The 243,793-nt window shown below is 41.0% G+C and overlaps 6 protein-coding genes across 12 annotated transcripts; 3 read left to right on the plus strand and 3 right to left on the minus strand.

The window, feature by feature from the left end:
- The first annotated feature begins 47,319 nt into the window (after positions 1–47,319).
- SHOC1 (shortage in chiasmata 1) lies at positions 47,320–102,356 on the plus strand. The gene is made up of 28 exons (XM_051643007.1): positions 47,320–47,364; positions 50,729–50,858; positions 51,481–51,562; positions 57,562–57,755; positions 58,950–59,112; positions 61,769–61,871; positions 62,554–62,710; positions 64,002–64,109; positions 66,486–66,615; positions 70,916–71,010; positions 72,002–72,247; positions 73,430–73,879; positions 78,863–78,988; positions 80,401–80,577; positions 82,458–82,565; positions 84,293–84,480; positions 87,580–87,652; positions 89,073–89,142; positions 89,736–89,920; positions 90,464–90,569; positions 92,102–92,210; positions 93,454–93,575; positions 94,473–94,566; positions 96,921–97,052; positions 98,375–98,524; positions 99,219–99,362; positions 99,589–100,153; positions 102,256–102,356. Exons 1-28 carry the CDS (start codon positions 47,320–47,322, stop codon positions 102,354–102,356), a joined length of 4,353 nt encoding a protein of 1,450 aa, XP_051498967.1.
- A 3,913-nt stretch (positions 102,357–106,269) lies between these two features.
- Positions 106,270–111,644, minus strand: GNG10 (G protein subunit gamma 10). Its single transcript, XM_051643257.1, has 3 exons — positions 111,488–111,644; positions 107,852–107,983; positions 106,270–107,161 (listed from the first exon to the last, which is right to left on the minus strand). Exons 1-2 carry the CDS (start codon positions 111,566–111,568, stop codon positions 107,858–107,860), a joined length of 207 nt encoding a protein of 68 aa, XP_051499217.1. The 5' UTR covers positions 111,569–111,644; the 3' UTR covers positions 106,270–107,161; positions 107,852–107,857.
- Positions 111,645–114,632: 2,988 nt separating this feature from the next.
- On the minus strand, positions 114,633–125,999 carry DNAJC25 (DnaJ heat shock protein family (Hsp40) member C25). Its single transcript, XM_051643573.1, has 5 exons — positions 125,762–125,999; positions 122,250–122,545; positions 120,662–120,814; positions 117,829–118,299; positions 114,633–115,336 (listed from the first exon to the last, which is right to left on the minus strand). The coding sequence occupies exons 1-5, from the start codon at positions 125,997–125,999 to the stop codon at positions 115,214–115,216; spliced, it is 1,281 nt and encodes a 426-aa protein (XP_051499533.1). The 3' UTR covers positions 114,633–115,213.
- On the plus strand, positions 125,932–228,916 carry ECPAS (Ecm29 proteasome adaptor and scaffold). Of its 6 annotated transcripts, none has more exons than XM_051641891.1 (50): positions 125,932–126,019; positions 135,370–135,500; positions 143,267–143,383; positions 144,343–144,461; positions 145,674–145,826; positions 147,169–147,337; positions 147,875–148,014; positions 149,444–149,525; positions 149,792–149,911; positions 150,087–150,172; positions 150,434–150,512; positions 151,602–151,651; positions 152,197–152,263; positions 152,370–152,492; positions 153,624–153,727; positions 154,763–154,886; positions 157,417–157,497; positions 158,238–158,466; positions 159,002–159,093; positions 160,836–160,970; positions 163,085–163,250; positions 163,664–163,836; positions 164,340–164,441; positions 165,899–166,022; positions 166,935–167,080; positions 167,660–167,714; positions 168,375–168,489; positions 168,967–169,032; positions 169,511–169,628; positions 171,517–171,684; positions 172,582–172,661; positions 173,386–173,491; positions 174,462–174,509; positions 175,531–175,652; positions 176,796–176,946; positions 177,798–177,863; positions 181,478–181,567; positions 182,072–182,138; positions 182,776–182,867; positions 182,971–183,037; positions 183,261–183,452; positions 184,284–184,492; positions 184,988–185,031; positions 185,602–185,794; positions 186,426–186,570; positions 187,176–187,281; positions 187,434–187,522; positions 188,683–188,754; positions 189,575–189,710; positions 207,261–207,892. In XM_051641891.1, exons 1-50 carry the CDS (start codon positions 125,998–126,000, stop codon positions 207,319–207,321), a joined length of 5,592 nt encoding a protein of 1,863 aa, XP_051497851.1. In that variant the 5' UTR covers positions 125,932–125,997; the 3' UTR covers positions 207,322–207,892. The 6 variants fall into 6 exon arrangements, with proteins under 6 accessions (XP_051497851.1, XP_051497853.1, XP_051497848.1 ...); XM_051641888.1 differs by lacking the exons at positions 125,932–126,019; positions 207,261–207,892 and adding exons at positions 126,287–126,527; positions 228,850–228,916; XM_051641887.1 differs by lacking the exon at positions 125,932–126,019 and adding an exon at positions 126,287–126,527.
- Positions 192,713–216,005, minus strand: SMC2 (structural maintenance of chromosomes 2). Of its 2 annotated transcripts, XM_051641894.1 has the most exons (25): positions 215,982–216,005; positions 215,118–215,348; positions 214,298–214,447; positions 213,504–213,626; positions 212,429–212,467; positions 212,127–212,237; positions 211,908–211,952; positions 210,975–211,208; positions 210,145–210,294; positions 209,230–209,463; positions 208,206–208,365; positions 203,363–203,480; positions 202,440–202,578; positions 202,066–202,185; positions 201,553–201,757; positions 200,838–200,973; positions 199,981–200,105; positions 199,000–199,193; positions 198,562–198,705; positions 198,123–198,317; positions 197,412–197,612; positions 196,485–196,601; positions 195,022–195,182; positions 194,078–194,225; positions 192,713–193,255 (listed from the first exon to the last, which is right to left on the minus strand). In XM_051641894.1, exons 2-25 carry the CDS (start codon positions 215,283–215,285, stop codon positions 193,010–193,012), a joined length of 3,663 nt encoding a protein of 1,220 aa, XP_051497854.1. In that variant the 5' UTR covers positions 215,286–215,348; positions 215,982–216,005; the 3' UTR covers positions 192,713–193,009. The 2 variants fall into 2 exon arrangements, with proteins under 2 accessions (XP_051497854.1, XP_051497855.1); XM_051641895.1 differs by lacking the exons at positions 212,127–212,237; positions 215,982–216,005 and having other exon boundaries at positions 215,118–215,389.
- A 729-nt stretch (positions 228,917–229,645) lies between the features above and the next one.
- PTGR1 (prostaglandin reductase 1) lies at positions 229,646–239,816 on the plus strand. Its single transcript, XM_051641896.1, has 9 exons — positions 229,646–229,751; positions 230,756–230,801; positions 231,526–231,585; positions 233,263–233,430; positions 234,799–234,916; positions 235,213–235,368; positions 236,954–237,059; positions 238,115–238,233; positions 239,156–239,816. The coding sequence occupies exons 1-9, from the start codon at positions 229,646–229,648 to the stop codon at positions 239,264–239,266; spliced, it is 990 nt and encodes a 329-aa protein (XP_051497856.1). The 3' UTR covers positions 239,267–239,816.
- The last annotated feature ends 3,977 nt before the right edge of the window (positions 239,817–243,793 follow it).

Consider the following 243,793-nt stretch of genomic DNA (forward strand, 5'->3'; position numbering starts at 1 on the left):
CAGAAATGTGTGCAGTGACTTTCTGTCAGTCTCCCTGCCTAAGTGAGTTTAGAATTTTGTTCCAATCTTAAAGCACTTGTAAACATTGAGGAAAAGTCTGTCTACCTGGGGGTAGAAAGACTCACCTTATTGGACAACTCTGCCAGTAACCCACTTTATTTGGCAGTAACAAGGTATCCAACCAGCACATGTAAAGAAGCCCCTGAAGCTTAACAAATGCAACTCCAAGCCAGCAATAGTGCAGGCTGTCTTTTGTCTAGTAGTGTCACAACACATCACCAGAGAAATTAGACACCAGAGCTCCTGCAAATGCTCAAGAATGGAAAAAGTTAAATCTACAGCTTGCAGTGAAACCTCAAAGTACAAATCTCTGAGGAATGAGGCTTCACTACTTTTGATCTTCACAAATCTTTTTGTAAGAGAATGTTATACCACTAAAAAAAATAAATCTCAAGCAATATTTAAGAGCCACACAAATGCTTCAGTTACATGGCATTTTTCTTGAAAACCTGAACCAGGTCTACACTAGCCTGTAAAGCTTCTCCAAAGTTTTGCTGCTGAAAACAGTTATGCTTATACAGGCAGCATTAAGCTATGGAATACTTGGAGAATAATTCAATTTAGAAAATCAAAGTAAAATAATTTCACAGAGTCACAGAATAGTTGAGTTTGGAAGCTACCTCTGGAAATCACCTGTTCAAACCAGTCAGGGTCAGGGTCAACTGGAGCATTTTGCCCAGTTTGGAGTCTGTCTCTATCTTCTTTACTCCCTCACCCAGGTGCTTCTGCACATTGATAAGATTCCCCTGAGCCTTCTCTTCTCCTGACTGAATGACCCCAGCTCTCTCAGCCTCTTCTCTACTGTCAGATGCTCTGGTCCCTCTGTCACCTTTGTGGTCCTAAGCTGGACTCAGACCACTATGCCCATGCCTCTCCTCTAGTGGCAACACACCTCACATACTAATGTGAACTGGGGTGCTGTTGGCCTTTGTCACAACAAGCACATTGCTGCTTATGGTCAAGTTGGTGTTCACCAGCACCCCTGGGTCCTATGCAAAACTGCCTTCCAGACAGTTGGCCCTCACAGTGTACTGGTGCCTGGGATTGTTCTTCCCCAGGTGTAGGACTTAGCATTTCTTATTTTTTAACTTCATGTGGTCCTGTAAGCCCATTTCTCCAGCCTCCCAAAGTTTCTCTGAATGGCAGTCTACCCACATGTGGTATCAGCCACTCTTCCCAGTTTTGTATCATGTACAGATTTTCTGAAGGGTCACCCTGTCATTTTTGAAGATGTCAAACAGCACTGGCCCCACTGTTGATCCCTGATGCACTCCAATAGTGACTGGCCTCCACTAGACTTCTTGCCACTGATCACAGTGCTTGGAGTCTAACAATTCAGCCAACTTTCTGTCGCCATACCCTTATTGAGTTAATTCCTAGACAGTTTGTCTATAAGGATATTATGGGAGAGTTTTTAAATTCTTGCTGAATTTCAGGTTCACAACATCCAAATCATTACCCCTTGTTCACCAAACCAGTCATCTGGTTGTAAAAGGTTATCAGCTTTGTTAAGCATGATTCCCTCTGCATAAGTCCATGCTGACTACTCCCAGTCATCTTTTTGTTCTTCATATGTTTAGAAATTTTTTCCAGGATTGGTTGATGCATTATCTCCCTAGCGGTTGAGGTGGGGCTATTCAGCATGTGGTTTCCTGGCTCTAACTTCTTGCTCTTCTGGGAAGGAAGATGGACATTTGCTTTCTCCTAGTCTTCAGGAACCTCCCCTGTTCTGCCTGACCTTTCAAAGACAATCAAAAGTGGCCTCATGATGATATCAGCTAGCTCTCTCAGCACTTGTGTGTACCCTGCCAGATCAAGTGGTCTTGTGTGTGTCCCATTCAGTTCACTGTTCCCTAACCTAATCCACCTCCACTGAAGGCAGGCACTGAGTACTGCAACTTTTCCACGTCCTTTGTAACCAGGTACCCTTTCCCCTTCAGCAATGGTCCTACATTCTCTATGATCTTCCTTCCTTCCCTGTGTACTTACAAAGTCTACCTGTATTCCTCCTGGGTTGCCTGTCCTGCTCCCACATCTTGTAAGACTCCTTTTTATGCATGATATTAGTCAGGACCATTTGCTCATCCATGCAGGCCTTTTCAACCTTCTTCCTCCATGCACTCTGACTATCTGAATACCCTTTCTTTGCTGCTTTTTCCTTACTCTTCTTTGAAGTTCTTACTGTTCACTCTGGAGGCCCAACAGAGCTCAATCCTCCTTGCATTTTAATGGCTTATTCCCCTGCCTTGGCCAGTCTTCTTGTCCTATTGTTTTCTGAGTCTCTTTATTCAAACTTACTTCATCTCTGCTTGCTCCCTAGACTATGTTCTGCCACATTTCCTAGGAGTTTGTTCTCCAAGACCCATCTCCAAATCTGTTTGCTCTGTCTTGTCCTCTGTTAGGTACTCCAGAGTTTCTACTTTTAATTTGCAATTGTCAACAAGGAAGATCAAAGTGGATTTGTTATAGGTAAGTGTTAACAGCTCCTTTTTTTCCACTTTCATCTGCCCTTTTTTTTCTCAGGTCAAGGGTAATCTCTCTAAGGTGAAAATATACTATTTTACAATATACAGGCTGCCACAATATTGTCATATCTACACAACAGTGCTTTCTTTTGATTTTTTAAAAATGTAATGTCCTAGATACAGATTACATGTTCCTTCTGGGGAATATCATGCTAACCTCACCTCCTGGAAAACAAAACCATCTGGCCACAGTATTTCAATTACTACTGAGCCGCAGGCTAAGGAGGATGGCCAGGACTGTCCCTGTGTGGTCATCTGAGAAAAAGGGCTGGTGATCAGGAGTGAGAGCATCTGGTTGAAACTGCTCAATATATGTTATATTTTTCATATCTCAAGTTTCTTCCATGGAATTCATGTGAATCCTTCATGGACAATGATATCTGAGGTACAAAAGGAAACAGCATACATATACTGGTAGGCTCAGGTTTGTGGTTTGTTTTCTTTTTAAAAGTTCTCTCTTTTGGGGGCTAACTTATTTTCAAAAATAATGTCTGTGTTCCAGTATTTAAAAGTCACCCTGTGAGGAATATTAAGCAAGCAGCTTCTCTTTACAAGCTAAAACTGCTTTAACGTATGTCTGTGGAATTTTACATGCTGAGTTTAATGTATACCAAAATACAATTGTGGGTTTATGAACAAAAAAATAAATTAGAGAAATACTGAATATGAACAGAAAGAAGGAAAGGGAAGGTCATTGTTCTTTCAACATCTTTTTCTGTTGAGATGATGTTTTAAATAATATTTTTTTCATTGGTATTTTTGAGACTAAATTTTTGTTTTTTTCATGAACTTCCTCAACATTTTTTTATTGCTCATTGTCCAGTCACAGACACACTATGCATGGACTCTGATTATAATTTCATTTTTAATTCATTGTGCTCAATTGGCCATTGACATTACCTCATAATGGTTAATATCCTGTGTCAACAATTCAGTTTTGTAAAGACAAGGAGAAGAATCGAACAAAATTGCAAATTGATTGGATAGGTAGATCTTGCATGACTTCTGGAAGAGCAAGCATTCATTCAGTGAGAGAGTTCACCAATACAAAATTATTGCAACTAAAAATCCCCCATAAATAAATGCTGAGTGCAAGTTATAAACTATACTATCAGTGGAAACATGAATTTTTTAAAAAACATGCAGACACTTCTGGTTCTTAGCATCTAGCAATCCTTTTTGCTGTGAAACTATCGCCTTCTTGTTAAGCCACCCCAGGGCAGCCAAGAGCACAACCTCAAAGTCTTGGTGGATTCAACAAAGGGAAATCTGCTCAGGGAGTTATGAACAAAAGGCATCAAGCAAGGCCAGAACTTGGGGAAAGAATCTGGTCTGCAAGCAATAGAACAGAAACTGGGAGGACCCCCTTGAGCTAGAGGACAAAAAATATGGATGCATTTTTACGCTGAGAGTAAAAGCCAAAAAGGGTGAAATCAAAGGAAAACAGGTTAAGGAGAACAAAGTGAGTCCACAGAAGCAGTGAGCTAAGCAGTGATATTTCATGACTGAATATGACACTAGATTTAAAATCAGTGTTTGATGCTTCCGTCAATAAATCTTTGATGCTCCAAAAATATAAATAGATACAAATAGTATAGACAGATGTATCTATAGATACCAAACCAGAAATTAGTCCTTAAAAAGCCAACCAGTGCACTCTTGGGCCCTAACACTGAACACCTGTGGTACAAAAACTGTGGCTTAGAGTGGGAGGTGGTTCATGAGCTCAGTGGAAGCAGATCCAGGAGCAATTGGAAAGCCTCCAGGCCTTTCTCACCACTGGAGCCATGATAGTCTGGAAGCAAAACTGCTTTGGCCAGGGAGTTGTGCAAATTCATAAAGATGTTTTGGACCTTAATTATCAAAGCACCCCAGTATTAGGGGAGGAAATATGTGCTTTAGAAAGACACCTGGCTCAGAAATCTAGTTCAGCCCCACCTTGAAGCAGAGTGCCTGGCAATTTCCAAAGTCTATTGTAAGCACATCGATTACAAGATACCTCTTGTGATTTAATATAGTCATCAAAACATCTCACAGGGTTTCCTACTCATGTCTCAAGGGCTAGAATTACAGCATACTCCATTAGTTTTGTCAGAGGTATCCCTAAGGAATGTCTCTTCCCAAGTGCCTGTGCAAATATGAACAGTATTTGTGTCTTTCCCAACCGCTGCACAGTTGCCAAACATTCAGGAATCACTCTGCACTCCCATGTGGAGTGCTGAGATCTCCTTTCTGATACCTGCAACAGTGTGCATGCCATCTCCCAGAAGCTGAGTGGAGGTGAGGGCTGAAGGTGGAAAGCATGGTTATGTACGAGTATCCAGAACTCCTTGAGATCCTTTCTACCCATGTGCTGGGTTCTCATCACAGAGTCACAGATTCATGGCAGTGATTGCACAGGAAAGCTTGGCTTGTCCAGTCTCCACCTGGGTGCTGCTGAAAGAAGCTGAGGACAGTGTAGCCTGAGGATAAAAACACACTGCTAAAATTGTTAGAGGAAAACTCATCCAACTTTTCAGACTGCTTTTTTTTTTTTAAAAAAAAAAAAAAAGTATCAACTCTTACTCAACTGTTTTAGAAACAGTTGTTTCTAAATAGCTGTTTACACAGTATTTCAATCAATTAAATACAAATTAGTCCAGAGTTGCTCACTTAGCTTTTACTGCTGCTTCCCCATCTTACCACTTTGCTTTCTGACATCTCAGCTTCTTTCTTTTGTGAAACTAATCTCAAAAATAGAGCTGTACTCACAGGAACATGATAAAAACTGCTGTACAAATAATCTTTATCCACAACCCTGAAAAAATGTTCCCAGCTCTTTCTCAGGAGCACCCTCCTACTATCCATGTCAAGTACAGGTACACATGCTGCACAAGCAATACCTGTGTTTCTGTACCTGCTGTTTAAAGTAACAGCTCCCTGTACCCAAGAAGTTCTGCTGTCCCGAAAAGTGTTTATAGCATAGCCCAGACCTGCTATTTCAAAAAAAGAAAGGTTGTTTCATGAGAGAAGGATACAACCACCCTTTTGATGTGGGTTTGCAGTTGCACAGCCATTTTCACAATTACATGCTGAACGGGGCAACACAATTAGGTCATTATGCCCTTGGTAGATACCCCTGCCTGGCTGGGGGGTGCACAGGGTGTGATGAACCAAGACTAACTGAGACACTGGGAAATCCATCTCACAGAGAGTTTCAGATCGGTGCTGCAGATGCTCTAACCATGCTCACCCGGATCCCAGGGATCATCTATTCTGAGCTGTGACCATTTTCCAGAGTAGTTCCAGGCTCTGGCTTTGCACAGGGCTGAGCATCCAGTTAGAAGCAATGACAATGAATAACTAATGCAGTGACCTGACATGTGTGAGCTGCCAAGTTTTCTGTGATGTCTTTGTGGTCCTGTGGATTTCTGATGTGGTTATTTAATTACCACTCTCATAGTGAAGCAGCTGTTAAGTGGCTCAGAAGACTAACACACACTGAGTCTAGACAGACACAGTTTGAAACCAGAGTTTTCAGTTTCTCTCTACATAACTGATGCTATCTGAGTTTCTGTTTCTAAATATATTCAGTATTTCCATTGCATTTTTAGGTTCTTTGCAAATGGAAGATCATCCTTAGTTCCGTTGTTACATCCTGTTTGACATGAGTTACTCCTTAATAAAGTGAGAAAAGCCAATGGGAAATTTTAAAAGTTTCAGTTACCATTTAAGCTCCTTACAAAAGCCCCGCAGTTTAATGCTATTCTGATTTCTTTGTAACATAATATATTCTTATAATTAAGCACACAGCAGGTGAGAGAGAAGGCTGAGCTTTGATGGAGGGAGGTCTGAGAAAAGTCTGAGAACTTCTCCTTTTAAAAAAGTAATTTTATAAAATTCTACATACAATTTCCTTTCTCTAAGCAGAACACATTTTTGTTTCTTTATTGTAAATAATAAGTTCTGAGGTGTTGTATTAACTGAGTGAATACTGTGGATGACTAGTTACAAGAGATGTGGTATCACTAGAGTTCTTAGTATCATGGTCTTTTCATGTAGTGGCTTCTGCTTTTACTCAGGAATTTTTTTTCCAATTCAGTTCTTAACATGGACCCAGCGAGTGACTGTTATATAAAGATGGTCAGATAGGAAATAATTTGATTTTGTATGCATGAATGGCAGAATTACATGTCCAAATTTATGTCCCTGAAATGGAACATACACTTGCCTGCTTCTGTAATCAACTGCCCTTAGCAACCATCAGTGTCTGTCACCACTCATGTTTCATTTGTAACAGCTGAGTTTTACCAGGAACAGAAGTAGAAGCAGCTGGTTGCTGTTGTGTTAATGTTTGTGGTATCAACCTGGACATCTAGGAAATAACAGTGGTAACAGCTGTAGTACCGCTCAAAATTTCACCTTGTTCTGGAGCATAATACTTTTCATATACTGAAATAAGTGAACAAACAGATTACTGAAAAATTTGTCCCACTTTTTTTTGAGTTTGAGACCTCAGCCAGAGTGTGAATGTGAAAACCACAGTTAGCACCTGATTTTGTCCTTCTGCTTGTCTGTCTGTGCCAAAAAGCTGAGTGGCAGACAAAACTTCTCCTGAATGCATCTTCCCTTGAGCGAGCTTGGAGATGTCATGGAAGCATTGTCACCGTGTCTGGGAGACACAGCTGTCGTGCCCTTTGCCTAAGGACAAGAAGTTAATTTCTTCAGCAGTCAGTCATAACTGGGTGGATTACCTGAAATATGAGGGACAGGTTCATTCTGCGTACTTGTCATCATGTGTCATTGTTGTATTGCATCATATATCCCAACACTGTGGTGTCAGTGTAATGTGTGACAGTTAGTTTGGGTAATTAGGAGGAAAGCTTCTACAGACTACTGCACCCTCTGAAAGGCACTATGACAAGATTATATCTTCTCAACCCTTTCTTAGTCACTTGCTCTTATTTTTATTACAGTTAAAGGTTCTTTTCAGGTATGTAATTATGATAAGTTTGGGTATGGAAATACTATATTCTGTTTCTGTGTATCACACCCTTAAAGACCAGGGCATCTGCAGAAGGCAGTAGGCATTTTGTTTTTAACTGACTCTGTCACAGTTGAATAAAGAAAATTGTTGTACCCTCTCCTGAAAACCTTGCCTATGCTCTTCTTTTTCACTCTTTAACAAAAAGAATTATTACTTAAGCAACAAATACTGTGTATGTGCATGAGTGCAAACATTAGGTATGGCTAAATGGACCATGATTCTTGCACATGTGTTTGTGTGCTTGATACAGACTTACCTGGCTATTCACTGGGGTGTGACATGCTGTTTCTCAATGGAATGAGAGAGCAGGAGGCTCACGTAAGAGGCTTATATCACTCAAACAGGTGTGGCTTCAATAGAGACGCCAGACTATTTCCATCAGGAACTTATTAACCACTGAGTCTTCTCACAGTTATCTACTTGTGAGAGTGGAGCTGATAAACTCTTTTTGGGCAGTAAAGCTATGCATGGCATGAAGTAATCAGTGTTCCCAGAAGGCTAAAAGAAAAACTCAGACTTCTCAGACTGGTTCAGATACTCAACATGGCAACTTACTCTTTGGTTAGAGGGCTGTGTGGCCAAAGAAGTTGGGATGAATTGACTGCAGTGCTTCTCTCCATCCCTAGGAAACAGAGAGCAGGTGCTAGATGCTGGATGGTGACCAGGCACACCACACAAGCACTGAATGCACCCTCCTCAAGCATCTTTAGGGAAACCTATTAGTAAGGGCTAGGAGCACAGGCCACTGACAAGCAGGGTTTGGCACAGTGGTACGAGTCTACCCGCTAAGGCTCTGTCAGGTTGTAGCTGTGTTAGCATCAAGGCTCCAGAAAGAGAACTCCCAACTATTGTCTTGGATCTGTTGCCTACAGGTATCCTGCCTTATATGGAGACAGTTAAATATCAAGGCAGAGTAAAAAAGGTGTGACAACTAAAATAAATTAATTAACAAATGTTGAATTATGGTTGTGAATATTTTTGCAGCATTTACCTAATTCTAGGAAAAGCAAAATAAATTACTCTCCAGTGTTTTACCATGTCTCTCTGAAAGGACAGATATCAGCACAGTTAACTGAGTCCTGGGTTCAGGGGTTGATATGATGCTACTATATGTTCATACATGCTATTATGCATTACATACAGAGTAGTCCATGACCAACTATCACTAAAGAAAAAGTAAGCAACATGTCAGCAACTGTGTAATTGGTAATCACCAAAAAGGTGATTCCAGATTAAAGCAATTCACCATCAATTGTTGGAGAATATTGAACTGTGACTGCAATGCAGCTATGTTCAGCTACATTAGCCTAAAGCCTGCCCCATATTTTAAAAAAGAGGCCCTGATATTCAAATCAGTCCATGCTGTATGTCTGAGGTGTTACTGAGATTTTCATTATTTTTCCTTGAATTTTTGTGAAGTTTTGAAGAAACCTGAGTGTACCTTCTTGTGCAAAGGCTGAAACAGAACAAAACCATGTTCTGGTCTCATGAATCTCACTGTGGTATCTGAAATACAAAGCGTTTTCACATCTTATCATGCTGATTCAATTTGTTTGTGGTTTTTTTTCCCATTTTACCTACACATGTGGAATCTTTGTTTACTTAAATACAATAAACAGCAACAGCCTTCCTTATATATATTCCTAGTTTCTTATACTATTCCTGTTTTTTAATGCATAATCATTCCCAAGGTTACCACATCCAATTAACACAATTTTAAAATGTGCAATGTGATCTAATGATGTATGATTCATGTAGCTACTTACACACAAAAATCTTCTAGATTCTTTATTATAGTTTCACTTTACTTCTACTCTAAGTATGTTGCATAGTCTGTGGTGCTACAAAACAAGCACGCTGTTTGTTAAGGGGCTTCTGGTCAGATTTTAGCCATTATACTACAAAGACAATGAACAAAGAGGGGGAGATAGATAAGAAAAATTTAAGTTATAACTCACTTACAGTTGGGTTTAATACAGTGGAATGTAGAGATGCCATCAGAAACCCATATCATAGTTTCTCTACAGCAATGTAACAAATATAAAATACAAGAGCATATCTTAAAACCCATTTCTAAGCAAAGCAGCTGAATCAGTTATTATAATTCTGGAGTCATTATAAAATAAGTAGTAACACTGTACTCATAAATAGACACTGTACAAAATTATAATAGTATTTTTGTATTAAGAATTACAAAATCACTTTATAACACACCATTAAATTATACTTTAATTTTAAATCATGCCCTTCTTAAGCAATATCTCTGTTCATTTGCACTGGGCACATTACTTGGTTCTTCTGTATGTTCCCAACTGAAAAGCAAATGCAGTTTCAGTGGATGCACCAGTTGACCAGTGAAATGGTTCTCAGCAGCTTCTCAGAGCTTTGTAAACAGCAAAACAAGAGTTTAATGGCATGAGGAATATAAAATATTTGCTACAGTAGGCTTAGGCTTCTTACTGATTCTGGAGACTTTTGAAGGGTTTTGAAAAATGTTTTCATTAAAAGAGAATCTCTTGGTTATACTTTCTTACAAAGTTGGTAACATTGCATGGTTCCTACTGTGCCCCAAGGAACTGAGCCTTAAGAGAAAAATAAAAAGAATCATTTTCATCTCTTATACTGAGATCTGCTTCTTAGTTTAGTGTCTAAATACTGTAGTTATTTTCTGATATACAGAAGATATCTCAAGCACTTTCCAATTTTAATCCCAAAGCATGCTGCACTTCTCCTACCTTTCTAATTCACACGTTTTACTGAATGGGAATCTGTCTAACAGCCAGCTTTCCCATCCCCTGAAGCACCAGATATAATATATAGAGGGACTATGTATCCTCTTTGGAATCTCAAAGGAAAAACATTTTAAAAACCCAGTCCACCCAAGAGCTGTGCTCATATTTATTGCTAGAGGGACACCAAAAGAACATCAAAGTAGAGAGGTAATATGAGAGGAGATAATGATACTGCAAATGCCACACGTCTTTTTCTGTGCAGCACATAGATTAATGTCTATGCATTCAACTTTTGGATTTCCTGCCCTTAATATCTGGGATGTCCATGAGCAAAGTAAATATTCCCCAAAATACTTTGCTCTTTTTTGTTTGCTGTACCATGTGTGCATTCCTCGTAATTCTCTTTGTGAAACTCAAATCTTTTGCATGTGGGTATAAGAGGAAAGCACCCATCTGACTCGGAGGGCCTTCCAGCCCCCTGGCTGTGCCACTCCAAACTGCTCTGTAGAGGACACCATGCTCTGAATCTGCTCTGCTGTCTGTCCCCTCAGAAGATCACTCCCATGTCACAGCTGAAGGGTATCTATTCCAGACGATTTAGGCTAAAGTGAGCTTGAAAAAAAGAGGGAAGGAGATGCCTGCTTTAAAACATAAGACTGAATGCGCCAAAAGTCAGCAAGAAAGAATTGTCATGTTTGATGATAAATACCTTGAGCAGTGAGATCAGAATGAAGAGAAAACTTTTTGAAGACCTTCAGAGCCTGGAGGACCTCAAGACCTACCTCTCCTCAGTGACCCCACTGCCTAAGCACAACTGTTGTTGCCAACACACACTTTCTGAGCCTTTCCTGTGTGTTTACTGATATGGCACAGAAACTCTTGTGTTCTCACTACTCACTGTAGCTTGATATTGAAATTTCCAGCAGCCCAGTTGTTTTGTGCTCTGCTCCTGTTCAATGGTCAAAAGCATGCACTGGCTAAAATTTGTTATATGACACACAGATTTTTCCATTTCAGTCCAACTTAATCTTTCTTACTTCGCATTTGAGATCCCTTTGAAGACCTGTGATTTTTAAAGAGAGCTAGTCTAGGCACTCCAGCCTTAGTGATACAAAATACAGTAAAATGAAGTGCATCGTAAGTCATAATTAAAATACAGGATTTGAGACTCTGCCATAGGTGTGGGCCAGGCAAAATGAAGGTCATGGTAGCTGTAAACTCTCTAGGTACTTAACCCTAGAGGATTGGCTGAGGTCCAAAAAAGCTTCCTGGCTTTTTACCACATGCTTAGACCCTCCCCACTACATGCAGTTTCTCCCAGCTTCTTCACCACCACCTTGGTCTGCTGTAGGGCAGGGTTTCTGAAGATACCCATGGCTCAGAGATCTCTATTCTAAAGTGTCTGCATGGAAGAAATCCTCGTGTGGCTACATACAGGAGTTTTTCAAGCCCTTTTTATCACTCTTGCCTTAGATCTGCTGAAAATGAGCAAAGATCTCATCCCACACAGCTGAGGACAGAAGTGGGATCCTGTAGCAAAAAAGAGGACAAAGGAAAGAATGGTAAAACATGAAAACAAACAGCAGAGGTTATTACTTTAAAAATAAAAAAATATAATTAAAACCAAACAAACAATCAAACTCAAAACCAACAATTCAACACTAAAACCCAGAAATTAAACAAAAAATGGGTTTTTTTGTTGCAGAATCAACTTGGGTAGGCAACAAAAAAGGTGGATCAAGTCAGGGACCAAACTCTGACTTCAAATAGTTAACTGCTTGTAGGATGTAAATCTCTCATCTGGGCCTACTGCTAGTGAGTTGTAAAAGCCTTTTGTGTGAGCTTATCTGTAGTTTTAGGGAAGAAATATAAGGGTGCTTGAAGAAGAAAGGAGCCATTCATCTTTGACTAGGGATGCCCACTGTAATCAATTCTAATGCGGAGTCAGCAGAGATAAACAGGAGAGGAGACAGAATTCGGCCAAAGGTTCCTGTGAGGAAGACTCAAGGATGAAGTAAACGACCCCCAGGAGACCCTCATGGACCTAACACACATGCGATAATGGGCGGACACTTATGTAAATGATTTATTGGGAGACTAATGAATATCTAAACCGTTTCTTAGAAATATTACACAGAATTGAGTATCAGCTGTATATCTCTCACCTTACCCTGTAAGGCGCATACACTTTGGAGGAGCTATCCCCTGTGCACCTGCACTGTGAATAAAGAATACCGACTGAACAGTACTTAAGCTGTTGGGTGGCCTTTCTTTGTTTCAGTTGTTATTTTAAAAATAAAAAACAATTAAAACAAACAAACTCAAAACCACCAACTCAACACCAAAACCCAGAAATCAAACACAAAATGTTTGTTGTTGCAGAACCAGCTTGGGTAGGGAACAAAAAAAGTGGATCAAGTCAGGGAGCTGCAGGCCTTTATAAACCTTGAGAGTCAGCAGAATATGTTGTGAGTATGTAATTCAGAAAAATATGTGGCAAGACTGTTTGGAAATACAGCCACGTGCTGTATGTATTTGGGGCATGTTGTCATTTTTACAAAGCCCATGTATGTATCTGGTTTGCAGTAAGCACTGTGTGCAGCTAACCAACACAGAAATTCTGGTCACCATTTTGCAGGTGGGATTTCTCACCAAAATGAATGAGTGGCCTACTGGCACAGCAATGTGCAAGAATGCTTGGCCCACAGAATTACGTATTTCTGCTGGTACGCTCTGAAGTGCAGTACTAGGAGTCATTACTGTTTAAGAGCTTTACTGAGAATATCTGCAGCATACACTTGTGCGTCTCTAATGGCTGTGATTGTGGTGCACACAGTGCCAACCATGCCATCAGCCATACACAGGATAGAAAACAAACCTCTCCCTCCTTACCCAAGGTTCCACATATTTTTCCTATTTTTTCTTCCAACATATATCCTTTTGGGTTTTCTTAATTTTCATTCTGTGATTTTGAAGTGTACCAGATCTAGAAAAAACACATTTTTGCATGGCAGACAGGACTGAAATGCTGTACTGATTTTCAGCCACTTCAGAATGGAGTAGCTGTTTCATTCCAATCCTTCTTTCAGGGAAGAACTCTGGTTTTCTGTCACCAAGACCATAGTTTCTGTCACTCCCCAGAAGTTTTCCTCATTACAAACATTAACCCGAGTCCTAGAATGTTGTGGTCTGTGTGTCTTTAGACTCATGCCTTTAAACATCTTCAATAAAGGTTTTGAAATTTATGCCAGACCTTACTTTTTGATTGCAGGCTAGGCCCCGCCCCAGATGGTAGGTGATATTTTAGCATTAAAATATCTTCCTCTTCTGTTTACATAGGTGATTTCTCTATTTGCCTTTCTCTTCTATGTGCAGAGTTGATCCCTGACAATCCTTCTTAAAAGTAAGATGATCATAATTGTGCAATGTATTTCGCAATCTTAGAGCTTAGAAAAAAGCTAATTTGCGTCACCGTCAGAGAACATTAATTCAAATGGTGTGAAATTTGGTAGTGCTTAACCAAAACCTGACCACATCGATCTGAAGTGCATGGCCAGTGAGACCATGAATTTTGATTCTAAGCAGATTAAATTCTTTGGTTCTGGCAAGGAGGAGAAGGAGCAGGAGAAATGCTGTTCACAGGCATGACATGACAGCTGCTTGGCTGATGGACTTGAGCAAAACATACCTTGGCCAAGATGTTGACTTCTCTCTGCCATTCCACATGTATTTGGCATTATTGGATTTTGATCACAGGCCCAGAACTCCAAGAGCTCTTCAGCCTGAGGAACAGACACACATTTTAGAAAGTGAAAAACTTTCTGTATGGTTGCAAAAAGCAATCTCAACTTGAGAATAATACTTGTTCCCATAATTGTGACATAATTGCCTTAAACTGGTATCATCCATATCAACAGCCAAGCATTGTCACTGCTGTAATTATTCACATGCAGTACAGGTATCAGAGCACTTGACTGGAAGAAGGTAAGTGCATTTCATGCTTTTTCATCTTGCCCAATGCTTTGTGATGATTTACAGTCACTATGGCATTTTGATGAGTCCAGGTGACAATAGGATCTTTCTGTCCATTCCTTGCTGGTATAAGGGTGTAGGAACATGCAGAAACTTGCTTTACTAATTGCACAGGTGAAGCAACCATGTCCCATTTCCTGTTACCATGTGTGTTACTATCTGTAGAGCTCTGCAGTTTATAAGTATTGCCACAGCTTGTTAGCATCACTACAATGACCTCAGTATCTCATAACTGCTCCATAAGAAAGAGTTCCCAGGTACCAGGGTGTGTTCAAGGAGGCCTGGGAAGACTACTGCCCAAACCCATGATAAGCAACAGTAAACAGACGTGTTGTCTTCTCTTTGTTCACTTGTGTAACAACCCCTGCTGGCATTTGCCTTTCCCACAGGGACCCTTACTAGCCATGTGCAGACATTGCTGCAGTGCTGGCCACCACTGGAAATTCTGCCAGGGCTGTCTTAGCCATCTTTCCATGCTTCTGGCTTGTTTTGTCCTGAAGTGATCACTACGCCGGGTGAGGAAACAGTAGAAAGCGTACCCGAGGAAGCAAGATGTAACTGTGATCTTTTCCTGCCTCTGCACTTCTGTTTGTGAATGTTAACATTTACTGTTACTTTATCTTTTTCAGTGTTTAAAAGGCAATCTTTTTCAGCCTGAAAACTGATTCTGAGCAACAATTTATTCTCACAATCCTTCAGTGAGGCAAGTAGGTACAATTTTTGCCATTTTACTGACTGGGTAATTGAGAGACAAAGTTTAACGCACTGCTTTAGGCCACATGACAATTAAGGTTTTGTTGTGTTTTATTACAGTTTTTTAGTAATTTGGAAAGTGGCATTCAGAGAAGTGAATCTCAAATGCATTTATCTGCTTTGTAGAGCTGTAAATAGGATCACAGTCCAAATTTATTTTTATTTTTATGTTAGCCAATGAAATCAGCACTTGGTTAAATTTCACTTCACAGTCCAGGTACCTCCCTCCAGATCAATTACCATCATCCTTCTCTGTGAGAGGGGCACTCAACATTCAGCACAAGCTTTATTTTAAATTACTCTGAAAGCAAGTTCATTATATCAAGGGAAAGTCTCCCATTAGTACACTTGACGCAGTGCAAATCTGTCTTCTATTACTCGGTTTACCATGGTGATGGAGTTCTTAAGCACAGTGAACTGGCTTTGAGTGATGACAGTAACTTCATTCCTCTTGCAGATGTTTTACTCCCCTGAGTCTACATGACCCAACCATCCAACATAAGGAGAAATATCAGAAGCTGTGAGCTTCCACACTCCTGTTTTCATCTTTGCATCTTACCAGCAATGGAGCAGGTCACAGTGTCTTGCCTTGAAGTCAGTTTCGTGGTGAAACAAGTCTAACATGTCAAGACATGCCCCATGAAGACTCGATGCAATGGTCTCTCCATGTCCTAACAAAAATAGCAAACAATGTCTGCCAAATATGTTCCTTTCTGAAGGTCTTTGAGGTGCTGCTATATAAGAGACACTAGAGGAAATATTTTTTAAGTCTGTCTTATTTGTCTATTTTTTAGGTCTGTTGAGATCTATCAGGAAGGCAGAAATCAATTTCTCAAAACTTAGCACGGGTTTCTACTGGAAAACTAGTACCTTAGATACCTTTTTAGCATTATTTACTTTAATCCTGGTAGGATTTATCTGGGAACATTACAAGAAAAAACTCCCCAGTAAGATCAGTGGTTTCCAGTTTTCATATCATAATTCATGCTTCATAAAAATCCAGGATACGATTGTGTGGTCTTAATAAACATACTGGGCAAAACTGGCAAGTTATCTTTGAGAACAAGCAATTTCCCCTTTTTTATTTTAACAGATTCAGTTCATGGAGCTGTTTGTTTATTTATATATGTATTTTTATTAACGAAATACATTTTAGGTCACATTTTTCCTTAACTACTGTCAAATCATGATCCATTGTTTTCTGTACTTCAAAGGCGACATTCCCTCTTCAGGTAGTGACTTTAGTAGGACTTAGTGCCCTGCCAGCAAATAGAGCTTCAGAAAGACCTGCCTCAACTTCCATTTCTTCTAGGGAAATTGTACTTCTAGTGTGGAAGCTCAACATTAGCACTGGTAACACAGGAGCAGGGGCTAGTGTGATATACATGGGTGTCATCCCTGGTACTCAAGAGTCCAAGAAATATGGTATATTGGGAGGGAAAACCTGGGCTGTATCCAGGCACTTTTCACCAAACCTAAAGAGGCATCACTGCTTCTTACTTTCACATGCAGTGTCTGTATTGCTTGCACTTCACCTATTAAAGTAAATTTTGCCTTTAATATGTCAGTTTTAATGATGCATAGAGCCAAAAGTATGCTATGTACTTTCAGCTGAATTTTGTCCTATATGGACTGATGGGACCAGTATCTTAAAAATATGTAACTTTTTTATTGTGGTATACAGATTTAATTTCAAAAGACTATGATTTCTTCCATCCTATCTCCTTCTAAATCTTCCCTTTTTTCTGTCTCCTCTAGCCTACATAAGCATCTTGCATCTGCTCTTTAAATTGGCTTAGCTGAACCTTCTAATCTTTACTTTCACAGTTTCTAGCAGCAGTCAGAGGTTCCCATGGCAACACTGGGGAAAACAATGCAAATCCTATAGAACTGCCTGTGCCCTGTCTTTAAGTGGAGCTTCACAGTTGTATTGTGACTGCGAAAGAGTTAATGCTTGAAGTGCCCATCCTAAACTACTAAAGAACAAGCAAATGGCAGCAGACCAACTTTTGGGATAAGAATTATACACAGACCTATACATTTTTGTCTGTTGTCATGGAACCACTTAAGGAAGGTTTTTAAAATATATGTTTTTTCACCATTATGCTGTGTCCTTTTATTTCTCAGAACAAGCATATTGTCCTCATTTCCATAGCAACACCCATTAATGAGATGGAGCTGTTCAGCTCATTCTTTATTGGTACTGATTTTACCCAACATGCTGCTTTTGAAACTGACAGTTTAAGAAGAACTCTCCAGTCTGTCATCTTTATTTTTCTGCTCCTCATGTAATAAGTACTATGGAGACTGGGCAATATGACCTCTTCCTTCCAGCCATTATAATTACTCTGTCAGAACACTAGAAAAAAGTGAAAATTATCTAATTATGGTGTTCATTGTAAGTAATCTCAGCAATGGTAACTGCATTTTTTGCTGCTACAAGTACTTGAGCAGGAGCTATGTCAGCCCTAAGACTTGAGCTGACAGGCATATCTGTAAGTATATTTAAGCTCAGGATCCTTCAGTTCAGTCTCCTTCCCTGAATAACAGTTTACCTATCTTTTTGTTCTGCACCATGGCTGGCTCGTTGCCAGAGAAGGGCTGGCTCAATGCCTGCCTTGCTAATGTGAGTTCATGGATTATGGGTTTCCATTTCATATGACATACAAGTAAACCTCTGACAGCACCATTCCTGGGGACTCTGGCCATGGGATTCATGGTATCTTGTTCATGCATGGCTTATGTCAGGTTTATGTCATGAACATCTTTAGGGTTTGAGTGTCATTGCTGTCACAGTGGTTACAGCTGACCGTGCACAGCATGGTGTCCTTAATCTCTACCCTGGAGTATTCGGAGTATTATCTACAGATTAATCCAGGACAAGAATGGTTGCCATTGTTCATACTTAAAGCTATGAAATGTTAAAAAGTGGGCAACATTCTGAGAAATATATGACCTGGACTTTCGTAAAGCCTTCAACACTGTCTCCCACAGCATTCTCATGAAAAAACTGGCTGCTTGTAGCTTGGATGAGCATGGTCTCTGCTGGATAAAATAGAGTAATTTACACAAATAGTTTGAATCAGACATTTCTTCAGCAATAGTTGGGTGGGACGGATCACACTGTGTGACTTGCCCGAGGTCACCTACGTGTTTAATGCTGGAGTATGGCCCAGACCCCTCAACAGAATGCCTCAACCCAAAAAGCATCCGTCATCTTTCATGTCCTGCTTTTAACTTAATGTACTGTGTTTTACCTTCCCTCTGATTCAGCAGAAAGTTTAAGTTGTTTATGTGACCTAAAAAGTAAAGGAGAATTTATACAAAATATTAGCAATCTTAGGTAATTTCTGTTCCTATATCCATTTTTACTCTATTAAAAGGTCATTTCTTTTACAATAATTTTGTCTGGGAAAATTCTATGAGGTTTCTTTTCGTCTGAAATATAGTAAGTTTCACTAAGGCTCTGTGTGCTGTGAAATATAGCGTCCTGGATTGAGCCAGGATGAAGCTTACCAAAGGAAAAAAAAATCAGTAAAAGGAAGAAGTGTCTTCATCCTGGCTCAAACCAGGACATATAGTTTAAAGAGAAGTTATTTTTCCTCTCTACTGCATTCACTGTATGCTTACAAAAATGCTATAGTGTTTCTGGGGTGATCCCTCTTGGTCCTCTGACAGTAAGAAACCATCTGTTTAAAGCCATTACCCCTTGTGCTATCACTACCCTCCCCGGTGAAAAGCCCTTCCCCAGATTTTCTGTAGCTCCCTCAGGTACTGGAAGGCTGCTATGAGGTCTCTCAGGAGCCTTCTCTTCTCCAGGCTGAACAGCCCCAACTCTCTCAGCCAGTTTTCATAGCAGAGGTGCTCCAGCCCTTGGATCATCTTTGTGGCCCTCCTCTGGAGTCCCTCCAATAGCTCCATGTCCTTTGTATATTGGGGGCTCCAGAACTGAACACAGTAATGCAAGTGAGGAGTAAAGGGGGAGAATCACCTCCCTTAACCTGCTGGCCATGCTTTTCCAATGCAGCCCAGGACATGGTTGGCTTTCTGGGCTGCAAGCACACACTGCCAGCTCATGTTGAGCTTCTCATCAACCAATATCCCCAAGTCCTTTTCCTCTGGTTTGCTCTCCATCCACTCATTGCCCAGCTTTTACCCATGTTTGGGATTGCCTTGACACATGTGCAGAACCTTGCACTTGATCGTGCTCAACTCCACGTGGTTTGCACAGGCCCACCTCTCTAGCCTGTGAAGGTGCCTCTGGATGGCCTCCTCTCCCACTAGTATCAACAAAGAAATACTTCTCTGTGAAAGACATTGCTCAATATTAATCAGGACTGTGGCAAATTACTTTCATTTTCCATATATCAGATCTGTAACACTCAGCAGATGTCAAGTGGGGTTTTACTGGCACTTGTTTCAAGTGTGAAATTACTTGTATATATCACACCTTCGAATTGTGTGGTGTGTAACCTGATACAGGTGTTTAATCACCTGCAGCAAATTTTCTTTTGAGTCAGATAAAAATTAATTAGGAAAATAAGTGAGAATGTGCTAGCTACCACTTCCCTGCACTGATCCCTTTTACTTCTGTTGCATGATCCCAGATTGTGCAACTTGTAGCCAATCTCCAATACATCTGTTTAACCACGTAATCTCATGGAAGCACTCATGGGGAAGGAGCAAAGGAAGGACATCTCTTGTTTTTTCTAATAAGTCTCCCTTTCTGTTTTCAAGAAAGCTGCCTTACAGTGCTGCAGTTATCCCTTTTGTCTGTAAAAGACAATTTCCTACATAAAATATTTCTGAAAGCTTTTTCCACTTCCAGTTCCTCAAATAAAAGGATTTCCAACTGTTCCTCTGCCTGATCACCCCCCAGTCTGAGCAGCATTTTTACAAAGAAAAGTGTTTCCTGACAGTCCACCTACATATTCTTTGACACAGTTTATCTTGTTACGGTTATTGTACCATGGAAATAAAGTGTTGCCTGGTCTTAAAGCGGTAGGCAAAAGGCCTGCCAAGGCCTGCTAATATCTATGAATATTATAGGAATTACAGGACTGGACTTGAATGGAGGTATTTCCATATAGCTATTAAAAATTATTATTTCACAGTGTTCCACATACTAGCAAGACAGATTTTATATGCAGTAGCAGATCGAACACTGTATATAGCACCTAAGGAACTGGGAATATTCTTTTTTTTACTTCTAGTGTTTATAAGTTCACATTTATTTAACTGATTAAGAAGTCCTTTACTCACCCTCTATTAAGAAAATGGTTTTCGGCTTTATCTTTCCTATTCCTTTGAATCTCATTATTCATTTACTTGAATCTCATTTCTGCTCAGAACTGGATTTTTTATTTACTTTCTTTTTAAAAATTTGTTGTAAAAGCAAGACAGAGCTATAAATGTTGGCTTAGAGAAAATATTACTAATAGCATTTAATTTTTTGAAAAAAACCCACAATCTTTAGTCATATGTCCTTTACCTTCTAGGATGTTGGGGTGCTTTTTTTTTTGTTTGGTTGGTTTTTTTGGTGTGGTTTAGTTTTTCGTTTGTTTTTGTGATTAATTATCCTAAAATTAAAAATGAGTGTTTCATGGGATGTAGTGTCAAGTGATGCATAGGTTGAGAACAAATGGAGCACACCTGAATGTGTCCCCACAGTATTTTTCAGCCAACTAATTTACCTTTTACAAACATTCTCTTCTTTGGGAAAGACATTATTTTTTAACAGGAACTACTGTACTCGATTCAAAACTTTAAAGAAGACTGAAAGCCATAAATTCAGAAAAAAAAACAGTCACAAGGTAGTTTAAACAACGTAATAATTCCTTTTCTTATGTGCTTGTACTGAGGACCTATCTAATCTGCTCCATAGCCTTCAGGTGCTCTTTAATGCAAAGGTTACATATATGAAGACATAACTGTAATTTATTTCAGCTAACAAAACAGCTTTCATACAGACTGAAATTATTGGATGTGCATTTATGCAGTCTATACCTTTTGTCATATAGAACAATGACAAACTACCTAAAAACATGAGAATATGAATTAAAAATCAGACAGAGAAATCAAAGACATCACTTATATTTATTTTTGTCTTCATCCATGGGGAAAGGTGTTCATGGTATATTACTGCCTCCCTAAATTACCTGGGTGTCCATTTGACAAATACAAAAGATATTCAGGCTTTCACAATTTGAGCCAAATTATACAAAAAAATTGTCTGCTAGAGAACACAGCTTATGGATAGTTTGAGTGCCCAGGGCCTTTTTGTATGTAATTGCAAAATCATCCACTCTCTCTCCAAACTACCTTATCACTTTACTTACTGCTCAGCTCAGGTGCTTTAAAATTAGGTCATAGAATAATTGAGATGGGAACACACCCATACAGGTATTTGGTCCAACCCCTTCTCAAAGTAGAAGCAACTAGATTAAGTTGCTTGGGGTCTTGCTGATGTTTGAGTATGTCGAAGAATGGAGAACACACAGCCTCCCTGGGCTGTGTCGGACCACACTCTTAGTGAAAAATTTTTCTTCTTAGATTGAGCTGAAATTTCCCTTGCTGTAACAAGTTAGTAATGCCTGTCTCATCTTTCCCCTCTGCACCTCTGGCTGTGCCTTCTCTCTGGCCTGTCTTTAAGTATTTGAATTCAGTTAGATCCCTGCTTAGCTTTCTACTCTGTAGGGTAAACAAATATGCCTTCCTTGGCCATTCCCTGCAAGTCATGTTCTCCAGCCCCTTCAACCTTTTCAGTGGCCCTCCTCTAGAATCCCGCCTGTTTTTTGCTGTCTCTGTTGTTCTGCTCAAAACTGGACACCACTATTCCAGCTACAGCTTCAGGGGTATGGTTTCAAGCAATTAAAGGGAAATAATCACATCCCTTAACCTGGGACAACACTCCTCCTTGGTGTGCTCTGAATAGCAAAAATGAATACAGCCTAAATTTACTAGTCTCCACTGGCACACTGTTTGGAGTCCTGAAAGGAGTTCCTACCAAAGGACTGGCCAGATTGTTCCTGGAGAGGCTGATGCTGGCAAAAAAGCATATTAACTGAGATGCAAGAATGATGTTTTTACAGTCCAGGAAACAGGCCAGACAGGCCATCTTGGCTACATTATGGGGTATTCACTAAGGACTGGGCATGCAGGGTATTGCTCCTTAACAGGAATAGCCTGTCCACAAATAGCTCTGAAGCTCAGCTTCCACCCACCACCTTGAAAAGCTACTGTGTGTATATTATATCTTTATCACAACAATACCAGTATTTAACAGGACATGACAGCTTCCTTTGGTTTATACTAGTGAACAAAAACTGTTTTCTTGCTCTTTGACTGAAGACACTACTGTTTTTCAAGGTGCACCCTAACTCAGTCAGTATTAGGCAAATATGAAGAATGCAGTGTAAGAATGAGAAACTTCATAACCTTATCAGAAGACTGGAACTGCATCTGAAACATGTCAGCCAGCCAACCTGAAAAGGAAAGACCTCTGTTGACCAAGTAGGGACTTCATGGGAAGACCCAGAGCTGGCTTTTTCAGACAAATCTGTCATCTTATTTCCTCAGCCTAAAAGGCTGTTCCCCACCAGGTCTTGGACCTTCTAACACTGCTGGTGTATTGGCAAAGAATGAGTGGAGCCTTCCCCTTCTACCACTGATGTCCTGCACTGAGCCTCAGGCCTTGAGATTGTCACTGAATGGGTGGATGCAGGGAGACCAGTGGGTGTAGTCTACCTTCACTTCAGCAAGGCTTTTGACACTGTCTCCTGTAACATCGACATGAGCAAGCTCAGGAATGTGGGGTGGAAGAATGGACAATGAGATGGATTGGGAGCTGGATTAAAATAGAACCCAGCGGGCAGTGATCAAGTGCAGAGTCTAGCTGGAGACCTGTAACTAGTGGAGTCCCCCAGGGATCAGTGCTGGGTCCAGTCTTTGTTCACCATCTTCATCAGTGACCTGGATGAGGGGACAGTGTGTCCTCAGCAAGTTTGCTGATGATACCAAACTGAGAGGATTGGCTGATTCTCCTGAAGGCTGTGCAGCCATTCAGCAAGATTTGGACAGGCTGGAGAGCTGGACAGAGAGGAACTTTCAACAAGAGCAAGTGCAGAATCCAGCACCTGGGAAGGAACAACAAGATGCATCAGTACAGGCTAGCAGGTGATCTGTTAGAGAGCAGCTCTGTGGAGCAGGACCTTGGAGTCCTGGTGAACACCTGCCTTATGAGGAAAGGCTGAGAGACCTGGGACCTTTTAGGCAAGAGAGGAGAAGACTGGGAGGGGACCTTATTAATGTATATAAATATCTGAAGGGTGGGTACCAAGAAGGAACGGCCAATCTCTTTAGTTGTGCCCTGTGACAGGATGAGGGGCAAAGGATGCAAACTAGAGCACAGGAAGTTCTACCTCAACATGAGGAAGAACTTCTTTACTGTAAGGGTTACAGAGCACTGTAACAGGCTCCCCAGAGATGTTGTGGAGTCTCCTTCTCTGGAGACTTCCAAGACTGATCTGGATGTGTTTCTCTGGGACATGATTCTATAGTGGTCCTGCACTGGCAGGGGGGTTGGACTCAATGATCTCCAGAGGTTCCTTCCAACACCTAACATCCTGTGCTTCTGAGATCTTTTGAGTAATAGAAGTTGTCTTCAAAGGCCATAGAAGAAACCAAACTGTGGTTAACTTCTTTCACATCCTGAGCTGGAGAGCAGACAATGAATATTTGTGTAGAAACTGCCAACTTGCTGTGCAAAGTATTGGCTGGGATATAATCTTAAAACTAGCCATAATAAAAGATCCTGTCAAAAGAGAAATGAATAAAAAAGGGCTGTATAGAGTTTCTAATACCAATGTCTCTTTGTCTATGACCTTTCCCATGTGGGTTGTTTTCATCATGTATGTGTCACCATTTTTCTGTCAGCACCCCACCTCTAGCCTCCCTAGTGACTACATGTTAATTCTGTTTCCCCAAGGATGGCTGTGAAAGCCTTGATTTCTTAAACGGTTTTTGGGAACACTAAGTACACTTACATTACTTATAGCATAGCTGAAGCTGTTTCCCAAATTGTAGCTCTTCTGTAATAATTTTCCTTTGCCTTTTGTTCAAGGTGCATGGCAATTACTGTAATACTGCTCATGTTAAATTGTGCCATAAACTCTCATCTAAGTCCAGGATTATATTTATTTTTTTTTAGATTTTGCTTACTTTAATGTTTCTAGTATAGTACAGAAATATTTTAAGCTTATGCCACCATAAGTATTACATCAAAAAAATCAACAGGTATCCTTTCTGAATATTAATTCCACTATCATTCATATATGCATATTCATAAAACCTTACTAATTCTATGGATTTTTTTTACAGAGATAGATATAGAGACTTACTTTCCTGATTAAAGTTGTTAACACTGTCCTGTAATATAACTCAATCCGTCCTGAGAACTATAAATAAGAGGCCCAGCATAACTGGCTGCAAGCATCACCACACAGAAAAAAAACGCAAGTGAAATTTCTTGGTATGCTTGCAAGACAGAAGCACTCTCCTGCAAAGCAGCAGAAAGTTTCTTTGGTAGTGGATATGTCAAATAGCACTGAAGTTTCTCTCACATGTTGAGCAGACACACATTTTGTCCACCAAGAGCTCTGGATGCAGTGGAGTAAACTCTCTTCAAGAAAACAGGTGCACATACAGACATGCATATTCCTTTCTCTTTGCATCACCTTTGCTTCTTTAACAACTCACTGATGACATGGAAAACCAATCACAGGTTTGTTTTGGTGTGAAGAACCCAGCTTAAGAGGAAGAAAGACTTCCCTTTTTGGTGGCAACTTCAGCCTAAACAAGAAACTGCAGCAGTAGGTTACAACGTTGAAGCAGTGAAAGGAGAGCCAACTGCTGGCTCTCCTTTTTCAGGCTGCAGGTCTCCTCCCTCAGCAAAGAGTCTAACAGATGCCAGAGCCAGCACAAGGGAAGAAAAATCTTAGGATGATGCTGTGTCACCATGTTCACCTAACAGACTGATTCATAGCTTCACATGGAGGAAGAAAAATGCGTGTTAAACCTTGGAGCTGAGGTCCTCATTAGCTGATATTGCTACCAAACTCAGCATCTCTAAAAGCCACCTCTCAATTCCCTTCCTAACCAGAAAAAAAAACCGGCCCTTATATGTGAAATAACATTACAGGCCTCTGCAACACTAATGTATAGCCCTATAAGGTGATTAAAAATGTCCTCACTTGCAGATTCAACTTTTAGCAGGTATGAAGAAAATATATGTAGAAACTTTAGCAGTTTACACCACAGACCTTCACATTTGCAGACAAGCCTAAGAACATACATTTTATTCAAATAGAGAAGTGGTTCCAACAGAGAAAAACCAGAGCTGATACATACTGAAAGCAGAAAGACAGCTATGGGAAATACATAGAAACTGAGAGTTACCAAAAGGGAAAAGGCAGTCACTTACTTCAAACCAAGAAATAAAATAGCTGAGACATGCGCTTTCCTAAATACTCAGAGGACAACATATTTTTTGTAAGAAAACAAGACAGTAAATATGGTAGGATAATGGAAAGTTAGGAAAACTAGATGACATGCCAACTGACAGTAATGCACACTGGGAAAGCACACAGCCTATCTTTGTGTAGCTGCAGTTTTTGAAGCATTGCATTCAACAGTGATGCATTATTACAATTATGGTCACTTAAACAGTGGTTATACTTAGATAGCATGTCCTACAATTAACTATCTTCTGGTATTTTCTCATCACAAAAAAGAGGCATGACTCAGTGATATGTTTACTTCAGAGGTGAAGCTCACCAGAGACGCTTCTGCCTCTCTGTTCCTCCTGCTCATCACTCATGGCCCTCCCACACCCCTAGGCTCTGTTGTGCAGCTGTCTGGTGATTCATAAATTATCTGGGTTAAGAATCAACCATTTCTTCCTATGAGAAGGTTGATTTGACAGCCAGATAATTTCAGAGGCAAGTCTGGTCTCCATATCTGTTTATGTGTTTACACTATGCCCCATCACATCATAGTAGTGTCTGAGTGTTACATCGTTTGACAAGCCTTACATATGTTCCATTTCACCAGAATTAAGCCATTATATATATTATAAGCAACTCCAGTAATGTCTGTGTGGTAATGCTCAGGTGGAGTGGTGGCCACCAATACAGATTGGCCTGTAAGGCACCTACACAATACAAACAATAAATTCTAACAAAAATAACATCAGCTCTTACTCGTATTTGCCACAAGAAAAAGAGGATGTGCATTCAAGTGCCCACTTTCTCAGTTTAAGGAAAAATAGGTCCCAGGGTTAGGGTAGGGTACAGGTGAACTAAGTTTGGGCTGCTGTTGAAATTATTGAGCTGCCCCGCTCCTCTCTCCCCTCTCCTGTGCTTGCTGATACTCTTTCATCACTATTTCTGCTTGTTGACCAGCCTGATAACAGAGATAAACTGACAGAAAACCAGCCCTACCAAATTAATCAGTGAATAGTTTTATCCTTATTCGGGTCCCTAAAACAACTCTCTTCACCCACTGGCCCCCTGCAGTGGGTCCCAGCTGTTGTGCAGTGTTTACTGCTTACAATTATAACAGCAGTGCCCGTCTCAGATATCAAAAAGTGTCACCATTATCCTAGATGTGTGTAAACCAGAAAGTTTCAGGCTAATTTCGTTTAAACTGGTTAATTTGTTTGATCTATCTGGGTTTGCTAGCACTTGATCTGAGGGTAACATCGTTAAAAGCAGCTATGTGATATGGAGGAAGTGTATTGCTGAATGACTTGGCACAAAGCTTCTGAGGATAGACAGGACAGAAACTGAATTTCTCTAAGTTCAGAAAACTTACTCAGCAATTTCTGCTTTGAGCCTTCTGTTTGAGCATTTCTGCACTTCTTTTCTGCACATCTCAAGTCCTGGAGGAGATGAAGAACCTCTGGGTAAACATGTTTTTCAGTGATTAATTTGATTAATTGTTAAAAATTCATGCCTTACTTTCAGCCTGAATTTGATTCGTTTTGACTTCCAGCAAGTGGATCTTCTTGTACTGTTGGTCCCTTAACTCTGGTGTCTGTTCTATGTACCCATGGAAACAAAGCAGTTTTATAATATTGTTATTTCATTATCAGTCTCAAATATCAATCAGTGACAATATCACCAGCAGACTTGCAATCTGCAATGATTTTTCTAAAGTTTGACTGGAAGTACAGCTGGTTTTAGACTTCTTTTACAGCTAGAAGATAATCTGTTGGATCATCTGAGCATGTGTCATCTAAGCAATACTCTTATAAAGTAAATGTGGCTTCACTGTGTGGTGAGAAGAGTGAAGAAAGGAGTCCAGGCTTGCAAGCCATGCAAGCCATCCTGGTTGACAGTAGTGCCTTCTCCATTAGAATATTATCTATCATGAGGACAACAGGGCATACCTATGGTGGCCTCCAAGTCTGTGAGTGAAGCTTTTTACTCACGGCATTAAATTTCCATGCACAAAACTCACCTTCTCAGCGTTCAAGCTGCAGAAGATATTTGTGACATTCAGTGAGAGAAACTCAGAAGAAAAAACAGAACGATAATGTAGAATGCCTCATTGTTTTAGGTTTAGGTATCAATGAGACTTTGCAAATTATTTTGTCTTTAATGTCATGCAGATAAAGCAGATACAGAGACTTATGTAGACATACGATGTCTAACAATTTATCTAATAAAATAATAATAATAATAATAATAATAATAATAATAATAATAATAATAATAATAATAATAATAATAACCACCTAATACAATGTGTTGAAAATTTCTTAGGAAGATAAATCTTGGAATACCTAACAAGCTTTCACATTAGTTATGACTTGGTTATGAAATAATCTTCACCATCTTAAAATAAAGTTTTGTGCTTGTAAGGCTTAATAAGGGTTGCCACAGTTTCTAAGATATTCCCAGGATTTAGTAACATAGGAAGCAGCTGTCCTGTGCAGCTGCACGCATGTGTATTCTCACAGCAGCCACGCTGAGCCTCCCTTTGTGTGCTGCTCACTGGCAGCAGCAGCTGGGATGACCCTCCTTGCAGGTGTTAAAACAGTGAGCCAGTTTCACTCTCTGAATTTTCCAAGCCATTAATCTCCAGCTGTCTTGGCTTAGTGGGACTGTTCTACCACCCCAGAACCTTACCACAGTCACCCGCAGGACTGTTTATAGTTCTTTGAGAGCAGGGAACAGGGGGAGTACTCTACACAGCCATAGACATGGTATATATCCACAATCCATGACAGAACTTAACTAGCTAGTTCAGGTATACTGACAGTACACATACCCCACACAGCTGCTGACTTCCTCTCACAGGTGAAACACAGTGTCCTGACATGCTCTGTAAAATGCTCTTTGAGCTCCTCTTAAACTCCTTTTTGGACTCTTTTGGAAAGCCATGATGCCAACATGCAGAGGGCCATTTGTGAGTGGGGGTCAAGAAATGACTGTCAACGTCTGCAAAGAAGGGACTTGGTGCAGAATAAGATCTATGACACTGTTACTTTAAGGTCTGTTCAACTGAAGAAGATATGCTGCCTTAGATACGGATGCTTTGCTTGACAGTCACGTTAATGTCTGCCTGAAATCCCAGCCTGAGAGTGTAAACACTCAGCCTGTAAGACCCAACAAGCTGCACAGAAGGATGATGACAAGTGTCCTTGCAAGGCTGCTTAAATATTTGAAAGATCCCAAACCACTGAAGAAAAGGAAGCCTATCTTCACTTATCTTCAAGAAAGATTGAAAGGACACACTGGGGAATCACAGGGCAGTCAACCTCACTGAGGCTGGAGCAAGTCCTCTTCAAGCACTTTTCTGGGCACATGAAGGAGGAGAAGAAGTGACTGTGGGCAGTCATCATGGACTGTTTAGGGGTAAATCATGCGTGACCAGCTGGGTGACCTCTGTGGTAAAATTACTGGAACTGCAGATGAGAGGACAGTAATGGATGTCATTTACCTTGACTTTAGCAATGGTTACATCACTATCTCACCAATGCTCTTGTATCCAAGTTTAGATATTACAGCATGGGTGGGTAAACAACCAGATAAGTAAAGATCTGGTTGGATGATAGGCCTCAGAGACTGGCGGATAATGACCCATATTCTGACTTGAGGTTGCCTGAATGAGGGTGGTAACAAGCAGAGTCTACAGGGGTCTGTACTGGACATGTCCTGTTTAAGATCTGTATCACTGACAAGGTGGATAAAGTGACAGGATGCAGTTTCATCAAGCTAGCAGGTGACACCAAGTTGCAAGGACCAGACAGTAATGCATGAGGGCAGGGCTGCCATCAAAAGGGACTTGGATAGGCAGGAGAAAGGGTCCCATAGGCCCCCCATGCTCTTGGGACAATCTGCAGCCCTGCCCCAGGTAGGCAGGGCCCTGGCAGCCCTGCCAATGGGGCTTGGATAAGTGCTGTGAAGAAACTTCCGGGTCCTGGTAGGCAGCCAGCTGAGCAAGAGCCAGCCGTGTGTCTGATCAGCAACTGGGGCCAACAGCACCTGGAGCAGTGTGAGCACAACTCAGCTTTGCAGCAGAGATGGCTTTGAGGCACCTAACAACACCCCAGCACCTATGGGGAGTGGATGGAGAGAGCAGGGACAGGCTTTTCACAGACATGCCTGGCAGAAGGGTGAGAATTAACAGGCATAAGCTGAAGCTAAAGTGTTCAGGCTGGAAATAAGAAACAAGTAATTCCCCACAGGGACAGCCAGGCAGTGGAACAGGTTTCCCAGAGGGATAGTGTAATATCTGTCCTGGACAAAACTTTTTAGTATCCTGGTCTGACCTCGCAGATGACCCTGCTTTGGGCAGGAGGTTGTTTTACTGTCCTCCCAAGGTTACTTCCAACGTGAATGACTCTCTGAATGCTTTTATGTTGAGCAGTCTAAGACTTCTATGTGAAAAAAATATACACTTGAGCCCAAAAATTCCTGTAAGGCTTTTCATCATCTGTGGTTGTCTTTGCCAATGTAGTGAGAGTGGAGTCACAACTGGAATCATTCCTATAGATTTAATGTGATAGAAATGTCTTCGGGAGGCTTCTGACTGTGTTTCCTCATTATTACTTGTTGCTACATATTTAACTCTGCTGCAATGTCAGAAAAAGCCTCCTTAGCCTTAGAGTCCTGCACAGCGATTCCTGTGGTGTTCTGTGTAGCATTCTGACTTTTCTGGTCATTTATTTTGGTGACTGTTCTTTCAAAGATGTATCATACATGCTTAGGTATAATGGATGGAAGTTTCATATATAGTGATTTCAGATTCGCTGATTATTTTTCTCTGTTTTGTCCATGACATTGTTAAAACCAAACTTTTCCTGATAGAGATGATGCCTCCTCAATATGAAAACAGCTCCCTGCCGGGCACATTCCCAAGACTAGGCAGAGTCCTGCTAATTCCTGGTCAAAGGTTTTCAGTTGGGCTGCTCATGGATTGCAATGTCATTCAGCATGAATTACAGAAAAATCTGCATCCATACAAACAAAATTCTATTAAAATACTAGTAGGCATAATATATACATGCTAGCAAGCAAGAAGCCTATTATCTTTCACTAGTAATCCTATTTCCATTTCCTTTTACATCATTGTCTTTTACCTAAACTGCAGATTCTTCTGGGTGGGTTCTTTCCTTTATCTGTTTATTTAAGTGACAATAAAATAATGCAGAACTAGTAAGAAAACCAGAGGTGGAACTTCTTGTCACCAAGTTTCACATAGATAAGTACTGAGTGGGAGTAGATTTTGGCAGGCCAAGGAAAAAACAGGTTGGCTTGTCTTTGCCCTGCATTGTGATAAATCTCCCAGCCATGTAAAAATGCCATCTTAAGACACAGGATCTCAAGACCATTCTGTGAATGTGAACATCAGGTAAAAGGTGAGTACACAGGATAAATCATAAGGAACTGAGTCAGCAACATGAAGAGTTTTGTAATGTGAAAAATATTTCTTCCAAACAGATCATACTGTGTAAATACTTAAGTATGCAATACTAAGTCTGACTGAGAAAAACCTGACTTGGTTAAAAGCACATTTGGAGCCCAGGGTTACTCTTTTATGAAGGCATGTGCCCAGTGCAGCACATGGTGCCCGGGTCTGCACTGGTGTCTCCTACCTACCATAATAAATGCCAGTCACAGTAAGGATGTTAATCTTAAGAAAAAAAAAAAAAAAGAGAGATAAATGGCTTGGTTAATGCTTGACAAAATCAATGAAACATCACATGAAGATGAGAGAATGGAGTAGCTGACTTATCTTTTAGGGTGATTTTTACCTTTGCCTTCTGTGATTTTAGTATCTCTAACATGAGCTGCAATCATGGACATAACTACTCACAGAAAACGACTGCCATAGCGAAGAAAGCATTTGCTGGTTTGTTTTTTCCCAACAGAAACAAAGACTCTGCGTTCCCTGGCCAAAACTATGTTTGTAGTTAGCCTGAAAATAAGAACAGGAAAGAAATTGGAAGAGGAAGGGAAAAGGGAAGAGGCAGTGGAAAGGGAAGAGGAAGAGAAAGGGGGAAGGGCATGAAATAATGTTAAGTTAATACATAAAACATACAAGCTAAGTCGACATATACAAGCTAATATAAAGGGGAGAGTGTAATTATGTCAAATGGTGACTAAATCCTGGGGACAGTACAGCTGCCACAAATTTCAAGTCATTCTAAAACTGTGAATTTCTTCTTTGTTTCTGGCTGCTTGTTGAAAACTTTCTAAAGGGGATTATTTAGTTGCCTTAACCTTGCCCTTGTAGCTTTTAGGAAAGTGTTGAACATCCCAAAAGACATTTAGTGTGATACGTATTTCAAGGGTGCACAAATCCATTCCAAAAAACAGAAAGAGTCTGTTGGCTCACTTTAATACCTGTCTTCTTATAAGAAAAACTTTAAAAAAAAAAAAAAATCAAGGTCTTTTCCTTCATGTAGACGTTATGCAGTCAATTGTTACAGTGCAAATGAAGATAAACCAAAGAAAAGTAAATTATGTTTTAAAACTGTTTGAAACTGTGACATTGTCCATTAATTTCAGTTTGTTTCACATTCTAACAAGGAAATTTCCTTGGCTGTTTGGTGTAAATAAATATCCAAGCTTTCACATCTCAGTCTCATTCCTAAAAAGAAAGCAAACCACTGCCTCCAAATACTGCACTACAAAAACAGAGAGGCATGGGACACACCTTACTGAATAGAGCCTTGTGGTTTGGGCCCAACACGACAACAAAGGAACAGCCCTGTGGCCACTCACTCAACTTTCCCCCCCCACACACACTCTGGGATGAGGACAAAGCTCATGGGTTGAGACAAAGGACAAGGAGGGTTCTTCACCGATTAAGGTCCTGGGCAAAACAGACTCAGCTTGGGGAAAAAATAATAATTTAATTTCACACTGATCAAACACACACAGGACACAAACAATACACAGAGCAGAGCTTGCATATGTTACCCCACCCCTCCCTTCTTCCCAGGCCCAAATCCCTTTGTTCCCGGTTTCTCTCCATCCTTCCCCCCAGCGGCACAGGGGGACAGGGGATGGGGTTTAGAGTCAGTTCACAGGCTGGTGGTTCCTGCTGCTCCTTCCTCCTCAGGAAGAAGGATTCCTTACAGTCCTTCCCTGCTTCCCCATGGCGTCCCTCCCATGGCAGAGAGTCCTCCATGAACCTCTCCTTCATGACTCCTTCCCACGAGGTCCGGAGCTGCTCCAGCCTGGGCTTCCCACAGAGTCAGGGGCTGCTTCGGGAACAAAATCCCCTGGTGCCGGGGTCTTCCACAGCTGCATAATCAGAGTCCACAGGCAGCAAATCCTCTGGCCACAAAATCCAAGTCCACTGGCCAAGTTCACCCCTCCTGGCACCTTCAGGGAATGTTCCACCACGTTCCTCCACGTGTGCAGGGGGACAGCCTGACATCTCGCCATGGGTTGCAGGGAAACTTCTGCTTGGGCACCTTCCTCCCCTTCCTCTTCACCAACCACCAGCACCGCTCTGCTTCTCCAGCACCGCTCTTGGCTCACTCCTTCTCTGCTCACGTGTTATCTCAGTTCTTTCGTAGGTTAATCACTGAGGCACATCTGTTGTCCCTCTAATGGCTCCTTAGCTGGGTTTTTGGAGCAGGGGGAGCTTCTCAGCTTCTTACATGAGCCAGTCCTGGGGCCCTTCCCCTACTACCAAACAACCCAACAAACCAAACCAGAACAAGCCTGAAGTTTTTTTTCAATTTCCTTTCAAGTAGATAAACACATAAGGGGTGTAAACATATTAGAAACATCCCTACACAGTGTTTTACATTGCTTCTCTCTGCTTAAATTATGAAAATATAATTAAGGATTGTTAGGTTTGCTTCTCTGCATAGACATTTTTTTTTATGCTTTTGTTATTCAAGCGTTCTCTCCAATAGTAATTCTCTGCTCTTGTCACCTTGCTCAGCAGATGGTAGGGAGAGGTGACTCAACTGAAACTTCAGCTGTCCTTCTTCTTAGGTCACACAACACACATCACAAAAACCTTCCCTTAGTTTTCCAAAGTAATGCAAAAGCTATAACCAATGTCACATTGGTTACATTGGAAACTTCTGACAGATCCTGTGAGTGAGACATCAAGACCGTAACACAACACATCAACATTGCAGAAGAGACATGTGGCAAAGAGACTTTTAAGTACTTACTTACCCTCCCTGCAGTACTGATGGAGCACACAATTACACTCTGGAATTGCAACATGACTTGTATTATGCAAAGCACTTCTTGCATGACTGTATCATTCTTATTCCTGTATGTTACAAATCAGGAAGAAGTAACTTCCTACTTCCTATAAATGGAAGAAGCTTTCTCATTCAAATAACTTAATAATTTTATAATTTATGACTGTTGCATGGCACTGCAGGGAGACTAAACATGACACAGGGATGGATGCCAGGAAATGGATGTCAGAATGTGATTATTTGGCATGCTGTGAGGGTCCAGCTTTCTGATCTTGAGGTCAGGGAAAGGGTATTTGATTTCTAAACTTCCTCCATTGTGATCTTGACATTTTAGGCCTTTTTTGTGGGAAAAAAAAAAAAAGAAAAAAAAAAAAAAGAGGCGGTTGTATAAGCAGACCCTGAACAAGAGTTTGCAATATTAGTGGGAGTTACATATGGAGTGTACTAACTAAAGCTGCTCTTCCCTGATGACTTCTTGTCAACTGAAAAATAAGGCCAACACTCAACTGATAGAACAGGTGTGTCCAGATGTGAAGAAGAAATGGGCTTAGGCAGTGCTACTCACACAGACCAGAAGGAGGGTAAACAAGAGGACATCATGAAGGTGCTTGAAACACAACAGTGTAGATATTACTCTCAGATAGATGGCACTCCCAACACAAAAGCGAGGCAAGATGACAGCCATAGCAGGGACTGAATCATGTTGCCAGAATATCCCTATGAAGCAGAAGAAAATGCTTCTTGTCACTGTAAGCACAATCCAGTGGTACTGGGGACCCCAGACAAACTGCACAACCTTCTCCTGTCTGTGGGTACTGGTACAACAGGAATATTGTGATTTCACTGCAAAAAAATATCCTGGTGATCCTCAAACTCACTCACCCTAGGATTCTCACTATCTTTTTAGTAACCTTCACACAACTGTTGCTACATGTGAACTTTTTGCCACTGCTACATCTTTCAAAGATGTATTTCTTCACCTTCTCCATGAATCACATACAGGGTGATTACAGCCTATTCTGTGTATAAGCTGTTTCAGCTCTTTTGACAACCCTACGAATTTGCATCAGCTATCTTTTCCCTCTTTTCCATGTCACCAGTAGTTAACATGAAGTGTAATGTTTCAGCACGAAGCCAGGCAGCATCACTTCAATTAATTTCTGCAGTGAAGATAGGAAGGGAGAGTTCCAGCACAGAGCAGTACATAACTGTGGATGGTCTCAGTATCCCAACGTTTGCTTAAATACAGTCATGAACAAAAACTGACTCAATAATATTTTGCAATAATTATTTTTGATCCATGATCCTGAAAGCATTTAGTAATGAAATAATTCATTCAAGCTCAGGCTTGGGGACAGTGATAAAAATTGACATCAGAAGTGAGAAGACAGCACTTAACAGACAAAATAAATCATGTTGCGTATTTTTAGTTTGAGCAGCCTTATCTAGTGAAAGATGTCCCTGTCCATGGCCAGGTGGTTGGATGATATTTAGAGGTTCCTTCCAACCCGAATCATTCTGTGATTTTATGGTTATATGGTGCAGGTGTCACAACATCCTGCATTGTGAATCCTCTATTCACACATCACAGTGGAGCAAGCTACAACTGAGCCCGCAGAAGGAAAAATTAAATTTATTGTTTCCCAGCAATGATCCAGATGCAGAGATGCTTGGTGTTATTAAGTATTGAGGGCAGGAAGTCTAATGACCGGGACTGAGAGCTGCACCAGGACAGTACATCAGCTTCGTGTCTCTGTGTGAACTGTTCCCCAAGAGATCTTGGCAAAAGTTTCAGAGGCTGCTTTAAAGACAGAATAAACAGGGAGGGCAGCATGAAAACAGCAAACCAACACAAGCAGGTAGACACAGATGTTGAACTGATGCTATTTCTAATGGCAGATTCTCACGGCAGAATGGCATTTCTAGGCCAGAAATGCATCCTAGAACTTCTGGAAGTAATGTCTCTAACTTTACACTTTGCACATATCTGAGTTAGGAGATAGATTTGATAGCCTTAATAACAACAAAGTTGGCAATCCTCATACTACATGCCTGAGATTTGGAGGTTTCTGCAGCATCCGCAGTGTGGGAATGTTCCTGTTTTGGGTGTGTCTGGAGTCACAAGAGAAAACAATACTGTAAATTAAGGCTAAGCTCTTTTGTAGGGCTATGTGAATCCTACCACTTTTTGCCCTCCTTTTCTAAGGTTTATAGTATCCTTGCAAGCTATCTCATAAAGAACTGCACCCATATTAGCTCCTTAGATCTGAAGAAAAAACAGTGCATCAAGAACAATCATGGGGAAACTGCAAAACAATCACATTTTCACACCAAGGTCTTTAAGGTAACAACTTACACTTCAGAACTGCCCTTCAGCTCTAAGACTAAAATTGGTAAATATTATATGTATACAGCAGGAGAATGAAGTTAAACTTGGATGGAAACAAGAACAGTAAAGGCAGAGTGTAAAAGTATGTATCACAGGTAACACACCTCAACAGACAACAGATGCATTAAAAGCCTATGAAATAGAAATTAGTCTCAGGGAGAAGGAATATAATTTTCTAAGGCCATCTTTCAATCTAGGAGAGGCACCACTGAAGCTGTTGATGGTGTCTTGTTTAGTGTTTCATTAGTTAGACTAGTCAACAAACTGAAACTTTTCGTCAATAACCATGCTTATCTGCAATTTTTAGAATGTTAATGTGCCCGTCCTCTATGATTTTGCTGAGAAACAATGAAACAAATCCAGCTGTTTTGCCTTGCCTTCACTGAAACCCCACTCTCAGCCCAAATGTAAATGTTCTCTGAGGCAGTGCTTTATGCTTTAACCAAGTTTCTACAGCTAGCCTACCAGTAGCATGTTATAATACTTCGTTATCATGAACAAAATGTCTTAGTTCAATTTGTAAAATGAATCATAATAAAACTCCAATCTTAAATAAATCAATGGATTAAACTGTACTCTCATCTTCCTAAAGATTTTGTGTGTCTCCAGGGATGTCTGGGGTTAGGGCATCTTCATAGGGCCACTTTTAAATATGTCCCCTCCACTATGCAAATGGCCCAGGACTGGAGTCATCTTCTACTGTTACCCGGATACCTGCTTTGTTTAGTATAAGATGGGGTTTGCAAATGTATTTGCAAAAGTATTCTTAGAATAGTGCTACTATTTGAACTTCTTCCAGGGTTTAGCTGAGACATGTGTGACATGTATTTTTCAAACAAACAAAAAAAAGTTATGTGATAATATTACATGATACTTCCACCTCAGCATACAGGGTGTACATATGTGAACAGCCACATGTCCTTCATACACAGTTCTTCAAATAATATGACAGGATAATTTTCAGTATTGAGGAACTGTTAAATAAAAATGTTTAAGTTCACAAAGTTTCTGTGGAAATATAATAACTTAGTTGTCACTAACTTTAATTCCTTTTTTTTTTATTTTGGAAGCTAGTAAATCAAACAGTAAAGAAAATACATAAAAAATCCAAGAAAGTATTGCACTTTTATTTCAGAGGCTATCAATTCACTTTCTAACATTCCTCTGTTCTGACAGAGGAGCTGTGGCTTTAGGCCAATAGGAAGATCCTTTGCTTGAGAGATACCTGGAGAGTTGAAGCCCTTCTCTTTCAGTCCCTGTTAGATTGTTCTGCCCACACTGCTCTTGCAAGTGGAAGCTATTTACCTAGATGTGTGACAATGACAGCCTCTAGTGGAGCACAGTTACATCCACAGCCACCTTTCACAAAACCTCTTGAGCAAGCACTGCAGGATTTGCTTTACCTGGCTGTGTATTTCTCTACAAATGTTGGTGACAACTTAATAAGACCATGAGTTTCTGTACTTGTCTTCTAAGTAGGTATTAGCTACATGCCCTCATTCATCAAGTTGTTTTACTTTCCTTCCTTTATAATTTCTAGACTTACCAATTATATTTTCCAGTTAATTTTTTTTCCTGACATGAAAGGGAGCATTAAGTTTTACAGCTTTTCTCATTATTCTGACTCACAGTAAAAAAAAAAAAATTTAAAAAAATTACCTTTGTTCTCTAGGTGGCACAGTAATACTTAATACCAGATACCTTTAATTCCTGCAGTCTTCACCTATCTTGTCTGAGAGTGTAACTTTTGTCTTTCTTGCCTTTGTGAAGTTCTTTGCTGATGTCACATGAGTTCCTGCAAATATGCAGGAATTTCACCTTGATACAAAAGTTATTATTATCACTGTTATTATAAAATAGAGACTATGTTTACTTGTGGGATAAACATAATCTCATTAACCCATATTTCTTCATACTGAGACATCAATTTTAGATGTAACTGGAGCAGCTGAGACAATAAAAACCCAAAGACTCCCCAGTCCTTGTTTGCTGGTTAAACTCTTCCAGTTTCCCCAAGAGACTCACAATCCTGTAATAATGTGTCTCTAGGAATAAAGCCATTTGATTCTACATTTCACTGTTATTTTTGTTTGGACAGTAAGTTACAATGGCAGTTTTTTAGAGTCAAACTCTTCTTTACTAAGAAAATGAGATTATTGCCTTGTACAAACCAGACCACCAACTCCAGTGCATTCTCCAGTCACAATGGATCATTCTTTGAGCCTTTACATTGAATGGGATGAATCTCACTAGCTTTAAAATACAAATACAATACTCACTTTGTCATATTAAAACTCTTTGTGCCTCTCCTCCCTGTTCTTGAATACCATAAACATGCAAGCTAACATATAGACATATAACAACAGATCTTACAATAAGAGATGATAACTTGATTAACATGGATTGTGCAGTATGCATTCTGTGAAGAACAGAGCATTCCTTGTTTTATCTTCTTTTAGCTTAATTGCAAATAAATCTCAAGCGAAAAAGCAAAGCAAAGCATCTGTTTGAATATGTGGCTGTTGTGCCATGATGTGTGTCCACTACCATTATTACATATCTGTACTTCTGTAAATCAGAAAGCAAGCCATGGAAACAAACTAAGTATGATCAGGAGGAAAGGCCTGTCAGCCTAATAGCAAGTTATTGAAACATAGCAGGCCTATGAAATTACATGTCCAGGAAGTACATTATTTAATCATCAATTATGCTGAAGGATCTTGAAAAGCCATTCTTGATAGACCTCCAGAAGGTGCAGATATCCAGAGATTGCATTGTTCTGGATAGAGAGAGGTTTTATTGTGCTGCAAAGATTGCATCAGTTTATTTAATCTGAATGCTAGCACTTTTAATGAAAGATGTTTGGATGACAACACTTAGATTCACTCACCACCTGGTGCTTATGAATATATTCCAAAATTCTAGTGTATCTGTAACATATGTCATTAATAATTTATTACTTTTTTTTCATTTTCTATTGGACATATCAATCACAAACCTCTCTCAGAATCATTAATTAAAAAGCAGGAGTACTGTGACTGAAACTTCAAAAGCTCAATATTGTAAAAATAAGACTCTGCCACAGTAAGGATGTCAACTTTATTTAATGCTGCCCTAACCTCTGTCTGTCAGTTAACTCCAAGGCTCATCATATCTAAAACTGCCATTTTAGCATAATCTTTCAACTGCCAGAACTTAGTATACATGGCAGCATTGAAACAGACCTACAAGCAATAGCCACTGTCCAGGCAACAGCTGAAATAGGCACAAAATATGTAAGAATCGCAGATTTCAGAATACCAAAGCAGTGCTCTTCTATGACAAATATTCTGCAGTAGAGACAGAATTACAGGTTTATTAAGTGACAGAAGAGAAACCAGAACCCCTTTCCTTGGGATTGCTAAGAAAAATTCTACTGGCTTCAAGAATGCCCGTACATTGATTAGATTTTGCTTGTAGTTGGGAAAAACTTACATCAATCAAGGCAGTCTTGTTGAGATCAGGACTTGATGGTTAGCTGCTGTTATCAACATCTTCTTACTGAGAGGCCAAAAGACCTGTTATGGTTTTGCATTTAAGCAAAAATATCAGAACTGAGATGTCTTTCCAGAGAAAGAATTACAGAGAATTACAAAAGCAGATCACTGAAATGTCTTCAGACTTTTACCTGGGCAGCACTGCTTCTGCATGATAGCTGAAGAGCTGTGAGAGACAATTTTCCCTGTGCCAGGCTATTTCAGTCTGAAAGTGTTGACCATTATCTGCTAAATCTACACGCTTCCTACCAATAAAACATTACTCCAGCCACAGGATTTAGATGCAGAAGGAAGACAAAGTGGATTTGTTGCTTCCAAAAATCTTAAAGAAAAGGTCAGTCAGGCCTTTGTGCTCCAAGAGTCACGTTTATCCTCTAGACAGCTTTTTCCACTCAGTTGCCACAGGTTACATGTAAATCAATGACTGTAAAAACTATTCAATTAAATGGTATTTATAAGTAATGGTGACGCAGTGAAAGGGTCCTAAAACTTTTTTGTCCCATATTCTTCCTCCATACACTGTGCATGTAGGATTGGTTTATAAATAATTTAAATTTGAAAGAAATAATACATCTTTTAAATGACAGCTGGGGTATATATTAGACATTAATAAAAATTCCTTTTTCTTATAAAAATGGCCAATTAAATACTGTGGTGTAATGTAAAGCACATTGCAACTATGGTTGAATTAACAAAAGCACATTATATTCACATTTGTGAAAAAAAAAAAACAACTGGTAAGCTAGTATGGCCCTACCAGTTTGACCATTCAGACAGCTAACAACATAAGTAGAATCGTTTTTGCTTCGTTTGGTGGAGATTTTATCTAATGCATTTTCTTTTTTAAAAAAACAAACCTATTTTAGATGTAATGTATAATGATGGCAACCTACCTACAGGTCCAACTTTAATATTAATATATTTTCATTTACATACACATGCTTACTGTCAAGGTACAAATGAATGAATATAAGTTATTTGGTAAACACTTGCAACGAAATGCAGTGAAATACAAACACAGCTCTAGCCATCAGGAACCTTTACATTAGATACTGAAAGCTTTCTTCTTGCCAGTTTTCTCAGCTACCACAGAGCACTGTGCAATTCCTACAAAATTAGTGAGTTCAAAGGGCAAGAATTCCTTTTTCCAATTACAAGTTATGATTAGAAATCAGATATAAATATTACTAGTTTGGGTATGTTGAAGGGCTTAATAAATAGAAATAATCACTTCAATTCAGAAATAACTCCTTTATTTTACCTAGTACACTTCAACTGGCAAATACAGTTTTGCATTTAAAAAAAAAAAAAAGCTTTTAAAATTCATTGAATTGCATTTTCTGCCCAAGTAGACCCTAAGATGACAAGAACAAATTGAGCCATAAATTATAAAAAACAACACCTACAATTTACACACAAAATAAAACATATCAAAAAGAAGAATCCGAACAAGACCATTTTAATATGTATCTCTGCATTTTTTTTTCACTGTAAAAACAAAACAAAACATAAAGCATCATGTACCGACTGCATTTAGTTGAAAATAAACTGGAAAAAAATACAGGCTAAAAAAAATCAACCTTTATTTTAAAAAAATCTTAATTAAAATTTAAAAACAAATTAAATCTAATTGTTAGCAGAAAAAGAGATCAAATCACAGTCCCGTTGTCTGGCCTTATAAGTGTTTGGAAGAGGGTTCTAAATATTTCTTTATTAAATCTTCTGCCTTTGCTCCCCTCTCCATATTTGTCTTTTTCCACTGGGACTCTGTTTTTTTGCTTTCTTCTATTTTTTGAAGGAGAGCATTTCTTATATCTGCCATTTTTTATGTTGACACCTTGTTGCTGTATCCACTGGTGAAGTCTGGCTAGCTTACGTATATATAGTTCACCTTTTCATATCTATAAGGATCTGTAATTTCTTATGTTCTTGGCTTGTTCATAAACCACTTGACCACTTGGGCTGACCACTTGAATAGCTAGACAAGATTTAGTGTTTACCTGATAGATGATTAAACTCATGATCAAAACAGATTTGAGACTTCCATGCTTTACACTGCATGTCAACTTTACAGTTAGTCACTTCTACTGTCTTACTCAATATTTCATAGAATCAACCTAAAAGATCTATAAATATCTTGTTTTCTGATGCAGATTCACTACAGTATTTGAAAAAATGTGGTCTCACATGTTGCCATTAACATATCTGCTCCATGTTCTTCTGTTAATTCTGTGAAATTTTGAAGCATCAAAAGGCTTTCCACCCCAATGCACTTAAAATCCAGTAGAAACACTGATTTCACTGAACTCATTGAGAGTAGGGCTGCAAAAGCAACTTTAATGCTATATGCACACAGTAAAGTTGTGAAGGCCTTTGCATTAAGTCACTCACCTGAGATGAACTTAGGTTTCTATAACTGGGACTGAGTACACATGAGCAGCATTTTGTCTCTTAATAGTCCAGTAATGGAGACACACCCAGGTTAAGTATATTTGTCTCAGAAAAAAGTCTTACTCACACAAAGTTTTGTACAGTCAGAAGGTAGTGAGGCTATGCACAGGTCCTGCTCGTGTAGTCAGACGGTACAAGCCTCTTAATTACCCTACTGATAAGAAAGAATTCTTTCCACTGGATTCAATGGGGTTTGCAATATGAGTCAGAACGAACCTGCAGGACTTCTAAGAAGAGTTAGAATGGAATGGTTTCCCAAGGAGGTTGTTAATGCCCCATTCCTGGAGGTTTTTAACACCAGGTTGGATGAGGTTTTCTGCAACCTGCTCTAGTGGTAGGGTTCCCTGCTCATGGCAGGGGGGTTGGAGCTTGATGACCTTTAAGGTCCCTTCCAACCTTGATGATTCTATGATTCTGTGATTCTCATCCTGATATGTGTGCTTACCTGTGATTGTTGCCATTTTCCTGATACTGTGACACAGACCACTTTGTAATGACTGTTAAGATAGACTCTGCCTGCTTTCCCTCCCTTCTTCATTCCTTCTCCTGCAAAGAACAGTATTTTACCTTGCAATTACTTTAATTACTTCACTGATGAGGAAACAGACAGCTCATTAAGGACTCAGTTGCACACCTTACAGAGCAAGTCCTAAGTAGGATGCAACAGGCAATTAGAACACCACAGAGATATTTTAAGAAGCTGTGTGTGTTACATCATATTAGTGATTTTTCTGCATTTCTCTTCTCCTGCTAGATGAGCATGTATATATAAGCAAGATTTTTTTCAGTTGGTGATCAACCTTTAAAACTTGCGAAAACTACTGTATTTAAACAACAATATTTACAGAAGATGCAACAGTTCTACCAACAAGCCCTAGCCACACAGTTTACAGAGAATTAAGTACTGCACACTGTAGGAGAAGACCAAGTTCTAAACCATCTAAGGTCCTGAGCGAACTGGCAAATGAAGCTGCTAAGACACTACTCATCATATTTGAAAAGTCCTGGCAGTTCAGTGAACTTCCCACTGACTGGGAAAGGGGAAATATAACCCCGTTTTCAAAAAGGGAAGGAAAGAAGACCCAGGGAACTACAGGCCACTCAGTCCCACCCCTGGGCTTGGCAGATCATGGAGCAGATCCTCCTGGAAACTCTGCTAAGGTACATGGAAAATAAGGAGGTGACTGGTGACAACCAACATGACTTCACTAGGGGCAAATCCTGCTTGACTAGTTTAGTGGCCTTGTACAATGGGGTCAGAGCATTGGTGGATAAGGGAGGAGTGACTGACGTCATCTACCTGGACTTGTGCAAAACATTTGACACTGTCCCACACAACATCCTTGCCTCTAAATTGGAGAAATGTGAACATGATGGATGGACCACTCAGTGGATAAGGAATTAGCTGGATGGTCACACTCAAAGAGTTGTGGTCAATGGCTCAATGTCCAAGTGGAGACCAGGGACAACTGGTGTACCTCGGGGCTCCATAGTGGGACAAGTTTTATTTAACATCTTTGTCAGAAACATGGACAGTGGGATTGATGTGCCCTCAGCAAGTTTGCATACGACATCCAGCTGAGGGATGCGGTTGATACTCTAGAGGAAAGGGATACCATCCAGAGGCTGAAGAACTGGAGGCAGCATAATCTTCACAGAATATCTCTGTCCCTTTAATCACACTATGTGTTGCTGCATTTTTTTTTGGAGTAGCTGGAGAAGGTACTGGTGCTCCAGTGGCTTTCATTACTTCTGCTTTTTCCAGGCACTTCAAAAGCTTTGCTATGGTGTGGCATTTCTCTTCTGTAACATCCTGTTCAATGAATATACTGTTACTTTAATATACTGTTACTTTGTTTTCTGATTTGAGGTAAAATCACACATTTCTCTGTATTGGAATTGATAGACCATTGCTTCTGAAATACTTTAATTGGAAATGTCTGTATTTTGTTTATTATGCATACTTGGCCCAACAGTTCGTCTTCTCCTTCTTCGAGAGCAGAATAGAAATACATTTTTAAAACATAAATACTGAGATGATGACAAATTATTGGCATTTGTGTGTTTCATAGGCTCTGCTGCTGATAAAGCCTGTGGCACAAAGCACTCCTGCATCTCCAGCAGGACCTTGCAACTGCTCTGTAGCTAAAAGACTCCACCTGTGTTTCACTTTATCCAAAAACAAACAAACAAAAAACAAAAAACCACCAAAGCAAGCAACAAAACAAAACAAATAAACCAAACAAACAAATAAACAAACAAAAAATCAATCAAACAAACAAAAAAAACAACAAGAAGCCATTTTCCCAAAGTTGACAGCTGTTTGCAGAAGCTGACATTTCATACACTTGCTGATCCTAAGTGGAAGCATTTCTGGATATTAAATTCTGGCCTCATTCTATTTTTGTTCCCAAGGCAACAAACAGCAGGTTAGTGTGAGTTTTAGATACAATCAGTTTAAAAAGCAACCTTATCTCATCCTTTAGCTTCTTGCATGCAAGCTGCTACCAGTGGACAGATAAAATTTAATTACTTAATTGCATTTACTGCTTTAAAAATATTTCCAGGTCTGCTTTGAAGATCAGGTAAGCTTTCCTACCTTCTCCCTCTGGGAATTTTAATTTTGTACAGATTAAGCGCCATCTGCTCCTGACCCCTCAGCGATGCTACTTGTAGAGGTGAGTATTATATTATTTAAACAGTATTTAAATGCAGTATTTAAAGCACCCCCTCCCCCCATCAGTTTGGAGAGACTTGCTGTGGACTGCCCTGCGGCAGCTCCAAGGAAACAGTCACGGAACGGTTTGGGTTGGAAGAGCCCTTAGAAGACCATCCAGTTCCAACCACCTTACGGAGGCAGGGACACCTCCCACCAGCCCAGGGTGCTCAAACCCCGACCCAGCCCGCCCTTGGACACCTCCCAAGGACGGGGCATCCACAGCTTCCCTGGGCAACCTCTTCCAGTGCCCCACCACCCTTACACTGAAGAGTTTCTTCCTCCTATCTAACCTAAATCTCCCCTCTCTCAGTTTAAAACCGTTACCCCTTGTCCTGTCACTACCTTCTCTGATGAAAAGCCCCTCCCCAGCTTTCCTGTAGGCCCCTCCAGGCGCTGCTAAGGCGCTCGGAGCTCTCCCCGCAGCCTCCTCCTCTCCAGGCGGGGCAGCCCCGCTTCCCTCAGCCCGTCCCCCGCGCAGCGCCGCTCCCGCCCGCCCGCCCGCGCGCCAGGGGCGGGAGAGCGGCAGCCAATGGGAGCCCCGCGGGCGGGGGGGGGGGGCGGGGCCGGCGCGTGCCGGCAGTCCGGCGGGCTGAGGCGCGGGGCCCGGCAGCGGGGCCCGGGGGCAGGGGAGTGGGTGTCCCCGCCGCCCTCCGCTGCCATCCCGCAGCGCCGCGCAGCCCCTGCCGGCTCCTCAGCGGCGCTTGGGCAGGTGCGGCGCTTGGGCAGGTGCGGCGCTTGGGCAGGTGCGGCGCTGGGCGCTGGCAGGGGCGCCTCGCGCTGTCCCGCTCCCTTGAGGCGGCGCTCCCTGGGGAGTGAAGCAGGACCGTCGTCTGTGGTATTGCCGGTTCTCCTGGCTTGGGTTTCCTGGGATTATCCTTCGTATTTCTAAATCCTGCTCTTCCTAGTTTAAAACGGAAGCTTCAAACATTCTTGATTAAGATAACTTTCATTCTTACTGATTAACTGACACCCTTAAAATCTAGTAGTACCTCAAGAGGCTAGTAAGCAGTGCGTTACTGTTGGCTATGTTAACTCACAATTATATCACTGTGAGCAATAGCTGAAATCCTATTGCTTAGTATTTGTATGAACGCATGGTTTTAGTGCGATACAGAAATTTCAGCAGGTGGTACACACCAACACTACTGAGTTGCAGCTCCCTGTCCTTCTGCACTTAGTGATACATCCCTTCTTGCTCCACCCTCCCCACTAAGTCTTGGATGCAGACCTGAGGGAGGGTCTGGCAGGTTGTGTGGGAGGTTTTCCTCAGCATCCCCAGCGTTTTTGGTCCTCTGGTCAGATTCACCCCTGGCTAACCACCCACACTCTTTCTATGAGAAAGTCCCCCTCTACCTCATTCTCCATCTGATTTTACACCTTATTTCCTGTTCCTTTTCCTCAACCCACCTTTTACCTCCCCTGTGCTTCCTTTTCGTTGCCCAGACTCCTCTCAATTAAGCCACTAGCCCCTAATTACTTTTTCCTCATTGGTGTCGGTTCTGTTAAAGTCCACACCAAAAACTGGGGTTTTCAACACTGTTTCCTCAGCGATTTTAGCTCGATACCACGTTACCGATACCTACTAGAATGTGTCTGAAGGCAGCCTTCTGTCACAAGTTTCCCGTGTGGCCCTACAGTTCACGTTGGTTAGATCTCATTCCATTATACACTTTTTGGATACGATTATCTTACTTTAGCCTTGACTCTCCTGCCTAATTTTAGTTAAGAAAACTATTGTCTTATCTTATGCATACCTGAGCAACAACATACCTTGTTTTGCGCTCACACCCTGTCTCAACCTCTTGATCACAACCAGCTTTAATACTCACCTTTCTCTTGTGAAACTGAAGAAGGGAAAGAACTCCGCTCTTAAATACATGAGACAGTGAAAAGTCAGTAGCTTAGCTGCGAACTTTGAAAGTTAATTTAGAATCCACAAAAATTAATCCAATCAGTTAATCTCTCAAAGTTATTACTATGGAGTGGTAATTTGTGTTGCTTACATTCACTTAATTGTTTTGAAAAGTTTTCTGTGAAACCAACAGCAAGAGTTGTAGAAAACAAACAAACAAAACAACAAAAGCCCATTTCCTTTGGGTAAAAATAAAAGACCCATGGTCTGTAGTTAGTCATTTAAGTATTTCCAAAGGAAGACTACTGAATGCTGTCGGGAGGCTTCTTCTATAGGAAATATGCTTCTAGGCATATGTGCTAACAGAAATTGGGAAGTTATTCTTGTTGAGCCATAATTACAACCTTTTTAAATTTTTGCATGATATAGGAAATTTTTAATTAATCTATATTCTGTGTATCTTCTAGACAAACGAAGTGTTGAAAACATCACAAACAAAATGTTTGCAGCTCTAAAGTATCATTCAACAGACTACTTATATGAGGTATAGTTTTATTATTTTTCTTAATATTCTGAAAAAATATAGCAGCAACTGAAGAAGAGATTGAATGCACATTAAAAAAAAAAGATACAGAGAACTAAATTCTCAGGAATTCTCTTTCAGTGTGGTTGTAGAACTGTACTTGCTGGAATAACATAGTGAAGTTACCCCAGGGTTTGTTTTACAGGTTTTTTAAATAAAAAATTAAACTACAATTTTCCAAAAACTGAAGCACATAATTTTTGTGTGTGTGTCTGTTGCACTTACAATTCTGTTTTGCAGCCAATTTCCTGCTTAGATCTTTCTTTGGAGAGTGCACTCTGCCTCCTAATGCATAAAATTCAGTTCATTACCTTTTTTGAGATCTAATACAATTTTCTAGCTATTTTAATGTGTATTAGGATAGTGATACACAAAACTGTGTTCCCTACTGATGATAGCGAAAAGTTTCTTTACTGTTGTAGATTAAATTAATGAGGAGCAGATGTTTTTTTCACCTACAATGCATATTTTTGGCTTTGCAGGCGTTAATTGGTTAAGACATAGAAACCTTATAGTCACATGTTTCCTCCTGGCTGCATTCTGTGATGTTATCAACTGCTTATCACTGAAACACACTGTCTTAATTACTTGAGTTTTTACTTATGTACATTTTTGAAGAAAAACTATGAGCCAAATGAGGAACTTCTTTGGCAGAGTAGTGCTTGGCCAAAAGAGGATATTTCTAATGTGTGAGCAGAAGAATGAGGTAACAAGACACAATGGCTTCAAGAGTTCAGGGAGAGTGCAAGTAAACACACAAGTGCTTCTGGCACCTCGCTGGAGAAATGCAGCCTGGGAAGTTGTACAGCAGTAGTACTCATGAGTGAACTGCATTCAGCATTATGAAACACGTTACCCACATTTCATACCTTGCAGGAAATTGTTCCATGTAGTATCTGTGTATGTGTGTGGTGTTTTCTTAGGCTGTAGCAAACAGAACTTCTTTTTCTATTTTAACTCCACCAGTATGCAATCTGTCATTCAATATTTGTGTAAAAACCTTTCACAGCAGTTCCATTCAGTTTGATGTTCAGATTATCCCATGTTTTATATTAATATAAAATAGGTGTTTAAAAAGAGCCAAACATGTTGTGGGCTATTGTGCAAAAGAGAAGAATTACAATTCATGACTGACTTTTCTTACCTGAATTTTGAGGAGTAGGGCAGTGGTGACAGCAGGACAGATGAAAAGTGGTAAAAAATAAATGTTTAATGACCTGCTGAATGGCTGCCCTGAGGCAGTGTGTAATACTACCAGAAGGAGTTAATGGATGTGATCACACATTTAAAGGTGTTACAGACCTGACTCTGCAAGGGATATGCTGTGCTAAAACTGCAGCTTCTTGTTCCACTCTTGTGCTTAACTTCTACCCTCCTGCTAGAAAGTACATGATACTTAAATTGACTTTTGAAGTTTCTGATACATCCAGTGCACTTGCCTAATGCTTTCAATTCATAGGGAATGCTGGAATTCTATGAGCGTATCAAACCCCTGCACATTTGGGCTCAATTTGATGTGAAATCCTCCTCTTAATGTACTTGCTATGCATGTTTATCAACCCCAGCTGCAGTTTTTCCAGCTAGCCAGTGTAAATGTATCTTTGAAGAAAGGAGCCTTTTGAGTCACTATAGACACAAGACTTCAATTCCTCATGCTACTGAGCATTGTAGGTGTCATTACAAAGTCATTTTAGAAGTTCAACATTCTCTTACGATATAAACTAACAAGATGTGCAAGCTGTGTGTGCCTAAAGATGCACATAATATCTTTTGGTTACAAGATAGATTTGCAGAGACCTTTACATTTCCTTGAGAAATAGGGGTAGCCCTTAATAATGGCCTTGAAAAGCACTTTAATATATTTAAGAAAGCCAAAAAAGGCTATGTATTGGCAGACTTTGTAAAGTGAATGAATTCAGCTTAACCTGTGCACTTAGAAATTCATTGAAAATGTTCTGTAAAATGCACAGTTTTCCTGTTTTAAGGCCATTATCGGTGGCAATAGCTCTAGGACATATTTGTTCCACTTTACAAGCATCAGTGGTTGAAAACAGTTTTAGCAACTAAGCTGAAGTTAACTTCAGTAAAACTACATAAACTACCTACTGATGTTTAAAATTTCTTTCTGTTCTCTGTCATATTGTTGCTTGTACGTATTTGTTCAGTGTTTTCTTCTTGAACTCCAGCAGGTCATTGTGTAACCTAGGAGTACTTTGCAAGCTCTTAAGTCACAGTCCTTACAACTTGTTTTAATGAAGAGAAAGGTTGTCATCAGCACTTTCTGTTCCTGTGATCTCTACCAGTAACTTTACTAGCTGTACTTTATGATAAATGTCGTTCTTTTAGTAGTAACTTCTGTAAAGATTTCTTAAACTGATGTGTGGCCAGTAACATGTAGAAGACCTAGGTCCAGTTGCCTGTAGTTCTCTGTTTCTGCCTTCTTTGATCAGGATTTGTAGATAAGATCACTGGAGAAATGTTCTGCTTTGACTTGGCAAGAGGGAGTGCATTAGTCCATATTACGTTTTTCAGTTTTTTACAAAAGCCTTCCAAAGAAAAGATGCTATGATGGGAGGAGTGTTTTACATTTTTTATTAAAATTAACTGGCAAGATCTAAACTTGTGTAAATCCAAACTCCTGTGTAAGAATAATTTTTCTCTGCTTCCTAAACTTCCTGTTAGTTCTGTGTTTCTGTGCTATTTATGCAGTACCACATATGGGCTTTTGTGAAAAAACAACTGTGGAATAGTTTATTGAAGGTGGTTTTCAGTGAAGAGTTCTGAAGTTGCCACATTGACTATTCAATTCTAGAATGCGGTTGATTACTACCATGCTCCCTTGTTGCTTTTACTTAAGATAAAATCACTTTTATAGGGCTTTTGTTTAGCTCATAATGGCACATGGAATATGAGAGGCTTTAAAATCTTATGACCATTTGAAATTGCAGTAGTAGGAATTGTATTAAATAGTTTCTGCTCAGGTTATACACATCTGTCAACTCAGGAGACCAATGCAAGTGTTAAGCTAAGTACTGGTAGTGGCACACACAAAGTTTGGGCAAGTCTAGCTAAGTATATGTGCAGTTTTGCATATGCAGACGTGCAGAATAAAAGTTAAATATCAGGTCAGTTTAATGTTAATATCTTCTCTTAGTTTGGACTGTGTCTGTTTTAGGAAAAAAAAAAATAATAATAAAAAAGAAATATCATGTTCCAGTAGAAAAGACCCAAAACCAGTGGAGCTGTTCAAAGAGGTAGTGTACAAAAAGAAAACAATGGAACTGTTTCTCTCACAATTTTATCACACAACTTTTTTTTTGTGCAGAGCATGGCAAGGCAGAAGTTATCCATCTCAAGATTATCACTTTGCTTTCCTCCCTGTTTACACCAAGATGAAAAGTATCATCTCACTGGACTCTTTGCTGATGATAGGTATAGGAAGCCATGGACTAGAAGTAGGTTATATAGTCCTAAAGTTTTTGTTTTAATTTACGGTGTATTAAAGGAAAAGCTTGTGTTTCTGCATAATATGATAAGTCTGCTACTTTTTTTTTTTTTTTTTTTCCCCAGAAGCAGCAGTATGTCAGGTCATATAACTCTTGTAGGTAGAACATGTTCGTTGCCTAAGTGGAAATAAATGAGTAACAGATATTTATTTGTGTATAGCACCATAAGTGAGGGTGATACTTGATTAGTTTGTAGAGATCTCTGGAAAACTTTCTATCTGAACATGTATTTATGGAAGAAAAGCAATGATCAGAAATAATTAAAATCCTAATCCGTTTAGTTGGGAGAGGTTTGAAAGATGATGCTGAAGTTTTGAGATGTGGAAAAAAAAGTTATTTCCAAGCATATTTCCAATATTTCCAAGCATTCCAAGTAAAATTACATAGAAAAGCCTTTGCATCTTTCTGGTGTATTTTAATTGCTTTTGCTAGTGGTAACTGCAAGCATTGTTTCTTCTTCAAATCCTGTGGAAAGTTTGGTTAGCCTATGAAATGCTTTAGCAATAGAAAAAAAAATTTAAATTAATTTAAACACATTCTGTGTGATTCTTTTTCTCTTGTTTTGTCTTAGTTACTACAACACAGAACATGATTGCTTTTTCCGTATTGGATCAATGGAAGAAGAGTTTAGCTGTGGAGGATTTCCTGGAAAAGTTAGTAACTTTAAGTTAAAAGCATATATTATTCTGTTGATTCAGGTACTCCATGAGTCATAAGCTAATGATGATAACATAATATGGACATGTTTTCTGACATTAGTAAGTGTACAGTGAACCGGAGCTGTGCACTGTCGCAGACAGCTTAAAGATGGCTTTTTCACTAAAAGTAGAATTATGTTTTGAGTTACCTGCTTCCTTATCTCATTTTTATAGTAGTTGTGTAATCTATTTATGACCTTGCAGAAGGTCTCTGAAATCTGTGCATGAACATGGAAAGCAAGCATAAGCATGTTTTCCCCTCCTCCCTAAGACAGTTATCTCTCATAACCATAAATGAAGATACTCAAAGAAGGGTATTTATAAGTCTATGAAAAAGTAGAATAGCCAGCTAGAAAAAGTCAAACTTGCATTATAGCAATTGAGGGCAGATGTATTTATTTTTAAATTATATGTATAAAATCCAAATGTATTGAACTCTGAAATGGAGTTCAATTTTAGAAATAGTTTTGCAGCACAGCCTTTACAGCATACGTACAGTATGAAAGAAAAATAAGATTCTGTGAAACCAGTAAATAGTGAGTATTTCTGCTCTCAATAGTTGGTGTGAAAGAAATAAAGGAATTTTATTTGTTGTTTTACAAGCCATCTAAAATCCGTTATGTTCAAATTTGTGTAAAAAATTGTTTTGAAGAAAACTTGTAGTTGCAGAATTAAGTAATTGTGTACAGAAAATGCCACCATAAGGCTTGTCAGTACCTTACAGTGGCACTCTTCTGTGATTTCACTGATGCAGTCTCTAACTGCATTTCTATGTACTATTTTTTCATCATAACCCTCTGCTCATTCATGGCACAGGAACAATCATGCTCTTAGAGTGGATCAGGGCTGTTCAACGAATCATGTGGCTGGCTGTGAAATTCTGCCTCTGTTGTAGGAGTGAAAAAATGCTTTTCTTTTAGAAGTGGTATTGCTTGAAAAGGAATTGCTTAGCTCTCAAAAAAACATAGTTACTGGAGGAGAAAAAAATTCAACTGAGAAGCATACAACAGGAGTTTTTCTGGAAGAAAAAAAATTCTCCTTCATTTGAAAGTGCTATAAACTCTCTTGGTGTTCTTCTCTGTAATTCATAGAATCATGGAATTATTTGAGTTGGAAGGGACCTTAAAGATCATGTTTAAACCCCCTGTATGGACAGGAACACTTCCCACTAGACCAGGTTGCTCAGAGCCTCATCCAGCCTGGCTTTCAGCTCTTCCTCGAATGGGGTTTCCACAACTTCCCTGGATAACCTGTGCCTGTGTCTAACTGCCTTCATAGTGAAGAATTTCCTCCTAATGTCTAACCTGAATCTCCTCCTCTTTCAGTTTAAAACCATTACCCCTTGTCCTCTCACTACAACCTCTTGTAAAAAGTCCCTCCCCAGCTTTCCTGTAGGCCCTTCAGGTACTGGAAGGCTGCTATAAGGTCTCCCCAAAGCCTTCTCTTCTCCAGGCTGAACAGCCCCAACTCTCTCAGCCTGTTTTCATGGCAGACATGCTCTAGCCCTCAAATCATCGTTGTGGCTCTCCTCTGGACTTGCTCCAACAGGTCCATGTCCTTCTTATGTTGGGGGCTCCAGAACTGGACACAGTACTGTGGGTGGGATCTCACAAGAGCCAAGTAAAGGGGGAGATTCACCTCCCTTGATCTGCTGGCCACACTCCTTTTGATGCATCCCAGCACACAGCTGGCTTTCTGGCCTGAAGACTGAGGCAATGTAGTAATTGAGTACCTCAGCCTACTCTATGTCCTGTACGGCAAGCTCTCCAGTGCCTTCTGAAGGGGGCCCACAGTTTTCCTCATCTTCCTCTTGCTGCTGACATACTTGTAGAAACTTTTCTTGTTGTTCTTAACATCCATGGCCAGTTCCAACTCTAGCTGTGCTTTGGCCTTTCTTACCCTATCCCTTGTTTCTCTGACAACTTGTACTCCCCCCAGGATACCTGGCCCTGCTTCCACTCCCTGTATACATTGTTTTCAATTTAACTGTGTCCAGAAACTCATCCATGCAGGCCTCCTGGCACTCCTGTCTGCCTTCCTCTTCATCAGGACACATAGCTCGTGGGCATGAAGGAGATGATCCTTGAATATGGAGCAGGTTTCCTGGGCTGCCCTTCCCTCCAGGGCTTTGTCCCATGGTTCCCTACCAAGCAGATTCTTGAAGAAACCAAAATCTGCTCCCTTGAAGTCAAGGGTAGTGAGCTTGCTTTGCTCCTTCCTTGGTGCCCTAAGGATCCTGAATTTGACCATGTCATGATTCCTGCAGCCCAGTCTCCCATTAAGTCTTGGACCTTGGAACATTATTTAAGAATCATCAAGAAGTATGGAGACATTTAGATGTTTTTTTGGCACTATGTAATTCCTGGAGCTTGGTTTAAGAAGTTGAATGCTGCCTTGGTATCTAATTTGGTTTAGGCTTTGTCAGAACTCTGGTCTGATTTTGGGCAAGTAATTTCCACCAAAAACTCTGCAGTTACTCACTGAACGTGCTCCTCTTATTTTCTGGCAGACCTGAAAAAATGAGTACTCATAACTGAAGTTGGTTGGATAGTACTGGTGCTTTAACATGGAAAACTGCCAAATGCTTTCAAAGACTAGGAGTTTGATGTCTTAAATTGGCACCCAGTACAAGTATCTTGGTTGTGTTCTAGCAAATGTAGATCATAATATTACCATTTTTATGGGAATCTTGTGAGTATTAATGGATTCATTTTTTGTCTTTCTCACAATGCGATTAGAACTACCCATGTGTATTCAGCTTGGGTTTTGTTAAAGGGCTTACAGCCATATGCTCAATAGAGAACATAATAGCATTGAACAATATTCCTTAATCAGTCAATGAGAAGAAAAAAAATAATTATGATGACGTCTTTACCAGATACAGTAGCTGGTAGGGCATAACGGAGTGCAAGTTTTTAAACTGAGGCCAGTTAAAAGTTTTCTAGCATTTCAGTGACTTGCTGTGTAGCTTTCAACATTATTTTGATCGAGATTTTTAATGCAACTTCTCCTTTTCTTTTTTGAAGAAGAAAAGAAAACAATACCTGGAAAACATTCTCGGCTTTGGTCCTTTAGATCCATAGTACTAGTCTTAACCTTCTAAACCCAATAGTGAGATAAATATTTATAAGGCTTATTAGGGGAATTGAGTAAGTTTCCTTGTGATGCTTGTATTCCTTTCTTGGTTTGATGGGAAGTACACTCTATAAGGTAACAGCCATTCGTCTCTTCACAGTTCATGTCTCTCTAGGGTTCAGATAACTAATAGATGTTGCAGTCATTAACTTTTAGCTCTGTATGCCCTCCTTTGCTTGTTGACCTCAGGCTTGTGGTAATAGGTGAAAAAGTGTCTTATGCTTCTCAAATTTTGGATCTGAAGCCCCAACTCTCCCCTGGTTATGTGTGTTACAAAGAATGCACATTATGTGAAAACTAAGCTGATTCTAATTTCAACCCCTGAACACAAAAATAGAAAAATATTAAAAATTGAATAATATTTTTTAAAGGAACAGGTTTTCAAAGTTGCAGAAATTTTATTGGGCCATAGAAGTAGAAATAAATGAATTAATTAATAAAATATAGTTATTTGTTTGGGTTGTCAAAACAAACCAGGAAATGATATTATGGAGACTTGCATTTTAATAGCTTAACTGGGGTTGGACTAGATAACCTCTAGAGGTGCTTTCCACCCTCAACCATGTTGTGATTTTGTGATCTGGAAGCATTTTATTGTATTTTCAGGTTTTAATTCAGTCCTACATCTATCAGTGTAATAAGTATGCTGCTACTTTTTAAAATAAAACTGCATAGATTGTGATATTTTAGCACAAAAAGTAATCACAAAATGAATTATATCTGAAATTATTCAGCCTTGTAATGACCTTGGACTATATGTTCAGATTAATGCTGAAAGCTATACTGCAGAACAATTGGAATTACATTCTGCATCTTTGGGAAAAAAGATGAGGCTATTATATTCAATAAAATAATCTTTGCACCTTCAGAGAGTAATAAATGTTATGAAGATGCTGTAGAACCTGTGACCAAACATGAAAATACATTCTCTAGAATAAAAACAGTAACAGAAAAAAAGAATTCCCAAATAAGTTGTTACACAGAGTGACTTATGTATCAACAGTGAACAAGAATCACTTAGATGCCATTTCAAGGCATAGGAAATGCCAAGGATGAGGAAGCTATATGGGACCAAGCAGCATTTACTTTTACCTGTTGTTTTAGCATGTAAGTTAGTCATAACATCTGGATAAAGCTTAGGAAATCAGTGCCTGTATTACATTCCACTTACAGAAAATTTGAAATTATTTCACTTGATGTATTTTAAAATTAAGTGCCCTTAGGCCGTTTACCAATGAAAAATTGATTGGAATGAGACTAGAAAATAAGGAGCAAGGAGAAAAGGTTGTGTTTGTGAGAAAGGACACCTGACAGAAAAGAAGATAAGGAAGTGAGTCTATAAATCCTAGAAACTGCCCAATTACTGAATTGGATAAATCCCCTAACTAGCTTTAGTACATGCACTTAATTGCCACACTGATGACAGGACTAAACTGTCTGTATTTCAAAGATATCACTGAAAATTCTGATTTATACTGTAATGGTCTAATTGAAGCTAAATATGTTAATCCTAATGCAGTGCCTTCTGTGTTCAAAACACTGTATGACTTCAACACATTGCCCAACTTGGAGTTTTCTGTCATTTAAAATACTTACCATTTTCCAGAACAGCCTTAGTAAGGGCTTGACTCTGGAGAAGGCTGGCCCATGTAATCTCAAACCAGTGACCCACTTTAGGCATGATCTAACTGAAACTCTAGGAAAACCAGTGAAGGTGGCCCATGTGTAACTTGGCACAGTGCTCTTAAGTTTCATGGATCTTCAAAAGCTTATGCTGTGTTGAAGTTTGAACAATAGTTATTACCAATACTTCACTGCTTGTGACTATACTGCTTGTAGTTTCAAAATTAACTTTTGAGTTATACTGTCTTGTAAAATAGTTGATTTTCTTAGAGTTATGTAGTTGAGATTCATCAATTATTGATGCCTAAACAGGAAGGTCCATACCAAAATTCAGAGGTGCACTCACGTACTGATTCCATTTATGAGATTTACTTCCAGATGACCAGTAAATAGTAAGATTATGTAATGCAAGAGATTATTAAAAAACAGAATAAATCAATAGAATGCATAGTTGAGAAATCAGTTTTCTGAAATTACAATATTAATAAGTATAGATGAGCAAAATATTGCGGTTCTTCAGCAGTGTCACTACCCATCAGTCAGTTCATTGTTCCAGTCAATTAACATGGATAACTGTGGGAAACTGTTCATTTCTTCCCCACATAAAACCATATTTTAATTATTACAAATATTTTGCCTAGATGCATAATTAACTCAATAATATGATTATATTTTTTTCAGTCAAATGATTTTGGGTTTTATTTGACAAACCAGGGTGGGGGTTTCTGATACACAGTAGAGGTATTGAGATTTGTATGAAAAGTGACAGGAAGATGAAGTGGGTTTGTTTCTTCATTTATGCTGTCTTTCCCCTATTGCACTTACTGCTGTACTTGCAATTCCTGCATGATTTTTCAAACACAACTATACATGCAACCTAATAAAAAAATTATGTAATAAATATAATTACATGTGTAGCTTTGATGAATTTTTTTTCTAGCCATTGTCCTTTTCAATATAATGCTAGAGGTAAACTTAATTTTTTTTGGGAGGGGGAAGAATTAACCATGTAATTTGACTGTGGGTCTAGTGAATAGTGATAACAACTCTGTAATTTCCAATCTTCAGTGAATATACTGAGTATCAAAGTTCTTAGAGTATCTTTTCAGTGCTGTTTGAGTGACTGAGGAGTCAGGGAAGTCTGACAGTGTTTTTCCAACAGCTTAAGTGTCAGATTTTTTTTTTCTGCTTTTTAGGAAACCTATCTCTTCTCTAGGGTTCCTTGTAAATAATGCATTAATAGAAATTGTTCCAAGTTCAAATCCCTGCTCTCAGACTGACTTAGAAGAAGGACCTTTTTTGATTACAAAGAATGTTTTTGAGGAAGAATACATCCAAGAAAAATATTTGAAGATTGACTCGGCCCCTGAATTTAAAGAACAATGGCAAGGTAGAGTGTTTAATTCACTGTTTTCTAACTTCTTGTGGAGTGAGCTTGTTAACTTCCATAATTTTTCTCCATGATCCATAGACATGGAAGAGATCATTTGGGTGATCACAGCCTTTGCAATTGCAGAAGTTGTAACTATTAAATAGATATTTATTCCCTGGAGAAGAAGGGGATTATGTTAACAGTTCAAGGTGGTTGCAAGCCAAAATAAGTTTCAGGCTGTTCAAATATATTACAAAAGATGACAAAAGGTATTACCATATGTAGATCTTCTCAGGCATTGATCAAAATACTAATGGTTGTTTTTGCCTCTAATAAAATTCGATCCCTGTGGCGTGTTCTTTTACTGTGCTAAGGAGGGAAAGAAGTAAGGAGTTACTGGGGTGAAGATAGGAGTTTTTTGTTGATCTGTCAATTATATTACCTTAGAAAAGGAAAGTAATGTAATAATTTACTAAGAGCTTTTTTCCACACATAGAGGAGGCAGGTGGCTCTTGGTACAATGTTGTAGAAGATAACATTTAGTAGGAACACACTGTCAACAATGGAAGTGCGTGACAGTTATAATTGAAAAGTAGTTACATTAGTTCATCTGGTTAAGTAATTAGCAAATTTTTTTTCCGAAGGTAGGTGACATATGACAGAAAGTTTCAGTAATTTATAAAACTTTCTATATTGCATGCTAACAAAGAGAAAAAAATAATTCAGATACTTTCCCATGTCTTAGCTGTTACTTTTTGTACCCTTTATTGTTGGTCTTCTCCTTCTCTAAACTACTTTTTTGTTGCTTCAGATTGATACATTTAGGTTTTGATGTGTATAGAGAGACTGCCTCATTTCTACATTAAAAATTAAACTAAAATATGTTTCTCAACCAAAACCTGCCTCAGAAGTTTCTTTGTCATATTTTACACTGCAAAAAAGGGAATGAAGAGGAAGTAACTATTCTTATTAACAGATGTTATGTAAGACAAAAGACAAAGCAAAATAAAACCAAAGCTTATTGCATGAAATTTTGAAAGGCTGAACTTTGTTGCATATGAAGCTTTAAAATTGTAAAATATTAAAAGTAAAAAATAGTCCGTCTTGTTGACATATATAGCATTCCAACAGTTGCTCAACAATTTTATATTATTCTGATAATTCTTCTTAGGTTTTTACTACTTGTTAATGTATTTTTTATATTTTCTTCAGATTTATGTATGCAAGAGGAAATAATTTTTATTGATCATCTTGAAAATTTTCGTAAAAAGCTGCCCACTTCATCTGTATTTTTGAGCAGACTACAGTTTTTTTTAGTGAAAGATCCACTTTTAGATTCTGAAGGACAGAATTTAAGAGAAGAGAACATCTTCAGGTATCTACAAATTGTTGTATAACATTAAACATAAATAATAGTCTATGAGTAATGCCATTGACATTTTAACATCTTCCATTGTGTGTTAACTTTTTAACTACTTAACATTTGCAATAAGTAAACATGAGCTTTTCTTCTTATTTATGAAAAAATGAGTGTGATGAAATTTATATGCATTATACAAGAAAATGGGTAAATTAAATTTTGTAATTTTTACATACTGTAAGTGTGAAATGTGCTCTGGAATGTAACTTTGGAATACTGAAAAAATGTCTGTTTCTAAGGGACCTAGTCCTCCCTCAGACTGACTGATTTCCTATCAGTAATATGCCACTAAACTTAGTTTGGCCTGGATTTTACACATGCTTTCATGTACCTTCTTTCTCTCCTCAGTCATGCTGTCAGCAAATCCATGCTCTTACCCCACTGAATTGTGTTTCTTCAAGTTGTGTGACCTAGTCTAGTGGTAGGGTTCCCTGCTCATGGCAGGGGGGTTGGAGCTTAATGGTCTTTAAGGTCCCTTCCATCCATAATGATCTATGATTCTAAGTTGAAATATGAATTATTCTCAGATTTTTGCTTACTTGCATATTGCTAAGTTGATTGAATTTAATTGAATATTGTCTATTGTCATGAATCTGAAGAATGTGTTATTTTAAAACAGGTATAAGTTATATTCAGAACGTGCCTAGTATTTTCTAAATACATTCCAGAAGTCTGGCTAAATTTTTGCACTAATTTACTCCATGTCTGGATGACCTGTGTAGCTTCCTCTGCGATTGACAGGGTTGCATGACACATAAGCAAGGAAGAACAGATTTTAACTGATTTAACTGTACCTATAGAGTAACAGACCAGAGAGGAGTGGGGTTGTTTGCCTTTTTTTCAAACATGAGCCCTGATTTTTCAGTAACTCTTAGACGCAAGACTACATGCACGTGTGAGTACTGTACATATCCAGTGAAGAGAACATGATTCAAATACTTCAAAGAGTTTTGGGAATACCAGTCACAGGAGAAAAAAATGCTAGTGTGAACCTTTATGGAAAGAACTCTGACCTGCTGATCTGCAGTTTACTAGCAAAGCCACCAGCCTTCTCAAGCAGGGAGTCCAAACCCAGTGAAGCACACATGGAGATGCATTTAAGCAGAGAGATACAATTAGACAGACCTCTACTTAAGATAAAAGTCAGTGAGCACCTGGCTAGGTGTGGAACAATTTATATTCTTCAGTCTAAAGTATTCATCCAGGAAAGTAGTGGTGTCAGTGACTGCTGAGCAGACTGTCCTCCTTAGAAGATACCTTGGAGAACAGGGCTTATGAGGAAGAGGCTGAGGGAGCTCGGGCTGTTCAGCTTGGAGAAGAGGAGGTGGAAGGGAGATTGCATTGCTCTCTACAACTACCTAAAAGGAAGTTGTAGTGAGGTGGGTGTTGGCCTCTTCTCCCTAGTGACCAGTGGTCAAGAAATGGGGTCAAGCTGCACCAGGGGAGGTTCAGATTGGATATTAGGAAAAATTTCTTCACAGAAAGAGTGGTGAGGCATTGAAACAGCCTGCCCAGGGAGGTGATGGATGCACCATCCCTGGAGGTGTTCAAAAAAGAGGTGGATGTGGTGTTTCAGGAGATGGTTCGGTGGTTAGGTGTTTTAGGGCAGACGGTTGGACTTGATGATCTTGATGGTCTTTTCCAACCTTGATTACTCTGTGATTCTATCCCCCTAAAAATTCATTACGGATTCAGTGCCTGTAACAGCCATGAGGGACAAACATGATTAATAGTTTTAATTTTACTTGGAAGATCTTCATCACTGTTCTGCTTGTATCCTTGCTTTAGAAGGCAGGTAGTAGCCTCTCTTCTGAGTTTTACTTCTTGGCATTTTAAAAGTTTTTCAACTAAACCAGGGGAAATATTTTTAATTTACATTTTAATTAATAGTGAGTACACTGTGCCTCCTCTGGTGCTGAATGATTCCTGAAAATAGAAACGAAAAGTGACAAAACATAAATAATGTCAACATTTGAGATTGCAGAGGTTTTGTATATAGCAGAAGAACTTGACCTTAGAAGAAAATTAGGCTTGCATCTTTTGCAGAAGACATTTTTACATGACAGGACTTACATGTTGGGATTATTAACAATTTCAGTATGGAGGGGGGGTTTCTGTAACTTTTTTTTAAGGTAAGTCCTAATATGAAGTGGTTCTACTCTGCATATAAGATACTATTTATTGAAATACAATTTCATGTAATTATACAGATTGGTACATCCCTTGGAATTGCTTTCTTAGAAAAGCATGGATTTAGAAAAATAATTTTTCCTGCATATATGGCTATCAAAGCTACTGCTAAGACTTTCAGTCAAGAAGCATTTGGAAAACGTCCTCAGGGACATGGTGTGAACTTTGGGGTTGTCCTTTTCTGGGGCGGGAGTTGGACTTGATGACCCAGGCTGTCAGAGGAGATGGTTGACCCATCATCCCTGGAGACATCTAAAAAGATAGATGTGGTGCCAGGGGACAGTGTTTAGTGGTGAACTTGACAGAGTTAGGGTAGTGGTTGGACTCAATGATCTTAAAGGTCTTTTCCAACCGGAGTAATATTGTGATACTGTGGTATGAAGTCATACAAAGAAGTAACTTGCTTTATGATCTTTTGAAGGGAATGTTTGACTTTCCAAAATGGAATGGAGATTCAAGAGAGTAAAAAAGAAATGTGGGAGATTAAAGAGAACTTCTGTACTATATCTGTAAAAGATGAAGAGGTATCATCATATTGTTTCTCAGTTAACATCATATTAATTATTGCTTTATGTTTTGCATAAGAGTTTGTTCATCTGCAAGTCATTTTACTGAATGCTTTTCATACTTGCCAAATATTTGTAGCCTTCATATTTAAAACACTGGTATTATATGTGATTTGTATTGTTGGGAATCTCCACTCTGATTATCTGTTTCTCCTAGAACCTGATGTGTTGGCACTTTTATGTAGGCACTGTCACACTACAAGTAAAAATTAACCAAAACAGGAAGCCATGACATGCATGGGAGAGGGAATATTTCAAGACACATTCTGGATTTTTTGTTGGGGGGGGGTGCAGCTTGGATTCTGTTTTTAAAAGCAGTAAAGACTATTTTTGCTCAATTTTTCAAAATTCTAAGAAAACAAACTTTCAGTTAAATAAATGAGGATTTTGCTTGATTTGGAACAATAAGTTCAGATCCACTTATTACGCTCCACTGACTCCATTTGAAATACGGTAACACTATTTTTTTCCCTCTGCTTTGAGCAAAGCTTTGTTTACGCTGTCTAAATGTCATATGACTTCTTTCTTAAAAGCTCTTTTATTGGCTTAGAATTTAACTATTTCAAGATTTTGAACTTTGACTGTACAGTAATATCAAAGGAAATTTACTTAATGTTCTGTTGTGATTAATATTTTTCAGTATTTCATGTTGCCTGTTGAGTTAGAATTCTGCAAACCCAGTAAAGGGAGATCAGATTCTGTTAAGATTCCATCATCCTTGGAACTGAAAGAGTTGTTACATTTAGCTCCAGAAACCATGGCTGATGAAGACATGTGCAAAAACCTGGTCAGAGAAGGTGAGGGCTGGTTTCTGTAAATGCTTGAACTGATTTTGCATTCATTTGCACACATTTATCACCATCTAGTTCTATTAAGTTCACTTACGAATCCAATCACAGCCTACCAAATGAGGATTTCTCTGTATGAGACTATGAACTATGGAAATTTGTGAGTAGTAAAAATGTTTCCTCAAGTAGCCCAAGGGAAGTAAACTATTGCTGTTTGGTTCAATCCAGAGTTGTATTGTAATCTTGGACACAAATTTAACACAGGCCATGATTCATTGTATCCAGTCTACCATTAATATAATTATTTAGTGTTTTCTTATCTGTATTTAAATTTACTTTCAGAGACATCCTTAAGAGGCTTAGATGCAGTACAGTCATATGATAAAATTTTCTCGTATTACATTATGATTTCAAACATTAAAGCAGATTTCTGGGCAAAGAGGGTTAAATATTTCCATGGATAACAGGATCATTTTAAATTACAATAGTAATTTCTTAAAAGGAATTAAAGAGTAGTTAGTAAATGCTTTTACACTACAGAGAAGTGCAACATTAATGACAGTTATTGGCTATTTTATCGATATCTCTGGTAGTATTTTGTGTAGTTAAGAGAAAAAGGCAATGCCTGAGATTTTTAAATTTTGATTTTAAAAACCAGTTTGTATTGGTTTTGTCAAACCAGTGAGGAAAACCACTTTTTTTCTGGACAGGAAGCAGCAGCTCAAATAAGCAAGAGTCATGCTTCTGAGCATGGAGGTCATGTGCAAAATTCTGTTTCTGCTAGGGCAGCAGTTTGGAGTAACCCAGTCTCTTCTTGAAGATAGAAACAAAACTTTTAAAGCATATATTGGAGAAAGGCATTTCATGTACATTCCTCTAATACATTTAGTACATCACAGCCTACATGCCATGCTTCAAGCTGAATGACCCAACCTCCACTGCAGAGGTTTTGTTTGATTTTGTTTCTTTTTAGTAGCAAGAGAATCTACATACACAAACACCTGCTAAACTGCATTTAAGCTACCTACTTGTTCCAGAAATCACATCACTGTAGGCTTAAAAACTTCAAATAGTTCAGAGAGCGATTGTATAATATTGTATATTTTTTTCTGGCACCTCTAAGGGATGACACTAAGTACTGCTCTGATTAGCTATGGAATTTGGGGTTCCTATATATAGCTGTAATTTTTCAGAACAATATGTTATGAAGAATCAATAAAAATATTAAGAGAAAAAAATACTCTGGCAGGAAAAAGGAATAAATGGTTCATCTACGGCACCTTTTAAAATATTATTTCAGATCTCAAAACTGAAATTACATACAAAATAGAAATTTCCCAGTACTGTGCCATGCCACAAGAGGTTTGCTTCAGTGATAGCGGAAGTACGTTGGAATTCTGTGAGTCAGGTAGGAAGATGCAAATAAGTCAAGGGGTGACATTTAAAATTAATTATTCGAGTGATTGTCCCTGTATTATGCATATCTTCTTGGGAGGACATGCACCATATAGATATAATATAATCTACTATTTTGTACCTGCACCATAAGCAGGTAGAAGTGCCATACTCGTTTCAGGAGTTTTAAAGTTAAACACAACCAACTTCACAGTTGCTTCATGTTGCTCTTGCCTGCAAGTGATGTCTATATCTTTTTTTCACCTTTAATTTCATGCAGTAAAACCTCTGCAGAGTCTGGACAAAGTGGTAATGCTGAATGAACATGTACCTCTTATCCTAATTTATATCCTATCTTGGAAGAAATCTATCCCTTAAAGCGGTAGCAGTGTTGTGTTCCAGTGCATGTTCACTTGATAGTTTTCCATCCAGCACTTACTAAAACCCTTGAGACATTTTGAGTTTTCTTAAGACAAGACCACACTTCTTGTTTTAGTTTCAATATAATTTAAATGGAACTGATGGTTTTTCCCTTCAGGCTAATAACATCACACTCCTGATATTGTATTGCTTTTGGTGGAAGCAATCACATCAGACACAGTGTCTGATGTAAACTCTTAAGGCAAACACACCATATTTGTCCCACCAAGACAAAGTTAAACCTAGTTTCCATCTGGAAATTATTGCCTAGGATGATTAACTGTAATCCGACTGCTCTTTACTTCTAAAGCTTATGATAAGCAGGAGGAGCTTAAGTGCTGTAGAGCTGAGCAGTTTGAGATCCTCATCCTGCATACAGTAATAACAAGTTGACTGTGAGCTTATCTAGGATATTGTCTATTCCTCCAAAGTAGATGAGTAGTTAAGCCATCTTGAATTGTTTTTAAAAGAAAATGATGACATTAATTTTTATTGCCAGTTTTCTGGCTTAGCTCTGCCATTGAATCAGGCAAGATGCAAGCATTGGGGCATGGATGGCTTCCATGTATTTTTTTCCTTTTTGTTTTTTTTTAGGTTATACTCAGATCTGTAGGATCTGGCTGTTAGTTTTCACAGAACATGGAGGAGCTGTGTTTTTTGTGACCTTCACTTTCTGAGCTTAATGAGAAATAATATTAGAAGAATGCCAGAGAGACTAATACTACGGCAACTGGTGTAAACTGCCAGTTTTTATGGAATTACACCAAAATCAATAAAGTTGCAAATTCCTTATTAGATTTGAATAAATTATATTTGAATAACACATAAAGATGTCCACGTTTAATATGATTGAAAAAAAAAAAAAAGGATAGGAAAAGTGATTTGCAAGGACTTCTGACATGCTGGATTTGTTTGTGTACGGCTGTAAAAAAACTGGTGATGGGATTTATTTCAGTGGTCTTCGCTAGAAATTACAATGAATACTACTTCTGCTTCGGAGAGTAATTTTGTCTTTAAAATTGTGACAGTTTCTGAAGTTCCTGAGTCCACTCATCTGAATGTTACAGCCACAAAATTGTCTCAAGTCTCTCTCCTGTCTAATTAAGTTAATTTATGTGAGAAGGAAATAAAGGATGAGCACTTAATACCAAAACCTCAGCCATAGTACCTTGTGATTTAATCCTCAAAATCATCTTAGAAGTGAAGAGTATTTAGCCAGAGCCACATTACAGAATGAGTAAAGAAATGTGAATCTCCCCCTTTACTTGGCTCTTGTGAGATCCCACCAGCAGTACTGTGTCCAGTTCTGGAGCCCCCAACATAAGAAGGACATGGACCTGTTGGAGCAAATCCAGAGGACAGCCACAAAGATGATCTGAGGGCTGGAGCATGTCTCCTATGAAAACAGGCTGAGAGAGCTGGGGCTCTTCAGCCTGGAGGAGAGACAGCTCACAGCAACCTTAGAGTACCTGAAGGGGGTACATGAAAGCTGGGGATGAACTTTTTACAAGAGCTTGTAGTGAGGGGACAAGGGGTAATGGTTTTAAACTGAAAGAGGAGGGGATTCAGGTTAGACATTAGGATTAAATTCTTCGCTATGAAGGTGGTGAGACACTGGCACAGATTGCCCAGGGAAGTTGTGGAAGCTCCATCCCTGAAAGTGTTCAAGGCCAGGTTAGATGGGGCCCTGAGCAACTTGGTCTAGTGGGAGGTGTCCCTGCCCATGCAAGGGGGTTGGAACTGGATTATCTTTAACGTCCTTTCCAACTCAAACCATTCTATGATTCTATTATTCCACAGTTTGGGGTTTATTGCTTATCCAGTGAATTGTCCCATGAAAATATTCTGTATTTTAATCAAAAACTTAATGAGTGTAAAATTGCTAAGTATATTTGTTACATTCACAAATAGCTTTGTATTTTAGATTTTTTGTTTGTTTGTTTTGTGTGGGGTTTTATGCAATTTCCAGCTAAATATATTCCCTATCTGAAAGACGAAATGGAAGTACCTTTAACCCCTCCATACAGAAAGCAAAGATCATGGATTAATTTTCTGGGCACAGAACTTGAAGAAGAGACTATTCATCTTTCTACTAACAGGTAATGAAAACTTTGTAGTAATAAATCCTTTAAATTATAAGTCCTCAAAAGTAGTGCAAATTTAACTTCAGTCTATTTGTGCAACAGTAGTAATATTCTTTGAGATAGCTGCATAGATTTTTGTTTTGCATGTAAAAATGAATGGAATGTGTGATCCACATATTAGGTTTTTCAAGGGAGCTTGAAAAAAGAAATGATGGTCGCTACTGTGGACCTCTTTCTCAAGGGGACTTAATGGCCTGAAAATCCAATCTCCTTTTTGCAGTAGGCAACAGTAAATATTTATGTATATAGTATGTGTGTGTATGCATATATTTATACATATGGCATATGCGTATGTTGAGCAAGTATCACCTACAAAATCTCCAGAAGAGAGATGGGAAGAAAGTATTTTCTGTATTTTGGGGATACCCCCCAATTCTGGAATTTAAGCCTTTTCTGCTGACATAGAATCAGGGTTGCTTCATCATTTCATTCTCATCTTGTTTTCAAGACTAGCATTTTTTGCCTTGCTATCTGTCTTGCATATGCAAGAATTTAAATAACCTTTTGGGGAGGGAACTACAACAATGGACTGATAATTCAGTGCCACTTCATGTTGTGAACCAGCTTTGATCTTTGATGGCTCCTCTCTTTTCTTCCTATTCACTGTGGTGTTGCTTGAAGTAACTCTTTATATGGACCAGAAAAAAAATCATAGAATCATTTAAGTTAAAAAAGATCTTTAAGGTCAATGAATCCAACTGTTAATGCAGCTCTGCCAAGTCCACCACTAAACCATGTTCCCTAAACAACGCAGCTACGTGTCTTTTAAATACATCCAGGGGTGGTGACTCGGCCACTTCCCTCGGCTGCCTGCTTCAGTGTCTGACAAGCCTTGTGGCTCGAGGCCATTTCCTCTTATTCTGTTGCTTGTTACTAGGGAGAAGAGACAAGCCCCCATCCCCCTCTAACGTCCTTTCAGGCAGTTGTAGAAGGTGATTAGGTCTCCCCTCAGCCTCCTTTTTTCCAGACTGAACACCCCAAGTTCCCTCAGCCTCTGCTCATAGGACTTGATCTCCAGACCCTTCACCAGCTTTGTTGCCCCTCTCTGGACTCACTCCAGCACCTCCATGTCTTTCTTGTGGTGAGAAATGAACACAAGATTTGGGGTGCAACCTCATAAGTGCTGAGTACAGAGTGACAGTCACTTCCCTGTTCCTGCTGGCCACACTGTTCCTGATACAAGCCAGGAAGCTGTTGGCCTTCTTGGCCACCTCGACACAGTTCTGGCTCATGTTCATCTTGCTGTCAACCAGCACCCTCAGGTCCTTTGGGCAGCTTTCCATCCACTCTTCCCCGAGCCAGTAGCATTACCTGTGGTTGTGACAAAAATGCAGGACCCAGCGGTTGGCTTTATTGAACCTCATACAATTGGCCTTGGCCCATCAATCCAGCCTGTCCAGGTCCTTCTGCAGAGCCTTCCTACCTTCAAGCAGATGAATACTGCTGCCCAGCTTGGTGTCATCTATAAACTTACTGAGGGTGCACTCAATCCCCTCATCTAGATCATCATAAAGCTATTAAAGAGAACTAGCCCCAACATAGACCCCCAGGGAACTCCACTTTTTACTGCCTGCCAACTGGATTTAACTCTATTCAGCACCAGTCTTTGGTCCTGGCCATCCAGCCAGTGAAGAGTGCACTCATCCAAGCCATGATCTGCCAGTTTATCCAGGAGAATGCTATGGGCAATGGTGTCAAAGGTTTTACTAAGTCCAGGTAAACAACATTCACATCCAAAAAGTGTCATAGAAGGAGATCAGGTTAGTCAACCAGGACCTGCCTTTCATGAGCTCATGTTGACTGGGCCTGATCACCTTGTCTTGCATGTATCATGTGATGGCACTCAAGATTGTCTTCTCCATAACCTTCCATAACCAAGGTCAGACTAACAGGCCTGTAGTTCCCTGGATCCTCCTTCCAACCCTTCTTGCAGAAGGGTGTCATATATACTAACCTCCAGTCAACTGGGACCTCCCTGCTTAGCCAGGACTGCTCCTGCACCTTTAAGAGTTCTTTCTTGAAGAGTGTCCGGCCTTCCTGGGCTCCTTTGCCCTTTAGAACTTCCTCCCAAGGTACTTATCGGTCCCATATAGAGACCCTCCATAAGTCCCAGGTAGAAGTTCTGCTGAGCTCCCTCCTTACTTCTCAAAAAAATTGAAAATTCTATCATATCCTGATTGCTATGCCCAAAACATCCTCCAGCCATCACATCACCCACAAGACCTTGTCTGTTTGCATACAGCAGGTCCAGCAGGATGTTCACCCTTGCTGGCTCCCTCACCAGCTGTGTCAGGAAGTTTTCTTCAACACAACCCAGAAACCTCCTAGATGTTTCCTCTCTGTTATATTGTTTTTCCAGCAGACATCTGGTAAGTTGAAGTTCCCCACAACTAAAATGGCTAGTGATCGTGAGCCTTCTCCCCGTTGCTTACAGAATATTTCATGTGCCTCTTCATCCTGGTTGGGTGGTCTATAACATACTCCCATTATATCTGTATTGTTGGCCTTGCCCCTCATTCTTACCCATAAATACTCAACCTTTTCATCACCATCATCAAGCTCTGGATAGTCAAAATGCTCCCTAACACGCAGGGCTACCGCACCACCTCTCCTTCCTTGCCTATCCCTTCTGAAGAGTTAGTAGCCATCCATTGCACCACTCCAGTTGTGTTTCTGATATTTCTGTGATTGCAACTAATTAATAATTAGGTGCTGCATTATGGCTTCCATCCAGTTTGTTGCCCATGCAGATGCACTTTGGTTGGACTATTGGTCCAGCCACCTCTTTGGGGGAAGAAGTCCTGATTCCTATGTGACTGTTCCCAGGTGCTTCTGAGGTTTCTGACACATCAATTACCCCTGTGTCTTTGCTTCCCCATGGGTCTCCATCCCTCCCCCACTGAGACAGCAAACCGAAGGAGCTCACTAGCACACCTTCCCTCAGACACTGGCAGCTGCCCACAGCCTTATCTCTAACCAGCCTGGTTTTATCACTTTCCCTCTTCAAACCTACTTTCAAGCCCTTTCACTGAGACTGCTAACTTCTTCACAAAGATCATTTTCCCCCTGGAGAGAGATGCACCCCATCTGTGACCAGCAGGTCTGGTGTCACGTAGACTGACCGATGATTGAATATTAGGAAAAATTTCTTCACAGAGAGAGTGGTGAGGCATTCGGACAGGCTACCCAGGGACGTGGTGGAGACACCATCTGTGTGGGTGTTAAAAAACGGGTGGACATGGTGTTTTGGGAGATGGGATTAGTGGTTAGTGGTTTTAGGGCGGATGGTTGGACTTGATGATCTTGAAAGTCTTTCCAACCTTGATGATTCTATGATCAAAAAGCCTGAAATCCTGCCAGCGACATCAGGCTTGGAGCCAGATATTTATCTGCTGTCTCTTACCGTTTCTTCCCTCATAATCCCCTGAAACTCTAAGGATGGAGAACATTGCTTGTTCTCCTGATCCCTTAGCCAGTCATCTCAAGGCTCTGAAGTCTTTCCTGATTGCCCTCAGACTCTTGTTGCAACTTCATTGCTGCCTACCTGAAAAATCAAGAGTGGTTAATAACCCAAGGGCCATTCCAAAGTAAGTTTTCTGCATGTCTTAAATCCAGGCCCCAGGGAGGCAGCAACTTCCCTAAGAAGTGGGTCCAGCGTGCATATGGGCAGACTCCCTTCCCTAGGAAGCCTCCTGTGACAACGACCCATCTTTTTTCTTTGTGAAAGCAGTTTTAACACAGGACATAGGGCTGACTTAACGCTGGTGACACTTCCAGGCTGGATAAACCTTTGTCTTTGTCATTGTCTCGTTCCTCTCACAGAGCCTCATACCTGTGCCAGGGGACCCAGGAAGGTGGGTTGGTCATGGACGAAAGATGCCTGCTGCACCAAGCAGGAACTTAGCTGCTGTTGTCTTTATCCCTTAAGTCACTGTGTTCAGTCAGATAGAGAGAGGATGAGGAATCCTCCGTATCCTGAGTCCTGTCTGCTTGACAGGCCTGTCTATGGAAAGGCAGGTTTCAATGCCAGTCATCTGTCTCAGTCTTGCACTTCCTGATACTTCTCAACCTACTTGCCTCCTCCCAGGGCTCTGTCACTAAGGAAAGGAGTTCTTCTACTTGGACAAAATGTTAATCAATGAGTGAATGAATGAACTGAAAATTTACAGAGAAAGTAGATCTTAAAATGGTTTTGTATAAATCAAATTAAATCAAATTAAATTCCATACCTCTAAGTCTTTTTTTATGTTCTTAGTATTTTGATTACAGAGCCTTCTAGGAAACACTTAGAATCTTTGGTGTGGCAATCAGAGAAGTATCAGGATAATATGAATTCTCTTTTGCTTGTTGGTAAGGATTTCTAGTTGATAATCAATTTTTTATTCGTATTGATATTGATATTGAAGAGGTCCATGCATATGCAGAAAATATAGCAAAAAATAACTTATATATTATAGAGCCTGTATTTTGAGCCACTGGAGTTTATCCAATTAATGTAACCCTCTGATTCTTTTAGTCCATATAGGAAATTATAGTTTGGCACCTTAGAAGTTGATGTGTCTTGTATCCTTCTATGGAGCCAACTTAAATGAAGTCAGAGTTTTGTGTCATTATGAAAATGTTCAGCTACTACTAAATATATTCAGTAACTGTGGTAACTGAAATTTGGTAATCTGTTGATGTCTTTTCTGTGTGCTGTTTTTCCTCAAATAATGTTTCAAGATGTGTATCAATAGAAAAATACTGTTAATGGAAAATAATATTGTAACTTGACAAGAGCAGAGTTCATGTTAGGAAGCAAAATATACAAAACCAGGTAATTTCTGGCAGCACCAAAATACTCATTACCATTGTTTGTTCATTTAATTTTATTTGCCTTCATTTTACAAGTCTCAAGATTAAGTTATTTATATTGGCTTCTTATGTACTACATAATTAATTTGTACATTCATTTATACTTGCAAATAATGTATGATAGGCTCATTACTATTTAAGTTATTTATATTTTCAGGTAAGGATTATGTTAATTCTTTGTAGGCATGACAAGTAAATCCACAGATAATGAAAAAATAATTTGTAACTTTAGTTATTATTAGATTAAAAAAAAAATTGTCCCCCCCCCCCCGACTTATCTCCTGAGTAAGTAAAAAACATACTAGCTTTGATAACACTAACTGCTTTACTTTTAAGTCTACTTGTTGCCAGTGAATTACAAATGGAAGTATAAAGAATTGATACATGTAGTATGTCATCAGTTCTCAGGAGCTTTCATTTACAAAATGACATTCTGTTTTGATGTTTCTAGTTTAATAATATTATATGTTCATTTCTGTTTTTCTAGAGCATCAGACTGTTAAACTTGCGTATCAGCATCATTCCCTTACAGATCTGAAGGAAATGCTGCCAGTTGTGTTAGAAGCACCAATGCTTAGCTCACTGGAGGAGGAGGGCTGGTGGCTTCATTTGGGATTAAATCCAGTCTCCATAGAGACTTTGGAGCACTTAAATGTGGATGCCAGTAATGCAAATAATTTGCTTCCAACAGAAGTAGAAACATTCCCAAAATTTACATCAGATCAGTTAGAAAGTAAGTATCTTCTTTTTAACAAAAAGTGATTAAGGGACAAAGAGAGATACTTTAACAGAGACTCACAGAATGACAGTTATGTATCTCCAAAAAGGAATGAGATGGAATATTTTCATTCTCAAGAACAGAATATTTTATAGCGCTATGAAGTAGCAACACTATTATGATTGTTTACTTTCACACATTTAGAACATGTTGTAGGAACAAAAGTGTTTAAGTACACAAAGTTGTCTTTTCTGTTAATGTGCAGATGAAAAGTAGCCTCCACCAGCCACATGATTTTTTAATAAAGTGGTTTCACACAGGAGAATTTATTAACAATGAGTAATTTTGCATTGGAAAATTTTAATTAAGCAGATATTCACATAGTCCTATCTGCAGAAGGTCATTGGGGAGAATATGTTACAGTGAAAACTCTTTATTTTGTGATGCTACTCAGAGGGTTTTTTATGCTGTCTGTGGTTTCAAATGTGAACTGCTCATAAACTTTAGAATTTCCCATGGAACTATGCATACTTGTAATTGAACTTCAACAGAAAATGCAAAGTTAATTAGCTTTTATTGTATACTTGTGGCCTGATTGCAAGGCACCAGTTGTGGTTGTAGAACTCCAACGTTTGACAGTAGCGTGATTTTGAACCAAATAGGCACTGCTCATGAAAGAATGTTTTCACTTAGTTGCTTTTTACATACCACAAAGTGTTTAGTTACTGTGTTTAACAGGGATGTGCAGAAGAAACACAAAAAGTTGGAGTGCTAGTGAGGCATATCTTTAGAGGGGGCTAACTGCATGCCTTACTACATCTTATTTTTTTCCTTTTTCTCTTAAAAAGACAAACAAACAAAAACAAACAAAAAAATTGTTAATCTTTTATTCTTTCTTCCTAATGCAATGTGTGTCATCCCACTTCCTAGAAGTCTTAACACCAGTAAGCACCATGCAGATAGTGAACATTTCTCCAAACAGCAGTAACATGGGCTTTGTTTTCTCAACATTGTACATTATTACTTAGGGCTAATCAGTACAAATTCTATAAAAGCAGATTCTAATGATCTGGAACGGCAGAAAGAAGAAATTAAAAAATGTATTCTCTGTAATTATCCAAAACTGTTCATTCCAACCAGGAGGGAGAAAAGAAGAACAGCTGTTTTGCAGCAGAGAAATTAAATTTTGTTTTTCAGATTGGCTTGAAGAGAATCATTCCGTAACAAACCAGGAGCAGCTTTCTGCTGAAAGGCATCAGCCGGAGAAAGTAATTAATCTTGACACATCACCACATACTCAAAGGCATCACCTTGCCCTGCAAATGAGAGCTGCACCATCCGCCAAAATTCACAGTATAAATAGATCTGTAGAAGAGCTTACTGGAGGAAGTATAAAAAAAAATAAGGTGGAAGAGGCAATTTATTTTTTAAACCAAGAAAAGAAAACCCCCAGATCATCTGAATCTGTCAGCTGTGAAGATGTATCATTTAAACAAGATGACTCAACAAGCTATCAAAAGCCGGCATCTTTTGCACTTGCTACAAAATGGTACGATGATTCTGATCTGAGCAACTTTATCATGCTGAGATCTAAACATACACTGACCCAAAGAGAGGAGGAATATGATGTAGATAGTCCTGAAGAAGGTACGTGAAGCATTTTATTCTGTTTTTTTCAGGTTTAATTCTGCTTTCTTCTACCAGTTGCAATACATGCAAGTTCATGCTAGCTGATTTCTCAGAAAAAAAATCCTTTTAAGTGTATTGTAATGTGTTAGTGATCTTTAATGTAGCTGAATTTTCAGTTAAGAATCTTGCCTTTTATTTTTTCCTTTAGATATGTTAGGGGATTTTCTTTGTTTTCTTTGGAGAAGGTGCCTTGTTGTGAGTTTTCTGGTGGTGGAAGTAATTTTTAATAAAATAAATATATGACTTTATTCCTATTCTTACAAAGTAACTCTAAATGGTACTTAGTACAGAGGATCTCTCAATTTATTTTGAATCAGATATCCTGGCCTCTTTGGAGAAACAGCAGTTAATCAATTGTTGTCATAGAATCATAAAATGGATTGAGTTGGAAAGGACCTTAATTATCATCGAGTTCCAAACTCCCTGCATAATACCACAAGATCAGGTTGCTCAAACCCCCATCCAACCTGGCCTTGAACACTTTCAGGGATGGAGCTTCCACAGCTTCTCTGCATAACGTGTTCCAGCATCTCACAACCCTCACAGTGAAGAATTTTTTCCTAATGTCTAATGTAAAAGTCTTTCAGTTTGAAACATTCGCCTTTTGTCCTATCACTACAAACCCTTGTAAAAAGACCCTCCCCAGCTTTCCTGTATCCCCTTCAGGTACTGGAAGGCCACCATAAGTTCTTGCTGGACCCTTCTCTTCTCCAGGCTGAACAACCGCAACTCTCTCAGTCTGTCTTCATAGCAGAGGTGCTCCAGCGCTCGGATCATCTTTGTGGCCCTCCTCTGGACTTGCTCCGACAGGTCCATGTCCTTCTTATGTTGAGGACTCCAGAACTGAACACAGTACTCCAGGTCAGATATAATGAGAGTGGAGTAGAAGCAGAGTATCACCTCCCTTGACCTGCTGGCCATGCTCCCTTTAATGCAGCCCAGTATATGGTTGACTTTGTGGGCTGAAAGTGCACATTGCTGACTCATGCTAAGCTTCTTATCAACCAACACCCCCAAGTCTCCTTGGGACTGTTCTCTATCCATTCTCCACCCAGCCTGCATTTGTGCTTGGGATTGCCTGACCCAAGTACAGATCCTTCTACTTGGCTTTATTGAACTTCATGCAGTTTGTATAAGCCCTCCTCTGAAGCCTGTCAGGGTCACACTGGATGGCATCTCTTCCCTTCAGTGTGTCAACATCACTAAACAGTTCAGTGTCATATGCAAACTTGCTGAAGGTGCATCAATCCCACTGTCCATGTCTCTGACGAAGATGTTAAACAAAACTTGTCCCACTGGTCTCCACTTGGACATTGAGCCATTGACCACAACTCTTTGAGTGTGACCATCCAGCTAATTCCTTATCCACTGAGTGGTCCACCCATCATGTTCACATTTCTCCAATTTAGAGGCAAGGATGTTGTGTGGGACAGTGTCAAATGTTTTGCACAAGTCCAGGTAGATGATGTCAGTCACTCCTCCCTTATCCACCAATGCTCTGACCCCATTGTACATGGCCACCAAACTAGTCAAGCAGGATTTGCCCCTAGTGAAGTCATGTTGGATGTCACTTGTCACCTTCTTATTTTCCATGTACCTTAGCAGAGTTTCCAGGAGGATCTGCTCCATGATCTTGTTGGACACAGAGGTGAGACTGACTGGCCTGTAGTTCCCTGGGCCTTCTTTCCTTCCCTTTTTGAAAACGGGGTTATATTTCCCCTTTCCCAGTCAGTGGGAAGTTCACTGAACTGCCAGGACTTTTCAAATATGATGAGTAATGTCTTAGCAGCTTCATCTGCCAGTTCGCTCAGGACCTGTGGATGTAGCCCATCAGGACCCCTGGACTTGTGCACTTTCAGGTCTTTAGATAGTCTCAAACCTGATATACCCCTACTGTGAGTGACTCTTCCTTCTTCCTGTCCCTCAGGTGACAAAGGGTCCTAGGGCAGGAGTTAGCAGGGCTCACTCACAGATTTAAACTAGATTTGAAGTGGGAGGGGATTTGAACTAGTGGGGAATTGTTCTAGTATTTATGAAGACCAGAAGGCCTCCTGCCACCCAAGGGTGCCAGCAGCATGCTCAGCTTGCTCCCTGAAATGCCTGCACACCAATGCATTCAGCATGGGGAATAAACAGGAGGAGATAGAGTCTGCATGAGCTCTAAGGGTTATGATCTGGTGGCAATTACAGAGACATGGTGGGACAGCTCACATGCCTGGAATGTGGTCATGGATGGCTCAGCCCTCAGTTCAAGAAGGACAGGGAACTGCTTGAAAGAGTCCAACACGGAGCTGGGATGAAGGGAGTGGAACATCTCCCTTATGAGGAAAGGTTGAGGGATCTCTTTAGCTTGGAGGAGACTGAGGGGTGACTTCATCAATGTTTACAAATATGTTAACGGTCAGTGTCAGGAGGACAGAGCCAGCCTTTTTTCACTGATGTCTGGTGATAGGACAAGGGGCAATGGGTGCAAACTGGAACATAGGAGGTTCCATGTAAATATCAAAAAAACTTCTTTACTGTGAGAGTGACAGAGCACTGGAGCAGGCTGCCCAGAGAGGTTGTGGAGTCTCCTTCCCTGGAGATATTCAAAACCTGCCTGGACACGTTCCTGTATGATCTAGGGGATCCTGCTCTGTCAGGGGGGTTGGACTGGATGATCTTTTGAGACCCCTTCCAACCCCTAAGATTCTGTGATTCTCCTGGGAGCCTTTGCCTTCTTCGGTGGTGTCACCTGAGCCCTTGTGAGTGAAGACTGAGACAAAAAAGTTGTTGAGTACCTCAGCCTTCTCCATTTCCCAAATAACCCATATCTCCAGATCTCCCATTTCCTTCAGGAGGAGCCCACATTTTCCCTACTCTTCCTTTTATCACCAACATACCTATAGAAGCTTTTCTGATTACCCTTGATGTCCCTGGCCATATTTAATTCTATCAGGGCTTTTAACTTTCCTTACCTGATCCCTGGTTGCTCAGACAATTTTTCTGTATTCCTTCCAGTCTACTTGTCCTTGCTATCAAATAGTTATTATTGATATTCCTACTTTTGTGGAACCAATGTAGCCTACACAACAAACAAGAGTCAAAGTTCTCTGAAAAGAACCATTTGAGGCAGTTACCATGGTGCAAACCCCATCAAGCAATGAGGCAGAACAGGTGTTAGGGAAAACAGAAAGTTGTTGCTAGCCCTGTTCTTGTTGATAACAATGCTTATAAAAAAATGTCAGGCTATGTGTTGAACATTGCAGAACTGCAAAATAACAGAAATAGAAAAGAAGCATAAGAAAATCCTTATTTGTTTAAAAATTAAATATTTGTGACACAAAATAGTGATAGACATTGACATACTTCCAGATTCACTTTTCAGGATAAAGTTGTATTAAAAGGGAATATATTTTCGCTTTTTGGACATGTATGGCAGAATTTTGACAATAGCTTTGATCTGTGTTTCTTTTATATATCCTAGCATTTTAATAAATAAATAAATAAATAAATAACATCAAAACTTTCAGCAGTATTTCCTACAGAATAGAATTGGGGTATTTACTTAGTTGCAAGACTATGTAATCTTGTGGAGGAAATTATTTCTTGGTAGAATTGATACAGACACTGGTAGACATGCTTTAAAACACGCCCGTGGCCTCAGAAATCAACAATTCCAGTTTTAAAAGTAGGACGTCAAGGCTCCTGAACTGAAGTTTTATGCTACCATCTAGTGAACCCTTACTAGAACTGCATCTCCTAACAACCCAGATTTATTGAATGACAAGCTGTTAGATGCAGAGGTTTAAGTTAAATGCAATTTAGAAAATGTTGACAGGCAGACCCCAGTACCGTTGTGCCTGATATCTAGAGAACCCAATAAATGATATAGTTCTTATGGCATTTATGTAGAAATTTTCTAAATTACTGGATACTTTTTATAATAACTAAAAGTTTTTATTAAGAATAATTGTAAATTTAACTGAAAAATTTAACTGAAATCAATAAATATCAGCACTTCTTGTAGGGCTCTTTCTATATTGGCTTCTTTTTTGGCTTCTTTTTTAAAGATGTAGTTGTGTAGAAATAGTTCATGGATCCAATTTTGAACTCTATAGCTTTTCAAAATTAGGGAAGTTTTTTTATCTTAACTAGGAAAAAAAAATTTTTTTCTTCCTGTCTCTGTATGATCAGTTTGTTTTCTGAGGAAATTTTAATTCTTAACTAGAAAAAATGGGGCATATTTAGGATATGCGTATTCTGCCAGAACCCCAGTCAGAAATAAAGGGGTACAGCTGCCAAAGGAAGCTTTGTGGACAGAAGCTGTAGCTCATACATCAGTGTTTATAAAGAAGAAGGAGAGGAAACTTGGAAATTGTAACAAATTGCAGAAGATAGCTATAAAACATAAGAAAAAGTTCTTTTCAATACATACATTTTTTTTCTTTTTTTTTTTTCTTTTTTTTCTGCCACTTGCAGCTTCCATGGTTTTTTTGGTCACTTACAGTATCTAGCCTTTCCTACTCACACAAGATACTTTTAGTAGTTTGAGCTGCTTCTATTCAGCAGCATCTTTCCTCACATGCTTGGTTTTTCTTCCATATAAAGGCATATGACTTTTTCCTATGAAGCTCTGTTATTGAGCTATAGTACCACGAGCTCCTTAATTTTCCCAGCTCTGTATTTCTGCCCTAAGGAAGAGGAACCTTATAAAATTGGGCCTCTTGGGCAGTGAAGACTGACAGTGCCTCATGTCTCTCTCTCTCTTGAGGCTTTTTTCCATCTATATGAACCCATGAAAAGAATAAAGAAGTTCATTAAAAAAAAATCTTATGTCATAGAAGCTACTTAATTTAAAAATATTTTTGCATGTAGTGTAATTTACGGAACAGTTTTCATCTTCAGTGAGCCAGTTTTGTGATATTGTATCTAAATGTTCATTTTGGCTTAACGATTTAGTGCTACAATCTGAAGAACAGCTTATGCATATTCACAAAGAGGACAGTTCTGTTTGTGAGACTGTAAGAACAGAGGAAAAAGAACAAGAGAATGAGGGCAGTGTCACAGTTGATGTTCAAGCATCAGGTATGTTATCTTCGGATATGCTTTATTCTGTATACATTTGAAATATAATTTTGTATTAAATAGTACTACTTAGACAAATGTGTATATTACCAGACTTAGTCATAGTCATAGAGTTGTAGTCATCAGGGTTGGAAGGGACCTCTGAAGATCATCTAGTCCAACCCCTGTCATAGAGCAGGATCACCTGCAGTAGATTACTCAGGAATGTGTCCAGACAGGTTTTTAATTATTCCAGAGAAGACAACTCCAAAACCTCTCTGGGAAGCCTGTTCCAGTGCTCTGTTACCCTCAGAGTAAGGAAGTTTTTCCTTATATTTAATTTGAACTTCCTATGCTCCAGATTGTGCCCATTTCCCCTTGTCCTGTCATTGGATACCGTGGAAAAGAGACTGGACCCATCATCCTGACTGCCCCTCTAGATATTTATAAGTATTTATGAGATCCCCCCTCAGTCTTCTCTTCTCCAGGCTGAACAGCCCCCAGCTCCCTCAGCCTTTCCTCATATGGCAGATGCTCCATTCCTCTAATCATCTTTGTGGCCCTGCACTGGACTCTTTCCAGTAGTTGCTTATCCTTTATGAAATAAAGAGCCCAGACTGGACACAGTATTCAGATGTGGCCTCACCAAGGCAGAGCAGAGGGGCAGGGTAACATCTTTCAACCTATTGGCCACACTCTTCTTAATGCACCCCAGGATGGCATTGGCCTTCTTGGCCATGAGGGCACCTTGTTGGCTCATGGCTAGCCTGTTGTCCAGGACCCTGGGTACCTTCTCCCCAGAGCTGCTCTCTAGCAGGTCAGCCCCCAATCTGTACTGATACATGGGGTCGTTCCTCCCCACATGCAAGACTTTACACTCACCCTTGTTGAATTTCATCAAGTCTGTCCCTGCCCAGCTCTCCAGCCTGTCCATGTCACGCTGGATGGCAGCACAGCCCTGTGGTGTGTCAGCCGCACCTCCCACGTCGGTTCATCAGTGAACTGGCTGAGGAGAGTCTCTGCCACATTTATTCCAAATAGATGGATATTTATTTTGATACAAGTGAGAGAGCAGGATATGGATTTCTGTCTTAAGACTAAAGCCAATTGCATGCAAACTAAAAACCTGTATCTGATCTAAAGCAGTGGACATGAAATATCTTCATGCCATTCAGTTCCCTGAAGTTGTTATTCTGCATTTTTTTCTTTTTCACTTTATGAAAAGCATGGAATAACATTATCATCTCTGACAATCAGCTTAATTTTACCACCCAGGAGGCATCCTGGCAAGCAACTGTTTTTCTACTAATGTTACAGTTTTCATGCAGATGTCGAAATTGTTCATGTTTTGCTAGGTCTTTTGAATATTCTTGTCCTGTACTAGTATATCGAACCAGAATTTATTATTACATCTTGTTTATTTTGCTGTCCAGAAAGCCAATGGCAGGCATACTGCCTCTTGGAAGAAGGAGCCACGCCTGTTCTAAAAGATATGACACATTTGGGTGTACTTGCTTCTGTAAATTGGAGCTTTGACAACGTTAAATTTGACGATACAAGGTTTTTCTTAAAACAGCAAGAGAAAATAATATGCAATCATTTCAATGAAGGTATGTCTTTTTTATTATTATTTTTTTAATACTAATACAAGTTTAATTGGTTCAAGTTGTTTGATAAATTAAAGATAAATCTTTGAGCAGTTTATCTCGTAGAGTAATTGATTTCCTCCTTTGTTTCCAAAAAGAATGTCTCCTAGTTCTTCAGCATTACATTTATTAACCTTCATATTGTAAAAGAAAAAGTATTCTAATCAAATTTCATTTTAAAATATGTTAGGCACACTTCAAAAGTACTACTTATGCTTCAAACAATATTTAAATTATTTTTTCATGCTAGATTTTTAAAATTAATAACAGTCTGTGTGCTTTTGTTCTTTCTTTCCTTTTAGTAGCATAGTTTTTCACACCTGTATGATCCAAAATGCTAAGTCTATCTTAGAAATGAGAATAAAATAACACATATTAATTTGCTTTCTTTCTGACTTCATTTCCCTCCTATGTGGTATGTGAAAACCCTGTAGAACCAGAAAAAAGGAAACAAAAATCAGCAAAATTAGTGACCTCTTATGAAGATTTTTGGCTATAGATAAAAAGCAGGTCAGGAAACCTCACAGCAAAATTCAGGTTGTGTTTGAGGAAGATTTAGAAAGCTATTGGATATTTTGGATTATATTTTGAGTTTTACTGCTAATAGTTGAGAGCTAGTTGTAAGTATAACATTGCAGGCTGTCTACTGCCTGCCATTTTTTTTGTATTATGTCACAAATTATGCAATAAACTTCAGGTATCTAAACCTTATTGCTTTTTATGCTGAATCTATTTTTCTCAAAAGAAAATGGGGGATAATGAAATTACAAATTAAATAGAAAACAAACAAAAAAATTGTTAGTAGCATCTCCAGAATGACAACATTTGATCCCTTGTTATACAGAAATAACCATTGAACACAAAGTTGACCTATGAAATAAGTTAGTCTTTGAATTATGGCTCAGGGAAAACAGTAAAAAATTTTGCATTTTGTATAAAACACTGAAAATAGGTGATTTAGCTACTCTTGTCTGCTCTGAATAGACAGAGAAGTGCAAGATGTGTCTTGCATTTGGTCCCCAACTAAAGGAGCAAAAAGAATCAGTAGAAACATAGAAATGAGGAAGACTTAAACACATACAATCCATGCCTAATGAGTATTTATCGGACTGTTACAGGAGATTTCAAAACCTCCCTGGTAATTTTCTTCACTCTTTTATTGCCTTCCTAGTTCTGTGTAGTTTCACAATATTTAAGCTTTACTCCAGAGTATGCTGATTCATTTTTCTCTTTAATCCCTCCCTCTGGAGATCATCAATCCATCACCTTGTTGAAAAGATTCTGTGAAAAGCTCAGTCTGAAGTTATCACCACTTTAAAATTGCATTGATCAGCGCATAATCTGTCATTTTGATTGGAAAGAGTTCTGAAAAGTTTGGGAAATTATGTTCAAGTTACAGTGCTGTTGAAAAATGTAGTGATTTGACTAGTCAGATGAAGAAATAGTAATGTGAACAGCTGGGCTTGTACAATGGACCAAAAGATAAGAAATTTATCAATTTCTGTGAATATTTAAAGATCGCCTTACTAAAATCAGTAAGGCGGTGTGGATTTTATGGCACACCTTTGGAAACTGTTATCCCCTCCTCAATCACACACCATCTATCCCTGCACACCTTTCAGAAAGTCTTCCCTGTGTGCCACTTGCTCTGAGTCAGATGATGGGAAAAGTTACGCTGTGTTGTAAGCTATTTGCCAAGACCACCAGATCCAACTTTTCAAATTAAGTCTGAGTTGTATTTCATGAAACTTCTGAGCTACCAGGACCTTTTACATTGATTACATATGTATAGTGTGATTTCTCAAATCTTATGGGGACTACATCTTTGTCTTCCATTTGTAAAGGTACAATAGATGAGAAGGAAATCATGCTGTTCAGACATGCTGCTCTGGTGCACCTGCTAGTGACAGTTCGAGATCTTCTTTTAACATGTGGCTTGGACACAGCACTAGGTTAGTATTTAGTGGTGAATAATGATGTCCAGAAACTCAACATGCATATTCTGCAGTCCATTCTTCATGTTTGTAGTCTGTGGTTCTTTGCCATCAGTATCTTCAATATGATATTCAACCCCCTTTGCTCCCTTCTTTCTGTTCCATCATTGGAAATGTATTTGCTGAAATGAATCAAAGCAATCATTGAGCTTTGGTAGTGTATATGCTCAGCTCATGACTTGTATATGTCTGTTTATGTTACTACATGGATTTGCCTCAGAAACATTTATATGAACTTCCATCTACATAATGTATTGTCTTGTTATCTCAGAATCACAAATTATCATTGAAATTTATGTGTGGAAACAGAAACATGCAAAAATGGCAGGTCTTTAGTTGTTTCCAATTCACCTACTGCAAGTGTGGGACAAGTTTCACCTAAAAATATTCTTAAGCTCCTTGGAAATTAGGTACTTAAAACTGAGGACATTTTAAGCAAAATCTGAAATGTTATCTAAAATACAACAAGGCTGGGAGTTTGAACACAGAAGCACTTTTTGAGCTTTTCTGGTCTTATGCTATTGTGATTTGGAATATGAAAATTCATCATTACCCAATTTTTTGCATTAAATGATAATGCCATGTTTATTAAGTTCCCACAGTTGTATCCTGTGAATTTTCAGATAGATCCATAGGAATGGATTCATAAGGAGCTGGAGCTAGCTTTTGAGTGCCCTAGAAAAGTCAGTCTCCTTTCTTTGTAGCAGATAAGTTAGCTTCACGGCTTCTAACTTCAGTTACTCTGAATTACCACTTTGTGGAGGGTGTTTCCTTAAAATGGATGTAAAATGGAAAACATCTACCTTAGGCAGAACTGTGGGAGATGATAGAAATTATTTTGTATTCCCTTAAATACCTCTAGCAACAGAAGAGTAGGAAGAAAAATACAGAATTAATATATAACTAGAATAATTACTAGAATTATTTTCTGAAGTTGCTATAAATAATGTAGGAGAATGGGAGGGAGACAAATGAGCAGTTGTTGTTCCTCTGTTCAGTTGTAGCAAAAGCTATTTCAGAATTACACAGCCCTTGTCCTTCCAAAGCCCAGCTGCACCTCACACAGGAAGCTGCACAAGTAAAAAGATCTGAAAATAACTTAGAAAATTGAGCCAGATATAAAGTAGGCCCTGGAGTCCTCACTGTTGTAGTGATGTTGTGCTGTGCTGTATGATTCATCACATAGTTACAGTAGATTTTTTTTTAATGCATTTTCAAATAACCCTAACATTGTTCACTATTTATATATAAAAGACATCACTTAGAGTCGAGAAATGATTCTGATAAGATGAAAAGCGGTAAAAACACAGGAAAAATAAAGCTTTGGAGAGTGGGAATATAAGTAAAGTTGTTATAAACCATATAGACTAGTTAAATAAAACAGTGCAGGTGGCAGTATCTGCACCTATAGAATGCAATGTTCTGTGATTTTAGGAGGAGTCATATAGCATAATACTGCAGGAGTTACAAAGGCAACTTATGTACCTGATTTGTAGCAATACTGTGCTTTTATATTTTTGAGCCATTAGGTTTTCATAATTTTTGAGCAAGATACCTTCACATTTCTTTTAAATTTATGTGTAAGTGTCTTGTTCAAAAAGTTTAAATTTGTGTGTAGATGAAACACAAACTTAAGCAACTCTCTTTTGACCTTGCAATTACCTCTTTCTTTGCTTTATTAACAGGTTACTTGTCAAAGGCAAAGGATATCTATAAAAACATCTTAGAATCCTGTTTGAATAACATCTGGAGGCAGCTAAAGATTGTACAGTACAGCAGCCAGAAAAAGAATGAAACAAATCCCAAAATAACAGAGCTTCAGTGTCAAATGTTAAATTGGATGCAGAGTCATGGAAAGGAACACAGTGTTAAGGTTAATAATATAAACAATTGCTCTAAGCAAACAGAACTGCTCCAAACTATGTGAATAAATTTGAAACTGTCTTTCAACAAGGGCTGGTTTACAGAAGTCTAGTAATTGCCTTTCCAACTCACAGTCTCTGTTAAATAGGGATAACATAAAGTTTAGGACCTCCATTAGGAGCAGTGCAGGCTTCTGTTTGATCAGATCTCCCCTTGATCAGTCTCCCCATGACTGAAATAAGATGCATATGAGTTGCCAGAGCTCCATCTTGTTGCAGGTGGTTTTGTTTCCCTGGTGAGAGTATCATGTCACATCACTTAATTAAAGCTATACTATAACTTGTTATTTGACGGGCTCGAGTGCAAAGAGAATCACAGCACAAGTCAGGATTGTGTTCTTGTACAGTGTGGCTCCAAGCACTCACACAATGGAGCAGATGGGTTTTGTTCTCCATAGATGACCTCTGCTTGACCCATGTATCAGACACATCTCCTGGTGTTATAATGATATAAGAAGCAAATATCCATAAGGGATAATTGTGGCATGGAGGATAGAGTTGTGGAAGTGATTCAAGTTTTCCAAAGGTGGTTTTTTTCTGGATATGTAAATATTTTGGGTGATAACATGTAGTGCAAAACACCGTTTTCTTCTGCTTTTTTTTTTTTTTTTTTTTCCAGAATACTTATCTACTTACCACATAATGAAACAGAAAGGATAAAATATGTCCTGACTGGAACAAAATTTACACTGCTGAACACACAGCAAAAACCCCTGAATATTCAAGCTTTCTCTCATTTATTTTAACTTCCTTCCATACTTTCTGAAGCTATCTTCTTCTTTTGTTTTTGTTGAGAGTTGCACTAAGAGCTCTGAACATCTTTTGCTTAAACTTTCCTGAGAAGAAAAATATAATAGCTGATTGTACACCCTTTATAATTTAAAATGCAAATGAAACAACCAAAAAAAGTTATGTTGGTTGTCTTGATGTCTGTCCTTCAATAGTCCCTCTAAGCTGATTTCAGCTTAATTTTCTTCTTCTTAGGAGTAACACATTTTGCTTTGTGATGGTAGGATTATGCTGCAGTAGGAGACATATGACAGCTTTGTCATCTTAATGTCAGCTCAGTGACAATTTTGCTTTTCTTCTGAACTCCACTAGATATGATTTTAAAGTTTTTTAACTGTAACTCTCCTAAGTATTTCCTTTCTTGCATCAAATAAACTTAAGGTCATGCACACATACCTATGCAATGTAAGAATATAGATTATTGTATTCACAATTATAAGATTGTTTTCTGTTCTCTAACATTCAGAGGTAGGTTTCAATGAGCTGGAATAGGCTCTGGTTTTAATAAGAAGTAAAGTTTCTATTGAATAAGCCATTTCCTGTCCCATTGCATCACACCAGCAACAGCTAATATGATGTGAAATATGATAATCTGGTTATCCTTTTATTAGCCAGAATTATTATTGATGAAGGATTATAATGGGACATTTTCTTTGTAAGCAAGAGGTCGCTAATGGAATAGAAGAAACTGAACGTTACTCTGTTGTTTTGTTATCATCTGTACTCATTGTTATATAGAACATGACTTAAAATGTCATCTAGGTTGCAACAAGTGTGTAATGAGTACTTTGTTTTATCACTTGTGAAAAAGTAAGTGTGCATTATAAAATGCCATTGTTCAAAACTGCTTTGAAAGGAGTCAGTGGGTTGTCAGGTGGCTGTTCTGTGCATCAGCATAAGGGAAGTAAAAATCTGCCTTAAGCTTGTCAGACTGACTGATATCCAGAAGTTCTTTTCTGACAAGATCTCACAGACTAGTAATACTTACATATATGGAAGTATCTTTTATCCATAAGTCTTAGGAGTTAGACAATACCACGTGCCTTCTTAAAAATCTTGTGTCCACCATGAAAAATTACTATACAATGGCATAAAGGTTCAGAGATTATCCTGCCTGAGTACAGAACAAATCCTTTCTGTGTACATATTCTTCTTTACATACTTGAATTATGTAATGCACGTTCAGTTTCTGTCCACTGAAATACTGGACAAGGTAAACACCTTCTTTGGTAGTAATTCTTTTTAAGACTGTCAGTTTGAAAGATTCTAATCCTTTCAATGTTTTCAACTTAAGCAGTACTTTATGAGTCTCAGAGATAGGCTATTTCTGGCAGGAACACTTCTGTGTAGTACATCTATGGGCAGGAAAATCTTTCCAATTAGTTCAGCAGTATAACTAGTACCTCCCTTCAGTACTTCACAATCTTGCAGGATGAATTTTAGGTATCTTCAGTTTAAGTTTTGCCTCCATACAGATAATTCCTCTAATGTAATAATATGTCTAGATGCTGCTCACCACTGTGGGGAGAGAACCCATATGCCAAAGCTCAAATAGAGATCAAGCCAGCCAGCACTGTGAAGAACAACAAAAAGGGCTTTTTAAAATATGTTAGCAGCAAAAGGAGAATTAGAGGTATCACTGCTCTGTTGATTGATGTGCAAATAGGGATGCAGACAAAGCAAGAGAGCAACCAAGATAGGGAAAGGCCTTGAGAAGATTAGGAGCGGCTGAGGTCACTTGATCTGTTCAGCTTGGAGAAGAGAAGGTTGAGGGGTGCCCTCGTGACAGTCTACAACTTCCTCAAGGGGGGCAGTGGAGCAGGAGGTTCTGATCTTTCTTTGATGACCAGCAATAGGACCTGAGGAAATGGAATGAAGCTGCATCAGAGGAAGTTCAGATTGGATGTTAGGAAAAGGTTCTTCAGTTCTCTAGAGGGTGGTTGGTTGCTGGAAGAGTCTGCTCAGGGAAGTGGTTTTGCCACTAAGCCTGTCAGAATTCAGGGAGCATCTGGGTGATGCTCTTATTCATACAGTTTAGTTTTAGGTACTCCTGTGAGGAGCAGGGAGTTGGGACCCTTTCCAACTTGAGATATTCTATAATTCTATGACTGTCATTCTAGAAAACTCCAAGGTTTCAGTTCTTATCACCTGCTTGGTCAATCTCCTGCTTTCTGTGCAAAGGGGAAAAAAAAAAAAATGCAGGCTGAAGAAAATAAAATAAAATTACAGTACTAGACTTGCTTTTACTTTTTTTCTTCCAGATACTAGTCATAACAAGAATGGACTCTGAAAGAGAAAAAGCAGCCCTCATTCACACTTTATCTGGATTAGAAGGTAAATAGTTATTTTTGCATGTATTTTTTAAAGAAAAACTGGCTGTTATTCTGCGTTTTGCTGCATATTCCCATTTTATGCTTTTGCAGGTGTTTCTACCTTTTGTCCTCATCAGGAACATTTCTATATTCTTCTCTCACAGTTTTCTGTTCCCTAACTCTTCCATCAACCTTTTTTATTTCTTGTAATTTAATTTTCCCCTGATTAAGAGTTCTGGTATGACGTTTTTTGTTGAAAGAGAATGGTAGATCATCTGCCAAGTCAAAGATTTATTTAACAGAACACAAAGGAGATGTGAGCAGCCCATTGCCTAATTATAGTTGCATCTGTTTTCTTGGTCAGATTGTTTCTTTACTTTTAGCTGATTGGTGGTCACAAGTTTTCCTCTACTTGTTAAGAGCAGTTAGAATCTAGAAGTCGCAACTAGGGTCCCTAGCATAAAGTCTTAAATGAGTAGTTAATTACAGATCATTATTTCCCCTGGCCATGTGTTGATGACCTTGTTTGCTAATTTGCTAAATATGTAACCGTAAGCTGTAGCACTCTATTAAACTCAAGGAAAATAAATACTGTTTCCAAATCCCTGCCACCCACTGGTGCAAGCAACACTTCCATCAGTTCATCATTTTACCTGTGATTAAATTTTGTACAAGCTTGTTCAGCACCACAGCTGGTAGAACAAACATGTTCCAGGAAGATTGTTATTTGAGCCTGTAGTTCTGTTTAGAGCAAGCCAGTGATTCCTTTCATATTGCTTTGTTAAAACCCATTTTTCTAACTCTGTCTTGCTTGAACCTTATCAACAGTGTCATGTAGCGTATTACTCTTTTGCCTTTAAAAGTAAAGTACATTTCCTGTGCTCTTAGAAGAAGAAACCCTGTCTTTTAGAATGTTTTCAAAGGGAGGAGGCAGGTTCACAGTGCTTTTGCTAATAATAATATTTAATGAAATGTGTTCTAAGATCTTAAGCCTTAGTTGCAAGCACAGATGGATCCAACTAGCTAAACTTTTGAAGAGAGGCATATGTGTAATCCCTTTTTATCTACATGTTTCTGTCATACTTGTAAAACTTGACGCATACAGAAAGTGTAAAGGAATTTAAATGACAAAGGGGCAAAGATTATTCCTTTTGCACTAGCTTTTAATTTTTTTCATTTTACGGTAATCAGGTTTTGAGTTTGTAAGACATAAAACTTGTTCACATTACTTCATCATTGGGTTCAAAAATGTAAATTTTGAAATCATTATACACATCAGTGCAATACAAATGAAATTGTATAGAACTTCATCAAGACAGACAATGTAATGCATCAAATTTCAACATCGTGTGATGTTCCACATCTACTGCTTACTGCTGGGTATTGATTCACATCAGCGGAGGCTCATTTGTTTGATTAAGGCTTTGCTTCTTTTTATGCAGGTTTAAAAGCTGCGGATTTGAATTCTGACAACAAAGGAACCGTTTTAGGTTGTAAAGATATCATAATCAAGTAGGTTAAATTCTTCATTTCTGACAATGAAGTTTTTGCTGAGGACTAATGTCAGTGAAGCTTTTGCTACTTCTGTTCATTTCCATGGGACTTTCCAATCTGGAGCAAAAATTTCAGAAGATGGATCTACAGATTCATTCTGGAAGGGGACAGTTTTGTCCACACTCTAGTAAAAAGCTCAGTTGTAAGCCCCACAGGAACTCTTAGAATACATCTAATTGCATGTTTTTAACTTTCAGAGCGGTTGCATGTTTTAGAAAAACTTGTTTAGAAAAATATATAGAAAAGCACATTTGTTTTGCATGTTTTAGAAAAAGGTGGGGAGAGAGGGCATAAGAGAAATAATGACAAATTATGTCCTAGCAGGAGCATATGAGTACTTCAAGGTAGGTAACTGGAGAGTGGAAAGAACAAGTTTTATTTTTTTAATTATTTTTTAAAGAAATTACATTTTTAAATACAGAAAGGGTAAATTATTTTTGTAAACAGACTTTAAGCAGTGATAATTCTTCAAAGCAAAAATGTGTTTCTTTTATTCTGAGGGTTATCCTATCTGAACTTAATTTTATTAATATTTTTTTTTATTTTTTAAGCCTTAATAGGTATTCCTGTGTTATTGTACATAATCAACAAATTGGAGCTGACTTCCCTTGGACACACTTTTCATTAGTAATAGAATATGATTATTCTGAAAACTCTTGCTGGAAATATTTGTGCAGGAAGCTGAATGTTGCTTACGTGACTTTTAAAACCACCCTCCCTGAAACTATATACATGGGTAAGTGCTTTCCAGAATTGTAATATACAATTGGTCTGACATACAAAATGAAAACATTTTCTGTTCCCTAAAATGCCACATTCACATACCAGTGGAAAAGAATAAATAATAAATGATGAAGGCTAGAGCTAAGCAAACAGAGCTGTTTAACTATGCAGCAAGATAGGAAGGTGTTTTTCTTAGGGTATGAGCTTGGTTTTGGCCAGGATGTAGTAGTAGTAAATGTTGGTTGATAAAGACTTTTGCTGAGTTCACAGGTTGTTTACAGTTACTACAAGCTGTATCCACCCTTCCTCATCCTAAGGGAACGTTGCTGTAGATCAAAAGGAATATAAATTAAGGCTTACTTTCAATGAGATTTATAAGAGTTCCATTTTGGGGGGGGAGGAGGGGGGACGGGGAAAAGAGCATATAATGGCAGCATTTTAAAGGGGATGAATAAAAGCTTCATGTTTAAAGATATCTCTTTAAATACCCAAATGTATCTTTCATTTTTTGCTTATGGAAAGCTTATGTATGAATTACATTTACAAAATATTTCAGGGAATAAGTATGGTTCCTTTCTTCTGGAAGTACAAATTCCATATGTATTTCTGACTACTGAAGGTCTTCTTAGTATGCCAAATATTCTTCAGCTTTTGGAATCCAAGTGAGTAAAAATAACCCATTTATCTTATTGACTATTTATTTTCAGTTTTCCAGGATATGTATCTTGTCCTACTGTACCATCTTCCTGGCTATTGGGTATATTACACCTGGTGTATTACACAGGTGCTATTACACCATTAGCACTTTAAGAAGCAAGAAGATAATTTTTCTGCTGAAGTTGATAGCTTAATTCTGTAGATTCACACAGATGTCAACCAGACTGGAATTGGCTGATTTTTTTACTTTAGTGGCGGACTGACACTTTTAATCAAAATAACCATTTTAATTGTCTACTTTTCCTTGAAAATCATAATGCTACCCCCCAAAATATTTTTTGCTGTGGTACTTATTGGTGCTAGGAAGACTTTGTATTTAATTCTTCATAAAAATTCCTTGGGGAATTTTTGGTTTTTAACTACCAGAGCTATGCTAAAAAAACAAACAACAGTAAAACAGTCTCATTTTCTGATGCACCATAGCTTTTTGGGAGAGGTTAAGTTAAAAAAATATATCTACTATATTTGTAAAATTAATATCTAATATTCACTTTATTTTGAGATATTCTTTAACCTTCACAAAATTTGCAATGTTTATAAATCATTGCCCATATTTCTTTGACATAATTTTCTTGGGTTTTGCTTTCACAATAATAAATACCTGATAAAGTACCTTTTATCAGAAAGATAGATAGATAGATAGATAGATAGATAGATAGATAGATAGATAGATAAAGGGCCATTGGCAGCCTCTTTTAAACATAGGGCCAGAGATACAGATGGTTGACTTCACCATGTTGCTGAAGAGACGTGGCAGTTTTGATCCTTGCTATATCCTCATGTCAGCTGTGAAGTTGTTTAGTTGTTTTTGAGCTGTGTCTAATTACAGCTCAATAGACGGGAAAAAAAAAAAAAAAAAAAAAAAAAGAGTATATATTTTACATTTAAAATTTGACATGCACTTTTAAACTATTCAGATTCTCTCTTCTGCCTCTTCATAAGCTAAAAAGCCAGGAACGCTTTCTGGTACTTTCTCACTAGCTCCTTTTGGCACTGATTAAGTAATTACATAGATGATCAAAGAGCTATATAGTTTCAGAAAAGCTTGCAGTTCACTTTTTTTTGTTAATGACTGAGTATGCTGCCCATACAAGTTTCTAGAGGACTGCTGGCAGATTCAGGTTTAGGTCTCCTGTGTTTTCTAAGGATGAGGCCCAGTAGTGTGACAATTGTCTTTTCTCAGCTTCTCTCCTCAGTCAGCTGGGACCTCACAAAGGCCCTGAAGCATGTGACGTTCATGCAGTGAGAGTTTGCTGACACAGGTGGTGACAGGAGGCTGTGCTGCTGGCAGTTCTCATTCCCTTAGAAAACTTCAGGATCATACTGATGACTGTCAAGGAGTTTTCACTCACTTTGCTTTCCCTCTGCTGCACAACCATGAAAGGAAGAAAAGAAATGCAATGTGCAGTATAGAAATAAGAGAAAATATTATTATTTTACTTAACTGAGATTTAATAAAATAATTTTACTTCTTCAGGTACAGCATTACCTTTGTTGAAAGAGGCAGTTACTCCTTAAGCCTCTTTGGAAGTACAGATCGATATGTTGTGTTGACAGTAGATGAATGCACTGCTATCTTTTTGCAGGTACAAAATAAAACTCATGTATCCAAATTCTATTATGCATTGTGTCACTTCTAGGCTGTATCTGCAGCTTTATAACATATTTTCTTCCTTGTAGTCATACTTAATTTATATCTTGGTTCACAACACAAGTTATTTTCAAATGAGTTAACTCCAAAATTCTGTCAGTGCCAGTCAGAGAATCACAAATCATAGAATCACTTAGGTTGGAGAAGACCTTTAAGATCATCAAGTCCAACCATTAACCCTACTCTGCCAAGTCCAGCACTAAGCCACATACCCAGCTGCCTCATCTAGACAACTTTTAAGCACACCCAGGAATGGTGACTGCACCACCTCCCTGGGCAGCCTGTTTGACAACCCTTTCAGTGAAAAAGTTCTTCCTAATGTCCAGTCTAAACCTCCTATGGTGCAGCTTGAGGCCATTTCCTCTTGTTCAGTTTCACTAGTTTAAATGTTCTCATTTCTGTACCTAGATTTCTTCAGAGAATTATAACTTTTGACCTCATATTGGATGGTATTAAATATAGTTAAAGCATGCATACCTGGAAGTAGAGTTGTATAAAGGAATATTGTAATGGCTAATTAAATATATCTGAGACTGTACTCTTACCAGTGTGCATGCTAAATTATCCCATTTCAGATACCTGAATTAGTCTGGGGTATAATTTTTTCTACTTTTAATAAAAAGTAACAGTTTAGACAACAGCATAATAATTAAATTCTGTTATGCAGCAAGACCTACTTTGCAGGTAGAAGAACTGCTACTGAAAGACAGATAAAGAATAAAACAGTCAATTAGTATTGCAGGCACAACACAGATAGACTTTCCTAGATGCTACTGCAAATGCTACCACAATTAGTGATGTTGTACTCTATATATTCAGTATAGGTATAATGTGATTTGTATAGACTGGGTAAGTACTTCAGAGGTTTATAACAGTATTTTTTATTATTAAAGTTCTAAAAAATCTTAAGAACATCCTAAAAAGATAGTAACAGCGTTCACTTCTTACAGGAGGGAAAAAGAGGCATGAAGCACTGAATCAGCTTTTTAAAGGTCTAAAAAATAAAAGTTGGGAATACAACCTAATTTTCCTGGCTCCTAGACATGTCTTAATATCTGTACTATTTAGTATTTGTGTTTGATCTACCTTTGACATAATAGTGATGCACGTTTAAAGCTTGTGATGGCTACAGTAATGTATTTATTTAGTTTTTACTTTTTATATTAATTTTATGGTAGAGTATGGAAGAGCTGAATTATGAGAAATCCTGTGATGATGTAATATCAAAGCTGATGGCATTATCACTCCAGTATACGTGCTGTTGGATTGTTTTCTATTCCAGAGAAAGACTGAATTTAGAGTAAGTTATGACATTTTTTTTGTTATCTTAGTATTTTTAAATCAAACTTTTCACTGAAAGAAACTTCTTATTAGAACAAGTTTACACTTTGCTTTCAATTTGTCTGTAGGAACACATCTCTCTTAGAAAATATTAGTATTGTAAGCTCTTATTTCTAGTGTGCTTTGGACTTTTCAAGTAGTTACAGTGCTGCTGTGCTCCTGCTGAAAAACTCAGTGGAATGATAGAAGAAACAGTGATCACTAGAGACCCCAAACAAAGTTAGCAAGGATGGTTTTTATGTGTTTAGGACTAGGCTCTCACAAGAGATAAAGAAAAGCTTGTTACAAAGTAACAGGATCTGTCCGAGGTAATACCACTGCGAGGTGTATTTCCAATCAACAGGTCCAGAAATTTCATAAAACTAAGGTTATTAAATGCCAGAATTTTTATTTATAATTATTTGAAGTAAATTAACCCCTACAAATACATAGTTATGGATTACTGTGTTAGCATCACTGTATAATCTGCAATAGTGAGACACTTTTTGCTGTGGGAGCACTGGTTTGGTAGATATAGTTACATATGGTAATATATTTTTTCTGTGATCAAGTGGTAAATTTTCCATGCATCACCTTTCCTCTGTATATGATTCTTCTCCAGTGACTCACCCCGATCCAGTCCTTTTGCTTCAGGCCAGGCTTGCTTTGCTGTGGGTTGACTCCATTTTCTTCCTCACAGTACATCCTGCAGCACTCAAGTCACGTATTGTGTCCTACTTCTCCTTTCACAGATATTAATGCTCAGACTGTACTAGTATTCTGAATTCTAGTAAATTAAACAGACATTTGTTAAAAAATTAAATTATTGGAATTATTACATGTGCGTATTAACCCATCAAAATAAACTGTTTTATAGGTACAGTCTCAAGGGAGACACTCTGCTTAACCTTGTGTTAATTTATGCCGCTCTAATTGAACTTACACAAAAGTCAGAAGACTTTGAAGTAAAGGTAAATTATTTATTTATTTACTTACTTATTGCAACAAACTGTCTGTTTAAATCTTCACTGTGGTGTATTTCTGAAATGCATAATCAAGTAAGCATTCTACATCAAAACTTATGCAGCTCAAATTGCTAAAATAAGAGAGGGGAGCTTAATTCAGGGCTGCTGAAGTCAGTGAAAAGACTGTGTAGACTCCAACAGAAGCTGAGTCAAATTCAGACTAATATTATGTTACTAATGTAGTAGAAAGAAAGCAAGCATATTTTTCTCTGTCATAGAATATAAGAATCATAAATGGTTAACGTTGGAAGGGACCTTAAAGATCATCAGGTTCCAACCCCTCTGCTTTGACCAGGGACACCTCACACTAGATCAGGCTGCTCAAAGCCTCATCCAACCTGCCCTTGAAACACCTCCAGGGAGGAGGCTTCCACAGCCTCCCTGGGCAGTCTATTCCAGTGCCTTATTACCCTCATGGTGAAGAATTTCTTCACCCTGTATCTTCCTCTTCTCCAGGCTGTACAGCTCCAACTCTCTCAGCCTGTCTTCATAGGAGAGGTGCTTCAGCCCTGTGATCACTCTCATGGCCCTCTGTGAGCCCTCTACAACAGCTCCATGTCTTTCTTGTGCTGAGAGCAGCAGAACTGTACACAGTACTCCAGGTGGGGTCTGACCAGAGCAGAGTAGAGGGGCAGAATCCCCTCCCTGGCCCTGCTGGCCACACTTCTTTTGATGCAGCCCAGTTCACAATTGGCTCTCTGGGCTCCAGCACACACTGGCACCTCAAGTTGAGCTTCTCATCTACTACCATCCCCAAGTCCTTCTCCTCCGGACTGCTCTGTAGCCATTCTCCCCCCAGCTTGTATTTGTGCCTGGGGTTGTGCTGACCCAGGTGCAGGACCCTGCACTTGGCCTTGTTGAACTTCATGAGGTTGGCCCTGGCCCACCTCTCCAGCCTGTCAAGGTCCCTCTGGATGGTCCCTTCCCTCTTGGGTGTCAGCCACACCACACAGCTTGTTTTCATCAGCAAACTTGCTGAGAATACACTCAATCCCACTGTCCATGTCTCCAATAAAGATGTTGAACAGCAGTGGTCCCAGTACTGACCCCTGAGAAACACCACTTGTCACCTGCCTCCACCTGTATACTGAACCATTAACCACAATTTTCTGGGTGCAGCCATCCAGCCAATTTCTTATCCACTGACTGGTCCATCTGTCAAATCCATGCCTTGTCAGTTTGGAGACCAGGATATCATGCAGAACAGTGTCACATGCCTTGCACAAATCCAGGTAGATATATCAGTTGTTCTGCCATTATCCACCATCTCTGTAGCCTTGTTGTAGAAGGCCACCAGACTGGTCAGGCATGACTTGCCCTTAGTGGAGCCATGTTGGCTGTCACCAATCACCTCTTTATTTTCCATGTGCCTTAGCAGACTTTCCAGGAGGATCTGCTCCATGACCTTGCCAGGCACAGAGGTGAGACTGACTGGCCTGTAGTTCCCTGGGTCTTCCTTTTTCCCCTTTTAAACAACAGGGACTATGTTCCCTTTTTTCCAATCAGCAGGAACCTCACCAGACTGCCATGGCCTCTCAAACATGATGGGCAGAGGCTTAGCAACTGCATCCACCGGCTCCCTCAGGACCTGTGGATGGGCCCCATCAGATCCCATAGACTGAGCACCTTCAGGTTCTTTAGATGGTCCTGAACCTGTTATCTATCTCATTTTTTATGTGGCAAGATGAATTAATTTTTTTCATTTTAAATCAGAAAATGCAGTATCTAGCACAATCAATGTTAGAAAATGGGGCAAAAGTTTCACTCAGCCTACCAAGTTGAATTCTGTAACTTTTAAATGAAGTAACATTTTTAAACAATTCACTATTTATTTGTCTATTAAAATTTGTTTCTAATTTATCTGGTTAAATGAAGGTTGAAGAGAGGACAAAGCTTTTTTCACTCTGTGTACTCAGCAGTGTAGTTCATGTGGAAACTATCTGCACCTCCTGTGTGTTACACATCTTCTTAAAGTGTATTAGGCATTTCAGAATTACCTGGTTTATTAGGAACTCGTATTATACCTGTAAACTTGATCACATGTAAAGCACCTATAGGATAAACTAATTTCACCTACATAGAATTTGCATAAATACGGAGTGTAATTTGTGACCAGGCTGGTGGTCAGAAGTTGGAGTTCCTGCTCATGATAAGGACTGGTCAGGTTTAATTACTCCACATTACCAGCTGTGGTGTTCAGGGTCACCTTTAAGCTTTAAGCTTTCCCATTAAACTACTGTAGCAAATTAAGACATTCCTTAGTATAAATTTTAACCAAAATTTTTATGTATCACTTTTAGGTAGTTCTTATGCCAGGGATTGAAGAGACAGCACTGGTAATCCGCCAGATTACTGACAACATTTTGGTAGCCTCTAATTCCAGTCCTCATGAATGGTTGGACAAATCCTGGATTTCTGTCTTGCCATCTGAGGTTTGCTTATCTTTCCCTTAAATTACAGTTTTCTTCTGGTTTCCCAGACTCATAAAGTTCTAAGATTTTTTGTTGTTACTTTTAAATATGTGATATAAATGAACATATTTTCAAATATATATACTAACACACATATTTATGTATATATGCATGTATTTATATCCATATATACATATATAATGCTTCCATCATCATTGCCAGCACAATTACATGCAACTTGAACTTTCCCCATGCCTTACTAACAAGTAGATAAGTTTATCCTCCACATCTGCTGGTCAGTGTGTACAGTTCTACAGTTCTACATTCCTAGGCATTAAGTTTAAAAAAATATCCATATTGCAAAAAATACACATGGAACGGTTCATTTGGGCAGGAAGCCAGTTTCATCAGTGTTGATGCATTACTGGAGCCTATGGTGTTGCTTACAGACTCACTTTAACACAAGATAGAAGAAATTTGTTTAACTTCTCATGTGGTAGTTGATAATGGATATTTACAATAAATGCTGCAACAGGTCCCTTAACCACATTATATTCTCTAACTTGTATATTAAGGTTTTCAAATTAAACCTATGTATTTGCTTATTTCATGTGGAAGCTTTAAACTCTTGTAAAGCTAAGATCCTTTTTGGCTTTTGCAAAATCCAGAAGCATTTTAAAACAGGTATTGGTGTGGTCTTTCAAATCTGGAATATCTGACCATAGGTTTTCCAATGTGGAGACTAAGGGTGCTGGTAAAACAGTGAGAGGAGTCACTGAGTGTGTTTTTTCTCTGTTGAAGTTATTAAATCCTGGCATCTGCTGACTGCAGAGCTTTAGTGAAATCAGAACTGGAAGCTAACATTCTTAAAATGCTGCAGCTCTCAACTTGTGTCCTCTGTGTGACATTCAACCTCCACCTTGCAGCTGCTGCTTCAGGCACCTGTCTCATTGCTGTTTAAAAATGTGCCTTTTGTAAAGCAAGAACAGCTTTGTTAGTTTATCTAGACTTAGGTAATTCTCTTTAAAATGGAGAATAAACTGTAAAGGTGGTAATGTATTTTCAAATAAGGTTTACATTATTTACTGGTTTCATCTTTTAGAACAGAAACATCTTTAGACTATGCTTGCTTTTCATCAAACTGTGTGTAGGATTTACTAGTTTGCAAAAACACACTGTTACATCTGTGGTTTAAAAAAACAAAACGAAACACAAAAGTTTTCCTGGGGCTGTAAAAATACAGTGTTTGAAAGCTCTGTTTCTATGAAACAGAAAAAAAAAAAAAAAGGGGAGGGGAGGAAGTTTGTCAGATACCAATCTAACAAAATAATCTCCATTTCCAGACAGAGAAGTGCCTACTTACTTTTCCATGTATCAACCCTCTGGTTGCTCAATTTATGTTAAAGAAGGGATTTTTGCTGGACAGGATGTTTCTTGCAAGCTTTGATCAACTTCAGGAACTTCTGCCAGAGGTTCCAAAAAAAGTTTTAAAGGTTGGCTAAAATTATTTATGTATTAGATCAGTCTTTTTGCTCTATTGTAATACAGTTTGGTTTTTGTTTGGGTTTTTTTAATCTGAAGCTACTTGCACATTTGCTTGTATAGTTTAAAAAGTATGTATGTGCTTTATCATATCATTCATGTTTAAAATATTGAGCCTGCTAATTCTCAGCAGATTTTATCAAGTCACCATTTTGTGATCCTTCCCTTTCCTTCCCTTCCCTTCCCTTCCCTTCCCTTCCCTTCCCTTCCCTTCCCTTCCCTTCCCTTCCTCTCTTCACCCCTCCCTCCCTGCCTTCCTCCACTCTCCACTCCCCCTTCCCCCTTCTGTCCCTCCCACCCTTCTTCCCTCCCTCCTTTCCTCCCTTCATCCTTTCCTCCTTTTCTCTCTCCCTCTTTTCCTCCCTTCATCTCATCCTCCCTGCCTTCCTTCCTCTCTTTCTCCCTTCCCCTTCTCTCCATTCCCTTGTCTTCCCTCCAGTCCCCTCCCTTCCTCCCTCCCTCATCAGTTTAATTCCTCTGTGATGTATGATATGCACCAATCCATTGCAGACACCATTTTCTACAGTCCTGAACTAATGAAAGAGAATAAAGTGTATTAAGGTCTTTAAGTGGCTTTAACTTTTCATATTTGACACTGTGGACATGTGCTATAAACACTCAAATATATTGTTTTTTTGGCTTCAGCATTTTAGTGAAATAACGTCATCGTACAGCCTAAATGCTGCTGCTCCACTAGAAACAGCAGTGAAAGGTGCATTACCTCCAGAAAACAGGAATAACTTCAACACGTTCTGTCCAGATTATAAACAAAATAATCAGTCTTTAGAGCTGCTTGATAAGGCACAAAACAGCACAGGTAATATTTTGCACTACTAGGAAAATGTGTCTCCTTTGAAACCAAGTGAAAATCTGAGTGTTTTAGAATCATAGAAAAGTCAGTTTTTCTGACGAGATAGAGTGCAGTCAAAATGCTCAATGGCATCTTGGTTTTCTATAAAATGTAGGCAATTAAGCTAATTTTTCATTCTCCAAACAGAATATTCCAAATTTTTCTCTACCAGGACTATCTCATATGAATTCTGAAGCCACAGTTCCTCCACTGTATCATCATCAGGGTTTCCTTGACTCTGATCTTCCAAGCTATATGCAAAAGAAATCATGTTCTTCTGAAATAATTACAAGGAAGAAGGAGAATTTGGTTTCTGTGCCAAAGGACTGTAAATGTTCTGCTCATATAGATGTTACGAATTCTCTTCATGTTCAAAGGCAGCCTTTCAGGATGCAATATAGCTCTGATCATTCTCCAAAAAACTCTGAAAAAGGAGATTTCTTTGGAACTTTCAGTGAATATGCACCTCAAGAGGGCACTAAGAGTTTTCTAGAAGAATTTGGAGATGCAGCATTTAAGAGACCAGAAATTCTGACTGATGAGACCCCACGGAATGACCCTTTATCCACAGGCCCATGTGGTTCATTTGCATCTGATGGTCTTCTCTCTGATTTCTTTGTCAACCCAGAGGAGCTTCAAAGTCTGAATTTTCACCAGATAGGTAGAAAATCTAAAGGAAAGACAAAACAAAGTCCACAATTCTTATGGACAAAAGAAAAATACAGAACAGGTAGGTCCAAAGCAAGCAGAATTGGCTAAAATTCTGTTTGTAACTAAACTAGAAATGGGAGTATCTGCAAGCCTAGACTTTGTATTTTCTTCAATAGTTTTTACAGGCTATCCAACCCAACATGTGCATGTATCCTTTGCTAAAAATCTTACTCGCATATCTATTTCCTTGGTTATAAAATGTCCCAAAGCATTTCTTTTCTGCTTTTAGAATTAAGACTTTTTTTTTTTTTTTTTTTTTTTTTTTTAATAGGACTGTATTACTGCAATTATTTTTCCTTGGAAAATATTGGAAAGTGTAGTTGCCCAATATTGTAAGCTTCAGCCTCTTCTCTCTTCAGCAGTGCCTGGAATGTGCAAAAAAACCCATGCAAGAATTATTTCTAAAGTTATGGTGAAGATTATTTTGTAAATCTAGGTTTGAACAAGATGGGAAGAAACAACTAGAAAGTATTTTCTCTAAAGTAAAAGTAGATTCAGCAAATTGAGAGAGTGAAATTTAGGTACTACTAATGGCTATGTTTTGCTGTTGGCATTAGCGGAGTAAGGATTTCACTCTGACAGCTTTCTAAGTTTGCTTCATACAGTTCCCTTATTCTTGGAATATTTTTTTTAGCTAATATCTCCAGGGCAAAACTCTCCATCTTGAAATCATTCCCAAGCATATTTCTTCAAATAGGTGGTATAGTGTGTACTTAAATATTTTGTTTACCCAGAAGGTGTTTACAGAAAAGCTTTTTATCCGTGGTTTATTTTCCCAAATATAGTTAGCTTGAGACCTGTTTTGATAAACCATGATATGTATTTGTGGAATCTTAAAAGTAAGAAAGCATCGCTAGTCCCTGTCAAACTAAGTATTGCTACATTGTATATTGATGTATTTTTTAAGTTCTGTGGCTTCCCTATAGGTGAGATGCTACATTCTCTAAAAATTCAAGGTTAAATTTCTTAATTAAAGTGCCTAACTCCTAGTACAGGTTATTTAATTTACATTTTCTCTGTTACTGCCTATTGTTATATCTCTTGGTGGTACAGCAAGGTCAACACAGCATTAAATGCTTTCATTAATTAGATCAGACTCATTCATGAAAACACGAGATCAGGGCAGATTCCTCTGGTACATTGTACCGCCTTCTGAAAACACTGATCTCTGACTGAGAAGATTTCTGTAACGCTCTTGCCTAGCAGGGCAAAGGTATATATAAATCTGAGTCAAACCAAAAAAGAAAAAGTGATTTTTGGGTTAGATTTGCAAAGAATAGACTTATTTTACTTTATTATTCACTAGGTAGGGGAAAAACAAGTATACTAAAGAGTGCATGCTAATGAAAAAAAAAAAAAAAAAAAAAAAAAAAAAAAGAGAGACATTAATACAGTGAAAGCCTTATGAAGTCCCAGATTTAAGAAATGTGAAATCCCAGGATAAGAAATGCGAAGAGAGTGATGTTAAAAAGACACATTTGGAACACCCAACAATTTCTTAGGCTTCAGATCAAACTTCTATTAACCCACAATTAATGCTAATATGCCAAGCCAGTATTTTCACTGGAACTGATTAAATCCGTAGGTCGGTGTTAAAGTTTTCTGACTATACCTCTAGTAAAGACTAAACAGAATTTTCTGACAGTAACTTATTTTGAATAAGCGACGATTCAAACACTTTATTGTAAAAATACCTCAATCCTAAGAATATAAGTAGCTTTTTTAAACAACTTAGGAATATGAATATGTCTCTGGTAAAAAAAGAATTAACTTTCACAATTACTGAATCATACCAAGTATAATATTAATGAAATAGAAATAAGCATTAAAATATTTACTAAAATATTGTGGTTAAGCATAGTGCATGTTGATTTATTTCTTTTGTATAAGTTCCTGTATTATTATTACAGTACAATATGCATGAAGCTGATCAGTAGTAGTGAGTAGTAGTAAATATTAATCTGTACACATATAATTTTATGGCAGTTGATACTTTTCATACAGACCATACCAGTTAAAGCTGAAGTCTGCTACTGCTTCTGAGAAACACACTGCTAATTCTGCATACATGTTTTATTTTTAGTTTAGCATACATATATTTTCTTTTCACTTCTTTTCCAGATTCAGGTTTTGCAGAAGTGTCAGAGTTCAAAAAAAGGAGATTGTCGTATGAAAGAGTCCCTGGAAGGAGGGATGGACAAACACGTCTTAAATTCTTCTGAATGGGATGGGGATTTCCATGTTACACATACTGTTTAAAATTCTTAATCTCTTTGAAGGGAAATAGATAAAATTAGCCTTTTTGCGTTGATTTTAAGAGAGTAATTAGAGTTTGGGAATCCTTCCTAATTCAGGATTCTGTTGTATGTTTTTAAATTTTACTAAACAAACTAGTTCCTTGAACTTGGAGAATTGCCGCTTCTCTGTTCTCATGAATGATACAATGGTACTTTATCACTATTTATAAAAAAAATAAAATATGAATTTAAAAACAGACAGTGAAGCTCATAGATTTTTCAAAGCACTTATGTTTGCTCTCTGACAATGCAGCTTTCTGAACTTAAAGATGGACTAGGTCTGTCAGAATCATGTGAAGTCTTAAGAACTTTCTTGCACTTGAAACTGACTCTCTGTATTTGTCCCTTGGGCTAAGTTCCATTTCTCTCACAGCTCCCTTAGAAACTGTGTGTTGAGCCTTTAATCATAACCAAGCTACACAAACATGGACCACATGTGAAAGATGTGTGTAAATTTAGGATTCTAATAGATTTGATTCAGAGAACTAAGCTGTGACCATAGCTGTTGGTGTAATCTGGTGGAGGCCATTTGCTGACATCCCCATCCTTTAGCAGGCAGGGAGATGAGTCATCTGGGAGGCAGTGCCAGATACTGTAGGTTACAGCTGGAAGAGCTAAGAGATTTAAAAAAAAAAGTCATCTCAATTGCAAGCTACAGAAGAGAGAGGATAGAATTGTAGCTGAACCCTCACTTTCCATCTAGAGATTTGGCAACAAAACTGGAAATATCTATGAGAGCAACGGTAGACAGTAACTCCATTCTGCTGCAGAAATGCAGACGTGGTTTGTGCAGGATGCCTGCCAGCTCCAGTGTCTGTTCAGTGGCCTTCAGCTGAGATGATTCAGCTTTCAAACTCACAGATCTTTTAAGTTTGATGCAATAACAGAAAGGGGGCAGGTGGGGCAGAAGAAAAAAGAAAAGAAGCCCACCAAGTTTATGGTTTACGCTTGCAGTAAAATATTTTCTTGACATTGATTTTTATTAACTGTAAACTCACTGTTTGGAAAAATAAAACCAGCACTTACAGGAGAAGGCTCCAGTCCCTCAGAGAAAATGGAGTGCTGATGTTTAGCTGAGGATTTTGTAAAGCTATGATGACAGCACTAATAGCAATTTTAGTTCACAGTAATATCCCAAGATTAGTTGTACCCCAATTGTTTGCAAGACTTCAGAAAAAAAAACTTTCAAGTGTAACATAAAAAGACCTTTAGTAGAATTGCAAACAAGCCAGTGTTTCCATGTTTTGCCCAGAATAAAAGAAAGACTTAAATAAAAATTGCAGTTTGCTTACTATTTCTGGCCCATTTTTGTGGTCACTTGACCTAACCATTTTCCACCTCTTGGCATCACAGGTTTGGCTCTTTTTTTCAGAACTGTTTCTCAAATTGCTGATCCCAGGAATCTGTTCTTTTAAGCGTGCACTGCAAAGTCTCAGATTATTGTAGTGGAGTAAATTATAGTTGCGACTGCCAAGTGATGAATTTACGTCCTTTCCCACAGGCAAAGGCTGACACCAGAACTTCCACGTGAACAGTCATGGAATGCAACCTCAGATAATTTTTGGATCACGTAGAAAGCAAAGGCATGCTGCCTACATTAAAAAAGTTATTTACATTTTCTTTAAATGCCAGTGTTGTCTGCATTGAGTTTCCACTGGATGGAAAAAAGTCTGCACTCACTTAGTTACCAGGATCATAGTGGAAAACAAGAAAAGGGGCTTGCAATGACCAGTTGCTTTTACTGTATTTGTTTATGACTCTCAGTCTCTCTCAGATATGTACACATTCCTTCCATTTGTTTAATGTGGAGGAAAATTATTATTGCACTATAAAAAGGCACTTCCCCCTGCCTCCTAAATCATCTCTTAACTATGAAGGATTAGGAAGCAACTAATTCTGACACAAAAATATGCAATACAAAAACTAATCACCAGTCCTCCATCAGTGGGTGGGGACACTGAGTTCTTGGATCAAATTTGTAAACTGCTCAGTGTCCAGGCAGGTGGCACCTGTAGATGGGGAAGACCCTTGTTGATGGACTGAGAGAGGACAGTATGAAAAGAGAGCCTTGTGGCTCATGAGAAGCACTGAGTGTAGATGGGTGCACTCACTTAATTTGCTCTGTCATGGGCATCCTGTGGGACCTGCTGCCATGAGACTGGTATAAAGGTCTCTCGTGCAGTGTGTGGAGAGCTGAGATCTCAGCTGACAAGCCCTCTTGGATAGTCTTTAGTAGAGGAAGCTGTTTGTCCATCCCACTGCAAATGACACCCGCTAGAGCATAGCCAGCAAAATGTGATCCTTGTCCCTGTCTAAGCCATCCCAGTGTTCAGTTCAGCAAAGCAGTGTAAACTCACCTGCAGCTGGAGGTGAGACATTGTCCAGTTGACCAAGCAGGTAAGAGACACCCTGTTCTTCTGCCTACAGCAGCAGACATCTATCCAGGCTTATTTGTCAGGTTCCTCGGTTACCTCAAAAAAGGGGACCTGCAAAAGCTGAGCTGCTTCATTTAGCCAACACAGAATAACCAGCAGTGGCACGCTCCATAAAACTGACCCCCCATGGGAACCCAAGAGACTCAATGCCAACCAACCCTGTTCTGAAATTCATTCAGACACCCAGCTTTTGTCACAGACCCTCTGGGAGGGCAGAGGTGGCACTGCTGCCACCTCATTCCTCTTCCTGCCTGTACCCAGCAGCAAAGCTGCAAGCTGCCCTGAGAGCAAAGGGGTGCTGCAAGCGCACTCATCTAAGAGACTGGAATCTGTGCCTCCATCCCATGGGACTCCAGAATAAGCACCACACTTGCAGGTACCACACTTGCTCCCAACCCCTCCCACAACTGCTGAACAGGTTTTGCACTCCCGGTGCAAGATGTGGGTACAGTCAGGACCTGCAGTAAGATCACATTTCTACTCCTCCAACACATGTTGGCTGCAGTGCTCCAGCTGAAAGAAACCACGGGGAGCTGGGCAGGACAGCCAAGAGACAACAGCAGTTGACTGGCTGGCAGGGGCTGCTCTCTCCTGCACAGTGATTTGGCAGCTCCTTATGCCAGCTCAGCAGCCACTCCAAAAGCAAAGCTCCAAGAGAGGACAAAGAGCAGGAAAGCAGAGGGGACTGGGGAGGGACACCAATGTGAGAATAGAGGAGGTTTCGTTGCAGGAGATAAATAAGAAGGGATTGCCTGGGAGGAAGTGGCCAGCAGCCAGGTGTTCAAAGGCTTTCGATGCCTACTCTCATCCCTCTCCCTTTCTCCCCAGCTTGAGCATTTTTACCTCAATCTGAGCCTCTGATCACCTCTGTGAGAGTAAGAATAGTCATGCTTCCTCCAGGCTTCCGCAGCATGCACGTGTCAAGTTTTAAGAGGAAAACTGCTATATTCAAATAGCCTAACATGGAAGGAAGCCAGAACGAAGAAAAGCTCTCAAGGAAGGACATTCTCTGTATTTAGAGGCACAATAAGTATTGGCAGTATTATGACTCTTATTTCAGTGTCTTCCTGCGGGACAATAATAATGAAAATCTTTTGACAAGGACTGAACTGCCTGGAGGACAATCATTGCCCCATTCAGTTGGTATTAACACAAATCAAATACTCAGATTGCAAACTACTTATTTACTTATGTGTAAGTGAGCCTAGTAATACGTTACTATTTACAAAACAGTTAAAATAGGATTTTTCTACTAATAAGACACATTTTCTAAAAATCCAGCAGCCACCTTCTCTTCCAAAAAGCCAGACAGCTTGAGGCCTCCCTTCGCACTGCAAGATCAAAGTATCCTTTTCCTTACAATATCTGCTGTTTGTTACAATTAAACAATGAGTTCAAAGACATTGGCCAAAGGAATTTTATTTCCAAACTTCTAAGATTAATACAAACAATAGAAAGTAGAAAAAAATGAAAAATCTATTAAAAAATTAGTTGTCCTTGTAAAAGTGCTCTATAAAAAAACTGAAGGCAAATGACCAAGCACATATTAGAAAGTTTTGTGTGTTGTAAACCTTGACAACAATGCATGCAACTATCTTTGGGTGTTCGTGGATTTTTAGTGTCCGTTTGGTCACATTTTATAAATACCAAGGAAAATTTCACCAGGGCAGTACTTTTACAAATACAAATTGAGGAGAAGTATTACAGATTAGACGTGCTGTAAGAAACATGCCTTAGGAACCAAGACTGCACTACACATTTTGTCCAGCAGTTTCTAATATGTGTAATTTATTGACTTAGATGCACTTGAAAAAAACTGTAGTTGGTTCCAGATCTCGCTAATGGAAGCAAAATTCCCTTTGAGAACATTACTTCATTACTGACAGCATTTAGCTTTAAACTTTAACAATTCACTTTTTGGATTTTAATTTTGGAAAAAAAAACAACAGCTTTTACTATTATCCTGGTGTAACAGTTTACCAAGATAGAAATAAGTAATTTAGTAAGAGTTCTGTGCTTTTCTTTTCTAAAACACAAATTTCTCAAATAGTATTTGTATAGTTAGCATATACTAACCAGCATAGTAATAATGGTGATGATTATGAAAAGTTACATTAATAAACTTTACGAGCATTAGGAAAAGGTAGTGAAGTACAAATACAGAAGAACAAACATAAATATCTAGGACATGGTTTTAGCCACCCAAAAAGTTAGGACACAGAGAAAGACTTTAGTATGAAGGAAAGGCAGTTGTCATTCATGTTATGCTTGAAGTCAACTCTCTGATGACCTCCCCTGTAAGAAGAAAAAAAGGTTTATTAAATGTTGTCTTCCTAAGCAGATATATTTCCCTTACAAGCTGTAATACAAAATGCTGTTTTGCATCAAGAAAAGTGAGTAACTACTTTTCTTTTTTGGATATTGGTAACCTTGAATATTATAAAAAATGTTAATTGGCTTTTTTACTTTGCTCTCATTTTTTATTATCCTAAAATAACTAAATAATGATAAGCCAGGCAGTTAGTCAATAACAGAAGCATAAGTACTATCATTTTTGTCTTTTCTGCAGGAAGAATTGCTGGTAGCACCTAAATAAAAAATATTTTCTGCTTGTGCTTTCACCCCTGCCCAATTTTTTCCAAAAGAGCATCTCATGCTTTGCCTTATTCTTCAAGCTGGGTGCATGGGTGTTTTTTATGTCTGGCTGGGTCAAACACAGTCACGTGTCACAGACATTATTTTATTATTTGGGACACCACTGATCACCCTATAGGTGCTCAAACACAAAAAGCAACCAACCAAAGAAAAAACCTTCATAAACAAACCACCCTCTAAAAAGAGCAATAGGTTCAATTTCCACTTCTAGAAGAAACAAAGTAGTACCAGCAGAACTCAATTATTTAGGCAACTATTACCATATGCCCTTATCCCTCCTAGGGCCTGACTTTCAAATCAAAGTTGTTGTGCTATGTGTGACTTTATTACCTGATTTCAGAGCAGAGCACAGGACCGGGGTTCTCGAAAGGGATTGCTCCCTGCAGGAACCCCAACAAGCAGGGCATCTTTGCAGGCATTTTGCATACAGTACTGCTGGAGTTCTGCAGCTGCCTGGGAGACCTGTGTGAAGGAAAAAGGAAAACAAATCCAGAGAGGAAACTAATTGATTCAACAAACATCTATCAGGCACTTCCTCTTGAATAACCATTATCAAACAGAGCTGGAGAGCAGCCAAGTCAGCTCTTGGATTCTAAAACACCAAGTAAATCAGGACAGATGCACATTTACAGAGCTCTGATGCAACACGCATGAAATAACGTCCTAGTGATGAACCAGAGGACTGTGAAGGATTGAGGTACAAGTGCAATGGAATTTGTCCTCATTAAAATGCAAAGGGCTGTGATCACAATATTTTCCAATCTAGTGTCCTTTTTCATGTTTATATTTCAAGTCTTATATCTTTGGATAATTTATAAAAAGGATTTTTATTTCCAAACCATTAAGCAACACTGAACATAACAAGGAATGAAAGCAAAATAGATTAAGATGAAAAGCTTTGTAAGTCCAAAATGCCACCTTCCCCCAGCTGTGAAGTGAGAGTTTCAAATCAACACTCTGGCCCCCAGAGCTGCAGAATATCCCCGGGAACCTAAAGGCAAGATGTCTCTAGCACTGAATTCCCCTCCCCTCCTGGTGGACAGCAAGACAGTGGTGTCCCTGTGCTTACTAAAGAAAATGTAGGGCAATTCCCAATTTCTCAGGCATGCAGTGGTAACAGCTGCAGGGAACTGTCCAAATCCATGCTGTCTGCTACATTTTTTTTTCAAAAGGAAATTCTGAGTATATTGGTGGGAAATGAAGTTCCCTGCTCACCTCACCTCTTCATTGCAGGACTCCTGAAACACTGATTTTAATTCCAACACGGTTTTGCAGTGTTGCCAGTGGAGGGACAAGGCAATAGCCTGAAGGATCATCCACACTTTCCAGCCTCCTGATCGAAGGGGCCACACAGGAGACCTGATGGGATTTTGGTTCTAGACCATCACATCTAACAACACCTGGAAGCACTTGGGAAACGCGGCCTCGCGCAGCTTCATTTGCTGTTCCACTGCTGTCCTCTTCACCACTTCCCAACTCTCCTCCCAGCAGCTGTCTGTATTTCAGGGAGTTCTTAACAGAAGCAGTTTCCTGACAGCCTCCCAGGTTCTCTTGAGTGGAGTGCAGAGAGAACTATCCACAGCTAGTCAGTGGGTCCAGTCCTTGAGGAGGGTCTGTTTCTGGAGGCTGCAAAGGTCTTCCACCCTGCCCAGCCCCCTGGGCCCCCTGCAGCACGGGCACCCTTGTCTCAGCCACTGTGCTGCCCGTGCCGGTACCGGACTGTGCAGCCCCCGGGCAGCAGGCAGAGGTGGTGCCACTTGCCAACACACTGATCAGGCCAAAGCTGCATGGAGCTTTCTCCCGGGAAAATGGGCAGAGACTTGTTCAGGGTCTGGCTTGCACTGCGAGCACAGCACAGTTAGCAGTTCCTCACTGTGTCTCCTGGCACTTCTCTGCCAAACTCTGCAGCATGTACTGAGCTATATGCCTACCCTGGTGCTTCTGGAAAGGCACAAACCTGATTTTTGTCATCTGTCTGAGTGTTACCTGTACACCAGCAGAATCTTGTTCTAGGACGGATCTGCCTGCTCTCAATTCTCTTATGCCCCTGTAACATTCCTCGCTCCTCCATTTCACACAAAAAGCACCAGGGTTTCTGCCGTGTTTTGTCTCAAGACAAACCCACTGCCTCTGGCAGCCTCCTGCATGCAAATGTGTGTGGGTACTTCTTTCCTACTTGGCTTCCTCTTTCTGAAAATATTGTTCCTGTCTGCTTTTTCAGCTGACAGGGTAAACAAAATCACCACTGGAGCTTGGTAGTGTGGTATGTATTTTTAAAAATCCTTTCATAGCCAGCTTCCATCTGAAAACACATTGTATATTCAAAGCAGCCAAAATGTTTTCTCCTATCTCTGTGTCTGCTAAAACTGATCCAGATAATTTTTCACCAGCTGAATACAGGCTTCACTCTTTTTACACTGCATGTCAACAAAACTTAGGTGGCACTTTTTATAAGACACACTTTTAATCACAGATCATTTCACTTGTGATTATAAGAAGACACTAACACGTTCCTAGAACAGCAGATCTGGAGACAGATTGCTATGCAGAATGCTGCATGGGAGATGAGACGGAGGCCTCAGCAAGGCCAAGCTTTCCCGAAGTAGAAGCAAACCCCTAATAAACGTGTGGCCTTGAGAAGCTCAGAGCATGTTGCTGCCACAAAGTAACCCCTAACAGACTACAAACTGTATTTTTTATACTCCCTCCCCACTCATAAAAAACCACAACCAAAACAAAACACAAAACCAAAACACAACACACAACACAACAAACAAAAACGTGGAGCCGGGGGGTATATGACTCAAAATGAGCAGGGACAGAGATCCAGGCTACTGCTGGAGGTTTAAAGCAACATAAATGTGTGGTCATCGTTTCTGTGTTAGACAATATCCCTCTCGCCACAAGGGCCCATGTTTTTACTCCGCATTGTGCCGTTTCTCACGGATTCCCACACACCACGGCAGTGATAAGTCACTTCTGAAACATCTGAAAACTCAGTCCTTACTTGTAAAATTTAGTAATATTAATGGATTGGGAAAATGTCCAAAACCCACAGTGGTTTCACCTTGCAACAGGCACTTTAAAATTTTCACCCGTCCGGGACATGAATGGTATTCTAAATTGTTTTAAAATCAATTAGCAACGTCCCTGCAGCTCATGACACTGACACTGTCGTCAGACCGAGGAAGCTGGTGTTCTGTGACTGGCCAGAGAAAAAATGGCGAATGTATGGAGGTGATGAGAGAAGAGGAAAGTGCAGGATACAAATTAATTCGACCTTTATCACTTCACAGCCTATGCTGGATTTTTCAGGTGGCTGGAAAAGGGGGTTTTAGCAGAGCAGCTGTGGATCCCAAGCACCCCCCTGCCCCCACCTGCTGGGAAGGGAGGGAGAGCGGTCTTGGACCGCTCTGCATGGGCGCCTTGGACAAAAGAAACACAACCAAGCCTTTGGGAGCTGGCAGGCAGCGGGGCGGCCTCGCCAGCCAGTCTTTTGTCTGGAAATCTGCTAGCGGGAGGACGTGCATGCATGCGTAGGAAATCGCCGGCTCTGCCCAAGCGTGTCAGCGGGCACCGACCGACACCGGGCACCGACACCGGGCACCGACACCGGGCACCGACACCGGGCACCGACACCGGGCACCGACACCGGGCACCGACACCGGGCACCGACACCGGCCCCCGGCGGGATGGGCGGTGAGGGGGTCTGCTGGCTCCCCCGCCACGAACTACTCCCGATTACCGTGCTTGCTCGTGCAGAGTTAATGAGGTGCTGCTGCATTATCCCCCACAGCTGCTCCCACCCGGGAGCGGCACTGCCCGCACCCCCGGGCCCGCAGCCCCTCCGGGCACGGCCCCCCCGACCCGCTCCCTGGGCGGCCGGCGGGGACAAATAGGGAAGCAATAAACGTCCGGAGGAGCAACTCGCCTCCCCGCTCCCGGCACCCCCGGCCCCGGGCTCACCTTGATCCTCTCCACGGCCGCCTCCAGCTTCAGCTGCTCCACCAGGCGCTGCATGGCGCTCAGGCTGCCGCCCGACGACATCCCCGGGCCGCCGGCAGCACAGCGGCAAGCGGGCAGCGCGGCTCGGCTCGGCTTGGCTCGGCTTTCCGCGGCTGCAGCGAGGCCGCCCAGGGGAGGGGACCGGCCCTGGGCAGGGACTGCTCCGCCCGCCGCCCCCCGCACCGCCCCCCAGGGCCGGACTGGTCCCACCGCTCCTAAGGGCTGAGGGATCACGGTGCTGTGGGGCGGCAAGGCTTGGGGGTTAGCATGGGACAGGAAGGAAGGAGGGAAGGAGAAAAAGGAGGGAAAGGGTGGAGGGAAAGGGAAAAAAACTGGGGGGGGAACGGAAAAGGGAAAGAAGGGAGGAGGGAAGGGGGGAGAAAGGCTAAAAAAGGGGGGAAAGGAGAAAAAAAAAGGGGAAAAAAAAAGAAGGAAAAAAGGTAAAAAAGGGGGATCAAGGGCAAAAAAAGAGTGAAAAGGGATAAAAAGGAAAGCAAGGACAAAAAAGAAAGGAAAGGAGAAAAAAGGGGGGAAAGGAGTAAAAAGGGGAAAAGGGAAAAAAGAAGTGGGGGAGAAAGAGAAAGCATGTTTTTTAAAAATGGGGAAAATTTAAAGAGAGGAAAGAGAGTCCTAAACAGCCTGCAAAGAGTTAATAAGAAGCCGCTCTGCCCACCCCAGCTGTTGGGCTGGCACTGCTCGGCAGCTGCTGCCAGTGTTGCTGCATTCCGACGGAGCCGTTCATCACCCTTTCACTTATGACCATAAAAAATGCACTTTTTGGCAGGGGTTTGCCAGCCATCAGAGTTTGCTGGCCTGTTAAAAATAGTGGGATGAACCATGTAGCGTCGAGTCTTTGCTCTGAAGTTGTGGACAACTCGCCATGGATGTGCTTGAGCCTCAACCAAAGCCTCAGCATGGTCATGGAAAAAACACTGAATGTGAAAGGTCTCAAATACCTTTTGAATATTGAGTGTAAAGTACGTTCCACCCTACATACACTACATATTTGAAAGTACATGCACGCTACAAAACAGATTCAGTTCTTTGAAAACAGTTGATGTGTCAAGGTGGTTCTTCTCCAAGACCCTGAGACCTTGCCACACTTTTCCACACCAAGATTTCACTGCTACCCAGTACCAGCAATACTTGCTCATGCAAACATTGCTCTCTGAAGTCACCACAACTTATACTGGCTTTACCAGGTATAGTGCTGTAACTTCTTGTTTTTGTTTGTTTTTCATCTCTTATGTATAAAATTGCTTTGTCGATTTAATTTCAAGATAAAATAGGGCCTGAGAAGTTATGTCCAGAAGACAGACATCATTTAGAACCACAATGAGATGTTAGGCATGCTGCTGGCTACTGCCTTAGCCACTAGTCTGAGTGTCACTCCAGTGCTGACAGCTTTCTACAGACACGTTTTTTCTGTCCTTTGTGGTGGAGACGTGACTGCAGTGCCACCGCCAGGCAAGGTTTTGCTGTAGCCCATGAATTCATGCTTGTGTCTTTATTTTCAAATGGCTTATATATCGAGAAAAGAGGGAACTTCCAGTCAAGCTTGCAGAACCTTTCCAGCAGGTCACACACTGGCTGAGTTTCCCTTCTCCACTCACTTGGTTTCAGGACACAAAGACAAGACACCGTTGCCACAGACAGACACAGTTCTGTCCTCCCCAAGGACTGCCCCACCATTGCACTGATTTCCTGCTGTAGCATCAGGTCAGGATATAAATCTTGGTAAGAGTTAACCCAGGCAAAAAGGGAAAACAGATCTGTTTTGACTCCTTACTTGTATAATCCAAACACTTGGCTTGGAAGGGAAAGGAGAAGCAAAATGAGGCGTAAGAGCAAGAGCAGCAAAGCTGTTACCCTGTGAAACTGTGGCCACATAATTAGGTCCTCTTGCATGCACTTGCCTGCTGCTTTTCCAGATATAACTGTCTTAACCGATAATCAATACAACTTTATTTGTGCTTACCTTCATTCCCTTTGTTTCTATCACTGCAACTTAATCTCCCTCCTTCCACTCTTGCAGCAGGCTGACTGTGCTTTGGGGGACGAGGCAGCTCCGAGGTCTCTCACTTCATTAACATCCTTGCAGTGTCCCCACCACTACAGCACCTCTGAGTACTTCATGAAAGCAAGCACAGCTTATTCTGGATATCTTCTTTAACACGTTTCAGATTTGAACTGACCATTAAATACAGAGTGAATTAGCAGCAGAGATGAAGGACAAATCCAGCAGTTTCTCTTCAATTTCACTAATGCATACAGAAGTTATCTGTTTAGCATACTTTCAACACACTTTGGAGTAAGTCTGATTTTAGGCAGAAAACTGAGATGACATTCCGAGAACTAGTGAAAGCAAAACTACAAAAGAGACAGAGAACAGAAGCTTCTCCTCAAAGAGAGGACAGATCACCTGTGCAGCATCAGAAACGTCTTGCTTCAAAAATTAATCAAAAAGCATTTTAGCTATTATGGGCTTTGGCAGTAGTAGCAGGCTGAAGAGCTCTCTCCCATAACCAAGCTCCACAGAAGCCAGATAACCTTGAACTGTTTTCAGCAGAAAGACTTCTGAGGAACTTGCTTTTACAGGTGTGATAAATGATGGCAGTAGCCTGATCTGGCACTGATCCCCACCTGCACCTTCCCCCTCCCCCCAGTAAAATTTCTGAACAGAAGTGTGGTAACAGAATCCCTTCTACCAGCAAATCATGGAGACCCCAACCTGGGCTGAGTTACAGAGGAAACCACAGCATGCTGTTCTGCATTATTTATTCTAAGTACTTTAAGGTCTGATCAGAAGATATAAAGAATACTTTAGATTTAGAATTTGAAACAAGTTCAATATGCATATTATATAAAATTTATTTACATAAGGCATCAAAATTGCCCTTTTTAACAAAAGGGTTGTTTTCCCTTTAGCCAATACTTTGGTGAATGAAATGTCACACTTAGTAGACTAATACTCACTGGTATACTTGTTCTGGACAAGCAGGCACAATCCAACATATACAATGAAAAACCAAACTCGAAAGATCTAAGCATGCTACTGCATGAATCACTCTGTAGAACAAAGAATTAAGGCTTATTTGCATCATGATAATGATCAATCATGCATCATTTATTCTCACAAAAAATAAAATCCATTTCCAACTGGAACAGGAATAGCGAAAGAAGTCTGATATAATCCCCATATTGTTTAACACCAAAAAACAATTTGGCATCCTGGAATTTAGATAGAAAAGTAGAAGGAAAGAGAGAGGAAATCAGAAAATGGCCTTGCTTCATAATCCTTTTATACATTTCCAGTGTTTGTTTGCAGGAACCCTTCAGTTTAAAAAGGCAAAACAGGACTTTCAAGGACTGATCTAGAAACATTTTCAGAAAGACTAAAGTTACAGTTCCAGAGATTGTGAACATGAAATATGGAGAGAAAATACATTGTTTGGAATAATGAATTCCACACTGAGATCCCCAAGTAAATGGTATATATACATTGAGCTGAGCCTGTTTAATACGTCTGATTTATAAAAATGGTAAACCTGTATTATTTGTTGGCCTGGTTTCATAATTCCTGAGTTTTAGATCACTGCTGAGCCACAGCAGACAAAACTCTGAATGATGTAGTGGAAAGTTCTGCAGATCACTTTCAACATTGGCACACATATTGTTTGGCAACTCTCAGTCATCAATAAATGTCAGTCTTCCGGGTCCTTCATTCTTCATCCACCGCCGATACCTCTTCCATCGAGGATCCATGGCCATCTTCTTCTTTAACTCCTCCTCTTGTTCTCGTTTATAGGCCTGAGAGACAGACAGAAGTCTTTAACAAGGCTAAAGGAACAGCTTAACTGAACCTCAAGGTGGGTATAAGCATTCATAATTCAACCATTCACCAGCTTATTGTTTTTAGAGAAGACTGAACTGCAGCACAGCAGACCCTGACCAATACAAAGGGTAGGTGCACCTTCAGCCGAGGAGCCTGCCTGGCACTAGCTGAGATGCTTTGCATTCTGAGAGCACAACTACCTCTTTGTAAAACAGTGCTGCAAGCCTTTTTTGCAAAAGAACTAGACACTTATGCTTTCCACAAAATAAAAATTTACAGTTAAGAGCTGCTAATGCTCAGAAAGCTAAATTTGAGTCCCTTCTTAGCACCCATATTGTTAAATGCAGATTTTCAGCACCTGACTTTAGTTGTTTTCCCACTGCAAAGTCATTGTCTAGATAGAATACTGCTACGGAGTGGTTTATTCCTAATTGAGTTTCTCAAATAAGGTAGTACTGCTGGTATTTGCAGTACCACATGATAAGCAACTAAATTCTGTCATGAAATTCTGTTATTGTCATGAAATCTACAATTATCAGAAAAGACAAATATCTAAAAATGCAACAGTCTCTGCATTTTTATTCTGGAAGGCAGTTTACGTAGATACAGCCAGTACAGATCTCAAGACCGTATAGCTTTATGTTCTGTCAGTGTCATCTGACTTATTCCCAGAAAAGAATTAAATTTCAGGTTCTGCTATGCAGGTACAAGACTTTTAAAATATTATAGTTGGATTTATAAATACACTAGCTCAATGTTCAGTGATCATATGGATTTTAAGAATTATTAGGAGAGTAACAAAGGGGCAAAAAAAATACTGTGGAGCTTCACGATGTACCCATATATTGAATTCCTGGTCTCTCTGATCCTAAAAGGATGCTGGAAAACTGAACAATATCATCTCCAATGATCAAAGTACAAAGAAACTTTTGAGGAGAAACACCTAAGCATATTTTCCAGCCTGGAAAAGACATTACTAAATTTCAAGTAAGGATACAGTAATGGTACACAGGAGCACAGGCAGCACCAGGAAAGAGAATAAAGCATTATTATTCTCCATCTCCAGTAACACAAGAACGAGCAGGTTGTACAGGTGGCTTCTATACCTTTGCTGAACTCCTTACCAGATGGCACAGCAGACACTAAAAGTTAATTTAATGCATTTGAGAAGTGACAGGGTAAGTTTATTAGAAGGAAATTCATTAAAGCAGTAAGACACCATTTCCTTTTCATCAAGTCCCAAAGCTGCAAATTATAGTGGACAAATATTGCTACATAAGTGGGACCTTCATGTATTCTTCACTAAAAACTGCCACTGGCCACCACAAAAGAGGAGCCTGGGCTAAAGAGACTTCAGGCAAATACAGCTCTTTCATATTCAGTGACTGAACCACCACTGGTTAGAAAACAGCAATGGATCCCAAACCATGTAATTTCTCCTCTGCAGGATATCCATCCTGTCTTTTTCTATATAGCATCTGCTTGGACAAGTAACATTACTCAATCTTTGGAATTCCAGTATGTTTTCAGGAAATCCATCAAAGTACCTATTGGCAAATCCCTTCCTTACAGTAGCATCAATTTTACTAGTTTCCCCTCTAAGTTTCTACGTTAATCCCCCCCTGCCTACTTCAGATGCAGCATTCTCTTGTTTCTGGTGCCCTCCCAGCAGCAATATCTCCTCTTCCCCTTAAGAAGGCCAACTTTGTATTCAGTTTGTCTGTTAAAAACCTCCCACCCAGGTAGCCCTGTGGAAAAATTATGTCAGTCTGCCAGGCATCCCAAGTAATTCCAGACTGCAATTCCATGCTGTGGCTAATGTTCTTTCACTGCTGTCAAAGAAGGCTAGAAAAAAAGTATTAAGCCATTTTAGTAACTGGCTATCTATGACAAACATAGCAGTTGCACACAACGGTATTTCTACTTGAGCAGGTACACAGCATAGCAAGAACAGTTCTGACTCACCAAAAACCACAGAACTATCAAAGGACAGTAAAAAAACCTCAAAACAACGCATCAGGAATGAGTAGCTTAGAAGACTTGATGAAACAGGATTTCCAGATGATCCAGGTAATCCTTACTACAAATTACTACTGTTCAGACAAGTCTTCAGCCTACTGTATTAACACTGTCATGCCACACTGTTATAAGAAGGCCTTTCATCAGATTCAACTAAATCTTGTGTGCGCAGATTCCCCAAGAATCACAGGTGGGTGACCCCTGACAGAGAAAATCCCTCCCTACATCCACAGGCACGGTCAGCAGCTGCTGCTCACCAGTCCGTGAGCAAAAGAAGTCAAAGAAAACACACTGAATGATTGTCTGGCAGTTTTCAGTTTAGAAAGCAATAGCTAAAATTCAAGCAATGCTTCACACAGTCCCCCCCTAAGCACCTTCACAAAACAGCTGTTCTTACTCTGGGAGCACTGGAGACTTAACACCCGCTTTCCCACCAGAAGCTACCCACCTCATAGTTTTCTCGTATCCACAGCTGCCGTTCAAGAAAGGTCTCTTTTTGATGGTCTTCTAGGCTGTCAAACTGAGACTGGGACATTTTCATGTTCCTTCGTATGATATACAGCTTCTCTTCCACACCGTACTCTTGCCCTTTAATAGTGAAACAATAAATCCACCAACAGCGCCAAACTATGTATTTGCACAAGTAAAAAGGGGCAAGAAGGAGCTGAAATAGAAGGATATCATATATCTTGGGCTTCTGATAACCGCCTTTTATATCTATTTTATTTTTAATAATGTCTTTGATGATTTCTTCCTCTTCTTCCCGAATTTCCTCTTTAGACCGCCTGTTCTTGCCTTTTTCTTTAGTCTTACTGAGTAAACCTTGCTGCTTGGCAATCTCAGTAGCTTGTATCCGGTATTTTGGCACTGTAGCTAGGTAGTTGATAGCTTCATTGTAACTACTCCACCAGCTGAAGAACTGCAATAGAAGAAGAGCAAAAGTGAAGAACTTGTTTTTACACAGACACCTTCCTATTTGGGGGTTCGCCAGGAAAAGCAATAATGCCATCATACACCTTTAACCACAATTACATTACAGCAAGGGTAATAACTTCTGCAGGATTACAGGAGCTGTAACAATTCCTCCAAACCTAGTAAGGCACCTGGAAAATAGATGTAGAGATGTGTATCTCACAGCAATACAGAGTGGTGAGGAAGGACAAGCACATACTATTCAGGTTGTTTCTGTTCACAAGAAGGTTGTCATCTCCTGAAGCTTAATGCTAGGCTGTGCAGGTCACCCTCAGAAGTCCCCTCACGTGTATCAGTAAAGCAGCTGATACATGAATATTTCATTACAGAATTGTTATCAACTTAGGATAGTTAATTAAACATGGATTAGTCTGATAGGATTGACTCAACAAGATTGAACATCCCTCTCTAATCTCCCACTATCCTCTGAATTTCAATGGGAAAAAAAACCCAAGCAACAAACAAGAAATGTTGTGCCTAAGGTCTTCCTGGAGCAACTTTTTTTAAAAAAATAGCTTTTCACACAGTTCACCAAGACAAAGGGCAGACACATTATACAACTGGAACAAAGGCCAAGATGTAGAAACACAGAAAGCAAGAGGCCTGCCCATCCACACCAGCCTCCTGGAGTTTTTATCTGACTTTCTCTTAGTTGGGATGCAATGCTCTTGGGCCTGGTGAAGGTGATCCTTAAGTATCAGCCAGGCCCCTCTGCCCTCCAGGATGTTATTCCATGACACTCTCTTGAGCAGATTCCTGAAGAAGCCGAAATCTGCCCTCCTGAAGTCAAGGGTAATAAGCTTACTGTGAGCCCTTCTTGCTGCCCTAAGGATTTTGAACATCGCCGTTTCATGGCTGCTACAACCAAGGCTGCCCTTTAGCTTAGCATCCCTCACCAGCCCTTCCTTGTTGCTGATAACAAGGTCCAGAATAGCACCTCTCCCTGAGGGTTCCTCAGTTACTTGGAAGTTGTCCTCCATGCACTCTAGGAACCTCCTGGATAGTTTGTGCTTTGCAGAATTGTCCCCCACAGCAGGTAGCAGGGTGACTGAAGTCACCCTTGAGTACCATGGCTTCTGAAGATGAAGCTGCTCCTATCTGTCTGTAGAGTGCCTCATCCATACTGTCCTCCTCGTCATGTGGCCTATAACAGACCCCACTGTAATGTCACCTGTCCCTGCCTTCCCCTTAATCTTAACCCATAAGCTCCCAGTTGGCTCCTCATCCATCCCCAGGGAGAGCTCCATGCACTCCAGCTGGTCTTTGACATAGAGGGCAACAACCCCACCTCACCCTCCCTGCTTGTCCTTCCTAAAGAGTTTATAACCCTCCATACTGATGCTCCAGTCATAGAAGCCATCCCACCAGGTCTCCCTGATGGCAATTTGCAATCATCTGGCAGCTGGACTGCAGGAAACTGAATGCTGCCACTTACAGCCAGATTAAGAAATAAGAGGTGAAATGAAACTCTGACACTGGAAGTAGTTCTGAAGAGAAATCCAGTATTTGGCTGCATATGTCACTGGAATTTAGTATTCCAAAGGCCCAATTTCTGATCAACATATTTTTAACTTCCAATATCCCACTAAAAAGTGAGCTATCTGCACCAGAGAATGAGCTGCATCTTCAGCTCTTAAGTTTTGGGGGTATTTTTAATGATTCTTTGAACTAGTAATATAATAGATGCTGAAGTAAAGTTACGCACTTTCTTCAACTTAAATTCTTGTCAGCAATAGCGCAAGTTTTCTCATCTAAAACACAGGTGGTTTTGTCAACCTTGGAACTACCACCTGAAGAGCAAACTTCACTGAACTCAATTCATTTCTCTCCCAACTTCCTTGTGGTGTTTAAAATACACTGCAATGTAAGATTCCCATATTAGTAAACTGGTGATATTCAGTCTTACCAACTGAATTGAATCTTGAATTTAGTTTGCAATTAGTCTGTTTTTTAAAAAATTACTTATGCTGCTTGACAAGCTGACACATGCTTATCTGGAACACTAGTCCTGCCTGTGCTCAGGAGCAGCTCAGCTTGCCCTGAAGAATCAAGCAGTTTTTTTAGAAAAGCTACACTTGTCTCTATGAAATATCATACTATTTAAATAAACTAATCTCTAACTTTTTCAAGGCACCAAGGACAGTCACAATCTGCTCAGTTCATCCCGACCCCCGATGAACACCACACAGAAGTTTACCACAACAGATAGGAACAGACTCCCTCCTCACTGGCAGATGAGAAGAGCTACAGATAGATCTCTTCCCATTCAGAAACTCACCGAGCACTGTCACCCAAACATGAAATTTTACCTGAAACAAAGAGATGGCACACACCATAACCAGAATCACTATTCTGACATCCACTTTAGGTGCCAATCTCCTGCTGTAGTAGTGATAATAATGCCTGTAATACTCTTCAGGATGATCCAGCATGTAGTCATAATCTTTACGTGTTTCTTCATCCTGCAGAACAAGATATAAGAGCAGAGCTTCAGATTCCTGTTTTCAGTTACAGCCGTGTTTTACATCTCATTAATAACCATGCTGCTATAAAATGTGCAGTAGCCTAAGTACGAAGCACAGAGGAAAATCTTTGGTCCTCTTCCTCATATTCTCACTTGTTCTCACACTCATCTGACATATGTGGTTTTAAGGGCCTAAGCACATGCTGCATGAAGACATTCAATACTGAAATAAAGACAGGCAGCTGAAATCCATGTAATAAATATTTTCAACTTCAGGATGGGAAATCCAGATGGACTAGAGCTAAAAAATGTCACTCAGGAAAAGATACTCAGATGAAGAACCTATTAAGAGAGTGTTTTACAAATCTTTTAGAATTAGCTTACAGGGCTGTGGAATCTGTCCAATGGAAGGCTGTTGCCAAACTTCGTTGTTTTCAACTTCTGAGTTTTTCTCATTTTCACCCATGTAATTGAGAGATGAGAAATCTAAATTTTGTTGGCCTCAATTCCATTCCTTCCTTACACCCCAAAAAAGTTCCCTTTTTTGTCTCCCTTGCAGCCTCAAAACACTGTCAGGTTTTCTTCTTCCATTCCTGAGTTGCACCTTTGCCAAGCCACACATATTTTGCCCTGGTTAGCCTTCCTTATAGGTGCCATAGGCCACCCAAGTCACTACCACTTTTTTGTTCGGAGGTATACCACTGAGAGAAAACTCAGTTGCTTCGTTTTAAACACGTGAGCATTTTCAAGAGAGCAAATTCCAAACACACAGGGATTCTCAAGAGAACTCTCTTCCCTTCCTGCACTCTTGGACTGGCTGTTGAACAAGGTTTTTTGGGGGTTTTTCTCCCCCCTCCCTGACTGCTGAGCATCCCAGGGAATGCTGACCGGAGGCTGGAGAGCCTGCCGCGACAGACAGCACTGCAAACCCGAGCGGCTCCGATCCTCCCCGCTGGAAAAGGCACCCGCGAAGCGTGCGAAGCCAAACTCGGGCAGAATCCCGATGCCGACGCTGACTTCTCTGGATGCACGCTTCAGAGACAGACGCAGCAGACGAGTCGCAGCCGCGGAGCCGAGTTTGGAGGGGATGAGTTACCTCTCGGCGTACTTTGTAGCCACTCTTTTCTTCTCACACCGTGCGGCCGCTTAGCTCTGCTGCCCGCCGCTACCCCGCGAGCCGCCCGTACGCAAGGGCGAGGAACTGAAGCACCGGCGAACGGGAGAGGCGAGAAGAGCGCCCTGGGCTGCGCCGGCTCCGGCCTCGCCCCCACCCGCCCCGCCGCGGGGCGCGGGCAGCGGCGGTGGGGCCGGTGTCTGCCCCGCTGCCCGCCCCGCTCCCCGGCCAGCCGCCCCCCGGGGCAGCCCCTCCGCCACCCCCCGCGCTGTCTCTTACCCGAGCGGCTCCGGCCGCGGCGGCGGTCCCGCTCTCTCACCTTGAGGGTCTCGTAGGCGGTGGCGATGAGCAGGAACTTCTCGTGCGCTGCCTGCGGGTCCCCGCCCGGCGCGGCCGCCTCCCCGCGGTAACGGTCGGGGTGGTACTTGCGGGCCAGCTGCCGGTAGGCGCGGGCGATCTCCGCCTTGCTGGCCTGCCGGCTGACGCCCAGCACCTCGTAGCAGACCCTCCGCCCGCAGTACAGCCCCTCCGTCAGGCCCCTCGCCGGCCGCGGCAGCAGCGCGGCCCCGAGCCAGAGCCAGAGCAGCCAGCGCCCGCCCGGCCCCGCGCCGCCGCCGCCCGCCGCCATCTCGCTGCCGCCGCCGCCGCCGGGGCCGTTGCTGCGCAGGCGCCTGCGCGCGGCCCGGCCCGGGGCGGGGCCCTCCGGCCGCGGCGGGGTCCGCGGGGCCGGGCGGGGAACAGCGGCGGCCGCCGCCGGGCCGGGTGTGTCGAGGCCGGTGTCCCTCAGCACCGCATCTGGGTGTTTGTGGAACGCCTCCAGGGATGCGGGATTCAACCAGCCGCCTCGCGGGTTCATGGGTGATTCAGCCAACCGGCTCCCTGGGCGGCCTGCTCAGTGTTTAATCACCCTTTCAGGGAAGCAGTTGCTTCTGATGTCCAAGCTAAAGCTCCCCTGGCACAACGCGAGGCCACTACCTGTCGCCACCACCTCGCCACAACCTGCTTCCAGGCAGTTCGAGAGAGCGATGAGGTCTCCCCTCAGCCTCCTCCAGGCTGAACACCCCCAGTTCCCTCAGCTGCTTCCTGTCAGACTTGTTCTCCGGACCCTTCGCCAGCTTTCTTGCCCTTCTCTGGACTCACTCCAGCACCTCGATGTCTTCCTTGTAGTGCGGAGCCCAGCACTGACACAGGATTCGAGGTGCAGCCTCACCAGCGCTGAGCACAAGGGCACAACCACCTCCCTGCTCCTGCTGGCCACGCCATTCCTGATTCAAGCCAGGATGCTGTTGGCTTTCCTGGCCACCTGGGCACACTGCTGGCTCAGTTCCTGCCAGATGTCAATCCTAGGTCCCTCTCTGCTGAGCAGCTTTCCAGCCGCTTTTCCCCAAGCCTGTAGCACTGCAAAACAGAACAGACAGAAACACAGTCACAACAGAGCCTGGGCTTGGAAGTTCCATCTTTTTTTCTGGATTTCTTCCAGCATGTTTCCTCTTGTTCTTTCTTCAAGAGAAGACTGTTTAGAAATACTCACTGAATTTGTGTGTAATTTAAGCTCACTCCTGCAGAGTCCTGGTTTTGCCCTCTGTTTTGTGTAGGATCAGTGGAATTTATGGGGCAGCCCCCAGCAAACTGCCCCATACACGCATTCCTACAAACACATGTACACACGTACCCCGCACGCTTCCTGCTGCTGTTCTCTGATGTATACGCAGCTACCCTTGATGATGGTGGCAAAGGAAACTGTGTTAAAATCCTTTCAAAATGGACATTTGGCCTTGCAGCTGTTAGAGCAGGTCTGCCACCTTGGGTCTTTTTTACCCAAAGACTTATTTTGGAGACATGGGCAACATCTACAGGGCCTTTCCCAGGAAAATCAGGTGTCCTGGTTTGAGGCAGGACAGAACTGATTTTCTTTCCAGTAATTGTGCTTCAGTTAAGTATCTTCTAAGTAACTTCCTGAAATTAACAGCATGTTTTTCAGTTAGTGTTTGCTTCTAGGACTGATTGTGCTCAATGTTTATAGTTACTGCTGGAGATGGGTATGCAGGCTAAAGGTCACTTCTTTGCTTCTGCAGAACTTCTTGTGTGCCAGAAATGGAAGGGAGAAAAGGGGTCACACCTGTGACCCTCCTGCAGGGAGGAGTGGACCGGACAGGTGACCAAAAGTGACCAAAGTATTCCACCTGATGCAAGTCATATGCAGAATAAATCTGAGGGATCATGAGGGTCAAATTCCCTTTGTCTATGGAAGACTCTGCATGTTCATCTGCCTTTGATCCTGATCTGAGCTTTCCTGAATCCTTACATTCTCATACCCAGCTCCCATCTGCTGCTGAGTCCAGAAACCCAGTCCAGAATTTTCCCAGACACTGCCCTGTAGTCTTGGTGGTGATGTGTTATTGGGGGGGAGATCTTGATGGTGGATTTGTACATATTTTATTATTTTCTTTTTCATCGTTATTGTTTCAGTATAGCTGTGTAGTTCAGGTTCCAACCTGTACATCTCTCACCCTTATGCTCTTTCCTTTTCTGGGAAGGGAGAGGGTTTAACAGAGAGTATCTGCAATTCATCTGATTGCCAGCATAGCCTTAAACGTTGACATCAGGTTTGTGCTTGATGCTGGAAATGTCTGCCACAAAAATACTCAGCTCATCAGAGAACACATGCTGTTCTTCGTCTAGAAATGAGTATGCAGCTTGTAATTTTGGCCTCCCCTGTCTGCCTCCTTTCACATCAATAAATGTTTATCATTTCCTTGAAAGATGGATGAGTCCCAAACCTGTCTCCTCTGAAAAATTCCACCTCTTTGCAGCTCTTTAGAGACCAGCCTCTCAGCACTGCAGGCTGACATTCAACTCCTCAGATCTTCAGCTTCAGAAATGAAGTGAATATTGTTTATGTTACCTTTTTCTTTTTTTTTTTTTCTTTCCTTTTTTTTTTTTTTTTTTTTTGAGTCAAGCTGAGAAGGAAGCACTTTTCTACCTGGGGCTCACTTCTGCCAGGAGGAAATGTCTCTGGAGCAGTAGGGAGAGGCCACCAGCTGACCCCCTGCCATCTGCAGGCAGTGCTGGAGAAGCTGGCAAAGAGGCGCCGCACTGTCTGCTGCCAGGGACGCTGCAGGGGTGTCTGGTTCTGGCGTCATTCCCATGTGCTCCTTACAGAGATCACAGGTGGCACGGGTGAGCTCAGGAGACAGGTGCCGTGGGGTGGTCATGCCTTTCTCCCGCAGCCGTAGCAACCCCAAAACAGGACGCAGGGTATTCCACAGCCCAGCTCTCGCTCTCTAGTTAGCTACTTCGGAACACCACAGCGCAGTACCGATGGTATTGGACTATTGGGTTTTTTTGTTGTTTGTTGTGTTTTGTTTTGTTTTGTTTTGTTTTTTTAAGATACCCCTAAATACGTGTTTGTCACTCATACTGGCCCACGGCCAACTCAGCATAGGAACAGAAGTGCCAGGGAAGGTGCTCAGAGGAGGTGGTGCCCATCACCTGTGACAGCTGCTGCCAGCACTGGTGCTGAGGCCCGGGGCAGGGGCAGCCATGGCGCAGCAGGCAGTTGAGGAGTGTTGCAGAGGGGCACGGTGCGGGCAGGGCCGGGGCTGCGCCGGGATGAAGCTCCGGGATGCGCCCAGAAGCTCCGGGATGTGCCCAAAAGCTCCGGGATGAAGCAGGGCCTGGGCTGGGCGGGCCCAGGGCGTGGCCAGGAGGTGGGCGGGGCTTGAGCCAGGCGGTGGGCGGGGCTGTTCATGAAGTGGGCGGAGCTGTGTATTCAGTGGGCGGGGCTGTGCCAGGGCTGTGCAGGGCGGTGGGGGGGGGGGCAGTGCAGACAGTGGGCGGGGCTGTTGGCGAAGAGGGCGGAGCTACGTAGGAAGTGGGCGGGGCTGTGCCGGGCTGTGTCGAGCGGTGGGCGGGGCCGTGCAGGGCGGTGGGAGGGGCCGCGCAGGCAGGTGCAGTGCCAGCCGCGGGCTGCAGGCGGCACAGGCCGCCGACAGGGGGCGCCGCTGCGCCGCGCGGCTGGCCGGGCCGTTCCCTCCGCCCGCGGAACGCGCGAGGCGGCGGCCGCCATGGAGGGCAGCGCGGACTCGGGTCAGTGCTGCCCCGCGCCCCGGGGCACCCGGCGGGAGCCGCGGGGGGAGCCGGGGCGGGCGGGGGAGCCGGGGCAGCCCCGCGCCCGAGCGGCGCCGGCGGGCCGGTGCGTGTGCGCGGCGGGGGCGGGCGGGCGGGCGGCTGAGACGATGGCTCAGCTCTTTCTAAATATAAAGCGGCGGTGACGGGAGGGCGGGCGCTGCCGGGCCCCGCCGTCCCTCGCGGCTGTTGGCGTCGGGGCGAGCCGCAGAGAGGAGGAGGCGTGGGAGGAGGAGGGAGCCCCGAGGAGGCAGCCCCGGAGAGGCAGCCCCGGAGAGGCAGCCGGCCCGGTGCCCGTGCCCGTGTCTTGCCGCGCCGCCGCCGCCGGCGGAGCGGAGCGGAGGGGCGGGAGGCGGGAGCGGCGGGGCCGGGCCGGGCCGCTGCGGCGCCGCTCCCCTCCCTCCCTCCCTCTCTCCCGCCCGGGCTGACAACATGGCTGCGGCCGCCGCGGCTGCCCAGGACGAGCTCAGTAAGTGGCCGCCGCGCCGCGGGCTCCCGGTCAGGGGAGGGCGGGCGCGGGGCGGCGGGGCCTGCCCTGCCCTGCCCAGCCGTGCTGGGCAGCGGGAGCTGGAGGCTGCGGGGGCAGGGGCGGCTTCCCGGGGCCCCGGCCCCGCCGCGGCCTGCCCGGCCTGCGCCCTTTCCCAGCCCGGGTGACCTTGCGGAGCCGCCCCGACAGCCCGGCGGGAGGAAGCGGGGGAGGTTTTTGACAGCGGGGCCCGGAGTGGCGGGGAGAGGAGCCGGCAGAAGGGCCCCCCAGCTCGGGGGGGGTCCGGCCACCTGCTGCCTCTGTCACCCCGAGGGGACGAGCTGCAGCCCTCGCTCCGCTTTGTGCGATCGCCGCCTGCGAAGCACAGAACTGCTGCAAAAACAGCGTGTGCTGCAACACGAATGGGCTGGCGCAGACCCCTTCCGTGCCGTCAGCGCGGTGTCCTGGGGTAGGTGTGTGAGCGCATCGGCCTCTGCGGCTCTCGGCACACGATGAGAGCAGCAGGCCCGGAGCTGCACGCCTCTTGCTGCCGAGCGTGCGGGGCCGGGCAGCCCCAGCGCTGTCATCTCGCCTCCAAAGCCCTTCTTGCAGTCCTGTGCTGTAAACCATCGACTTCTCCTCGGAGAAGCCTGTGGAACTTGAAAGAATGCTTTTCCTGTCATGAAGCAGAGTTAATGGAAAGACAACGTACATTCTAGAGCTAGTGGAAAGTTAATGTATGCTATAGAGTAAATAGCAAGGAAATTAATGACTCAGCCAGACGAGAGAGCCGTTGGTTGCCCTGAAATAGTGCGTGGCAACCACCAGAGAGGAAGGGCAGAAGAAATACTTTGAGCATATTTGTGCCACTGGCTTTCAGTTCTAAGGCATTTCTGTGTGGTGTGTCACTTGGGTTCTTTTGTTGCTCTGTGTGCTGCTGTGTAGATGGCAACCTTGTTCTGCTCTTTGTTAGGTGTTACTGGAACTAGGCTGAGTGGAATAAGGCATGAGACAGTGGTGAGAATGTCCTTTATGGAGCCAGAGAGCCAGGATCTCAGGGTGGAGCAAGAAGGATCTCTCAATTACACTGATCCTTGAATCAAAGGACACGAATGCCAAGCTGTTTAGTCCATTGACAACTGGGATAAATTGTAATCATGACCATGGCAGACCTCACTGCTGCTGTCATCTCAGATATTTCTTCTGTCAGTTTTACAATGCTGACATGATGCCCCTTGGTAGGTCAGCTGGGATCTCTTGCTTGAAACTTTGTAACTCCTTGTCTTTTATCTGCCTGTAATCTAGCTTTCCAGCCTCCAAATCTGATCCTGCAAAAAAAATTCATCCTCAGTCATGTACCGGTTGCTACCTAGCCCTTTGTGTTAAGCTGAAAGGACAAATGTCCTGAGATTTAAATTCATGTTAATACTTTTATTATGTCATTCAGGTTATTTTACCACTGCATCCTTCAGAATTGGGGGATTTTTGCTGGTTTGGTTAGAAATTGTTTTGTGGTTTGGGGAGAGAGTGGATTTGTTTGATTTGGGTTTTTTTCCCTAGTACCTCATCTGTCACTGAACAGAAAGCTCTGTAGACTTAAATAAAAATTAATGGAAAATGAGTAATTTCATGTAGATAAGGAGAGGGAAACAAAACAGCCTCTGTGTGGGCCTACTGTCTCAATACACTCAAATACTTGCATTTTAGTGTATTTGGAAAGAAATCTCTTCCTTTTTAGGACAACAATTAGTTTCAAAATAACAAGAATAATTGCTACTAGTTTTAGATCAGAAAACCATTTTTCCTTCCTTTATGTACACATGGCTATAGGAAGCTTTGATCTGTGGCTCCAGTCAAACACACAAACTTACTGTTTGCCAGAACGTTGTGTAAGGGTGCTCATTATTTTAGAGGACAAACTGTTTGAAGGCAGCATAAGAATGCAGATATAGCAATTTAAAATACAATGCAAAATCAGTAGATTGTCCCTGAAGCAGTAAGAATTCAGATGCAAGAGAAAAGAAAGTTAATCTTGGGTAGGAACTCAGATACTTGAACAGAGAGGCTAAGCCTGGCCTGTAGGCATGCAGTGGGTTACTGGTAGAGCCAGGAATAGCACCAGCAAATCCTGACTGTAATCATACTAGATATATTTTCTCCCAGAGTCTAATACCATTTAAACAAGAATTTGACCCCTGTTTTAGTAGTGGCACAATAGACGAGAACTTACTTTGGTGTTCATGTAAAATAGTGCAGAAGGAATTGCTTAGCTCTGGAGGGACTGAAGGGTGTTTTTGAGCTTTTGCTTTAGCAAGGACCTGTCCAAAAAACTACCCCTACCATCCAGACAGTGCAGTTGAAACACTCCTGGGTCCAGTATCCTTTATTTGGTATATGGCCTTTGGAGAAAATGTTGAGGGTGCTAGTGTAATGTCATGGTTCCACAGAGTTCAGGTAACAGAAGAGGGATTTTTTTGTTTGTTTGATTTACTGAAAATTCTAGAAATGCTTTAAACTTAGCCATCCCACAGATCTGTTAAACAGACACTTTTCAAGAAAGTGAAGATAAATTCTGATTTTATGCACAGAATTTTCCCATCCCACTCTGCTCTGTTTTGCAGATGACTCAGACTCTCTTTTTGACTCCTGGGACGCTTTTATTGTGATAGTAAAGTTGTGAAGTACAGTTACCTTGACATAGTCTAGCCCCAGTAGTTTTCTTGAGTCAGTCTTCATAAGAAGAAGGGTGCGTTTTACTTGGTACTTAACAGTACAAATGTACATTGGTGAGGGGGCTGTGCAGAATAGCTGATGTGCTGTGTGCATAGTGTCTGTGAATGCCAGAAGGAGCTAATTCTTTATCTTGTTTAAGGACAAGGAGGGGAACCTAGGCACATGAAATGGAGCTGTGCTTAGCTGAACAGAGTGGAGGTTTCTTTGATAAAATGAGGGATAAACGGTGAACTAGCTACCCCAGTAAGACTGAGCATTCGGAAAGTTCACTTCAGTGATTTCAATTAAGAAAAAGAAAAAAAAAAAAGGCAAGGGCCCTTGTTAACAGAAGACCATTAACCTGTTAATTTATTTAATATTTTCTGTGTCTTTGTCTCAGTTGTTCCCTTTGGAAAGCTACTGTGTAGCAAAACAAGAGGAAGGGGTGTGTTGTTTCAGGGAGCATGCTGGGGCTTTGCTGTTGACTTGGGAGACTGCAAGATTAGTTCTGAAGTGACAAGACTTAGAAATAGCTCTGACCTTTTTATGGCAAAGTGTTGCATGATTGGGAAGCTGATAAAGCACAAACTACAGCCTTACTGTTAGTGGGACTTTTAAATAAATTTTATATATATTATCTGTGTTTTGAAATCTGTTCCTTTCCCTTTTGTGTGAGGTGTGGTCATAACTGCTGAAACCTGCGTCCTGCCTTGTAGCCATAAATTGAGACTGGAAAGAACCTGAAGTGAAACATGCGTTTTTCTCACAGATAGGTAACTGCATTGCCATGCTAACTTGGAGATTTCAAATTCCAAATACACCATGCCTGTTAACACAAAAGCACACGGCTGCTGGAAACAGGGATCCAAACAAACACTTGTTTTCCTGCTGCTTTGTTTCTTTTACATAGGGTTAAAGGGAAGTCATGCAATGCCCATTGCTAAATTCTCTGTTATTTGTGGTCATCCACTTATAAACACTTTTTTGTTTAGCAAGAAAATTCAAGGAAAAATTAAATACTGTGGGAAGATACTGTGCAGGAGCATGGAAAGACGTTGTGATTGTGCCAAAATTTGTGAATATCTGTTATAAATTTTACATGGACTTAATTGCATGTATTTTAAAAACAGAACTACCCAGTGTTATTTTTTCTATTCGGGTAGCTCATTCTTGATTGTGCTTTTTTTTCCACCCCCAATCCTTAGTAGAATGTTGACTGTTATAGCTGCGGCACACATAGGATGTTTGTAAGACTGCTTAATAAATCACATATGGTTTCTCAGGTGCTTTCCAGTGTAACAGGCAAGTCTGACAGGGACTTTGTTTGGCACATAGCTCATAAGCAGATTCTGGGTGATGTAGTCATCTTTCTTTCAAGAAATTGCCTCCAGCTTTGTAGAGGGAATCTTGCAAGAGTATCCCAAAAATAACTAAACCAACAATGTGCTGAAGGATATTAGTGCTTTAATCTTACTTGGGTTTTTCATTGTAGCACCCTCTGGCAGAGCAAGAGCTCTTCACAGTGGAGCAAATTTAGAAGGCTCCTGGTGATCTCAGAGCACCCTTCACTTTTCCATTGCTTCTGACTTGCAGGTTTGTTCTTGGAGTGATTTACACTGAGCTCTGCAGGGTTGGGCATGGGGTTTTCCAGCTGTTTCCAGTGAAGTATTCTTCCTTTTCTCCTTTCTCCCTTTCACTGACTTTCTCACTGGTGTAAATACAACAATGGCAATCCTCCAGGTTCCTTTTTGTAAATTTTCTGCACTGCATTAACAGTTTGTTCTTTGTTTCTGATAGTGTGTTCCTTCCCCAGCCCCATGTTCACTAGAAGTGAACTGCAGTACAATGACTGTGGAAGTAATTTTGTAAACAGGCAGTGCTATAGTTGGGAATCAATACCAAGGAAGTATTAGTCCTAAATTTGAGATGAGGGTTTAATGAGTGTTTAATTGAGGAAGGAGAAGCCTTTGTAAAAGCTCAGATTTTTAGATGAAGATAAAACTTTTCTTTATGAAATGTGATCTCTCCGTTACTTCCTTCTCCTAGGGCTTCCAGAAAATGTTTTAAAATATTTTTATTAATAAACTTTCAAAGGGAAAAATTACAGAAAGTGTGTTATTCATTGAATTGCATTTGGAGTTCAGTGTTGGCTAGCAAAGGTAAACACTGAGATGTGTAAAGCTTTCTAATTAAAATTCCATGCTCTTACTCTCAGGTTGTGATAAAATTGCTGCAGTAGTTAATTTCAGTTGCTAAAGTTGTTCAAAATGGTCTATGTAATTTATTTATTTTTTTCTGTGGTATGTAGCAAAGCAAGCTAGACCTCTTGCTTTACTTATCTTTACTCTCATATAACTTACTGATCCCCCCCTGAAATTCCAACCATGTGATTTTACAGTCAGCACTAGGGGCTGTAAAGCTGGATGGAGAAGGTTTTGGCTTATTTCTTAAAAACTTGTGAAGAGCACGATGTGGGTCTGTGAAATGGGTTGGGTGTCTTTTGTCTTGTTTGATGTCTGATGCATGATGGTCTGCTCCTGGCACAGGCTGGAGAGAGAGGTTGGGTGGAGGTTAAGAGAGGACATAGGGCACAGAGGAAAATGAGCTTCTCCCATGCCAGCCAGTTGGTCTGCAGCATACATGGAGGTAGGACAGACATAGTATCTGAGTCCCAGATATTATGTCCTTGGCTCCTCTCCTGGACCAATGTGTGTGGTGCTTTAAATCTCCAAGGGTTATGCTTTCCCACAATGGATGCTGTCAGATTGAGAGATGGTCTTAATCATTAGTAGAATAGAAGTGGGAGAGAATGGTTGTTGTGCAATATTTGGGAGGGTTTCTAGCTCTTCGCTTTCCTGTCCCACTGCTATGGATACAGCCTGCACTGGCAGCACAGGAGTGCTTTGACAAACTCCTGGCCAGTTGCTTAACTGCAGCCAGGCACAAGTCTCCATGAATTTGCTGCTGAGTCCTGCTGTGCTTATGGCTAAGGGAAGGTTACCTGATAGCAATATCAGGGCTTAACTGACTAGGCAGCAGGGTTATGGGAAAGGTAATACATGTAGCTCACAGCCAGTGTAAACAAAGAGGTAGGTTTTTTTTTCTCCTGATGTCTATTGTTCTTACAATTCTAGTTGCTACTTGTAACAACAGAATAATGGAAGCAGCTGGAAATGGGGTATATGCTTGGGATTCAGTGTATTGCTGCACTTCTGCAGGCAAATGCCAAGTGGGTTCCGTGTCTTTCAGAAGGTGTGTGTAGCCCAATGGCTACAAGAAATGGCTTTACAAATGACTTGTGTTTCTTTATACTGGAGTCTCATCTGTTCCCACGTGCAAGATCATGTGTGGGAGGTTCCTCAGCTGGTTTGCTTGAGGATGATGGGTCTGCACTGTTCTCCTGGAATTCCAGGTCTGATGGGAAACATTTCGTTAATTGCTTGAGTTATTTCAGCTGCTTGACGTAAGAAGTCCCCTAGTGCTGGTGGAGTCGTGAGACATCCTAGAGGTCCTGGAGGAGACTATAATTTGTGGGGGAGTATGACATGAGAAGGAAAGTGAAGAGAGAGAGAAATTGCTGGGATTAAAAAATATAACCTCAATATGAGATAAAAACTGTGAAGTCGTTGACTAGTTGGCAGTCTTATTGTTCCATGGAATCTGTCTGAAACAAGGGATTGACTCACAAGTCAGTTTGCACTGTAGGTGCTGCAGTTCCAGAGCATATACTTTCTATGGAAGTAAATTCTCTTAGTCCTCTGTCTTTTCAGCTGTCTATCATATTTGCTCAGAAGAAAATGTTAGAAGTGATATGTCTGTAACTGGCAGACGAGGGATGATGCTGTGAGGACTCTGTGCAGGGATAACACAGATTTAAAGATACAGGGCAGTAAAGGCTTCTGCAGCTACATCCTTACAGGTTTCCTGCATAAAGCTGTATTTGCATTTCAGCATCTTTTTTCCTCATTAAGTTCCAACCGTTCTGCTCACCTCAGTCTCTACCTCTGCTCTGTATCAGTTCTTGTTTGGTTTTCCCCCCTGTAGTCCTTTACAGCCACCTCAGTGACCCTCTTTCAAGAAGTACATTTCTCCTTGGTCTCCCTCTAATCTCAACTTGCAGCAGGTCACCTTAGATCATTCTTGAAGGAATGGTTTCCTCCTTGTAGGATATCATAGGACCTGTAGTTCCTTTAAAACCCATGGGTCTCCGTGCTGCCTGTGGATCTGGCCTGCAGTGGTGCAATGCGGAGAAGAGATGGACCTGGTTTGATGCATGAAGACTCTTCTCAGTCTGGTTGTCAGGCATGCTGCTGTGCCAGGGAGGTTTTACCTTGATTCTGGTTTAGCTGTTGAGGCAGCTGCATGCTGGCACTTAAAATAAGGACTTTTCCATTCTTTGTATGAAGACAGATGATCCTCAGCCCTCATGCTTGACCTGCTGAGAGATTTTTTTAGTCTCATCTGTTTCCTTGAAATGATCTTATTGTAGAACCATAGGATGGTTTGTGTTGGAAAGGACCTTAAAGATCATCTAGCTCCAACCCCCCCTGCATGGACAGGGATACCTCCCACTAGAGCAGGTTGCTCAGGGCTGTGTCCAACCTGATGTTCAACAGTTCCAGGATAGGGGCATCCACAGCTTCAGTGGACAGCCTCTTCTGCTGTCTCACCACCCTACCTAATGGCTAACCTAAATCTACCCTCTTAACAGCTTAAAGTCGTTGCGCCTTGCCCCTTTCAGGTACTGGAAGGCTGGTATGAGGTCCTACCAGAGCCTTCTCTTCTCCAGGCTGAACAGCCAAAACTCTCTCGGCCTGTGTCCTTAGCAGAGTTGCTGTACTCCTTGAGGCTTCTTTGTGGCCCTCATCTTCTGCTAGCTGCCTGAGGAAACAAGTTTGTTGCTTTCTCTCCTATTCTCTTGATCTTGTAGGAGTTGCAACTTCTTCCTCTTTGCAGATGCTAAAATGGTTCTTTTTGTGTTTCTGGGTTTGGGGAGGAGACCTGCTGGCTAGAGGGAGGTGAGTTTGTTCCACCGCTCCAGCAGCTTCAGAGAGTGGTAGTAGGAGCTTTGTGTTGTTAAGTTACAGCAATATGTCCTGTATTTAATGCTTGCAATCTTATTCCTATTTATGATATGCTGTCTTTTGGGGGGGAAAAAAAAAAGTTAACAAATTGTAACAAATTGATAACTGGTTCAGGCAACATTTTTGCAGCTTTGTGAAGATTTTCTGGAAGACGTTAAGTGGCATAAGAGAAAGTTGTGGGCAGAACAGGTTAGCCTGTGTCATGGTGTCCTAGGATCACTCACATGTGTATCAAATTTACCCTGGAACAGTAACGTCAAACTTTCAAAGAACTTGTTTTTCACTTGTTTGTTGTGCTTTCATGTGTGCAACCTGTTAATTTGTATCCAGCTGCCATGGTGTGGCTCGCCATGAGCTTGTAACTTGTGCTTTCCCTGGACTCTTTCCTTTCTGCGACACTAACTGTAAATTGTTCTTAGATTCTGTTGTATGTGCTTGTTGGTTTTGTTCTGTTGACACAACATCTACAACAATGGGTCCTGTGCAGGAGCAGTACCCTAGGTTCAACAAGAATAATCACAATAATTGGTCAGATTTTTTTGCCCTCTGATTAACTAGTGGAGATACAGACATCATGCTCTGAATGCAGACCACAGCAAATGTGTTTTCAAAAGCTAGCATCCCCATAGCCATACACTTTTGTTGTCAAAGCAGAAAGGACAGGAAATCACTTGAACATCCTAACCTTCCATTTCACTTTTGAATAATTTCTAGACTCTATTTGAAACACACTTTGATGCAAAGGAAATGTTGGTTGCTTCTGTCTTTGATAGAAGTGGTCTCCATGTAAGTATGGAGACTAGTTCTGGAAGCACTAAAGCTGGTCTCTGCCATCAACAGTTTGCTCAGTTAGTGTTAAAAATAGAAGATGGATCGGTGTTGAGTGCTTTTGAGATGGAAGCACTTTAAGAACTGTGTGCAGCATTTCTTACAAGCCCATTTGGGGGGTATTCAGAAAAAAGTTGTTTTCTTACTGCAGCAATTTTGAGTTTCAACTAGTTTATCTTTTCCTTTTTTAATTATTTTTTAAAAACTATTTTAAATTGCAGATCAGCTTGAACGTGTGTTTTTGCGTCTTGGCCATGCGGAAACAGATGAGCAGTTACAGAACATTATTTCCAAATTCCTACCCCCTGTTCTCCTCAAGCTGTCCAGCACACAGGAAGGAGTTCGTAAAAAGGTAAGGGTCCAATTAACCATACTGGTATGTTTTCCCAGTCAGAGAGAATGAGATGCCCCTGATGTGTCGTGTTTTATACTACACTTGCATGTTCTCTGTGAAGAAATGTACTCTTTGGGGAGGAGTTGTCATGAACCTGATGGAGAATGGGTTTATTACAACAATTAGAGCTTAAAGAAAATGGTAATTTCTTGTATCAGCTAAGTCTTTTGTAGATATGTGGCTTTTGCTGATGTGTGGAGGCTGCATTTGTTTCCGGTTCAGGCCAGCTAGCTGTAAGTTAGCCTGAGACCATGACTTACTGACATAGAGGCAGTTGCTGTGGCTTCCAGGGTAGGGCTGCTGTGCACCCACCTGACTCATGGCACATGTGGTATTAAATTCCACTTCCAAAACTGTTTGGTCCTTGCTTAGTTACAGGTTACAGAATCTAAGGTATACCTGGGCATTCAATTCACTGTATTAGGTTATAGGATGAAGGTTCATCTGCACACCCAGGAAGGAGCATAGGGATGTAATAGCAAGTCCAGAAACCTGTGTAACGCACTGCACAGCTACTCCCAGGACACATTGTAGGAGCATTTCCAAAAGCCTAGGAGAATATGGAAACACCATGAGAGGCAGGCAGTTAAAGGACTTGGAGGAAGGGTCTAGGTTCCTTCCAGGCCTGTCTGAGGTGAGTCTGAGCCTCACTGTCTGGGCATGAAATCGGTCAAGTTGAGGCAATGCCAGAACACCTTTCAGACCGAGAGAGTGCTTTCTAGGGGTAGAGGACACAGTGACATGCAGGGGAAGAGCATTTTGGGATTGCACAAGCCTTCTAATGGGATGTTTAATGAAGGAGCCAAAGGCAGGGAAAAGGATGGACCTAGGTGGTTTGGTGAGCAGCTAGTGTGTGTCTCTGGGTGACGCCCACTGGTGAAATGTGCGCCTTGGCTGATTACACCTGGGGGTGTGGAGCTGCAGCAGACTCCCTTCTGCTGGGCAACTGGGCCTGGCCCTAGTTCCCTGACACCACACATTGATCATTGCAGCTGTCTCAGTGGCCAGGCAAAGGCCTCACAGTGAAGATGGATTTTAATAGGAGCATGAAGAAATTCAGTGATGTAGCTGCCTGCCATAGCAGGGAGGTGAACTCAGTTTGCTAGCATATTTTTATTTCCAGTCCTGTGTTCTTGCACAAATGGTGTGCTACAACAGCTTTGGGATTCTGTGAGGGGATGGCTAAACCTAATGTTAATGGCAGAAGAAATCTGACCTAGTCTGGACTGAGGCAGAGGAACACCTGCTTGTGTTTCCTGTTCTGCCAGGAGAATGTGAACAGAAGAGGCAAATGGGGCAGCAGGAGCTGAAGAGAAGGTATTTCAGCAGCTGGATCAGAAAGCAAAGGATGAATTCTTGTCCCTGCAGATGTTCATCAGAAAAATCTGTCTGGTGATAGAGGCTGACCTTTCTGAGCAGAGTGCTCAGATGGGTTGTTGGGGAGTAGGGGTAGAAAAGAAGATTTTTGTAATCCCCTTCCTGTCATTTAAAAGTAGGGAAATATCTTACCTTCACTGTATTTATGAGTAGATTTCAGAACCTGCAGGTAACTGTAAAACAGGTTTTTTTCTAAAACTTCTGTACAAAATTTGCTCCTGGAAGTGATCAAATGGAAGTAAATCCATAGTTGTGAAGACATTCCGCTGTGCTGAAGGACGGATACTCTAACTGAGGTGGAGAGTTCTGAATACCTGCTTATCACATGCACTTGCAGCTGTGAAGAAAAACATCCAACTATCTAGTGAAATTTCTTAGGGTATTTTTACATGATTTTTTTCAATAAACTGGAATTGTTGTCTTTTTTTTTTTTTGAGTGTTGTGAGATTCAGGAAAGGGGGAGGACTATACCTTTGAAAATTACATTTTAAATGCCATCTCAAAGTCACACAGCACTGTTATGGTATAATATAGTTTTTGTGTTAGAATGAATAATGAATTAAAACTAATTTCTTCTGCCTCCTCTGTGTTTAAACTATAGATTTGTATCTATACAAGATGATGCTTATATTCTAACCAATTATAGCACTTCTGTGTACTACTTAGTATTTCTCAAACACATTGCAGTCAAGGAAGTTGCCCTGAATTCTCCTTTTGCCTTATCAGCAAAGGGAAGTTGACTCTCTTGATACTCTGTTTCCATTCTGTTTTGGTTTTTTTTGGTATTTTTTACATTGCAAAATAATTTCTTAGTGAGACACAGGAGAGGGTATTATTCTAATGAACATCAGTAATGGTTTACTGTGAAGTGGAGAACCTGCGAGTAAACCTGTTCAACAGACACATTGCCTTTTTCTGTTGGGTTTTTTTGTTTGCTTGCTTTTTTTGCTTTTTTTTGTTTTTGTTTTGTTTTTGTGTTTGGGTTTGTTTGTGGTTTTTTTTTTTCAGAACTCACTTTTTAAATCCTGCTTGCTCTTATTTTGCTGTTGATGTGGAAAAATATCTTAGGTCTGATGCATTTTCAAATGCTAATGACTTCTAAACACAAATAACTAGCTTTCCAATACTCATTTTGCCTGATGGACAGTAGAGAATGTGCCTTTTGTTCAACTCCAGCCTCAAAATCTACCATAGCTGATCCCCAGATGTGCCCCCATTGTTTATGTCATTGTGTTGGGAAAGGACTCATAGTATCATGGGGTCAGAGAGAAATCAGAGAGTAAAAAGCTTAAAAGGGAAAAAATTCACTTGCTCAATATTCTATTGTTTACTCATGTTTTTATAGCCATAAATGTTCTTAGAAAACTAAACAGTGACTGGCAACACAGCAAATGATAGCTAAGGCAGTGTGTATGTGTGTGAGTCTTAAATGACCTAGAGAAATTCCCACAATTTAGAGCTAAGATGCTCATCTCATCTGGCCATTTTGATAAAGGCATGAGGGTGAGGGTTTTTACTACATAAATGGTGGTGTGCCAATTACTCTCCTTGACCACTGGCTGCAGTGGGCCAGCACAGCCACTGTGAGAGTTACTCAGTCTCTTAGATGGGATCAGCCTCACTAGAGCAAAGCCTGCCTAATTCAGGTCTGAGTACAGCTGGATGAGATCCTTACTGCAATGTGTTGATATTAAGGGTTATAGAAGCAGGACATCAGCTAACTCTCACACATACTCAGATCCAGCCACCTCTTTTATGTCAGCCACCATGGGTAACTTGAACAAGTTCCTCAAACTCTGTGGTAGTCATGTGTGTATTTCTATTCCTTCACCAAAAAAGTGTGTACAGAAAGGTTTTTTTCCTCTCTATAATAATAGGAATTGGTGACTGCTGTTGTAATAATTTCGCAACTGCAAAATTTGATGGCTGTCAGCATGTTTAGTTTGAGGAAGAGGAGGCTGAGGGGAGCCCTCATTGGTCTCTGCAACTACCTGAAAGGACATTGTAGAGAGGCTGGTGCTGGTCTCTTTTCACAGGTGATTAGTGACAGAACAAGAGGGAATGGCTTCAAGCTGCAACAGGGGAGGTTTCGATTGGACATTAGGGAAGTTTTTTTCACAGAAAGCGTGGTTAGACACTGGAATAGGCTGCCCAGGGAGATGGTGGAGTCTCCATCCCTGGATGTGTTTAAGGGTCATTTGGATGTGGTGTTGGTGGATATGGTTTAGGGGAGAACGTGTAGAGTAGGGATGATGGTTGGACTCGGTGATCCCAAGGGTCTTTTCCAACCTGAGTAGTTTTATGATTCTATGATTACTTAGTATCTTGGTTTCTCAATTTTCTGATTTGAGCAAGCTCTAATATTTGAGAAGACTGCAGCACCCAATTCTATGAGAGCAAAGCTGGTAAGACACCTTGTTCTTAGTTTGTCACCAGCCACGGTATGCAGGCTTCCATAATGCTCCAGGTCTTTAGCAGTTTTGGGCTAGCTAGGTCCTGGGGCTAGGAGGAACAAAAGCCAGGGCAACAGACCGAAGCTAGCCAACAGAAGTATTCCACAGCATTAACATAATGCTCCCTGTAAATGTGGCAGTTTGCTCAGGGTGGGGCTCTTCCTCAGTGGCTGCTGTCCGTGGAGGGTCTCATCCATTGCTCTGCCACTGAGGTCTGCTCTTCATTTTCTGTGACTGTCGCGCTCTAGCTGGAGCTGTGGTGCTCACAGCGTGTGACATCTGGCACCTGCTGCACAGCTTGCCACCACTGTGTGGGCTCAGCATAACTTTGTATTTCATATCAGCACTGGGATTAGCAGTAGTCCTTTTTATTATTATTTTATTAAACCTGTTTTCATTTCAACCCATGAGTCTCTTTTTTTTTTTTTTTCCTGATTCTCCTTTTCTGGTGGGGTTGGCTTGTCAGGAATAGAGCAACTGCCTAAACAGAATCACAGAATTGCTGGAGTTGGAAAGGACCTCTAGACATCATCTAGTCCAACTCTCCTGCTGAAGCAGGATAACCTAGAGCACTTTACACAGGGCTGTATCTGGGTGGGTTTTGAACATCTCCAGAGATGGAGATTCCACAACCTCCCTGGGCAGTCTTTCCAGTGCTCCATCACCCTCACTGTAAAGATGTTTTTCCTCATATTTAAATTGAATTTCCTATGTTCTGATTTGTACCCATTGCCCCTTGTTCTGACACTGGCAACTACTGAGAAGAGCCTGTCTCCATCTTCCTTGCACCCACTCCTTAGATACCTCTACACATTAATAAGGTCTCCCCTCAGCCTTCTAATCTCCAGGCTAAATAGTCCCAGCTCCTTCAGCCTTTCCTCACAAGAGAGATGCTCCAATCCCACTATCATCTTCTTCACCCTCCTCTGGACTGTCTCTGGTAGCTCCCTGTCTGTCGTGAGCAGTGGAGCCCAGAACTGGATGCAGTATTCCAGCTGTGGCCTCGGCCTCACCAGGGCAGAGTAGAGGGGGAGAATGACCTCCCTTGACCTACTGGCCACACTCTTCTTTATGCAACCTAAGATTCCACTGGCCTTCCTGACAGCAAGGGCACACTGCTGGCTAATGGATAATTTACTGTCTTATCAGGACTCCAAGATCCTTCTCCTCCAAACTGCTTTTCAGCAGGTCCACCCCTAACCTAGATTGGTGTTTGGGGTTCTTTCTTCCCAGGTGCAGGACCCTACACTTGCTTTTATTGAACCTCATGAGGTTCTACTCTGCCCAACTCTCCAGCCTGTCCAGGTCACGCTGAATAGCAGCACAGGCCTCTGGAGTGTCAGCCACCCCTCCCAGTTTTGTATCATCAGCAAACTTGCTGGGTATATACACTGTCCCTCATCCAGATTGTTGATAAACACATTGAACAAGACCGGACCGAGTATTGATCCCTGGGGGACACCACTGGTTACTGGCCTCCAACTCATCCCTGTTCCATTGGTCACCACCCTCTGAGATCTGTCACACAGCTGGCTTTCAATCCACCTCACCATCCTCTCATGAAGCCCACTCTTCCTGAGTTTCCTAACAAGGATGTTATGGGAGACAGTAATCAAAAGCCTTGCTGAAGTCAAGGTAGATGACATCCACTGCTCTTCTCTCATCTAGTCAGCCAGTAATGATGTCATAGAAGGCAATCAGGTTGGTCAAGAATTATTTCTCTCGGGTGAATCCATGCTGACTTCTCCCAGTGATATTCTTTGCTTTCACATGTTTTGCAATGATGTCCAGAATGATTTTTTTCTAACACCTTAACAGGGACAGAGATGACACTAACCAGCTTGTAGTTCCCTGGTTCCTCCTTCTTGCCCTTCTTGAAGACGAGAGTGACATTAGTCCTCTGCCAGTCCTCAGGCACCTCTCCTGTTCTCCATGACCTTTCAAAGATGATGGAGAGTGGCCCAGCAATAACATCTGCCAGCTCTCTCAGAACTTGTAGATGCATCTCATCAGGGCCCATGGATTTATGAATGTACAGTTTGGCTAAGTGGTCTCTAACCTGGTCCTCCCTTACTGAGGGAAAGTCTTCCTTTCTCCAGACCTTATCTCTTACCTCCAGGGTCTGGGATTTAAGAGGACTGGCTTTTGCAGTGAAGACTGAAGCAAAGAAGGCATTCAATAACTCCGTCTTCCCTGTGTCATCAGTCACAAGGGCACCCGCCTCATTCTACATTTCCCCTGTTCTTCCTTTTTTTATTGATGTACTGGAAGAAACTTTTCTTGTTGTCCTTGATAGCCCTCGCCAGCTTTAGTTCCAGGTGGGCCTTAGCTTTCCTCATTGTATCCCTGCATTTTCTTACAAGATTCCTGTATTCCTTCCAAGTGGCCAGAATTGTTTTCCACATTCTGTAAATTTCCTTCTTTCCTTTAAATTTTTCCAGAAGACCCCTACTCATCCATGCAGGTCTCCTACCTCCTCTACTTGATTTCTTTCTCATTGGGTTTTGAGCTTGGAGCAGGTGGTGTATGAAAGTTGCCCAGCTTTCATGGACATCCATACCTTCCAGAGCCTTGACCCATGGTATTCCAGTGAGTAGATCTTTAAAGAAGTTAAATGTTGCATTCCTGAAGTCCAGGGTTGTAGTCTTGCTCATTTCTCTCCTACTTCCACCCAATACAGTAAATTCCACCATTTCATGTTCACTACAGCCAAGTTTGCCCCCAGCCTTCACATAACCAACAAGACCCTCTTTGTTTGTTAGTACCAGGTCTAGCAGTGCACTGTCCCTCATTGGTTCCTCAACCACCTGCGTCAGAAGGTTTTCATCAACGCTCTGCAGGAACCTCCTGGACTGTGCATGCCTGGCTGTGTTGCCCTTCCAGTAAATATCTGGGTGATTGAAATCCGCCATGAGAACCAGGGCCTGTGATCATGAGGTTACTTTCAGCTGCCCGTAAAAGGCCCCTTCAGCCTCCTCATCCTGATCAGGTGGCCTGTAGTAAACACCCACAACAGTGTCATTCAAGTTGGCCTGCCCCTTAATTCTTACCCATAAGCTCTCAACACATTCTTCCTTCTCCCCTGGCCAGAGTTCGGTATACTCCAGGTGCCACTTCGCCACCTTACTTTGGTGTCCTGTCTTTCCTGAAGAGTATATAGCCATTCTTGACAGTGCTCCAATCATCTGAGCTGTCCCACCATGTCTCAGTGGTTGCAGTGAGATTGTGGCCGTGCGACTGCACACAGATCTCTAGTTTTCCTGCCCACCAGAGCCCAGGGCCATTCCCCGAGGCTGCTGCCTGGCCCCATTGTCATTGCTGCCCAGGACAGGGCTGCACAGTGCTCCTGCCTGACATTCACAGGACTCCTGTTTGCTTCTCCTTTTACCTGAAGGATTTCAGTTCTGCATTGTTTCACTCCAAACATATTTTTCATGCACTTTCTGGATAGGTGATGGAATTATGGGTGGGTTTTTTTTTTTAATTGTTGGGCTTCTTTATTCCTGTGTCATGAATTGAAGTTACTTTACAACCAGAAGACAGACCAGCAATACAGAATTCTAATCCATGCTCAGTTTTCAGGGATTAACCAACTGTGTAGAAAGAGCTGGTCATCCTCAATTAAAATTTCTTCCTTACATTTGTGCTGATAGAGATTATCAGTTCTGGCATTGTTTGGGACTTTTTATGTGTTTGCTCTAACAGTGACTCGAGACATGTCAGAGTGTTTTCAAGATAATGTAGTAAATGATGGCTGCCATTTTCTTAGGGATTAAATAATCAGGAAGCTCAGGCCTGGTTTGTCTATAATTGGCCTGCCTAGTGGACTGATGTGAACTCCAATGTAGTAAAATTATTGATGGTTCTCTCAAGTTGTTTTTTTCTTCCTGTCAGGTCATGGAGCTGCTGGTTCATCTGAATAAGCGCATCAAAAGTCGTCCAAAAATCCAGCTTCCAGTGGAGACATTGCTAGTTCAGTATCAAGATCCTTCTGCAGTGTCTTTTGTCACTGTAAGTGTCTGTTCTTCCAAGAATAGTTACTGATTTACTTGTAACAACCATAATATTCTTTAAAGCTCCTGTATTTAGCTCTGTCAGTTTTCCTAGCAAGTATATTATTGTCATTGAGTTGGGATTTTGAGAGATTTTTTTAAAACTAAACTTTGTAGTCTGTTTGGGGTGAAACTTCATTTCATAAAGCAGCTACACTATTAATTCTGTCCAAATTACTGATAATTACACTCAAAATTTAATGAATGCATTAATTGCTTGTATTGTAGAGGGTCTGTTCGTCGTTAGAGCCTCCGCTTTGCAAGCACCTCCCAATCCTTATCCTGATAAGCGCAGGGCTAGAGTCTTACTTAAAATATCTCTATTTCTCTGACCAAAATTGCTTTTGGCTGTAAAAAATCTGTTTTCATTCATGTATCTGAGTCATGCATAAAATTAATAAAATTCTAACAAGTGCCATCTATAAAGAAGTGTAATGCTTCCCACTTCAACATTTCTTTCGGCTCAGTCATTGAACACCTAACTGTTATCTCTACAGTTCTTGGCTGGATTTGGATCAACATGATAGCACTTAGATAGTCCAGTATCCAGTATTGCTCTGCTGTGCTGTCCTGTCACTGGACTCTGTTTTGATTAAATTTGCAGGTTTTATTTGTGATGATTTAGAAACACGTTTTCCAGAGGAACCTTGCATATGCTACAGAATTAGTATATAATCAATATTGCTTTCTGCTTCATTTCAGAAAGTGTTCTCTTTTTAAAGTTAAGGCTCAGCAAGATGCTTGCCAGGCCTCCCCTTTAATAGCTGTCAGTCCAGTGAGCCTTAGAATTAAGAAAGCTGTCTTCCAAAACATGTTTTTCCAACACCTAATAATGTAGCACGACATATATGAAGAGTTTAAAAAACAGGTGTTTCTTCTGTACCGTTGCAAAATTGTGTGTGTTTTCTGTTCCTTTAGAATTTTACCATAATTTATGTTAAGATGGGATACCCCCGTCTGCCTGTGGAAAAACAATGTGAATTGGCTCCAACTCTTCTCACTGCAATGGAAGGGAAACCTCAACCACAACAAGACAGGTATAACTACTTATCTTTGGAGTGAATTCTGTTAGTATTCTTTTAGTAAAATAATTTGTATCAGTTGTCAGAAGATTTATTTTTTTTCCTTGGTGAAATCTTTTATTTCCTGGGGTATTCTTGGGTTGTACAATTTGGATCAGCAATTCAGTAGTTTGGGTGATTTGAAGAATTCATATAGTCTAAAGATATAGAAATATACAGAACCTGCAGCAGCAGGTTCCCTGTATGATAAGAGTCCCCTTTTATGATGAATTTGCCTGCTCATATCATCCATCCTTCTTCATCAAATTCTAGTTTCCAGCTTAATGCCAGACCTTCAGTAAATATCCTCTGTCCAGCAATAGAAGAGCAATAAATGTCTCAGATTGGCCACTCTAAATTTTGAGATAACCAGAATTCCTACTCACTTGAAACACTAAGTTGTAATAAATAAGAAAATTACTGACATTGGAAACTGCTGTGTACTAAGAACTTGTAGAAGATTGCTAATTATGGACCAATTTCTTATTTATGTTGAGATGGGTTTCCACGATGCTGGCAGTGGAAAATGGCATTAAAATTGTGTCGTCATTCACTCTGCATCATTGTGGCAGTGTAAAGGTATTTAGAAAATTACCTTAGTGAAAGGTCTTGCAGTAAACTCTCGCTCCCATTCATGACATCGGTGTGAAAATACTTGATTGTCTTCTTTGGGACCATGGTTTTGCCATGTCCAAAAAGCAAGTACTTCACTAAGAGAGCTTTGGGAAATCTGGCCATACTGGTCTATAATCAGTACATTTGTCTGTGTTCAGTCTTTGGTGAAGCTGAACAGTGTTGATCAACTTCTGCTCGAGGCAGACTTAGGTTTAAAACTTCGAATTTCTTATGGATGAGCGAGTCTTAGACTGTATTTTGTGGCATAATTATGAAACATTAAAAGCCTGTACAGAGGCAGTGACTTTGTCTTTCCAGATGTGTGTATGTGTATGTATGCGGACATATATATGTTCTGTTTTAAGAACAAATCCTGATTTATTTTCTGCCTTCTGTTTTTAAGCATGTCAAGTGTCAAATAGAGACCACTGGATTGTGAATCAGTTGAACTTTATTACATTTTATTTTTCTCTTAGGGATGATGTTTATTGTTAAAAATTTCTCTCTTGAATGTTAAGAATAAACAGATGTGTTTTTTAAAAAATGGTTGCAGTAAATATAATTGTTTTTCAGCCTAATGCATCTTCTAATACCAACCCTTTTTCACATGAAATACCCTGCTGAACCACTGAAAGCAGTAGCTTCTCCATTTAACCTTGCTGAAAAACCAAAGACTGTACAACTGCTTTTGGACTTTATGTTGGATGTTCTTCTTATGCCTTATGGGTAAGTAAAAGTTCATACTAGTCTTCTCTAATATTGATGTGTTCTTTATGTGTGAAACATTATAAACTGCAAGCTTGGTAACTGATTTAAAATTTGCTGTAATTTCCCAGCTCTGGTGAAGCTGGTTACGTGCTTCTGTAAGATACAAAGCAGGGTCTTAATTTTAAGAGTAGGATCATCATCTTCCTTACTTTATTGGACTTTGCAGTGAGACATCACTTCCTACAATTCTTTTGTACCTTGGTCAAGGATGAGAATCTTTAAATGCTCCGAGATACCAGAAGAGTAGGGGTGGATAATTAATTTTCTTTCCAGAAGGTGCTCAGAGAGTAACTTCAGCTAGTCTGTGGCTCTCAATGTCTGCCTCTTAAAGTCTTGTTCCCTGGGCTGAGACCGTTTGCAGCTGTGTACAGCTAATTTATGCCTGGTAGAACTTGCTCTGTCGTTGCCCAGTTCTTAATTAGCCTTGCCAGTCTGCATGCAATAAAACAACCAGAAAGCCTAACTGTAGTGCTTAAAGCTCATAATTGAGTTCATGTGTTTTTAACTAATGAGGCCTCGATTAATGTTTATCCTTATTCTTGAAACTGTTCATATATTTTTGTTGCCTGCATGCTGAGTGCTGAACAGATTACAGCTGTGCAGAGCAAAGTAATTCTGCTTGTCTCTGCAGTACAATTTTGATGCCTTTAACTGTTGACCAGCTTCCAAGGATATATAGAGAGGTGGAGCAAATTTTGTGAGAGTATGGAGTTGTGCAAAGGGCAGTTAGATTAACCAGTCTCCTAAAAGACTAAGATCTATAAGCTTAACCTTTATGGCTTTTGCTTTCCTTCCCTGGCCAGCACTAAAACTGCCATTTTCCAAGACATTATCATATTTATGTATTTTTATAGTATCAAGGAATTGTTTCCTGCTACTTGATCATATTGCATATGCTTCATAATTTCCCCTGTTTTTCAGGGGAAATCACACAAATGTTGTTAAAGCTTTTAGTACAAGTTTCTTAGATGTAGTACTGCCTGAGCATTCACTTGTAATAAAAAAGAGGTCATTCTTCCTGGTTCATAACTGGATATAACTTTTCAGAAACTCTAGTGGACCTATCCCTTTCCTAACAGGTTTGTTTTCCAACAGTTACAAAGAGATTGTTATGATTCTTGCAGAATATGCTGGAATAACTGGTAGCTGAGTATCAACTGGGTATAATTCTGTCTTATGCCATGGGATTAATTAAAGAAGAATATGTGAAGTTGGACAGGTTCCTCCATTCCAGTCTCTAATTCAGCTGATAGTGTGGATTGTTAAAGTCTCTAATGAAACTCCTTTCCCACCTGCTCAGGTTCGTGTTGAATGAATCTCAGACTCGACAAAATGTGCCCTCAGCCCAGGGCTCTTCATCGAGTAACGTGGGAGGTCCTGGAATCCCTCAGCCACCTCCAGGCATGAGCTTTTATGCAGCCAAAAGGGTAATTGGAGATAGCCCATGGACACCAGAAGTCCTAGAACAGGTACTTGCATCTGTGGGGCTGGGCCTTGGTGAACTGTGGGTGGTAATAGGAACAGCTACAGACAGAGGAATGGAAATCTGGAGAGAAAATATGTAACTAATTTTGCCCAGACTTTTGTTGCCTTGAGATAATTTATCAAGGGACTTTGCATTATTCCTTAAGGAATTTTGTAACCATGAGATGGTGTGGGAGGTTCCAACAGTTCTCAGAGCTGGCTAGGAAGTAACAACAACTGCAGCCTACTCTTCTGTGTTTTCCTCCTAGACACAGTAAAGTTGCAAAACTCTCTTATGTTGACGAAGTGTCCCTTTTTAGCATTGAAGTAGCAGAGTATCCCTAGTTGTGATGCTCGTACTGTGCCACAAGTGACTGCTTTGACAGGAGGCAAGATGAGGGATGCTGTTAAAGAGATGGAGAGCTCATGGACTTCTCCTTAGCACCAGAAGCCATTGCTTCAGACAGCTGAACTGCTGTGATTATTGTGAAATATGCTTTCTTGTCAGTAATGCTGCCTTTACTTTTCCCACTGTCGAACAGTGTAAGCTGGGGATAGTGAAGTTCATTGAAGCTGAGCAAGTGCCAGAACTTGAAGCTGTCATACACCTGGTTGTAGCCTCCAGTGATACAAGACACAGTGTTGCCACTGCAGCAGACCTCGAACTAAAGAGCAAACAAAGGTATAAATCTGAATATTTGGAAAAGATGGTGCTAGTGTTCCTAACAAAGGTAGCAGCAGTTAGTGTAGTGCAACAGAGAGACTGTGCTCTGAAAGGAGGAAAGCTGCAGTCCCCCTGCATACCTGCAAAGCTGCCATGTATTTACATGGGGCTGGGAATGGTGTCTTGCAGCTGGAGACATGGCTTGGCTCCAGAGCTGACAGGTTTAGCTGTCTGTTGTCAGTCATGTTGGTATCACTTTTGAGCCATTTTCTTACTCCTTGGTTTCCAGATTACCCTCTGTGGGTTATTGATGGTCAGTTAGGGCTTAGTAAGTGATAACAGCTGGTCAAGTTGTCTATATCATAATTCCCAGAAAAGTATACTTTCACTTAATTTATTACGGGAGTAAAAAGACTGTAATTGTGAAGTGAACAATAGTCCAGGAGGTTTGACAGCCAGTCTTTTCTGCATTATTAAAGCTTTTGCTCATCTGCAGTCCACCTTTATCATGGAAACCCATCAAGAGGCCAGAGTAATTGCCATTGGTACTGTTTGCTGAGTCATTGGTTGTGCAAGGTTTGCTGGCTCATGTAGGAGATTTGGAGTGAGAGATGCCTGCCTTTGAAATATGTAGGCGGCTTCTGTATTACTAAAAGTATGGGACTGTTTAACTTGGAGTCAAATATATAATGTGAAACCTTCTCCATTTGAGTCTGTTCATATGTCTCAGTTGTAGCAGGGATGATGATTATATTAAGTCATGACAACCTGGTTAAGGAAGCAGTCTATCCTTTGCTTCGTGTCTCATCTTTCCCTTTGTGTTGGTATTCTTTCTCTGGAGAACAAAATATATGTGTATATAAAATTCAAGTTAATGTGCAAATGTCTTTTATGAGAAATATATGCTACTTCATACCTCACTTGTTTAGAAATCAGTTTCTTTACTGCAAGATGATTCTGTCTCCTCCACTCTTTTGAAGTGTGCGTGCTTAATTTCTTACTTTCTGTGGTGTTTTGGAGTATGTGTGTGTGTTCTGAATAGTTTCATCAATAGCTAGCATTTAGATGGTTATTGTGGGCAGGCAAGTTTGTTTGAGACACCAAGATGAAATAGTCCTGGAATTAAAAATAACCTTTTCTCTCCTAAAATGTCAGAGCAACAACATTGAAGAATGGAGAAATTTGTTATCAGAAGACCATTTTGTATTCAGTCTGCCCGTATGTCTTGTTTTAATGCAAGAGAAGGGAGTATGTAGATTTCTAACAAATTATTTGGAACTATATCGTCAGAATGTGTAGGTTAAATTTGTAATAATTTTTGTGATTATATATTATGTGGATAATTAGATCTAGATCTGTTGAAACTCTGAAAAGTTTATATATTACTTTTAAAAGTAATCAAAGGTCAGAATCATAACATTGGTGTTCAATGTGTTTTTTTCTTTAGTTTAATTGACTGGAACAATCCTGCTATAATCAACAAAATGTATAAAGTGTATCTTGGGGATATACCACTGAAAACTAAGGAGGTAAGATTTGCCTTCAGAGTTGCGTATCTGCTTAATTTCTGAAGGTGTGATTTTAGTTGCCTTCTTTTCTTTGAAGAACACACATACACACACACATATATATGTCTCTTAAGTATATCACTCCCTTTAATCTCTGCTTTCGCTGAGCATTTTTGCTATTGATTTTTTTGTCTGTCCTGGTGTGTTCTGATAGAAAAACATTTAGATAACTTAAAAGTACTTCTGTCCAAAGATGCACTGTATTATTGAAACTCTCTTTCTGACAGGGATCTGTTCTGAAACCAGAAATGAAAAGAGAGTCAGTCAGCACCCGTGTTAAATTAAAGATAGTTCCTCATCTTTTGAGATCCAGGCAAGCTGCAGAAACATTCCCAGCTAACATTCAGGTAATGCTTATGTTCCTAAGCTGCTCTTCCTGATAAGCCTGATAATGCAGTTCCTCCAGCACTTAGGGTAGGGAAGCACTGTTGCTGATGACAGTTTTTAAAGAAGTGAAATTAGGAAACCTTTTGAAAGTGAGGCCAGACACTCTCCTATATGCTCTTTGTTCCTTTTGGCCAGGTGGTCTATGATGGACTCTTCGGGGCAAACACAAATGCGAAACTGAGAAGTCTGTCCTTGCAGTTTGTGCATCATATTTGTATCATGTAAGTAGTGCAGAGTGAGCAGTTTCTTGTAAGGAGCCACTCTTATTAAACATATAATTGAATTAAAGGGAAAGAAAGAGTAAGAAACTCAGAGAAAGTAGGGGTTTTTCTTAAGTTCTGAAATCTGTGTCTGTGTGTGCTTGCACACACTCAGCTGTAATATCTCATCTTAACAAAGCTGAGAAAAAGTTACCCTGAGAGAACATACTTTTAAGGAATACAAAAGGTTTTTTGTTTTTTTTTTTATGTCTCTAATTGCAGTTGTCCAGAAAGTAAAATAAAGCCATTAGGCCCAATGCTTTTAAATGGACTTACAAAGCTGATCAACGAATACAAAGAGGTAAGCTGAAAGGTTCTTTACTCTAGAGCTATAATTGTTCAAATGAGTACAAGATATAAAGGTACCTTTATGATGATACATCTGTTTTTTGTAGTTGCCTGAGGTGGCTGTCAAAGCATACTTTTAAAACTATTTTGTTGGAAGAGATGCAAATACTTTAAAAGGCTGTCTAGGAAAACTTGTTTTTGTTTAACAGCTATGGATATGTGCTTGGACACTATTTGGAGAAGTCTCAGGAAATAATAGTGTTGGTAATCTTAAAGAGTGAGGCCAGAGTAGCATCTAGCTGCAATTACTCCTTAATCTGAAGCACATAGAGGCTTTGGCTCCAAGCGTTGTGCTTTGCAGCTCTATAGGCCTGCTTATAATACCTTCCATCCTGTCTGTCCAGGGGTGATACTGCTATGGGAAGGGTGTTAAAAAATAACTACAGATGCCAGAGTGGCCTAGAGAGGATTTTGCAGTGCCTTTTCCAAAGGAAATTTTCCCACAGTGCTCCTATATGTAGCTTACAAAAGGCCGATGTGGCAGACTCCCTGTTCTGCAGCTTTGATCCTCCTTTGATTGTGGATATGACCTTCTGGCCTGACTTGGTTTTGAACACATGGGCTTTGCCTGCCATTGAGAAGGGCATGAAAAAGGATTGTTCAGGAGGAAGTAAGCCTGTGTATAAATATGCTGCATTGGTCATCTGCAGGATCCATTGTGCTTACAGCTTCCTTTGTGTAAAACTGCTGCTTAGGGCTAGTGGAAGATTTCTGTCCGTTTTTCTACTGTTTCATATTCTTACTGAATCCCCTTAGGTGTCACTCTTGAACTAGAATGTGAGACCAGCTGAGACCAGAAGGGATATTTACATTTTGTAGCCATTTGTAATTTTCTGTTTCTTCTGGAAAAACATGTTAACCTCTCTTCCTATGTAAGACTTCTGTTCTTGGATACAGTTATTTTATGTTCCAGAATTCTTTGTCCATGAAAGCCTGTCTGAGCACTTTGAAGACAGGATTTAAAGTAAATGTTTAATTAGAAAAGGAATGCCTTGTTTTTTTCTGATTTTGCTGAATTTTATTTATTGTTTTATCATTCAAGGATTCAAAACTGCTGTCAATGGCATATTCGGCAGTTGGAAAGCTCTCCAGGTAACTGAAGTGCCATTTAAGTAATTGAATAATTTCTCCAGAGTAACCTGTTAATTTATCAGCAGCAAGCTTTATGCCTCTTAATAATTTTGCAATTGAGTGTATGGTGCAGAGAAAAGCATTCTTCTTGTGACATCTCTAGAGGTGTAAAAAGAATCATGTTTTTAGCTGATAGTGTCTCTAGTAGTGGTGGCAGCTCATGAGTTATGTCCAGAATTTGATAAATAGTTCCACTTTCTGGTTTGCTGGAAACATATTTAAGGAATGTGCAGCAAAGACCAGAGGGCATGAAGCTAAACAAAAGTGGTATCTTCAGTTGTATGCTGGTGATCTAAATGATTGTCTGTAAAATATCTCACTTTCCAAACTGCATTAGGGGGGAGTGTGCTGCTCCATGTGGGAAATGGAAAAGACAGAGCAAACTTTCTGTGATGGCTCTGTTTTGTTTGACAGATATTATGTGGGATGAGGGGAAGAACATTGAAATGTGAAGCATTTCACTTTAAAAACTCCCAGACTTCATGAATTAAAATATCTTGTTTCAGCCGAATGCCTCAGCTTTTTACCAAGGATATAGCGCTGGTACAGCAGTTTTTTGAAGCTCTATGCAAGGTAGGTGCTGATGGGGCTTTGGGAAATTGTTAGCATTTTGTGCTGGTTCTGTGTAATTCTTGTCACTGCATACTGTAAAGTGAAAACTCTTGGGTTTTTACTGCAGGAAGATGCTGATACTAGGCTTGCCATTCAGGAGGCCTTGTCTATGATGGTTGGAGCATACAGTAACCTGGAAGGAGCCCAGCGTACCCTGATGGAGGCTCTTGTGGCTTCTTATTTAATAAAGGTATTTTCAGTGGAGTCAAAATTAAGTACCCTAGAAAAACAGCTATTCATTGTTTTCCTGTTTCCTGACACTTCCTGATGCATACTTTAGGAACAGATCTCCTTTTTCTTACTGCATGTATTGGCCTGCCTGAGGGGAGGGAGGGGTTTATGCGCAGATGAAATATTTTCAATATAGTGACAATGCCGTTTGCTAGTTGTGTTCTGTTTTGTGAAGAAAGCAAGCTGTGGTGATTGCACTGTATGTTTCTCATAGTCTCCTCCTAAGAAAATTTAGAGAAGTAGATGCTTCAAGGACAATGTCTTGGGAAATGCTTTGTGAAAGTAAGAGTTTGATAGAAAGGATCATATATTGCTAAATGGGGATTTCAGTGTGCTATGTGATTTCAAACATGATAAAGCACTTAGGAACCTCCCCAGGAAGTCATCCTTGAGACACTAATCCAGAGGAAACCACACTTCAGTTACTGTCTTACTTTACTGAATGTCTTGTTTATGTTTACAATTCCCCAAAAGTCTGGGTTTGCAGAGAGAGTGTTTTTTTATACTGTATGTTTGCATGGATACTCAGGGTGCCTGTGGAGGTATATGTATTTCCAGTGGCTGCACTAGTAACTGTGTAGGAGACTATATTCATGGTGGTAAGTCTCTTTCCTGGGTGCTTAAGCAATCTAGGTCTCTGGGCAATACCATTTTGAGATTATCTGAACCCAGCAGAGAGAATGACCACCCTAAGTTTATGTTTCTTTTCCACCTCTGGCTGTGCTGCTCCTAGGTGCAGCTTTTGTTTTGTGTGGATAGGTGATGTGTGTCATTCTTCATTTCAAAACTGCCTGGGTTGGGTAGTTCATGAGTCTAATTAGCAATAATCTTGATTTATGATTCCCCAAAAAGTGCTTGTGTTTGATTAAACATTTTATTCTCCACTTGTGTATATAGGAGAAGCTAGCTTTTCCCTGTCTCCTGCCATGTGAAGGGTGAGCAAGAGCAGTATCTCAAAATGTTTAAGTTCTTTGAGTAATGTTGGTATCAGCAGACAAAACAGATGACTCCTGATATACAAGTGGGGATTTCAGGTTATTAATGTGTTCATTTAAAGTTCAGCCATGTGTTCATGTCTCTTCTCTTTAAGCCTGAAGTTCAAGTACGTCAAGTGGCTGTGAAATTTGCTAGCACAGTATTCCCTCCGGATCATATCCCTTCCAGATACTTACTTCTCTTAGCTGCGGGAGACCCGTAAGTTGTTTTCCTTTTTAAGTTATTTTCATACACACACATTTTCATTCAATATACGTTTGGATTAAATATTAATTAAATATTAATCAATATTAATTATTGTGTGTGTGTATGCATGTACACAAAAAATAACTTCCTGAAAGCCAAGTAGGATAATTTGGAAATTAACCTTTACATAGGGGCATTTTTGACAGTTCTGTGGAAAACTGTTGCTGTGCCTTATGATAGTCTTTGGCTTGGATTCTTCTTCTTATTCAGATGAGCTGCTGTTACTTAGGTATTTTGCGTTAATGATTAATTGCAATTACAAAGTAAAAATGCATTAACTGAAGTCACCTTTACAGTGGCTAGAAATTGGGTTTTCCTGGCAAATTCTATCAGCCTATATTTAGCTTGTATTTGCAAAGCGTTGGGAGCATGCATTTGTGAGAATTGCCACTCTCTGCTGAGTAGTAATTGACTCATTAAATTACAGTTATAATTTAACTTGCAGTTTTCTGTTACTGCAGTTTTAAGTGGTGGGTGTTTTTCCAGCTTGCTTTAGTTGCTTGATTTTTGATGTGAGTAGCTATTGTGTAGCTAAGGAAAACTAAACAAATTGGTTCCAACAAAACCCCTCTGTCATTGCCGTGTCAGCAGTGTTTCAGGAGCTGATCTTTTCTAAGCAGCAACAAACCTGGCAGGGTGTTAGATGAGCCTTGAGTATAGGAAGTGACAGGGAGGAGGAGCAGGTAGAGGAGCAGGAGAGCAAGGATGTTGGAACCAGGAATGGGCGGTGAACACTAGAAGGATATAAGAGGAGCAGAGTGGGCTGATCCAGGCTGTAGTGTGGAGGTCACTCATCACTACACTTGTTCCCCCTTTCTAAAATAAATCTTTAAAGCTCTCATGCAAGCTTTTTTCCCCTTCCTTGCAAAAAAATAACTTCTCACTTAAAAGCTGTTCTCTGTCTCCGAGCTTCCCAAGGTGTCTTATTGATTGTTAAAGGCCATTTATTCAGTGCAAATACCTGTTTCTCATCTTTTCTTTTGACAGGCGGGAAGAAGTACATGGAGAAGCCCAGCGGGTTCTGAGAACATTTCCTGGTAAAAATGAAAAAGAGAGTTCTGGGAAGCAGATGCCTTCCTTCCCTGAAATGGTCCATTATATTCAAGACAAGGTACAGTGCTTCCATTCTGGTAAATGATAAACACATGCCTGATATTCAAGCATGTAATTAAGTGTGGTGGTCTTCCCTTCCCTGTATCTGTCTCCTTTACCTCCTGCAAGGAACAAGTGAGTAAGTCTGGTTTGTTGTCTTAAAGGCTTGATTATTCGTATTCATTGTAATCTGTGGAAATAATGGCAGTATAAATAACCTCTCATGAGTCTGATGGAATAATATGCTGAAAACTGTACCACTGAATTTACCCTCAGTGCTTGCACTGAGAGATCATCTGGGAAGCTGTTAAAATCTAGTCTGTGTTACACACTTCTGTGTATAGTAGCTATGCTAGGTCTATAGGCTGTGAAGAAGACACGGCGCGTCACTGGCAATACTGGTTTTTCATTTTATAGTCTGCTTTTTTTAAAATGTCAGAAGTATATAATGTTGGAGCACAAGTGGTTTTGCAAGAGATCTGTGATAGCAGAACTCGTATACCTTAGAGATTTCATGTGAAATGTTTTATACTCTCCTGGTGTTGTGCTATACTGATCACAGAATCACAGAATCTTAGGGGTTGGAAGGGACCTCAAAAGATCATCTAGTCCAACCCCCCTGACAGAGCAGGATCCCCTACAGCACATCACACAGAAACTTGTCCAGGTGGGTTTTGAATGTCTCCAGTGAAGGAGACTCCACAACCTCTCTGGGCGGCCTGTTCCAGAGCTCTATCACCCTCACAGTGAAGAAGTTTTCTCTGATGTTTACATGGAACCTCCTATGCTCCAGTTTGCACCCACTGCCCCTAGTCCTGTCACTGGACATCACTGAAAAAGCTTAACTCCATCCTCCTGACACTCACCCTTAACATATTTGTGAACATTGATGAGGTCACCCCTCAGTCTCCTCCAAGCTAAAGAGACCCAGCTCCCTCAGCCTTTCCTCATAAGGGAGATGTTCCACTCCCTTAATCATCTTTGTGGCTCTGCGCTGGACTCTTTCCAGCAGTTCCCTGTCCTTCTTGAACTGAAGGGCCCAGAACTGGATACAAGATTCCAGCTGTGGCCTCACCAAGGCAGAATAGAGGGGGAGGAGAACCTCTCTTGACCTGCTAACCACACCCTTTCTAATACACCTTAGGATGCCATTGGCCTTCTTGGCGACAAGGGCACATTGCTGGCTTATAGTTATTGCTGTGCTAGTATATGAAGTATTTGAAGCTTTATGAAAAAATTTGCTTTTGTCCAAAATACTGGTTATTCAACCAGGAAACTAAGAAACCAAGATTGAGTTTTTAGTAACACTATTAAATACCTGTCTCCTTGTAGTTAATTTTTAAATGTTCCCAGACTTCTATACTGCCACTAAATAATCGCTACAGAGAAAAAAGAACAAGATTCCCTCACTCTTAGGTAAATTAAAAAAAGTTAAAATTGAGTAGTTTTCAGGTCTTCCTTACATGTCCTGAAGTCATACTAAAAAATACTGGATGTACATTTATTTGATTAGTTTTCTCAATATGTGAATTTTCATATATCATGAATAATCTGCAAATGTTGGGAGATGTTTGAGAGGTTTGTATACATTGCTTGGCACAGCAGTCTGAGGTGCAAAATGGCTTTACTGCATCAGTTATCACAGTCTCCCTCTGTAGGGAAGCGTATGTGAGAGAGTAGTACCTGATCTGCTGGGTATGGATGGGAACTTATTTTTCAGAGGAGTCATCTGGTCCACTAAATCAGGTTTTCATTGATGCTTCTGGATGTCATGGAAGTTACAGTACAGCAAAAGATCTGAGCATTTTAAGAGATGTGAGGATCTGCTGTCTTGTGTGTTTATTCAGATGCAAGGCTGCCCTGCTGAATCCAGCCCTAGCCATGATGTGTATATTGCCTGGAGGATAATAAGGACATGCTTTTCTGCAGCATTTGCAGTGGGTGTTACTGGAAACTTTCTGTTTGGGTGTTTTCCTGCTGGAATACACCTGCTTGTTAAAGCTAATGTTTCCATGGAAGGGAGTTGCTTGTTTGCTGCACCAGCATTCTGCCTTGCAAGGAGCAGGATCTGAGAGACTCCCTGGGCTTGGCTGGTGCAGCTCAGGGTGCCCACCGCCCGGTATTGGGGGACCTCAGCTGCTCTGCAGCCTCTCCAGGTAGAGCTGTCATCTCCGGGCTTCCTGGCTGCCTGTCAGCTGGGGCATCTTAGAGTTGGGAAGTTCATGAGGTATTTTGTTTTTTAAATTCTAAAGTGCTTCTTTTTTCCTGAGGGAAAAAAATTAATGTTGTCCTCCTCCAGCCTCCCCTGTTGTTCCCTCTTATGAATTCCAAGTTTTCACTTTCTGGGTTGATAGGGGTATAAAGTTGATGGACCTAAACTGTACTGTTACCAAGTGCACTGTGCCCTTCTTGATATAGAACTGTTGTACTTTTTCAGTTGCTAAGTGGAGAATAAACATAGTTGCATCAGTAAAATTTTGTTGACCTTTCCAACATCTCTACTGTGCATGGGTCTGACTGTTCCAGTCTTAATATACTCTGTTGTTTAGGCCTCTCACCGAATGAAAACTCCAGCTAAATACATGACTGGAACTGCAGCATTGCCTTTCAATCCTGCAACATTTGGAGAGGTAATGGTCTGGATTTACTTCCTTGGATGTATTGTTTAGAGAGTAGTCTACGAAGCTAGCAGTTACCATAAGTCAGCTGACATTCTAAAATACCTCTGGCGAACAGTTGTGGAGATTAACTCTCCATCCTTTATCTGTCTGTCCTTAAACGACAGTCAGAACAGGATTTTCAGAGGGGGTGGTAGGAATGTTCCTGGGAGGGTAGCTTCACTGCTTTCTGCAGCATACCTAATATAATAGCTTCTCAGAGGGAGAAACTGGCAATCCTGTGCAAAAGTCCCATTATACTCCTTGAGGCTCTGCTTTTCATAGCAGATTCCTGGCTTGAGTGATTTGTAGACACAAATGCAGATGCAATGCAAGGTTAGCAATGCATTGGGTTGCATTTGGATGCATGCCAAATTAGTACAGGGTACAGGCTGAACTGCCTACAAGGAGGTTGCATCAGCTTAAGGTAAACCATAAGGCTGTGCATGGTTTAATCTTTTCAGTGATGCAGGCACTGTAGAGTTGTCTCCTTACACAGGCATATTGCAGAAACTGGTCCTAAGATTTGCTACACTTGCTGTTTGTTCCTGTCTCCATGCTGACACTTCTCTCTAGTTTTTATTAAAGAGTAAACTATATTTGTTTTGGTTACACTACACACAGCATATTCCCTGATCTTTGATTTTGTCTCCTCCATGGTTTTCCAAGTGCTCAGGCACTCAGTTTCCTCTGTTTTTCTCTTCTCTACTTAGATAGTTCTGTATCTGCGGATGTGCCTTGCTCACAGTGCAGGTGTGGTGCCAACCTCACAGAGCTTGGCAGATATGCAAGATCATGCTCCAGCCATTGGACGTTACGTAAGAAACCTCATGTCTGGCAACCACATATCATTCTCTTCCTCCTCCTCTTCAAAAAGTGCAGAAACCAACCCTGTACATGTATATATTGGCCTTCTTCAGCAGCTGCTAGCTGGTGTTGGAGGTAAGAAGCTGTATGCAGTGTGATCTCGAAGAAAAAAAGTCTTCCCTTTTCAGTATGAGTTGCTGCCCCCAGTGCTTTGAACTTGGCTGCAGCATTTACAGAATTGCAACACAGACTCTTTGTCTTAAGCTTGTTCTCTTACATGCTGCTGTGTAGGTGGGAGAAAGCAGGATAGTAAAATTGCAGTATCAGTTGACATGATGCTTTACAATTGTGAGAGTATTGTCTATAATAGCTTTCTCACTGGTGAATGCTGTGTCTTCCTTGCTCTGATTAATAGTGTATCTGCAACAAGGGTAGTTTTAAAACACCTGAATGTCTTTGGAAAAAAATTCTGTCAGAATGTTTTCTTCTATTAGTTTCCCTAATATTTCTGAGAAATAATATAACTTATTATTCTGTATTCTTTGTTGTCCTTAGTGAATTGGAAATTAATACTTTGTAATGCTTGATACTTCTTAAGCTCTTTGTAGCACTGTTCGTGATATTGTTGTGTAAAATTGTTTAATAACCTGATTATTTAATTGCTGTTTAGGCTTGCCAGTCATGTATTGTCTTCTAGAAGTTGTTTCAGTGTATCCAGAAAAACTGGCCACCAGATTTGTAGACAAAATGGATTGGATAAAGGTACATTGAAAACCCTTTTTTGTATTTATTTTTGGGGTGGAGAGGGTTTGGCAGTAGCATAATGTGGCATTTTCCTGTGGTGGAATGGAGTATTATTTCCAGTTATGCACTGAATTTGAAATCTGGTATTTCTATGTACAGTTAATACTTCATGAGATGTTTTGTGCAGCAGGGTAGGGAAAATTATTTGTTGGTTCTTCAACGTCACTGATTTTGTTCATTGACCTACATGCTTGGGTAATCTAAGTCATTGATTTTCTTAATATAGTCAGTTAGTTTTTCCCCTTCATCAGAAGAACCACTAAACAGCAAAAGAAGACTGAAAGCAAAATTCTGCAAATGTTTAACAAATTGTTTTAGCAGTGTTCCAGTGGGAAGAGGTAAGTTGCTTCTGAGAAGATGAGATAATTTTTAAGATCCCTAATTGTTTCAGAACACTTTCTATGGAGGTTTTTTTGTTAGTCTCAAACAAAAAACTCAGATAAACTAGAGCCTGCTTGGGAATAAGCCAGAGAGAAGTCTGACTTCCTTCTTTTATTGGGCAACTTTTCTTCTTTTTCATGTTTTGCTTCAAACATCCACAATTTGGTAAGCTCTTACAGGCTGCCTTTGCTTTCACTGGGGTAATCTAACAGAAAAAAATACTGGTTGAGTTAAATAAAAATGGGAGTGTGTTCTAATAATGTTTCTTGCTGCTCTCTGTGCTGCATTGCACACTGTATACAGTTTACCACATCTTGTTTGATGCAGTTATGAACCTCAAAGGAGAAAACTTAAAGATATTCTCCTTTTCAGTATTGCTCATTATTTGCAGAAAAATCTTCTTTTTCATTGGCCTTTTATCCATTTGCAAAATTAAGCTTCTAGGAGTGGTAAGTGATGCTGACTAGTTCCAGAAAAACTGTTTTAAATCATCCTTAGTGTGATTTCACTTTGCCAAAAAGAAGGAACAGGTCCAGGGTTTTGTTAGAAGTCAGTTAGGGGATCTGGTGCAAATTCTGAGTTGAGGTTAGAGTTAGGTTTCATGAGCCTGTCAGATTGCATTTCTTTTTTACTCACTCATTTTTACCCGCTTTGTGGTGGCCCAAGCCATTCTAAGCTTTGGGTATTAATTTTTCATGAGAGTGTGTTGCATTATACATCAAATTCATGGCAGAGATAATCTTATATCTTAACAAATTACCTGAGGCTTCCCAAAATCAATTTTTAACAATTGAATTAGTACAATATCTCTAAAAAAGGTGGATAAATTTGCATTGAGAGTTGTAATTTCCTGGACACTTGCTTTTATTGTCACCATTGGATTCATCTGGTTCCACCTTCTGGGGTGTGATGGGGGTGTTTTTGCCTTTTATTAATAAAAAGGAAATGTAGCTCAGGAAAAATAGTGTCTTTAGGGCGTTTTTTAGCTCAGTATAGATTAAAAATGTGGAAGCTCTTCTCTGAAGACAAAATTCAGCCAAGCATTCAATCAGTGTATTTAATGCAGAATCGGTGGATAGCCTGCTTGTAACTAGTGGTGATCTTCCTCCTAAATGTGGAGTGTGTAATGAATGCTTTGCTGAGTTGAGTGCTTCATTTCTTACTAAATGATAGTGCTGTTGGTTTAAAGAGTGGTTTCTGATTTGAGTACTGTTTATGTATCTGCGTGACAGTTGTGCTTCTATATTGAAGCTCTGTATGAATAGACTGTATAAGAAGCTCCTTCTGTATTTTATGTTTCTTTTTAAAAACTCCCACAGAGCCTGATGAACACAAACAAAGAAGAAATGCGTGAGCTTGCAGCCCTGTTTTATTCTGTAGTGCTGTCTACCATGTCTGGAGATGAGCTTAAAGCCTCCTTGGAGCAGCTGATCAAGATGACAAAAGACAACCATGTAACTACCTTCCTTTGCTTCTACTTGTTTTTTTCTCAAAATAAAAAATAGGATATCTGAATCTCGCAGTGAGTCCAGGGTATATTAGCCTTAATCTGAGTGTAAAATTAACTAGCTGACTTCCAGATGGACAATGAGAAGGGATTTTTTGTTGCAGGTGAGTGCAACAAATCTTTAAATAAATTAGTCCCTAAAGCGGTTGTTTAGGTTGCTAAGAGGGATCTACTGGAGGCATTTCCCTAGCAAAGCCACCACTGTCACATATTTAATGAGTTTTAGCCAGCTAAATATTCCTTGTCCTGTTGAGTGGTAATGGATCACACTACCAACCTCAAACAGTTTACTGGTTCCTTATTCATGAGGAACTACGGGTACCTGCATAACTGAGAAAATGTTTAACTTTTTGAGTGTTTAACTTCCCCTCACCTCCTGAGCCGCAGCAGCCTCCTGGCTTCCCATCACCTCCAGTCTTTTGTCTGCTGGAGACTGTCTTCTTCCCTCCCAGCCTACATGTGCTGCTCAGCAGCCCTCTGCCACGGTGTCTCTACATGGTGTGTTCATCTGCCTTCCCTCCTCTTGCAGCTCCTTCCTCCTGACATTGTTCTTATCTCTGCATTTTGCATTTATGAGCATGGAGAAGGAGTCTTGAAAACAAACTGGGCAGGTTTCTGTGTTAGTGAACCTTGAATCCTGAAAGGAAGGGAAAATAGTAGCATTTTAAGTTGTATTTTCCCCAAGATATTTTTATATCAGTCTCTCTGAAAGACTTAGTAGACCACCATTTTACATTGCATGTAACAGGCTCAAATGCTGACAAGAAGTGCTGATCACTTTATGCTGTAATTTACAAACACGATTTATTTTGAACCTGTGAAGGCTGTGTCTGTGAGCCAAAGCTGTGTTATTGCTCAGTTTCACGTAGGGTGAAGCTTCTGAGGTCTCAAAGATGGGTCCAGCACAGATGGATCCCAGCCTCCCCACTGCTGTATTCTGACTTGTTTACCTGTGAAGCCAAGGTTGACCTTTCTCAGAACCTGGCAGAGATTAGAGAGGGGATGTGAACTCGGAAACACAAAAAAGCATGGTGTTTCTGTGCAGTTTTTAGGTTGAAGCAGGTAGAGCTCTGGTTTGCTGCAAATGTACAAAACCAGCTGATTAAGTATAGCTAGGAGTGGTAGTGGTGATCTGCAGTGGCTCAGTGAGGACTACAGCATAAATGGATAGCTGAGGTGGAGATGGGGGAAGGTCGCTTCTCTAGCTGGCTTTGCTGCTGTGAGACAATAAGGAGCAGTTGCTGGTGGCCAAGCTAGGTTCAGAATCCCATCCTGCCAGCACAGTTGCACTGATGCAGCTTATTGCAAAGTTGTGGTAAAAAACAGATACATGTCCTTGAGTTTAAGCCCTTTCCTTTTTTTTTTTTTTCCCAATTAAAGTAGTATTTAAGTCTCACAGCCTTATATCTGCACAAAAGCCTTTTGTTAGAATTCACCTGTGGGAATGAGCTGTATCATTAGATAGTCTTAGTGCCAAATCAGCATTGCACAAATTGATGTTCTTGATAGTTGATGGTACTAACTAGTTTTCAGTCTGTGGCCTGTTAACTGTGTGGAGGTATTGCCTTCAGTGTTTGTTGGCCAAGGGCGTTCTCATGCTTAGCAGTGCAAGTCAAGAGTACTTCTCCTTTACTGCTTTTTTTAATTTTGTCTCGTTAATCTTAGTATACCCAGTTTTAAAGCAGAGACAGTGTATTATCTTTGTATTCTCTTAGTTCACCTTCTAAGTCTGTACTTATAAATGAGATGAGTTGGATTTTTAATTATTTTTTTTTTGCCTATCTACCAAGAGGTAGACTTCAGGAGTGCAAGTGCTGATGAAAAGCTCTTAATCTGTCCTCCTAAGCCTCTGCTAAGTGTTGTTCATTTGTCTTACAAGAACTCCATCCATCAGAGAGCTTTATCAGTATTGGACTCTCCATTGTTTCATCATATGTTAAGACTGCATTCCTCCGGTTGTCTTCTCATCTGGTTTGCCCATATGTGTTTTAAAATTAGTGCTTTGTGCAAAGTGTTACTTACCTTGAAAATGAGACTCTGCGCTGTTGGTGTTGTCTGTAGAGCCCGGAGGTCCAACATGGATCCTTGTTGGCTTTGGGATTTACAGTAGGAAGGTACTTGGCCAAAGGGAAAATCAGAACAATGGAGCTACATGACCTAGAACAGCCAAACACTGCAGTCATGCCGGAACAAGACCAGCTCATAAAGTCGACGACAGAGACCATAGGTAACTTCCTGCCTGAGACCTTGCTGCATGTTAACTAGTTGTTTTTCCAGCCAGCCCAGACTGAGGACTTTTCTAAGATACTCAGCTCACAGTTACTGTAATCTTGAGTTTACTTTCTGTGGTAGAATTTACAGCCTGTAAAAATGTCATCTGATTAGATGCATGGACTAACCCTTTTCAACAAAAATAAGGTGACCTGTTAGCACATAGGCCAACATAGCACAATTGGGAGTGGTGCCCTAGAATTCTCTCAGTGTCTCCTTTCACTTTGTGTTGCTCTAGCTAATGCTTCCTACCAGCAGTTAAGGAGATAAATGCTTTGCTTCTTGCATGGTTGAAATATAAGTGCCTGCCTGCCCACTGCTGAGCATTGATACAAAATCTAAGCAATCCTATTTTGCTTTTTCCTGTAGGTTCTTTTCTGGACAGCACCTCTCCCTTCCTTGTGGTGGCTGCTTGTACAGCTCTTGGTGAGATTGGCAGAAACGGCCCCTTGCCAATCCCCAGTGAAGGAACAGGATTTACAAAGCTGCAACTTGTTGAAAGCTTGTTGGCCCGAATTCCCTCCAGCAAGGAAACAAATAAGGCAAGATTTTTTTAGTGTTGTTACAATTCTTGTTCATTTTGGAATACTCTGTCCCCAGGTTTCTATATTATGTACCTAACTCAGCCTTAAGTTTTTAAAGGAATTGGGCTTACTGTTGGCTTTAGTGACTCAGAATTAGGCTAGGGGTTTTCAAAATTAAACTAATGGTTTTTCCAGTATTGTCTGGCAGTTGATCGCTTGTGCTTTCTATAGTCATAAGTAGGAGCTTAAGGGATGAAAACTATGAGTGGTCATAGTTTTAATTCAAGAAAATGTGGAGTATCTTTTTACCTGGAAATAATTTTCAAAAGTAACAGGACATTTGTTTTGATCCATGTTTTGGTAGAGAGGTACACTGATCTTCTGAGTTACTTGCATGTCTTGACTTGTGGTACCTTAAGTGAAACTTCCGCAGTGGTGATAATGAGTGGGTTTAAGTTGTATCTTCAGGACTTACAGGAAGAAGGGTATGTGATAATGTTGTTTTTTTGTTTGTGTTTAAGATGAAGGAACGGGCAATACAAACATTAGGTTACTTCCCAGTGGGAGATGAAGATTTTCCCCACCAGAAGCTACTGCTGCAGGGTTTAATGGATTCTGTGGAGGTGAGCCACTATCGGTGTATTATTCTTTATACTGCAGTGAGTATTTCTGTCTGGATGTTTTTTAAATCTCTAGAGCAAATTTTGCAAGTGGAATTGCCTTTTTGTAATATTGCCTCTGGGTTTTTTAAAAGTGCCTTGAAATTGAGAGTAGAGTTAAGTTTGGGGCTTGTAAAATGTTTTATGCTACAGTTTGAAAATCTGCTATTTACAGTCTCTGCCCCAGTCTCTGAGTGAAGTGTATGTTCCCCTTCAGAAGGACTATGTGTAAAATCTTAAGAGCTTATAGTAATGAAGCCATCTTAGCCTTCAGAAGTACCCTAGAGGTAGACAATATAAATACACCTTATTTTTCATCTGAACTACATCACCTGATAGAACTCACTTGAATTAGAAGCTTTGTTTATAACAATGTATGTATCTGTTGTCTGGCTACATGCATCAGTGTAGTTCTGTGCATTCTTTCACAGTTCTTCAGAGCTGTTGTATCTACTGCAAAATGCCAGACAGCAAAATCAAATAGTCAAGGAGTTTTCTTAGTATTCTTCATTTACAGCTTGTTTTACCTTTCTTCCTTGTGCATAATGACATATGGTTCAGCACTATAGAAGCAGCTATTGAATATCAGACAGGCTGGCTTCGCTGAGTCCTCCAGTCTGGTGTGAGCAAACAAGCAAGAATAGTAAGAACATTGTGTAGACAAACATAAAATAATTTTTCTAAGTGCTGTGTTTATCTCCTGTATCTGCCTGGGGACATTATAGCTTTCTTTATAAAATGTGTACTTGGAAAAAAAAAAGGCAATTTATCTTAGATTGCAGGAAGCTAAGGGTTCACTTCTTCAAATGCCTGAGCATTTTGTGCTTACAGAAAGCAATCTACAAGGTACTCAGCAGCTGTGGAAATAAGTTCTTAGAACTCAAGATTTGCCATAAATAATTACAAAAAAAATGACAGAGTTCCGCATTCTGTTCCTGAGGGCTTAGAGAATAGTGCAAACAGGACAGAGAAGCAAAGTATTGTCTGAATTATTTCAATGTGAAATCTCCTACAGATGATCAACTTGTGGATGGAATCTTTTACTACTGCATACTATAAGAGAGGCACAGTAATTTTCTGTAATGACTGGTAATCTTTGTTTTATTTTCCTCCTGTCTCTCCAGTTCTTTCTGTCCACTAAGTTGAACTTTTGCAGAGACTAGCAAATGCTTTAAAAATAATTGTGGAAATTTTAGCTCTTAACATTCAATTTGGCTGTTTGGCATCGCCTCAGTTTCCATCAATTTCAGTGAGTCTGAGGTGCCACATAGCCTAAGATGCACATCAGAAGAGTGAGGAAACTGGTGCTGAGAATTGAGTTTGGCAGAGAGACTGTGGTTTTGTGGAGTAAGTGCCAAAAGTTTTGGTGTGTGTTTAATTAGTACTGTCAGTTAGTACTGAGGCTCTGTTGTGTTTTTCAGGCTAAACAGATAGAACTACAGTTCACCGTTGGTGAAGCTATTACCAGTGCTGCTGTAGGAACCAGCTCAGTGGCTGCACGTGATGCATGGACAGTCACAGAGGAGGAATATATCCCTCCTTCAGGTAGGCCTTCCTCATACAGCATCTGGGTTGAGGAATATAAAATATCACGGTTCAGACTAACATTGGGCCCCATAACTTTATTTCTGTGGTGTTTGATTTATTACAGTAGAAACGAGAGACATTTTGTGTTTGTTAATGCACTGCATGGCATTCTGTAATGCTGGATTGTATACAAGTGGTTCACCTCTTTGAGTCCATCTGCTCAGAGGGTAAAAGACTTTATTTCTTTTGTTGTTTAATTAGCCTCTTGATGAAATGTAATTCATCGCTGTTCGACACTACATTTGTGGTGGTTGTTTTATTTTGGTTTGCCATGTTATATTAGAGTCAAATTTAACATACACCAACCTCTTAAAGTAGCATTTTGAAGCCTGCACTGGAAGATAGGGTTAGAAAATGAAATTGAAGATCTTTTTCCAGTAACTTGGACTGGTAAACACAGGCATGACAAAATGGTAGCTTCAAAATAGGCAGCTGTAAATATCAGCCTCAGACCTGCAAACAGGCATTTTAATGTGTTGAGAGTGGTTGTAGATATCAAGTGTACACAAAGCTGAGCATGTGCAGAACAAGGTAGAAACCAAACCCTGATGTTGCTCCAGAATTTTTTAGCCCATGAAAAAATAAGTAGTGCACTGAATCTTGTGCAGTATGAGTGGTACCTCTTCTTGGCCACAGGCTCTGGAACACTTTCATGAAGAGTTAGGAGGACTCTGTTCATTGTTTCTATTAGCAGAAATAATTTCCCAATGACTGAAGTGAACGCTTTCCATTAATAAGCAGAGATTAAGGTGTCACCTGAGTACTTATCACTGTTAGGTTTTTCATTGCCACTGCATATTATATTGAAATTAAAATGGGTGTGGCCAATTCTCAAAGCTCCCTCCCTCCACCTTTCTTTCTTTCATACAGATTTGAAAGTGAATGATGTGGTTCCCTGGGTCCTAGACCTTATTTTGAGCAAACACATTATCAGCCCCAACCCACATGTTAGGCAGGCAGCTTGCATCTGGCTTCTATCAATGGTGAAGAAGCTGAGCACACACAAAGCAATTAAGGTAAGAAAATACCCTTTTCTAACCTTCTTTCTGTCCCCTTCTTTCCCTGTACTTCTGTTGCATCTTTTCTCCCAGTGCTGTTGCAGACCATGTAACCATTTTGTGCTCTCCAGGTAAAGAGCTTTGGGATGACAGATGCTTGGAAAATCTAAGCTGTTAAATGTAAATCCTTGCTGTATGTTACACTCATCTAAACAATGGATCTTGTGGGAGGTAGCAAAATCCACTAGTTTGGGGATGACAAAAAGATCCTTCTACAGAGGATAGCCTCTTAGGGCTGCAAGACAGATTTATGACACATTACTGCCACCTACTAGACAAGAAAAATAAAACATAGTTTACTAATGGCATGGTGGCTGTAAAAAGGTGCTGGACAAATAACTGGTATCTTCTGTGAATGTCAGTCAGGCTGCTGCTTACCAGTCTGGAAGAGAGGGCAGTTCTTATCCTAGCGGTAGCTCAAACAGGCAACTCCATTGATAAAACAGCCTCAGCTTATCTTTTAGAAGCTTGCCTTGAGACCAGACAAAGGATCCACAACCTGACATTAAAAAAATGTCCTTTTTTCTCATCTTGCAGTCTCATCTCAAGGATATTCAAAGTGCATTTGTTTCAATTCTGTCAGATAGTGATGGTAAGTACTATGGTATCTTTAAGAGCTGTGTCTTTTGGTGGGCTTTTAACAGAATGAAGGGAATCTTTGGACAGGCAGGAAGTCACATACACCCTCTCTGTAAGTCAGCATTAGAAGGTGACTGTAGAAACATCCCATTTCTTTTCTAGGCACCACATGTAGAGAAAAGAAGCACAGTGTTTTGCTGTGCTTTGCTACCCAAACATAAATCTCCTGCATTTGCCCCTTTAGACTGTAATAACATAAACTGTTCTGTGGTGCTACCTCTGCTCCACTTTGAATGGCAGGATGAATATCACAGAGTTGTGCATGGACAGGAACACTAAACCCTCTTTAAGGTAGCAGGTTTTGGCTCATAGGTCTACCTATGGGAGCTAGTGGTATGGGTGGCATTTTGCAGCATATCCAAAGCTCACCAAAGTTTAAGAGAATATTGCCATTAACTTTGCTGAACTTCAGGGGCCAGCAGTGTGTTAGGATACTTACGACTAAAAAGCTTGTGTCTTGCTAGACTAGATCTGCTCTAAAATGGAGAGCTGTGAACTGCAGCACAGAGTTCTGTCTGCTAGATCATGATTTCGCTTTAATCTTGTTTTTCAAGTTTATGTGCTACTTAATTACATGCTTATCTTTAATTTTACTTTGTAAAATTTCTTGCAGAGCTTAGTCAAGACATTGCTTCAAAAGGTCTTGGGCTGATATATGAACTAGGAAGTGAACAGGATCAACAAGAGCTAGTCACCACACTCGTTGATACCCTTATGACTGGGAAAAGGTACAGTATGCTCAGAACACAGTGAGAGAGTACTCTGAGCTATATGTCTGATGGGGACAAAAATGTGTCTCTACTATATGTAACAAGGGATGTTTTGTGACCAAGGGCAAGCTAATATCATTATATTCCCAGTGTGTCAAACTGGGATGTTTCTCAGTTCACCTTAGAGTTTGTTGTGACTGGAGTTGTTCTGGTTTTGTTCCATTCAACAAAGCTTCAAAACAGTGATTCAGTCCTGATTCAAGCTGTTGGAATCACTTAGGATTTGGTTAGGTTTCCTACTTGCTGCAGTGTTTGTTTGCAAAGGAGTGTCCTTGCAGTGTATGTGGCTTTGCACACCTATATGTTTTTCTGGGATTGGAACTAAAGGAATGGGAATATACTGAGGTAGTGAAGCATACAGACTAATTTGTTCTGTAGGATGCAGTCCATTCCGGGTAGTTTAGTAAAGCTAATTCTGGACCTTTCTTCTATCAGAGCCAAACACGAGATGACTGGAGAAACTGTGGTGTTTCAGGGTGGCTTGAGCAAAACCCCAGATGGGTAAGTTTGCTGACAGTCTCAGTGACAGACACACAATCTTCATATAATCATACAGAATGGTTTGACGTGGAAAGGACCTTAAAGATCATTAGTTCCAACCCCCCGCATGGGCAGCGACATCTTCCACTAGATCAGGTTGCTCAGGGCCCCATCCAACCGGATCTTGAGCACTTCTAGGGATGGGGTTTCCATAACTTCCCTGGGCAACCTGTGCCAGGGTCTCACCACCCTCATGTGCAAGAATTTCCTCCTAATGTCTAACCTCAATCTCCCCTCTTCCAGTTTTGATCCATTTGATCTCTGCCTGAGCTTTTTGTTCCTTCTTGTTCTCTAAATTACCGTAACTATTTTTTGTACTACAGATAGCGTGTTTACTTCTCTCTGTCTGTTTTAGGCTGTGATTTGACTATATTTTTAGCTGTTATGGCATACATGTAGCTAAAACTAGTGACATGGATTTCCTTTCTGCTTTCCAAAGTCAAGGCCTTTCTACCTACAAAGAGCTTTGTTCGCTGGCTAGTGATCTCAATCAACCAGACCTGGTGTACAAATTCATGAATCTGGCCAACCATCATGCCATGTGGAACTCTCGAAAGGTAATTTGCTGCTTCCATACCACTTCTGTTCCCACTATGAACTCTGGAAACAATAACTGCATTAATCTATCTCTGGTTATGTGATCTATAGATAACTGCATGTGGAGGCCATTTGTCAGTGCACTGGTGTCAGGTCCAACGCAAATTTGTCACCCTGAGAAACAATTTTAGGGTTACTTGAAATTCTTAAAACAAAACATTGATATCGCAGAGTTCTTATCATCCTACATTTCCCTTTGAATCAGCTGTGATCCTTTCCTTTTTCTCTTGTGTGTACTTAGAGGCTAGGTCTTAATGTGTTCAAACAGTGAGGTAATATTTTGAAAATGGGATGAATTTTCAAATGCCAGAGAAAGTGAGCATTGATATATAAAAAGGGAGAGAAAAAGTATTCGGCAACAAGTAGCTAAAAAGCCATTTGACAATCCATTGGTTTAATCACTGTTGTCACAAGTATCCTTTTTTAACTAGGTATTTTAAAGCTACTGGGACATTGAACAAAGCCAAAATACTATTGGATCCACTTTCTGCCAAAAAATGTAGCATCATTCATTTGAAGATGTAATTATGCTTTTCAGAGCTTTAACTTAAGGGCTTTTCACTGTCTTTACAGAAGCATGGAAAGCCTGGAAGCAGGCAGAGTACATTTCATGTGGTTTTATGCAAAAGACCCAGGTAGCTGCATTTACTGTGTTGCACCTTTTGTGCTCTTTCATGCTTCCTGCCTGAGATCTGCAGTTTCTTGAAACACCACTGAGTTCAAAAAACATGCCCCAGCATTAATGTTCATCCAGAGTTTGACAAGTCAGCATGTCTCTCAAGGCTTCCCTGTCCTTGTGAAGAACTCGGAGTTCAGAAGCATAGTTAGCTTCCTGACCCTTGTTGAATTGCACCAACCAGAATGAGTCAAGAAAATCCAACTATCGGTTGAGCTTTGGCACTTGGTGAACTTGCAGAATCATTTAAGTTGGAGGGGCATCTGGAAGGCTGTGCTCTAAAACTCCACACAAGACCTAGGCAGAGCAAGCTGCTCAGGGTCTTGCAGATGATGCCTCCCTTTTCCTTATACTTTCTGCAGCCCGTTGCTTCTCCCAGCAGCGATCCTAAAGGAGAGTACGTTGTTACTACTCTACCTTTTCTAGCATAACCCAGACAGCACATCCTGTGAAATCCCGTGTATGGGGTTTTGAGTGGCAACTTTTGAGTCTTTAAGTCAGGAAACATGAAGACATGAGAGACACTCACTGCAACAAATGTATCGAGCAATTTCTCTTTGGACTTCCCTGCCAAAAACCATGGGGCTTAATGGGCAAGCATCAGTTCCACTGTCTTAGCATGACAGTGGAATTTACAGTGTTGGAGAAGGAAAAGGCTATGGAAGAATACTTGAGTTTAAAGTAAATATGCAGATGCAAAATTATAATCCCTAGAAATTTCAGGTTGTAGAGCTAAGGTAGAGTAGTTTTATTTTTAGTTTTTCATTTCTTAAGTTATTCAAGTTCTGCTAAATGCAACAGAGTTGTGGGGAAGCAGTGGCCCATCCTCACCAGTTTTTCCAAAAATCAGTCTCTTCTGGAAGAACATATTCAAGTTTTCATAGTTTTAATTCTCCAGCACCAATTTTGCAAATTAGGTCAATTGGTGTCTTGAAATGAAGACTGGAAAGAAGGAAGTTCTGAAGTCATATGTTGTCTGCTGAGTGTGATTTTATGCTTGAGATGGCAGTAGTAATGTTGCACTGATGGGGGCTAACTCTGGTGCCATTCTATTCCTGATTTGGTCTAACTCTAAACTGTGTCAGTCGACTTTGCCTCTGACTGCACCCAGGAGCAATAACTGAGTGAGCGAGCAGATTGGTTCAACAAATACTCTTTTGTCATCATTTCAGGGAGCAGCTTTTGGCTTCAATGTGATAGCTGCCAAGGCTGGAGAGCAGCTGGCTCCATTTTTGCCCCAGCTTCTTCCCCGGCTCTACCGTTACCAGTTTGACCCCAACCTGGGCATTCGACAGGCAATGACCAGCATTTGGAATGCCTTGGTCACCGACAAGGCAATGGTGAGTGAGCTGCAAAGTGCAGAGTTGTGGGATTGCTGATAGCCAGCTGCTAGCCAGCCGGACCTCAGAGATCTTCATGGGATCAGCTGCCTCTGGGGCAAGGAGATGCTGTGCAGAAAGGAGTGAGGAATTGTCCTACAGAGAAAGAGGGGCTTTCGTGCATGGGGAAGCTGAAGAATGTGCAGAGGTTTTGCACTTCCTCTTACATGTCAAGGATATTGCAGACCTTGTTCGTGTGGCCAGTGTTGAAGTTTATGATTTACTTTCAGTGGGGTCTTTCCACACTTCAATTATTACTTTCATATTGCTTATAAGAAGCTCTTTAGGAATCCTTATGGCTCAAGAAGCCCTTCCTAGAGCAAGAGCATCGAAATGTGGTTACTCAGTTTTTTAAGAGGGAGTAAGCCCATGGGAAGAGGCTGTTGCAACAGCTTGAGCATAAAACCTGCCAGAGTAGTTTCAGGAACAAGTTAGTTTCGTGAGAGGTCTTTGCTCTGACTCTAAAGGCCCTTAATGGGGTTTGCAAATTTTTTTTCCTGGCAAAGCTGATCTTGGTGTGAAGCCATTCACTCTGATCCCTCATCAAAGCACAACTGCTTCTCCTGCAAATAAATGTTGGTGCCGCATCTAGAGAGTTCAGCTGGTAAGGACTGAGGGACTTTCCTCTTTTCTCGCCATCTCTGTCACAGCATTAAGCCCTGATGCAGCGCACAGAAGGGCATGTCTAAAGCGGAGTCAGAGTAAGTTTGGATTGGATCAGCTCTAGCAAGCATTAGTTCATCTACAGAGGATTAAAGTAGGTTGTATTGTCCAAAAGGTCCTTTTTTTTAATCAGGGTACAGGACAAGAATGCATGGTCCAAGCTTGTTTCGTGATTTTTCCTTTTCTTAATAATAGGTTGATAAGTACATGAAGGAAATTCTTGAGGATTTGATCAGTAACCTAACCAGCAGTCTGTGGAGGATCAGGGAATCCAGGTATTGCTTGGAAAAATAACAGGTTTTCCTTTGATTGTTTTCTTAATTATAAACTTGTTAACCTGAAGAAGTCAAAGGGGTAAATAGGACATGTCCTTTCCTCAGGATAGAGGCCAATCTTGTGTTCTGCACTGGAAGTGAGATACAATCTCCAAGCTATTTGCTTCCGGCTTTAAACATTATTTTTTTTATTCCATGATACTAAATAACATTCTCTGAAGGGGGATTTTTCTGGTCACAAAGTCCTTGCCTATCCTTGGACATGAAATACTGCTTTATGTTAGAAAAACTTGGCAGTCTGGCTGTATACATACTTGGCAGCAAGGCGCCAGTTGGTATAGCATTTTTAATAAACAGGTTTTGCTTGTAATGGTTTATAGTTATACTGTATTGAAAACTTGAATTTTAATTTCAATTCCAGGCTTGAGACCATTTTGTTTTGTTCTTATCCTATACTTACAGAAATCTGAAACAGTTCTGTAACTGGAATGGTTGCAATGGCAATTTTCATCACTTGCTGTCACCTGTTTCAGATTTCACCTGACTGGCTGAACATTTTTTTCTTTGCTAAAGGAGACATTTTCATTACAGAGAAGATTTGGGGAGAATAAGGAGTATGAAACAGTTCTCAGGTTTTTTTAACCATGTAATTATAAACATATCAGTATATACACCTATATTGAATAAGTACACATGTGAAGGAAATAAAATTTCTTGTTTGCAGTTGTCTGGCACTGAATGACTTACTAAGAGGAAGACCTTTGGATGACATAATAGACAAGCTTCCAGAGATCTGGGAAATCCTGTTCAGAGTGCAAGATGACATTAAGGTAATGGAAGTGATTATTAAACAGGAATCATCCACAGGAAGTACAGTAATCAAGCTCTGAAGTGTTTAAAGAGAGATTCTTTGAGACGTCCAGTTGAAGCCAATGGGGGTTTTGGGTATTAAGCAGATTAGAAATTCAAGCCCCTTGCAGTTAAAATTTCTGTGCTGCCTTGGAAATTCCTTGTGTGTGTTTCTCATATTTTTCAGTGCTGGTTTTCATTCCTACCGTGCTTATTCTTGATCATTTAGCATTTTTCCTGGACATAAAAGATGCCTAGGTATATGTTTAACTTACATGTATAGAAGCATATTTTTGGGGGCTGATTGTGTGTTTAAATGACTTGTATATATGAAGTCAGAAATAGAGGATATCGTTCTTAAACTGAACCAGTGAAGAGAAATGTTAGTTGAATAATTATGGAATATAGATGTCAAGAAAAAAAATCAAAATATGCAAGAAACAGAGGTGCAATGGGATTGTGTATGGTCCACGAAGAGTATGGTTAGTGTCACGTGCTACCAGAGTTGCACCAATTTTACTGTTTGCTTTTAGTCCATCTTTCTCTAGTCCTAGACATTCAGGTAAGGAAAGCATGACTAAACAACAGGCATTACATTGAGGAGGGGTAAAGCATACTCAAAGCGCTATATACTTCCATTTGCAGTAGAAGGTTCCGTTGTTTTTGGGGTTTCATTTTTGGTTTTATAGTTTGATTGGCATTTTTCTTTTGTTTTGTGGGGGTTTTGTTTTGTTTTGAAAAGGACAATCAATGCAATAATATCACATTGACAAATGTGAACATTGAGTAGACCAGATACTCAGATTGTCCAAAACAAAAATTTTTTTGAAAGCTATTGTGTTAAGTATTAACCATAAATATAGCCTTGTCAGTGTTATACTTATCAACTAATAGGAATCCTATTGAAGATTTAAAACTTGTAACAGTGGATTGTTGACTTCTTATTTTTAGGAGACTGTGAGAAAGGCAGCAGAACTAGCCCTAAAAACTTTAAGCAAGGTAAAACTCTTAATTTCGTCATTTGCACATGGAGATGTGTATGGTTTTGGTGTCAGGTAATGATTCACTTTCATATATGCAGGAGTGACCTGCTTGCTATAGACTGCTGTTTTGAAGAGATCTCTAGTACAAGGTGCAGTTGTGATAAACTGAGCAGCCCTCTAGGAAGCAAGCATAATACACTTGACCATATAATCTTCTGTACTTTTGTTGGTGCTGCTGCAGTTTTGCTGCTCGAGGATAATGCAGTGTTAAGTTCAGTACAACCAAAGTAGGGGTGTAATGAACTGGGTTTTTTCCCTCTAATGTCCTTTTTTTCCCCCTGGTTGGGGGTGGCATTTAGGGGAATTTCCTGTAAGTTCAACAGCTGACCAAGCCCAACTGATCTAGTTGATGAAGTTGGTATCTTTGAGCAAGTGGAACCTCCCTGGTGTGAAACAAAGTAATCCAGTCTGGACATCACTCTCTCTGGTGTTGTTACTGACACAAGATTTTTGGGTTGTAGTACACGTATCACTTAATATTTGGTTTGGTATTTCTCTAAAATAAGTCACATCAGTGGAAATGGAAACAGATTGTAAGAGGTGTGTTTAAAAGTGCAGCCTTCACAATGCATGCAGCATGACATTCCAATGGCTCGAGTGGTGATCTGGTCCCAAAGCATTGTTACTGCAATTGCAGAATCTGTTCTGTTATAGAACTTGCTGTTCTGCCTTGTAAATGGTTGAATTCATGTGGCTGAGGTAGGTTGTCCCTCACCTGAGAGGTCATTTGATCCATCTCTTCATCAAAATGCAGATCAAGGCCTGCCAGGCTCTGAATTTGTCTTTTCTGGAGGCTGTCCAGGAAGGCTTAAGTACCTTCTGGAAAGGAGAATGAAGGTGTAACAGAGCCTGGTTTTGGCTGTGAGCAGTTGCTCCAGTTGGTGTTGACTGCTTCTGTCTGACAGAGAAGAGGCTTTAATGTATTCTGAGCAGGAGGTTTGTACATGCTTGCAACACTGATTCTCACCTGTCCCCAGGTCTGTGTGAAGATGTGTGATCCCTCTAAAGGAGCAGCAGGTCAGAAGACAATAGCTGTACTGCTCCCTTGCCTCCTAGACAAAGGATTAGTAAGCACAGTTGCTGAAGTCCGATCTCTCAGGTTAGTTTTTCATCATGCAAGTTCCCTGAGGGCTGGGTCAATTATTTGTCCCAAAGAAGCCCAGCTTGTTTGCCTGGGCTGCTGAATGTTTGCGTTTGAAGTGCCAGACTTCTCCTCAAAACAGCCCTCCTGCTGAGTCCTTTTCCCACTGAGTTTTCAGGAGCAGCCCTGGGAGAATGATACCTGTCTTTTGGGAGTATATGACCTCTGTGCAAATGCCCAGATCAGTTTCCCAACAGGAACATATTTTCTCTCTGTACAATGGGCAAGCTGGTCTGCAAGCACTATGCTGTGCTTGAGGCTGTCCTCTTTTCAGAGGAAAAAAATCCCATGATAGTTCTTGAAACAGCCAGGTCTTATTTCACAGCTGGTTGTGAGTAATGACAGTTCGCATCCCAGAGGCAACTGTATTTGGTCACACTGTTCAAATGCATTGTATATAAGTCTAACAGTTTGTGTAATGGCTCTATGTCCCTTGCTGTGTAGGGATTTCATATGCTTGTCACTTTGTAACACTGTTCATCCTTCATTTGCTTGAAGGACAGGAAAGCTGGAAAATTCAGCCCCAGAGTGTAGCTGCTCTTTGCAAAAATAATTGGCTTTTATCGAACATGATTATCCGGGAAGGTTACAAAGCCCCTAACAAATTAAAGTGAATAGTTTGTGAATGTTTTAATCCCTTCTGAAAATACAAAAACTCTTTGTCAAAATGCACCCAGAGACATGGTCAGTCTGAAACTGAAAAGTAGAATTTGAACAGATAATTGTAATTTATTTTCTCTTGGGCAGAGACAATGGATGTCTCTGGAGTGACTTTACCTAGAACTTACTCAAAACATGAAGATGTATTATGTCTTCCTACATCTGCCTGTAGTGTTGCCTCTTTACTCATTCCCTTTGTGATACCCTGGCCAAAGTAAGCAGCCTCTGTGCAAAGTACAGCATCAGTTTAAAGCTCAGGGCTAGGGTATGTTTTTGCTTAAGATGAAAAATACCTAGATTTTTGTTTGCAGGTAGATTTATCTGAGTGTATCTGAGATTTGGATTGGCCTTTTTTTTAGTACTGGATTAGAGTAGACCAGAAAGGGTTTTCAGCTAAGGCTGTGTGTTTCTTTGTTGACCTTCCCTTTAATCTTTTTCCAGCATTAATACTCTTGTGAAGATCAGTAAAAGTGCTGGGTCTATGCTGAAACCTCATGCACCAAAACTTATTCCAGCTCTGCTGGAATCCTTGAGTGTGCTGGAGCCTCAGGTCCTCAATTATTTGAGTCTTTGTGCAACAGATCAGGAGAAAGTAAGTGCAATAATGGTACAGTATCAACAGAACAGAGATAACAAAGATTTAAGCTTCATTCAGTGAACAGAAGAATAGCAGATTTGGTTGAAAGATGTTCAAAGATGCAACAGGTAATAAGTACCTAGAAAAAGTTTGTTCAGTGGAAGATGGCTGGAGAAATGTGGGGTTTTTTTGAAGGGCTGGGATTTTTTTTTAATTCACTAGACCTCCATATATTTTGGAAAGGAAGAACAATCTCAAGAAGAACTGCTGTTACTTGTCACTTCAACTGTGAAACAGGTGAAAAGAGATAATTATTAAATTATCTGGAATCCACCTGTACTGTCAAACCATGCTGTTGTTTTTCCCAGGGAATTAACTGCAGGATTTCTTATGACATAAATTACAAGGTGTGTCACAGTACTATGGGCTGGAGGTGCATGTTGCCTGCACTGTGTCCTTTAATCTCTCTAAACTTATTAATCAGTAGCACTGTTCTGGGAAACTGACTGAAACTCTCTGCTCAGAAGTAAATTTAGCTCTTTGCAACCAAAAATGAGTGAAGTACAGGTCAGAGTGGGACTTCCTCCCACCGCCTTTTTTCTTTATTTTTTTCTTTGTTTTGTTCTTTTTTGCCCCCAATTTCCATGATGTCAAGTGTGTGTGGTTTAGCTGCTGTACTTCAGCTAGAACATCCATCTGCCTCTGAGACATTCATAGTCTGTAGATATAATTACTTTCTGTCTGTATGCCTCTGAAATAGAATTTGGTTTGGGTTTGTGAGGTAGTGAGTTAGATCTGATGTTGCCCTTTCCACTGTTTTTATGTTGAGTTTACGCTTGGTTTTGGTTTTTTTCCTTTTTTTCCAGACTGCAATGGATAGTGCCAGACTTAGTGCTGTCAAGTCATCTCCCATGATGGAAACCATTAACATGGTAAGTAATTGATTCAGAAAGGTACTCTTGGTATGCTCTAGGAGTAGAATAGTAATCAAAGTGGAACCTTTACAGAATACCTCTCCAGGGTTCAGGTTTATCACATCTCCATGTCCACCTGTCCACCTTCTTTTTCATGGGCTGACTTATCTCATCCTGTTGCCACAGCTGGCTCCCCAGATGGTGTGTGAATAACCTTGGCTCCATTTGGAGTCAGACATATTGTTTCTCCACCTGAAGACGTCCCTGCTTTGATGAAGAGGGCATCTTTCAAGTGCTTTTCTTTGGTTAGGGGCTCAGCTGGTTCTGAATAATGCTGGCTGCCATTTCTCTTCATCTCTGCCCCACAATTCCACAATCAGCTTCTCACTTTGGCCTTTGACTGATGATAATGTTCTTAAGGCACAAATGCTGTGCAGCCCTTGCCTCGTGGTGCTTAAGATACTCCAACCTTGCCATTGCTGGTGCTTTGATGGTGGAGATGTTAGAGATAAAACTGCAAGCACTGAAAGCACTGTCGACAGGTGGTGTTTGCCACCATAGTTCCTGCTGCAGGAGGAGGAGTTCTGTGCTCTGTAAGAGCCTGTCTCTGCCCAAAGAAAAAGATGCTTCTTACCTGCTTTGGCACTGCACGCAGGCAGCGGCATGCAAGGAGACGGGAGGTGGGAGCCCTGAGCAAGTTTTAGGAGAAGCATAGGCACCAGGGCTACTCCTTGTTTCCTGTGCTTATGGGAAAGTTAGTAACAACTGCAAGCCCTCCAGTCTGTAACAGCATGTCAAGCTGCGTTTGGTGTCAAGTGGTTTCTATAAATGGTGTGTAAAGCAGCTGGGGATGAAAAGCTCTGTGTGAAAGTGTACTCACTGCCACCCAGCAGGCTGCCGCAGCTGCTGCTGTCCCTCCTCCAGGCCATGCCTCTACCTGCCAGCCCTGAAGAACAGTTGTGCTGCCCTGATCAATGCTGGGGTATCATGAAGGCGTCCTGTCTGATGAGCAGCCGTCTCTCTCTTCCTCCATGTTCTGGGTCTGGCAGGGAGATTACATCCTTAGATGAGGTATCATGGATTATTCCTGTCACCATACCAGTGCAGAAGGGAAGCAACAGATCTGACTTCTGAAGCTCAGAGAGGGTTACCTTCAGTTAATATGTGATCCTTGAATTTGCTTAGAGGCTGAATCTCCTCTCTCCAGAGACAGAATTCTGGTAACATGAGTCTTTCTGTTTTCCCCAGTGGATGTTTTAGGTGTAGGAGATAAGAAATGATACTCTTAACATCCTAGTTGTTCCTTTGTCTTTTATTCCACTTGTTTTTCTTGACCTGTTGGAAAACTGTCTTGACTAGTTTCAAGGAAGGCCAAAGCCTTCTTAGAACTCAACCTGGCAAAGGAAGTAAAAGAGAGCAAGAAGGCCTTCTTCAAATGTATCAGTGCTAAAAGGAAGAACAGGAAAACTGTGGGGCCACTGCTGAATGAGGTGGGAGCTCTGGTAGCAGAGGATGCAGAGAAGGCAGAGTTACTGAGAACCTTCTTTGCTTCAGTCTTTATTCCTAAGACCAGCCCTCATGAATCCCAGACCCTGCATGTAAAAGATGAGGCCTGGAGGAAGGATGACTCTCCACTGATCAGTGAGTTAGAGATCAGCTGGGAAGATTGAATATACGCAAGTCCATGAGCCCCAGTCAGATGCACCCAAGAGTGTTGAGAGACCTGGCTGATGTTGTTTCTATACCACTCTCCATCATTTTCGAAAGATCATGGCAAACAGGAGAGGTGCCTGAGGACTGGAAGAAAGCCAGTGTCACTCCAGTCTTTGAAAAGGGCAAGAAGGAAGATCCAGGGAACTACAGACCAGTCAGGCTCTCCTCCATTCCTGGAAAAATCATGGCGTGGCTGGTTCTGGAAGTCATCTCTATGCACATGGAAGAGAAAAAGGCTGTCAGGAGTAGCCAGCATGGACTTACCAAAGGGAAAATAATGTTTGACTAATCTGATAGCCTTCTATGATCTTCTTTTGTTGACTGAATGGGTGGATGCAGGGAGACCAGTGGATGTAGTCTACCTTGACCTTAGCAAGGCTTTTGACACTATCTCCCATAACATCCTCGTGAGCAAGCTCAGGAAGTGTGGGGTGGAAGAATGGACAGTGAAATGGATTGAGAGCTGGATAACCATAGAACCCAGAGGGCAGTGATCAATGGTGCAGAGTCCGGCTGGACACCTGTAACTAGTGGAGTCCCCCAGGGATCAGTGCTGGGTCCAGTCCTGTTCAACATCTTTATCAACGACCTGGTTGAGGGGACAGAGTGTGTCCTCAGCAAGTTTGCTGATGACATGAAGCTGGGAGGATTGGCTGGTTCTCCTGAAGGCTGTGTAGCAGATCTGGACAGACTGGAGAGCTGGGCAAAGAGGAACCTAATGAGGTTCAACAAGAGCAAGTGCAGAGTCCTGCACCTGGGAAGGAACAACAACATGCACCAGTACAGGCTAGGAGGTGATCTGCTAGAGAGCAGCTCTGTGGAGCAGAACCTTGGAGTCCTGGTAGGCAACAAGTTATCCATGGGACAGCAATGTGCCCCTGTGGCCAAGAAGGCCAATGGTATCTTGGGGTGCATTAAGAAGAGTGTGTCCGCAGGACGAGGGAGGTTCTCCTCCCCCCTCTACTCTGCCCTAGTGAGATCCCAGCTGGAGTATTGTGTCCAGTTCTGGGCTCCCCAGTTCAAGAGGGACAGGGATTTACTTGAGAGAGTCCAACAGAGGCTATGAGGGTGATTAAGGGACTGGAATACCTGCCTTACGAGGAAAGGCTGAGAGACCTGGGGCTGTTTAGTCTGGAGAGGAGAAGACTGAGGGGGGATCTAATCAATGTGTATAAATGTATGAAGGCTGGGCGTCAAGAAGGAAGGATGACCTCTTTTCACTTGTCCCCTGTGGTAGGACAAGGGGCAATGGATTTAAGCTTGAGCACAGGAAGTTCCACCTCAACATGAGGAAAAACTTCTTTACAGTGAGGGTTACAGAACTCCGGAACATGCTCCCCAGAGAGGTTGTGGAGTTTCCTTCTCTGGAGATTCTCAGCACCAACTCTGGATGCATTTCTGTGTGACCTGTCCTAGATTCTGTGGTGGTCCTGCTCTGGCAGGGGGTTTGGACTCGATGATCTCCAGAGGTCCCTTCCAACCCCTAATATTCTGTAGTTCTTTTATTTCATTGTCTAGTTTGGATATGTTATTGCTAGGGTTTCAGACAGTGGGGAAATGTTGGGTTTTATCCTAAGATAGCCATGCTTTTGTATCTCTCCCCTCCCCACTGCTCAAAGGACTTCTTGCCAGTGTGTTACTTTTCAGCTTTCTAAACAGTTGGAGTGCAGGACTACCTCAGTTCCAGCAAATTGTAATTTTAGCAGGATCACCTCAGCATAGAATTGGAACAAGAGAACTTGTATGTGCTGGAAACCACTTTGTGTGGTGCCTTTTTCCCACCATGCAGAAACTTAGTCCAGCTGAAGACCAGCCTACGGAACTGAGACAGGCCTCTGCTGGAAGCAAAGCAGCTTAAGTCTACAACCAATACCTTTTTTACTTTCCTTCCCCCTCCCCTGTCCCTTGCCTTTTTCTAGAGCTTGCAGTATTTGGATGTGTCTGTCCTGGGTGAGCTGATTCCTCGTCTGTGTGAACTCATCAAAAGTGGAGTAGGCCTTGGCACAAAGGTATGTCTGTGATTTTAATAATTCATTTGGAAATGGAGAAGGGAACACAGTGCAGTGTCAATGTAAATACTGCTATTTTGACTGCCTCTTCTAAAATGGCAGTTTGGGCTTATTCATGCTGGAGTCATTTTACATCTGAGTCTCAATGCGCTTACATTAATTGTGATTTCCTGAATGTGTGCTATCTTAGCTTCCCTGGCCTTCATGGCTGTTTTGCTCTGTGACACTTGAGTGCAAAAGGTTGTCCTGTATAGCTTTCAAATGTTCAAGTATCATCTATCCTGAGTGTGGGTCATGGTGACTTTTTCACTTCCTCATTCAATTATTGTAATTTGATACAAACTGTTCTGCTTCTGCCTTTGGCCTCTGGCTTATCAGGGCAGAGGCTCAGTGGGCCTAGAAAATGTCACACAAAAGCATATAGCACCACAGCAAGTACGGGCAGCAATAAACAGGGGCTAACACTGTTTTATCTTACATGTATTTTGCCTTTCAATCTTCCAGGGTGGCTGTGCCAGTGTAATTGTATCGTTAACCACACAGTGTCCTCAGGACTTAACACCTTATTCAGGTAAGGTTTTTTTGTAGTGTTTGTAGAGTTTTAAAGGTTCTTTTATCACAAGAATTATCTTTATGTGTATATTTTCCTCAAAGAGCTGTTTGAAGTTGCCTTGTGGGTATGAGTCTGTGGGGAGGTCCTGGGCATGTCCTCACCAAGTTGGAAAAAGTGGACGAAGGAGTTGAAGGAATTTGTGAGCACCCAGCAGGAACAGCTGGAAATATCCCTAGACTTCTTTGGAGCAGACTAACAGTGCCTTTGTTAGCACAGCACTGTTAATGAACACTCGTTCCTTAACTTGAGCTATGGGAGGACCATAAACAAGGACTTTGCTTTCTTGGTACAGTTTATTATGATTGTTACTTCAAAGAAGGTCATCTTTCAATTGCAAAATAGCAATAAAGATGAAGCAGGATCAGCTGGTGTGCTCACAACACAGGAACATGATCTGCCAAGGGGCCAAGGGGCACAGGCTGAGACTGCCAAAACACCAGCTTTTGCTGTGCCCTTGTTTTAACGTAAGGACCAGACAGACATGACAAGGAAAAATGCATCAATTCAGGCAAACTAATGACATGTAGGCTATTGTGGTTCTTGCCACAGCAATAAAAATGTGATACTTCTGATACAGTGAAGTTTCTTCCAACAGGCAAACTTATGAGTGCTTTACTTAGTGGCCTGACTGATCGCAACAGCGTGGTGCAGAAGTCTTTTGCCTTTGCTATGGGGCATCTAGTCCGGGTGAGTTGGGGTTTGAGATGGCTTTGTGTTTTATCTGCTTTTTACTGATACTTATTGTTTTGTTAAATAATTTGAGTGATTTTAGGTCTCCTCTCTGTTACAGACTTCCCGGGACAGTAGCACTGAGAAGCTGCTGCAAAAACTCAGCAGTTGGTACATGGAGAAGGAAGGTATGTTGCTCTTGGAGTGTTCAGTTACAGAATACAGTGCAGAAAAAGTACCTGATGATAGCAAAAGCTGGGAAAGAAGCATTTCTATATTGTGGTGCTTGGTTTTACTCCTGAATAATCCCTGAACAACACTGTGCATTCTCTGCTTCCCAACAGGCAGACCAAGCTGTTAAAGGAAAATCCTGCTTCTCATTCATAATGTGTGGTTGTTTTACTCCTTCAGAGCCAGTTTACAGAACAGGCTGTGCTTTAACTGTTCATGCTATGGGGCGCTACAGTCCAGATGTAGTGAAGAACCATGCCAAACATGTGCTACCATTGGCTTTTCTTGGCATGCACGAGGTTCCCGATGAAGAGAAAGGAGAGAAAGAGGATTCTACTCTGTGGACTGAAGTTTGGCAGGAAAATGTACCTGGTAAGATGTGTTAAGAGTGGCAAAAACTTTTTGGGAAGCTTGGGGCAAGAAATACCATGCTTTCTGGAAATCCACTTGGAAATACAGAGTTCTCATTGTAAAATATTTGGGAAGCTTGTTTCCATTTTCTTCCCTGCTGAAGATGTTCTCTGTCAGTGTCAGTGGGGTTAGCTTATCTTGTGGCTATTAAGAATAATTACAGAGCTGTACAGGCACAATCAGTAGAAGTATTTTAAGATTGTGAGGCACTGAATGCCAGTGTAATATGTCCCTGATCTTGGTGCAGATAGCTGGGCATCTTTGGAAATGTTGATGCCAGCCTTCAAGGGGTGCTTCACACTGAAGTAACAGGGGACTTTGGCATGTGTCTCAGGTTGGAAGTCTCTCTGGTGATGCCTTTGGTTTTAGCTTCAATTAATGAATCTACACTATAGAACAGCTTTTTTGCTGGCTCCTCTGACCTGTTATCAGATCTGGTCCTTCAGTCACCAGATGACTTTTGCAGTGACCTGTTCTTGAAAAAAAAAAGGTTATATTCCTTAGAAACAAGCCAACACAATGGAAGAACTGAGATAAGATCTTTGCCTGCATGCATGCTAAAGATTTTCTTTGGAAGCACCTAGAAAACAGAACCCATCTTCAATCAGCCTGGGAGGAATTACTTCACTCCCTTTCCTGAAGTAGTCCCTGCTGTATGTTTAATGGCCAAAAAAAAGATAAATTTCTTACTGTTTGGTTGTTTTTTTATTTTTTTTTCTAATTATTTTTTATAAGATCAGATTTTTGTTTGTTTTGTGGTAAAATTACAGTTTTCTTCTGTTTGATCTGCAGGTACTCAGGGTGGCATCAGACTGTATATGCAGGAGCTGATCACCATCACCCAGAAGGCTCTGCAGTCCCAGTCCTGGAAGATGAAAGCCCAAGGGGCAGCTGCCATGGCATCAATTGCCAAACAGACAGGCTCCCTTGTGCCACCACATCTGGGAATAGTGCTCTCCGCACTTCTGCAAGGTCTGCCAGGGAGAACCTGGACTGGGAAGGTAAAAAAGGAACTAGCACCATGTGAATTGCTGTGAGCACCAACATGTGGCCCTCAAGCCAAGAAATGCAACGTTCTGTGCTGCAGAGCAGCACGTGTAGGAATGCTGGCTTAGGGTGTCTTTGCCTTTTGCATTTAGCAGATACAAAAATTACCTGGAAGAGAAGTAGGTGGAGTTCAGATTGGCTTAGGATTTGGGTTCCCACTTAGACTACTCACACTGCACCATATTCTAGTCTTGAGGGGTATGAGCTTGTGCGCAGAAGCACTACAAGGCTTCCTTTCCACTGCCAGTTCAATGCAGAGAGAATGTCAAGTCCTCTGCAGCCTCTACAGCAGGAGTTGCAGGAGGCAGATACTGCTTCTCTAGGCTGGTGTCATAGGTGTATTTCTCCACTGCCTCCTGCAGTGGAGTATGGAGGTTTTCCCAGTGCTGCAGGACTGTGCCGTTTGGCTGTGTAGCAGTTCTCAGGTGTATCTGTTTTACTCATTGCAGGAGGAACTGTTAAAGGCCATTGCCAGCATTGTTTCTGCATGCAGGTAAGTGACTTGAAAGAGGTGGTACTCTGAGGGTATGGGAGGCTGTTGCACAGTGTTGTTGCCTCTCTGGTGCTAAGGAGACTCTAGAAAGTTGTGAACACCACCCTGATCTCCCATCAGCATATGAGGAGTCTTTTTCCACTCCACTTGTCAATGTTTGTGTCACTGGTGAGAGCTGGGAGGGACAAGTCATACTTCAGAGAGACCTTCAAAGGTAAATGGTTGAGTTATGGCAAGGAGGAGGGTGTTTAGAGGTCAGTATTGCTAAATAGGGGGAAGAGACTGAAGGCAAGGTTGGACACCTTGAAGGTGAAAACAGAGGAAGAGGCAGAAGAAGAATGAGGGGAGAAAGTGCTTTGGAAGCATATGAGGAAAGAAAAGCAGGGAGAACTGACAGGGAAAGCGCAAAGAAGAGCACCAGAGTGTTACTTAACAATGTAACCAACAGTTACAGCTGTTGGTAGCCAGCTGTGTGCCTGGAGACAGGAATTGCTTCCTGTCTGTGGGAAAAGCAGAGTTTTGGAAGGGATTCATGTGGGTCTGATAGTTTCTGTGTGCCTTGTGTTTCAGTGCAGAGCTGCAGAGGCCAGTGCCTGGCCAGCCCACTGTCACTGATATTGTCCAGGCTGTCCTGAAGGAATGTCGGAAGGAGAACCTGAAGTACAAGATGGTGGCACTGCGCTGCGCAGCTGGGGTGCTGCAGGCCACCAAGACAGACCGGTTCCAGGAGCTGTCGGATATAGTCTTTCCCATGATCAAGAAGGTGACAGTTCAGCTTCTTTGGATTTCCCTCTTTCAAAGCCAAACACCTAAGTGGTGACAATCCAGCTGATGCTGTTACAAACACACCAGCCTTCTGCCCACAGGGCTGCTGACATGAGAAGTGCTCCACAGTCGGGTAGGTCTGTGGTGGAGCTGAATACCAGACCACTGGTGAACCCTGAGGGTTTTGAATCTGTGCTGCCGACATTCTGAATTAGCCCAGCTGTTCTCTAGGCAGAGTCCTTCCTGTGGTGTCCAGCGCTGCCCCAGTACACCATTAAAAGTTAGCTCCTGGCCGTTGTACAGGCAGCAAGAGACTCCTAGGAAGCTGTGCAGAGTGTTTCTGTTTAGTACCTGCAGTGCTTTGCAGCTCTGCCAGTGAGACACATACAGCACGGGGAAGTTTTTGGATGCAAGGCCATGGAGCCTGCTGTGCACTGCTGCAGCCCACTGGTAGCACCAAGAGCTGCTGGTGGCCAGGGGGAGCCTGTGCTCCCTGTGTGTGGAGGCAGTGACTGGGTACAAGGATTGGTGTGCACAGGCTGTGAGGGGGAGACTGAATTACACTAAAATGTGTGGTTACCCTCTCTCATCCCTCTGTCAATCATGCCTTCCTCCCATGGCCTCCACAGAGCTCTCTTGAGAACATGGGCACAGGTTTACCAAAGCACGAGGAAGAGGATGAGGACATGAGGGAGAAAGAGGTGCAGATGGAGTCCCTGATCTGTGCCTTTGAAACCCTGGGCAAAGCCTGGCCGAGGAACCCAGAGACACAGCGTAAGTCAGCTAACAGCGTGCAGAGCAAACCTTCTCTGCCCAAAGTGTTACCTCTCAAAATGAAAAGAGGGAGGAGGGGGGGACCTGGAGATCATGTGAGGAGGCTTTTGAGAAGGTGCAGGATCTTGCTGCCTGCATCTTGGAAGAGCTTCGGTAAGAAAGCTGCCCCAATGGCCCATCCTTGGTGAAACTCCTTCACTGTTGTCTTGAATTCACTTCAGCAAACTGTTCTGTGTAGACCTGGAAGATGCTTGAGGCAATTTACCTAATCAAAAGCAGCCTATTTCTGCTGCTCACATTTACATTTATGTCAAAGCTGGTACAAGATGGAGGAACAGGGTATATGAGGAAAAAAATGGTTGGTTTTATTAGCATGCCAGAATGTGTAATGCAAGTGTTTATTTTCCAGTGTTTGTTAATGAGAGTGTTGATGTGAAGATTTTCAGGGTCACTTTCAGGGTTACAGAATGTTAACTTTGTCACATGCAGTGACTAGCTTGATGTCACATTAGGAGGAGCACAAGGAACACCTGGGAGACAGAGCAGGGCATGTTTCCTGCTGCTTTTCCCTGTGGTAAGACAGTGACATCCATATTTTTCTGTAGGTTGCTATCGCCAAGAGTTTTGCAAGTTAATGTGTGACCGTCTGAAACTCAGCACATGGAAAGTGCAGCTTGGAGTGCTACAAGCCATGAATGCCTACTTCCAAGGGTAATTCTCCTGTCTGCAGTCCAATTCAGTGTTTCATTCTTTGTTATTTCAAACTGTTAAATGAAACTGAAGATGGCACTGGGCTCTTGGAGGAAGGCAAGACCTCTGTCCCAGCGCTGCAGGGTGTCTGACAGTGTCTTTGTATTTGACAGGCTAATGCTGTTTGATGAAGAGCACTCGGACCCTGTGGCTTTGACAGAAATACTGTCAGAAACCTGTTCATCTATCACTCTTTCTTTAGGTAAATAGAGTTTTCCTTGTGTGTGGTTGATGATGAATTGCTTGTTAACACACTCCTCCTCTGGGGGCTGGCTGGTAGAGGAAGTGCCCAGTAAGCATGAGCTGTCAGATAGAACGTTTTGCCCTTCCTTGTGCTGCACTGTGATTACTCTGATGTTGCAGTAGCTGTTGAAGACAGTACTGTGCAGGGGGCTCTGCACATAGAAATAAATTCCTCTGGTGCAAGAGAGCTTTGAAAGGGGAGGGAGAGATAAACAGCAGACTCTGCAACCTCTCAGGAGTGCAAATCAGAAGTGTAGTAGTTTTCTCTCTGCAGAAGATGGATCACAACTCATCAAGCTGATTTAATGAAGTGTAGCCTTTTCTCCTCCACAGTCAGACTCTTGGATACATAGAGGGACCCAGAATTTTCTGAGATAAACAGTGCATGAAGCTCCAAGGCTTTAAGGCTGTTTGTGCTCCCCCAAGAGCAGAGCATTTATGGGGATATAAGTGCTACCTAAGTAATGTTGACAGCCATGGGCCTGTCCATTACTTTGTTCGTGTTCCCACTTGTCCTGTGATTGTAATGGTGCCACAAATCTCCTACTAGTATGTGGCTTTTGTTTCTGGTATGTGTAAAAGGCAACAGCTACTTTAGAGCTAACTACCAATCAAAAGACCCCTGGAAAGTTTGACTATCAATTTTAACAAGATTTTAGCTCTGGAAACCAAGTAGCTTTTTTTTTCTCTCAAGCTTGTGCTTGGTGGCATAAGGCTTATGTACCCTCACTTACTGTTACTTCTTGAAATTTAGATGGTTTCTAGCCATTACAACTCATCAAAAGAGCAGTCTGTTATGCACAGAAGTTGTCTGTGATCACGTTGCAGCGGCACCAGAGTTGTTCCCTCTTGACACGTGTAAGGAACAGTGGTGCTGTGGTAATAGCAGAAGCAGTGCACAAGGTTGAGTCAATTTGTGAACCTTTAGTTGGTCACTTTTTGCCATTGAAATGTCTCTTAATTGGGGAGCACTGCAGACTGACAGCACAAATAAGCTGAGTAAGCTGTGCTAACAAAAATGGTCAGGAGACTACAGTAGTGAATGCTCTATGTACAGTTGGTGAGCCTTTGGTTCTCAATGTGATTGTGGGTTTGTCTGTTGTTTTTTAAATCCCTTAGAAAACAAAAGCTACACATCCATAAGAACAGAAGCTTTGTCTGTGATACAACTGCTGCTCACCAAACTGCAAGGTGAGTTTTTGCTTTCCGCCTGGGAGAGCCACTGTTCAGTAAAAATGGTCTCTGGCTGTGTGGCCTGGAACCCTGGAGGGATGGCAGCACCACATGATTTTGGGGCAGCTGGGACTTGGGAGTTCTGTACATGGTGACTTGGGAAACTTGGAGAGGGCTTGAAGTGCGGATAAAGTCAAGGTGCTGAGTACTGTTGGTTACTCCTTGGGTGTATGGAAAATGTCCAGCAAGGAGCGTCCTGGTGGAGTCCACAGTACCAAGTGCGTATTCAGATTCTGTGTTATGTGCAAGCTTCATATATGGGACATCTCCTTTTTGTGCAGAAGAGTAATTTTTACCCTTTCAGTGCCAAGTTTAGTTCCTTACTGTTAGTTTAGGATTTCAGCCTTGCAGAATTCACTTCCGAAAATGAGACTACCTAAGTCTCAAGGTCATATATGTCTGCAGTTTTTCTGTAGCAAATATTTCCTTTAGATTTCTCTTCTGCACTTCATGTTGCCTGTAATTTAGCAAAAATCTTAATACATTACATGAAGCAGTTGTGAAGTGGGAAGCTTTTGGTTCTTCAGGCCCTTGTTTTTGCATGTTGCAGTTAGACAAATCAAGCCTAACCTAGATGGGCATGATTCCCTGCTGGGGGGACTGCACATGCACCTGATTGTCCAGCTGGATGTACCTCCTCAGTAGCCTTCTGGAAGAGCAGTACAGACTGCAAGTGAAATGGAGCAGTCACTCTTTCAGCCTCTGTGGGCATACGCATTTTGGTTTTTGGGTCTTTTTTGCATTCTGGTATTCATGTCCAGTGTCTGTCTGCACACAGCAGCTCAGCAGTGGGGAAGCCTGACCCCAGAAAGCAGAGAGCGCCTCATCCGTTCGTTGTCTACGATGGCGTCAGACAGCAGACCCGAGCTGCAGGAGAAGGCTTTTATATTGAAGAAAACACTTGAAAATCTTGAGTAAGTTGTAAAACACGAACTACAAAGTGCCATGTAAAACAAAAACAAAAAGTGCAGTGGTCTGAAAACTAAGTGGGAAAATTAAGATTACTCTGTAGCATGCAGCATTCCTGGCCAAAATAAAAAATGCCTTAAATTGTTTTCCCCATTAATGTTATTTTTACTCTTTTAAGCTGGTGGTTAGATATTTTACCAGTAAATACCTCTAACAATCTGCCCTAGAATGTTAAAGTGTACAACATAAAAAATGTTGAGGGCAAGATACTTTTTTTTTTTTCTCTTTAAATCGGCAAAAGAATGTTGCTGAGATCCCCTTTGTCCTTCAAAGGACCTGTTGGAAAACCACCAGCCCAGGAAGTGAAAAGCATATTTGATTTTTTCACTTCTGTTGTGTGTGGAGATGTGAGCTGGTGTCTAAACAGTAAATCTTTTGGACTCTGCAGTAGAGCTAGTGTTTGTTACCTAAAAAGAATGAAGCCCTTCCCTCAGTGAAGCCTGTGTTAAACTCCTGTGGCTTCCCAAGGGCAGGGTTTCATCTGACACCCACCTGCTTTTTCTGCTTGCTCCTCCCTTGCAGCCTGTTGCCTGTAAGTTATGAAAGGCAGAGTACTGTTAACTTTGCTCCTTCCTCCTTCTCTGACCTCAACATGGATTGACCGAGACTATGCCTTCCCCAGCTAACAACCTCGGCCTCCCAATCTTTAAATGAGAACTATTTTCCTCAAAGGATGCACAAGAGAGCACTTTACTGAGCTGTGTAGGACAAAGTTGGGCCTAGTTGGTGCCCAGGTGGAACACTGCTCTTCTCAAAATTGTTTTGCATGGACACTCCTCAGCTGCAGGAAAAAGAACATAGGAAAACAATCTTTTCTAGATATGTTTTTGAAGAGTGTTCAAAGTTTGCAATGACATGTTTTTTTAATAGTGGTAATGTTTTATTCCCTTCCTGTTCGTAACCCTGTTCTTGCTTTTAAAACCTGTAATGATTTAACTTGTCAATATTTGTAAGAAACTGAATCATCCGTCATTTCTCAGCAGCCCAAGTCATGCTGGTTTCTAGCAAATACTTTTTAATTTGCACTTAAGAAGAAAGATTCTATCTGCATTAATGTGGAGTAAAATTGCTATACTATGTGGCCATGCTGCCTGTCTCCTATTTTTGCCCTCCTCAGATGAAAGACAAACCTGACCACTATAGCAACTGACTTTAAATAGTGTAAAGTTAGCACTGCACCATAACCTGACCAGTATGTGTACAGCTTTTTGGGGATAAATGCTTTGCTGATGGTGAAATAAAATCTTTACTGTGGGCAATATCATGTCCATGGCTTTCAGCATAGGAAGGCTTGTTTCTTTTCTTATGGTCTGCAGCTCCTTTCAGATTTGACCTGTTAGGAAGGGGATTGTTCAGGTAACGACACATTTCCTCCATGCCCATTTCTTCAGAATCAGGTATGCAGTACCTACTTTTCCCTCAGGTGCCATTTCCTGTTCAGTGTTTTCTGGTACTGTAGCCATCTCATTGTCTGACTTGCTCTCCGTGGGAAGGGAGAAGTGTAACTCGTGCACACCTGGTAAGAAAATGTCAGCAAGAAATGGGCAGAGCTGTCCCATTGTTGCTCTCATGTAGCAAACCTCAGCGAGCGCTATTGTATCGTACACTTGAACTGGTCAGTGGGCAACTCCTTGGTGCTGGGAGCTGGTGCTATAACGTTTTGATTTACACCTTGTTGCAGGGAGCTGCTCTTTGTTTACGCATAGTTTGAACTATTGAGCACAGTGTACATTTTAAAATTTACTGGGCAAACCACTTTGCAGTATCTTTAAAAACTTGCTTACCATGACATGTAGTGTCATGAGTGCTCGGGGTTTTTTTTATTAGGTGAATATTACTAGTGATGCTTTGCAGTTGCAGTTCATTGTCTGACTTGGGTTTTTTTCATATTGGTGAGTGACAGTAACAGAAAAGCAAGAGCCTCCACGTCTCTGGTAATTTGAGTTCTCACTGTGGACTGGAGCATTCAGAGGCAATGCCTAATGTGGTCAAATGACTGTAAGTAGAATAACTGTAATAATTGTCAATAGCAACCTGAATTTCTCTACTGGGGATTTACACTAGAGGGAAGAGCATATTCTAGGAACTCTACAAACAGTTGGATTAACAACTCTGGCCAAGAGTGTTAGGAAGGTTAGAGATGGTATAATGCTTTCTGAATCACAAAGCAATATGTCTTTCTCGTGATTACAGAACAGATTCAGAGCTCCTCTCTAAAGCACGTGCCTATACACCAAACCTACCTGTACAAAAGTTAATCCAGTCAGAAGTTTGATTACTTCTACCCCCCTCGCATTTGTAAACTTGACAGGATTTAAAAAAAAAATTAAAAAAAAAAATAAAATGTGGCCTTCCTAGAGTTTTTCCTCTAAAAGTGATTGCACTATATAAAACACACTGTACTTTGCCCAGTGCGGGCATTTCTTGTGCTGCTGCAATGCTTTGTATACCTGGAGTGCAGTGCACAGACTTGATGCTGGCACTCACATTCTGACCTACAAGCTGTTGCTTAAATGGATGTATACTGAGAAGTTTTCTAATGTTGCAAGATCTCCATCAACTTCACTGCAATCTGTACTGTCCAACTATGTGAGTGGTCTGACTGAAAGAAAACCCTCCTGCTTACCAAAAAGGTAAAATTAAATAAAAGCTGCATGACCTGTTCTTTGAAGTGACTGGTAGTGGTTTTTTTTACCTCCCACCATGAGTATTTTACAGTAAAATACAGGTGCACTTTGTGTGCTGCTCTGTGCTGATCTGCCTGCCCTCAGGGTGTGGTGTCAGCTTTTCAGAGTGAAGGTGGCCAGCATCCAGTTAGGAGGAGCTCTGTCTGTTTGGCTTGTAAGCCAACAGCTTGGTCTCTTGCATCTAGGCAGGGTTACACCATCAAGTTATGTAGTTTAAAAGTATTTAATGCTAAAACCTTTAGTACAAATAATTAGGGAGTTATAAAAACAGTAAAAGAAGTATAGTCGCTTAAACACTGGTATGCCATTGTATTCTGGTGTTTGACAACAACAGACCAAGACAGTGTTTGCAGTTTGCAGCAGGTTTTCTGAATGCTGTGAACACAGCAAGTTAAACCCCATTTTCCTCATTCAGTTGCCACAGCTCCTGGGGAGCTTGCAGAGCTCCTGCCAACAAGAGGAATGAGCACAGCTACTTGCCCTAATATTTTTCTATGAATAGCAATGCTACAAATTTATTATGCAGAAAATAGCTAGACAGCGGGAACAGAGAACACTTAACGTCCTGCTACTCCTTCTGTGTGAGTGGACGAGCTTTCTGTTTCTCCAGGTACTCCGTTTTTCCAGGTCTCCTGTACTTTCCGGCGTTTTGCGAGGGGAGGTGAAGCTGCGACGGGCGGTGCAGCATTTTTGTGTTGAAACTGCTGGTATCTTGTAACAGTGGATACACCATCCACAAACTTAGTCTTGTAGAGGACATTTGCGTTGTTAAACATTCCATCCTTCAAGGACACCACAATAAACTAAAACAAACCAGAAAGCTTAAGGTAAAATCCAAACAAAGACTTTAAACAACACTGGAAAGGGTTTCTAAAAATAGGATTAATTTATTTTATTTGGCTAATATCTGGGTGGTAATTCTTCTCAAAAAATACTCTAGAAGTAACTCAAACCAGCAGAATGTGCTAGGCAGGTTCACCCACAGGCCAGGCATTTTCTGCAGCTAACAATGTATGGCTGTGGCCATATGCCAGCACTTGGCTTGGGATATGGGCCACAACATGGAATGCCTGCTCACGGTTAATTGGTCACTGGAAAAGATGTTGCCACAGGTTTTACAAGAAGGCAGGATCTATGTGTATATATATGTGTGTGTGTATATATATATATATTACACTCTAAAGATACTGCTCAAATTACTTACAATATACAATTTACAATAACAAATGTTCCTGTCCCCTCTCAAAATATGGGAAGGTTATGTCCTATTACCAAACAGGCATAGGTACTGCCTTTCCCTCAGAATGGTAAGTTTATTCAGTCTCACAGATTTTTTAAAGCATAAGACCACAGTGATAACAGAGATTCTTTCCACTAGCACCTGGCTTATTTCAACAGGGTATTCTTCCCTATTACTGCCTGTTTTTTAAACACTGCAGCAATGTGTTAAATTAAAATCAGAAGTTTCACAGTTGCCATTATCATCAACATAACCTCCCACTGAAAGAAATACAACACGCATCAATGGAACAAAACACTTGAACACCTGAGACTCCTCAGTGGCAGGCTGCCTCAGCACAGAGCCAAGTACAAAACAGATGACTGCAACAGTTTCAAGATCATACCTGGGAGTGTCTGAAATGAGCATGAAGCATCTGCCCAATATTCTGGGTGTGAGAGAGATCAAGAGCTGCATCCACTTCATCCAAGATATAAATGGGGGCAGGTTTGAAGAGAAGCATGGATAAGATCAAGGACAAGGCCACCAATGATCTAATGTAGAGAACAAGAAAGTCAGGGTTTACCCTCTTGTTTGAGAGGCTTTGGCTGTTTGGTACTAAGAAAATACTCTTCTCAAAAGCAGATGCATGCTATGAATTATGAAGAGACAGAATGACAGCTTCTGCCACAACTTCTAATTTCAAACCTTTCTACTAGATATGGCAAATGTTGCTCTTTTTACTGTAAGATCAGGCTAGCTGAGTGATGACATTTAAAATCATCCTATTGCTTTTCCTATTTTCAATTCTAAGTTTTGCAGTGCTGTTTTTCAAAGTACAGTTCTTGAAGCATTCTGTCCCTCAGGATGTCTATATCTTTGTCTCACCTCTTCCTAAATTCTGTTTCTACTTTCCAGTTTGTTAATTTTTCTAAACAAAGAAGCACATGCCCTACATGCAATCACTGGAGAAGAGAACTGTCATGCTGACACTACTTTGACACCGGGGCAGAACTTGGCCTGTGTAGATTTTTGAGATTACAGCTCAAAGGCTGAGGCATTTAATTCAACAGTTCCTCAGTACCCCCTAGAATTAAATGCTGTTTTCTCACCACACAGTTATTTTTTGTCACTACTCCATGGAAGAAAATTCTGTTACCATATGTCAAGCAATGCATTACTGTAAGCTGAATTCCTCTTTCAGCTGAACTGAATTAATAATGCTTTCAATGTTAAGTCACATGAGTTCCTGACTTAACATAGGAAAAGATAAAATTCTTGCTTTTCTGAACTCTAATTAGGTAGACATGTCAATGGAAAACAAATTAAAAACCCACAAAGTTCACCAACCTTTGTCCTCCACTAAGTTCTGTTAAGTCTTCCTTCCAGGTCTTTCCTAGGGCAACTCTGAACTCCAGACCATCCAAGATACTTTGGGATTTAAAGGGTACTAGCATAGCTCTGGCTCCCGGTAGAAGTGTGGAGAAAATTGAACCGAAGTCTTCATTCACCTAGAAGTCAGACCATAACAGACGTATGTATGTGCTTTCAATCAAGAGCACAAACAACTTAGAGGTAATCTGCACTACTCTCTAGGTACAATGTCCAGTTTAACTCAGTGACTCCTTATGTCTTGAAGATCAGCACATACTGCACGGTGAGCAAATACTAGTGTATGAAATCACTGTACTGAAAAGAGAAGGAACACCAAGGGATACATAGGTAGGATACCTTATACTAAGCATTTTAGAAGGATCAAACAAAAGCAATATTGGAACGCTTCTTCATGCTGTCAGCCAGGGAAACAATTAGGCCCTATGTCAGATTTACGAACTGGTAAATTGTGATTTCCCCAAATTAAAGGACTGTTAAAAATCTAAGCACTTTGTAAGAGGCAAATACTTGGTTGGCATCCTCCCCAGTCCGTTTTTTCCCAGGCTTACTTAAGCAATGTCCAGGTATTGGATGAGATCCAACTTTGTAAATGTAGATTAAAATTTCCTAGCATCAAGGAATACATGTGAGAATGCACTTATTCCACCATCAATTAGGCTTTTAAATATAATTCACTCATTTTTGCCAAACAAGATTTTGCAATTAAAAGTTCCTGTTTTGACAGTGGTATCTTCAGTACAGGCAGTAATGACTAAAACCAATGTTTTGTTTGTGTGCAGTCTATCTTAGATATAGTTGATCTTCTCCAATGTAAAAAAGTACAGGTTCTCCTGGTACAGCAAAAAATAATGTGTCAAGAGGTTTCCACGTGGGAAGTGAAAATGTTACACTTTTGTTATAGTACACAATATGACGGAACTAGCAGTAAGAGGGCAGAGTGGTTAGATACCATAAACACAGATCAGCTGCTGCTCTGTTCCACTACTGCCTATCCCATTAGTAACAGGAACAGTAGCCTAGGTCCACAGCCCCACATTGTACAGGGCTACACAGAACTGGAAGTTTGTACCTTTGGTCTAATACTGGCTTAAGCAAAAAAAGAAAAATGGACTGTATCACTGTTTTGTCCAACATCCATGTGACAGCATGGTTTTGGCACGTCAGGAGCTTAACCTTCCTTCAATTTTTGCAGGCACTAAATGGGAACGGGTCAAGTAGTTTTGCAGGTTTAACTGTGTCTTTACAATTCTCAGAGAATTTGTGCCTTATTCTCAAAAATGAGATGAACTAGGAGAAATGAGATTATTGTTTTGTAATTTAAATACTGGGCAAAGGCGATGAGTTCCAGAAAGAGACAGTAATCTAAGATAAATCTGATACTCTGCTAAAATGTGAAGACTAGGTATCATGTGTCATACCTTTTTCCAAGCAATATTTAAAGCTTCAGTTTTCTTATGGTCAAGCTCTTTAATAGCTGCAAGAATTTTTGTCTTGTCATTCTCGACAATTCTTTTTTTCTTCATTAAGTCGTTGTACTGGTGCAATGAGAAGAAAAGATTTATTTCCATGAACTGTGTGCTGAAATACATTTTAGTTTCACTGTCATTTTTGCAACCATGAAATAGCCAATAACACTTGACTGAAATCCAAAGTGTTCATTTAACTGTATGCAGGATTTAAGTTTTATAATATTACTTGCAAAGTAAAGCATTAAAATTTTCAACAGTTGACAAAGGAGATGACCCACATTAGTCTGAAAGTTGCACTTCCTCTCCAAGTTAAAACATTCCAATTGACCTTTCCAGAGAAGAAAGGATGCTTCTGGAGGCTGACAGGAAGAACAGGCTACTTCTAATTGTGAAACAGTGGTAGAAAGTTGAAGTGTCAGTCAGTGGACAGTTTTGAGACAATCCTTGAAAAGCCTCAAGATACAGCTAAATTTGACACAACTCTGAACACCTTCAAGCTGTTATGCTTGAAAATGAACTAGTTTTTGATCTGCAACCTAAAGTATGTAATGCTCAGATCTTGTAATGGATACCACAGATCCTGCCTAATGTTGCTCCTGCCAGCTTTGGATGGACTGGGGTAGGAGTAATTAAATTTATCATCATTGCAAGTCAAGATAATGCATAACCTAGAAATCTAGTGCACAAGTGAATCGTTACAAATACGGGATTAGTATAAAAGATCTAACAAAAGGTTTCCTGCTATCTAATGAAGAGCTAGTTATGGTTTTGGTGTATTCAGAAATAAAACATAGGGAAATTTAAAGCTATGTTATACATAATACCACATACCCCACCTGCCCAATCGTTACATGTTAAAACATAGAATATGTTTACCCTCTCCTCTGTCTCAGCAAGCATAGTCATAGCTCTCATGTTCACATTCCTTCCCAGCTTCTCTTTTTTCTCCAGCATCATCTTCAGCTTCTGACCTGCTTCTTTAGGATTGTTAGTTTTGAAGTCATAAGCTGTGTTTGGCTGACCAAATAACTGTTTCTCTGTAGCTATCCACTCATACTCTTTCAGCATTTTGGTCACCTGTAAACAAGAAGATATCTTGAGGCACTTTTTTCCCCCTTCTAAAATGTGAATGAAAAATAATAATTATGAAAAAATCAATGCCCTGAAACTACAACATTCATTTTTCTATCCCAACACAGTACAGGTAAGTACCTTTACAATACTTTCCAAGAGTAGATGAACGTAAATTTTAAGAGCACTTCCACATCACATTTATTTGGAACATGTTTCTACATCAGGCATAAGCTATTGTCACCAAATCCCAAGATTAGCTTCTTTAAGTAGTTACCTACTTTGTCCATACAGTCAGAATGTTCTTCTCGGTGTGATCTACTCTCTACTAGTCCATACCAAGAAGCTCTGTTACAACTGACAGTTTCTACCCCCTCCTTCTGAGATAAAACTTTCCATGTCAAGAGCTGCAAATATGACAGTGCTTTTTAAGTAAAAGCTATTTCTTTTGCATGTCACAAGGGAAATAACCACTCTTGGTCACAAGATGCAAGGAAAAGGACAGTTCCAAAATACCTTGCCAGCAGCATCTGCAGCCTCCTGTTGATGTTTGCTGATGTTGTGTTCCAGTTCTTTAACCTTAAGCTGTAATTCGTTATTTAGTTCTTTGTATTTTGCTATCTCTGCAGATCGGGCTTTAATTGCTTTATCCTGTAACACAATTACTTCCTTTTGCTTGGCCAGCTCCTTCTGTGATTTCTCTACAGATTCCTGAAAAGGAAACCAAAGGGCCACTTACTAGTTTCTTTTAAAGGCTAGTGTTAGACAATTGTTAAAAGAGAAGGACACAGCAAGGAAGGAGAAAAAAATTCATGTGGTAACAAGCCAAAAAAATAACTACCCAGGCTGAACATAATTGAGTTCTGGCAAGAGATGCATGTTGTAATTTGAGCTTTAGAGAATCGTATGTTCGGTAACATCAAAACAGATAAAGAAACACATTATTCACTTTTACCTTTGTCTTAGACACCTCAACTACCATAGCATCAACTTGCTTATGGTAGGATTTGATTGCTTCATCTGCAGCTGCTATCTGTTGCTTATAGGAGTTGTGTTCTTGTTTTAGCTCTTCAAGTTCCAGAATTAAAGCTTCAACTTCCTAGAGAGATGTTTTCACATTTATTACAGTTATACTTTAAATAGAAAGAATAAAGATTTTGACGTAGAAAATGCTGTAGAAGTCTAACAGTACCCATCCTTCAGCAATGGGGCAAACTCCCAAAAAAACCCCAAATCAAACCATCAGTGATTTCTATGTTAGGGAGTACAGAATAATGTAATAAGTTCCAAAGCTGTCTATTTTAATACTTAAGGAGAATCAAACTTTCTGATTACTGCAACTGCTTCTAAGTGCTAAGCACTATTAAAATTGCCAACAAAGGTTAAGCTTTACCTGCTGCTTTTCTTTCATGTTTTTGCTTGAAGCATCTGCCTTTTTCTTGGCACTATCCAGTTTCTGCTGGGCATTTTTTAGTTCTTTTTCAGATTCTGCTGCTGCATTTTTCATTTTATGCTCTAATACCTTGTATTTATCTTCTGCTTTCTTTTGGCTCTCTTCACTTCTCTTCAATGTCTCTTCACACTCAGCTGAATCAAGAAGTACAGTACTGAGACCTTGAAATTTACACCCTGAACTCCAACTGAAATAAATTCATCTTTTCCTCCAACAGAAAAAAGTGGTTTCATGTTTGCTAGTTACTGAAGGCAGTTCTTTCAGTAACTGTTGTTACCAGTTATTAGTTGCACCAGTGCAACCAGTCTATAAAATTAATGAAAACAAGCTTTTCTCTCTTTTTTCCTTTTTTTTTTTTTTTTTTTTTTTTACAGGGCAAGTATATGCCAAATCATAAGATCAATAATTAATTAATCAGATAAGATATTAATAAGGTATCACCTCATCACTAGAATACTATGTCAACATATGTGTAACTTCTGTCCATTATTTTTCTTGAAATGTTTTACTTACTGATACATTTGCTTCCTTTTACATTTTTCCTTAGCTATATGAACAGCACTTCTTGTTACTCAACCTATAATACTGACCTTAAATATCTACAAGAACAGATGGCTTGGTAAAACCAAGGATTAAATTCATTGTTAAACTTCCCTGCAAAGCCATTTTTCCTTTTATGATAAAGTACATAAGACACTTGATAAGAATATAACATTTACTACAAAAGAATGACTAACCTTATGTGAATCACCTCCATGCAAATCTATTGTGATTCTGTATTTGTTACATATTCCAAAATATAAAGCTAGTATTTTCAAAGCTGAAAACATTTGTTCCTTCAGCAAAGATTCTGCTACTCAAACTGCAAATAGACATCTTATTCTCAGCAATCAGTTAAAAGACTAATAACACATTTGTCACCAATGGTTTTCTTCAGGGCAAGCAGCTCTTCCTCTTGTTTGTGATAAGCACTTTGGTGGAGCTTGGTTTGCAACAGCTCTACTTCCTCAGACTTCATCTCCCAGTGCTGCTTCAGTTGCCGGTACCTTTGCAGACAGCAATGACATACACTGCTATAATGAAGGGCACTCACCACTTCCGTTTGAAAGTTGAAATAAGTACAGAAAGAAACATGTCTATTCCCACTCTAGTGTGAGAGACAATGAAGACTGTAGGAAACACAAGCTTAAATGCATGGAAGTCTTTAAGTTTCTTTAAGAGCAACTGTGAAGTTTGTAGGTATGTAAGTTACTGCATGTAACTCCTGGTTCTGAAGCTCCAATAAGGTGTATTAAAAACTAACAAATGCAACACCTGGAATTTGAAAACAATTCAGAGCTCATGTTTTTCCAAACAGCAGCATAACAGATTCTTCCTTTTGGTCATATTTCTGGAAGTCTGTTACAACTCAAAACAATTTGAAAAATAAATCCAGCTGGTAGATACACATTACACAATACCACCTGCTTATGAAATTTTTAGAGAACTGACTAAACATATTTTTTTATTCCATCTTTTAAAAAAGATCTTCAGCAACTGAGTAGCTGAAAATAAAATTTACTTAAAATTATTTAATTTACATCCTTACAGCAGTACCACTGAGATACTCCCCTTTTGCTTGCTGATTGCTGTACATACAAAATAAAATGGGAGAGGGAGGAAGGGAATAATTTTCTGTATATTACATTCTCAACAAGCCCTGTGCCCTCCAAAAATGTATATTACATTTACTCAGTCACATAAGAGAGATTATAACTATTTTACAGGGCAAAACATACTTTTCGGCGACACTCTTCAAGCTTGCCAGCTCCTTCTCAACAGTCTCAAGTTCAGATTCCTTTGTCTTGAGTTGTACTTCAATGTCTTTAATTTCTTGAAGTTTAGACAATATTGGTGCAGCCTGTGAGCAAGCACCTGTTCAGTGAAAAAAACAAAAAGCAAAGTCAAGCTAATTGGAACTAGGAGTAATGGATTCCCTAGTGGCAAACAGCAAACTCTAAATGTTAATAATGATGCAGGTTGACGATTATTTTAGATACCAAACAGAAGACTGCTAGGTGAAAGTTACAGTAGGTCTCTGTGGAGAAAGACTTACCTTTTCTGTTACATAATTTAGTTCTGCAGACTTTGAATACTACATGTGCATTTCTTGTGAAATCAACTAATTTTCCATAGTGTATTAATTTACCCCAAATGTATTATTAAGTACTTCAAAAAGTGCTTTAATTCAAAGCATTTCTCCAAGAGGATTATATAGCCAAGTAAGATTTAAGTATTAAAAGCTAAACTACTTTATGCAAATAGTTTGCCATTAATTTTTTTAATCTAATACATTTTATTTCAGCTCAAGACTGACAAGTCTTTACTCTAGCAGATCATATTATCCCCAGTATGAGTCTAAACAAAAAGTTTACTGTTCATTTTTATAAAAATAACAGAGTGGCAGACAAATCAACAGCCGCACAATATTATATGAATAAAACCAGCACTTGCCTCCATGCAGAGTGCCCTGAGGGTCAAACACATCTCCATCAACTGTAACACTTCTTGTCATTATCCTTTTGTCAAAGGTCACTTTCTTAGCATTATCCATGTTATTACAGATCAGTGTTGTTCCAAAGACATATTCCATTGCTTTCTGCAGTTCAGGTTCATATCCAACCAGAGAAAGGGCCAAATGCGAGTTATCAGGACCAGCCTAAAAATCAAATTAAATGCAATTAGTATGCCTTAAGCGATAAGATTTTTAAAATGTAATTTGTCTTTTATCGACAAAAATTTTCTAAAAACATCACTGTGTGTTAAAACTATTTCAAAGGGGAATAATTAATATCCATCTAAACATCAAGTAACTGAGAGAATACAAAGGAAAAACATGAAAGCAAGATACCTTCAAACCCTATAGAAATTCATACTAATATAAACCACTAAGAAGTCCTAGTTTTTAGCAAAGAAAACAAATTAAAAGCAAGCAAAATTCTGTAAGTAGTGTATTTATTTACATACCAAGGTTTGGGCCAACTTGACCGTGTCTTGTCCTACACACCTGGCTGAAATTTTGTTCAGTGGAATGATAGTGTATCGACGCTTTAGTTCACCCTTTTCCAAAAGCTTTTTGCCAGTAACCTCAAACGAGAAGAGTTACAAACCACGCCTGAATACATAACTGATTTTGTAAAGACAGACAGTAGGGCACTATAAGAGGGATATATTGTTGCCAGGAGCCATTCATGACTCTCTTGACCTAATTTAATCATGTACATGGCTCTAAACCACCTCTTAAGCATTCATAGCGTTGTTCTGGTTGGAAATGCTCGCTAACCTGAGTTACATGATCTCATCTCAACATCCCGAGTTCTGTCGTACAGCAGTAAACATACCTCTGTGTCCACAATAACGTTATACAGTTTCCCTCCAGCCACTGCTTCTAGGGCTTTTGCTTTGGATAGATCTTTCACAGTGATAAGAGATGCAACAAGGCCTTTCACATGGTTTGGATCCCAATTTTTTTCTGGATCTCTTAAAAATAAATTTAAATTACGATCATAAAATACTAGTTTCTCTCCTACCCATCTTAAAAAAATTACATTTAAAAACACATACTGCTTATTGTATTGATATACAAATTTCTAAAATGTATTAGGAAAAAAACCCCACAACAAACCAAACCACAGAAAAATGTTTAAATACTTCAGGGCATGAGACTTCCCAGTAGTCATTTCAAAGTCAGAAGAATGTCCTTTCTGATTTTGGTATAATTTGGTCACCTAATTTTCAACTGATCAATAGTATGGGTTCTACTATGAGCACTGCTGTAGGAATATGTTCAGACTGACAATTACATAACCAAAGAAATCTGAGGATACACACATTTATTTCATTGGTGGAGACAAATACATTGTTGATCTCTGTGGAGGAAGTTACTCACAGTCCTCAAGCAGGACTCTGAAAAGTAATGATTGGATTTTTATAGTTTAGACCTTTGGATTCTATAGTTTCAGCTACTGTAGTTGAGTTATGGCTTGCAAACACCATCATACAAAACTTTTAAATTTCACAGATTTTATAAGACTGCAATTTAAGAATGACTGTATCACTTTGCCTGCTCTCCATTAATTCAGTTAACATTTCCTGACTTTCTCCCTTCACTGGCATCACAAGTAAGCTACTAATTTATTAACTGGCAGTAAAAGGAAAGCAACAGCTAAGCAATTAATAGAATTATCCTCTAAATCTCAAGCCACACATAAAATACCCCAAAAACCACTTTCAAATGTCCTTTAAGATCACACCGAGATCTTACTTGTATTCAAACTGTAGATGTGGAAACTTTGCCACTAAGCCTTCATACAGTTCTCTCAGTTGGCTGATCTCACGAGTCAATGCCTTCTTTTTTGCTAAAAGGGCTTCTTCTTTCTCTTCTTCAGAGTTGAACATAAACAGTAAACATCAAGAGTACAGAAATGTATTAGCATAAAAATTGCAAGCAGGACTTGCCTTTCCTGGACCCATGCTGTCTGGGCCTGATCCCCTTGCTGTCCTGCACTTGTCACATGAGCACACTCAAGATAAACATCTTCATGATTTTTCCTGGTACCAAGGTCAGGCTGACAGGCCTGTAGTTCCCCAGATCCTCCTCCCAGCCCTTTTTGTAGATGGGTGTCACATTAGCCACCCTTCAGTCATCTGGGACCTCCCCTGTTGGCCAGGACTGTTGTTAAATGATGGAGAGAGACTTGATGAGCTCCTCCACCAGCTCCCTCAGTACTCTTGGGTGGATCCCACCTGGCTCCGTGGAGTTTTGAGTGTCCAGGTGCCATAGGAAGTCCTTAACTACTTCCTCCTGGATTATGGGGGAGGTTGTTCTGCTCTCTGTTGTTATCTTCCAGCTCAGGAGGCTGAACACCCTTGGGGGAGCTGGTCTGACTATTAAAGATGGGGGCAAAGAAGGTATTAAGTATCTCAGCCTTTTCGTCATCCTTGGTTGCAGTGTTCCCCCTTGCATCCAGTAAGGGATAGAGATTCTCCCTGGCTCTCTTTTTATTGTTGATGTATTTGTAAAAATTTTTTATGCTGTCCCTTATGACAGTGGCCAAATTGGGCTCTAACTGGGCTTTTGCCTCTCCAGTTTTATCTCTGTATGACCAAACAAGATTCCTGTACTCCTCTTGAGTTGCCTGCCCCTTCTTCCAAAGGTGGTAAACCTTTTTTTTTTTTTTTCCTAAGTCCTAGCAAAAGCTCCCTGTTCAGCCAGGTTGGTCATCTTCCCCTCCATTTAATCTTACAACACATGGGGACTGTCCCTTTAAGCATTAAGATTTCCTTCTTGAAGAGCATCCAGCCTTCCTGGACCCCTTTGTCCTTCAGAACTGTCTCCCAAGGGACTCTCTCAACCAATGTCCTGAACAGGCTGAAGTCTGCCCTCAAGAAGTCATAGAATCATCCTGGTTGGAACAGACCTTGAAGATCATAAAGTTCAACCATAACCTAAATCCCTCTACCCATTCAGTTCTTAAATCATGTCACTAAGCACTATATATTTCTTTTAAACATTTCCAGGGATGGTGACTCCACCACCCCTGTAGGAGGTTTTGCTGACCCCTCTCCTTACTTCACTAAGAATCAGTAACTTCACCATTTCATGGTTGCTAAGCCCAAGACAACATCTGACCACATCTGTCAACATTCCTATTTGTAAACAGCAGGTCTAGAGAAGTACCTCCCCTGGTAGGTTCACCAGCTGTACCAGAAAGTTATCTTACACACACCTGAGGAACCTTTTAGCCTGTTTGCTCTCTGCTGTGTTGTATTTCCAGCAGATGCTCAGTAGGTTGAAGACCCCTACCAGAACAAGGGCTGGTGATTTCAAGACTTCTGCCTGCCACTGTCTGTTTCTTCATCCTGGTTGGGTGCTCTACAACATACTCCCAAAAAGATATCCACCTTATTCATGTTGCCCATTATCATTACTCATAACTGCTCAACCCTATTACCATTGCCCTCTACACAATCAAAACACTCCCTAACATGCAGAGCCACTCACTGCCTCTCCTTCTCTGCCTATCCCTTCTGAACAGCTTAGAGCCAGCCATTGCAGCCTTCTAGTCATTAATTAACACCATCATAATAACAAACATGCAAAGAAAAAATTTAAAATCTAATGTGTTTCTCTGAATGTCATTCTGGAATACCAACAATTTTGAGTAGCTTTTGCATCAAATGTTTCCTGAAATGAGATGAACTTTTAAGGAGTGTAGAAAAAAAACAGGAAGGAATAGGGAAGTGGGTCACTTTATCCATCTACCATTGGGTCTGGCTGAGATGCGGTAAACCTTCCCCATAGCAGCCCACAGAGTGCTCTGCTTTGTATTTCTAGACAATGGTGTTGATAATACAACAGTGTTCTGCCTATCGCTGGGCAGTGCTCCCACAGCATGCAGGCTATCCCTCCAACCCCTGCTTCAAAAGCCAGTAGGGTGGGCAAGAGGCTGGGAGGGCACAGAGCCAAGACCGCTGAGCCACGTGGTATTATTCCATACTGTGGGATGACTAATGAAAGTGTGTCCTAGTTTTAGCCAGGATAGAAACAATTTTCTTTCTAGTAATTTTCCTTTTCAGTTAAGTCTCTTCTAAGTAGCCACACTTGCTGAAATTAACAGCATCTTTTCAGGCAGTGTCTGCTCCTAAGACTTACAAAGCTCAATGTTATAGTTACAGCTCGAGAATGGCATGCAGAACCAAGGCTGCTGCTTGGATCTGAGAAAACCTCTTATGCATTAACCCATGACAAATGATTTACAAATCACATGTATATTCACCTTTTGAGGGAAGGCACAAAATTAACAGAACCTTTACAGCAGAACGTAGCCAACATGCAGAGTCTGTACCACAGTAATTCCCCAGGCAACCCTAGTTTTTTGGAACATCTGGGGAGCTTGGTGTGATAACTCTATGGAGACATAGCATGGAGACACCACAGCCAGGCTCTGTGGTAAACATGAAGGTACTATGGAACTGGTAAGCTGCATATTTGGACACAGCATGGCTAAACTTTCAAATAACATGGGGATCTGAAAGTCCGCTAGACCTGACAAGTCATATATTTGATACCCTTGGCCAAAAATCTGTCACTCTTTTGACAAATGACTGTCCTTTAGTGAATTTTGCTCATTATAATCTCATTTTAACACTAAAACAAAACTGCATCCCAAAAGCCACTCACCTCTCAGGGGATGACCACACCCCAATGAGCATGTGCCCTGAATTTTCTCTAGTCTATACCTTTAAAAGCAAGAGAATTTTACACCAATTATGACAAAGGTCTGTATGTCTAGAGTCCCTCAAGCTCCACCTGTAAGACAACAACCCCATAAAAATGGCCTAAGAGGGGAGGAATGTCAGGAAAGATACCATCACCGGGCCTTTGCCAGGACTGCCCTTGACTCTGGGATCAGTTGACAGGCCTAGCCTTTCTTCCCCCAGAGGGAGGCCTTTGGGTGAGATCTGAACACTCAGTTATGCTGAGAGCACACTGGGAAACTTAGAAACCTTCTTAGAACTCCCTCTTCCTTTTATTTTTCCTTACTTTTTATTTTCTCTTTCTTTCTTATCACTTCACACATTAGTAGCCAGGCTTGGTATCTGCACCTGCTTTGCAGTCAGCTAGTTTACCACCAGCAAGCCAAAGAACTTGTGTACCTGTTGCTTCAATAAATCACAGTGTTGTTTGACTTGGCCAGAGTGTTGTCCCTGAATGTGGACCAAAGCTCTGAGTGTGGCTGTGCTAGTTCAGGCAGGGTGTGGCTGGGCAGGGGGTGTGATATTAGCAGTACATCTGGACCCACGGGAGTCTAACAGAGGTGTTGGTGCCACCAGACCACTCACACTGATTGGGGCATCACTCAGAAACTAATCTCAGACACTCCCAGTCCCTCCGATATCTGAGGACTGGCTGGAACACCAGAGGGTCTAGTTCCTGCCAAATTATTTTAGCCCTTTTGTAACATGACACATTATGTGAAGAAGTGCTCAGCAGTAAATGCTAAGAGAAAGGAGGAAGGGAGGGGGTATTCATCAAGATGTTTGTCTTCCAGACCAGCCACGATGTGTACTGAGGCCCTACTTCTGAGGGCTGGACATCGCCTGCCAATGGGAAGCAGAGAATAAATCTTTTTTTCTCCTTTGCTTCTGTGTCTTGACAGAGCCAGCTCCAGCCCCCTCCAAGTCAGACCCAAGGCTGGCCAAGGCCAAGCCCACCAGTGATGGTAGTAGCTCCTCTGGGAATAACATATTTGAGAAGGGGAGAAAACAGCTGCACAACAGCTGGGGAGAGGGATGAGAATATATGACAGAAAAAACTCTGCAGTCACCAAAGTCAATGAAGGAGGGGCTCCAGGAGCTGGAGCAGAGATTCTCCTGCAGTCTCTGGAGAAGACCACAGTGAAGCAGGCTGTCCTCCTGCAGCCCACGGAGGAGCAGATATCTGCCTGCCACCTGTGGAGGTCCCACACTGAAGCATGTAGATACACCCAAAGGAAGCTGGGAAGCTGAGGAGAGTCCGTGCTGGAGCAGGTGCCCAGCTGGACTTGTGACTACAAGGAGGACCCACTCTGGAGCAGTAAATGACACCTGCAGTCTGTGAGTAGTACTCATGTTGGATACATTTGTGAAGGACTGTCTCCCATGGTTGAGACCCTACACTGAAGCACAGGAAGAGCATGAGGTGGCAGTGGCAGAAGCAATGCATAACAAACTGACCACAGACCCTGTTCACCAACCCCCTGCACTGCCTGGGGGGAGGAAGTAGAGAAGATCAGAATGAAGTTAGGCCCAGGAAGAAGGGAAGGGTGGGGCAGAGGTATTTTAAGATTTGTTGCTATTTCTCACTATGCTACTGTGGTGTAATTGGTAATAAATTCATTTCCCCAAGTTGAGGCTCTTTTGCCTATGATGGTACTTGGTGATCTCCCTGTCCTTCTCTTCACTCAAGAGGCTTTTATCATTTTTTTCTCTGCCCTATCAAGCTGAGGAGGTGGAGTACTAGAGCAGCTGGGTGGGCACCTACCAGCCAGCCAAGGTCAACCCACCACACTCGTATGTTCTTTTTTAGATTCCCCCCAAGTTATGCACCGGGAGGCTGTACAGACCTTCATAGTTCAGCTTCTTCATTTGGTCCTCTAGTTTTTCTTTTGCTTTTCTGACAACTTCAAGTGCTTCTTGGTCTTTCTTGTAGTTACCATCCATCTTTTTAACATCAGCTTGTTTTTTCTTTAATTCTTGTTGTGCATAATTCAACTTCATTTGAGCCTGTAGGAGTAAGAAAATACAAAACCAGAAGATGTTCAAAGAGAATATTGCAAGTGCAGATTTACAACATTTGTACTAGCAAGGTGCTCATATAACTTGTACAATTTCCACTGGTTCCAGAAATGCCCAAACGCAGCCTTGGCTTTTTGAAGTAAGAGCACAGGTGACTTGGAAATAAAAACATAAATTATGTATTTGGGTACAATAACTCATAGTAGCACATGAATAGAGTCTGGGAAGAAACAAGGTAAAATAACAAGGAACACAGCTGTCCTTTTTATTTTCCCCAAAAGAGCTTTTCTTAAGAGGAACAAGCAAGTAGCACTTTCCACTTTGAAAATGTAACTTCCATGTGAGAACTACCCCAGCAGTTTTCCTATCTTAAGACAAAAGTGGCGTGTTTCAGTCGTGTGACTATCACACAATTTAACTGAGGAGAAAACAGTTTCTTCTCAACTCTCCATTCACAGTCTCAGGCATCTTTATGTAGATCTCATTAAGTTTTACTGTAGAAATCCCTATAATATGAATGTATATCATGGACAGCCATCTTAATTTCTTCCTATCCAATATCATCAGTCATTGGAGTACTCCGAGTCCTACTTTATGTCTCAAATGCCAGTTTCTAAACTTCCTCACAGCAATGTTAAAGGTTTTCTGTATTTGTTTACATCTATGCAAATATTACGTTCTTTTTTAATGACCTGTTTTATCAAAAAGTCACCTTAACACATATGCCAGCTTGTTAAAATACCTTGCATAGCTGTTCTGCAGATCTTTTCACTGACCTTTCAAGAGTGTGTCATATGGTTCTCAGAAGAAGCAGGAAGGTTGGTCTGAGAAATGCAAAGCTTTTATTCGTACCTGTTTGGCCTCTGTGACTGCTTTGCTGATTTCATTTTTGCAGGTCATCATTTGCCCAGCAAGAGTAGCATCTTCCCCATCATCATTGCTGGACAAGCCAGCAGACACAGCATTAAAATGCTGTTGTGCTGCAGTTAAAACAGCTCCATCTTTTTCACTTGCTTCCTGTAAAGCTTTTAGTTCTTCCTCTATCTTCCTTACTTCTTTCTCTTTTGACACTAATGCCTTAGAATCCTTCAGCAAAACAAAGAACAAAATCCAAAACAAAGAAGAGAGAATCTGAGTCCCATTAACTTTAAATTCATGTTGTTTAGATGAGGAGCTATGAGTAGTTTCATCAACTACATTTTTATGACCCTTTGTGAGATTTTGTGATCCTACAGTTTGTCTTTGCAACTTTTCAACTTGCCCCATGAGTGTGCACTGAAGATCTACAAAAGATGGAATACAGGAAGAGATTACAACTGCCCAAGAACTAGGAGAAATAGCTCTTTCTTCCAAGTATCTTAAAAGTAAATTATTCTTCAGTGCTCCTCTTGCATAAAGAAACCATCAACTGTCACAAATATGCAAAGCAGAATTTCTCCTTTAATTTTAATAGTGTATTAAATACTTTTTAAAGCTAGAGAGCATACTACTTTTTAAAGCTAGAAGGAATCTCTCCTGAGCTTAGCAGAAGTTTGGCAACCATAAAGAGTAGAACTTCCTTCGTGTATGCATCACATTTGTTTCTAATAGGAACCTCATACCTATGCCACACAAATTGAACAATGTCCTTATCATTTTTTTCTGCTTTCCTGATATAATTCTTGCCAATCAAAGGATTTTTCCTACCATAATAGGTAATAAAAAAAGCTGTCCCTCTCAATCTGAATTAATTTAGTGTTTAAAGAAAATTATATTACAAGGCCTTACCTCCTGCATACTTTTTACCAGTTCTTCGTACTTATTCTCTTCAATTTTCAAGTTTTGCTTCTTGAGATCAAGGGCACTTTGTGCTTTAGTATTAACTCTCTGAATTTCTGAAAGTGCATCTTCCAGTGAACGGAGTGTACCATGAACTTCCTACAACCAGAAAGAAAGGAAATTTAATTTAGCCTAAGAAACTGGTACAGTATTTGTAATATTTTTCTTCACAATCACATGTAGAAAATATAATTATCTAATCAAGCAGGCAGTTAGACTCCAATCCAAACAGATGAGAACATTGCTTCCTGCTCAAATCCAAACTAACTTGAAGCCACTTCTGAAGCCCCAAGCCATCCCATATTGTAGGACACTGTCTCTGTACAAAAGGTGCATTTAGGCATTCAAAGAACCTGTGGTCCATCCTGTATTTAACCAGATTTACTGTTCCCAAAACCAAGGTCAGTACTGATTTTTGTTGAACAGGAGTTTTCTACTTGAAGTGTATTTTTTTGGAGGCATTAGCAAAAAGGGAGGAAAAAAACCTATCTCTGGCAAAACATCATTTAATGCACAGAGTAGTAACAGGAAGGCAAACAGTTTATATTCTTCAGTTATGACTCCTTTACAGTGATTGGAAACAAAGAATTTTGAAAAAAATGAAAAATTTCAATGAATGTCTTAGACAATGGTTAAGAATGACAATGAGCAGTGTATAATTTAAACAGCCCAACAAAAGAAGATAAAAATTGAAGGGTATATTATCTGTAAAAATAATTTCCTTCTCATAAAATTTCTTGTATTCAGAACTTCACAAGTATGACTCTGTGCTCACTTACCTTATCCTTTTCCTTTTCCAGCTCTGCTATTTCTTCATTAAGTTGTTTCACCTTCTTTTCATTTTCTGCCCTTGATTCACAAAGCTTCTCTAAGTTAGCCTGCATTTCCCTTGATACTTCAGCAGAGGATACCTTTGTCTCCTCAGCCAGAAAAAACTGGTAAGCTATACAGAGGTGGCTTAAATGTTCTATTGCCCGTACTACTTTCTGGTATTCTAGAAAAGATGATCGATCCTGAAATGACATAAATTTAAAAACTCAAAAATTTGATGGAAAAATAATATTAAGTAGGACTGTCACGGACATTTTCTAAGCACTTCTAACATCATTGTTTGTAGATAAGGAAAGGATTTTCCATGTTAAGTAATATATTTGGTATTGTACACTGAAAGCCTCCATAGGAAAATCTTAGATAAAAATTTGTACAATTAATTGTACAGCAGAAATATTACTTGACACAAGGTGGGTATTTTTTAGAACTAAGGTATGTTTTTATCTTCTATTTATACGTAGGTTTTTTTTCTTCTACTTACATTCCCCCCTAGGATTTCCTGGAACTCCTGAATGTTACATTTTCTGTATTTCAGAGAACTGTATCATAGAACCATAGAATGGGTTGGGTTGGAAGGGACCTTAAAGATCATCAGGTTCCAACCTCCCTGCATCAGCAGGGACTCCTCCCACTAGACCAGGTTGCTCTAAGCCCCATCCAACCTGGCCTTGAACACTTTCAGGAAGGGGACTTCCACAACTGCCCTGGGCAACATATGCCAGTGTTTCACCACCCTCATGGTGAAAAAAAAAAATTCTCCCTTAAAAGATTCTTCAAAGCTTGAAAACATGATATTGTTTCAGCCACCACATACAAATTCGGCATAGCTGAAAGTATTTTTTCAGTACTTTAAGGATCCTGTAACTCTACTTTTTCCATACCTCTATCAGTTTCTGTAAAGTTGGAGTGATCTCTTCATCCAAGACCTGAAAACACCAAATAGAATCTTTATATAAAGATTTTTAAAACTCTTACACTTCTAAGGATAAATACCTAGTTCCAGGTGCAGAAATGAAATATTCTACAAGGTAAGGACCACACAACACATTCAGTTGTCTTTAATAAGTATAAAAGAAGCTATACTTTCCAACTTGTAGTACCATTTGAATTTCTCTTAGTTTGGCTTCCTTCTTTTCTATTGTTTTCTGGACAGCTGTTTTCTTGCATTCATACATCCTAGTACCAGCTGCTTCTTCAATCATAGCTAAAATCTAAAATAAAGCAATGCAACAAAATTTGTATGTTCCCCTTATGTTATTAGATAAGTTCAACACAGAATGGAGTTCAACATTTCAGCTCCCTCAGATACCTTTTTATCCCTACTCCCTGCCCCAATATTTATTTCTGTTATTCAAAACAAATCTGTAAAACTTCAGACAAAAAACTCCCACAACTTTCGTACCTCTGGTGGCTTCATATTTAGAATTTTGGTAATTCGTCCCTGGTGACAGAAAGATGAAAAAAGAACGGTCATTGTGTACCTTGCAGTACTAAAAAAACAAATAAAACCAAAACTACTAACCCAAACCCGCCCACTTATCTGTATAATTTTTATTATAAGCTCAAACATTTTTTTTTATTTTTTGGCTAACCTATTTTACTCAATTGTTGTTAGTCACTTTTTCAGGGAGTAAGCTTGAAATGGCCCCTATATCTTAAGCTCACCCTCCACATTCCTGATTACACCTTGAAGGAGTATTGTGTGCATTTTGTTCTAGTCTTACCAGGTTGCTGATGTTGAATAAGCTCTTGATCAGAAACCAGCTTTTTTGGAGATTTAGCTCACATGTAACTAGGGGGAAGAAGAGTATGTGCAAAATTGCCCTTCTCTTCCTACCCTGCAGCCTGGGACAGTTCCATTTGAAACTGTAAATCCTGGTCTGGTTTATTATTCCTTGCAAACGTTTCAGGAATTTGTCTAGTCCCTCTGTTGATGTTTATAAGGGTCTTCTCTATTGGTCAGCTCTATCCTTTGTTAATTGTGACTTAAGAGAGCAGGTATATCAACTTTATTCAAAATTTTGTCTAACTTGGAACACACATAATAGGAAAGAAAATATCTGGGGTTTTTGTTTAGCACAATAATAAAAGCAACACCTATTTGTTAAAGGGAAAAAGGGAAATAAAATAGGAATATGTTTTAGAAAAACTTTGATACATGTGTTTTAGGGTGAAACTGCTGTAATGGAAAACTTAACTACTAAGTTAAGAAGTTGCTTTCCTCCGATTAGGAAATCACATGTTCCCCCAGTATCTATCCTCCTCAAGTTTAGTGCAACTTCATAGAATCATAGAAAGGTTTGGGTTTGGAAGGGACCTGTTAAAGATAATCTAATTCCAACTGCCTGCATGGGCTAGGACACCTGCCACTAGACCACATTGCTCCAAGTCCCATCCAACTTGAACTTGAACACTTCCAGGGAGGGGGCATCCAAAGCATCTATTCTTTTTGGATTTTATAAAGATGTGCACAATACCTGCATGATGAGGAAGTGAGGGTTATTGACATTGAGACCAACAGAACAGAAGAGATCCTGCACACGAGTATTGGTAGCATTCACACCATTGATCAGATACTTATTTCTACCTCCAATGACAATCTGGAGAAGGAAAAGAAACAAGAAACAACTTTAGGTGATTAGAAATAGACTTGACAGCATAACATGAACTGCAGTAAAGAATAAAAAATCTGAGCAAATCCCATATATTGTATCTTTGCGTACACATACATATGCATACGATATAGAATATCAAATATTTGGTCTGAAGAGACACTTAAAATACCTAAATAAAACATAAGATCAGTCACTGAGGGCAATATTGACAAGAAAATTTCAGAACTCCACGATCTGTTACATTTTCCTTTTTTTTTTTTAAGTGGGGAGAAATCTTTATAAAAAAGATAAAGGTTCCTTTGTTCTTGGAGACCTAATGTCTCACAGTTCAAACATCAAGAGGAAAATACACAAGCAGAAGAAAAAGCCACTAAACAGAAAATGATTACTTGCTTTAGGAACATTATTTCCTTATTATTATGTTTCTGTTCAAGTCTGTAGAAAATGTTATTGATATAATACATTTAACAACATTAATTTTCGAAGTAATTAGGTTTTTTTCTACAGTTTGTGTTACTAACTACACTGTAGAAGCGTTGTCTCAATTGCAAAAACTCGGACTTTAAAAATTAGGGTTTTTTCCCCTCAAAAAGTGACTGTTGAGCATGGTAAAAATCTATGTACGCTGCTAAGCAATTTAGATATTAAAAACTCACCTGCCTAGTGATGGTGATCTCATCATTAGCTTCAAAACCGAGAGGGCTCATTTTCTTGTCAGAATTATCAAAGGTAATAGACACAGATGCTCTAGTAATTCCAGCCTGCCCATTTTTATAAACTAGGTCATGCAAGTTGGAAGCTCTAACCTAAATCCATGGAACAGATAAATACATTTTTTTAAAGAAATTCATTACACAGCTTCAATGCCCTACTGTATGTTTTTGAGAAAAGGATGAAAAAAATGCAGATCTGGCTGTACACTTAAAGAATTCCTGTGGAATTTCTCTACAATTACATGGTTGGGGGGCACGCACCAAAAAAATCTCTGAAGACAGATTCAAACTGATGTCACAGGATACATTTTTTTTTTGTGTAACAGCAAGGTGATGTATCATCTATTAAATACCAGGCATTGTACAAAAAGCAACTTCTTTTTTTTTTTTCTGATGTTGGCCAAATTTTAAGACCCAATCACAAAGTGAAGAAGTTTATGACAAATAAACAGGTTAGTACCTTTAGCTGCAAAATATCTTCAACTTAATGCTGCTACCTTTTAAGTGAGTATTTTCAGTTTAAGATATAAAAAATGCATACTTTGAGCTACTGTAGTATACTGATGAAACTGTAATTCAATCTTAATGAAAAATCAGCAAGAATGGCAGAGACCCAGTTTTATGTAATGAAAAATCCCAATAAATGAGCTTTTTTTTGACAGAAGGACCTGTTTGGGTCTTCCATTGGAGATTACTCAAGAAAGTTATACGAAGTGTTGCTGACAGAAGAAAGACCCTTATTAAATGCACCCTCTCTCTTTACCTGTGTCAGATTGGTGATTCCCAACAGGAAACAGATTGAGTCCAAGATATTAGACTTGCCACTACCATTCAAACCAGTAATAGCATTGAATAACGGGTCAAAGTCACGAACTTCTGTCCTCTGAGCATAGGATTTAAAGCCTTCAAGGACAATTGACTTAATGTACATCTTCTCTATGTCCCTCAGACACCAGGCAGTGCTGGTGAACGAAGAAAGGTATCTGGATTGATCCTACGTATTTCAAATAAGAAGAAAAAGAAAGGAATCATACTGCATGCTTAACAAACAGCTAAATGTGTGAGAAAATGGAAAAAAAACACGTCTCTCACAATAAAAAGATTAGGCACATACAAATAATCAGAAAATTCTAAGTAGACCGCAGATCCAGGAAGCATCCCAACAATTACTTGTACTTCAGCGTTTTCAAGCGACGCGAATTGGCACAAGGCTCCTCACAACCCTGCTTCCTCACACAGCTGGCCTTCAGACAGCGAAGGCACAAGGAAGGCCCAGATCTTTCAGAACCCGGCGGCAGGGGAGTCTCTCTTTTCAGCCTGCAGACCTGCTACCTCCTCAGCCCCACAGCACCGGAGGCCTGACCCCCGGCAACACCAAAGCCTCGGCGCTGTCAGCACAGCCCCGCCGCTGCCCCTGCCGCCGCCGCCGCGCGGCTCTCCCCGTTTTCTCGCTTATGGCGCCGAGCGTGCCCCTGCCAAGCGAGGCCTCCCCTGCCCGCTCCGCTGCCGGAGCGAGCCAGGCCCTTCGTGCCGCCACTGCCAGCCGCCCCCTCCCCGGCCCCGCTGCCTCGGCCCGGCCCCGGCAGCCCCGGTACCGCCCAGCCCCGGTACCTCCCAGCCCCGGTACCTCGCCCGGCCGCGCTCCCGGCCGCCCGCAAGAATCGAATTTAGGCGCCTCGGCCACGACCGTTAAGAGGCGGTGCCTGCTGGGGCTGCCCCGCGCTGCCTGCCTCAGGCGGCCGAGTTCCTCCCTGCCTGGCGAGAGACGGGAAGGACTAGGTCGGCTCCTCGCGCCTTCTCCGAGGAGGAGGGAGCAGATCCATGAGGCGGCGTCCCGGCTGGGGGGGCTCGGCGGGCACCCTCAGGTCAGGCGATCGCCGCAGACAGCGGCGCGCAGGTGGGAAAGGCCCCGCGCGGCCCGTCCGGCGGGGCGGGGCCGGCGGGGAAGGTGAGAAATGGCGGGTCCCGCTCGGTGGGGCGGGGGCGGAAATGGCGGGTCCCGCTCCGGGAGGGGGGGAGGCTGCAGCTGTGGCACAGGCCCCGAGAGAGGAGACATGGGGTGGGCGAGAGGGCACTTGGGCGTTAGCGGAGAGCTGCCCGGCGGGGCTGCCCAGCTTGGGGGCTTCTGTTGGGCTGTCTGGCCGTGCTTCGAGCGGTTCCCGTTCACGCAGAGCGAAGAGAACCGATTCAAAATCTACGAGTCATTGCAGTAGCTGTAGTTGTCCAGTACGGCATTGGTCAAGTGGAAAAGGAAAGTCAGCTGAATGTTTTTTTGCTTTAGTTATGCTGTAAAAATACAACGATCCAAGAGGGTTTCTGTGTTGTGCTGCCCGCTGGGCGCTGGTGTTGCCGCTGGAGCCGGGACAGCTGCTGTAGCACTGCTTGTACTGAACGACTTAGTTTATAGTCTGAGGTTATTTTCATAATTTGAAATAATTCGTGCTGCAGGTCTGCATTACAGAGAACATTTTGTATGCCTGCTTGCTTCAGGAATGACATTGGATGCAGCTTGATCTAAGACGTTACTGTGACAGCACTGCAGCTGGAGGCACAGTGGCCAGGAAGCACTTTATGTGCTGTCCTGTTCATTTGCTAACATCTGGGTACCATAGTGAGAAAAGACATTTTAAAGTATGGGGGAGACTCTGACACCATGTGACTATAAAGCCATCACTAAAAGCCACTTCTTACTTTAAGAGTCATAGAACATGGGGTTGGAAGGGACCTTTAAAGGTCATCTAGTTCAGCCCCCCTGCAGTGCACAGGGACCTTTTTAACCAGAACAGATTGCTTCGAGCCTGGTCAAGCCTGACCTTGGCTGTTTCCAGGGATGGGGCCTCCACCTCCTCTCTGGGTAACCTGTTCCAGCGCTTCACCACCCTCCTAGTGAAGAACTTCTTCCTAATGTCTGATCTAAATCTACCCTGCTCTAGTTTAAGGCCATTGCCCATTGTCCTTTCACTACATGCCCTTGTAGAAAGTCCCTCCCCTGCTTCCTGTAAGTCTTTCATGTACTGGAAGGATCTCCCCAGAGTCTTCTCTCCAGGCTCAACAACCCCAGCCCCCTCAGCCTGTCTTTGTAGGAGAGGGCCTCCCACCCTCTGATCATTTTTCTGGCCCTTCTCTGGGCTTGTTCTAACAATGTCCCTCTTGTGTTGAGGGCTCCAGAACTGGACACAGTACACAGTGGGTGTCCAGAAGGGGCAAGATAGCAGACGAGATGTAGTTGCACAGAACAAGATTTATTGCAAACAGTACCAGGGTCTTAACTGTTCAAACTTAAAGGCACAAGCACAATCAAATTATGGGGAAACTGAGAGATCGAAACAGCACGTTGAAGCTATATTGGAAAAGGTATCTTAATAAAATGTACCACTAACAGTCAAGTCAATCAATACAGGTTAAATTTAAATCTTAACAACCTACTTATTACCAAATTTTATACTAGATCTAGAACACTAATCACTGACTTTGAAAGGATCCTAAAAATCTAAACTAAATGGTGAAAGATTGCGTAATGGCAAATTAACTAATAAAGACAACAAGGGAGTTAGTATCTCTCACCCTTGCTCGGCTACAGCTGGGTGTCCCTTTGGTCCTTGATCATTAGTCTCTCTGGCAGTCTTCCCAGCTGGAAAGGAGAAGGTCCAGCACTCCTGCTGGGAAAGTGTATGGGAGTCTCTCTGATCAAAGATGGGACCAGGCATTTATAGAATAATGTGGATTGACTGCTCCTGTTAAACTATTTAGCCATACCTCCAAAATTGGATAATAAAAGGAAAACGGAGGAAAAACCCAAGAAAGCGCCTTCCTTACCAGGCAAACTCTTTTGTTTGTCTCTTTGTTCTTAATTTTATCTCCATTTTGGGCCTAGTTATGGCCAGGCTGGGCTTCATGTTCTTCAACACTGGAGAGCAACTGGTGTTACGAACATCAACTTGGCCCACTGTTTGAACTTTCAAAACTGTTACCAGCTCAGAGCCAGCTAGGCCCTTTCCTTTCCACTCCAGGCCTGGGCCTGTGAAAGTGAGAGATAAAAGCAATTGAATCATAGAGGGAAACTGAGGCATGCATATTGAGAGATGGTGCATCCTGGTACATTCCACCCTGTGACCCTGTCAATCACTTTACCTCATGAAGTGGTAATGCACGTATGTCTTGCCTCCATACCATAAAAGTGTCCCTCATTTATTTAAATGCATCAGAAATATGTTTTAAAACTGTGCGAGAAAACCCATGCCTGTATGTTGGTATTAACTGAAATTAAATCATATTAGATATGGTGAGAGATATTAATCCTCTTGTTTTACTATACTATTTTAGTATTTGTGATTTACATGGGATCAGTTGTGGCATTTTACAATTTGTGCACCAGTTTTGTAGATACTGAGCTTTTACCAAAACCAGACACAGTTTCACCAATATTGACAAAACAATGGTAGGATGTAGCATTGAGTTCAACATTCCAGTTGCCGTTGGCAGCCATCCAAACAAGGTTTCCCACCACTGGTGATCTCACTTCACGATTCTTTCCAGGACATGATATATTACTCCGTCTGTGTCATGGTGTATTATAATCAGATTAGTTCAGGTAACTCAGGGTGTTTTAACAGTCTCGTGACCAAAGCAGTGTCCATCCTGATTGGTGTTGGAGATATGACATTGTACATGTTGTCTTCTCATGAAGTCTGGTACATGGTCATGGGCACAGAGTAGTTTGTCATATCCTAATATATAGGTGAAATTATAAGCACACAGATTTGAATGATTGTCAAGTATTTTGTTATCTATTGTTAAATTGCTACAGAAGGTTCTTAAGCATACACATCCTTTACCAATGTACACTGAGATTCAGTATTATCATCAAAGTACATTTCAAAATGACAGACTGTTCAGTTGCTGTTTTATGGCAGAGGAGGCAGGCAGACAGGAGAGGGTTTAAAAAGCCACGTGGAGCAGCCATCTTTAAGTCAGTTATGAGTGCTGTCCTAAAGGGCATATTATGTTCATGTGAGGAAAGGTCTGGTCCTTCACACATTGCCTTTGCAAATGAGTCTGTGTTGTCCTTTTACCATGCAAGCACTAGTATCTTCTGTTTCCCAATTATTTGTGTGACTGTTTTTCCGAGCATTTACCTGTAACTCGATGCTCTATAGGGTATAGCACAGTGTTGCCACTGTAGATTCCAAATGCCACAATGGGATAGGCAGTATATACCACTGCATTATGTATGCCTAGTACAGAGGCAAAGATGTTATTGCTCTTTCGATTGTAGGTAAAATTAACAAGTTGCCACCAGGATTTAAAAGTCTGGGGCCATGCTACACCTTCCTGGTTTCCACAGATAAAAGCTCATACTCTCCTTTTCTAATTATTGCAGTGACTGTGGATTCTAACCATAACTGAGCTTGGATACAGCTCACTGCTAATGAAGTGTTGTTTTGAGCAGTTTCTAAGACATTAGCCAATTGCTGATTATCATTGTCATGCATTCCGTCCAACTTAGAAGAGAATTTAGGCTAACCATTGCTTAGTTCCTAAAGCCAATAGAGGAGATCTCAAAGGTAGATCCATGGATTTTGAGTAATTCGCTGTTGCATGCAGGTTGCTGGCAACTGTTTTTGCATCAATGGTGTTTAATACACCTAGTCAAGTTCCCAAAATGCCTGTTGTATCTCTTAAAATGAGAATACCATAGGACAGTGTTCCAAGAGGACCACCTCATATAGAATGTATCTAAAAAAGAGGAACATTTTGGTTTAATGATGGAAATACTGACTTACACAGACAATTCCACTCTCTTGAATGACCAAGAAGGATTGAGCAATATTTATTGCTGTTTGGTTAATTTGGTTGCCTGTAGTCCAACCTTTGAAATCTGTGGGGATGGAGGTTTTCTATCCTGTATTTGTACAGTGGAAGCAGAGGTTGTTGTGGGTTTTGTTATTGTCAGTGTAGTGGCTTTTGAATTAGAATGATAGCCCAACAATATCATGAGCCCAGAGACAAACCACATAAACAGGCTGTAAAATTGTACCAACAATCCAATTTGTCTAAGGTACAGGGTTTTCTATCTTTAACTGCAGGATTTAATGGAATGGGGTACACAGAAATCAGAGAGGCCTTTTCATAGGTAGCTCTATTAATTGTCCAGCAACCTGTTTTGATCTTTTCTCCTACTGTTCCTTGAAGCTGGTGAATTCTCTCATTCTCTGCATCTTAGATCCATTATTTTTCTGTATATATTTTATTTCTGTGCATAACCACGGTGGAAAGATTTAAACCTTTCAGATCAGGATACAGTGCCATGCTTCCAGTATACCTAGTGTAAGCTTGAGACCCTTGCCATTCTGGGTTTTTTTCACTGGAACAAAATTGTCAGGGTCTGGAACAGGAATGTTGCTTTGCTGCTTGCCACCTGGTGTCAGAAGTGGGATTTCTTGTTGGGGTGTAGTTGTCTCTACCATCCAGCAGGATACTGTAAAATAAAAGAGAAAACTGCCTCAGCAGGGAAAGGCTGAACCTGTTACCTCATTCAAAAAGAAGGAAAAATCCATTGTGAACTGGTTGTATATTTTGTATACGTTATCACTTTGTATAGTAGGAAGAGTAGAAAACCAAAGGAAGAGTCCTGCAATAGTAATTTTAGTATCAGCATGCCTGGTTTTAAAGGCAATTGGTAATCCAGAAATAAATGCCAGGCCCTGCTTCATCAGACCAGTGACAGGTCATAATACACTGCGTGAGGAGGCTCAAAGTTCACTTGCTGCTTACAATTTTTTTCTTTCTTCAAGTGAACCTAGGTTTCTCCCCCTGGACAGGATGTTTTCAGGTTCTCTTCTTTTTCTTTGCTGCCTGTTCTATTTCAGCCACCATTTCTGCAATGCAAACTGTTGGTTGATCTCATGATGTGCAAGGAGTTCCAAGGATAGTGCCTTTCTCCAAAGCTCATGCTTTTGCTCTTGTGTGCAAGGAGGCTTGTTTTTCTTTTTGTCTCTTATTGCAGGAGCAAATTTACAAGTTTTCACCTGATGCCTGAAGGATTTTCACCCTTCATGTTTTAAAGCTTTGTCTAGTGGTTTACCTTGCTTGTTAGAATCAGACCAGCCTTTATGTCTTGCATGAATCACTATGTCATGTCCCACTGAAGACAATCATCTAACATCTTGTGCATTTATGCACCAATTTATCTCACCAGTTTGGCTGTAAGGATACTATGGGAGATTGTGTCAGTGACCTGTTCATATCTGATTCTTTGCTGTATTTGTGCAGTTTTATTTGCTTAAATGTTCATTATGTGAAGAAACATGCTTTTCTCAGTCTAAAGCAAGTACACATTTCCTCACACCAGTCAATAGGATCTGAGATCCACTAGTGTAGGTTATGGCTCAGTTTCCTGGGAAATTCCGAAGCACAGATGAACTGGCAAGTCCAGCCAATTGTTCAAAGCACATAGAAATTCACTAACTTACAGTTTGGGAAGGAAGAACAAAGGTTAAACACCATACCAAATATTAAACAGGTGATTTAGAAATTCTGGCCTTCCTTCTGTCAGATAACTGAGACTAAAGTACTAATGTAGACAAGTTGAATACTCACTAAATGATGTGTCTTCTCTGGTGATACTGCAATCTCTTTGTAGGGTGATACTACAATATCCTTGTGGGGTAGAAGGTTTATATCTGCTCAAACCTATACATTTCATGAGCTGATATTCCCATTAAGGTTTGCAACCTTGAAAGAAGGGCCCTAGAGTAGAGAGTGAAACCCTAAAAGGCCGGCACTCCCTGCAAGCACGCAAGGACATGCTTGGTGTTCTCAGATGAGAAAAGCTTTAGCCAGGTAAACTAGAAGTCTTGGAGAACCTTTTCTGAAACTGGTTGTGTGAAAAACGTGTGAAGCTTCCTACATGCATTCACAATGACAACTTTGTCCTGCACATTTTGAGAGTTGCTGGTCTTCACAAAGCACCAGAGGAAAGACAGGCAGGCTAAGAACAGGGGACATGGGGATGAGTGCAAGGATTTTTCTTTCAAGCCTGCAGATTCAGGCTTAAAGGCTGTTTTAAAATCCAGTGGTGAATGGATCCTTGCTCTTACTCTTCTAAGTTTTCTTATGCTGGGCTGGATATAAATTTACAGAGTGCTTGAGCATCTGCCAGCTCTGTTCTGCTCCGTTGTCACTGAAGGCAGTTTCCTTAAGGGAGTCCTATTGACTAACTCCTTGAAGAGCTGGAAGCTTGCTTTCCTAAATTTCAGGGTCCTTACCCTTCACCTGATTGTCAACTCCACCAGTGCATGATCACTGTAACACAGGCTGCTTCCAGTCTTGACTTCACTGATTAGCTCATTTTGTTTGTGACCAACTTATCCAGTATTGCATCCCCTCTGGCAGGGCTGGAGGGACGCTCCCATTTACAGACCATAGGAAATGTCTCAGTCAAAGGTCACATGAGGTGACCAGTGTTGATCAGTGGTGAGAGGCAAATCTATTGGGGACCATAAGTCACTGTGGAATGGCTTGCCTGTTGTGGCACTAGGAGTCCTTGATATTTGCATGGATGCACTCATTTTCTTTCACTGTGGAATATAACAGCAAAGTACTGTGCTGAGTTGACATGTTCTGTGGGGGCAGGGTGATGCTGTCTGCTGTCTAAAAAAGCAATACTACAGGTACTTTGTGCTTACATGTTTCCACTGCAGTTCCTTAGATGCTCATTGACTTCCCTATTTCGTGTGTACGTATTTTTTGTTTGTTTGGGGTTTTTTTTGGGTGTTTTGTTTTTTTCTCTTGTCCCTTTGTAATTTTATGTATCCATCTCCTTAGCATTATGGATGTATTGGAGTGGTAACAGATAACATGCTTGATGGGCAGGAGCATTGAGTTTCCTTCTTTTGTGAGAAGATACTTGCATGTCTTATGAGCTCGAACTCATTCAGGGGTGAATTTCCCCTTGTAATATAATGGAAATTCAGGAGAGGGCCTCAGAGGGAAGTCTGGTGCTTGTAAGTGTGTTTGTAACTTCCTTTCTGAGCACACACAAGCTGCCAGAGACAGGGGTGCTTAACCTTTGTAGAGGTAAGTAGGGAGAAATGAGGGAAGGAGCAGTTAATGGACAGGCTTAGTAGGTCCTGAGGCTCTTGCAGTAACTTTACCATTTTAGATACTAGCCTGAGGTCTGTTATCTTTTTCCCCTAAAACGAAATGTCTTGCTTGGTGTAGTCAGAAGTTTAGGGTTTAATTTAAATTGAGTTTTCTTGAAAATTAAGCTTAATGGAGCTTTATTTAAAAACAAACTAAACCTAAAAAAACCCCAACAATGGAGTTTTCTTTGGCAGCTGTAAAGCAAGTGAAGCATTTCCCTCTGTGATGTAGTAACAGACATGTCCCTGCAAACATAAGTGAATCTGTGCTGCAGTATGTCTCAACAGCTTTGATGAAATTTTGCATTTATGGATATTGCTGCATGTGCTTGGACTATAATCAGTGTTTGAGCAAAGGGGAAGTAGAAAGAGTAATTGAAAGTGCCCCTCAGTACCCAAGAAATTGCAGCTGACCCTTCAAGAAATCAGGGTTTGGTTTGTCAACCCAGGCAACCTGCAGTGTCCTGTCTTCCTTCCTGACTGTGGGCTTCTTGCTTATTTTTTCTTATTAGACGTAGTTCTTAAGATTCTCCTTTTACATGCAATTTTTGAAAGCTGACCTGTTTCAGTGGAGCTCTTGCCTTGCCTTTTCCCCTACCTCTGTGAGCTTGTTCTGCAAGACTGTTGCAACCTCTTTTGGAGTTACAGCTCTGTAGCAAAGTACAGGCTGGCACCGTATTTCTACCAAGTGATGCCAACTCACGTCCGGTCTTTGATCTCCTTCCAGGGCCTAATAGGATTGCATAGATAAGTGAAATTGTAGCTTTATTGTTTCATAATGCAGCGTCATGCTTACTCAGGTATTTGCAATATACTGCTTGCCAAAAGTAGGGTGGGAGTGGTTTGCCTTTACCTCAGTTTTCACTACAGAAAAAAAAAAAAAAAATTCTGATAAAGCATTGTAATAGCTAAACCAGAGAGCAGGAACAGGCAATTTTTGCTGAGACTTGCAGGTGCTTATGATTTGAGGCCTTATTCACTTCCAGGTAATTGGTAATCTTACAATGTATGGGGAATCCCAAGGTAGCCTCTGGATTGACTCCCTTATCAGTCTCTACTGCCAAGAAGACCTTTTAAGTTTGGTTGGTTAGTTGGTGGGTTTTTGAAGCATCCAGTCCTTATGCTGATGCCTGGCAGATTGCTTTGAAATACTGCAGGAAACTACTTGATCTGGAAGAACATGATCTGGAGGAAGGGACTAGATGAGATGATGATTTCCTGAACAACTTTGCTGTTGTGGTGATTGTTGTTTTTTTTCTTCCTCAGTTCACATATGTCTGAGAGAGATACTTTACTCAGCTTTTAATCATACCCTTTTCTTCCAGAGTAACTGGGAGGATACTTGTTCCTGCTTGACAAAAGGATAAAAGTACCACAGCCGTATCTGCACCTTAATTGTAACTGGAAGCAAGAGGAACTGTTAGACTAAGCCCAAATTTGAATTGAACTTACTTATAACTGACAGGCTTCTAAGATAATTAACGAAAGTAAGAAAGCAAAGATCCAGTCTATGTCCAGACACTGCAGTTGGTGCAAAGCGTAGTAGAGCTGCAAACAAACCACCTTCATACAGGTTATCAGAGCTCAAACCCCAAAGTCTAACCGGGGAAGCAAGTCCATAATTAAGGGGAAAATGGGAGAGAAAAAGGACCAGGTGACAACTGAGATCCCATAGTAGATACCAGCAACCTGATCTTTAAAGAGCCAATCAACACACAGGGTCAAGGTATTGTGATTTATTACAGTTCTGCACACAAAAGGGTGCCAAGGATCTAAAGGGGTCAGCATGCCCTAGTTACAATCAGACACTGTATTTATCTGATTTTTAATACATAAACACACACCTCTGTTCTCAACTATTGGTTAGTATTTTATCAAAATATCATGTATTGGTTAATTTTATTTCTCGCTTTTATTTAAAGTTACAGTGTCTGCTTATTAAAATACACATGTTCAGAGGGTGGGGGGTTTCAAGAGGAGGCAGGTAATTTCAACTGTAATGTAATGAGCCAAGTTCACTTAAAGAACACCAAAATAAGGACCTTCTCTGGCCTCATTTCAGATTTCATCTGCAATATTCTGTTCTAGTTATAAATCTTAGCAGTACAATACTCCTATACTAAAGCTAAGCAACTGTGAATTTGTGCCTAGCTATAATTGGCTACAAACCTTAGAAATCTGAATCCTGAGCTGCAGAACATAGGAGAAACACTGCTCTTCAGATTCCTACTTTTTATTATTATTACAACAACTTCATACAGAAAACACACAAAATAAATATATTATTCAACTCCACTGACACTGACAACAAAGTAGTTTTATATTGTAATGGTAACTAATCTTAGAGCTGAGAGGGTGGCCATCACATGCTTAGTCTAGTAATGCTTTTACTGGGCCCCAGAAATGTAGAATTACAGCTTTAGTGTTCTTTAATGTGCTTAAGCAATATAATTCTTAATAGTTCTTACATTTTTTTTTATCTAAACATACAAAATAGTCTTGGCCTGTTAACCTGGAAATTGGTTTGTGAATCCATTCATTAAGCATGTGTCCATGTTCTGTTTTCTGTTGGGTTGCTTTGGAGCTTTTTGTTCTACAGCCTACAGAAAACATTCCTAGCCTTGCAGTGGCTATAATAATGCAATTTCAGTAGAAGGTGAGAAGTGAAAAGTTGTTCTGTTCCCAAAGTCAGGCCTAAATGAAAAAAAAAAAAAAAAAAAAAGGGTTTAGTGAAATTAATGTTTCAGTATTGTTTGTGAGAGGGATCATTGTTCTTCTGAAAAATTTTTGTATCACAAAAGTAAATTTTGGTACAAATGTTAAAATTCATGTGAATGGGAGATCTGATTGTGGGAGAACCAGAAGGAATGGCAGAAAAGAGAAATGGCCAATACTGATGCACCTAGATTTACAGATCGTCTTTGTGCAGCTTCTTAGAGAAACAGAGAGGGAAAACAAAGGGCACGTTAAACCAAGGGGGTACATATTCCTGTATTCAGGCTAAACTGAATAATCAAGCTATGAAGAGGTAATGGTGAGAATGTAAAGAACAGGGCTGGAACCTGGAGACACAGACAAAAGGCACAAAAAGCATGCCTCAGCATTGATGGCTTACAGAGGTGGGACAGGATGGGAGACAAAGCATTTCTGAGTCACTGTTTGCTCCTCAGGGGTACAAGTGTCACATCAACACATGGCTGTCAACCTAGCCAGCATTGTCCCCATCCATCATTCCTGGCTGGAGCACTTGGGTACTTGTGGAAACGCCTCTTAGTGCTTGTGCGTATGAGCGAGTGGAATTAGTTATGTGTTACTCTGAAATCACCTTTTGCTCCTGTAAGCCCCTTTGCTGAGTTTGCTTTATTCTTGTTGCAGTGTCACAAAATCTTTTGTTATTGAAAAGTACAGATTGGCACCATTTATAACATAGCAAATATAATTTATTTCCTTTTTAAGAAAAAACATCTGCAGGTCAGACAGCAATTGCTGCAGGTAAGTTTTCTGTGGTCTTTGTTCTTGTGATTTGGCTGCCCATTTAACGAATGTGGGAAGCTTTGACAGTGAGCTTGATTATACTTCTTTCATTTTGTGAAAGACCTATGTCCTGATACAGGCGATTTCTCCAGTACACACTGGTAATGTAGGAACACTGCCTGTACTGTATTCATTTCGCGCTGAGTAACCAGGAATATCCCTGACTCATCGCAGAAGCTTCTGGGTGCTGATGAGCTTCTGAGTGAGGTGGCTTTTGCTTTTATCTAAATAATGGAGAACTTGCCCTGTTCTTCCTGGTCCTTGCTTGTGTGTCTTTTAAAAGTTTGGGTTTTTAAAAATTATTTTCTCAGGTCTCCCTAATTAGTACTTTTGTCTGCAGCTATTTTGTAGTTAAACATATGGGTCTCCTTGCACTTTCCACTCTCCAAATTTGTGTCAGTTATTAATTGAAATAAGTAAAATTTGGGGAAGAAAATAACATTTTGGAAAGAAATAAAATTGCATAAAAGAGAACATAAGGGACACGCAGAATAAAAACATGGCCTAGATAACAGTGAAACAGTAAGAATTAGACAAAACCAGATTCAGATTTGGGAAAAACATGCCCCAAGCAGCCACCAGACTGGCCTTGAGACAGGCCTGCAGGACACCTGCAGGACAGATGGAAGGGATGGAAAGGAGCACTGCCCACAGCTTGTCTTGATTACAGCCTTGAGCACTGAGGAAAAAAACACTGAGTAATTGAAATCACTGTTTTGATATATTAATGAGCCATTAGCATACTGAAATTCACACCAAGGGGTAGAGGGACCCCTACTAACAACAAGCCCCCTACTCTTTGAGCATGGGCAGTGAAATTCCTGAGCATTGCCACTGTAAATGGAAGCGAGGGATTAGTGACCCATTGTGTGTGCCAGTGATAGAATAAGGTTAAAGATAAAGTTCTTTGTCATGTTTTTGGGTATAAAAGTAGCACTTGTGTTTCAGGAAACTGAGCTTGGTCTGTGGAACACCCCTCTGCTCTATTCTGCACAGAACTGGATATTAAAGCAAATCTCAGCTCTATATGTGGATTGGCTCCTTTTACACTGGGTAACGGACCCCACTTTCAGGACAATTCTAATGTAATATTTTCACAAGAAAAATGAAAGCTGAGGACAGACAGTCCCTGGACAAAGTTTTCTTCCTGAGGTATGCTTTGTTGCAACACAGCTGAGGCAAACTGCCAAAGCTTGCTACTCTTTCTTAAGGTGGCTCTGCAATGCGCACAGATCCCAACATGCAGGAGGCATAGCTGTGCAAGCTCTAATCCTTTGGATCCCTTCACTGGGAGCAGTGAAGATGTCAGAACACACGCTTGGGTACGGATGTTCTTTGAGAGCTTGCAGACATCTCACCGTGTTAATGACATCATAGTGTTCCCCTATCATAGTGGCATACATATGGATCATTTGCTGTGTTAAATGATGGAACCATGTTTATATTAGTTTTTAGTTAGACTTTTTTTCCCCAGTAGCAGAACTCATAAGAGTTTTAGGGCTGGAGTGGTAAAATGTGATTTGAAGAATTTCCTGCTCTGTGGAATAGTCTTGGTCCCCAGACTGCAGTATTGTGTGGTTTCTATGACTGTGAGTTTTGTGTATTTATCTTGCCATATTGGAGAACATTTCTGTGCAACCGGCTGCATGCTGAATTGGAGCGGTTTGTAAGGATGATCTCAGATCTTAGTAGGAGAAAGGTGGCTGACATTGGGTGTGCCTGTGCCGGCTTTACTGAGGTTTTACAATGGCTCATGGGAAGGTGGACTAAGGGTGGTAACCTGCTCTGTTGATAAAAGCAGACGTCTTCACCTTTTAGGAGGTGTGTGACTGAAGTTCAACACAGACGGAGTCCAGTGCAGAACGTTATTGACTGACCTTGACAGTAGAAGACACAGTTTTCCACCCGCCTGCTCTAAGTATAAATTTCTCTTTCTTTGACATTGTGGATTTTCTTGCTTATAGAAAGGAAGAAGGGACTGTGAGGGTAAGATGAATGCAAGTAATTTGTTTCCATCTTGTATGGACAATGCTGCTGACAATATGCTCCCAGTTCCAAGCCTGGAACTTGGCAACTGAGAAGCATTGTCTTTCAACATATGGGTCTTCCTTACCTTTGTATTTCTTACTTGCACTTTGGTTCAAGTTTGTAAGAGTTGTTAATTTGTATAAGTTTTGATCAGTACTCACCTCATGTAATTGGGGCAAAAGAGGGAGTTTAACTGGTGGATTTTTTTTTCCCTTCCAGGGCTTTTTTTTCTCCATAACTGACATAAATTAAACAGGTAGATTTTCCCTCTTCATTTTCTTCAGAGTGGGGAGCTGTACATCTTTCTGGAGGTGACTTCCCATACCAGGGCTTGCAGGCAGCAGACAGGGGGGGTCTGGCAGGTTGCAAGAAGCTCTGGGTTTCTTAGGCAATGAGGGGGCTTTTAGCACAGTTTCTTGATCTGATGATACAGCCACAGGATACCAAAAAAGGCTGTCTTGTGTGATGGCACGTTATCACGATACCACTCTGCTTCGTTAAGGCTTAGCCAGCTTTCATGAGCAGTCCAGCCTTGTTGGGTTTCTCTTTGATGGGTGATCTTTGGCTGTGCTGTTTGTTGTGCAGGATGGTGACTGCCAAGGTGTGGGTTCTGAAGAAGCATTTTGAGGGTTTCCCCAAAACCAGTGACTTTGAACTGAAAAAGATAGAGCTCCCAAACCTAAAGGATGGAGGTAAGTGGAATGCCACCTATTTTTATTTTTTTTGAGGTTGTCTGACAAGTGGCTGCATCTGTAGGACTTCCTCTGGCTTGGGTTTTAGGAAATGTTTTGCCATGGCTTGTGGCAGGCCATGCACCTTAGCAGAGAAGGGCAGTTGTTCAAGAACATGTGTGCTCATGGCTTTGGTGGGTTTTAAGACATGCTGCCTTCTGATGATACCTTTAGAAACTGTCTGAGCAGTTGAAATCCAGCATGTAGTAGCTGTGGTGTGCCTTTCACAGTCTCACACTGCCTAATCACACGTGCCTGATGGTAAAGGCATTCAAATGTGTTTGCAAATGAGAGTCCAAAATATAGACAATTTGTTTAACTTAGAAAGAAAGAATTGAACTGTGACACACAGCAATGAGATAACTAGTAAAACACAAACAGGCTTTACTGGTGAAAGGTTTGAATCTACTTATTTTGCAAAATTCTTTGGAGAAAGCTGGAGAAGGTGCTAGGTGAAGATGAACAGCTAAAATTGCTGCCTGAATGAGAATTTAAATTAAAATTTGTTTAACAGTATATTTCACAAGAACTAGTGGCCTTAGAGACAGTCAGGTGTTTAAGGCAGCAAAGTAGTGTTTGTCTTTGACCTGTGGTTTCTTTCTAGCCGCTGCTGGTTGAATCATGAGAAGGCATTTTATATGGGCTGAAAATACGTCAGTGTTTTTTGCTTATGGGTTCTGCCTCTTGAGCCACCTATAGAGGGGAAGCAGATAAAGAGCATTGAAAAGAACTTAGCCTCCTAAAGAGACACTACAGAAAGTGCCTTTTGTAATATCACAACAATAATCCAGACAAAGCTAATGAATGTAGTACATACTTATGGCAGTTTTTCCTTAATGGATCATGATACATGGGGTTTTTGAGCTGACTGGAGTTCCTGTTGCTTTTGCTTAAAAACTGACTTGTGGAAACTATGCTTTACTGCACTTCTAATGCCCAGGAATTTGCTTTGTCTTTTGTTGCAGAGTTGCTGCTTGAATCAGTGTTTCTCAGCGTTGATCCTTACATGAGGTATATATTTTTCTTCTTTTTAAATTTCTGGCTAAGATACCTCATTTGATCTCTGACTTAAACCTCAAAATAACATGTACTGTGAGCACATCACCCCTTGTTGCCAGAGTCTCAGGTGCCTTTGTCTGCTTTTTAAAAAATGTATGTGAATAACAAGACTCCCAGTCTGGAGCTGTGTCATATTTAGCCAGATGTTAGGATAGTGATGTTGGAGCCCTAGAGTTTTCTTGAGCTTTGCTGTTGTTTCTTGTCATAGCTCTTCCACTGAATTGCAACAGACTCAAATAAGACTGTGGACCTGTTGCAGTAGCACTTCACTTAGCTTAGCAAATTTGTACTTAAGGATACATGTTCTAAGTAGGAAATGGCTGATATGCCCATTTTCATAGGTTCAACAGGGACACTGGGTACTTTGTAGAAGCCTGGTAGACCCTAGTGTCCAAGATAGTTCTTTGGAGTCTCAGCTTTCTGTGGTGGATCATGCTGGGAAGATTAATGCTCTTGTGTCCCCAACACTCTAGCCCAGTATTTGGTCACGACGGGATGCTGAGGTAGCTGACTATGGAAGACATCCAGTTATGTCATTACAATCACAACCTATTTGTGATCTGTTCAACATCACCGCCTGTGCTCTCTTTTTGATCAGACAGTGGCAACTACTTTGTAGCATATCTGGAACATCATTAAAGTTGCTCACAGTAAGCCATCTCTGCCTGTTTTACAGACCTTACAGCCAAAGGGATATGAAGGAAGGGGACATAATGATAGGCACACAGGTTGCCAGGTAAGACCTCCAGGTTTTTTTAACCTTACACATGGCAGACCTTGAAGGAGTATACAGACATTCGAGACATCTGCAGCCTGCATTACCTATTCTTGACTTGACTCTACATACTTCTGCAACTGTGTTCTTATCTGTAGTTGGTTGAAATGTGGTTTTCCTCTCAGAACCTCTTTTGCTTTCTTGGGGAGTATTTAGGCCTCTGATAGAATCATAGAATCATAGAATCCTAGGGGTTGGAAGGGACCTCGAAAGATCATCTAGTCCAACCCCCCTGCCAGAGCAGGGTCATCTAGAGCACATCACACAGGAACGCATCCAGGTGGGTTTTGAATGTCTCCAGAGAAGGAGACTCCACAACCTCTCTGGGCAGCCTGTTCCAGTGCTCTGTCACTCTCACAGTAAAAAATTTTTTCTGATATTCACCTTGAACCTCCTATGCTCCAATTTGATCCCATTACCCCTTGTCCTATCACTGGTCAACACTGAGAAAAGCCTAACTCCATCTCCCTGACACTCACCCCTTCCATATTTGTAAACATTGATGAGGTCACCCCTCAGTCTCCTTTTCTCCAAGCTAAGGAGACCCAGCTCCCTCAGCCTTTCCTCATAAGGGAGATGATCCACTCCCTTAATCATCTTTGTAGCTCTGCGCTGGACTCTTTCAAGCAGGTGTTTTTTTTTGATCCTTCGATACAATATATATGTTATTTCTGGCAATAATGTTTTAAAAGGAAGTTTTTAGAAACAGAGGTGTGAAGGCCCAACCATTGCACCTGCTGTAAGTGTGAACTTCACATTTTAAAATCTGATTTGCTTGTAACTGCATACCCAAAACCATGCATACTTTCTACTCCAGCTGACAATACCTCAGCATCACCTAAGATACAGCTGTAGCCAAAGGGTTATCTAACCAAATTGTTCCAAGCCTGTGACAATTTAGCTACACAGATGCTTCCCTTTGACAGCTTGTTCCTGCTGTGCTGCCTCTAAATTGCTGCCCAGGAACATCTGTGGCCTTTGAGTCTTGCTTTTCTCTGCAGGAACACTGAGGGCTGGGATAAATTAATAACCAAGTCTGCTGAACAGAAGGCAAACTGCTTACAGTATTTCAAAGTTGGTTACCTGCCCCTTCCCCATGTAGTTTTCCCATTGGGCTAAGAAAGTGCAATTTTCATTTGACATAGAGACACTGCAGGTATGAACTGTTACTAGATACTTCTTTCTGTCTGGTTTTGTTACCCCAAGAGGTTCCATCTTCAGGATCTTCAACATTTAAATGAGGTGCAAGTTGTCTGAGAAGGGAACTGCTTGTTACAGCCTGTCTGTGACTTCTTGCTTTTCTGCTCTTAAATCCCAGCATCATCTTTCTGGCCTTGTAACATACAAAAGTCTGAATTCATACCAGACTGGTGATAGTAAAAAAAACCTTGGCATCCATGTGGGAATATATTTGTTGTGGGCAGGGCTGATTCTAGAATAATCTTGCCCAATATTCCTTGGGTGATGAGATATTGTAGATATTTCAGGAAGACATCAGAAGCCTACAGCATCAGCAGGTATATCCTGATGTGAAATATTTATTTTCTCCTACATCACAGGGTAACAGGAATAAAGGAGGGAAGAGCTAGTAATGATTTGTCTCTGACAGAATATTATTTTTTTTCTTCTTCTAAACAGGATTGTAGAAAGTAAGAATCCTGCTTTCACAGTGGGGGCCTTTGTCGTGGCTGGAAGTGGCTGGAGAACTCATTTCATCTCTGATGGGAAAGGCCTACACCTCCTTCCTGCCGGTTGGCCAGAATCACTCTCCAAATCTCTGGCTCTTGGAACAGTTGGCATGCCAGGGTCAGTTCTAAGATGCAAAGGCAACTGTTCTCCAGATTTTGCTGAGCAGGATGTTTCTGACTATCTGTGTGACCTTTTCCCCCATTTTGTGCTACCAGTATATTGTCTGCTCACTCTGGTAAAAAAACGTGTGCTTGCACATGCCCTTACCCTGTAGCGGGCCTGAAGTTTGGCCCATCCTGTAGATCAGAGGAGATTTGCCTTGGAGATTATGGTGCTTCTCCTTGAAGAGTTGTAATAAGGTTGGAAGAGGATCTAGGAGAAACTGGAAAGAATCCAGTTGAATCTGAATTAACTTCAGTGGAAAGACTCAGACTTCACAGACACCTGAACTTGTCTGCTTTTGCTCATTTGACTCTTCTGCTATTACCATATTTCCAGAATTACCCTCAAAATGGCGAATGACACCTGTCATATCATGTAGCAGAACAGAGGCCCTTTGAATTGCACTGCAGCAGACTGTATTCACTATTGCAGTTTCTCCGTCATCTTCTTTCTTTCTCTGTAGTTTGCAAGAGAAATTAGGACTTGGTCAGTCCTGTTGACACAGGTCTGTTGACAACATCCTGTTTATGGCTTTCAGAGTGAATTTAACATTCAGTGTGATGTAGAACTTCTCAGATTTCATTTTTACTTCAGGCAAAATGCGTGTTTTTCCAGGCAGCTGCTAGATGAATTCTGTTCACCCTTTCAGATTGGACCAAGTAGGAAGCTCTAAGCTTGAATTTAGAAGAAAAGTTTCTTGGGATTCTAGGCCAGTTGATCACATTGCTTCAATATTTATATGAGCAGCAGAACATACTTGAGCTAAACTTTAGTGGTTACTCCTGGTTATTATTCACCCAGTAGCCATAGCTGTGCACAGTAGTCCTCAGGAGCAGTGTGTCTATCAGATCAGCAAGGTTTTGCCACCATTTTTTTCTTTTTCTACCAGCTTTGATTGGTGATGACTGTTGTTTAATCTTTGCCTGAATCTGGTAAATATCAGCTGGCTACTGACCTCTATGTAGCTTGGATTTAATGTCTCTTCCAGTGGGTAACTGAGTTGTCATCTTACAGAGTTGTGTCTGTGTTTCTTCTTTCAGCTAGTGAGCATAAGGAAAGGTGCTTTCACTTAAGGCAAACTTCTGCCACAGCATCCTGTTTCCGAGTAGTGTATCTGTATTTTTCTGGGATAGCTATAAAAAAAACCCCAACAAACAGATTAAGCCAAAACAAGAAGTTTGTGTTAATTTCTGTGTTTCATAAAGAATAAGGAAAACTGAATGTTGTTCTGGCTGGGATGATATTTTGGTTCAGTGTGGTCAGGTCACTTCTCTCTGTCTGGTCTTTTATTACTCACTGAGCATTCTTTCTTTTTCTTCACAGCCTCACTGCATATTTTGGCCTGCTGGAGGTCTGCAAGATGAAGCCAGGAGATACTGTGCTGGTTAATGCTGCAGCTGGTGCTGTGGGCTCGGTGGTGGGGCAGCTCGCTAAAATTGGGGTGAGTAGCTTGAACTGCTTATCCTTGCTTCTCTGAAGGCTCACCTTGAAGACAAGGCCGTGAATGATCAGGAGAGCAAGTGTCCCTGAAAGCATGCCTACAGTAAGGTCTTGAGATCTTCAGATGGGACAAGCTCTTGAAGATGTAGCAAAGCTTGTTGAATGTTTCTTACAGCTCAGGAACTTGTGGGGTGACAACAGCCTGTTTTCAAGGGTTAGCCCTCCACCCAGCACTCTTGTCTGTGTTAGCCTGTGTTGTGAGAGGATGTTTGGAAATGTTTTCTCCTTTCCTTGCAGGGTTGCAAAGTGGTTGGCTGTGCTGGCTCAGATGACAAGGTTGCCTATCTGAAAAAAATAGGCTTTGATGAAGCCTTTAATTACAAGACTGTTACATCTCTGGATGAAGCACTGCGTAAAGCCTCTCCTGATGGCTATGACTGTTTCTTTGACAATGTGAGTTTAGAGTGGGGGCCTTGCCCTGATCAGACTGTCATTTTCCTTAAACTGTAGTAAGGACTCAGTATTGTATACATCTAATTGAAGACTACACGAGGAACTCAATATTGAGTTCCATCTAATTGAGAAATCGTCTCTGTAAGAGATAGCTGCTTTCTTGTTCCCTTCCCACACTTAATTTCTGCAGCTGACTTGGGCAGTAGCAGAAAGAATAAGGACCAAAAGGCTGAGCTGGGTTTTTGGCAATGTTTGTGAACAGAGGGAGAGAAGCTTATCTTCACTGTCTGGAAAGTATGATACATTTTGGGAAGCTGAGGGTCAGAGTGAACATTTAGCTGATGCTGAACAGAGAGAGCTCCATTCCTGGCCCCACCTTGGACTACAGATGGTTCTCTGCTCTTGCTAGAAGGAAATTGCATGTGGATGGCCCCACATTACATGGTCCATGTGGCTACACTGGTACCTGTAAACAAAACAGTCTCAAGGCCAACTTTTAAAATTGCTGGAGTGGCCTGTAGAGCATTTCTGACCTCTCCCGAGTACAGCTGAAGTTAACGGGGGCTGTGAACTGTTCTCACCAGGCTGTCTGGATGTGACCGTCTTGTTTTGGAGGCTGTGAGAGTTTAACAGCGCAGATGCAGTCATATATACCCTGTCGGTTTGCCTTCAACCCAGAGAACAAGGCCTGACTTTTTAAATTTCCATGTATAGCTAACGTATGCATTATACCTCCTGATATAACACCTGGCAGAGGGATAGTAGCTGAGGTACTGGCCTAAAACTCCCTGGCTAGCTACCTAGTTTAAAGGGCAGACATCTACACCCCTTTAGCATGTCTTTCACTCAGCAGTCTCTCTGCCAATCCACAGATGATAATGCTATCATTCTGTGTGAATTGCAACACACCCACCTTGCCCTGGCATGTGATAGATGCATGGTGGCAGGGCAAAGTGCTTGTCCCTGTGGAGGAGATCCTGGTTGCTTTGCCTTACCCTTGTATACTTCATGTTCTGCTGCCAAGATCTTAAATAGGTTTTGTGGTCACATCTGTTCCCTTCCCTTCCCTCTTATTTACAACTTTTGTACAGAGCTCTCCTGAGCAGCAAACCTTCTCACAGCTTTTCTCAGTTAAAAGTTTCTGAGAACAGCACATCCCTATTTGGGATATGAGAATCATGAAGTAAAAGCTTAACATTACTGTGATGTGAAGAGGTAGAAGTGCAGATTGGTGTAGGGGAAAAGCAGGGTGGTGCTTCTTAGTGGCCCTAGATATGCCCCTTAGGAAGAGCCTTCTAAGAGAAAGTCCTGTCCCACAGTTCCAAACCAAGCTTTGTGAAGCATATTCAGAGTTGAAACTGATTCATTGTGTTGGTAACTAATTTTTAGAAGAGTGAGATTGAGTTCTCATAGCTGTTAACCAAGAGTAAGGGTTTCTGTAGTCACCAAGTCTTTCAAGTAGTGGAGTTCACCTCTCCAACCCTTCATTGAACCAGTTGGTGCAACAATGCAAGGTCAGTAGGTTTCGCAGTCAAAACCAAGCACTGGATTGTCTCTTACACTGCACATGCTTTGGTTCTTGTAGGTGGGTGGAGAATTTGCCAATATTGCTATCAACCAGATGAAGAAATATGGAAGGATTGCAATCTGTGGAGCCATCTCTCAGTACAATGACTCCGTGCCTCAGAAAGGTGTGAGCCTGCTCTCTTTTGTCTAAATTTATTTCCTGTTTGGTGATGGCAGAGCGAAAGACATAATGGGAGTCTCTTGAGATGTTACTGGTTTTGTTGGGGTTTTTTTCCTGTATGCGATTTGAGTGTACGTACACATGTACATTTTGGCAGCTGCTGCTCTGGGACAGCAGAGTGAGACGACAGCCCTTGTGTGTACCTGCACTCACCCTCCTTTGTACATGTTTGTATTGGATGGGGAACATTAGCTGCTTAGAAATTAAGGAGAGACTAAACTCCTTAAAACAGGATTCCCCAGGGCTCTAAGCAGATACAGATCAGTAGAAGACAGGTGTGGTGGCATGATGCCATTTACACAGTACATGCTTTGAGATGACAGAATGGATTTCCCTCAGAGTTTTAGATGAGGCAGCTTAGGGTTTGTTGGTTTGGGTTTTTTTTCCCCAAATTATTTCATCTAGTGGTGAAACTGCTGGCATATGTGTTTGAGATTAATACTCACTTTCAGTAGTTCACTTTCAAGAAGTTTTCCAGATTTGCCTTTTAGAAGAAATGGGAGGTCTGAATTCTCTTTGACAACAAACTCGCTTTGGATTCCTAGGTTCCATTTTAAAAATAGGAGAGTGGGGAGACTATAACATTTTTGTGATGAGGGAACTTTTTTTAAATGTGTCTAACTTTTTTGAGATTTAGCAAGAGCGTGAGACATTGGCTGGCTATCAGACAAGCTGACAAAACAGTGTTCCCAGGTTTCAGCTAAAGCCTCTCAGGTGAAGCTGAAGTGACTTTACTTATAAATTAAACTGTTTTCAGAAGTGTTGGGTGTTTAGCACCACAGCTTTACAGATCAGGCCTTTGTTTCCCTGGGTGACTGGCTGACTGTGAATCCCTGGTCATTTATACTGAAAATTCTGTTTGGAAAATGTAGCAGTTGCTTCTGGCTGGAACAAAGTGGTACAGTGGTCTTTACTGGCTAAAAGCTCTCTTTGTGCATTGAGTCTTGTTTTAAATGAAACTGATATTGCAGGTGGTTTCCTGGTTCCCTTCTCTTGTAGGGCCTTATGTTCAGGTTCCCATGCTCTTCAAAGAGCTTCAGATGGAAGGGTTTATTGTGAGCCGCTGGAATAACCGCCGGGAGGAAGGTCTGAAGGCACTGCTAAAATGGGTCGTGGAGGTAAAGAAGGAGGGGAGGGGGTAGTTGTCTGGAAGGTGGACTCACACCTTAGCTTCTGTCATTTCAATGGGTCTCCTGTCATAGCTGTTGAGATGAGGTCTCGGTGTGATTCTTTTTTGCCGCCTGGCTTGATCACCAAGCCTTTTGGGAACACCCACCCATAGGGAACATGCCTGATCCCTTCTGCTTTGTTGAGACGTGGTATTACTCAGATACATTCCAGAATACCTTTAGGCTTTGAAAAAGGATGCTTCCAGAGTAATTAAAAACACTTCTCTGGCAATGAAGAGTTTCATACTTCAGGGTAATTCCTCTCTTTCTCATTCAGAAGTCTCCTTTCATTTGTAGTATTGGCAATGATTTTAATTGCAGTGTTGTGCTGAAATTACTGGGAAGAGCAGATGTTTTTGTGGACTGGGGAACTGGGCTTTCACAGAGACTTAATAAGGAAATTCTCACATTTTATTTTTCTGAATGGATGCAGAGTTTAACACTTTATTCATGGCTGTGCAAAGCTTGTAACTGTGAACACTGAATGCTAAGAGGCTCTAGCTTTTACTAAAATGAGGATTTGGAATGGTTCATACTTTCCTATGGGTAGAGACAGGCCTGGCTTTGGGGAACTAATCCCCTACCTGTCCATTGTTTGGGGACCAAGTAGCACTAAATCTGTCCTGGTGTTTTTATAGCACTAACTTTTGCTCCCTGTTATGACTCCAAGGAGAAGGTCTTTTAGAAAAACCAGATCCTCACAACAGTCTACCTAGTTTTGCAAAGTTACCCTGGTGTAAGCCAGCTTCCATGTTTCAGGTGAAACATAGAAACTGGGGAAAATTTTATTGCAGTTTAGTTTCCTAAAGATGGTAAAATATAGGCAGCTCATGAATGAAAACTCAGTAACTTCCTTTCTTACTTTTGACAGGGAAAAGTGAAGTGCCATGAACACATCACTGAAGGATTTGAGAACATGCCAATGGCTTTCATTGGAATGTTAAAGGGAGAAAACCTTGGAAAAGCTGTTGTAAAAGTCTGAAGGTCACATATTCCTGGGAGACTGGCACAGGAGGATGTGATTCTGTTAAGTGCTTTTAACTCACTAACCAAAAGGCATGTTTCAGTCTTTTTGCTGGATGTTTGGTGATGATGACTTCTGTTAATAATGGGGATAATATATAAGTATTTGACTGTCTCTTTGCTCCTGAAGAACTTGAGAGTTTCTTCCTAAAGCTACACCAGAAAAGCACCTTAAAACTACTGAACTTTATCAGGTCTTTAACAGATTTTACAGTAGCTTGAACCTTTCTATGAATTGGCTTGTAGAAAGGAAAAGCATTTCCAAAAGCTTTGCCAGCTGGTGGCACATCTGATGACTAATGTTTACCCATTACTTTGGCCTAGAACTCAGCAACAGGGATTTTTTAACTGATTTCAAGGAGGAACAAACAGGCTAACAACACCTGCATGTTCCCACATTCCTCACTTGCTGGGTTTTTTTTGTTGTTTTTATTTACTTTCATTAGGAAATACAGGTATCTCAGTTACTCTGAAATTATGGAAAGCAAAAATAAAACCATTAATGGATACTTTGCTTGTGTTTTTGTTCTGTTTGTGAGTTGCCTCCCTCTTAATTCCTTGTGGTTAAAACAGTTGGTAAAACATTACAAGCATTTGTTTATCCCAGCAAATCTCACAGTACAGGTGATATGGGTAGGTCACTTATTTCCTTGAGTAATTTGGCTGTTGGTGTGCAAGCTTAGAGCTGGCTTTCCTGGAAAAGGAGATCAATATGCTGGTCCTAGCTGTGTTAAATTGTTGTCCAGGACCCACATGGTGCTGAGCGAAGGAGACACACATTTTAGCAACAATACATATCTTTGATATGTATTGAAAAAGCTAGAAGATGGGATATGGGATACAGAGAAATATTGAAGGTGATGGCGATGCTCCTTCAACCACTGTGGAGTGTAACTTGGTTAATGTTTAGGTCTCATTATTTATCTGTGATGAGAGACCCTAAGTGTTCTTAAATGTCTTTTCAGTGCTAGATACATGTTCTGTCTGTCAACAAGAAGAGATCACTTACCTAAGATGTAGGTCAACTGATACTTGCTGGGTGGACTGAACAAAACATGTCCCAAAATACAGGTTGACCTAGAGAAATAATACACCCTGGCAGAATTAGGGGAGAGGTCCTGGTTCTTTTATAGGGTTTTTCTGAGAACCCATTGCCAGTTTGGGTTAGCTCCAGTGCTATAGATTTCAGCTGGCCTCTGAGAAAGATCTGTGGATTGATACTGTTGCACAGCATGGAAAATGGTAAGGCAGAAAATGGAGTTTATTGTCAGTAGGCTTCAGATCCACTGTGTAGAGGTCTGCTGTAGTCTGGCAGCTTTTTATTGAGTAATTTTCAGAGGGCTTGCAAGTCCTAAAATACTGAATTAATTCAAGTGTATTAATAATCTCCTGTTTAAAACAAAGTTATGATTTGGGAATGAGCTAAAAACAGCCACATGGAGTTCCTGTCCCTTGGTCAGAGCAGTAGAAACATTTGCCAATCAGAATAATCCTGGCTCAGCTTCTTTCTCAAAAAATACTGACCTGTACATTCCCCTCAGTATCTGTGTATAAATTTCATACTTCATGAATTTCAGCTCATTTTGCAAAGCTGTTTTATCCCCAAAACAATTTTTTTTTTCAATTAAAAGCAAACACCCACACCCCCTCCCAAACCTGATTTTCGCTGGGGAACGTAGCTATTTCCTCTTTAAAAATCCAAGTTCTCTAATATGCACTGGGAACATTGTCACCATGTGAAAAATGACACTAAGATCCCTCATTTTCCAGCACTATCTGCAGGTCCTGTGGTGGTTTCTCACCGTGAACTTGGTTGTCCTCAAAGTGCTAAAGCTTCTGGAGAGATACCTGAATTTTTCCACAATGTATTGATGAAAATAAAAAGGAAGTATTATAAAGAAGTTATTTTTTTTCCTTAGTCACAGGAATGAGAGTCAAGTGGTGCAAGGTAGGATGAAGGTCATGAGAACTCTGTTTCTCTTCTCTAGTGAGGCAAATTTACCCTGAGTACAATGAGTGTAATGGAGTTGAACAAGGTGCCAATGCCCAGTGGAGGGCAAAGGTGCAGCTGTGTTGCTGGGACAGGCCCCTTCTGCCCGTACATGACTATGTCTGCTTTTAGGCAGAGCATTGGTAATACCATCTCAGGGTGTCCATCCTGTCCTCCAGCCACTTCCACAAGACCTGTGAGCAGCAAACACAAGCTGCCATCACCTTCCCCCTAACATGATCACTGCAGCTGAGCTTAAAGGCTTTCTGGGAAAGTGAAAGCTCTGGATGGTCCTGCTGGCTGTCAGATGGAGTGCAAGGGAGTGCCTCAGGCTAGGTCCTCCTTGGAACTGCAGCAGTCCTCCATTGCATGCATCTGCATAAGTGAAAATGGTGTCAGCTCTGCCCAGCATGCAGTGCCCCACCCCTCAATGGCCCTGCAGTTGGGGCTGCACTGATGGTCATTTCTGGTCTTCGTGTGCTGCTTTTCTACAGTCCACATGGCCGTGTCTGTGCCTCTACCTAAGTTATGCTTTGCAAGTAGGCTTGACAGTGAGATCTCTAAGGACATTTAGGATTCAGGATATAATATATGAGAGCAAGAGGAAAAGTTTATTTTAATGTAAACAGCTGTAGGCTTCCTCATCTGTTGGCTAAACAGCTGTTCATTTATACGTATTATTTCTAGAGTAGTGGTTTAACCACTTAGCACCTTCTGCTTGCCCATATGAAATGAAAGTGTCTAGATTAGAGGTGTTCTGGTCTAATAAATACTGCAACTTTTGTGTCCTGTTCCTAAGCCAATGCAACTGGGGCTGGTGGCAATAACCTGCCTGAGCTCAGGACACAGTGGGGACCAGGCTTGAGGCTTGCTGAAACCAAGGTGCTATTCTTGGGAGTGCAGTGCTGCCTGCTGAGCTCCTCTCATGACCCTTCAGGGTGGATGGCTAGAGTAGGGGTCAGGACAACCCAACCACAGCCTCCCCTCTCCTGTGAGCTCCCTTCTCCAGCTGAATCAAAGCCAACCTTAAACCCCCCCAGCATCTCTGATGCAGCCTGCATTGAAATAAGCAAGTCATACCTCAGATCATTTGTTCTTACTTTGCTCCCATGACTCCTGACTGTAGCTGTTCATCTCCACCACACCTAGCTAAGAGCATCAGCTCCAAGGAGGTCCCTCACAGCTTACCTTGCTGCTGGCTGCTGCCTACAGAGTGTGGAGATGCTGCCTATCCCTGTCTTCAGCCCTCATCACTAGCTGGGCTCTGCTTCCTACTAAGCAGGGTGGCCCCAAAGGCGTTCAGCTAAATGGTGCTAACACCACTACATTTTCCTTATCAGCAGGCTTCACAGTTCCAAGGACTGTTCATGGTGCCTTTGCTCTCCCTCCCAGGCTCCTCTCGGAGGAATTAAACACAGATACAAAGAAAGGTGAAAAAACGGACTTGATATCTTCCTTGAGGAGATGTCATGTACTGTCTCAAGTGGAAAGATGACCCAAGCCTGGTCTAAAATTTGCTCTGTGAATGCAGTTGGACCTAATGCTTGGCTTCTTCACCCACATCTACACCACCCCAGATGCTCCAGTTAACGGGGGCCAGGCAGGTGGTGCCACCTGAATAGTCGGAACCCAGCCCTCATGCATTCTCCTCCAGCCAATTACCTAGAGATACCACCACCACCACCGCGCTGTCAGAGGGGGAAAAGCCCAAGGCATTCCCAGAGCCAGCGTCTAAGTGTATGGATAAACACGGACAGTCACTGCCACCTTGTGGAGACTTGCCTCTGTCACAATGAGTCTTTGCCAGCTGCAGGTGGAGATAAAGCTTCTTGCAGCTCTCGTGCATTCTTCACTTTCTATCAACCTGTACCATCTCAGCTCCTCCTCTCCAGAGGAGAAAAATAGGTGTCATGTGGATGCACTTCCCTGATTTCTGCACAAGACTTTTTCAAGTTCCTCAAGCTCATCCGGTTGATCTTTACCAAATCTGGAGGCATCTGGCTGGGTGTGCTTCTCACTTGTGTGAAACCCCCATTGAAAATAAGAATGCCACGGTATGGTTCAAACTCTGCTCAGCTGAACTGAGTACAGCACCCACTGCCTCCCCAGAGCTCCTGATCAGAATCTTCTTCATGCCATAGTTTTGTGCTTGGTCTTCTGACTGAGGAAGACCTACAGATAAAGCTTTCAGCAACTGAGGTAGAGTTGGTGTACAGTTATTGCTTCAGAGAAAGAGCAGAGACACCTTGCCAACAGCCAGGTAACTGCAAAGCCTGGTACCCTCAGTCCTGCACTGCCTGTTGTCAGCATGTCAATGTATTAGGTTCACAGGTGAAGGTGTTGTGGGGGGCTGCAGGGGTGGCTTCTGTGAAAAGACACCAGAAAACATCAGACAGAGCTAGTGACAGGTGGCTCCAAGAGGGACTTGTACTGATTGAAGCTTAAGCCCTCTGTGATACTATATTTAAGAAAGGTTAAAAAAACCAGCTACACAAC

The sequence above is a fragment of the Apus apus genome, chromosome Z (genome assembly GCF_020740795.1).
Source record: "Apus apus isolate bApuApu2 chromosome Z, bApuApu2.pri.cur, whole genome shotgun sequence".
Lineage (NCBI taxonomy): Eukaryota > Metazoa > Chordata > Aves > Apodiformes > Apodidae > Apus > Apus apus.

Excerpts from the sequence above, each read along its gene's own strand:
- SHOC1 (XM_051643007.1), top strand. The coding sequence starts at position 47,320 with ATGTTTGCAGCTCTAAAGTATCATTCAACAGACTACTTATATGAG. Across the intron at positions 71,011-72,001 it reads GAATTCTCTTTTGCTTGTTG|AGCATCAGACTGTTAAACTT; the intron begins GTAAGGATTTCT and ends CTGTTTTTCTAG. Across the intron at positions 90,570-92,101 it reads CTTCAGCTTTTGGAATCCAA|GTACAGCATTACCTTTGTTG; the intron begins GTGAGTAAAAAT and ends TTACTTCTTCAG.
- GNG10 (XM_051643257.1), bottom strand. The coding sequence starts at position 111,568 with ATGTCGTCGGGCGGCAGCCTGAGCGCCATGCAGCGCCTGGTGGAGCAG. Across the intron at positions 107,984-111,487 it reads CGGCCGTGGAGAGGATCAAG|GTCTCCCAGGCAGCTGCAGA; the intron begins GTGAGCCCGGGG and ends TCCTTCACACAG.
- DNAJC25 (XM_051643573.1), bottom strand. The coding sequence starts at position 125,999 with ATGGCGGCCGCCGCCTCGCGCGTTCCGCGGGCGGAGGGAACGGCCCGG. Across the intron at positions 120,815-122,249 it reads CCGCCTACGAGACCCTCAAG|GATGAAGAAACACGTAAAGA; the intron begins GTGAGAGAGCGG and ends CTTGTTCTGCAG. Across the intron at positions 118,300-120,661 it reads GTGCCATCTCTTTGTTTCAG|TTCTTCAGCTGGTGGAGTAG; the intron begins GTAAAATTTCAT and ends CTTCTATTGCAG.
- ECPAS (XM_051641887.1), top strand. The coding sequence starts at position 126,491 with ATGGCTGCGGCCGCCGCGGCTGCCCAGGACGAGCTCA. Across the intron at positions 151,652-152,196 it reads GCAGTTGGAAAGCTCTCCAG|CCGAATGCCTCAGCTTTTTA; the intron begins GTAACTGAAGTG and ends ATCTTGTTTCAG. Across the intron at positions 182,868-182,970 it reads CTATGGGGCATCTAGTCCGG|ACTTCCCGGGACAGTAGCAC; the intron begins GTGAGTTGGGGT and ends TCTCTGTTACAG.
- SMC2 (XM_051641894.1), bottom strand. The coding sequence starts at position 215,285 with ATGTACATTAAGTCAATTGTCCTTGAAGGCTTTAAATCCTATGCTCAG. Across the intron at positions 209,464-210,144 it reads TGGTAAAAAGTATGCAGGAG|GATTCTAAGGCATTAGTGTC; the intron begins GTAAGGCCTTGT and ends GTTTTGCTGAAG. Across the intron at positions 198,318-198,561 it reads TTGAGGTGTCTAAGACAAAG|GAATCTGTAGAGAAATCACA; the intron begins GTAAAAGTGAAT and ends TTTCCTTTTCAG.
- PTGR1 (XM_051641896.1), top strand. The coding sequence starts at position 229,646 with ATGGTGACTGCCAAGGTGTGGGTTCTGAAGAAGCATTTTGAGGGTTTC. Across the intron at positions 230,802-231,525 it reads AGCGTTGATCCTTACATGAG|ACCTTACAGCCAAAGGGATA; the intron begins GTATATATTTTT and ends CCTGTTTTACAG. Across the intron at positions 238,234-239,155 it reads TGCTAAAATGGGTCGTGGAG|GGAAAAGTGAAGTGCCATGA; the intron begins GTAAAGAAGGAG and ends TACTTTTGACAG.